This window comes from Acomys minous, assembly GCF_964271855.1.
Source record: "Acomys minous genome assembly, chromosome: 2".
NCBI lineage: Eukaryota > Metazoa > Chordata > Mammalia > Rodentia > Muridae > Acomys > Acomys minous.
Window position 1 is genome coordinate 148,184,046 of NC_140484.1, and position 284,783 is coordinate 148,468,828.

The 284,783-nt window shown below is 47.6% G+C and overlaps 6 protein-coding genes across 13 annotated transcripts in view; 3 read left to right on the plus strand and 3 right to left on the minus strand.

Moving 5' to 3' along the window:
- Positions 1–3,157: 3,157 nt before the first annotated feature.
- Positions 3,158–11,502, minus strand: COQ7 (coenzyme Q7, hydroxylase). Its single transcript, XM_084771688.1, has 6 exons — positions 11,347–11,502; positions 7,785–7,960; positions 6,461–6,575; positions 5,543–5,682; positions 3,955–4,023; positions 3,158–3,404 (listed from the first exon to the last, which is right to left on the minus strand). The coding sequence occupies exons 1-6, from the start codon at positions 11,417–11,419 to the stop codon at positions 3,327–3,329; spliced, it is 651 nt and encodes a 216-aa protein (XP_084627814.1). The 5' UTR covers positions 11,420–11,502; the 3' UTR covers positions 3,158–3,326.
- Positions 11,503–13,554: 2,052 nt separating this feature from the next.
- Positions 13,555–66,964, minus strand: TMC7 (transmembrane channel like 7). 2 transcript variants are annotated; one of them, XM_084771686.1, is made up of 16 exons: positions 66,821–66,964; positions 48,787–49,027; positions 46,800–46,948; positions 41,467–41,634; positions 39,132–39,214; positions 35,915–36,060; positions 33,570–33,717; positions 31,874–32,047; positions 28,368–28,525; positions 25,694–25,811; positions 25,467–25,564; positions 24,421–24,607; positions 21,456–21,586; positions 18,585–18,740; positions 17,822–17,900; positions 13,555–15,831 (listed from the first exon to the last, which is right to left on the minus strand). In XM_084771686.1, exons 1-16 carry the CDS (start codon positions 66,882–66,884, stop codon positions 15,757–15,759), a joined length of 2,175 nt encoding a protein of 724 aa, XP_084627812.1. In that variant the 5' UTR covers positions 66,885–66,964; the 3' UTR covers positions 13,555–15,756. The 2 variants fall into 2 exon arrangements, with proteins under 2 accessions (XP_084627812.1, XP_084627813.1); XM_084771687.1 differs by lacking the exon at positions 31,874–32,047.
- A 13,171-nt stretch (positions 66,965–80,135) lies between these two features.
- On the plus strand, positions 80,136–153,537 carry TMC5 (transmembrane channel like 5). 2 transcript variants are annotated; one of them, XM_084768569.1, is made up of 21 exons: positions 80,136–80,278; positions 101,873–102,693; positions 104,798–104,925; positions 106,339–106,428; positions 115,789–115,888; positions 117,571–117,658; positions 119,074–119,322; positions 122,663–122,814; positions 126,092–126,236; positions 127,685–127,840; positions 131,228–131,379; positions 133,644–133,722; positions 135,723–135,820; positions 137,305–137,400; positions 145,529–145,604; positions 145,849–145,982; positions 146,880–147,053; positions 149,027–149,105; positions 151,084–151,188; positions 152,381–152,426; positions 153,054–153,537. In XM_084768569.1, the coding sequence occupies exons 2-21, from the start codon at positions 101,948–101,950 to the stop codon at positions 153,098–153,100; spliced, it is 2,940 nt and encodes a 979-aa protein (XP_084624695.1). In that variant the 5' UTR covers positions 80,136–80,278; positions 101,873–101,947; the 3' UTR covers positions 153,101–153,537. The 2 variants fall into 2 exon arrangements, with proteins under 2 accessions (XP_084624695.1, XP_084624694.1); XM_084768568.1 differs by lacking the exons at positions 80,136–80,278; positions 101,873–102,693; positions 104,798–104,925; positions 106,339–106,428 and adding an exon at positions 111,449–111,969 and having other exon boundaries at positions 153,054–153,534.
- A 4,426-nt stretch (positions 153,538–157,963) lies between these two features.
- On the minus strand, positions 157,964–177,699 carry GDE1 (glycerophosphodiester phosphodiesterase 1). Of its 2 annotated transcripts, XM_084772168.1 has the most exons (7): positions 177,304–177,699; positions 171,005–171,180; positions 167,028–167,133; positions 166,715–166,849; positions 164,658–164,750; positions 161,882–162,093; positions 157,964–158,562 (listed from the first exon to the last, which is right to left on the minus strand). In XM_084772168.1, the coding sequence occupies exons 1-7, from the start codon at positions 177,562–177,564 to the stop codon at positions 158,415–158,417; spliced, it is 1,131 nt and encodes a 376-aa protein (XP_084628294.1). In that variant the 5' UTR covers positions 177,565–177,699; the 3' UTR covers positions 157,964–158,414. The 2 variants fall into 2 exon arrangements, with proteins under 2 accessions (XP_084628294.1, XP_084628295.1); XM_084772169.1 differs by lacking the exon at positions 166,715–166,849 and having other exon boundaries at positions 177,304–177,696.
- Positions 177,700–180,943: 3,244 nt separating this feature from the next.
- CCP110 (centriolar coiled-coil protein 110) lies at positions 180,944–207,546 on the plus strand. Of its 5 annotated transcripts, none has more exons than XM_084753928.1 (16): positions 180,944–181,171; positions 182,611–182,710; positions 184,178–184,333; positions 186,593–186,721; positions 189,856–191,485; positions 194,459–194,586; positions 195,269–195,434; positions 195,975–196,114; positions 196,503–196,619; positions 199,772–199,873; positions 200,103–200,219; positions 201,019–201,092; positions 202,113–202,175; positions 202,972–203,031; positions 203,514–203,599; positions 205,725–207,546. In XM_084753928.1, the coding sequence occupies exons 2-16, from the start codon at positions 182,690–182,692 to the stop codon at positions 205,775–205,777; spliced, it is 3,042 nt and encodes a 1,013-aa protein (XP_084610054.1). In that variant the 5' UTR covers positions 180,944–181,171; positions 182,611–182,689; the 3' UTR covers positions 205,778–207,546. The 5 variants fall into 5 exon arrangements, with proteins under 5 accessions (XP_084610054.1, XP_084610052.1, XP_084610055.1 ...); XM_084753926.1 differs by having other exon boundaries at positions 180,945–181,171; positions 194,456–194,586; XM_084753929.1 differs by having other exon boundaries at positions 180,945–181,171; positions 184,183–184,333; positions 194,456–194,586.
- Positions 207,547–212,739: 5,193 nt separating this feature from the next.
- The window catches only part of VPS35L (VPS35 endosomal protein sorting factor like), a 106,593-nt gene continuing 34,549 nt past the window's right edge, over positions 212,740–284,783 (plus strand). Inside the window, exons 1-26 of the mRNA XM_084773409.1 lie at positions 212,740–212,927; positions 216,229–216,328; positions 217,931–218,098; positions 221,092–221,214; positions 222,722–222,746; positions 227,212–227,288; positions 228,716–228,844; positions 235,906–235,990; positions 239,849–239,908; positions 246,523–246,619; positions 247,409–247,456; positions 248,644–248,737; positions 251,578–251,655; positions 252,053–252,175; positions 261,878–261,924; positions 263,449–263,560; positions 264,399–264,515; positions 265,091–265,144; positions 267,672–267,752; positions 270,567–270,629; positions 271,428–271,513; positions 275,197–275,277; positions 276,220–276,283; positions 279,483–279,581; positions 281,445–281,522; positions 283,004–283,118. Of these exons, the coding sequence (XP_084629535.1) occupies positions 212,827–212,927; positions 216,229–216,328; positions 217,931–218,098; positions 221,092–221,214; positions 222,722–222,746; positions 227,212–227,288; positions 228,716–228,844; positions 235,906–235,990; positions 239,849–239,908; positions 246,523–246,619; positions 247,409–247,456; positions 248,644–248,737; positions 251,578–251,655; positions 252,053–252,175; positions 261,878–261,924; positions 263,449–263,560; positions 264,399–264,515; positions 265,091–265,144; positions 267,672–267,752; positions 270,567–270,629; positions 271,428–271,513; positions 275,197–275,277; positions 276,220–276,283; positions 279,483–279,581; positions 281,445–281,522; positions 283,004–283,118 (2,305 nt within the window). The 5' untranslated portion in view covers positions 212,740–212,826. The remainder of the gene's footprint in view (positions 212,928–216,228; positions 216,329–217,930; positions 218,099–221,091; positions 221,215–222,721; positions 222,747–227,211; positions 227,289–228,715; positions 228,845–235,905; positions 235,991–239,848; positions 239,909–246,522; positions 246,620–247,408; positions 247,457–248,643; positions 248,738–251,577; positions 251,656–252,052; positions 252,176–261,877; positions 261,925–263,448; positions 263,561–264,398; positions 264,516–265,090; positions 265,145–267,671; positions 267,753–270,566; positions 270,630–271,427; positions 271,514–275,196; positions 275,278–276,219; positions 276,284–279,482; positions 279,582–281,444; positions 281,523–283,003; positions 283,119–284,783) is intronic.

Consider the following 284,783-nt stretch of genomic DNA (forward strand, 5'->3'; position numbering starts at 1 on the left):
ACAGTGGGCTTCTTCAAGGGTGATACTGAAGTCTGAACTCGTGTGGGGGGTGGTGGGGGATTTGATGGCCACTGTCTCAGGCGAAGGCATTCCAGGCCAAGGGCACATGGACTGCAGAGAACATCAGACAGGCCTGTGCCTGACATTTGTAAGGAGCGCAGAGAGGCCAGTGGCTGGAGCAGAGTGAGTCAGGGATGTGTCCAGAAGGCCAGATCACCTGGAATCCCATTGGCCGCCATGGGGACTTTGCAAGGAGCTGGAAAAGCTGGTTGGGGTGAGCTGAGCTGGCTGACTGGAAATGGATTGTGGGAGGACAAAAGTAAGGAGGCGACTTCTGGAATTGCCTAGGCAAGAGAAGGAAGTGAGTGCTTGGACCCCAGGTGCAACACGGAAGGTGGCGGGAGGGTTTTGTATATTGATGTCACATCTTCAACAGTGAGGTGGAGGTGACAGAGGTAGGAGTCAGGGCTAAGGGCAGTAACCTCGGCCTCAGCACCAGAACACAGGCATCGCTGTTAGCTATCAGGGAGGCCACTTCGGAAGCAGACCTGGAACTTCAGGCAGGGGTTCAGCTTGGGGCAGTTTGGCCTGCAAATTCTTTTCAACTTCCAAATGGAGGCCCTGGATGGGAAGCTGGGGTGGGAGGCCAGGACAAATGCTCACAGCGAGACAGGCAGGGGAGACAGGAGGGCGAGGGTGCACCTGGAGCTTGTGGCATTAAGAGTGAGCCAGGAGAGGCTTCGAGGTGGTTTGTGGGCCCACTGTTTCCTCCACCTGCTTGAAAGCATCACCCTTTCTGTCTTCTGCCTCTGCCCCTCCCATGTCCTTCCTTTACATGGGCACCTGCTCTGTACTAGGACAACTGACCTCACACGGGAGAAACAAGAAGACGGCCACTAGAGAGACAGGCACAGCAGCAACCTGAGCTCCACTGTCAGCTCCACCAAACTGTACTACAGACCACAGCCATCTTTACCCCTTCTTCTCCTGTTTAATTATTACTACTACTATGTGGTCACAAAGTTAAAATCACTTTTGCTTTTTTCTTTTTCCCCCTTCGTTTCATCTTTATTCGTGTGCATGTGTACTCTGGTCCTGGGTGTGAGAAGAGGGTGTTCGATCCCCTGGAGCTGGTGTCATGGAGGGCTATGAGCATCCCAGTGTGGGTGCAGGAACTGAACCTGGGTCCTCTGGAGGAGCGAGTGCCCCTAACTGCTGAGCCATCTCTCGGCCCCTTGATTTCTTTTCTTGATAAAGAGCCTCACTTGTGGACACTACCTTGGCCCTAAATTTGTAATCCTCCTGCCTCAGCCTCCTGAGTGTTAAATCCACTGAATGGCAGAAAAGAAGGTTACAGAGTGCTGATAAAAAAACTATCTGGTGTCCACCATCACAAAGCCTGAGCTACTGCAGCCAGCGCCATCTCACCACGGTGCTGATGAGGGACGCTGGGCTATGGGAATCGTTCATCCCAGGACCAGCCGAGCTTCGTCAGAATTCTTAGCCTACAAACTTGTTTTCCTTGCTGTGTTGCTCAGACTGACCTCCGACTCCTGCCTCAGCCTTGCAGAGAAGCTCCACAGGAAGTTCTGCTGTGAGAAGAAAGCTGCTCATCTTTTTGCTGTTGTTATTTTGGTTTTGGTTTTTACACTGACAGGGTCTCACTATGTAGCCTTGACTGGCCTGGAATGCAATATGTAGACCACAGTAGCCTACAGCTCATAGAGATGTGTACCCACTTCCTGCATGCTGGGATTGTAGGCATGAACCTCCACTCTCCTGGTTTGTTTGTTTTTTTTAATATATTTTGAGATTTTTTTTTAAACTATGAAACAGTTTATAAAAGTGCTAGATTTTAGTCAGTATGGCTTATTTGGTGGTAGCAGACCTTACAGAAATTGCTCTAATTTAAGTTACAAGTAATCCACAACTCTGTGTTATATTGTGGTTATTTGATGAGGCAAGGTGTCATGTATACTGTCCTCCAACTTGGTTTGTGCTGAAGATCAGCCTGAACTCCTGATGATCCTCCTGCCTCCACCTCCCAAGTGCTAGGGTTACAGGCCTGCACCACCACGCCCAACTTAAGCCTATTTTTTGATTGGGGTAATGCTGTCCTGTCTTACTCTATGAGGGCTGCTATTAACATACTGTGGGCTCAGGAGCTGGTGAACAGAAGAAACTTCTTGTTCGAAGCTCCAGGGGCTCTGAAGTCCACGGTCAGGGTGCCAGCTGGTTGGTGTCAGTGAGGTCTGCATCCCCACAGACAGCAGCTTTTGTGGTTCAACATGGAAGGGATGGGTCTCCCTCAAGCCTCCCTTCTTTCTTCCTTTTCTTCCTCTTCTTCTTCTCCTCCTCCTCGTCCTCCTCCTTCTCTTCTTCTTCTTTCTCCCGTCCCTCCCAGACAGGGTTTCTCGGTGTAGTCCCGCCTGTCCTGGACTAGCTTTGTAGACCAGCCTGACCTCGAACTCACAGCGATCCACCTACCTCTGCCTGCCGAGTGCTGGGATTAAAGGCGTGCAGCACCACGCCTGGCTTAGGCCTCACTTCTATAATGCACTGAGGGCTCTGCCCCTTAGCTGACCACCTCCCACCCTCCGCTCCCCTTACGTGTCTCCTCGGGTGAGGGACTCACCACTGCCTAATTCCATGGGCTCTGGGTGAGATTTTCAGGAGGCTCAGCTGCTCAGACGACAGTGCTATGCCATGTCATGCAGACATCAGAGAGCACAGCCACTCCCTGGATGGACTCCCCAGCCTTGCTTAGCCCATCTTAAACAGCCCTGTGTTTTAAATTACTTTTTTTCTTTCTACCTGCAAACTCAACTTATTTTCCTCTAAAAGATTCCTGCAGGGGCCGGAGAGATGGCTCAGGGGTTAAGAGCACCTGCTGCTCTTACAAAAGACCCAAGTCTGGTTCTCAGCTCACAACTGCAGGTAGCTCCAGAGTGCAGGCCTCCACAGACACCCACATACATGCATGCACACACATATAAATAAAAAAAAAATAAATCTTTAAAAAAAGCTTCCTGCTAACTAATGGATGACTTGTTGTTGATGGCTTGGGCCAAAATGACTATGAGACCAAAGGAAGACCAGCTGCGCGGACTGTAAGGTGAGCAGAGTTGGTCAAGCGCCGGCCTTACAGCACGAGGAAACCAGTGCCAAAGAGGTTTATTATTGAAAGACAACGACAAAAACCCAACCACCACTTCCTATAGCTTACTAACAAAATGCACACGGTGATAACTGTACAGTCCCGCCTCTGCAAACACCACTCCTGAAGTTACAACCGTCTTTTCTAAAAGCGGATCAACAGACATACTTTAAAACCTTTCGGATAAATATATCGCTGCGCTGCATCCGGCCTGGATAGCTCTCTTCAGCAGGGTGTACGCAGGAGCCTGTGAGAACAAAAGGCTGGGATGTAGCTCAGTGGTACAGTGCTTGGCTAACATGCACAGGATCCTGGGTTTGCTCTGTAGTACCCCAAGGAGGAAAATAAGCAAACGGGGTACAAGGTACATTCAGCGGCAGAGCGCTCCGCTTGCCTGGCACGGCCCTGGATTCAACCCCAGCACCTAAACAAACAGCAACCCAACCACACGCGCAGCATCTAGGTTTAGATCTCAGACGAGGACTCAGTGGTCGGGTGGGGCTTGGGCTCCTCTGGATAAGAAATGGGACCTGGGAAATGATTTAATTAGAAGCAAAAGCCATTTAGAACACCAGAAGCCTCGATGGCCACTGAGCCCCTGGGCTGTTTCTTGGGATGATAATAAAGCACACCATGGGAGCCTCACCCTGGACCAAGGCTAAGCTTGTGAGCTTCTGTCAACAGCTGGCTCCCTGCCTCTTGACCTTCATTTTCAACTGTCTCTTCCTGGGAGCTGAAACCTTCACCCCTCAGCCTTTAATGGTCCCCAAAGCACTGCAGTCACCGTTGGTCCCTACCAGCTCTGCATCATGGTCCAGTCCTGTGTCATGGTGCTCAAGTTCTTCATCTCGAAACTTCCTGATGACCTGGAAAGAAAAGGAACCACAAGTGGAGGTCAGCCAGCACTCCCCGGCTAGAGCTTCGTGTCCTCGATACGGCTGAGGTTGACATGCTTCTCCTGTGGAGGGACAGAGTTCCTCTGCCATTCCAGTGGGGAGAGCAGCCTCGAGAGACTAAACCATGGGTGTGGCTCTAATAAGACTTATTTTTATGAAACAGGCTTGGCCACAGGCTGGAGTTTGCCAACTGCTGATTTAGGTTTTAAAGATTAAGAGTTGTTACCTTCCTTAATTTTCTTTTGCTGTGAAGAGACACCATGACCAAGGCAACTCTTACAAAACTCTTACAAAAAATGCAAAAAATGCATTTAACAGGGGGCTGGCTCATAGTTTCAGAGGCTTGGTCCTTATCAGCATGGCAGGGAGCATGGCAGCACTGATGGTACTGGAAAAGTGGCTGAGAGCTACATCCTGATCTTCAGGCCGAGAGGGAGACTCTAGGCCTGGCATAGGCTTTTGAAACCTCAAAGCCCGCCATCTCCCCAGCAAGGCCATACCTACTAATCCTCCCAATCCTTCTCAAATACTTCCACTCCTTGATGACTAAGTATGCTCTGGGGGCCACTCCACAGCCAAACACAGAGATGCTCACTTAGAACCCCAGTGCTTGGAAGGAAGAGGCAGGAAAGCCAAAAGTCAAGACCAGCTTTTATCTTAAGAAATAAAAGAAACAAAATCCAAATAAACAAACTACTGGGGTGGGTAGGTGGAGGTATGGTGCTGAGGCAGGAAGATTCTCTGTATCCACTAGTTCAAAACCAGCAGGGACTAAATAGTCCCTTCTTTTCCTTTCAGAAGATTACCTGAGGCACCGCAGCACTTTAGTCATTCATCCTAAAGAGTTCATCATCATTTTTATATTTTATTTTTGAGATTATAATCTAATTACAACATTTCTCCCTTCCCTCTCTTCCCTTCAAATCTTCCCATTTACCCCTCCACATTCTCCTTCAAGTTCATGGTCTCTTTTTTCCACTAATTGTTATTGCATACAGCTATGCATTTGTATACACATATTTATTTAAATATAACTGGCTCAGTCTATATAATGCTACCTGTATGTATGTATGTATGTATGTATGTATGTATGTATGCATGTATGCATGGCACTGCACAACCAATCGGTGTGCTCTTCGCTGGAGAAGGTCACCCCTTCCATCTCAGCTTTCTTCCCTTGCCTCTGGTGCTGTGTGTACGGACGAGGCTGTGTGGACTTTTGTCTGTCCAATTTAGAATGCTAGCTGGTGTCATCCTTGTCGGGTCCTGTGCTACCGAGTCAGCGGATATGCAGAGGCCACACACACCTAGACTCAGGGGAGACGGGCTCTAGGCTTCGCTGGGCCTGAGCTCATGACCTGTCTGTGTCTCACCTGGAAGAGTGTCCCCTCCCTCGGCTGGCTGAGGCCCTGCCTCCTTCACACCCTGCTGCTTCCCTCTTACCACTGCCCCTGCCCTTTCTCCCCTCAAGCAGTGCACAGCCAGTCACCTGCAGCAGCTCCTCATACTTCTCAGGGTCCTCCTCCATCAGCGTGCGGATCTGGTTGTTATAGTGATGAGCAATAGACTCTTCTACGGCCACGGTGCAGGCCATCGCTCCTTCCTTCCCCAGCAAAGCAGTTCCCGCCCCTGCAAACGCCAGACAGGGTCAAGCACGAGCCACGGGCTGCTGGTCAAGGACATTTGTGAGGCATCCTGACATCTGGGCTGGTAACTCTTTATGGGGGGGCTGTGTCGTGCATCTCAGGGTGTTTAATGGCACCCAGTATCTACCCTCTAGGTGTCAGCCACACATGCTGGACATTTAGATACTCCACTGAATGCCGCAAACAGTCACCCCAAGTTGAGAAGCAGCTGGAATTCTGTCAGGTGCCAGCTCGTTTGAATGGATTTTTCTGCTTTATTTGGTTTGTTTTGTTGAGACAAGGTTAACCTGGAACTTACTGTGTAGCCTAGGCTGGCTTCTCCTCCCTCCTGCCTCTGCCACCTAAAAGGTGAGGTTGCAGGCAATGCACCACCACACAGGCTCAATGAGCCTTGACCCTCCTGCTGAGAGCTAAGAGCACTGTACTAGGTTCTTTGCTCGTGTGTGTGTGTGTGTGTGTGTGTGTGTGTGTGTGTGTGTGTGTGTGTGTGTGTCCTGGAACTCACTCTGTACACCAGGCTGGCCTCGGATCTACAGAGACCCGCCTGCCTCTGCCACTTGAGTGCTGGGACTAAAGGCGTGTGCCACCATGCCCGCACTCAAGCTGCTCTCAGGTAGAACTGCCAGGAGACAGTATCTGGCTGTGGCTGCACCATCCTAGCTTGGCTCTGTGTGGATCACACTTTCTGTTAATAAAAATGATGACTCTATCTTAAAGTAATAGAAGATAAGAGCCCAAGCAGCTCCTGGACAGACACATACCCAGTGCAAAGCCTGCCACATTCCACAAGGGCATCAAAATCGTAGGTCGGACCCTGAATGCAACCATCAGCTCGTTGAACTTTTTCAAATGAGTCTTCTCTTGATCCCACATTTTCTGCAGGGGGAAAACACAAAAGGAGGCAAGCATTACAGCGGCCTCTTGCTATGGGGGAAACACAAAAGGAGGCAAGCATTACAGCGGCCTCTTGCTATGACCTGAGGACATGACACACCAGAGGTGATAAGGAGTTGATGTAATGCTGTCTTCCAGCCCCTTAAATATCCATGAAATAAAAGCAAAACACAGAAAAATCTCTTAGAGAGGGAGAACGAAAGACAGAGAGAGAGAGAGAGAGAGAGAGAGAATGGCAAAGGAGGAACCAAGGCTACACCTCAGACACAGTTAAGAGTTCCACTGCCACAACTCAACCAGACCCACAAAAACTTCACTTGCACAGCGAGGGTTCTGGTTCTGAGCCACTGGCTCAGACAACCACAGGTGAAAACAGAAGAAAAGAACTGCGTCCTGAAAACACACAGACTGTTCCCAATAGAAAACAAACAGCAAAGGAAAGGCATTCCCCTGCACTGGGGGACTCTGAGTAGCCCTGACATGCTTTAACAAGAGTGTGCAGAGGCCACAAGCAGATATACACCATCTTACACGTGGGATGAGCTCTGGGGACTGGGATGTCTGTGGGGAATCCAAAGGGACACATGCTAAGTTACCATGTGTCACGCATGGTGCCAATAGCTCTACATGAACTTGTTTATTACCCAACCAAACCCAATAAGCTGGGGTTACCAGGCTAGTTTGCCCAAAGGGAAGTGAATACCTAGCGGTCATGTGACTTCTTCAAGGTCACAGAAGTAGGTGAGGGGAAACATGGATCTTTGGGACTGTTACCCCTCTCTCTGGCACTCTGTGCTGTGACAAGCCTACAATAACCTCCTGGCACATAGAACATTGCCCTAATAGACGGATTTTCAGCCTTTTCTGCCATGAAACATTCACACCACAGATGCAGTTCATTTCCATGTCAACTTCCTTTCCCATCTACTTTTCCTCTCTCTCCCCATTCTTTCTTTCTGACCTGCAACTTCTTATACAGACCAGGCTGGCCTCCAACTCATAAGTGCTGGGATTACAGGCATGCACCACCATACCCAGCTATCCTCAATTTCTATCTGTGCTTTTACTAAACAGAATATATGCTGTGTTCCTCAGCGCCTCCCTTTAAAACACACAGCAAAAGTGCTTACTGCAGGCTTCAGACACACCGCCAGTGCAACAGAACAAGCTGAGTCTTGGAGAAGAACCCACCTGAATGACAGGGCCCACACTGGTCCGGCCCAGCACAGCCATTTGCCCTGCATAGATGCGGTTTGCTGCATATTCACCAGCGTGATCCACCCGAATTATTCGATCCACAGCTGCCCGGTTAATACTATCTAAGGTCATTCCTGAACTGTGAAACCTGATGACGCCTCTCCCATAAGCTGCAAGGAAAATGCAAATGACAATCTTTCATTATCACACAGAACTTTGATATTGTTCTTTTTATTCTAAACAAACAAACAAACAAACAACAACAACAACAAAACCTTTACCCACTGAGACATCGCACTGGCCTGTTGTCCTCTTGCAGACAGAAGGAAAGACTTGTTAGAACCAAGGCCATAAGCAAAGCCCTGGGGGCTGGACACGTCTTTCAGTGCATTCTTTGTCTCCTGCAATGCTCAAGCCCCAAAGATTTCACAGAAAGACAGGGACATTTGGCTTTAGTTTAAACACACAGGGATCTGGAAAGGCTGAAGCCTGTCCTCGCCAGGCAGCTGGCATGACAGCTGCTTCAGGAAAGGCTCCCATCCCAAGCTGCACAGCCGAAGGCCCCAGAAGTTGGGACGCCATGTCGCTGTCCCCCAGGCTTCCTGGGAAGTGGCCTGTGGTGGTATTCTGTAGCAGCTAAGGGTACGAGGCCTGACAACCCGGGTTGGGAATGTCAAAGTTCTTTAAGACACCAGTTCCATGGACAGGAGACGGAGACCCAGCCAGACAAGGGTTGATCACACAGACTAAACTCCTCTTCAAAATCTAAATTCTTTTCAGGAAACCAAGCGGCAAATGCTTCCACTCTCTAGGCCCCAGATTAGGGGAATGTCAGCTGCTTATCTCCTCCCAGAAAGGTCTTATAGTCAAGTGTGCTCTCCCACGAGAAAAGGGAAACCACAGGTCTTCTGACTTGTCACTCTACCAGTGCCCTAGGTTCGTATTATTTAATGTGGTGCAGGCTCTCTGTTATGTCCGTCATGTCTTTGGAAAATACTTTTTACCCAAACTTCAATATCCAGAAAACGGGAGAAAAAGTTCACACACCTCTTCAGCGCTTTCATTAAGAAGACTCAAGGCCTTTGGACACAAGGCCACAGGGCAGTTTGGAGAATCTGGTGTGTATGTGTGCTGTAGCCCTGAACATGAGCTTTGCTACCAGGTAGAACTTTTGATGCTATACCTATTTATTATGGCAGTAGAGACCAAGCCCTGGGCTGGGTACAACTGTCTACCACTGAGCTACAGCCACGGTCCTGGGATAAACAGCACACTGTGTGCAAAGAAGCATGAACAATTCTGCAGGAGCGTGGCTCAGCGGCTAACAGTACTGGCCTGCTCTTCCAGAGGCCCTGAGTTCAATTCCCAGAAAGCACATGGTGGTGGCTCACAACCATCTATAATGAGATCTGGTGCCCTCTTCTGGCCTGCAGGTGTACATGCAGATAGAGCAATCGCATAAAATAAAGCAGACGCCGAACCTGGAACCTCGGGTCTTCTGCCCAAGTGTAAGGCATCAAACACCCCAGACTGTCTTCAGATAGTGGGTCCCTATGGCCTCTGGCCCACGTTTTATGGGAGAACAATGGGACATAATCAGTGACCTGCTGCTTATCTGTGTCCAATTCAAGGGCCCCGCAAAATTAGGTTAGAGGCAAACTCATCAGTACTCTTTTTTAAAAGCTCCTGAGGACTAGCACGGAGTTGAGTAGGTGGGCCAAGCTCACACAGCTGGCTTTTGAGGTGTGACAAACAGGATTGCTTGTACTGAGAACACACTGGACTGTTCCCTAAAATCCCACCTCTCTTCCAGATTCAGGCACTCAAGGACTGGGAGAGGGTCATGAAGGCTGTGTTTATCCTTTTATCTAACCAAATCAGTATAGCTATTTTGTTTTTGTTTTTTTGTTTTTCGAGACAGGGTCTCTCTGTGTAGCCTTGGCTGTCCTAGACTCACTTTGTAGACCAGGCTGGCCTCGAACTCACAGCGATCCGCCTGCCTCTGCCTCCCAAGTGCTGGGCAGTATAGCTATTTATCTATAAAAATCTCCCAACAAGTTCCTGCATCAGGAGGCAGAGGCAGGCAGAGCTCCGTGAGTTTGGGGACATCCTGGTGAACACAGCAAGTTCCAGGTCAGCCAAAGTGAGATGTGTCTCCAAAACAAAAACCTACCCAATAACAAGGCTATTTTTATTTTTTAAAGGGGAAACACACACTTAAGTTTTTTTGTTTGTTTTTGTTTTTTTTACTATAATGACTTTCACTATCCAAGTGACTTCATAAATGAAAACAAATGATTCTTGTTACCTGTTCACTGGGTTAGCAATAAGCCTTAAAACTCACATCCCCGAGTCCTGACAGCCTTGTTACACACTTTAAAATACAACCGAAGCCCAGTGCTAGAAGCTCTTAAGTGCGCTGATCCAGCGGGGGCGCCTGGGGGGTTTTAAGTGGCAAGTGAGAATATCTAAGCGGCTTATGCACACGCAAGTAACATACTGAGAGGCTCTTAAAAATTCTCTTCCGTTTGTCATCAAGGAAAACCTCTCCATTCAGCTGGCACGTCTTGAGTAATATCCAAACATTTGCTGAGCACGCTTCATTTTCAGAAAGAACAACAGTCTTGGATCAATCCTGGGTAGGCACACACAGCATTATCTAATGAAGCTTCATTTCTTGTTATCGTGGTGTGTGTGTGTGATTACCCACTGATTTGGGAGCAGGCAATACTGGCTTACTGTTTACCATAACGATGTGGTTTCAATGAAATTATTTAATAGGTCATACAAAAACAAAAACAAAAAACAAAAAACCACATCTCAAAACTGCCAACAGTATTGCCATCAGGCAAAACAGAGGTCTAATGCCTAAAGATTAAGTTTTGAGAAAATGACCTCACAATTTTCTGAGGCAGCTCGGATGAGACATGATTCAGACCTAAATCCAGACCCACCTCTCTCCGTTCCAAATTCAAAGCTTCTCATATTTTGCAATGCAAACAGTCCCGAGAGAAGCTTGATAAAGGTACATATACCAGGGCTGGAAAAAGGGCTCAGCAGTTAAGAGTGTATACTGCACTTGGCAGAGGACTACTTGAGCTGGGTTCCCAGAGCAAACATACAGGGGCTCACATACCGCCTGTTATTTCAGTTCCAGATTCAAAATATAAAAAAGAAACATCTATACACACACACTCATAATAAAAAAAATATAAAAAGAAACATATCAACACAGCAGATAATGAGCGGGACCCGAAAATCTGCATTTATAACAGGTTGACGGTGACGACGGAAGGCTATTTTGCTCGAGAAAGTCCCAGTGGAGACTACAGGGACACTGCAGGACACTCAGGTGCCACACCTGCATTGACGTCTGCTCACTGGTTGGTAAGCACTTGGTTCACCCGTTCCTGTCAATCACTTCGACGTGTACTACAAACCCCACCCCACGTCGCGCGCCTGTGACGTAACGAACGCCTTCCCCGTGACGTCCGTGACCTCCACCTAGTCCCCGGTGTGGAACCCGCGCCGGACCGCGACCGCGAGCGGCCGGTACCTGAGAAGGGCCTCCAGACGCCAGGGCGCGGGCGCCACACGGAAGCAGCGGCTAACGCTCCCGTGACGCTCATCGCTGGTGAAAATGTAACCACGGCCCAAGCGTCCCGGCCAATCGTGCTCTCGGCTCAGGATAATGACGCAGTAGATGCCGTGGGCTGGGAGCCAACGGAAACGCCCCTAGGCCCCAGATTTCATCCTATTGGTTGGAAATGACCGCTGCAAGTACTCTATTGGGTGTGTTCCCTGTCAATCATTGGCGCGTCAGGAAGGTGCCTGGGTTTAGGATGCGGAGTTGACCTGGTGAGGCCGCCTAGGTGGTCCGCCTACTGTTTTAGGAAGGCGACTCTAGGTCACTGTTGAGGCCTTTGTTTCCCACGCCTTACGGGGATTATTTTTCTTATTAAAAGCCCATCTACACCTAAAGATCAGTAGTAATTACCTGCTAAACGCCAGTTTTCAGTTGTGATAGTTGTGGGCCAGAAAGTTCATTTCACAGTATTTCCTGTCCCTTCTCAGTTTTCGGATAGAGAGTTATTTCATATATTGTTCTTTATACTTTCAGGATTGTCCGTGGCTGTGTATTGGTGCACATTAGTAAGACGGATGTGTGTTGAGGGAAGGAAAATTTTAGCAACATATTAAACAGTTTAAAGTGCATTTCCATTACTAATGACAGCTAGAGTCTAGCCAATAGACACGCATTTTCAAGTAAGGAAGTAATGTATATAAGGAACAAACAAAAAGCATGCCTGCAAGGATGTACAGTGTTTACTATAGGTACCACCTGAGCCTGGCTTTAGGAGAGCTTCAGTTTGCACCCTTGGTTTTTGTATATATTTGATTCATAGCTGCTGTAAAATAATTGAAGCTACTAAGCTGTTCTATGTAACTACAGTGTTCAAGTTAGTACACTACAGTAACTTAAGATGAGCCCAAGTACTCTACATTAGCGATAGTAAGGGTGCTGTAACATTCCTGTGTAATCTTCAGCTTAAGTCTGGCTCTTAAAGCCGTCACATGTTCAAAACCTTTCCCATGTATTGCACTTCTAGATCTGTCCTAAAGAGGAAAAAAATGGTTGAGCTGTATGATGTCCTAATTATTATTGGAAACTTTTGGAAGTGAAATGTTTTTTAAAATGGAGCTAGAGAGATAACTCAGAGATTAAGAGCAGTTCCTGCTCTTGAAGAGGACCTGGGCTTGGTTCCCAGCAGCTGCCACATTAGGAGACTGACAACTGCCTGTAACTCCAGCTCCCTCCTCTGATCATGTAGCTCAGGCTTGCCTCAAACTGGTAATACGACTGCCCTGGCCTCCGGAGCTTACAGGTGTGTGTCAGTTCAATGCGTTTTGAAAGAACTTTGGATAAAGTGATAAAACATTTAATTGGAAAAAGTATGCTTATCTGTGATTTTAATTTTTTCTCTGTTGTTTTCAATGGTCTCAGACTTTCTATGGTAAATACTTTTGTGTTTCCAAAAGAGAACAAAGAGTATGTGTTTCCCTAGTCAAGTTCTGAAATATAAAAGCACATTTGTCTTATTTTTGTATTTTAAATGTAAAGGCACTACCTCTGAAGGTGGGACAGCCATGTTTCAGGCATTTCTCATGTTCTGGACAGGCTTCTGGTAAAGCCATACTCTCCAGAGTAAAGATGTGAGAACTCCAGGAGTTCTCACAGGGTCAGACTGTGTGCCACCATGGAAAATGAATTCTTCAGTTCCCACATACTTAGCATAGTGGCCATCTACCATCAGATTTTTGGCTGCAAGATCTTATTTGCTAACTTAACAGTTAATGCAAACGAAAGACCTGTCTAACTGGATTCTCCTCTTTGCTAGAAATGAGAACATTTTGTGACTGCAAGAACCCACAGTCAGCTCTGTCTTAAAATTAAAAAAAAAGAAGAAGAAAGAAAGAAAGAAAGAAAGAAAGAAAGAAAGAAAGAAAGAAAAAGCCAACAGCAAAAGAGGGCAAAATGGGAATGTTTGCACAGGCTTTTAAAGTTCAATTTTCCAGTGTGTGTGTTGCGTGGGGAGTGACAAAACCCACTTCAAATACCCATTAGTGACTGCATGGTTTCTGGAAAAGTGTTTTACTGTTGTGGGACGCTATATCACCATTAAAAAGGAGGTAGCCACTTGACTAGAACTTGAAGATGTTATTAAAGAGAAATTGAGAAATAAGTATTCACAACACACACTCATATCTTCCACAACATTTATTATATCTTTATAAAATAATAAAATAAATATTAACACTGGCTTTTTATGGTGCCAAGATATAAAATGCTTAAAATATCTTTGTCTTTGAAGTTTAAAACACACAAACATGCTTATCTTTGGCTTCAGGATAGCCAAGAAGAGAGAAAACTCATCTAACACATCCATCAGGTGTCAAAATGCTCCTTCCTCTAACTTCAGCAAAAACTAAAGAGCAACTTTACGGAGTATTACAATTTTCCTCATCACTTGATTGTTGATGAGGAGCTTCTGTGGGATCAAGTACACACAGTCACACATTAAAACTTTCAAGACACTGTACATCAGTAGTTTAACACACCCCTGTGAGAGAACCACACTTTAAAACTGACAAGCATTGCCTTGTTATTGAAAGTTATCAAAACATTCAAGTAAAATATATGCATATTAGCATCAATAACTAAAACTAAGATACCAATTGGCATTATCTGGGTATGTTTTACAACAAAGAAAACTACATTTTGTTCATTTTATCCATCATCCCTATAAACAAAAAGAAAAGTCAATAATCCTCAGGGCACGGTGAAGGCAAGAATATTATTTGAAGGCACTAGGCAAAAATGCCAACAATTAGACTTTGTAAGACAAGGATGGAAAGAACTTTGGTTTACTCAAAACTCCAGTTGTTGGGCTTAAAATCTCATAGATCTTCAAATACCACACAAGGTTAGGAAGCATATTCCCACAGGAATAAAAATAAGCTCTGGTAATACAGCCTCATGGAAGAGAAATGTCTGTGCTGTGCTGAGGATGTGAGTTCCATCTCCAGACGTACAAATGCGTGTACACACTCATACCCTGACAAAGGACCCTTTATATGCATACACACATGTAAGCCATGGCAAGTTTGCTTTGCTTCCAGAACAAGAAGCCAAAAGTTCCTCGTTTTCAAGGCAGTGGCCGGAGGAGGTAAATCCTTTTAGGCAGCTTTCTAAAACATGAATCTAATTTGAAAGGCTAGGAGCCAGTGAAAAACAGTGGAAGACTCCACCCGTCCATCCAAGACTGCAGCATGCTTGTAAAGATCTTGAAGTAAGAGCAGATTGAGTCAGACATTACTAAAAGCGTTGACTCCGGGAGGTTTACGATGATGTATTTATTAAATACGGTTTTCACTATAGTGGAGATCTCAAGAGATACTGGTTTCGTAATGTTTTATAAAAACAAAGGTACACACATGCAAAGTTTTAAGTTCGAGCAAACAAAACCTAGCCCTTTGGAATGTGTATGTAAGCAATCAGAACCCAGCCCATGTTTGTATTATAGGCTGTTCTTATGACCATGCTAGGCTACGGATCTACGTCTGAAATCACACATACCCAGCTCCAATGCCAAACAGCACATGGCAGCCTGGCTCTGAAACGTTCGGCATGCTTCAGGAATGAAAAGCTCCGTGAAGGGAGGAGGAATGACACTTGGAGAACAGAGAAACTGTCCATCTACCTTGCAAGACTTTACTCGTCTTTAGTTCTGTCACAAAGTCTCAGAAGTAGGGGCCAGGTAGAACGAGCATGAAGGCTGGTGGCCAGCCAGTCGGCTAAGGGCACTTTCCCTTGAGGCATGAACAAGGCTGGGGAAAAGCCAAGCCTGCAACCTGCCCCTGCTCAAGGGCTGGTACTGGCATGGGGGGGGGGAATTCAAGTGTGACTCTAGCACACAGCCTCTCCACATTCTTATCACCTGGCCTAAGCCTTAGCATCTGAAGATTTCTATTCATTTGAAAAAAAAAATAGGTCAGGTTTAATTTTAAGTCACCAGTAGCATTTGGGAGGCCACTCGCTTGGCCTGGAAAAGGTTCCGGAGAAACTACCCAGCTTCAGTGATGGGGAATTCGGTTTTACTTTGAAAAACAACACATACAAACCCTTTTTTTAAAAAAAAGTACAAAAGTATAAACAATAACAAAATAAATAAAAGTTTCCTTTCTCTGACTTTGACTATAAAGATGAGCAGCTTGAGAAGTTAGTGGAGTCCTCAGTGAGCCAAGCGCCCTCCAGGTTGTCAGTCTGGGTGTCAGCCAGCTTGGCTAAGTGACCAAGAACCCTAAAGTCTAGAAAGATGACATTTAAAAAATTTCCACTCAAAACCCAGGTGGACTCTGTAAGGTCGCCAGTCACGTGTTGAGACTGCAGGGAGCGTCTTCACGCTCAAGTTGGCTGGCTCCGCACCTCTCTTTGCGCTTCTGTCAGTTTCTGGATGAGATAACGCTTGTCACGACTCTCCTGAAAAGAGAAACAGGGCCAAAGTCCATCTCATATGTTTAGAAATGGACAAAGCTGTTTCTATCTGTCTCTGCTCAGACTCTGGGTAAGGAATTCCAGTCACTGGGTTATCACAGCGACTTCCAGTCTGGCCCGTCTCCCTCACTGGAGTCCCCACCACAGCCTGTTGTTCATACGATAGCTGGAAATCTCCTAGACATGACATGGGCTGAGGATGTGGCTCAGCTGGCAGAGTGCCTGGCATGCATACGGCCCTGGGTTCTATCCTTGGCACTGCATACGTTGGGTGCGGCAGCCCATGCCAGTAGCCCTAACCCTCAGGAGGTGGATGCCGGAAGATCAGAAGTTCCTGGTCATCCTTACTATTGCCTTTAAGACCAACCTGGGATACAGAGACTCAGTCTCGGATAGACAGGCAATCAACCAACTTAACCCAGATCCTCAATAAAACCCAAACGTCCTATCAGATTCACCAGGCGATGCAGTAATGTCTGGCTAACGTCAAAGAATCGTCTTGCCTCCCACCTCAGCCTTCACAGCCCTCCAGCCACACACACACACACATCCTCTCGGTCTCCCCAGAGCGCCTCCTCTGTCCCCACACTGGGCCATCCCACCCCTCGTCAGGACTTGCAATCACTGGCTATTGCCACCTTCACATCTCGCCTCTAAAAGTCGCGGCCTTCAACAGGCCTTCCATAGCTGCTGGCTGCAGCAGCCTTGGCCCCTCTAGCACCCCACATACCTCGCTTGTAGGCTCTCCATGGGAATCAGTTTTCAGAATTTATTTTATTGTACGTACATGCCCTCGTATATGTGTACATATTTGTGTGTGTGTGCGCACACACGTGCACAAGGGCATGTGTGCATATATGTGGACATCATGTGACAGCCAGAGGCCAACTTTGGGTATCGTTTCTCAAGTAGGGCTAGGGAAGTGGGGATTGTGTTTGTTTAAAAAAAACTTTTTTTTTTTAGATTTATTTTATTTTATGTGCATCAAAGTTTTTGCCTGGATGCACTTATGTACACCACCCACATGCCTGGATGGGTGCCTGCAGAGGTCAAAAGAGGGTGTCAGACCCCTGGAACTAGAGTTACGGATGACTGAAAGCCACCAAATGGTGCTAAGAATCGAACCCAGATCCTCTGCGACAACAAAAGCTCTTAACTACTGAGCCATTTCTCCTGCCCCCTGTCCCCCTGTGTGTGTGTGTGTGTGTGTGTGTGTGTGTGTGTGTGTGTGTGTGTGATTAGACTTGCAACTTGCCTGCAGTTTAGGCTTGCAGGCCAGTCAGACCAGAGAGCCACCTGATTTTGGTTCCCCAGTGCTGGCTCTAGCAATGCAGGACACAATGCATGGCTTGGGTGTGTGTGTGGGGGGGTGGGGTTCCAGACAGGGTCTCTCTGTGTAGCCTTGGGGTGTGTGTGGGTGTGTGTGGGTGTTCCAGACAGGGTCTCTCTGTGTAGCCTTGGGTGTGTGTGTGGGGGGGGGGTGTTCCAGACAGGGTCTCTCTGTGTAGCCTTGGCTGTCCGGGCCTCACTTTGTAGGCCAGGGTGGCCTTGAACTCACAGAGATCTGCCTGCCTCTGCCTCCCTGAGTGCTGGCATGAGCCACCATGCCCAGCTGATGTATGGCTTTTTACATGGGTGCTGGGGTTGAACTTGGGTCTTCATGCTGGTGCAGTGCACTTTACACACTGAACTGTCTCCACACTGCGAAGGTAGCTTCTCTAACTCTTTAGTGCTGTAGCACCAGATGGAGCAAGCGAATGAATAGAGCCAGAGGGGCTGTTTTTCTTTTTTCCTTTTTTAAAAAATACTTGAAACAAGGTTTTGCTATGAAGCCAAGACTGGTGTAGAACTCACTATGTAAACCAGGCACACGTGGAACTTACAAGCTTCCTGCCTCCGACTCCCTAGTGCCACCATGCCCCCAGGCCTGGTTTAATGTCCCTGGCCATGATCCTCTGGGCCAGTGTTTTCTTACCAGGGACAGCTGCTCTCGGAGCTGAACAACCACCCGCTTGTGTGCTCCAGCCAGCGCGATGAAGTAGAACATGACAAGGCTGCAAGGCAAGACCGGCAGGTCATAAGGGAGCCTGGTTAGCCAGAAGGCCACTGAAAGCCACCCCAGGACTCACATGGGAGCCTGTGTTAGCCAGAAGGCCACTGAAAGCCACCCCAGGACTCACATGGGAGCCTGTATCATCTAAGGCCACGAAAAACCACCCAGTACTCATTGGGGAGTTGTAACACCCGAAGGCCACTAGAAACCAACACAGAACTTCTCACTTAGACTATGTCTTCTTAGACTACGTAACTTGTCAAGCCCAGCCTGTGACTCTCTGGGGCGTTCCTGAAGACCCACGTGTGTGGCTCCCAGTAAGTGGAGCTGTGAGGAGGTGGGTCCAGGAGGAGGGAGGTCAGCGGGGTGTGTCTTCGAAGGGGATACTGAAACCAGGGTCCCTTCCTCTCTCTCTGCTTCCCAGTGGACATGACGTGAACAGGCCCCCTGCACCACCATGTGCTGCCACTGTGCAGTACTAAGCCACGAGAGGCCCAAAGGTAACAGGGCCAGGTGACCTTGGAATAGAGCCTCTGAGACCCTGAGCCAGGATAAACCCTCTTCCTCCTTCTAACCCTGAGTATTCTGTCACAGTAACAGAAAGCATCCTAGCACACCCCCTCCAGCTGCCAAGTGAGAGGAGATGCTTGTCTCAATGAGAAATACTGGTCTGGCTGTCACTCACCAGATAATCATGAAGAAAGGCACCGCGAAGGCTTCCGAGGTGACGCCGTGGATCAGGGTCTGCAGCGAACTGGGGAAGGTGCTCACGGTCTTCGGGATGACCTCCCAGGTGGTGTTGAAGTTGGTGAATGGTCCACAGGCTTTTGAGGAAGGAATGCTGCCAGGACAGAGAAAGAGGGAGCATACAGCTCAGGCTCAAGGTCTGCCTCTGCATAGCCAGCATATTAACTTACAAAAGTCTGCAGGGAGCTTCCCCAGCCCAGAAATGCCTGAGATAATTATGTTTGAAAAGGCTGACCCTGAAATTCCATCAAGTCCCTAGGTCTAACGTTCAGGACATTCAAGGCAGAAAAGTGAGAAAAGATGTCATGGAATACAAACAATTAAGACTTATATGCATCCTCCAGTCTCTTAATTCAAAGGCAGAGAAAATGGCCCAGACTCCTCAAAGAATCAAAGACAACTAAAAAAGACAGCTGAGCACCATGGGGGAAGTGGGAAAGATTGTTGCTTTAAAATAAACCTGGGGTCCCAATAGCAAGTCCCAGCATTTGTCCCAATCCCCCGCTGAGTGAAGACTCTCAGAGAACATCCATGGTGGGCTACTGTCCAATCATAAGTGAGTGCACACTACTATGTGTATCTTTCTGAGTCTGGGTTAACTCACTCGGGATGATCTTTTCTAGTCCATCTGCCTGCAAATTTAAGGATTTCCTTGTTTTCAATAGCTGATTAGTATTCCATAGTGTAAATGTACCACAGTTTCTTTATCCATTCTTTGACTGAGGGACACCTAGGTTGTTTGCCGATTCTGGCTATTACAAATAAGGCTGCTATGAACATAGTTGAGCAAATGTCCTTGTGTGGTGGAGAATCTTCTGGGTATATTCCAAGGAGTGGAATAGCTGGGTCTTGAAGTAGCCCTATTCCAAATTTTCTGAGAAAGCACAGGATTGATTTCCAAAGCAGCTGTACAAGTTTGCATTCCCACCAGCAATGAAGGAGTGTTCCCCTTTCTCCACATCCCCGCCAGCATGTGCTGTCACTTGAATTTTTTATCTTAGCCATTCTGATGGGTGTAAGATGGAATCTCAGAGTTGTTTTGATTTGCATTTCCCTGATGACTAAGGAGGTTGAGCATTTCTTTAAGTGTTTCTCAGCCATTCAATATCCCTCTGTTGAGAATTCTGTTTAGCTCTGAACCCCATTTCTTAATTGGGTTACTTGGTTTGGTGGTGTTTAATTTCTTGAGTTCTTTATATATTTTGGATATTAGGGGTGGAGAAGATCTTTTCCTAGTCTGTAGGCTGTTGCTTTGTGTCCTCTGCCTTACAGAAACTTCTCAGCCTCATGAGGTCCCATTTATTATTTGTTGATCTTAGAGCCTGGGCTGTTGCTGTTCTGTTCAGGAAGTTGCTTCCTGTGCCAATGAGTTCAAGGCTCTTCCCTACTTTTTCTTCTAACAGATTTAGTGTATCTGTTTTTATGTTGAGGTCTTTAATCCACTTGGACTTGAGTTTTGTGCATGGTGATAAATATGGATCTACTTGCATTTTTCTACATGTAGACAACCAGTTAGACCAGCACCATTTGTTGAAGATGCTATCCTTTTCCATTGTATAGATTTGGCTTCTTTGTCAAAAATCGAGTGCCCCTAGGTGTGTGGATTTATTTCTGGGTCTCTGATTAGGTGAGAGAATGGTATGGGAGAATGCGGACCCTACAAGGAGACCATCAAGGCTGGCAGGTCTGGACAGGGAGCCTGCACAAACTGCTGCACCAACCAAGGACAATGCATGCAGTAAACCTAGCCCCCCTGTTCAGATCTAGCCAATGGACAGGACATTCTCCACAGCTGTGTGGAGAGCGGGGACTGACTCTGACATGAACTCCGGTGCTCCCTATTTGGTCACTTCCCCTTGGTGGGGAGGCCTGGTGGCACTCAGAGGAAGGATAAACAGGCTACCAGGATGAGACTTGATAGGCTGTGACCATATGGTGGGGAAGGAAGTCCCCTCTGTCACATGTCTAGGGGAAGGGAATAGGGTGAAAGAGGGAGGGAGGGAGGGAGGAATGGGAAGATACAAGTGAGGGGATATCAATTGGGATGTAATCTAAATAATAAATTTAATAAATATAAAAACAAACAAAAAATAAAAATAAAATAAAATTTCAAAAACCTGGGAAGGCTGTGTTGGGATAATTGAGAGATTTGAAACTGACAGGAATAAATGAGCAATATTTCCTATGTGTGTGTGAGCGCATGTACATGAGCATGAGTGCATGTGCACATGTGTACATGAGTGTGCTTGCTTGTCCCTGGAGGTCAGAGGTCAACATCAGCATCTTCCTCTTCTTTTAAAGTAGGGCTTCTCTGTGAACGCTGGACCTGGGCTTGCCCTTTTGACCAGTCTGGCTGGCCAGTGAGCCCTGGGGTCTACCTGACTCTATTCTGCCCCCCCCCCCCCAGCACTGGGGTTAAAAAGTAGCAGGATCAAGGAAAACCAAAATGGTAGGTCTGGAGAAGCCACCAGAGGCCTAATGACCTCTGTGGGCAGAACACTCTAGAAAAGCCGTGAAGAATGTTACAAGTTCTTACACATAAAGAGATACAAGGAAACAAAGGAAGCTTTTAACGTTATGTTTATTACCTGGGTTTTTGTTTGGTCTTTTTTTGTTTGTTTTGTTTGTTTGTTTGTTTTTTGAGACTGGGTTTCTCTGTGTAACCTTGTCTGTCCTGGACTCGCTTTGTAGACCAGGCTGGCCTCAAACTCACAGCGATCTGCCTGCCTCTGCCTCCCACGTGCTGGGATTAAAGGCGTGCGCCACCACTGCCCGGCTCAAAGGAAGCTTTTAGAATGGAACTACTCACCGAGACATGCTGATGGTCAGAGGTATTATTGCCAAGCACAGCCCGATCAGCAAGACCAACAGGAAGAAGAAGTTAGAATTGGATGCTCTGAACTGCCTTGGGGAGGGTCTGCAGGTGTAAAGAAGACTCAACTACGGAACAAAAGAGAAGGGGAGACAAATAAAAGTCCTGAGCAGGGTCTCTGAGAAGGAACTCGCTCACATGCTGCAGCACAATTGGGACTGTCTAGCCCTGCCAGAGTACAGCACTACACATCAAAAGGGGGAGTGCTCAACCCGGATTCCGTTCGGGGAAATCCATGTTGATGACGTAATAGGAAGAACGGAGATGCCACAACTGTTGAACAGAGAGAATAAGCCAGAAGGAAGGTTGAAAGCTGACAGTGGTGACTCCTCAAAGTGGATCTGTAAGATGTAATGCACGCAGCTCTTTAAAGTGACCGGTGAGACAGAATGTATGCAGCACTTTAAAAGGTCGAGAAACTGCTACATACCACACACTGGAAGGAAAACGTTAAATTTCAAGACCCTGTATAGCATAAACCTATTAAAGTCTTATTATTTCATTATTCATAGAGGTTTAAATATGCGTAAGTAGGCCTACAACAATCTATGCCAACTACGGAGATATTTAAAAATAAATATTTACACAGAGTGGAAAAGACTTAAAGGAAATATCAAGTAGAAAGGGAGGGAAAGAAAAAATGTAGGAAGCTGGGTGAGGTGGCACACGCCTGTAATCCCAGCACCAGGGAGGCAGAGGCAGGCAAAGAGTAGAAAGAAAAAGAAAGAGAGAAAGAAAGAAAAGGAAAGGAAAAGAAAAGAAAAAATACTTTTTTTTTTTTTTTGTTTTTCAAGACAGGGTTTCTCTGTGTAGCCCTGGCTGTCCTGGCCTAACTTTGTAGACCAGGCTTGCCTTGAACTCACAGAGATTCTCTTGCCTCTGCTTCCTGAGTGATAGGATTAAAAGCCTGCACCACCAGGCCTGTCTTTAAAATACTATTTTAATTTTTAAACCTGTATTTCTGGGTAGGACATGAAATTTGTTTGAGTTCCACAGGAACTTAGTTCTGGGGATACTCAACCAGGCAGCAGGGTGGGCCTGGAACCTGTGTGTACAGGAGGCCTGAGCCCGCTGTACCCACCTGCCCTTCACTACACCACGCTCAGGAACTCACTAGCCAACAGTGTTTTTCCTGTGATTATGTCCACACTCCTGTCTCCTCTGATAGCATCAGAAGAGATGTTTCCAAATAAGATGTGAGAATACCAGCCTAAGGCCAAGGGACCCAGGATACAGTCTGGCCAAGGCGAGGTCCCTCTTACCGGATGACGGGCAGCTAGTGCTCTGCTGGGAGCTGCACCTGGCAAGGTCCCTCTTACAGGAGGATGGGCAGCTAGTGCTCTGCTGGGAGCTGCACCTGGCAAGGTCCCTCTTACAGGAGGATGGGCAGCTAGTGCTCTGCTGGGAGCTGCACCTGACTCAGACACTCAGGGAACATGGCCACAGTGTGCGACCTGGGACTAGTTAACCTTCTGGGTCCCAGCACTCTCCTTCCTAAAACATCAGTGGCTGTTCCAGAGCTGGAGGTAAATGCCACAGGAATCAGAGGCACTGAAGGGCACAGGCTGATAGTAGTAATATCCACTATTGTCACCATAATCATTGTGAACTCTATTACTTCCATTTTTGAGTTGGTAGGACTAGGTAATTATATAAATGGGAGGCTTGAGGTGGGCATGTAGGTGAATGGCATGGAACTTGCCTAACATGAGCTCAAAGTTCTGGGTTCAAGCTCACACACACACACACACACACACACACACACACACACACACACACACGCATGCATACGAACAAACTAATTAAAAATAAATTTAAAAATAAATCTTAGGCTTATTAACAAAGTATATAGCAGAAGAAGGGTGGCAATTACCATTTACACATTTGTTTTATTGTTTAATGGCTATGGAAGATGGCTCGAGGGATAAGAGTATATATTGCTCTAGCAGAGGACCCCAGTTCAGTTCCCAGCACCCACACCAGGAAGCTCACAATTGCCTGTAACTCATCTGAGAACCTAACACCTCTGCCTTCCAGGCATGCACACACACACACACACACACACACACACACACACACACACACACGAGACAGAGACAGACAGAGACAGAGACAGAGAAACACACAGAGAAAGAATCAAAAATAAAAATAAATATTTAAAAAGATCCCCATCTCCATTTAAAACAATAACGAGCATAACTTGCTTTTACAATAATGAGCGAACTCACTTGAGGTGAGCCAGTCCCCCCGCAGGGCCACTTCACTCATGTAGCACCTGGTTCTGCCACGAAGCCTGGGGACCATGACCCATGCCTGGGTCTCCACAAGTCCCCAAGCCCTGGAGAGCTATGCACTAACTCCAAAATTACAAAACAGAAACCAACAAATGTCACTGAAATATACTCTTGTTTGACCGACAACCGAGCATCAGCTCAGTCAATCAATCAGATATAAAAGCTACATGTAAGTCGTAGGAACGAAGCAATTCTTAAGCATGCTTGAGAAATTTGTTCTAAAACAAAACAAAAACCTGCTCTTGAGAGGCTGAGGCAGGAAGACCAGGCATCTTCTGAGACCAGTCAGAGACATACAGCAAGACTGTGGCTCAAAAACAAAAAGAGGTGAATATTTTATTTGAAGTCTCCTCCTGGAATAAATACATGTTAAGGAAGTGCTATTGCATGAGGCCCTGGGGTGGGGAGACATGTAATTGTGATTGTCTTATGGGGCATAGAATGGCCTTCAAACATGTGAACGTCCTAGATGGGGCTGGGGACACAGGTCAGTGGTATACCGCTGGCCTGGTATGCTGGAGGCATTCTGGGTTCCTGTCCACAGCACTGCAAAAAAAACCAAAAGAACAAAGAGTGGTGCAGGCTGTGAGCCCCACCCCTTCCCTCACCTCTTTCACATAGAAGATGATAATGAATTTCAAGGTGGCGATTGCCGGGAGGAGTGGGGAGAAGAAGGCTCCGATCCAGCAGATGGTCTGCCCGTACACGATGCCCAGGACGTTGTCTGGGATGGCGAACTCCTGCTGCCCCCAGCACTGGATCAGCTTTGAGGAGGCACAGTAGGTCACCAGGAGCCTGGAAACAAACTAGATACATTCTTACCCGACCCTACAAGTAGCCCTCTGAGGCTGCAGAACCTTGCCCACCAGCCAGTCATTTCCATGGCAAGTTTGTGTGTGCATGCAGGTGTGTGAATATGCCTGGGAAGGCCAAAGGCTGACATCAGGTGTCTCCCTCAGCTGGGCTCCACTGAGCCCCAGGGATTCCCCCTCCCCCCTCCCCCTCCATCCCTCCCCCCCCCCCCCCTGTCCATCTCCGATGCTGGAGGCTGCCACTCCAGGCTTTCATGTAGATGCTGGCGATCTGACTTCAGGTCCTGTGTTTGTATGGCAAGTTCTTTACTGATGGAATCATTTCCTTGGCCCAGTGTTTCTTTTTTACTTTAAAAAAATTTTAATTTCATTTATGCATGTTTGTATGTATGCATGCATGTATGTATGTACTTGAGTGCAGATGTGCAATAGCACATGTACAGAGGTCAGAAGACAACCTGTGGAAGTCAGTTCTCTCCTTCCACCATGTGGGCCCCAGTAAACAACTTCAGGTGGTGAGACTGGGTGACCAGTGCCTTTACCCTCTGAGACATCATATGTACCTAGTGTGTCTGTCCTGGCAGGGCCTTGGCTGCATCAAGTACAAAAAGTCCGCCTGGGAGGCCTGTGGGAAGTGCCACCATCCCCACCCTGGGTACCAGGGCACCGTGTAAAGATGTGGTGGCTGATGCTGCTATGATGTCAACAGCCTAGAGCCATTTGAGAGTCATTAGATGTCTGGTTTCCTCAGTGATGGCTGAGTCACCCAGCACTTACAGAAAACAGCTGGGTGGAAGGCTTTCCAGTCATGGAGTGGGGGTGGCAGGGACCTCCACACTTACTTCCTAGGGAAATCCACGAAGAGTGTCACAGCCAGGATGATGATGAAGTCGAAAATCATCAGCTTGTACATTTCCTGTCCCACCTGTGTCTCCCAGCACTGAAATCAAGACACAGAGACCATAAAAGACCTGATCCCAGCATGGGAAGCCAGGCTTCTGTATCCTCAACCTGACCCTAAGCTTAGGGTCACACCTGCCCCGAGGCTGGGAGTCAAGGCCATGCTCACCGGGTAGAGTTTCTGGTTATAGCCACAGAGTTCACATGCGTTGTCACCACAGGATGTGATCTTGGAGCCTAATGTGAACACCAGCACACAGATGGTGGCCAGCCGCATAAAGACACACCTGCAGGGGAGAGGGGAGAGGAAGAGAAGGCATCAGAGCCAGCCTCCCTGTGGACCTGACTCTGAGGAACGCGGGCACCTTCCTCGCAAGCAAACCTGAACTTAGGCTGAGTTTCTGCTGGGGATGATAAAGGAAAGTTCTGGAAGTGGGTGGTGGAGAGCTGGCTTAACGCCAGGGAATTGTACACTTTAAATGGATTAAATGGTAACTTCATGTTATATATACATATCAACTAGTTAAATCAAGTATTAGTATTATTATATATTAATTAAAATATTAATGTTAATTTTATTTATGTGCATATGTATGTGTTTGTATGTGGGTATTGGAGGCCAAAGTCCCCTAGAACTGAGGTTACAGGCAGCTATAAGCCCCCTGATGTGGGGTGCTAGGACCTAAACTCAGGTCCTCTGCAAGAGCTCCTAACCACTGAGGCGTCTTTGCATCCCCTACAAGTTTTAAGGCGGGAAAAAGCAAGACATGATGGTACACAGAACTCAGCCAGAGCTGAAAAAGTGAGGTCCTATTTCAGAGAGAGAGGGGAAGGGATGAAGGGGACAAAGAGAGAGGGGAGGAGAAGGAGAGGAGAAAAGTACAGAGAGACAGAGACAGACAGACTGATTCAGTAACCCAACTCAGCGTGTGGGCCTATGTGGGTTCTAATTTGAACAAGCCACCAGCTAGCTCTTCCATCATGGAGACTGGATCTATTCCGGAATGTGTGATAAAGCTTTGTTAAAACCCCCCTGGTCACTTTGAGACACTGAAGTGCTCACAGGTGAAATGACATGCTACCCGAGAGCTCTTTCATATAACCCAGCAGGGGAAAGAGAGAGAGAGAGAGAGAGAGAGAGAGAGAGAATGCAGGGAAATAAGGTAGGTCAAAGGTTGAGGAGGAGAACACGGGGGTGGGGCAGGGGGAGGGGTAAGACACAAGAGTGTGGAGGAAGTCAATGTGACTGAAACATATTGTGTACATGTATGAAAATGTCCAAGTGCTAATAACAAAAAAAAAATCTCTCTCAGCCTAGTGTGGCGGTGCTCGCCTTTAATCCCAGCACTCTGGAGTCAGAGGCAGGCGGTGGCCACATGGTCTACAAAAAGAGTTCCAGGACACACAGAGAAACCCTGTCTTGAAAAACCAAAAAAACAAAACAAAACAAAACAAAACAAAACAAAAACATAAAAACAAAAAAAAAAAAACCCTCTCCTTCCTCTCTTCCCTCCCCCTCCCCCTTTCCCTCTCCTTGTATTTCCCAAATACAAAAGTTTGGTTGTTTGCTTGCCTGCTTTAAAACAAAATAGCAATACAGCCTGGAGTGGGGGGCAGGGCTGCAGGGCCAGCATTTAGGTGGCTGAGGCAGGAGGACCTGGAGCTCCGGCCATTACGGACGTAGTGAGGATTTCTAACAGCCATGCTCTTTCATAACCAAAGTTCACTCAGCCACACATAAAGGGTAAAGGATAAATCTCTTAGCCTTCTTAAACACGCAGCACTGTCTCTGTCCTGGCTTGTTTCAGGTCAACTTGACATACACTAAACCCTCAATTAAAAAATGCCTCCATAAGATCAGTGTAAGGCTGGGTGGTGGTGGCGGCACACACCTTTACTCCCAGCACTTGGGAGGCAGAGGCAGGCAGATTGCTGTGAGTTCGAGGCCAGCCTGGTCTACAAAGCGAGACCAGGACAGTCAAGGATACACAGAAAAACCCTGTCTCGAAAAATGAAAAAAAAAAAAAAATTCAGTGTAAGGTTTTTTATTTTGTTGTTGTTGGCTTGGTTTGGTTTTGGCTTTTTGAGTCAGGGTTTCTCTGTAGACCAGGCCTGCCTTGAAATCTGCCTGCCTCTGCCTCCTGAGTGCTGGGATTAAAGGCATGCACCACCACTACCCTGTGGCATTTTCTTAATTAGTGATTGATGAGGGAGAACACAGACCATTGTGGGTGGGGCCATCCCTGGGCTGTGGTCCTGGGTTCTATAAGAAAGCGTGCTGAGTAATCCACGGGAAGCAAGCCAGTAAGCAGCATCCCTCCATGGCCTCTGCATCAGCTCCTGCCTTCAGGCTCCAGCCTTACTTGAGGTCCTGTCTTGGCTTCCTTCAGTGACAAATAGTGATATGGAAGTGTAAGCCAAATAAACCCTCTCTTCCACAACTCGGTGTTTCATTGCAGCAATAGAAACCCTAACTAAGACAGTCTCAGAAGGCAGGGAAAAAAATTCAATCTCACATATTTGAGAAATTGGAAAAAAAATCCTATTCAAGCCATAGTACCCATTCAACCATCTTTACTTATTGGTGTACATTCTCTGGACTTTGCCCAGTATGGCAACTTTGACATCTTGTCCTTCTAAGGCCCAATCCCATGCGTTATACAGAATTTAAGGTATAACACTGACAGGAGACTCTGAAGCCTAAGGCCCTTCAATGCATATACAAATGACGATTTATTCACGGGGCTCATCAAAGCACAGCAGGAAAACATGCCACAGTCTATTAGCAATGTCTGCCATGAGCAAGCAATGGTCTACCCAGCGTGCATGCAGTTAGGCATTACCTAAGAATTGTCAGGCGGATCTCAAAGCCCGGCGAGTAATCCTCATAGTGGATGATCTTGGCAAAGATGATTGGGGTAATGAAATTGGCCAGTGTGATCACAATGGATGGGAGGTACAGTATTAGGAGGTTCTCTCCAAAAACCATCTTGTTAATTTCCTGGAAAGATAACAGAATGTGCTGGTCAGCGTAAGTGGGATGGTGACACTGATGACTTGAGCTGAAGAGAACTCAACTATGCATGTTGGGCAAACAGACAAAGCGTATTTCTCATCCGGTGTGGCTGTGAAACACTAGCTTTAGATGTCTTGGCTTAGACTCTCCCTTACAGGCACATGTGCAGAGAGAGACCCAGTGCCGTGCTGGAAGAATGAGCGCTACTGGACATCTTAGTGCAGTATACAAAATTCCACGCATGCTGTATAAATAGCCAATTCAATGCACTTTTAAGGATGCTGTAATGACTGACTTGTAATATAGCCACTCTATGCCTCACTTAGCCATAGAGATAGCTAGCCAAGATGAAAAGCAAGTTTCTTAGCCTTCTTTGAAGCCAGGTAAAGCTGTAACTAAATTCTAGCTGAGGCCGTAGGAACAGAAGTTTTAAATCAAACTGCACATCTTATCCTCGAAGAGACCAGCCTGCCCCAGCCCCAGCACTGTCCCTTTGGCCAGGATGGGAATACTGCAGTGAACCATCTTGTATCATACAGAAGACAGCTATGGCCTATGAATTGATGCCAAAGCCACAAGTTGAATGGTATTTATGGTATTTGGGTATCTAAGGCCTAGTGATTGGCAGCCACTAGACCAATTTAGACTTTTTGCTTGTTTTTTGTTTGTTTGTTTGTTTTTATTTTTCAAGACAAAATTTCTCTGTACAGTCCTGGCTGTCCTGGAACTCAATCTGTAGACCAGGCTGGCCTTGAACTCAGAGATCCAACTGCCTCTGCCTCCCGAGTGCTGGGATTAAAGGCATTTACCACCACTGCCCGGCTTAGACTTTGATTTTATATATCTAAAAAAGACTTACTATGAAATTCTGTCTGAGCCTCCTAAGTGCTGGAATTCCAGGTATGTACAGTAACTCTCAGCTTCCAACATAGTTTTTTTTTTCTTTTATAAAAATTAACTAATTTATTTAGTTTACATCCTGGTCATAGCCGCCCTCCCTCCTCCTCCTCCCTCGCCTATTCCTCAGAAAAGGGGAGCCCCCTCCCCCAGTCCCAGCTCATCAAGTCGCATCAGCAATTAGCCTGTCCTTTTCCCCTGTGGCCTGGCAAGGCAGTCCCATTAGGTGGAAGTGATCAAATATCAGGCAACACCTACATGAAGCCTGAGCTGCCCATTGGCTACATCTGTGTAAAGGGCTTAGGTCCAGTCCATGCATGGTCCTTGGTTGGTGCCTCAAACTCGACAGGCCCCTCTGTGCCCTGGTTAGTTAGCTCTGTTGGTCTTGTGGAGCTCTTGTCACCTCTAGGTCCTTTTATCCCTTTTATCCTCTCCCCCCCCCCCCCCCGGCACTTTCCCACTAGACTCCCTATGCTTCACCCAATGTTTGGCTGTGAGTCTGAGCATCTTGTGAGTCTGAGCATCTTGTGAGTCTGAGCATCTTGTGAGTCTGAGCATCTGTTACAAACCACTGCTGGGTAGAGCCTCTAAGAGGACAACTCTGATAGGCTCCTGTCTGCAAGCATAGCAGAGTATCATTAATAGAGTCAGGGGTTGGCTCTCCGCCACGGGGAGGGTCTTGGGTTGGACCAGACATTGATGGACATTCCCTAATCTCTGCTCTATCTTTATCCCTGCACATCTTGTAGGCAGGGTAAGTTTTGGATCAAAGTTTTTGTGGGTGGGTTGGTGTTTAAAAGGAGGCACGAAGATAGAGGAATCTTGAATGGTCAAAAAGCATTTAAAGAAATACTCAACGTCCTTAGCCATCAGGGAAATGCAAATCAATGACTCTGAGATTCTATCTTATACCTGTCACCTATTAGAATGGCTACAATAAAAACCTCAAGTGACTACATGCTGGTGAGGATGTAGAGAAAGGAGAACACTCCTTCATTGCTGGTGGGAGTACAAACTTGTACAAACACTTTGGAAATCAATCTGGTGCTTTCTCAGAAAATTGAGAATAGCTCTACCTCAAGACCCAGCTATACCACTCCTGGGAATACACCCAAAAGATGCTTCACCATACAATAAGGACATTTGTTCAACAATATTCATAGCAGCTTTATTCATAATAGCCAGAATCTGGAAACAACCTAGATGTCCCTCAACCAAAGAATGGATAAAGAAACTGTGGTACATTTACACAATGCAATACTACTCAGCCTTTCAAAACAAGGAAACCATGAAATTTTCAGGCAAATGGATGGAACTAGAAAAGATCATCCTGAGTGAGGTAATCCAGACCCAGAAAGACATACATGGTATATACTGACTTATAAGTAGATTTCAGCCATTTATTATAGGATAAGCATATTACAATGCACAGACCCAAAGAAGATAAGTAACAAGGAGGACCCAAGGGAGGATGCTTAAACCTCCCTCACGATGGGAAATAGAACAGACAGAGGTTGCAGTTGAAGAGAGGGAACAAGGTAGGAGAGGGAACATGGAGAGAAATAAGGGTAAAGATTAGACCTGGGAGAGTGGGGGAGGAGGCCAGAGAATCTGCAGAGAAAACAGAAACTGTGCATGGGGCCATCTCTGTGACAAGCTGGTGACCTGAGCCAGAATAGACCTCTGGGAGGACATGAGGGGGACTCTAGCTGAGACTCCTAGTAGCAGGGTCCAGGGAGGCTGAAGACGACACCCTCTAACTAGACAACACAGATTTTTAAAAACACTGCTTGGGGCTGGAGAGAGGGCTCAGGGTTTAAGAGTGTGCACTGCTCTTGCAGTGGACCTGGTTTCCATAACCCACAGCCACCTAAATCTCTAACTTCAGGGAATCTGATACCATCTTATCTCCAGAGATAGCTGCACTCATGTACACCAGCCCCTGCCCCCCACATACATACACGAGATGTAAGAAATTATATATATATATATATTTCCGAGACAGAGTTTCTCTGTGTAGCCCTGGCTGTCCTGGACTCACTTTGTAGACCAGGCTGGGTTTGGATTCACAGCATCGCCTGTCTCTGCCTCCCCAAGCTGGGATTAAAGGCATGTGCCACCACCATCCGGCAAAAAAAAAAACAAACCACTGATTCTCTGGACAAACTGAGGCCCTGGATATTAGCTAGAAGACTCAGAGAAAAACCACAGGCAGCCTGGCTCAGATCTGAACACCACAAACTCTTCAGGCGGGAAGCTGTATTCCCGGGCAGAGTTTTAGACGACTTCCAAGTGGAAACTGATGACCTGATTTTCAGGTCCCAGATCAACCAAACTTCCCTCCCCGCCTGAACAGAGAACTGATGGTAGCACCTTCCACCCAGCACGCTGCCACGCCAGAGGGAGAGATCACCCGACTCCCGTTGCTGCACTTACTTTTTTCATGTGTTCTTGTGAGAAGGTAGTTGCTAGGTAGATTGCATAAAAGCATGCTGCTAGCACAGCCAGCACAATGCAGTTCAAAAACAGCCGCAAAGAGTAAATGCGTAAGGTTTCCTCCGAGGTCCTTTCTGCAATTTTCTGTCGTATTCTCTCTTCCTCCAGATCTGCCTGAGGACCCACAAGAATGTGTCTGAGCAGTGGGAGGGGGATCTGGAACATATCCTACAGACTTCTCTTCAACACTGACATTGTCCAAGATGCCTTCCCCAGCTAAGCCTAGCCAGCTTTTATGTCTAAGACTTACGGCAGTGGTTCTCAACCTTCCTAATGCTGTGGCCCTTTCATATAGTTCCTCATGGGCTGGAGAGATGGCTCAGTGGTTAAAAGCATGGTCTGTTCTTCCAGAGGTCCTGAGATCAATTCCCAGCAACCACATGGTGGCTCACAACCATCTGTAATGAGATCTGGTGCCCTCTTCTGGCCTGCAGGTGTACCAGGCAGAGAACCGTATACATAATAAATACATCTTAAAACAAAAACCAAAACCAAAAACAGTTCCTCATGTTGTGATGACCCCCAACCATAAAATTTTTTTCATTGCTACTTCATGACTGTAATTTTGCTACTTTTATGAGTTTTAATGCAAATATCTATATTTTCTGATGGTCTTAGGTGACCCCTGTGAAAAGGTCAATAGACCCTCAAAGGGGTCACCCATAGGTTGAGAACCACCGGCTTATGGCAAGGTGGAACCTCTACTCAAGACTGCATTTGGCTTTATAATACATGTGTAAGCTGAATCAGCATTTATAAAGCAATGTGCGTGTGTTCACACACAGATAATGCAGCGTGTCTTTAAATGGGATATGAGTGGGTACCATTATTATTTTATTTTGGTTATTTATTTGTCATATTTATCTGAAGTTCTGAGGATTGAACCCAGGGCCTTGCGTATGCGAGGGCAGCACTCTACCATCAACTACATCTCCAGCTGTTAAAAAAAAAGTTTTTGTTTTTGATAGTCTTACTAAGTTGCTTAGCACAGCCTCAAATTTTAGCTCTTCTGCCCCCACCTTTCAAGTAGCTAAGATTATAGGTTTGTCCTACTATGTTTGTTTGTTTGTCTGTTTGTTTTTAATTCAGCCTGGGAGTTTCTGCTTTTAACAGGAGAATTTGATCCACTCATATTTAGTGTAATATTAACAGTAAATAGAAACAACCCCACCCACCCTTCCTTCATTAAGCCTTAGACTCCCACCTCAACCCTTTCCTGACAGTTCTGACTGGCATGCTATTCATTTCTCTTTCTCTACTAATGTAAAAGTTTTCCTGTTACTTTTCAACTTCTCTTTAACCCATTATTATCACAGTAGTCTCTTCCTGCTTCTAGTGCAAACAGTGTTTATGACAGTATAACCAGGTAGGATACTTAGTAAGAGAGTAGAGGTAAAGGTAAGTCACCATCTGTTTTAGCCCCCCATGTGTCCTACCTCCCTTCCCAGTCCCAGGTTACTAGCACCCATGTTTGGGTTAAAAGCGATCAACCCAATAAGCTGTTTGCTATAAAGAGCTCTTAAGAACTGCAAAGAAGACAGACTGGGCCCTATGATGGTACGTAAGCTACCAACAGCCTTCCCGGATCCAGCCTGGCCAGTGAGGTCCCTCCCCAGGGTGACCCAGAAGCACTCACTCGGAGCTCATACCGCAAGCTGCTGTGCTTCAGCTCAGCCATGTTGCGATTGGTAATGCAGAAGTCCCAGCCAGCAAAGATCTTGTTACAGTAACTCTGGAAGTGTTCCTCGCTCCGAATCAGGTTGACTTTGAATCCTTCCACAGACCTGACACCAAAACACAAGCACCACTCTGAGAATAGCAGCAAAATATAGGCCTGCGAATTGGTCTCATTTAAGTTCTACAGCATTGGACACGGCTCCATTGCTGGCCCATTGTGACACGGTCAAGTTTGCTCTAAATCCAGATGGTGACTGAGTAGGTATTTCACTGATGAAAATCACTGTCTTTTATCCATTCAGCAACCTCTTTTTAAAAAGATGTATTTATCTTATATCTACGGGTGTTTTGCCTGCATATATGTCTTGTGTGCCATGTGTACACCTGGTAGCTGAGGAGGCCTGTTCAGATCACCTAGATTTAAGAGTTGTAGATGGTTGTGAGCCACCACGTGGGTGACAGGACTCAGATCCACCCTGGTCCTCTGGAAGAGCAGCCAGTGCACATAATCACAGAACAGTCTCTTCAGCCTCCCCATGCAGTCATTTATTTTTTCAAAAGTAATTTTTTTGTATTTATTTATTTTACCTCACTATTTTATTATTTATTGCAAACACTGCAAATTGAACCCAAAACCTCTCCCAGGCCAGGCCAATCTCTGAGCCATGCTCCCAGCTCCCTTCCCCTTATAAAACTTTATTTTGAACCATTTATTAAGGTGCCCAGGTTGTTCTCAAACTTGTGATTCTCCTGCCTCAGCCTCTTGAGTAGTTAATAGGTGTGTACTGGTACACATTATGCATGGCCCAGAGCTTTTTCAGTAGCCTCTGTGGTGTTCACAAACACAGCTTCTATTGCGTTCTGGCTATTGTTTATTGAGACAGTTATGAACAGTATTCAGAATACCTTTTAGGGAGCCCCTTCTTGGGAGTTGCTCCCTTACTAAGCCACCAGAGAAAGGCCTTGGTACCCTGTGACTTGTAAGACAGACTTTTCACACTGCAGAAAATACCCGAGATAGACAGCTTAAAGCAGGAAAGGTTTGTTTGCCTCACTGTTCTGGGCATTTCTATCCACGGTTGGCTGGTCCCACTGCTGGGCCAGAGATGATGGGGAAGGCCTTAGAGCAGCTGGGCATGGTGGAAGAAGCAGAGAGTGGAAGAGGGAAGTACCTCAAGGTGTCCAGGAAGCAGAGAGGGGGAGAGGGATGGGATAGAGACAAGTCTGACACCTCTTCCTCCAACAGGGCCCAGTTCCTGAGAACCCTTTATCTGTGAGCTCATTGGTGCATTACTCCATTGATGAGATTAGCATCCTCAGGATGCATTCACCTCGGATCAGCACCACCATCTGGGGACCAAGCTTTCAACACTCGAGCCTTTAGAAGGAATTTCACATCAAAACTACCAGAGGCTGGAGAGACACCAACAGAGGCTCAACACAGTGTCCTGGCCCTGATCACAATGGAAGGCTCAAAATTAGGTGTCCAAGTGGAGAGAGCCAACAACACCTTCATAGGATTCCTGCGCCTGTGACCCCAGGGAACTACAGAGCCGCGGGGTGGGGGGGCGCCCTGCTTTTTTATATGTTCCTAAGCTATGGCTGTGTTCTTCTCAGAATAGTCTCTCCCTTTCCTTGGCTCTCTGTGCACTCGACTCCCCAACGTCCAATTAACCAGAGCTGACTTTGTGCCATTTGCAAGCCAACAGAGACCTAGTTACTACAACATTCCCCAGCCAGAATGAAGCCGGTCATGAAGAGAGATCTGGAAGAGACCTTTAGCACACTGAACTGCAGGCCGCTGCTGCTCCGGCCGCCACCTCCTGACTTCTGCTTCCTCCAAGTCTTGGCTGCAGCACATTCGATCCCTTCTCCCCCCAAAAGCCCAAAGCTCTGTCCATCTTTCAGGCCCTGGCTTCCAGAATCTGCAGGACAGTAAGAGACTCCAGTCATCGAGACCAGCATTGATCTGAGACGCCCCCATCGGCTCATGTGGGTGGGAAAATTTAGGAAGGGTATGGAACCTTTGGGAGGTGGGACTAGCTTGCAGAGGGCTCGTCACAGGGCCAGACTCTTGGTTACAGAGCGTTCTCTGCCTTCTGACCCACCACCACATGAACAAGCTCTGCCTCATGCTCGGACCACCATGCCGTGCCCTCTGTGAGGGACTGAAATTCCCAGTGACTGTGGGGCCAAATAAATCTTTCCTCCCTTGGACTGTTCCTGCCAGGCATTGGTCACAGCAGCAGGAACGTCACTGACACAAACGGCAATCAGAGAGAAGGGGAAGGAAGACACACTTGCCTTTTCACTATCCAGAGGAGGCTCAGGGCCAGGTAAGCGATCGTGCTCACCAAGTAGGCCAGGGGCAGATCATACGTGAAGTTCTGGAATTTTACACCGTCGATGGTGTAGTGTCCGTAAAAGAGGCTGGTCTCCTCCAAGAAACCCTGGACAAAGCAAGAACAATGAATCAGGTGGGTCAGGCTCAGGTGGGCAACCAAAGGGGGCACCTGCCTCGAGGAACCCACACTGAAGCGCCCTCATTCATCCTGAGGTCAGGCTCGGGTGGGCAACCAAAGGGGGCACCCCTGCCTTGAAGAACCCATACTGAAGCACCCTCATTCATCCCAGAATCTCTCCACACCAGAATGAGACTCAAGGTATGTAGGATGCTCAGTTAGTGCTTGGGGAGTGAGGTTCTGCTAAAACCAGAGCATTAGAAATAACTGGTAAGCGCTGGAGAGATGCACACTCTGTAGGAGGCTCTCGGCCTCCTGTAACTCCAGCTCTCGAGCCCTGATGCCCTCTCTGGTCTCCAAGGAAACTGCCTCCTACACAGACACAGCCATACACACATAACAAAAAGTTAAATACTTTTTTTTTAAGTAATTGGTGACTCGTACTTAATGAAATGAAAAAAGCCTGGGCCATAGACTCAAAAAGAATTATTAAGAGTAAGATTAACATAAGTATAAATAGTATATTCTAAAAACTATCAACCACATTGGAAATAAACATGGGCTGGGGATGTGCTCAGCGGGAAGAGTGTCAGCCAGGTACGCACAAGGTCATGGATGGGGATGCACACCTGTGGTAGAAGCAAGTGGATCAGAAGTTCAAAGTGATCCTTTGAGACACACAGCTAGTTTGACGCCAGCCTGGGACACATGAGACATTATCTCAAAATAACAAGAACAACAGAACCAATGGAAAGCACTTCCACCTCAGTACTCCCCAAATGGGTCTACAGAACCAGCACGGCCCCAGTCAGAACCCAAGCTAGCCTCATCGGAAACAACAGGCTAGTCTTAAAGTTTAGGTGTAGCTGCAAGGGAGTCAGTGGCCAAAGCAATCCTGAGGAAGAAGAATAAAGTTGGAAGACCACGTCTGGCTTCCAGGTCTTACTGCAAAGCAAAAGCAAGTTCATCCAGTGTAGGCATAAAACAGGCACAGAAGCTGCGTGTGGTGGCCACACCTTTAATCCCAGCTCTCAGGAAAACAGACAGAAGGACTTCTATGAGCTCAGGGCCAGCCTGGTCTACACAGTGAGACCATGTCTAAGCCAAAACAAATAACAACGACAACAACAAAACCAGACACACATACCAGAAAAACAGAACCAAGAACCATTACATCTCTAGCCAGTGGATTTTTAGTAGGGGAAAAACAAGTTCTGAACAATCACACAGAGAACCAAATTGCATATAACATCAGCCTAAACTGGATCAAGGCTCTAAGCATGAGAGACAAACATACAGAAATGCTGGCCAGCTTAATGTCAGTCTGAGCCACACAGCAAGATTCTATTTAAAAATAAACAGCTAATAAACAAAGTCCTAACTTATCATGACAACCATGCATTCCGATGCTACCTGAGTAAGAAATGTTTAAACAGGAGCAAATGTAGAAAGAGAAGACTCCCTCTCAAAGGCTGGGCACAAACACCATGAAAGTCCATCCAACTCTTCAGACCCTTTTCCATGTGGCCCGAGGTTGATTTCAGCTCTCACCAACCTTTCCCTGGCAAGGAAGGAACATCACAGGGCCAAAGCACCAAAGCCTAGAAAATAAGTTCCCTGACTTCAGAAGGAGCCTGTTTTCAGAAGTCAAGTTTGCCGCCTCATCTCTGGCCCTCTATCTTCTTGTTGGGCCTGTTTCAGTGTAAAGTGACAACAACAGAATAAAATAAAACAGATACATCTCGAGAGCTCTTGTGCTGTGCACAACAGACCAGGCTGCTCTCTAGAACGCTGTAGAAAGTTCTTTTGGACATGGCTGCTGAAGCATGCTTCCTGCATTACACAGCTATGATCAGGTACCACTAACTGTCCTGTAAAACACTCCAACACATGTCATTTGTGGGGTGCAACATAAAGGGGGGTTATTTCTTGAGCTCCTGTCTTGAAAAACCAAAGAGAAGAGGAAGGGGCCCTGGCTGTCCTAGACTCACTTTGTCGAACTCTCAGTGATCTGCCTGCCTCTGCCTCCTGAGTGCCACCACTGCCCAGCCCCAAGACTTTTTTTTTTTAAATGAGACAGTGTGCCACTATGTAGGCCTGACTGGGGACCAGGCTGGCCTAGAACTCACAGAAATCCACCTGCCTCTGCCTCCCTGCACTAGCATCAAAGGTGTGCACCCCATAATAAGTCAAGTTTTCCTTTCAGCAACAATGACTTTGGGCAAGCCACTGAGCTGCTCTCGTTTGCAGAACTTCCATTTTCTCATTTTACATGTCTGGTGTTTGACTGTGCATCTAACCATTTCTGAGTTGTTTTTTAGAAAATATTGACTTTGGAAATGTAAAAGCACCATCCCAACACACACACACACACACACACACACACACACACACACACACACACCCCGTATTAAACACAATGGACAAATTTCAGGCTTTTTATCTACTTATTCAGAAAAGCAGCAAGTTCTATGACATGGCATTTTAATGCTAACAACTTCCACAAAGATGGTTTAATCTGTAAGCTGGTGTGTTCTCTCCAAAATGCTTCGGACCAGAAGCGTCTGAGATTTCAGACCTTTCAGAATTTAGAATTCTCCCACAGACTTTACCAGTTGAGTGGACGCCAATCAATGTCAAACACTCTCTAGTCTGGCTTTGGGTTTTCAGGTCAGAGGGGCCAACTGCATGGCATTATAATTCAGGCCAGTACAAAGGTATCAGAGGCCAGGAAAGGCAGTAGGCAGTATTTCCTGAACTCTAGTGGGAGGTTGGTAGGCTAGCACAGGACTTGCTGATGAGCTCACTGCAAACCCTGTTTCCGCTGCTCACTGTCAACACTGGCATTTGGCTCTCACTGGTCTTTGAAACAGGACAATGTCTTCTGGGTTTTGTTATTGTTTTGAGACAAGGCCTCACCACGCTCGAGGCCTAGGCTGGCCTGGCAATCCTGTAAGATCACAGGCGCGCACCACAGAGCCCTGTCCAGGGCACTGAAGTCTAAATCACCCAGCTGTCGGGGTGAGGCGGGTCCACAGGGGATTGAGTCAAACACTCACCGTGCCAGACAGCAGGTCTATGATGTAGCTGTAGAAGTAAATGAGCCCAGAGCTACTGATTGGATACAGTGTGCACTGAATATCTGCAAGAACAAAGACAAGGACGTGTGTCACAAACAGCTTCTTACGTCAGTAACCAACCTATAAACACAAGCAGTGGCTACATGTCCAACACATCTGTTGGTACATGCTCTGTCATTTCCTGTGTCTGACACATCCCCTTCCCTCTGACTTCCATTTTTGGCATTTCCTTTACTGTCCCTTTACTTTCCTTTAGCATGTTCCCTTACTGAACAATTTAGGGATACCTCTTATTTTTGTGTGTTTAGTGAGTGTTTACTGTTTCACTCTGCATTTATTATTTATTTACTTATATGAACGTGTGTACGTGCATCATGATCATGCAGGTGCCCACAGAGAGCAAGAGAGGGCGTCGCATCCCTGGAAATAGAAGTTATAGGCAGTTGTGGGCTGCCTGATGTGGGTGCCGTGGCCCAAACCTGTATCCTCTGCAAAACCAGTACATGCTCCGAATTGCTGGGCCACCTCTCCAGCCCCTCATTTCACTTAAAAAAAAAAGATTTATTTATTTATTATGTATACAATGCTCTACCTGCATGTGTGCCTGCACACCAGAGAAGGACACCAGATCCCATTATAGATAGTTGTGAGCCACCATGTGGTTGCTGGGAATTGAACTCAGGACCTTTGGAAGAGCAGACAGTGCGCTCAACCTCTGAGCCACCTCTCCAGCCCCCTTGTCTCACTTTCTAAAGACAAGATCTCACTACCTAGTTGAGATTAGACCCCAACTTAGCATCCTTCTTCCTCAGCAACCTGAGCAGTGAGATTCTAAGATATGCGCCACCAAGTGCAGTTACTGTTTAATATTGTTATACTAATATTTATTTTATTTTTGATTCTGTATATGGGGGGATACATGTATGCATGTGCCCACAGAGGCCAGAACAGGGTATCGTAGCCCCTTCAGCTGGAATTACAGGCAGTTCTGAGCTGCCCACTGTAGGGCTGGGCCCAAAGCTGAGGCGTCCGGGCACCCCAATATTGATTGTTCTCTAAATGAGCTTAGTGTTCAATAAAGTACTGGGGTTTCTTTCTTTCTTTCTTTCTTTCATTCTTTCTTTCTTTCTTTCGAGACAGGGTCTCTCTGTGTAGCCTTGGCTGTCCTAGACTCACTTTGTAGACCAGGCTGGCCTCAAACTCACAGTGATCCACCTGCCTCTGCCTCCGGAGTGCTGGGATTAAAGGCATGCGCCACCAAGCCCAGCTGAATAAAGTACCGTTTTAAGGGTGGAATAATCATAAGGGTAAATGGTCACCCCAGCTCCACAGAGAAAGAAACTGAGGCCCAGGAAGGTTAACTGACCAGCACATCTGGCCCAGAAACCTAATGTCAATTTTCACACAGGAGCAGGAAATACACCTCTTAAAAAGGCAGATGAATACATGAGAAAACGGGAGAGAACGTGTGGAGCAGAAGACAGGTGTCACAGTAAGTCTAAAGTGCCAGGTCACCTGAATTTTGAGGGACGTCAGATGGGAAGAAAGGCGAGGAGGAATGCGTGGGGCCCCTGAGTGGCTCTCCGCGCTCTCCTGCGTAAGGAGTTATGTGACAGGAGACAATGGGGGGATCGAAGGACCTTCAGAAGACCTGGGCGGAGCTGGCTCCCACTGAGCCTGGGATCAGAGGTTTGCAGTGGATGTCTGTGAAACAAGAAAAAACCATCCCCATCTGGGCTAAGAGGATCGCCAGACGGCCTGAGTTTTTGTTGAGACTACAAAAGCCCAGTCCAGCGCTTCCCGTAGCGTCTGGCACAACAATCACCGTGGAACTGCTATTAGCGTGAAGCATGTTCTTTTCACAGATAACGATCTTAATTAAAATGAAGTCATGTTGGGTGAGGGGTAGACCCTATTAGGTTTGCCCACCCTGCACTGCTCCGCCCACAATTCCCTCATGAGCCCGAGAGGGGCTGGGCGTCCTCATCTGGCCGATGAAACGTGGAAGAGAAGTGTTCACCCAGAAGTGGCAGGAACCCCGCGCACATTCGCCACGGGCCCTGCCTGTTGTCACACTGACCACCATGGTGCCCCTGCAGTTTGGGCTCCTCAGTGAAGATATCCCAGCCCACGATGGATCCGGACTATTAGTGGAGAAGTTAAATGTTCACAGCTACTGGCACCGAGGATGATGGGATCATTTGTTTCTGCAGCATCAAGTCCACCCACCCCGGCTGGCACAGGGCCGCCCAAGACTAAGACCGAGGCGCGCAGGAAAGGAAGCGCGGCAGCTGGGCCAGCGCCTTCCACTCACCCATATCTTTGAATGGGATAAGCACGAAAGTGCTGTTGGTGATCTTGTACTTGGTGAGGAAGATCGGGAGCAAAACCAGCATGAAGATGATCAGGAAGATCACCAGGTTCAGCACCACCAGGAACCGTAGGAAGGAGAAGTAGGACTGGATCCCTGTGCCAAACTTCCCTGGAAAAGAAGCAACACGGCTGTCGGTGACCAGCCACACACACACTGTGGACTCCATCACCAAGAGGGGGCTGAGGTGGGAGGCTCCCTGCCGTGGGAAAGAGGGGAAGAGTCCTGTCCCTTTGCTGTATTTTTTATAGTTGTGTGTGTGGCACCTGTAAGGAGGGTCAGAGGACAACTTTGGGGGGGGGGGTCGGCTCTCTCCTTTCACCACGTGGGTCCCAGGGATCCCACTCAGGTCACCCGGCTTCAGGGGTTGGCTTCACCTACCCCTGCTCTCTACCTGAAGTCCGGCTCCCTATAGTTTCATACGTAGGTCCACAGCCGCCTCTGAGAGCAGAGCGAAGAAAGGAGGGTCTCACAGTTACCTTTTGTCACATGGACACCCGGCTGCCTCAGCACTGTTTGGGATGGCAATTATTATATCTGAATATGTGTTCTGCGTCCCATCCTATCCACGGTCGATGCATCTATCTTTACACCAATATGAGACTTAGTTGTTGTAGACCTGTGCAAAGAGATGGTGTCTGGCGCTACACGTCTTAAGCTCTGTTCTTCCTCCGGATTACCCTAGGTACCCTTGCACTTAGCATTTCTAACATATAACGTTTAGAGTCTCTGACTTAATTACATAAAATACACTGTATTTGAGAGGTGACATCTCATCTTCCTAACACTGAATCTCCCGATGCATGAACATGGATTCTTGGATCTTCTCTAGCATCTCACAGTAAGACTTTACATCCATCTTTCCTTCTCCTCCCATTCGCCCTCTTTTTATTTCTTTCTTTCTGTACTGGCCAGTTTTGTGTCAACTTGACACAAGCTAAAAAGGAAGGTGCCTCAGCTGAGAAAATGACTCCATGAGAACTCTCTATAAAGCATTTTTTTTTCAATTAGTGATCAATGGGGTCTGGTCCCCAGTGCTCCTGGGGTCCATAAGAAAGCAGGCTGAGCCAGGCGGGCATGGTGGCGCTCGCCTTTAATCCCAGCACTGGGAGGCAGAGGCAGGTGGATCTTTGTGAGTTCGAGGCCAGCCTGGTCTATAAAGGGAGTCCAGAACAGCCAAGGCTAACACAGAGAGACCCTGTGTTGAAAAACAAAAGAAAGAAAGAAAGAAAGAAAGAAAGAAAGAAAGAAAGAAAGAGAAAGAAAGCCAGAGGAAGCAAGCCAGTAAGTCGTGCCCAGCCATGGCCTCTGCATCAGCTCCTGCCTCCAGGATTGTGCCCAGTTGGAGTTCCTGTTCTGAGATGCAGCAGTGTGGAAGTGTGAGCCAAATAAACCCTTTTCTCTCCAACTTGCTTTTTGGTCATGGTGTTTCATCACAGCAATAGAGACCCTACGATACTTTCTCCTTTATCTCCTCCTCCCTCCTTTCTCACTCCCTCTTTTTCCTTCCTTCCTTCCTTCTTTCTTTTCCTTGAGACAGGGTTTCACTATGTAGACCTGGCTGGCCTTGAACTCTCTATATTGACCAAGCTGGCCTGGAACTCAGAGATCCATCTGCCTCTGCCTCCTGCACGCTGAGATCACCACACCTGGCAGTTTGGGGGGGGGGGCAGAGTCTTCCTATGTAATTTAGACTAGCTTTGAATTTACCAGGTATCCATGACTATTCAGAAATTTATGATCCTCCTGCCTCCATCTCCTAAGCTCAGCGATTACGGGCGTGTGCCATCACCCCTGGCCTCCATACAATTTTAATAGTCTTTTATGCTTGAGCACCTTCTATTTCTCCTTAGAAAAACTCCTAGGGATTTGGCTTTTTAAAATGTGATTATAAACCACATTAAACATCATTTTGAGAGGCTGGAGAGACAGCCCAGCAATTAAGAATGTGTGCTTCTCTGCAGTTCACTTCTCAGCACGCACATTATGCAGCTAACAACCTCCGGTCACATAGCTCCAGGGTAGCTGACTTCCTCCTTAGGCACCTGCACATATCCCCACACATATATAATTGAAATGTTTAAATCTTTTTAAAAACCCTTTACTTAAGCCAGGCTGTGGTGGCTCATGCCTTTAATCCCAGCACTTGGGAGGCAGAGGCAGGTGGATCACTGTGAGTTCGAGGCCAGCCTGGTCTACAAAGCGAGTCCAGGACAGCCAAGGCTACACAGAGAAGCCTTGTCTCAAGAAAAAAAAAAAAGAGAAAGAAAGGAAAAAAAGAAAAACAATAAATAAATATTAAAAAGTACACTTTTTAAAAAAACCTTATACTTTTCTAAATGTTATTATCATGAAGAAACACACTTACAGCTAGGGCTATAGATCAGAGGCGGAGCACTTACCCAGCATGTGCAAAGCCGTGGCTGGGCTCAATCTCCAGTAACCCCTAAAGGTGGAGGGATTCAACCAATTTTATACAGACCTTGTCAAGTCAACAACTAATCCCAGTTAAATTCACATATTGATTTTTAAATTTTTTTGATTGTTGATTGTCTTTTTATTTCCTATGTATATGTAACCTGGACAAAAGATACTTTATAATTCTCTCCCTTTCCCCACATCCCTGAAGAGTACAGTGAGCTAGGACTTCTAGGATGGTGCCAGAGAGCCAGTGATAACACAGTTCCCCATCCACCCGCTCAGGCTTCCCAGCGTCCCATTTAATAGGATATTTGCTGTAGATCTTTCATAGATTTTAGAAGGCAGAAGCTCTGTCTAGCTCACACTGGCTAAGAATGAGCACTTGCCAATTGGTGCCTTGCCTGCACCTCTCAGGACAATCAAAGTGTCTTGACTCATGTGGTGAATTTAGGGATTGAAACTCAAACAGAAAGAAAGCCTCTGGCAGAGAGGGACTGAATCCCTGAGGGACAGTCTGCAGAGTGAGGTGCTTGTTCCCTGGGAGTCAAGAACACATGTGCTGGCACCGATGACACCATGCTTTGTCAAACACTGGGTGATGATGTCACCAGAGGTGGCTTTGATTTGTACACCCCTTCTCTTTCAGCCCCAGGGACAACCAGTCAGCCAAGAAATCTCAGTAGAACAAAGGAAGAGAAAAGCAAAGCTCCAGTTCCCCAGGGAAAAGAACGCTTCTAATGCACGCAACAATCAGACAGTCTCAGGAGTGTCCCACCCGACCAGAGAGGAAGCTGGGCACAACATACTGACCACTTTTTCCTTGTTACTGTGGTCTGGCACCTGACAGGCAACTCAAGGACTAAGGTATTTGGGAGCTCACAGTTTGAGGGCACACAGTCCATGATGGAGCAGAAGGCATGGAGGCAGGAGTGTTGCAGGGGCTGGTCACCTTGGGTCCACAGTCAGAAAGCAGGAGAGAGAGACCAGAAGTGGGACTCAGCTAAGCAACCTAAACACATGCGTGCGCGCACACGCACGCGCACACACACACACACACACACACACACACACACACACACACACACACACACCACCGCCGCTCCATCCACTTCCTCTAGTCAGGCCCCACTTTGAGGCCAGCTCACAGATGGAGACACGTGTCCAAACAGGAGTCTATGTGGCACAGTTCACATCCAAAACACATTTGGCCTGCGAAGTTAACTGCCTGTGTTCAAAGCCTAGCTGAGTGCACTTGGGGAGGCATCTTAATCTCTCTGTGGCAGGCAAATGAAGTATCCACAAGAAAGGCTTTTGTGAGGCTGGGTGTGGTAGCACACACTTAATTCTAGCACTAGGAGGCAGAGGCAGACAGGTTCTAGGCCAACCTAGTCTATAAAGAGAGAAACAAAGGGGTGGGGATGGGTCTCTGTGAACTCAAGGGCACATGGTACACATGGAGAGAAACAAAAGTGTAGGAGAGCCTTGGGAGGACTAACAGAGGTAATATGAGTGAGACACCAAAGGCGACACTAGGTTTATTGCTGTAAAGATTTGCTTGTATTTTGCTCAAAACCATGCTATGCTTCCATTTCAGGAGAGAGAGAGAGAGAGAGAGAGAGAGAGAGAGAGAGAGAGAGAGAGAGACACTATGTGTGTGTGTGTTGAGGTTCTAGATGAGCCTAGAAGACCCCTTAGAAACATGTTTACAGTCTACTTATAAAACAACAATTTACAAAGGAGAATAAACTATTAATGGTAAATTTAAAAGATTTATTTTAATTATGTGCATGTGTGAGGTGGGCATGCAGATGCCTGTGGAGGACAGAAGAGGGCGCTGGACTCCCTGAGCTGGACTTGCAGGCCAACCTGAGTCACCCACTGTGGTGCTAAGGCAGAGCTCAGGTCCCCTGCAGGAGCAGCTCTGTGCTCTTACCTGCAGTGCTATGTACGCTCCTGCACCACCCTCCCCTACCTGAAGACCAGAACATCTCGGTGTGTAGCCCTGGCAGGCCTGAAGCTCACAGAGACCCTCCTGCCCCTGCCTGCATTAAGGTTATGGCCGCCATGCCAGGCTCTGTATTTTTGGAGTAGGTAAGAAAGAAGATGGTCGCTTCTTCCATACACCCTGCCATGTTCTTTACAGACCTCACTGAGGAAAACTTCTACTTTAGCAGCTGTAAAGCACTGATTAAAAACCACTTTGTTTTACGGTAGGAGACACAGAACGGGAGGAGCGTCGCCCTGCCCTCAGCTCTCTTGTGACCTTTCTAGCTGACAAAGGCACAGGCATGATTAAGGCATCAAGTGGGTCAAGCTCATACTTGAGATGGTCAGTCTTAACTGTCAGTGCCTCTCACCTAGGAGGCACCTCTGGGCATTGTCTGTCGGGGACTTTACAGGGAGGTCTGGCTGAGGTGGGGAGCACCATTCCATGGGCTGGGGTGCTAGAGTGAGTGAAAAGGAGAAAGTAAGCTAAACACCAGCGTTCATTGCCTCTGTGTCCCGACTACAGATGCCCTGTGACTGGCCGCCTCAAGCTCCCAACACCATGCCTTCCCTGCCATGGCAGTCTGGATTCTGAAAACTGTGAGCCAGAACAAACCCTTCCTTTGTTTGTTTCCATCTCAGTATCTTATTACAGCAACGAGAACAGTCACACAACGTTCATCCTGGAAGGGAACCGTCAACTGGTTCAAACCCAAGTCGCTTGCAGGGGAGGCCGCACCAGGTAGGCACGCACGCATGCACGCATGCGCACTTGTACCCCTCGGCTGCCCGAGGGAAGGCCACAAGTGGGTGGGCACAAACCCGGAGCTGCTTGGTCTGCAGGGAAGCCAGCGGCAAACAGGCTCTACCTTCAATGCTGCGGATGTCCTTGCGCCACAGCTCCAAATGAGTTGTCATCTCTCGAGTTTTCCCCAGAAACCTCTTCCAGGACTTGCTGCTATACCGTTTCCACTGGTCCCACTCTGATAAATACTTCATCTGGGTTTCCTGAATGTCCCTGCATAAAATAAGATATTTTAAAAGGCCATATGCATGACAATGGCAGGGCAGCATCAAGTCTGAGCTCTATGAGACCGTAGATGGGAGCTCCCAGTCCTAACTTTGGCCGTTGAGAGGAACGAAACTCTGACACACTCCAGTGTTAAGTGAACCTGGAACCTTTAAAGCATTACATAAAGTGACAAAAGCCAGGCACGGAGGTCACACTCCATGCACATACAGTGCTTAGAATTGGTAACTCTAGAGACAGCAGGGAAGTGGCTCCTGGGGCTGGAGGGAGGAGGAACAGAGACACTTTTCTAATGAGCACAGAGTTTCCAGCTGTGGGGATAAAGCATTTTTGGAAGATGCTGGTGGTGATGACTGCGCAGCATTGCCAATAGGCTCAGTGCCGCTGAATTATAAGGTTACTATGTGCTCAGTACAATGACCCTATGGTGCTATTCCTGGCCTCTCGCCTAACCCAGCCAACTGATCAATTTCTCCTATTTCACCTACAGGCCACCTTTGCTTTTGATAACATATCTTCTTTAATTAACATACGTCTCTCCCGATATGCTACAAATACTTCTTTTTTTGAGACAGGGTCTTACCATGTAGCTCTGACTAGCCTGGAACTTGCTGTTGTTGACAGGGTGGGCCTTGGACTCACAGAGATTCATTCACCTGCCTCTGGCTCCCGAGGGCTGAGATGAAAGGTGTGTGCCACCTCACCTAACCTGATGCCACAAGCTCTTTAAAGGTTGAGAATATATGATGTTTGTTGCTGTGGTCCTCTGTCCCAGGGACACAGACAGCTGATTTTATGACAATCCTGGGCTGGTTGTTTCTGCTTTGTGCTCCACTCTGTCGTAAGCACAGTCACTGGCACTTAGCCCATCCTTATACATATCCACCACTAATCGAAAAGCAATATTCACAGCAATATGTACACTAACTATGTACTGCTATAATCATGAAAGGTGAACTCATGCTCTCAGATCACGGAGCATGTTTAGACAGATGGATAGATAGATATTGATAAGTGAATGGATAGATAGGATAGGCAGCTGGATAGATGGATACAGATACCGATAATTGACGGATATATACAAATATAGATATAGAAGGATGACGGGTAGCTATAGATAAATGGATGGATGGATACAGATTAGTGGGTGAACAGATGACAGAGACAGATGGATGGACATGACGTGCATGCCTGTAACACTAATATTTGGGAGGCTGGGACAGGTGACCTTAAGACTGGCCTAGGTTATACAGAAATATCTTGACAAAGAGGGCAGGGGAGGCCCGGGGTGATGACTCAATGGGTAAAGTGTGTGATGTGCAAGCCTGAGGACCTGATTAGGATCCCTAGGACCTGCTGGAACCCCAGAAGTGTGGGAGATGGAGACAGGTGGATCTTTGGGACTTGCTGGCCAGCCAGATAGCCAACTGCTGAGCTCCAGAGTCAGTGAGAGAGCCTGTCCCCCCAACCCCCAAAATAAGGTGGCATGACAGAGGAAGACACTGAATGTCAGCTTCTAGCCCATACATGAACATATACACATGTATGTACACACACACACACAAAGGAAGGGGGGAGAGTGTGTGTGTCTCTCAGTGACTACATCATCTCCCACTGAACTGAACCTGGGACTGTTTATTCAAGCAGGAGGTCATGAAGGTCATGTGCCACAGCAGCTTAGGAATGCTCACTGCAGAACAGGACTCTCAGTTCCACACATGACAAACACACCATACACACACACACACACACACACACACACACACACACACACACACTCTTCTAGCCTCGTAACACGGCCACTTCCAGGCGGCTACTGCACAAACCTTAGTCTCCGCTTCTCGGAGATGTTCAGCGCATACTTGCGGATGGATTGGCTGTCGAGGTTTTCTGTGATTCCTCCATCCAGCTGGGAACTGTAGGAGTCTGTCGGCTTCAGCAGGGTGCCGCTCTGCTTGTCCCGGGAGAGGATATTTGTCCTCCTGCGTGCCACTGACCGATAGCTTGGCAGCTCTTGAAGGAAGTTCACAGGCGGAGAGAAGCAGCTAGAACCCAGAGACAGGTTCTCTGGGCAAGAGAAGAAAAGCAAACGTCACTCCAGACAGCTTGGAAGCCTTTGAATCTTGGAGACCATGAGCAACGCTTGCAGACAGTCACTCGTCTGGCCGGAGACAGAGTAGCTGGACTTTCTTTTCTCTTTTACTGTGCTTGGGAATTGAACTCAGGACCTTACACATGCTAGGCAAGTGCTCTACCACTGAGCTTCTTAGCCAGCTCTTTATTCATTTAGAATGGTTTCGATTAAGTTTCCCAGGCTGGCCTTGAATTTAGAGTCCTCCTACCTTGGTCTCCTGTGTAGCTGGAATTACAAACCCGTGCCAACGCAAATCTGTGTCACTCTGCTTTGTTTGCATGTGTATGGGTACTTTCCTATGTGTGTGTGTATGTGTGTGTGTGTGCGTGTGTGTGTGTGCAGGTGCACATGTATGCACATGTATGAACATGTGTAGGTGAGGACAATGCCAGCTGTTTCCTTCAATCACTCTCTACCTTATAAAGTGAGGCAGGGTCTCTCACTTGAACCAGGAGCTCACCCACCCAGATGTTCCAGCTAGACAACTTGCTCCAAGAGTTTGGATCATCTCTGCCTCTTGAGGAACACTGGGGTGGGCTGTACAGCAGCACTTAAGTGGGTTCTGCAGGAATCCAAAGCACTTTACCCACTAAGCCATCCCCCCAGCTCTGGCTGTGTCTAGTTGGCCATGATGATGCACAAGAGAGTGAAATCATCTCCACGTGGGCTCACTTTCTATAGACGTGGCTGCCGGAAACTTAGGTTGTAGGACAGCTGGAGCCAGGAGTTAGACGCATGGTCCAGTGGCCGAATGGAGCCAGCCATGTGTGTTCTAGCTCCTACAAGTGTGGGAGATGACAGTGTGTAAGAGCCATGGTTACCTAAGCAATGACCTCCTCGGACATCCTCACTCCTGTCCTTCCTGTTGGGTGCTAAATGGTTGAAGTCTGAATGGTGATCTGGTCTCTTTTTTGCTGTGTATTTGGTCGTGATGGGGGAGGGGAGTTAACTTCTCAGAGCTCCCATGTCCTTATCCCAAATAGTAACCAAGGAAAACCCCCTTCTCCTCTGCAGCTTATACGATGAGATCAGAGAGAGGAAGACCAGACAATAAGCTGGTGATAAACTTATGCCAAGAAGTGGTAAGTACCATGAAAACAAAACACAAAAGCACAGCAGGATGATGATACTGCGTAAGGGACAGAGGCGATGCTGGGGTCGATGCAGGATGCAGGGGCCAGGCACTACTTCTGGTTAAGGGGCAGTTTTGTTTTGTTTTGTTTTTCTTTCTCTTAGCTGAAGCTCAGTGAAAAGGCAGCACAGACTTGAGAAAGAGCAGAGGGAAAGAAAGAGTTAAGAGCCTGGGGCAGCTGTGCACACTGCCCATCTGTAAAAGAGTGTGCAGATTTCTGACTACAAAAGGATGGACGGACAGAAGCCCCGAAGTCCACCTGGTTGCGGGGGATGGTGGAGCAATCCAGCCCTTCTGTGCCCCTTCCCCCTATGCCTGAGCTGTCACCTGCTTTAACCAGAGGGCACAAAAGGAAAATACTCCGCCAGCCGCAAGTTATAAAAGCACCCAGAAGCCACTTCTGAGCTTGTGGGTGCCAGGCATGTAGGAACCAACCAGGGCCGGCCAGACAGCTCGGAGGGTAAAGGCACATGCCACTGAGGCTGAGGATCTGAGTTCAATTTCTGGAAATCACATGACGGGAGGAGAGACCAGCTCCTGCAAGCTGTCCTCTGGCCTCCAACATGCACCATACCACGTGTACATAACAAGTCCAGGCACACACATCAACAAACAAATGAAATTTGAAAGAAATCCAGTCATTAGAACTCATTGAGAAGAACCAAACCCCTGCCTTTGTCCCTAGCCAGAGAGAAAAGCCATGTGGGATCTGGAAGAGAGAAAAGAGGCCTGTGTGGCTGGGCTACAGCTGGTGGGATCTTACAGGCTTACATGACCCAGGGATGTGACCAAGAAAGAAGCCAGTGAGGAAGACTCTTGGCTAGAGCGACTGTGTTCTGACCACACTTTGGTAGCCCTGAGTTGGGTGCTGTAACTCGTGTTGTGATCCTAACTCAAGTGACTAAGACGGAGATCTCTGAATTTGAAACCATCCTGGGCTACACAGTGAGACCCTAAGGACAAGCCTGGGTACCCCCCCCCCCCGAAGGACAAGCGTGTATAGCCACAGTATCCTAGGTGCTCACAAGGGTGCAAGGTCTCAGTGAGACGACAGACACAAGGGCCCCTCCCCCAAGATGTTCCAGGAAGTGTGGGAGGGCCTGGGGAGGGCAAGGGACCATAATTCCAGGTCTCTCTGGAATACGTAGATTCCCTAACCTCTGCCCCTCCCCGACAGGCACGCTCAGATACAAGACACCAGTTGTCTCACTACGGATGACACAGACACACGCGCGCCTGGACTCTGCCACCCTCCATGAGCAAGCCGTGCCACATTCATACCGACACACCAGGATGTGAGCCATTCCAGAGAAGAGCTGCCTCCAGCAATTAGGAGGTTCAATCTGGCAGGCAGTAGGGCATGGGTGCAGCCTTGGGTCCACTCCGCCCTCTAGGCAGCAACAAAGAACTGTTATTAACTAGGAACAAAGGTCTTTGAATATGGAGCCTGTTGAATATTCAACAACTGTAGGGGTCAGGGATCCCTGCTGGATGGGGACTAAAGCCGAGGGGTGGCTTCAGATGCTGCCCTGGTGGTACCCACCAGCCAAGCCAGGCCAGGAAGACATCCATTCCACTCACCTCAGAGACAGGGCTTCTGACAACAAAACCCACAGACACCTGTCACACTGTGAGCGTTAGTGAGCACTCACTTTGGGCTTAGATGTTGGAAGTACGGGAAGCTGGGCCCCAACAGTGTATATATGTAAAGCCAGTAGTCAGGGGGCTGAGGCAGGAGGATTGCTGCCATCGGGAAGCCAGCCAGTCTGGGTTACACAGCTAGACCCTGACCCAACTTGACTGGATTTAGAATCAACTAGGAGACCATCATGGGCTGGCTCAGCAGGTAAAAGAGCTTGCAGTATAAGCCTAGGACTTGAGTTCAATCCCCATAACTCTTAGTAAGAGAAACTGACTCAAAGAATGTTCTTTGACCTCCACATGCATTGTCTCACTCACACACACACACACACACACACACACACACACACACACACACTAAATTTAGAAAAAGGTTTCACCACCGCAAGGAGGTAAAGGAGTTTGCCTTGAGCACTGGGACTGGGGGCCTAACATACTATCCGATCCCCCAAGTTCTGCCTTCCCTGTGAAATGGGCTGTAGATCTGCAATGACCTTACACACACTAAAAGGCCTCACATGTTGTACACATGCTTTTCTCTTGAGCCACTCGCATCTTTAAATAGAGCACACCTAACAGTGCCCCCATTCCCAGGCCCACCTCCTTGTGCTTTCTCGCTGTGCTGGTTTCAAAAACCACAACCTCTGACTGACTTCTCTCACTTTAACCTGCACAAGTACACACAGAAGGTTTCAGTGACCTGACATTTAAATGGGGAAACTGAGGCCCAGAGAGACTATGACTTGCTCAAGGGTCAACGTCAAGACAGTCTCGGTTCTGGCATCTTGCGAAGGCCGCTCGCTGCACCTCTCTGAGCCTTGGGCTACTCATCCTTGGGGAGTATGAGCGTCAGTTGTTCCTCAGACTTGGTCATGCCATCAGCGTGGCCAGTTGGGTCAGTGGTCAGTGTGGGGGCTGCTTAGTCACCATTTGAATGTTTCCAACGTCAGGGTGACTATCTAGAAATACCTAGACTTTCTCGGGCTGGAGAAATGGCTCAGAGGTTAAGAGCACCGCCTGCTCTACCAGAGGTCCTGAGTTCAATTCCCAGCAACCACATGGTGGCTCACAACCACCTATAGTGTGATCTGATGCCCTCTTCTGGCCTGCAGATGTATATGCAGGCAGAGCACTGTATACATAATAAAAAAAAAATCTTTAAAAAAAAAAGAGAGAGAGACTAGATTTTCTTAGGATGAGGCCTGCAGCACTTAGGCTGTACTAAGACAGGAGGGTGAGGCGACAACATGGGTGACGTGGGTCAGAGCGGGGCTGGGGGGCTGGGGGAGTGCTTCCTTTATCTCTTTCAGAACTAGGACCAAACCCAGGGCTTCATGCATGCCAGTCAAATGCTGTCCTGTCAACCACATCTTAAAACCACTTTACTTTGTACTGTGATACAGTCTCACTAAGTTCTCCAGAGTGGCCTTGAACCCACAATCCTCTTGCTTTAGCCCCCTTGATAGCTGGGATGACAGGCCTGCACCAAAGTTCAAGTTCAACTCAGCTCAAAGTTGAGTCTCTGAGTCTACAGCAGTATCTTTCCTCTACAAGGCCCTCCACTGGAAGAATGAGTCAATGGATGGATGGGGGGATGGGTGGATGATGGATGGATGGATGAACAAATGATAGGACAGACGCAAGGACATGTGGAGGACACCAGTGAATCCTGGAAGCTATTTCTGCAGGCCACCCATTCCTAGTGAAAAATATAAACTCTCCCAGGAGCCAGGCCAAGCATGATCTAAACTGCACCCAGGGCCCGGCTGCTCCCACAGCACGCCTGCAAAGAGCGGCTTCAGCCATACATGGTGCTGGGCTCCCTTAGGGCTTTGCCTCCCACTCTCAGGTTTGTGGAACTCTGGGTAAGCAGGGACCTTGTGGGTCATGGAGAGTCTGCCAGTTACTGTGGGGATTACAATAGTGTCTTCTTTTCCCACATGGAACAGGTTCCAGAATGCCAATGGATGCCTGAAACAAAGAACATTATAGAACTCTCTCTATACTACACACACACACACACACACACACACACACACACACACCACTTAAGTGTGTGTATATTGCTAAAAATGAAGTCAGAGCCTTGGGCATGTTAGGCAAGTATTCTATCACTAAGCAACAATGCCTGCTCTGTCTTTCCCATCAAAGCTAAACATTCATCGCACAGTGTGCGTGGCCTTAGCTTTTGCAGTTGCTGTGTGTGTGTGTGTGTGTGTGTGTGTGTGTGTGTGTGTAGAAGGGGTCATCTTGCACCTGCTTGCAGGTGTCTGAAGAGGCCAGAAGAGAGCATCAGATTCCCTGGGGCTGGAATTACAGGAAGTTGGGCGCTGTGCAAGATCGGGGCTTGCTCTTAACCACTGAGCCATCGCTCCAGCCCAGCTATCAATGCTTTGTGGTGTCAAAGCCATCATGGATTTCTTAGAGAGGGGACACATTCTGTCGCCTTAGCAAGCTCAGCACACAGTGTTCATCTCTTTTATTGTCTTTCTTTTTTTTTTTCCCCCTGTCAAACGCCCTCTTCCCCACCCCTACCCCCCACCCCCACCCCCTCCCCCACCTGCCCCGCAGGAGGCACTTGGGCTTCTCTTACATGGCTTCCTGGTGCCACTCTGGTGAAACAGGAGGGACTTAAATGTGGACGCTCCCATGGGGCCACAGATACCAGGTGTTGTATACAGCACAGACACACTGGCAATTCGTGTCAAACAAAGCAGGAGCCATGTGATTGATTCATCACTCTATTTGAAATGTATAAGCTTTTTCAGTAACTATTATTCCCAACAAAAACCTCAGATAATGGGGCAGGGGGCAACTCTGACTCACTTGGCTGTGAGCTGGGCCAGGACTCTGGACAGAATAAAGGTTTGCTCTCTGTGTGATGATATTCCTGCCACTTCCTTCAGCCTCCTGAGGGCCCACTCTACCACAGCCATCTCCGTCCTTAACCCAGGCTGTTTAATGGGTGTTGTCTCTGTCCTTTCTCAGGGACCCCACCTCTCTGCACCACCACTGACTCCTCAGGGTCTGCACAGGGCTCGGCACATGATACCTGATCATGAATGAATGAATGAATGAACGAACGAACAAACGAAGGAATGAACGAACACATTGGGAGTGGATGAACGCAGTGCTGAGAACACGGTGTTCCATTATCTATGGAGCTTTTGACCAAAGTATGTGGTTAGAACCCCCAGAAAGCAGAGTGCAAAAAATAAAGGGAAAGGTAAGCACGGCACATTATTCTTTTCTATACGGATAATAACTTTTTACAGCTGAAATAAAATTTGTCCTTGTTTTTCAGAGAGTTTCTCGACGTAGCCCAGGCTAACCTAGAGCTCACTCTGTAGCCCAGGCTGGTTTCAAACTCACGATCCTTTAGCCTCAGCCTCTCTAGGCTCAGATTATAGGTGTGAGCCACCATTCCTGCTCCACATTGGAACCTTTTAAAGGGGGGAGGGGAGGGAAGAAGCTGGCAGAAAACACTGATCCTACTTGATGTTCTTGTTTCAGATTCTTTCCACAGACTTGTTTATGGAAATGCACTTTGGTCTGTCAGGAAAACAATCCATTGTTCTCAAACAATCTGTGATAACAGAACCCGGGGACACTGGCTACAGGGTCTGTTTACACCCATTCCTGGACACTCCCTGTGGTTTGATGTCACAAGAGGTAGGAAGCCTGATAAACGCACATACAGATTCCAAAGGCTTTTAACTAGAATTTTTCTAGAATTCAGAGACTCTAAAAGTTGCCACAAGATACCCATCAATTTGTTATCGTGATGGGTCAGCAGGTAAAGAAAACAGGGAGAAACAGCTATGCTGGCCATCCTAGGAAAGGCTAAGAAAGAAAGCAGCAAACGCAAAGGCCCTGAGGCAGGCGGAGCTCGGCAGGCTTGAGAAACAGTATGGTGAAAGAGTCAACAGGGAAGGCAGCAGGTCATGGGGGTGGGGGCCTTGAGTATCATGGAAGACATTTGCTTTTGTCTGATAAAGTGGGAGCCATGCAGGGTTTGGGGTCAGGCTGGGGTCACTATGCCATGACTGTCTCTACATGGTAGCACGGATGTGGCTGAAGCAAGGAGGTAGAATCCTGGTTGCTTTTTGCCAACTTAACACACCCAGACATATATGAGAAAAGGGAACCTTTCTTACTTTTTATTTATTTATTTATGTGTATATGTGCTTTTGCTCTTGTGGGCACCACGTGGATGCCTGGCGCCCTCAGAGAAAGAGGGAATCTCCATCAGACTGGCCTGTGGGATGATTGGTGTGCGGGACATTTTCTTGATTAATGAATGATGTGGGAGAACCCAGCTCACTGTGGGTACGGCCGTCCCTGTCCAAGTGATCCTGGTCCTGGGGTGTATAAGAAAGCAGGCTGAGCAAACTCGGGGAGCAAGCCTATAGGCCGCTTGCTTTGTGGCCTCGGCTTCAGTTCCTGCCCTGCCCTCCCTTAGTGATGGACTGTGACCTGGAACTGTAAGCTGAAATAAACCCTTTCCTCCCCAAGCTGCTTTTGTTCACGGCCCTCAGCAACAGGAACCCAGGACAGGAGGGAGAGTTCTGTCTGTGGGGTGGTTAAGCAGCCGAAGTGTGACGGGGAAACGCAGCTTTCATTTGGTCACATGTCCAAAGCTGCCTGTGGCTGGTGCTATGGGGGATATTGTGGAAGAGCCTGTCCCCCTGGAGCCCAGAGCCTAGGGAGGAGCCTGGAGAAGCGTCCTCTGCCCTCCAGAGGCCTGGACAGCAGGCTAGGAAGACAACCTGAGTCACCTCAGCTGGTATCAGATACCGGGCCAGCAAACAGCCGGCGGGAGCAGGTGACTAACTCAGCAATCAGAGCTGCCACTGGGCCAAGTGCCTGGATTACCTAGCTGTCAGGCCAGATGAGAGTTGAGTGTGCTGGCTATGGGGCAGTTCCTGTGAGTCAGTGTGTCTGATGATGTGTCAAGGCATGCAGGGCAGAGCCTTGCCTCCCTAGCCACCTGCCTGTTGCTGAATCCCAGCTCCTCCTCTTACCTATGTGGGCGAGCAGCCACCGTCCTGCCCACCCTGTGCTTCTGCCTTCCCACCTATAGCGGGCACAGCTGTCCCGAGAGTAGTCGGCTCCCATATGTGAAGGTTTAGACAAGCGGCAGAGAGAAAGTCCCGTGCCTCAAGTCTCTTCTGCCCACATAGCAGGAAGGAGTGCCAAGTGCAAGTCACAGCTGTGCCTAACAAAAGCTTATTCACAAAAGCAGGTGGCAGCTGATGTGGCAAGACACGTGTGGAAGCCCGGACTTACTATTCATTGATAAGCTTAGTGCGTGAGCCGATTTGCCATGTGCACGGGAGGTGTCTTCTTGGTAGGGGCCAGGCTAGTCCTTAGTGGACTGTCTTCTCTCTACCAAGACTGCTCCAAAGCCAGACGCTGTGGCAGGAGGATTGAGAGCTTGAAGCCAAGTCTGGGTGAGGCCCTTTCTCAAAATAAACAAATGGAGCTGCAGATATGGCTCTGCTGGTAAAGTGCTTGCCTGGCAAGCGCAGGTACCTGAGTTCAATGCCAGGACCCACAAGAAATAGCTGGGCACAGTGACATGTGCTTGTAATCCTAGCATTGGGGAGGCCAAAGCAGGGGGTGCCTGGAGGCAGCCTTTGGCCTAGCTGCTTTGCTACTTGGTGAGTTCTAGGCAAGCGAGAGACCCTGGGTAAAAAAATTAAAAAGGATGGCACCTGAGAAACATTACCCAAGGTTATCTTCTGGCCTCTATGTGTATGTGCACCTGCAGGAACATGCGTGTGTGTGTGTGTGTGTATGTGTGTGTGTGTGTGTGTGTGTGTGTGTGTGTATGCACCTGCCTCAGGATGGTTTCCTGGGCCCTCTCACATCAATCCCCAGGCCAACTAATCTGTCACAGATGTGGCCAGGCAGTCCCCTCAGCTGGGGGGGTCCCTTCTTCCCAGGTGATTCGGGTTGTGTCAAGTTGATGATAAACACTAACCAGGACCAGGCCTTGCTTCACTCTGAGTTTCTGAAAGAACTTGAGAAAAGTTACATCACGGACTCCACAGGCACACACAGCCCCGGGCGCACCAACAAGCTCCGGCTTGCCTGGACTGGGCCATCCCTCCTCCTCTAAGATCTACTGGAGGCCTCTTCACACACACCAAAGGCTGTTCACTGTAACTGACACATTGCTCCACATTGCTCACTGGGCTACCAGAGGGAGGGTCCTTTAGAGTCTCGGGGACCTCAAACCCAGGTGCAGCAGGATTTTGACATCCAACACAGGGAAACTCAAAACCAGTCAGGAGCGAAGCAAAGTTGGCAAGCCTACTGATTGGAAAGACAGACTTGAAATTGGAAAGACAGACTGGAGAGAGTCCAGTGCAGGTAGGAGAGGGTTGTGGGGGGCAGGCTCGCCCCCACCCCCACACCTCAGCAGCCATTATGGATACAATTCAGGGGCTTCCAGAGCTGTGTCCCCAGAAGAGACACAGCTTGCAATTGGAAAAGCGAACACTAAAAGAAATAAAACACAACTAAGGGGATCCTTTGTTGCTGGACTTAAGGCCAAACTGGAGGCCAGAGTTTCTTTTTTACCGCCCCCCCCCATTTATTTTTATTTTATGTGCATTGCTGTTTCCCCCCACACACACACACCACATGTACATCTGTGTGATAATACCAGATCTCTTGTAACTAGAGTTACAGAGAGTAGAGAGTTACCATGTGGCCCCCAGCTAGCCAGAGATCTACCATCCCTGTGTGTTGCCACTCAGAAAGGGGAGGGCAGTGCTGTAAACCTGGGAGTGAGCCAGCGATGAGCAGAAATCAGGGCCAACCCTAACCCTGAGTCAGGGGTGGGGGAGGGCAGAAATCAGAACGAGTGGGGGGGATAGGGGGTAGGGGTTGGGATATTGGGGTGGGAGTTGGTCCTTTTTTTCATCATGTAACTTGGTCTTTCCTTCCTTCTTCCCTCCCACTCTCCTTGCGCCCCCTCTTTGCCTGAGACAGACCCAGAACCTGGCTATGCTGACAAAGATGGCCTCCAAGCCTTAGTACCCGCTCCCTGCCTCCTGCTGAGGACTAGCCACAGGTACCTTACTTGGCTCTTCCTCCGATTTGTTTAAGTTTGGTTTCTAACATTACATTTACCGATTGTGTGTAGGGCCATGTAGCAGGGAGCACATGCATGTAGCAAGACCACTGTCCAGCTCAGTAGACAACTTTCGGGAGTCCTCTCTTCCTACCATATGGACCCCAGAAAAATCAAACCCAAGTCACCAGGCTTGATTGACAAGCACCTCTGCTCACTGAGCCACCTCACCTGCCCTGGTTTGCCTTCTGAGACAAGGCCTTGTGTATCCCAGGTTAGCGTCAAACTCGCTATAGAGCTGAGAATGACCCTGAACTCCTGACCCTCCTGTGCCTACCTCTCTCTATTTCCTAACTAGCTCTCCTGCCCTCTGCCCTTCCAGGCCCCTCTCTGAAGCTTTCTCCTACTTGTGTTGCCAGCAAAGGGCCCCCAAACACATTTTATATCCTCCTGCCTTAGCTCAGAGTCACTTCAGAGGCCCTGCCTGCTCTGGGCTGGTACTGCCACTCCCCCCCCCCCCCCCCCCCCCCCCCCCCCGTGTTATTTCTTTCACGGCACTTACTTAGGCTCCCTTGGGTTGCTTTTTCCCATCCTTCCCTCTATTGCTCACCCCCTTGACCTGGAGCGCTGTGTCCTGTCTCTTCCAGGCTACCTCCCCAGGGGTCAGTCCAAGGGCCTGACTAGAGCTGGCCATCTCCCTCCACCTACTTCTGGGAGGGTACCCCAAGTACACAGCCCAGATTGGCTGGGTGGTCCTAGACCCAAACAATCCTCCTTAGAAGAGAGTAGCCAGCTTGCAATGAAGTCACACCCCTGCAAAGCCATTTCCCCCTTTTATCCCTCCAAAGTTTTCACTTCCTGAAAAAAAAAAAAAGAAAGAAAGAAAGCCACCTCTAATCTGGGCCCCAGTTGCTGGGCAGAGCTGGGCTCCTACAGACAGAGGGGCAAAAATAGCTCAAGAGAACCAGTCCCCAAGAGAGATTGTCCTGGCTGAAAAAGGCATACGTGATCTCCAGCCTGGTCTAGAACATTTCACCCTCCTCAGACACCTAGAAGGGTGGTGGGTCACTCACCACATGAAGGGCTCAGTGAATAAGGGAAAACATAAACACTGCCGGTCAATAGCTATGTGTCTTTGTATTTACTGCGGTGGAGTAGGCTTTTCTTGGACAGAAGCAAAGAACAGTCTTAAGTCCATGCAAATGCCTGATGGTGCATCTGCAGAGGTCCAGGCTCAATGGGCCCATCATGAAACCTCATCCCATTAAGGTTACAAAGACCAAACAAAAATACTCGGAGAGCTGTCAGAGCTCTGGGACGATATCCCAAAACATGCTTCAGAATCTCAAGTCCAAGCTCCAAGGCAAGACACACACACACACACACACACACACACACACACACAAAACTTCTCTTGCCCATGGGCCATCATGGAAACTAGAATCCTTTGTTCCCAAGACAGAAGTAACTTGACTTTAAATCTCCACAGCCTGTCAAGAAGACAAGAAGGAATTCTCCACCTTTGCTTGACAGGTGCTAATGGGGATCTTAGGGGGAACCTGCCTGGTGACCTGAGAAGCCAAGTGCCCTGCCTGGCCTAGTAGCACAGCTCCCACACGGCCTTGCTGCACGTGCCTCACGGTTCTCCAGGGCTATGTGGCTTCGCCACCTAAGCAGCAAAATGGAAGCCTAGATCTTTGGGTCTTCAAGTGTATTAAAAAAAAAATTTTTTTTTATGTAGTCAGGTGTAGCCTACTGTAAAATGCCAGCACTGAGAGAGACAGAGGGAGGAAGACGGCAGGTTCAAAACTAGACCAGGCTACACTCAGACCCTTTGAGAAAGAAAGGGAAAAAAGAAAAGAAAAGAGGGGCAAGGGTGAGGTTTTCCAACAACAAAGCTGTGCCCAGGAAGAGCCCAGGGGATGTGTGCATATACAAAATGTGACCCACAGACAGTGGAGCATTAGCCACCTGGTGAAAAGGGTTGGAGCACTGTTTCCTGTGCCCGTGAGTGAGCTTGGATGATATGCTGAGAGGAAGCCACTAAGCACTCAAACCAATGTCTAGACAGGAGGTCCATAGATAGAGGTAGAAGTGGGCTGGCTGCATGAGACTGAGGAGGGGGAGGGACGGCAGGATGGAGTCTCCTTGGGGTGATGGAGATGCTCTGGAACTAGTGAGACCTAGTCAGACCATCCATCCTCCTGAAGCAGAGGAAAAGGAAACTAGTAACATCGGTGCTATGAAAGACTTACTAATTAACTGGCTTAAGAAATATGAAGTTACACAAAGTAGCACTTAGCTGAAGGAGAGTCCAATATTGCTGGGGTTTTGCCTCAGTCTGCCTACCTGTGATGTCATTGCCTACCTCCCATGGGGGCGTGGCCCTGGCCAGGGCTATATAAAAGGACAGACCCTCCTCATTTTTCTCTCTCTCTCTCTCTCTCTCTCTCTCTCTCTCTCTCTCTCTCCCCCCCCCCCCCATCTTCCCCTCCACTCTCTACCCTCTTTCTGTCTCTGTCTCTCAGTCTCTTTCTCTCTGGGGTACCCCTCCCCCCTTTCTTTCTCCCTGCATGCTCATTTAATAACCTCATATAATCTAATATCTGCTGCCTGGTACCTCATCTTCTTATTTTCTTTTATAAACTTAAAGAAAATATGACTGGAGATTAGCAGTGCACTAAACCAGGCTTGCTAGAAACTATAGAAAGAAAAAATGTGGACATGATTAAAGTTTCGGGTTGTGGAGAAAGTTTCCGCTGAAGTTTATTCTCCACGATTGACCTCCAATCAGGCTGCATTCCCATAACAAAAGGAGACAGGCCTGACTCACTACCAGCCATTAGACTCCTCCCACATCAAAGAACAGGCCCCTAGGGGCAGCTCAAGGGGCAGAGCAGGTGTGCAGCCATCATTAAATCCTGGGCTGCAGTTAAGTCCCCTGAGCACTTACCAGGAAAAGCACAGTCCTGCCAGGTGGACAAGACGGACCTGGGTAACAAGCATTCGAAAAGAACACTGGTTGCTAAATAATATTAAGAAAAAATTCCGACAGCATCATCTCTCTGTAAATCTCCCATCCGCGGAAGTGTCCAGACTCGCAGTCTCCTGTCTCTGTTTAAATTGTTCAAACTGTGTGACTTAGGACTGCAATGAAAGAGATTTAAGGGTGACAGTGTATGTGAAAAAGTGTAAGCCTACTGTGTGTAAGTTAGTAACACCTTCTGCTCTGGCAAGCTCCTCTTTGGGCCCAGCCAGAATGGGATGCAAGGTATTCTTAACCTCCTGAGTGTGCAAAATGGGTTCTCACTGGGGAGTGGGTGTGTGCGTGCTGGGGTGGGGCTTACAGAGCGGGTTCTCACTGGGGAGTGGGTGTGTGCGTGCTGGGGTGGGGCTTACAGAGCGGGTTCTCACTGGGGAGTGGGTGTGTGCGTGCTGGGGTGGGGACTTACAGAGCGGGTTCTCACTGGGGAGTGGGTGTGTGCGTGCTGGGGTGGGGGCTTACAGAGCGGGTTCTCACTGGGGAGTGGGTGTGTGCGTGCTGGGGTGGGGGCTTACAGAGCGGGTTCTCACTGGGGAGTGGGTGTGTGCGTGCTGGGGTGGGGCTTACAGAGCGGGATTCTCACTGGGGAGTGGGTGTGTGCGTGCTGGGGTGGGGGCTTACAGAGCGGGTTCTCACTGGGGAGTGGGTGTGTGCGTGCTGGGGTGGGGGCTTACAGAGCGGGTTCTCACTGGGGAGTGGGTGTGTGCGTGCTGGGGTGGGGCTTACAGAGCGGGTTCTCACTGGGGAGTGGGTGTGTGCGTGCTGGGGTGGGGCTTACAGAGCGGGGTTCTCACTGGGGAGTGGGTGTGTGCGTGCTGGGGTGGGGGCTTACAGAGCGGGGTTCTCACTGGGGAGTGGGTGTGTGCGTGCTGGGGTGGGGGCTTACAGAGCGAGGTTCTCACTGGGGAGTGGGTGTGTGCGTGCTGGGGTGGGGGCTTACAGAGCGGGGTTCTCACTGGGGAGTGGGTGTGTGCGTGCTGGGGTGGGGGCTTACAGAGCGGGTTCTCACTGGGGAGTGGGTGTGTGCGTGCTGGGGTGGGGCTTACAGAGCGGGTTCTCACTGGGGAGTGGGTGTGTGCGTGCTGGGGTGGGGCTTACAGAGCGGATTCTCACTGGGGATGGGGGAGCATGCAAAGTGGGTTCTCATTGCGGGGGATGTGGGATAGGTTCTCACTGGCAGTACACAGAGGAGCACATAAACAAAGTAGCGTGACAAGATGAGCCTTTCATAAAAGGGTGCACTAAGGCTCACACTGGGCGAGCAAGCATAAGGGACAGAAACTTTGCTTTTATTCTAACAGAGATTCTGTGTCCCACCTGGTTCTCCCTGCCCCATCTCCCATGTCTGGGGTTGGACCTCCGAGTCTTTCGTGATTGCCTAGTTTTAAAGGAATCCATGCAAAGGAAATGAGGGAAAGTAAGAGGTCACTTGAAGTCTGATAACACACCAGGGTGTGGTGCTGCACGCCTTTAATTCTAGCACTCAGAGAGCAGAGGCAGGCAGGCAGGTCTCTGTGGGTTCAAGGCCAGCTTGGTTTACATAGTGAGCTCCAGGGCAGCCAAGGGCTACATACTGAGACCCTGTCTCAAACTGACAAACATACATATACATTTTGATAACACAATAGGACCTTTATATAAGCAAGTTTTAGCCAGTTGGAGGGGAATGAAAACTTTTGCATAAAGATGTCAGAGCGGGAGAGATAAAAAGATTTAAAAATTTCGTGCCAAACAAAAGTTTTACAGTGTTTAAGAGAAAAGAACAATAGTAAATGTTTCTTGCAGGAGGGAGGAAGGGAGTAAGATAAGGAAGGGAAGAAGGGAAGACAGTGGGAGGAAAGTTTGGAAATGAGGCAAGAAGGAGGGAAGCCAACTACTTGTCTGGTAGATACCTAGTGAATAGTTTCGCTGTGTGGTGCTGGGACCCTGGGGCAGGGGAGACACTGGAGGAGATGCTGTGGCCATGACTACAAGGGAAGGCTGGGGTCTTCTCCAGCAGGCTGGACGGGGCTGCACTCCTGTCAGAAACTCTACCTTATCAATGTGGAGGTGAAGAAATTTGCGTAAGTCCAGCTCTGAGAGGCAAAGGGGGGTTTTGAGCCAAGTATGTTTACCCCCGCCCCCACCCCAAGTCTCTGCTTTTAAAAAAAAATGGTTACCAAGAAGAGACTTGATACCCTATGAACATATACAGGGGGAGGAGGTCCCCCTCATTCACAGTCATAGGGGAGAGGAATAAGGGGAAATTGAGAGGGAGGGAAGAATGGGAGGATACAAGGGATGGGATAACCATTGAGATGTAACAAGAATAAATTAATAAAGGAGGAAAAAAAAAATGGTAACCCAGAGGCAAAGAGTAAGACTGAGGTCAAGTGTCTGCTTAGCATGTGTGAGTGTGAGCCTGAGTTTGATGCCAGCTCAAGTGTGGACACACACACACATACACACACACACACACACACACACACACGAAGAGGAGTCAGCCAGGTGTGCAAAAACACACCTGTCATCCCAGTACTCAGGGGAGTAAGGCAGGAAGACTTTGAGCTCAAGCTCAGCCTGGGCTACATAGTGAGTCCCAGGCAGGCCTGAGCTGCTTAACAATTTAAACAAAACAAAAAAACGACGAATTTAGCTAGAGGAAGGAAGAATCCCTCCTCCGCCCCTGGGGGGGGGGGGGGGAGCCTCAAGAGCGTATAGTGGGGACAGAGTCCAGCCTGGGGCAGGGGTGGGGGGTGGGGCTTCTGGGAAGCAGTGACACAGAAGGAAGAGAATCAGTGTTTGCACTTCATGAGGAAGGTCATGACCCCCAAGCTGAGGGACAGGGGCTGGAACAGAACAGTGAGGAGTGAGAGTGACAGGCAAATAGCATCACCAGAGTGTGCCAGGCAGGCACTGGTGAGCCCCCGAGGCCACCTTCTAAGAGCCCAGGGGCACAAGGAAGCACGGCCATAAATAACAGTTGCGGTGTCTTAGCATTGACGCCGGAATGGCCCTCAAGAGCCATGCTCCCAATGTCTGGGTACTCACACCCAAGCCCAGCATCCTGCACACTGGGCAATGCGACCCATGTGGCCAAGGAGCTGCTGCAGAAACATGGCGTGGACTTCGAGAACAGACCACAGGACACTACAGCTTCTGCTCTCTTGGAGTCATCTGCTTTGGGGAAGACCCAGGCCATCGTAGGGAAGCCCAAACAGCCCTGAGGAGGCCCATGCAGAGAGGAAGAGGCCCCTGCCAAGCAGAGCCAGGTCGCCCCATACGACCAAGCCATGATGGGAAGAACCCTCCAGAGTCCCCCCAAAGGTGCAGGGGACTGCAAAGCCAGGTGCTCCTTAACTACAACCTTCCTGTAAAGGCTCAGGGGGCAGAGACCGCCAGAGGGTTCCCTCCTGACTGCACACACTGTGGTCTAGCACAGGACGGTTGCCTGTCTACACCACATGCTGCTATGGTTGCCTGTCTACACCACATGCTGCTATGTTAGGAGATAAGAAGACAGCATCTGTCTGGAGCAGGTAGTATGGACCTGTATCCCGGGACACCAAGATAGGACGGATCATACGCCGAAGGCCAGCCTGGGCAACGTAACCAGATCATGTCTCAAGATTTAAAAAGTAGTGATGCGCACCTGTATACTTCCAGCATCAGGAGACAAAGGCAAAAGTCCAAGGCCAGCTTGGATTTCATGAGACTGTGTCTCAAAAAACAAAAACAAACCCCCTTTAACAAGAGGCTGGGGGATGCGGTTCAGAGGGAGACCCTGGGATTAATCCCCAGTATTTCAAAACAAACAAAAACTTGCAGATATCCAAAGGAGACAGTTCAGCTATAGGAGCCCAGGAACCGCTTAGAGTGGCCCTTCAACTCTCAACAAAGATCCAAGGTGAGACTGACGACAGTGTGACAGGGTGTGCTGGAATAAGAGGAAGACTAGTGGACGCCATGGGATCGAAGTCCCACGGCTGGAAAGCTCTACAGGAGACACGCCCCCTACCCCTCACCGGGGGATTCTAGGCCTCTGACTGTTGCTGAAATAAGCTGACATCAGCCATGCTAGGACCAAGGGAGGAAAAGCTATCAAAGAGCCTCGCCTGATTTATCTTTCTGAGCATTGTCCCAGGACTGGGTCTTTCTATGACCTTGGGGGGCCGCACTGAACTTTTGTCTTGGTAGATACAATCTCACACTGAAACTCGCCTGCAGATAACAGGTCTGGCTCTGGTCAGAAACAAAATAAATACAAACTACAAGGAAGCCTGCCTGAGGAGATTGGCAGCTCTACTATATATACTGGGCGGTGTCTTTACACATTTCTGTAAAGTCTCAGGAAGCTGTATACTTGACTGTATGTTTAACACAACTAGGAAGGAAATTTTCCTGTGCTCAGTAGGCTGTCGTTGACTGCTGTCTCGCTATGGTGGGGCTGTGCTGGGCATTTATTAATATCTCACTGTTTCTCAGCCAATCTGAGGCTCAGAGAGGGCAAGCCAGTTGGCAAAATTCACACAGCAATAAATGCTAGAGACAGACTGGCTTGTAAGTGGATCTAAAGGGACTATCTAGGGGCAGGGGGCTTGAGGCCAGCCTTTGGGGGCAGGCAGGTTGTCACAGTTTCTTCACAGAACATGCGATCTAGAGGCTGTCCTGGTCGGAAAGTCATCCTGTGGAAAGTGGAGACTGCCTCCCCAGCTCAGCAGGCAAGGCGAGAGGGAGCCTCCTCGCCCGGCAGGTCCCCTGCTCACCGCTCTCCCCGCAGTAGTGCCTCGAGGGGGACCAGGTCGACCACCCAGCCTCCCCGCACGCCTCCTCCTGCCGCGACCTACCTGGGTGTACCGCCCGCTGCCGGCTGGACCCGCGGCCCGGGTCGCCCGCGCTGCCCTCGCTCATCCCGGCTCGGCAAGGACCCTCCTGCCGCCCGGACCCGCGGCCCCGCCTCGTCGGGTTCCGGATGACGTCACAGAGGCGGGCGGGGCCGTTCCCACGGGCGCGGGGTGTGGAACCGCCACCTCCAGGCGCCTCTCCCTCTTCTTTCTCCTCCCCCCCCCCCTTCCTTACTCCTTCTCCTTCCCTTTCCTCTTGTCCCAGTGTCCCCTCCCCTCCTTTCCCCCCCTCCTCTCCCCTTCCTCTTCTTCCCTCCCTGCCTCTCTTCTGGTACTTTGAGACCCAGGCTGGCCAGCAACTCCTGACCGCCTGCCTCCACCTCCCAATTGCTTGGATTACAAGCTCCCCCACTCCCCCACCCCAGCTGTTGTAAATGTCATTTGGTAACAAGGATACTGAAAATGTGGAACGTTGCCATTTGGGTTCGTGTGTGTGTTTGTGTGTGTGTGTGTGTGTGTGTGTGTGTGTGTGTGTGTGTGTGTAGCATGCGCATAACTAAGTCAGTGTACCTTACACTAAATATCAATACGTGTGTAGAAAGCGCTCTAGAGGATACAGTTTAACTAGCCAGCATGGTTACTTGGGGGAAGGGCAGGTGGGGGAGGATTTGTAACATAAATTCCCCTTAGAAATGTTCTCTTTGCTGGGGCGTGGTGGCGCAGGCCTTTAATCCCAGTACTCCAGAGGCAGGTAGATCTCTGTGAGTTCGAGGCCAGCCTGGTCTACAAAGCAAGTCCAGGACAGCCAAGGCTAACACAGAGAGACCCTCTCTCGAAAAACCAAAAAAAAAAAAAGTTCTTTTCACCAACAGCCCATACCTATATTCAAGCACAACTAAAACATAAAATTAAAAGTAATGAGTGGGGCCAGTGAGATGACTCAGCAGGTAAAGGTGCTCGCGGCCAGTTCTAGCCTCGTGACGATAAAGTCCCACAGATGTCTCCCGCATGCATACAGACACAGGAGAAATACCAATAAATGAAATTTGGGGAATGTTCTTAATGTGCATCGGTGTTTTGTTGTATGTATGTCTGTTTGAGGGTGTTGGATCCCCTGCAATTGGTGTGGATGCTGGAAATTGAACCTGGGTTCTCCAGATGACCAGCCAGCAATCTTAACCGCACAGCTGGGAAGTATTCTTTTTTTAAAAAAAAAAAAGTGGGGCTTGAGCTGAGCGTGGTGGCGCACACCTTTAATCCCAACACTTGGGAGGCAGAGGCAGGTGGATTGCTTGCTATGAGTTCAAGGCCAGCCTGGTCTACAAAGTGAGTCCAGGGCAGCCAAGGCTACACAGAGAGATGCTGTCTCAAACAAACAAAGTGGGGCTTGAAAGATGGTCCATTGGTTAAGAGCACTTCCTGCTCCCAGCACACAGGAGGCAAAGGCAGGTGGATCACTGTGAGTTCAAGACCAGGCAGTCTACAAAGTGAATCCAGGATAACCAAGGCTACACAGAGAAACCCTGTCTTGAAAAACCAAACCAAACAAACAAAAAGAACATGTCCTGCTCTTCCACAGGATTGGAGCTCAATTCCTAGCACCCACAACCACCCTGAACTCCAGCTCCAGGGGATCTGACATCCTCTTCTGACCTAGACAGGCACCTGCATGTACATAGCGTATGGTCACACAAGCACACACGTACACATAAATAAAAATAATTCTTTAAAAAAGAGCTTGGAAGACAGACAGGCAGATGAGGGCAGGGAGAGGGGGGAATGGGGACTCCATGGGCAGAGTTGCTGTCCCACCTTCTCAGGAAGCTGAGGTGGGACAATTGCTTGAGCCCAAGACCTCAAGGCCACCGGGCGACATAGGAGCCTCACCAAAGAAAGAAAAAGAATGGGGTGGGGGAGGCGGGCAGCAGAGCAGGTGGCAACAAGGCAGAACGAAAAGTTCTATTTTGAGAATTGCTAAAAGGCTCAGACGCCAGCTGGCACCAGAGACCTTTAGCAGTGGCAGCAAAGGCAGCCAAGCAGGATCACCGAGTCTGTTTGAAGGTCACCCGTCCTCCCTCCCTGTGCCCTTGGCCCCCCTGGCACACCCTCCATATTTGCTGAGCCCTCTTCCTCGCTTGTCAGTTAGATAGTGTCTGTTGACCTCTGGCTGCTTACATGGTTTCTGTCCTGTAGTTTCTCTGTCCTACTGGATGATTAATGCAGGATATTGACGCTAGCTTGGAACTCCAGAGCTCTAGAGACAGAGGCAGGACTATTATGAGGTCAAGTCCAGTCTGGGTTATACACCAAGACATGTCTCAAAACAAACAAACAAGCAAGAGAAACGAACCAGGATAGAGTGCTCGGATATGCATAGCGCATTTGTGTATAAACCTCAGCCCCATCTCCATGGCTTGAGCCATTCTGCCTCAAGCAGAAATGTGTTTCCTACTGTTTTTCTTCATTGTCTGTCTTTCACTTTTACTTCTCATTACTTCCAGTTAATTTTGATTGTTAGTTTATGAATATGGATGTCTTGTCTGTGTGTATGTCTGTGCACCATGTGTGTGCCTGGTGCCCACACAGGCCAGAAGAGGGCATCAGAGACCCTGGAAATGGAGTTGCAGACAGTTGTGAGCTTCCATGTGAGCCTTGGGAACCAAAACCAGGTTCTCTGGAGAAGCAGACAGTGCTCTTAACTGCTCAGCCATCTCTCTAGGCCCTTGATGGTTTCGTGTCAATGTTGTTTCTGAGGTCTCATTAGCCTATGCTGGCCATGAACTCATTATACAGCCAAGGGTGACCTCGAACTCCTGCCCCCACCTGGCAAGTGCTGGGATTGCAAATGCTGCTACCATGCCCAGCTTCATCGTTAACTCTTCCAGAAAACTGCATTTGTAATAAAGAGATAGAAATTACTGAGCTGGGTGTAGTCGTTTGAGGCTAGCTTGCATAGTGAGACTCTGTGCCAAAAACAAAGAGGGGAGAGAGAAAGGAAGGAGAGAGGAATAGAAATGGAAGTTGTCACCATCACCGTTATCACCATTTGCGTGTGTGCAGTGTTTTGTGTACGTGTGCAGGTACATACCCACAGGTATGTGGAGGGCAGAGGTCACCTTTGGGTCTCACAACTCAGGAGCTTTCTACCTTGGATTAGTTACTTTTCTAACACTGTGATAAAACACCACACTCAAAGCAACTTAGAGAATAAAGAGTTTATTTTGGGTTTATGGTTTCAGAGGGTTAGGGTCCGTGATGGCGGAGTGGAGGTAGCAGGCAATGGGCAGCTGGAGCGGCAATTGAGTGCTCACAAGCAGGAGGCAGAGGGAGCTTAATCCCATGGCACAAGTCTGTTGAAAACTCTGCTCCCAGGAACACACTCCTCCAGCAGGGCCAGGCTTCCTCGTCCTTACCAAACAGCCCCACCACCCAGGGGCCAAGTATTCAGCCATGTGCACCTGGGGGAAGCATTCTCATTCAAGCCAGTGCTCTGTGATTAAGGTCAGGGTCACACTGACTGGCTCAGCCATTCCAAAGTTTTGGGATACATGGGGGTGCTTAATGCATATCATCAGGGGACGTGCTGGGTGTCCATCTCCTCAGACTTACTTTTTCTCCTCCAGTGCACCTCCAAGCTCTCAAAGCTACTCTTTGTAGGGAGGCAAGATCCTCCTGCCTGGATAGCCCCCAGAAGATTGGCTAGTGCTGAGTGACGCAAGGCTACCACCACCTGACTCTCTATGAACCTCTTTTTCACAACTGTCATTCAGTGGCATGGGATTCGGTTACACTGGCTGACCAGGAGCCCCAGGGATCCTCCTGTCTCTGCTCCCAAGACTGAACACACTACAGCCAAGGGCTTACTCTGAGCCCAGGCTGGCTTCAAACTTCCAATCCTCCTGCCTCGGTCTCCCAAGTGCTCAGATGACAGACAAATGCCACTATGTCCACCTAGAAGCTGCTATTTGAAACCTTTTGACAGAGACATGTACTTGGCTCTGTTTCCTTTGACTAGACTCTCAATAGACAAACAGAAGACACCAAACCCATGCATTTATTAAAACCTTTAATATTTCCACACTTCACAATAATAATAACCACCCCAATGTCTAAGCCGTTGTGTGTTTGAAGTTAAATCACCTCCCTGCCCTACCCCTGGGTGGGGGAGGGGGAGAATGGGGGGTGAGGTCCTTGGTTTTCACGTTTGCATAAAACCTAGGTTAGAGCCGTGATACTAGGCTGGGGTGGCATCTGCCCTGGGGGTAGTTTGAGAGCCCTGGTGATCTAGGAATGCTGTTGATCTGAAGGGAGGAAGCCAGGTGTTCTCCAGCACCAAGCTAAAGGTCGTCCTATCCCACACAACAGACATCCTGCTTCCTAGAAACTTGGTAACAAAAGCCTGAGCCAACGGCTAGAGAGATGGCTTGGCTGCTACCAATGCATGCCGCCTTTCCAGAGGACTCAAGTTTGGTTATCAAGTTTGGTTATCATCTCCCCCCCCCCCCCCATTCCCAGAAGGCACCTCACAGTTGCCTGGTAGCTCCAGTTCCATGGCATCCAACATCCCCTCCTGCTCTCCGAGGGCACACACGTGTATATGGCAACTACACAGAGACACAGAGAATGCACATAAATGAAAATTAGTAGGGGCTGGAAAGAGGGCTCAGCAATTCAGAGCACATAGCCGTCTTGCAGAGGACAGTCAATTGGATCTAGAGAGGGCTCGACAATTCAGAACACACACTGTTCTTGCTGAGTCCAGTTGTCTGGTTCTCGGCAGCTCACAGGAATACCCCAGCAGATGGGACGCCTCTGCCTGCTGTTGGCACCCACACTCACATGCACAAATATACATAATATATATTTTTTAAGTGAGACAAGAGCCTGCATTGCAGGAACAGCTGTCTGGTATTTTGGCTTTCTTTCAACAAGAACTGCATTTTTCCAGAAATACGATAGCCCATACATTATAAGAAGAGTACTTACAGTATGGTCTCCAAGGTGGTCTTGGTCTTCCCTGTCTCTATCGACCCAGATCTGTAGAGGCAGCATCGATGGTGCTTTTCCCCTGAAAGCCCTCTGTTGTGGACACCGTCCTCCAGGCATGGAGGTCATCACCATCTTCACCAGAACAGCTGGGGGTTGAGGGGGTGGGTGTGCATCTATACAGTTCAGCTATGCAGGGCTGGGGCTTTAACTCGATGTGGCTATTTTAGGGTAGCCGCTCACCACATTCCTTTAGGGTGTGGGGCCTGGCTGGTGATACTTGGTCACTAGGGACGAACTGTTAGAAGTTATAACATAGGACTGGTTCAGGGACCAGCGACTCTGCACCCTGTCCATCACCTCCTAACACCGCTACCATGCCTTCCCCCGCCGTGATGGCGTGATGGGCTGAGTGCCCTCTGCAGCCACGACCCCAAGTAATCCGCTCCCCCTGCGTCCTCAGGGGTTATGGCCACTGCATTAATAAAAGTAACACACGCGGCCTTCTCCTTGCCGTTCCCACTCTCCTTGAGCCTCAGCCTTCTTCTTTGTGTCTCCTTTTCTCACAGCATCTACCATCCTCTAGAAAAAGAAAGAACAGCTTACTTCCCTGGTTATTGTGACATTGTCACCGTTGTCTTCCTGCCAATATGACCAATTTTATGGCTGTCTGGGAACAATACTGGGGTTTCATTCATGCTGAGTAAAATTATTAACCGAGCTATATCCCCATCTCTTTTTTTGTTTTCAGATAGAATCTCACTATGCACACTCAAACTTGACATGCCTCAGCATCCCGAGTGATGGATTGCAAGTGTGCACCGCCATACCCTGCCGTTCTGTGAATTTGAAGGCTTTGCTGGCTTCTGTTAGTCTGTTGGCAGGAACTCACACAACCTTCTCCACACTGCTGCCAGTGGAGCCCTGTGCTTCATGCATGCTGGGCATTGCTGCCTGCAGAGACTTCTGTGCCCTTTCAGTCATTTCCACTGTACCTGAGCCTAAGGGAGCGCTCACACTCGGCTCGGTCTTTGCCTTTATTCTGGAGTCTTCCATATGGACAAAACTTGGGTTAAGTAAGTGAGTATACTTTTCCCTCACTAACTGGCCTTTTATGTGATTTCTCATTAAGGACAGAGGAGTGTCCCTTCTCTCTACACACTCTGGCCTCCTCACTTCCCAGAGCCCCTGCAGACATCCGGTCCATCTGGAAAGCATTTACCTCCTACTGAGGACACACCTCTGCCCATTACCCACAGCCCTGCTACACTGTCCTGGGTCCCTGCTGAGTGCTGACTGTTGTGTTTCCGGGGGAAGGCCTTGGTTGAAGTCTCCTGAAGGCAGGAGCTGAGAGCCAAGGCTCTGAGGCTGCTCACAGCCTATAAAGCAGCTGCCCAGAACACAGGACCGGAAGCTCAGATGTGGGTGGAGGAGGGACTTCTTGGCTATGCAGACAGCAGGACACTAACACACCCAGCAGCCCAATCACCCTCTTAGGTATTTATTACGATGCCTGTACATTTGTGCGTCTATATGAGGCCTCAAGCTCCAAGGGCTCCCATTGGGAGGACTAGTTTGTTCTGATGAGGCACCCTTCCAACCTTCTCATGTGCGAGGTCATGGTGGAGAATCAGACAGCCTTGGGTCTGCTCTTCACTCTCTAGCTATGTGACGCAAGGCGTGTGACCAAGCCTCCCGTGTTTCTGTTCCCTAATCTCTATTCCCCCCCTCCCCGTTCCTCTTAGATAAGAGTTTGCTAAGAATGCAGACAGGCTTTGAACTCCCAGTGCTCCTGCCTCGGCCCCCAGAGTTCGGGGTCACGGGTGTGCACGGCCGTATCTGACTCTCCTCCTCTATCAGTGAGTCTGGCCGTGGAATCTGTTTCTCTGTTAAAGACTAGCATTAGCCGGACCTGGGTTTTGCACACGGGGAGACGGGTGGGTTTGACTCCTTGTGTGACGTGGGTCCCTGAGATCTGCATCCATGAAGCAGGCCCGGGGCTGCTGATGGGAAATTACTAAGAGGAAATATTAGGGCTGTGCTGGTTCTTCGGTTGCTCTGACCAGATACTGGGCAGACACAAGGTGAGGGAGGAAGGCCTTAGGCCTTGGCGTGAGGTTTCAGAGGCATCAGTTCAACTTCTATCATGGAGGCCAGGAAGCAGAGATGGGTTTGGGGGGTGAGATTAAAGGAAGAGGTCGGGCACAGTGTAGCTTTCCCATGACCTGTCCTCCACAGGGCCAGCCTCTACCTTCCACCACCTCCCAGCAACGCAATAGAGTTAAGAATTCGTCAGGTCAGAAGCTGAACACAGCAGGGATGGCCTTCTCCATTTAACCCCGTAGGTGGCTCCCACTCCAATCAGGGCAGCAGCAGTGAAGACCACCGCCACCACAGGGAGGCAAGGGGGTTTCTGTCTAGGCTGAGCCCAAGGGCTGTCGCTGCAGATAGATCAAGTGACAGATATCATCTAGGAAGGAGGCCCACTCACTGAGGGGCACCAGGTATGAGGGCCCCTTCTTGCTAAATGACCAAGCAGAGCAAGGCTCTCTGCTAACACTGCCACTCACGGAGTGTACAGGCTGGCCTAGGCAGCAGTCAGGAGCCGCCATCCCTGTCAGGGGTCAGCCTGAGCTGAGCCTCCCAGGTCTGTGTGTCCCAGAACAAAGAACCAGACCAGGAACACATGAGAATGGAAGAAGCAAAAATGATTTAAGACAGAGAACGTTCCCAGGAGTGGAAATGGACCAGAAAGCAGAGAAAGAATAGAGGTGCTAACCGACCGCAGCTGGGAGTGCTGAGCCTGTGTGCTTCTCCTCTCAGGAGAGCTCCTTGAAGCCGGCAGCTAATCTGTCTCTTCTTTTCTCTTCTCTTCTCTTCTCTCTCTCTCTCTCTCTCTCTCTCTCTCTCTCTCTCTCTCTCTCTCCCCTTCTCCCACCCCCAGCAGTTGCAGTAACAGAAGATCCCACACTGAGGTAGTTTATAGAGGAAAAAAGCACGTTTCGCTCAGTTTTCAGCTAGGAAGACATCTGTTCAGAGAAGAGTGACAAATCTAGATTCTAGAGCATTCCTGTGAAGCAAATTGCCTAGGGTGCTTCAAAAATATCAATAGCTGGGACGAGGGTGGGGGTAGGGGGTTGAGGGGGTGGGGGGTTGAGGGGTGGGGGTGTGGGGTGGAGGGGGTGAGAGGTGGGGGCTGGGGTGTGGGGATGTGGGGTTATGGGGTGTGGGGGTGGGATGAGGTAGGAAGCTCTGTGGTAGAGCTCTTGCATAATGAACACCCCAACACTGGCTGGGGAGGGGGAGGAAGAAAGAAAAGGAAAAAAGAGATAGCAAAAAGGATAGTGGAAGAAAGGGAGGAGGGGGCATCTGGGCTAAAGGTGAGTAAAGATGGAGCTGGATGTGGCACTGAGCTGGCCTCCTCTGCTTTAGCCTGCTGATGCTTGCGATCAATGTGCAGCGGGAAGGCCTTTGCTGCGCACTGGCACATTGATCTCCTGTGAGAGCATTAAGAAGCTTGCTGTGGGGACTAGGGGATGATGGCTGTGGGGAGGGGAGAGGGTGAGCAGGAGGGGGAGGGGACAGGAGAGGGTAGAACACTTGCTGCACAAGCGCGGCCCACATACAATTGAGCTCAGTAGCACAGGTCTGCAATCGCAGCTCCCACGGTGAGAGGAAGGACAGGAGAAGCCGGAAGCCCCCCAGGCCAGCTAGTGAACGCAGCTGTGAACACCAGACTGCCTCTCACAGGTGGAAGGAAGACAACTGTGCCTCTCAGTGAACTCAGCTGGCTGCCAGCAAGCCCCAGTGTTTCCTCTCTCTACTCCATGCCCCTTACCCCTTACCCCAGAATTGGGTTGCAGGTGTGCCTGCACTCATGCCTGGCTCAGTGCTGGGGGATCCGAGTTCAAGTCCCCATGATGGCAGCAAGTGCTCTGTGCTCTGTGCACTGAGCTCCATTAATTTGGAGACCCGTTGTCCTGATTTACAGTCATGCTGCGCTGGCATTAAATAAGCGGGGCTGTCCGGGGATTTCGATGGCTTGCGATCATCTTGGAATGTGCATGTTGAGTCTCGGCCTTTGGTGGGCCTCCAGCCTTCTCCCTGCGCTGACTATTGGGAGATAGCTTTATGTGAGGGGGGTTAGGATTCTCAGGAGACACGACTTTCAGGTGGACCCAGTCATGTCAGCCAACCAGATGCATTCACATCCACAGCATGGCTCAGACGTGTCGTAGGTCATGTGACCCTGAGGCCACGCAGACCCAGACAGCACACAGCACCAGCTCTGCAGCTTATAGACGGGCAAGCAGTGTTAGGCAGGTTCCGTTTGTCCCTGTCTGAATCTGCCTCTCCTTGTCTAGATTTTTATGCCTTTACACTTAAGACAAGATATGACTATGTTTTCTGGGTTGATCCGGAAGCCCAGGGCTCAAGAAATCCATCCTCCTGCCTGAGCCTCACTTGTAGCTTGGACTGTACCATGTATGTCCCTGCACACGGTTCAGTTCCCCTATTCACGAAGCCATCTCAGGTAGTTGTCGCATTGTGGGAGTGCAGGATGCTAAGTGCCAGGCGGGCTTCTAGTTTGAGGTTTTTGTTTTGTTTTGACCACTGAGCCCCTTTCTGAGACTGGGATAGCCCCTTTCTTAGTTTAGGTTAACTCCCTTCTTTGATGAATCCTCCCTTTTCTGCCTTACACCAGAGCCGGATGACCACAAGAGGGCACCAGAGAGCTGCACGGGAACCCTTCAGGCCACCTGGGGAACTTGGCTAAGTTTGTTTTGATGGCAAGCAACTCTGAGCCATGTAAACACCATCCTCCCAGGAGAGGGCAGACCAAACCCGCATCTTAGTTATAATGAGTGCCCCTGAAGGTGGCCAGGGTTCTGTTGGGTCTCTGGGGAGTCTGATCTCTGGCTGCTATGGAACTGTCACAGCTCCCCCGGAAAAACACCCAGTCAAATCCCTTTTGTGACCCAGAGTCACCACCTTTCAAGTAGTGTTACACTTTATGGTCTTTTTCAGGCTAGCTGAGGATATCTGGGCAGAGCTGGGGGCGGGGGGTGGGGGGTGGGGGGGGGAGTCAGCATTTAATTAATTTTTAAATTTGTTTTGTTTTGTTTGAGACAGAGTCTCCTCAAACTCACAAAAACCTGCCCGATCCCGCTTCTGTGCTGGGAAATAAGGCATGTGCCACAATGCCTGACCATGGGGGCATTAAAAAAAAAATGATTTAACGAACACAAACGTGCTTATATTTTAAAACCCTTTATGACAGTCTGTGTCTGTCTCGCATGCAGAACTCAGAGGACAATTTATGGTAGGCAGGCATTTCTCCCTTCCTACCATGTGGGTTGAGCTCTGTTGGCAGGCTTGGCATCAAACATCTTTACCCACTGAGCCACTTTGCAGTCTCATGCTCGTATGCTAAAGAACTAGTCTAGAACCAGATCATCACTGTGACCTTGCAGTCAGAGCCAGGTGTCAGAATCCCCAGGTAACTGGAGCCAGCAGAGTCTGTTTGCTGACACACTGCCTCCTCAGGGAGATGGTCCAGGATCCTGGCGTCCCTGAAGCACCATGTACCTTGTAGTGACATCTGTGTGGTGCCGAGGCTGACCCCTGAGCCCCGTGTGTGCTGAGCAAAGTAATAACAGCATGTCACTATTATTTCAGTATTGGAGGACTCTCCACTCTGTTTTTTGCTGGACCACCTGGTGTGGTGCAGTGTCACTCTAGCAGTGGGCGGCCTGGCTCTTCCTCACTGTGGTCTGGTGGTCAAATCTCCTTCTGACTGTCTTTGCATTTTTTCAGGATCCCCCAGTGTGGTTAGCAGGCCCCTTGAAGCTTGTTGCTCCAGCCTTCTACATCCCCTGGGGACTCCGTGGCATATGGCATCTTCAGAGCGAGCGGAGGATAGGGTTTTCTTAGCGGGCAGTAGCGCATGCACAACAGGACGAGTAGTTGTCCGGCACCGCCATCCCCAGGGACCCACTGGATGCCAAGGATACTGTGGCCAGTCTCTGGATACCAGGAGGACAAGCCACCTGCACTCAGTCATAGGTCCTCGTCTCCAGCTGGAACACACCATGAGTGAGGAGTGTGAGAGAGGCGCTGCGCCCAGGTGAGGCTGGTCGGCCACAGTGGCCATGGGTGGCAGCTGTGACAAAGCCAGGGAGGTGGGGCAGATCTGGGAGCTCAGGGCAGTCTCTGCACCCCAATAGCTGTGCTGCCCTTCTGTGGTAACGAAAACGGGTAGTACCGTCCAAACTGCAGCTTACAAGCGTCTTTAAATCAATTTATTTCTTAAGAAAATCACACTGCCACAGGGACAAAAACCCCTGAAGGTGTCTAAGGCAACAGTGGAACAGGTCTCTCTCCCCACCTGTCACCACTTGCCCACAGCAATCACTACTGGCAGGTTAGGGCATCTGCAGAAAGAGCAAGAAACATCTCACACTGTCTAGGGCAGAGTTCGTGGCCATGGGATGGTTTCCAGAAAGGAGAAACTGGGTAGGGCTTTTGGGTGTGGTTAATTGGGCTATTTCTAGTATGGGTTGGGGAGAGGGCTGGGATTCTACTAAGCACCCCATAATACACAAAACACCCAAATGCTTAACATTCCAGAAGTCAAGAAACTGTGCCTGACAAACAAGAAAGCACCATTTGCCATGTGGTTCCACCCCACCCTCTCAACAGACAGAACCACCAATCCTTGTGTTCCTCAGATCCTCAGCAACTGGGGACCTATCCCTGCCCCAAGGGGACAGTTCTTGAAGCAAACCAAGCCATCTTCTTGGGGACCATCTTCTACTTCCTCTCATTTTAAAGCCTTCCCTTGATTTGTGAGGAAGAAAGGACCCATCTCTCCTTTAGAAAAATAACTATTTTGCGTTTAAAAAATTAAATTTTAATTACTTGTTCTTAAGATATTTATTTATTTATTTATGACAAAGCGTGTCACTTTGTAGCCTTGGCTATCCTTAACTTGGTATGTAGACCATACTGGCCCTGACCTCATAGGGGTCTGCCTGCCTCTGTCTCCTGAATGCTGGGATTAAAGGGGTGTACTCCCAGGATTTTATTTTTAGTTATGAGCACGTCTGTGGTGGTGGTGGTTGGAGTTGTACACATTGGTGCAGGGCCTCTACAGGGTGTTGGAGCCCCAGGAGTTACAGGCAGTTATCCGAAATGGGTGTGGGAACCCAACTACAAATCTCTTGACAAGTGCTCTTAACCACTGAGCCGTCTCTCCAGCCCCATAAACTTATTTTTAATTACATTAGTTAATTGTGTTTTTACTTTTTGTTTTGAGGCAGGGACTCTTGTGTCCTAGTCTGCCTTAAACTCACTATGTTACCCTGATGACCTCTAAATCTCTTGCCTCTTACCTCCTGAGTCCTGGAGTCACAGGGGTCACAGGGGTCACAGGGGTCACAGGGGTCACAGGGGTCACAGGGGCCACAGGGGTGTGCCCTGTTTTATCTGGCGCTGGGGATGGAACCCAGGGTTCATGCATGCTCACTAGCCCTCTGCCGACTATGCGACATCCATAGCCTACTTTGCATTTTAATGTGGGTGTCAATATTGCACGCCAGGAACAGGAAGTATAAGCTCCATTTCCTCCCTCCCCTCTTCTCTTTCCCTCCATCCCTCTCTCCTCCCTCCCTGTCTGTGAAACAGGGTCTTTCTCACAATGTTTTCTGAGCTGACGTCACACTTGACATCCTCCTGCCTGAGCTTCTCAAGAGCTAGGAGTTCGGACTTGTGCTGTTAACCCCATCTCTTTCCTGCCTTTCCTTCTTGTTCCCTTCCTTGAGGCAGCACTGAGTGAAGGCCAAATGTCCACATAACCACGGCTTCTCTCCAGAAGGTCGAATCTTAGGTGCTAGTAACGGCCCACGTCATAAAAGCCCTATTTGTTGCCGGTGTTGCCGCCCCTGAGAGTTTGCTCTCATTTCTCAGACGAGGAGGGAAACTGAGGCTGGGAGAAGATGAAGAATTAAGAGTCCAGATTTGAAATCTGAGCTGTCAGTCTTGAAATGTCAGCCGTGTCCAAACTGCCTGCAAGGCACAGGCCACCTGTGATCAAAGCTGTGGGCTAAGGCCACAATCAGATGTTGCCTCAGGGGAGCTGGCTGTGGAACACAGTGTCCCAGGGCTGGGAGCATCGTGGAGACCAGGATCTACCAGCATGTTCCAAGGGACCCATGGCTCAGTCTCTTCCCCCACCTCTGCGACAGGCACTAGAGAGGAAAACCTGCTCACTTCCTTATGGTGTCTAAGAAATAAAATACTGAGCTGAAAGGGACTTTGCTCTTTCTATGGTCTTGATGCCAAGAAGACACCGGGGGAGGAGCTCAGGCTCAGGAAGAAAATTGGAGTCAGAGCTGCCGCGAGGGCCTTGGCAAGCCACGGCACTTATCCCAGACAGACACTGGGCTACAAAGCGGATCAGTGCTGCGGAGACAGGTGAGACTTGCTTCTTCATTGGTAGGGAGGGGACAGGTGACAACCGGGGGGGGGGGGGGGGGGGTATTTGTTAAGCTTTCACAAGCTGGGTCAACAGTTCGCCTTGCCCCTGCCACCAGCTGGGTGGCAGCCTGCTCAACAAAATGAAGGAGACAGCTAGGCAGGCATGCTGTATGCACAGGACCCTGGTACAGAGGCTGAGAAGAACCTTAACGGGCTGTTCTTAAAAGGCCTGCTTCCTTTTTCTGTAAGCAGTCTCCTTCCCAGAGGCATTGCTGGCTGGGGTTTAGCATCCCTGCAGCTGAGCTCTCTTCCTGGAAACAAATCTCCCTGGCTTTAAATGCCGGAGCCACACAATGGTCCCAGCCCACCTCTCCTCACAGAGTACCGAGTGGACTTAGTGGAATGGTTTTTTTTGTTTGTTTGTTTGTTTGTTTGTTTTTTGCCAAGACAGAGGGAAGTGGCAGGTGGTCACAGAAGTAAAGGGAATGCTTGGGGAATGTGTCAGGGGAGAAGCAGCACATAGGGCTTCCCTGTGACTTATTTCTGGGTATGGATGCAGAAAGTGCACACAGTAGACATATGTTAGCCAAGAATGCTCGCCTGGAAGTCCAGAGCACTCTGGCTAGGACCACACGTGCTCTAGCTGCCTCCTCCTACCTAGTTAAAATCTAGGCTTTCCTGGTCCTGACTGTGTTTTGGTAAATTACTGCTGCCCTACTGCCGTGGTTTCCCCATCTATAGAATGGGTAAAATGCTACGAGCTCATACCTCTACAGGAAACTATCAGAGCTGATAAGAATACAGGACATATTGTCACCATGATTTCTGCCACCTCCTCACTCCTCCTCTCTTCCCCTTCTTACTCTGCTCGCATTGATGATGCTGTTGATGGTAGTGACCAAAGTTTAAGGTCTTCAGCCATAATGGCCCCTGGGGTCACATCCCCTGGGTGTGCTTCTGTTCTTGATCAAACTACACAACCTGTTTGGCCTCAACGGCACCAGTACAGTATGGGCCAGCCAGACCTCTCCGGAAGGTTTGAAGGTTCAGTTGCTGAGACGGAAGAGCTTGGTCCAGTGTAGACACACAGGCAAGCTCTCAGTACACGGTTGCATCTTTATTTGTTGGTGTTGGCATGACTCTCGTCGAACAAGATTCTCTCTGAACTGAAGGGAGGAGAAGTGCCCCGTGGGGATGGATGTTAAAGGCAAGATTTGAGCCTAGCATGGATGTGCACACCTGTGGTCCAGCATGAGGGAGACCACAGCAGGATAATTTCAATGTTGAGGCTCCAGAGCAAGAATCTGTTTCCAAAAATCAAATCGGTGAGGGGAAGAAAAAACAGAAGGAAGGAAGAGGGCGAAGAAGAGAGGGGCTAGAGGGATGGCTCAGTGGATCGGAGGGCTATGCACGCATAAGATCCCAGCAGTCCTGGAAAAGCTAGGCCTGGCTGTGGCCTCCTATATTTACTGCACCATCAGGCGCAAAGACAGAACTGCCGGCCACCAGCCTAGCACCAGGCTCAGTAAAATACCCTGTCTCGAAGGGACAAAATGGGAAGTGATGGCTCAGGACAGCCAACATCCTTCTGTGCCCTGTCCCCGTGTGCACACGTACTCGAGGTGGGAAATGGGCTATCAGGAAAAGTTCTCCAGCAGGATTAGGCTAAAGGTAGACACGTCATCTAAGTCCAGTGAGTCACCTGTTGGATATTTTTTTTTTCTGGCCATGATTTCCCAGAATGAGGTGAGGAGACTGTCATTGCTGAGGTCATTTGAGGTCCTCAGGATCAACGTCCTCAGAGATCAAGACAGCTGGTGAAACGCTAACTACCAGCAAGAGCTGTTTCTGCACAGGCAGATCTAAAGAAGCATAGGATTTTCATATTGTTATGAATGCAAGAAGGAACAAGTTCTATTTCCTGTGGTTTTTGAGTCTGAATAGCATTTAAAAGAAAAAGAAAAAAGAAAACAGTGTCATTTTTGTTAATTCGCAAGAAGGTTTGGAAGCCTGTTGTTATTATCATTTATGTTAAGTGGGGGAAAAAAAGAGTGATTTTTTTTCCATAAAGAAGATGAAGTTTCCTCTTTAGCAGAATCTTGAATGAGAAACAAGAGTAGACAGAGAAATGGCCTTTAAATGATGAGAGAAGGGGGCTACCTCCCAAAGGTAGATTTGTCTCAAGAGCTGTCGTTTCAGTGGGGGAGGGGAATGCAGACTACAGAGTCTCATGTGCAATCTGTGTGGAGCTGAGTGGTTCAAGGTCGGCCGTGCTTCCTTTGTTGAATAGTCAGTGTTTTGCTCCGGGAGTCTGGAAGGACTTGAATCTGGAAAATCCCCATGAGGTTTGTGTGCTCGGACATATAGCATCTAGCTGATGATGGAGACGGGTGTCTGGCCTAGGCTTGGAGGCTGACAGCCCCGTCAACTTTCTGGGCCTGTTTTCTCTGCTTCCTGAACCACCAAGGTGTGAATGGGCTGCCCTGCAAGCCTCTGATGCTCAGACGGTTCTGGAAGCCATGTTTCCCACCACGACAGACTGGCAGGCCTGAAACCATGAGCCCAGACATGGCCTTTCTTGACGGGGCTTGTTCCACCAAGTCTTCTCTCACAGAGACGAGACAACCAACTGAGAGATTCTGTGTTGTTTCAATGTGGATTTTGGACATCATATTCTTTAGTTTCAAAAGTTGTAAGAGGTACTTATTTGTCCAAAACTATTTCAGGGCTGGGAAGATGGTTCAGCTTATAAAGCACTTGAGTTCAGTGTCTAAACACCTGAAAAAAATAGGACACTGGGCTGGAAAGACAGTTTGATGGTTAAGGACTCTCACTGGGCCAGGCAGTGGTGGCAAATGCCTTTAATCCCAACACGCAGGACGCAGGGGCAGGAGGATTTCTGAGTTCAAGGACAGCCTGGTTTTCAGACTGAGTCCCAGGACAGCCAAGGCTACGCAGAAAAACTCTGTCTCAAAAAAACAAAACAAACCAAACAACAACAAAAACTTCTCACTGCTCTTTCAGAGGCCCAAGGTTTGGCTCCCAGAACTCAAGTGGCAGCTCACAACCGTCTGTAACTACAATTCCTGGAGACCAGGTGCCCCCTTTTAGCCTCTGAGGGGTCCTACACATATGTGGTACATATACACATACTCAGGTGCATGTGTGAGTGTGTGGACATACATTCTCCCCCCCTCTCACACACACATGGACACACACACACACACACACACACACACACACACACACACAATATTTCAAATAGCATAAAGGAAATGATAAAAATTAAACACTTTCTCCTTGTGTCTTCTACACCAAACCTTGCACATTGTTTGGTCACATGGGAGATGACCACCTTATCTGTTTTCTTGGTTACCATGGCAACCACTTTTAACCTTATGGGGTCTGTTGTCTCATTGGTTATTGTGGAAATATTACATGCTCTGGTGCTTAGTCCATGTAGCTATCCTGAATGGACTCTGTTTTGAGAACTCAGGAGCCCAGCTCACCTATGCTATCTTTTCTCTGTGGTCTCCTCCCATTTTTGCTTATTATTTTAGTCTTTTTCACTTGCAGCTACGAATCAGGATATCTCAGCTTTCACACTGTTGAGAAGTTTGATCAGGAAATTATTTGTTGGCTTGTTCTGTGTGTGTATTGTGAAATGTTGAGCTTTGAACCTCCTGGATGACAGAGATGCCAATAGCATACTGTACTAGTCCTCTCTCTCTCTCTCTCTCTCTCTCTCTCTCTCTCTCTCTCTGTGTGTGTGTGTGTGTGTGTGTCTGTCTGTCTGTCTGTCTGTCTGTGTCTCTCTATCTCTGTCTCTGTCTCTCTCTGTCTCTCCCTCCCTCCCTCCCCGCTCTCTCTCTCCCTCTCTCTCTCCACCCCCCACCCCGCCCTGGCTATCCTGGAACTCTCTTCGTAGACCAGGCTGGCCTCAAACTCATAGAGATTCCACCTGCCTCTGCCTCCTGAGTGCTGGGGTTAAAGGCAGGCACCATGTCCAGCTGTTACTTTTCTCATTGCTGTGACAAAATGCGTGACAAGAGCGAGCTAAGGAAGGGAGAGCTGATTTTGCTGACGGCGCAGTCTGTCACGGTGGGGAAATCTTGGTGGCCAAAGCCTGAGCCAGCTGATTACATCCACAGAGAGTAGAAGTGTTGAAGGCTGTTGCTCAGTTCCATCCCCTGTATTCAGTGTGGGACCCCAGCCCATGGGATAGGATCTCTCACAGTTAGGGCGGGTCTGTCCACTTCTGCTAACCCAATCTAGAAACTGCTTCTCCGACCTGTCTCCCAAGTTATTCTAGAACATGTCAGGTTGACTGTTGAGATTAACTATCACATGCATGCATGCATGCACGCACGCATGCACGCACGCATGCACGCACGCACGCACACTGACATTCAAGTCCCGCCCCCCAAGCTGAGTGCTGCTGACTATGGCCTGATAAGAACACCCCACCTCATAAACTGAGCACATGGGCGCCTCTACGCTTTCTCCCATTGAAGCTCTCTTCCTGTTTCACTCTTGGACATCACCTGCATGTACTGTGGCAGTTAAGAATTTTGTGTTTCTTCAAAATTGGGAAAACATTTTCCTCCTGCTGAAGTTGTGATGGTTGGTGTCACTCCAAGAGTCGCCACAGGGGAATTCCCTTAAAGGAAGGTTCCTTGCAGTCAGCCTGGGTCTCCAAAGCAGGAAGCGGCAAGTGCCAGCAGGTCTGTCTGGTTCAGGGCACCTGCAAGAGAGTGCCGCTTATCTTGTGACAGAGAGGAAAGAAGTGCTCCCTGGGGGGTCAGAGTTTGTGCAAGGGTTTAAGGATTTAGGCTCAGGGCCAGGGCCAGCTCCTTCCAATGTTTTACAACAGCTTAATACCTTTGTTGATACTTGGAGCTTCTGAAGTCCTGGCCTTGGGAGCAACACACAAAGAAACCTGAGCTCTGGGAAGTCCAAACTCCTACTGGGTCTCAACAGAGAGACTCCTAGGCTTGGCAGTAGAAGGCATTTTATTCCTGGCCAATTCTCCTATTCCAGCTGGCCCAGAGGTTGAATTTAATTCTAGTATTTTCTACCTGGAGTCAGGGCAACATCCCCAGGTCAAGGGCTCAGTCCCACAGGGTACCCCAATTCCAAATTCAGTGACTAATCCATCCCTCTGTTAAAAGACAAAATTACAGTGTGCTTATTTGAATACATATACATCTATATTACACACACACACACACACACACACACACACAAGCACACACATATTTTTTTTAATCTTTGAATGCTCTTCGTTGACTTGTGTTTGTGATTCTAGAAGTGGGGATCACCCCAGTTCTGATGAGCAGAGTGCAGGGTGGCTTGATAACCAGAAAACGGCTGGGAGAGAAAGAAAAGAAGCAAAAGCAATTGATTTGCCGGTTGTTCCAAAGTTAACTTCCCTGAAAAGGTTGGTGCAGAGGAGGCTTTCCTGTTCTGTTGGCTGAAGGTGGCTTCTTGGGAAACTGGCTATCCTGATTTCTTGGGAGATCAGATGAAATAACTTAGTTTTGACTTTAGTAATATGAAATGTTGGAGTGAGTGACTCTGTAATGTATGCTAAACCATAACAGAGTCGCTCCATCTCTGTCTGTCTTTAGTCTACTGCTGACCCACAACAGGGGGTCAGCTGGGTGAAAGGCAAGCTCCGGGAAAAACAGAAACTTAAAGGTGCAGACTCTGACAAGATGGTTGAACATTGGCCATATGGCCTATTGTCCCCAACAGCTCAGAGAGGTAGAGAAAGCATCCAGCTGACCTTCCTACTCAGCAGACTTCTCAGAAGGAAAAGGCCCAAACCCCAAAGCCCAGAGCCAAAAGCTTGCTAGCTCACCCAACAGCCCAGGAGGAAAATGTCATAAGCTAAAAACCAAAAGCCAAAGAGCTATTTCTACTTCTCCACACTGTCCTAAATATTCTGCTTTCTAAGTTCCTCTTTCCTGCTTAATCCTTGCCATTTGGTTTCTTGTTCTGCCTCTTGGCCTAGGGCTAACTTTATTAAATCCTGTGTACATGCATGCTGGGGCTGAACCACACCAAACAAGAAACAGGTTTTTACAGTAGACATTCCGCGTGTGTGTGTGTGTGTGTGTGTGTGTGTGTGTGTGTGTTCGCGCGCGCGCGCGCGCCCGTGCATGGCGTGCGTGCTTGCATGTGTGTGAGCACTCGCCATGGTGCATGTGCAATGGTCAGAGAATCCCTCTCCACCACATGAGCTCTGGAGATGGAACTCCACTTGTCAGGCTTGGTGGCGACCACCTTTACTCACGGAGCCATCTCTACAGCCACTCACAGTTTGCATCTCCCCTCCCAATCTCAGGTTGGACACCTCAGCCCTGAAACCGTAGTGTGGTTGTTTCCGGGGTGCCTGGGAGTGTCTGAACACTGGCAACATCTACATCTGAGTCAGAGGCGGAAACGTTCTCTGAAAAGGCCCACATATCTTGCATTTGCAAATATTTAATTACCAGGAAGTGTTTACATTCGAGTATAGTTCTTGTTTGCAGTTCTGTTTGCCTTACAGACATTTCCTGATCCTGAGCTGAAGGGCATCCAGAGCCTTTGTGATGGCGCTGACATCTAGCAAAGTTTGCCTATGCAGACAAAAGCCCAGTGAAGAGATGCACATGGAAACCTCTGTTGACAAACATAAGTCTGAGTGACAGATGGCCAGACACATGAGCCACTACCCTCAGAAATATGGCCATCACTACCCTTTGTGTTGGCATTTATTTTTCCTCTTTGGTAATAATGGGGAATGAAGCCAAGGAGACATACACACACACATACACATATACACACACACACACACACATACACACACACAAACTCTCACACATGCACTAGGCAAGCGCTTGCCCCACAAGTCCCAGAAAAGCACAGTGTGAGCCTGTCATAATGAGATGCCTGGCAATGAGTGATGGGGATAGTCACTGGATTGTCACCTAGACAGAATCTAGAATCTCTTAGGAAACAAACGTTAGTGAAGCAGTTTCTAGGTTCAGCTAACTGAGGTGGGAAGAGCCATGGTAAATGTTGTGGTACCTTTCCACGGAGTCCTGGAGTACAAAAAAAAAGAAATGGAGTTGAGCGCCAGCATCCCTCACCCTCTGCCTCTCGAGTGGGAATGTGACCCACTGCTTCCTGACAGCACGGCCTCCCCACCGCGGTGGAATGCATTCCTCGGAGCTGTGAGCCAAAATAAAACATAAACTTTCCCTTCCTGAAGTGGCTTTTGTCAGGCATTTTGCTGCAGCAACAAGAAAAAAGCTAACACAGTGATTTGCCTGTTTCCCATTCCTTTTCTCCTCCCTCCCCCTTCCTCTTCCCCTTCCTCTCCCCTCCCCCTTCCCCTCCCTCTCCCCTCTCCCTCCCCTCCCCCTTTCCCTCTCCCCTTCCCTCCCCATTCCTTTCCTCCTATTTCCTCATCCCCCCATCCCCCGTTTCATTTTTTCTTCCTTCCTTTAATCCTTCCTTTCCTTCGATGCCCTTCTTTTTTTCTGACAGGGTTTCACTATGTAGCCCAGGCTGGCCTTGAACTCACGTGTACTGATCCCCCTGCTCCAGCCTCCTGGGTGTTGGGATTTTAAGTGAATCCAGATTTCTTCTCTTTGAATTCCCTTACTTCTTCCTTTTCAACAGTACTTAACCTAACCAATTGGCATTCTGTATTAATGTAGTGCACATGTGTGTGTGTGTGTGTATGTGTGTGTGTGTCGTCTGTCTGTCTGTCTGTCTTTTTTGGGGGTGGGTGGGTACAATGACTGCCTGTGGTTCTTTGTCCAGGAGCAGCCTGGGTCCCCTGTCCAGCAGGCTGGTCCAGGCACTGTTTGCTTCCAGAGGGGAACAGAGGGACCTCAAGATCAAAGGTCCTGTTTCTCAGGAGCTGCTCAGAGCGCTCAAGGCGAGGCCCATGTGCTAGGTGAGGCCCATGCACTAGATGAGGCTCCCAGTCTCACCTGGGGAGGTAGAAATGAGTTTTCCACTGGGTGTTACAACAGTTAGCTCTTTAGAAATGAGATTGCAGCATCAGATGTCAGTGGAGACTTGGGAGTTCCAACAGCAGAGGTGGTGGGCCGATGATGCAGCCTTGGAGGGCCTGAAGGCAGGCTGGGTGAGACACGGCCTCCGTGGGTACTTCACTGGCGGTCAGCACTAAGTTTAGTGATGGGGTAGGCTGCCAAAGCAGTTCCTGGGTCACTGCCTGACCTGCAGTCAAGCCCACGGCAACCATCAGTGATTCTTCCCCAGAATAGATGATGAGGCTCAGACGGTCGTGGTGAAGGAAACAGAATGAGAGAGCAAGCAAGCAAAAACCTTTATTTCGTGAATCAGGGGACATCATAAACTTTGGGTAGTAGGAGGGGTTTTGAGGGTGGATGTGTTTGATTTGCTGGGCCTAGAGGTGCCAGGGATACTTGATCTACACGTAACAAAACAGCCCTATCACAAGAGGGGAAAGCAATACTTCATTATCCTATGGGTGGGGGAGAATCTTCTGGTACAGTTAAAAAGCCATTGGTTGAAAGACATCTTATTAACATAGGGTGGGCACCTCCAGGAATCCCCAAGTGCTTGCTGAACAGGTTTCTTATCAGGAAAGGGTTGAGCGTGTAATCTCTCTGAAGGCAGTGTGAAGCTCCTTAGAGGTTCTGGGGTTCCCGAGATCAGGTGGAGAGGGAACCCAGCTGAGAAAGGGAGTCCATCATTTTATACCAAGCTCAGAGACTATCCAGAAACACCAGACTTCAACCTTAATAACAGGCTTCACAGCTACCTTTTATGTATAGTGTATAAGCCATGGTTGCCAACTTAAGTCATTTAGTGTTCCTTCTCTTCATCATTTTTGGTCCTGTTATTACATTACACGCTATGCATTTATTCATGTCACTTAATACATTTATTTTAGTAGAGACCCCGTGTGTGGAGTGAAGATGGAACTCAGGGTTCTGCAGACACTGGGATCTACAGCTGAGGTCTGCTCTCAGCCTGTAACAGTAAACTAATGTCTATTGTCAATGGAGAACATGTGCAATTTGTTTACAAACAAGGCTGTCAGTGTTAGGTCTCAGGCTCAGGACAAACGGCTATCTGAGGAACCTGTCAACATACCTGCGTGACTCTGTCCACCACGTTCTCCCAGCATTCCTTAGTCCCTACCTGTTACAGGGTCCCCCTTGATGACATACCCTGCTCACTACCCTAAACAACTACGGCCCAGGGACTGGGCTGGGCTTTCCCTTCCCCAAGCTGCTCTTCCTTATATAATTCAACCATTTTGGTTACAGGGTCCCTTTTAGCCCTTTTTTGTCTCTTGACCTCCTGCTGTCTTGGTCTTGGGTGCCTTTCTTGGTCTTCTAGCCTCTTGGCCTTTCCACTCTCCTCTTCCTATTTCTTCACGTGGTCATGTTCACTGTGGGCCCTTCCAGGTGTCTCTGGCTATGTGCTTCCTCATATCTGTCATAAAGGTTCTTCTCCACCATACCTGGGAGCTGTCCTGTCCCTCTCCGAGCCCCGCCCTCCCTTATTAATCTGGTGCCAAAACCTCAGAAGTGGCATAAAGAGCTTCCTGCCACTCCGTACCACGCTGCTGCTCTGACTTTCCTAAGGTGTGTATGGGTCACTTGTTTCTTCTGGCTTCTGCTACCCACCACATTCGGGATCGTTCCAAATTCTAGAGTCTGCTTTGATATGTTGCTAGGCACCCCAGTTAGCCATTTGTCACAGGTTTGAGACCTAATAGACCATGCATGTGTATGCATGATGTTTAAAATAAAATCTTTGTTTTAGTTTTGTTCTTGGTGCTGTGACAGGGACATGCCTTATGAATGAGAGGCAAGTGCATCAAGGTACGGCTCTCAGAAGTAAATCGGTTTCTCGGTTTGAGAAAGGAAAAGATCCCTGAATTGTGAAGCGGTGTGAATGAGCAAAGGTTTAGGAAACTCCACCAACAAGCAGGCAGATACTCTTAACAAAAACAAAGAAGGAGACACTCAAAAGTAGTGAGGGAGGTTCAAGGTCACACTTTGCTGTATTTGCGTAGATCTGAGCAGTTTGTAGCTTGTGAACAGCTGAAAGCTCAGCCTCAGTGGCTGGCAGAGGTATGGCTACTCGTTACGAGAATAGGCCATCCTGTTAGGCTGTAGTTCCCTGTGTATGGAGACAGCTTGGGACCAGATTTAGTCGCAGTTTCCGTGTTTCTATGCATGTAGGCATTCAAGAAAATCAAAACCGCTTATTTTAAAAAATACTTATTTTATTATTTATGTATGCACATGTCTATATGTGTGGGTATGTGCCTGGTTGTGTGGGTACCCCAAGAGGCCAGGAGAGGGAGTCAGATCACTAGAGCTGGCGTTGTAAAGCAGCCTGATGTGGGTGGTAGGAACAGAACTTACGTTCTCTGGAAGAGTAGCACGTGGTCTTAATCACTGAGTCATCTACCAACCCATAGTTTAAATTCTATTTACATTATTGCTGAGTGAAAGGAGCCACTCTCCACAAATGGGCTTCCATTTATCCACAAAATATTTTGGAAAAGACAAAACTGTGTGAATGGAGAACAGATCTAAGGGTAGGAGGAGGTTGCTGTAGAGAGCAGCAACGAACAGTTTTTTGGTGGTGGAACTGCTCTTGCTAATGATAAAAATACTGTGCTAGTCAGCTTCCTGTTACTATAACAAATACCTGAGTGGATCAGCTTACAAAGAGGAAAGGTTTATTCGGCCCATGGTTTTGGAAATTCCAGTCTGGTCATTGAGTCTGTTGCTTTGAGCTTATGGCCACAGTCAAGGCAAGGAGGCCAAAGAGAGGAAGAAAGGGCTGGAGGCCTAATGTCATCTTTAAAGGCACCTACCCCACTGACCCCAGGCCTTCTATTGGCCCCCACCTCTTACAGGCCCCACCAATGGCCCACAGCAGCCCCAACTGGGAAGCAAGCCGTGAACGCACAGGCCTTTCGAGGGACATGACCCCAAGCAGCAAGTACACATTAAAAACAAAAGTCACTGTGTGCTAAAGTAAAAATAAAACTCGGTAGTGCCCATGATCCAAGTTACTGTTTGTGCAGAGAAAACTAACCAAACAAAAACACCCGCCACCCTCACTCCAACCCCAACAGCTGCTCTCACTTTAAAGGGGAAATAAGAGCTTATTCTAGAGCTAACTTTGAGTGACCATGTCCTGGGAACCCAGATTTAGGTTGCCCCAAATACCATGTTTCAATTCAGAAGCCGCTTCATGAAGTTTTATAATTCTACAGAAGTAAGAAAGTCATGAATCAAGGAGAATTTGGATACACTGGTGTAAGCTTTCCACAGTCCTCAGACGCTGTGATGGCAGTCTTGGCTTTTAAGTTGCTGGAAACTAATGGTCTAGTAAATAAATAGATTCTGAAAGGTTTTCATCTGTTAGCCACAGGATGTTGGTTCTGACACAGAGGTGGTAAAGAATGGCTGGGCTGCAGGGTTGGGGGAACCAGGGCTAGAACTAGCCCAGGATAAAGTAATTAGCCCCTGGGACTGAGGCATTCCGGTCACTTCAGCTCTAATCCGTCAGTCTTGGCAGACACAGCTTCCTTCCAGGAATTCCGCCTTACCTTGTTTTGACTGTGTGAGGGTGCAAGAGCTGCCTGCATTCAGGGGGAGCACTTCGGAGCTTGGATTCTGAGAGCTGACTGTTGACACTTTCCCAGCCTAGCGATGGCACCTTACTCTCCCTGTCGGCCCCACGGCCACGGGAGATGCAGCCGGCATGCACAGTGTTTGCTGTACTGATGAGTGCAGTTGCTTCGGGTGTTCATCCATTGGTTTCATAGTGTGGTGGTTTGCATAGCTGTGGCACCCATAGACTCACGTGTTTGAATGCTTGGCCCATCGGGAGTGGCACTATCAGGAGGTAGTGGCCTTGTTGGAAGAAGTGTGTCGCTGTTGGGGTGGGCTTTGAGGTCTCCTATACACAAGCTATGCCCAGTGTGGTACTCGGTCTCTTGCTGCCTAGCAACCAAGATGTAGCACTCTTGGCTCCTCTAACCATCGTGTCTGCCTGCCCGCTGCCATGCTTCCCACCATGATGATAATGGACTAAACCCCTGAAACTGTAAGCCAGCCCCAACTAAGAGTTGCCATGGTCGTGGTGTCTCTTCACAGCAATGAAACCTTAACTAAGGCACACAGTATCTTCAACTTACCATAGGGTTTCTTGGAACATAACTAGTTCGTAAGGCAGATGGGTCTGCAGTGTGATTCTGGCCACACACTGCGGCTTCAGGAAGTTTCTTCATTGGGCTTTGGTTGCAAAGGGCATCCTGACAAAGTTGAAAGGCTGCTGAAGACTCCTCAGTAGAGATGCTATGTGCCTGTTAATTAGAAAGATTTCAGGAGAAATGTTCTTCTTTTGTGTGTGTCTCTGAGTGTGGTATGCATGTGTGCTTGCTTATATGGTCACAGGTGTGTGGGCACATGCAAGCAAAAGCCAGAGGTTGATGTCAGGCACCCTCTGTGTGTATGCACACATATGTGTGCATATGTGTGTGTGTGGCTGTGGCTGTGTGTGTGTTACACAAGTGTGCACACACATTACTCAGACACCATCCACCTTACTGTTTGAGACAGCTTCTCAGGCCTGGAACTCGTTGAGCAGGAAAGACTGACTGACTAGTGAACCCCAGAATTCCTCCTATGTGACACTCCTACAACTAGACAACTGCATGTAGTTTTTAAAAGTTGGTCCTGGGCATGGAATTCAGATGCTTTGAGCCATCTTCCAGTCATCTTTGAGCCCTTTAAAGTGCTCTCCACTGCACCTAGGTAGAAGAGGCAGGCACAACCTCTCTCCGGTCAGCTGTTTGTCAGCTGTCTTTACCAGCTGCAAGGAGAGTGGGCAGTGGGGCTGATCATCCAGGCAGCAATGTGGGCTTTTAATTTTCCCTTTTATTGCCATGATGAACGGCATTCGACTTCAATGACAATATATCACACTTGATTCCAGGCTTTAAACTGCATTTTTTTGAAACCCAGTAGATGTGCCTGCTTGCTGATTTGATTTACCTGAAAGCCTCTGTCACCTGTCTGGGGTTTGATAGAGAGATACAAACAAGTTCTCACCACTCTTTCCCTAGAAGCCATGCTCTGAGAGTTAACTGTTGGCAAAACAGTTTTTATTTTATTTTTATTTCTTTTGGATTTTCTTTGTTATCTTGGCTGCCCTGGACTCCCTTTGCAAATCAGGCTGGCCTCAAACTCACAGAGATCCACCTGCCTCTGCCTTCCAAGTGCTGGGATTAAAGGTGGACACCACCACGCCTGGCTCAGTTTTTATTTTAAATGACTGTAAATCAAGAAAACTCTTGTGTATTTTCACTGAAGTTTATATTTTCTGTTAAGAAGGCTTTTTCTTTTAAACTAATTTTAAAAAAAAGAAAGAAAGAAAAAAAAAGCCACACGTAGTGGCGCACACTTTTAATCCCAGCACTTGGGAGGCAGAGGCAGGGGGAATCAATGTGAGTTCAAAGCCAGCCTGGTCTACAAAGGGAGTCCAGGACAGCCAGGGCCATTACACAGAGAAACCCTGTCTCAAAAAAAACTAAAAGAAAAAAAAGAAAAGAAAAAAACTAATTTTTATTTTATTTAGTTATTTTTAAATACATATGTAATTTTTTCTAAGTTCTTTGAGAATTTCATGCAATTCCTTTTGATCTTATTTATCCCTCCCCCAGCTCCTCTTAGATCCCCCCTTTACTACCTACCCAATTTTGTGACCTCTTTTTATTTATATATATTATGTTTATTATATAATATGTAATTTGCATATCTAATATGCAATATAGTATAATATATTATATACAAATTATATGTGGTATACATAATATATAAACATATACATATTTATACCTATCAAGTCCAACTTGTGCTGCCCATACGTTCTTGGATGTGTGGTCTTCCACTAGAGTGTGATTGCCTTACCAGGGCTCCATGCTTAAAGAAAACCACCTCTCCTCCCCGCCTCAGCAGCCCAGTTGCCAATGGCTCCTTGGGTAGGGATGGGACTTTGTGCTTGCCTCCCCACTCCATGTTGGGAGTTTGTCTAGAAATACATTTTTATATTTGAAATTTTCACAATATGTATACTATATTTTCATCTTATCTGTTTCCATGCTCCCTTCAAATTCCTCTTAGACACTATGTCCTCTTCTGGAATATATGTACGTATGCCACTGAGTCACTGTGGTGGTCAGCTGTAGTGTCCACTTGATGGTCAGCCATAAAGGCCACTATGGTGGTCAATCTGCAGTCAGTGAACTTGGAACATTCAGGTGAGGCCCGCATCAGCGATTAGAGCCTATTCCTGCCAGTTCCTGGCAAAAGCCATCCTAGCACAGCAGATGAAAGTAACTAACAAGAATGCATCACACAGCCAGGCGTGGTGGCACACGCTTTTAATCCCAGCACTCGGGAGGCAGAGGCAGGCAGATCACTGTGAGTTCGAGGCCAGCTTATTCTACAAAGCAAGTCCAGGACAGCCAAGGCTACAACAACAAAAAACTATTACACAGCCAGGTGTCGTGGTGCACTCCTTTAATCCCAGCACTCAGAGTCAGGCAGGTTCTGTGAGTTCAAGGCAGCTGGTCTACAAAGTGAGTCCAGGACATGCAGAGACCCTATCTTGAAAGAAAAAAAAAAAAAAGGCACCACACATTTCAAGAGAAAGACTCCTCATGTTTCCACCATAAGGAAACAGTTGTCGTTTAAGATGATGACATGCTGTTGCCCTCTTAATCATTATCCAAAGTACACACAACCATGCATCACACTGTACTCCATGACTGTGTAGTAAAATACGATACATCAATCAACAAACTAAATTAATTTACAGAAGCCTGCTTTATAGACACCGTGACATCAGCAGTTCCCAGTGACATCTGCAGACCACATTAGATCTCACAGTTCCCATAACTGGGGACACAGTGAGAAAAGTCAGGGCTCAGGGAGCTGAATGTGCTCCAATAATGGATTCTCCTTTCTTTGTAGGAAGGACACATAAAAATATTTTTGTTTTATATTTTTCTTTTGTGTTTGTGTGTGTGTGTTGTTTGTGTGTGGGGGGTGGGGGGTGTTTTAGGCGTGTGCCTGCATGTGTGTCTGTGTGCCTTGTGCATGCGGTGAACTGGGTGTTACATGTGGTTGAGCCGCTGTGTGGGCGCTGGCGATCGAACCCAGGTCCTCTGCAAGAGCGTCAGGTGCTCCTAACCCCCGAGCCACTCCTCTAGCCCCCTCTTTAGGAAGAATTTTTACTGGCACATATTTATTGCCCTCAGTGTTGGGTTTGCCAGGACATTTTTACAGAATATACCGTGTACTTTACCTATATTCACCACCATTTCCTCCTCTCATCTCCCTGCCTCCTTCCTCTAAAACCCCATTTCCCCCAGACAGTCTTGTTTCTACTTCCATGCTTGTGTGTGTGTGTGTGTGTGTGTGTGTGTGTGTGTGTGTGTGTGTGTGAGAGAGAGAGAGAGAGAGAGAGAGAGAGAGAGAGAGAGAGATTTTGTCTATATAAAACCCAAAATCCATAAATGAGAGAAAATGTGATTGTCTATCTACCTATCTACCTATCCATCCATCTATCTATGTATTGACCAGGGTCTCACTTTGTAGCCCTGACGGGCTTAGAACTTACTACGTAGACCGGACTGGCCTCAACCTCACAGAGGCCCCCTGCCTCTGCTCCCTAAGTGCTGAGATTAAACACCTGGGTTTAGTTTCTTTTTTATTAATTGACTAATTGGGTCTTTTGAGACAGAGTCTCTACATAGCCTTGTTCTAGAGCTCATGATGTTAGACCAGGCTAGCCTAGAACTCACAAAGATCCAGCTGCTTCTGTAGAGACCAAACCAACACCATTTTGTGTTCAGGGCCTGAGAACTTGACCCCCCTGCTCCTGACCCCTGGAGTTTCCAGGGAGAGCCACAAACATACAGCCTGTAACTATTCCTAGCAGTTTGTACCCGGGGCCAACCAATCAGAGCTGCAGGTCACAATGACCAGAATAAGTGAAAAATTCCCTCCTGCGGCCTTAGTCCTGGTCCCCCAGCCAATCAGCTCAAAGGGCAACTTTCCTGTGCTTGGAAACTCCCCCACTTACAGTGTTTCCTCTAAAAATCTTGTTCCACTAGCACTAGGGACCACCATCTTCCCTCCTCGTAAGGGGGCTGAAGGTCCAGGCTCTGAGCTTAAAATAAAGGAGACCCAGCCTGGTGTGGTGGCACATGCCTTTAATCCAGCACTCGGGAGGCAGAGGCAGAAGGATCTCTGCAAGTTCGAGACCGGCCTGGTCTACAAAGCGAGGCCAGGACATCCAAGATTGCACAAAGAGACCCTGTCTTGAAAAATAAAACAAAACAAAACAAAAATTAAATAAATGAGACCCTATGTGATTTGCATCTGGCTGATTCCTGGTGGTCTTTGGGGATTTCACAACTTGGGCATTACACTTCTTCCTCCCCAGTGCTAGCATTAAAGGAATGTAGCACCATACCTGAATATTTTATCTCTTAAAAAGTATAATGTACATAAGTGTTTTACCTGTATGCATGTTTATGTACCAAGTTCATCCTTGGTGCCGTGGAGGCCAGAAGAGGATATCAGATCACCTGGATTTGGAGTTACAAGTAATTGGAAGCTACCATGTCGGTCCTGGGAACAGAACCTGGGTCCTCTGGAAGAGCAGCAAGTGCTCTTAACCACTGAGCCATCTCTTCAGCCAGTGATGTTTCTTTGGGTCTGAACTCTTTTGCTTATTATGATGATCTCCACTTGCACACATTTCTCTGTATTTAGCATAATATCATTCTTCATCAAGGCTGCATAAAACCTTTTATACAGATTTTCATATCAGTTACCTGGAGGGGACCCTGGTGTCTCCTCAACTTTAGGCTCCTGGGGTTGTCTGTCCCTGAGTGCTTTTTATGTGACATTGCAGCTGGCTTCACCCTGTTATCGGATCCTTCTAGAAGGATCCTCATAAAACCTGTCCAGAAACTGGTCCTCAGCAGCATGGCTGACTTGCCAATCCTCCCTGCTCTCTGCTTACCTATGAGAGTCTAGTGACCTACACTGATTGATTTCCTTGTATTCTGCACTAATAAGAAGCTTAAGGCAAATTTTAGTTCTTGGCTGGGCAAGGTGGTACATGCCTCTAATCTCAGACTCAGGAGGGGTCAGGAGTTCAGGCGAGGCTTGGCTATATAGTCTCTAGAGGTCAGCCTGGATACTGTAAGACCCTGTCTTACAAAACACCAAAATAGGTTCTTATTGTCACTATGATAACCTAGAAATTGTGTGGGATCACTCCTTCTTTTCTCTTTCTTTTTAATTTTATTTTTTATTTTTTATTTTTTATTTATTTATTTATTTTTTGAGACAGGGTCTTTCTGTGTACCCTTGACTGTCCTGGACTTGCTTTTTGACCAGACTGGCCTCGAACTCATAGAGATCCGCCTGCCTCAGCCTCCCGAGTGCTGGGATCAAAGGTGTGCGCCAACCACTGCCCAGCCTGTTTCTTTAATTAATCATATCCATAGCTCCCATCTCTTCTAGAAGTTGCCCAAGGATCCATAACACATGTACGCAAACAGTGCTCACTAGGAACTTCTGAAGGTGCCTGGAGAAGGTGCTAGGATGTTACTGTTGGTGTGAGGTGGGTGTGCAAACAGACTCAGAGAGGCTAGGAGCCTTGCACTACCACACAGCCAGGAAACGGAAGCTGAAGTTCTTTCTACCTGACACCAAGTGCTGGGGCTCTTAACCACGTTCATTTATCCATATTGACATTAAGTCAAATAATATGTCTTGTCTTCACCTAGATTTTGATTTCATCTATTCAGACTTTCTGTGATGCAAGAAAATCAGGAGTGTCTGGGAGCCCAAATCCTCATTTTTTTATTTTTCCATCCCCAGCTAGTATTATGGGTATGGTTTCTGGTTTGGTTTTTCTGGTTTCTTTCTTCCTTCCTTTCTTCCTTTCTTCTCCTTCTTCTCTCTCTCTCTCTCTCTCTCTCTCTCTCTCTCTCTCTCTTCCTCTTTCTTTGTTTCTTTCTTTCCTTCTTTCTTTCTCCTTTTGAGGTAGAGTCCTGCTGGATAGCCGAGGCTGACCTCAAACTCACAATGTAGCCTAGGCTAGCCTGAAGCTTGAGATTTTTCTGCTCCTGCAACCATAACAAGCATCCTAGTCCCCACACCTCCAGCCTTCATTTCCTTTTTTTAGTTTAGGAGTAATGTGTTGACAAATATGTTTACCGGTCTTAAGTGTATAACCTGATGGACATTCGCACACATGTATCTAATGCTTCTAGGCATCTTCCACCCAGGAGTACAAGATCATAGCCAGCACTTAGGGACACCCTCGTAGAAAGCCCCAGCCATTGCCCATCTCCTTCCTTCTCTATGTCTACTAGTCTGACTAAAATCAGCACGTGTTCCTAGCCTGATCTTGAACTGGGATGCATTAATACAGCATATGCCCTCTTGTGTTCAACTTGTTTATCTGTAGGAGTCATCCATGCTACTTCATGGACCAAAAGTTTAATCTTTGTTATTGTTGTGTAATATTTCATGCTATTAGCATGCCATAGTTCATTTCCTTATCTGATCTTGAATGGCACCTGAGTGGTTTCCAACTTTGGACTCATCATCTTTTGGTGGATGTGCTTATTTCTCTTGGGCTGGTCTATATACGCCAATTTTATTTCCTGAATGTACTAGGCATTACTTGGCTTGCTAGATGTAGGACCCTGGATTTATGTAGACCCTGGGGATCCCTAGCATAGACATGGTAATCTATAGAAGGAAACAAGTGAGCTCCAAATCATGTTTAAAAAGTAATTTGTGATAAAACACAGCAATTGGCCAGGCAGTGGTGGCACACGCCTTTGATCCCAGCACTTGGGAGGCAGAGGCAGAGGGATCTCTGTGAGTTCAAGGCCAGCCTGGTCTACAAAGTGAGTCCAGGACAGCCAGGGCTACACAGAGGAACCCGGTCTCAAAAATACTACTACTACTACTACTACTACTACTACTACTAATAATAATAATAATAATAATAATAATAATAATAATAGTAACAGTAATAGTAATAGTAATAATAATACCACCACAGCAATGGGTTTCCTCAGAGAACTACAGTGTGTGTAAATGTCCCTACTTGCAAAAGTCATGTTATAGGCAATATTCTTTTGTTCATTGGCAAACAATTAGCAACCAAACCCAAAATTATGTCAAGAAAGGAATTCAATGGGGCAGGCATGTAGTAGTTATCTACCTTCAGGTGCGGCTGTATCCAGGGGCTGCATGCACATCGCTAGCACACCCCTTTCTATGTACCTCTTGGCCCTGCTCTCTCCCCATGGGCATCACTTTTTAGCAAACCTATTGGTGACCAGTGGAAGCTTCAGGCTTAAACTTCCTGGCCACAGTTTCAGCAAAAGAAACAAACCTCCTAGGCTTGACTCGTGCCAGCTCTGCCTGGGTGATACGTCCTCAGGCATCACTGTAGCCTGGAAGAAGAGAATCTCAGTGGGTTCCTATGTTCCCTTCCAGCCCACGGGGGCTCAGAGTAGCAAAGAGTGCTACCCAGGGCAGCATGTTTCTACAACAAAGAGAAATGGATGCCAGGAAAGAAGGCAAGGGAGGAAAGCTGACTCCCACAGTGCAGAGCCAAGTGGAATGGAGTCGGCCCACAAACGCTGAGGCATAGCCGAGGGCAGAGAGTTAATATTTTCTTAAGCTTTGGTTATTCAAAGCGTAACCCATGTCATTTACACAGAGATAAATTGGTCTAAGTTGGCCAAGCTTTGAAAATCTTCTACTTCCTTCTTCGAAGGCATCTCTATTTACCTAATCATTCAGGCCTGAAACTGCAAAGATGTGTTTGTGTTTTACTTTCCTGTATTTTCTGCCATGGGCTCAGCAACACACCCTGTTGGCTCTTCTTGATAAGTTTCTCCTCTGTGGACTATTTTCTTCTCTACTCCCACTGACATCACCCCAGTAGCTCCAGGCTGAGCTTTTAACCTCCAGAAAGAGAACCGTTCCTACAACAAGTCTGGGCTAAACCCCTTAGTATAGGAGCCCACTCCTCAGCCAAATTCTGTGGCCAAGGGAATGGGTGAATGCTGATTGGTCAGGCTGGGTCACGTGCTCATCGTGCTGTTCCTTGGCCAGTGCGGTCAGAGTTCCGGTATCACCTCCACTAAATGGGAGTGCGGGGGATTTGGGGGCGGGGGAGGCGGGAGTCAAGGTGTGATGCTGAAGAAGGAGAACTGGAAGCAGAGCTTGTCTCCAGGGCAACCAAAGGAAACCTTAGAGCCCCATCCGAAGAGCTCGTGGAAGTGGTAGAGTCACACTTTCAGACAGGAAGGGACCCTGACTGCTGTCCTTTCTGGAGTCTTCTGTCCCGTTTCCACAAACATTTCGTTGTGCACTCATACTGATCTGTACTTTTTTTTTTTTTAAGATTTATTTATTTATTTGTTTAGTATACAGTGTTCTGCTTGCATGCACATCTGCAGGCCAGAAGAGGGCACCAGATCTCATTCCAGATGGTTGTGGTTGCTGGGAATTGAACTCAGGACCTTTGGAAGGGCAGGCAATGCTCTGAACGGCTGAGCATCTCTCTCTGGCCGGCTGAACTATTCTTTTAACTCTAGAAATAAAGCAAACAAAATGGTATCGTTGGTTGGGCATGGTTGGGCATTGCCACACACGCATGTAACTCCTCCAGAGTTTGGGAGGCTAGGGCAGGCAGACTGTGAGCTCCAGACCAGCTTGAGCTACACAGTGAGACCTCGTATCAAACAAGCAAGCAAGCAAACAGCTCAAAGATGTTCTGGTCCTGTGGGCTAGGTGCAGCTCCCATTGGTAGAGCAGTTGTGTGGTATGCAGGAAGTCCAGCATGGTTTAAACCAGGTATGGTGGCACTAATCTGTAATCCTTAAAGTTGGAATCAAGTTCAAGGCATCGTCTCTGCTACATGGTGAGCTCAAGGCCAGCCTGGGCTTACATGAGACTCTGTCTCAAAAAGAGTACTTTGTTCTTTCTAATCTTTGGTTCCTGACCCTACCAATCATGCGGCTATATTATTTAAGATTTAACTGGGGCTGTGGATATCAGCACGTTGAGAAAAGGGCATGGGTTTATTCTCTCTGCCACAGTAGCCTGTGTTGCTATAGTGGCTTTGCTCAGGCGAGTCGCCCACAAGTCCACTCTCCGAAGAATGTGCTAACTTACTGTTCTTGCAGAGAGCACTGTCATTCTCATGACCTAAGACCACTCCATCCCAGCCCACAGAGGTAGAAAGTTGAGATATGGGGGAATGACTTCAATCCTTCACCAACATGACCTGCAAGTTGCAGCACTTTCCCAGCTTCATCATTGGGGGGGGGGGGGCTGTAAGAACGCTGTTCTAGGCACCTGAACACCTAGTTATCAGATATTGGAAGAAAACAAGCAATGTATGCACAGAAGGAAGAAAAATAGCTGACTTTCCCCCTCCTTTTCAATGTTTCAGGTTAATGAAAAGGTCCCTGAGTTGCTATGGATGCAGCAGTGCTTTAGCACAGCACGTTGAAGACTCTTGGGCATCATGTCTTCCTTCCACAGGAACAGCAGCTACATAGGGGATGCTGACTACCCTGGCTCCTCAGGGTCTCAGAACCACCCACAGAGCTATTGGAAAGCTCAGGATTACCCAGAATTCCCAGCATCTCAAGACAACCCCGGCTTCCACCACCCCAGGAGCAATCCATATTCTCCCGGCTCTAGGACAAACCCAGACTACCCCAGCTCCCTAGCAGAACCAGATTATCCCGGATCTCCAAGTAACATGGACTCTCGCGGCCCCGGGAGTCATCCGTTCCCTGCACATTCCAGAACGAGGCCAGACTATCTCGCCTCTTTCCCTGAACCAGACTACACTGACTCCCAGAGCGAATCCCGGCGCACAGGCCTCTCTGTGGAACCTGACTACCCCGGCTCTCAGCGCCACTCTGGCTTTGCCGGAGTCAGAAGCAGCGTGAGCTACACAGGCTCCAGAACCAATCTAGGCTATTTGGGATCCCTGGAAGAACCAGACTACCCTGGAGCCCAAGGCGACTCTGACCATCCGGACCCCAGATCCCATTCCAACCTGCCGGGCTACAGAAGAGATGCAGGCTACCCTGGGTCCAGAGTCAACAGAGTCAACTCCTACCCAGACTCCTTTGGGGAACCTGATTACCCAGGTGCTGAGAATCCACCAGACGCTCCCGATTTTTATGGAAATCCAGACTACCCCGGTGCTGATGAGGGGCATGATTATGGCTCTTCCGAGCCCCTGGGAGTCATAAGGAGGTAAGCCCAAGTGTATTCCTCCACTGGGGCGGAGCTGGTCCAGCGGTTTCCATTAGGGACCTGCATTGATTACCTTTGTGTCACTGTGTCTAAAATGCCCAAGCTTACAGGACGAGGCGTTTGTTTCAGCTCACGGAGTTCAAGCCTGAGGTGTCTTGGTCCCATGCTCTTGGGTAGAGCGTCACGGCCACAGGAATGTGTGGCAGAGGCAAGCTGTTCGTGTCCTGGGTGGCAAAGTGAGACCGGGTGGATGGTCAGAGATGCAGGGACAAGAGTCCCTCTCCAAGGACCCACCGTCAGCGACCCACTTCCTTCATCCAGATCTTATTTCCCAAAGTTGCCAGAAAACCCCCAAAATAGTGCCACCAGCTGGAGGCATTCAGCTCGCCAGTGTGGGTGGGATAAAGGATTTTAGCTTCTGCCGTTTTTTGATCGCTGCTTTCAGGTACATGAGACGTTGGACAGTATTGGCTGGGTGCCCAAGCTGGGCCAAATCCAATTTTTCTGGGTTGACTTTTCCAGAGGTCATGTCAACAGCAATACTTATTTTTTTGGTTAGTTTTTTGTTGTTGTTAAGGTATACATTTTACCACATGAAATTTTAACTGATATATAGATTTTATTTTACATGCACCATTTCAAATAAAATATTTATAAATTTGAGAGTTTTTTTTAAATTTTGGTTTGTTTTGAGTGGCTATCTTAGAAGTGGTGATCACATTCTCAGAGTCTGGGCACTTAGGAGACTGAGGCAGAAGGATTGTGACATTAAGGTCAAACTGGGTTACATAGTGAGACCTTTTCTCAAAAGAAAGAAGGAAGAAAAGGAGAGAGAGGGAGAGGGAGGGGGAGGGGGGACAGAATGGACAGAAAGGAGGGGGGAGGGGAGGGAAGAGGAAAGAAATAACAAGATCCCACTGGCTTGCATTTATCTCAGGGAACAAGGACACAGGACTTGGTATGCAGTTAACAGATAAGTGTCATTAGGATAGGTCACAGGTGGAACTACCTCTGACTGCCTGAGTCACCAGTCCAAGAGCCACCTTTGACCCTGTCAGTCCTCTTCTTTTCTTTTTTCTTTCTTTCTTTTTCTTTTCTCTTTTTTTTTTTTTTCGAGACAGGACTTCTCTGTGTAACCTTGACTGTCCTGGACTCTTTTTGTAAACCAGGCTGGCCTCAGACTCACAAAGATCCACCTGCCTCTGCCTCCTAAATGCTGGGATTAAAGGCGTGCGCCACCACCACCCAGCCAGTCCTCTTTTCTTCTCCCATGGGTCCCCCTAACCTGTGAGGCAGGCTGCATTCCCACGTACTGTATTTAAAAGTGGGCTGTGAAGGGGAAAATCCCTCAGGGTGAGCACCACATGTCTTTTCCTTTGTATCCTTAGTGGCTAGCTCACACCTAACACAGGCCTGGCCTTTAGTCAGCATCATAAGACAGGTGAACGGATGGATAGATTACGTATAAGTGAGCGGTGAATGAAAAGGGTGAGTGGGTGGTGGATGGATAAATAGATGGATGACTGGGTTGTCACCCTTGTATTTCCAGGTAGAGTAGAATTGTGCTAGTGAGACTTTCTGCCACTGTGACAAACAAACAAAACAAAGCAAAACCAAAACCAAAACAAAACAAAACCAAAAACCCAAACCTGACACAAATTAAATGAGAAAATGTGTGTGCTGGCTCATGGTTTCAAAAGTTTTGGCCCATCATGGAGCAGAGGATGTGATGTGTAGACCACCCCATATCACAGTGGCCAAGAAGCAGAGAGATGGGGAGAGGAGGGGAGGGGAGGGAGGGAGGGAGAGAGGGAGGGAGAGAATACGCATTCAGTTTTATTTTTCTTGGTTGCCCTTTCACTCCACCGTCTTCCCCCTCCTCCCACCATGGGCGCCGCTGCCCTCGTTCAGAAAGTCTCCCCCTTAGATAGCCCTCCCTGGCAACGACCTCATAGTCACCCCCAGAGGCGTGGTTTATGAATTCCCTAGGCCTTCTCAATCCAGTCAAGGTGATAATAAGGCAGACCACCACAGAGAGCCTTCCTCTCGGGATTTAAAGGTGCTCAGCTGGACATATCCAGTGCTGACCCTTATTTCTCTGCAGGAGCAATGGCCCCCTTGGCACTCTGGGGAGGGAGAGTGAAGACTATCCCGAAAGCATTGAAATGGCACCCGTGGAGATGGTGGGGCTGCGGGGCCACGCTCTGCCAGGTGATCCTAAAAATGGCTATGGTAAGTATGTGTTAAGATGGCATTAGTGTCCCAGGCAGAAAGCAAAAGGCAGTGAATAAAGGCCATGTGACAGCAGCTTCTCCTCCCCCACTGGCCCTGCTTATGTACACGGAGGATCAAAGAGGGAGAGGAGAGGGGACGGGACGAGAGGAGAGGACAAAGACAGAAGGGAAGTGGGGAGGAGGAAGAAGAGGAAGGAAGGGAAGTGGAGAAGCACCAGCCAAGGGCAGCACAGGATGCCAGTGCTGTGAGGCACAGGCAGAGAGAGGCTTGATGAGGCTAGTAGGTACAGGGTGGTGTGGGGGCGGGGGCTGGGAACGGTTTCCAAGGCATCAGAGAGGAAGGGGCAGGGCACATCTCCCCCCTTTAGTGTGCACTAGGACTCTGCTGCATTCTAGGCTTTATTCAACCATTTGACATGTCTTAACGGATTGTTCCGCCAACAATCCTGTGTAAAAACCAGATCGCCATCTCTATGGTGCATTTTATGACAGTTTATGACAGTAAAGATCAGAGATGCTAACATGCCTGGGGCAAACAGCTAGTAAATAACAGGCTGAGAATTGCGCCCAAGCAGGAAGTTCAAGAACCTTTGGCAATGGCCCTTTCAAAAGTGCCCTGCATCCTGTTCCATTCGCCTTTCCTCTTTAATGTGGGCTGTATAAGAGTACATTGGAATGTGACACTGCCCCACAGATGCAAGGAGTGGACTCTGTCCCAAAGAAATCAGGACACACTTAGTCCACTCATTGTCACAAAACATCACGGCTTCCAGGAACCTTTGTGCTCGCCTGTACAAGTGGTTTCAGTGTGACTTGTAATTTATTAACAAGCACAACAAATTATAAAGTGAGATAGACATTTAAAATGTAAGCATATAAACTTAAGTTTATGTAATTAAAGTACAGTTTTGTGAAATGCATTTTTTTCTAGTTACATAAGCATGATTTTAGCCAAATCACAAGTATTAGTCTTAATTTTTTAAAATTGAGATTTCATTTTTACCTAATGTATATATATATGGTGTTTTGCCTGGGTGTATAACTGTGCAGCACATAATGTACAGTGTCCTCAGAGGCCAAAGGGGCACCAAATCCCCTAAACATTTAGTTATAGGTGGTTGTGAGTTATCAAGTGAAATCTGCGAACCAAACCCCGGTTATCTGGAAGAACAGCCAGTGCTTTAACCACTGAGCCATCTCTCCAGGCTCTAACTAGTTTTAATTGTTTTATCTTTGTATTTTAATCATATTTTCTACTCAGGTTCTTAATCTTGGATCCTGTAGGGTCTCCAAGACTATGTCCTGGTATGGATGACCCCTCCTAGGCCCTGTGAGCACGTTCGGCTGTCATGTTTTCCTCCGTGTCTAGTCTGGAAGGCCTGATTGGCCATGTTTCCCCTTCTCATTGCAGTGAACTCTGCTTATGTGAGAGGAAGCAGCCCTGTCTGTGTGGATAGGAACCTGCTGCTGTGTGAGCGTGATTGGCAGACGTCACCCCAAGGTGAGTCTTAGTCGAATATCACCGAACCGTCAGCCCTGGGCAAGGGTTGGACTCAAGGCCACCCAGGTACAGAAACGGCGTTTCATCAAGGCCCCTGGACTTGTACAGACACAGTAATGCTTCGTTTATTGTAAGCGTTTTCTCCCTGCCTCCATCTGTCCCTCCCCACCATCTTTCCTCCTCTGCTGCGGGGATTGGACCTAGCTCTTGTGGGTGGTAAACACACGCTTTACCCTTGAACCACAACTTCAGCACTTAATGTTTTCTTTTAGACAATGCAGGTTTTCCCATCTAAGTATCAAGGTATCTTCATTAGGACTCTTCTGGTTGTGGGATGGGGACATGTCCCAGTGGGTAATGTGCCTGCTGGGCAGTGTGAGGACTTGAGTTTGAACCCCAAGGGGGAAAAAAACAAACAACGCTGGGTATAATGTCAGATGCCTGTAATTTAGTGCTGGGGCGCAGAGACAGAAGGATCCTGGGAGCTCACTGTTAGCCAGTCTAGCCAAAATGGCAACCTTCAGGTTCAGTTGGAAGACCATGCCTCAAAAACAAGATGGAGAACACTGTGGCATCAACCTCTGACCTCCACATGTGCCCACTCAACCAGGTGAGAGCTCCCATGCACACACATGTGCGTAACACACACACACACACACACACACACACACACACACACACATTTTTAAAAATCTTGATTATAATAGAAACCCAGTTCATTAGCAAGGAATTTATTGGCTTATGAGGGAAAAGGTGCAGGAAAATTTAAGAACCAAAGGTCATAATAGCTTTCATTTCCTCATATAGTACCTGGTACATAGTAGGTAGTTTAGAGATCTTTGTCAGTTAGTTTGTTGAGTATAGAAACTATGACCTTACAGTCCAAAGCCATGGCTGGGTGCCATTGGACTTATTACTCACCCATCTCTCAAGTCTGCTTGGCTTGGCTTCTCTTTAAACTTGTCCTTCATAGACATCAGGGTCAGGCCATCAGACCTGCAGATGCCTCTTAGCATAGCTATCCTTTAGGAGGCTTTTCTTCCTCCCTGGCTGTCCAGGAACTCATGCTCATGGTTCAACAAGGAACTCATGGCCATGTTTCAACCAATCACTTTATTATAGGTGACAGGATAGGATTATCTGTCTCAAGGCTGGTGTCTGTTTCTGAGGACAAAGTCCAGGAACCAACTGTGAAACAATAAAGCAGCTCTTTCATAATGCTGGAATGTGTATGCCACTGGGAATATGTAGACCAGTGAAAAACAAATGCTTTGTTTTCTTTCTATCTGTATATCTTTTTTATTTGGTTTGAGTGTTTGAGTGCATGTGTGTGCGTGTGCATGCATGTGTGTGTTTGTGTGTGTGTTTGAGTGTGTGTGTGTGTGTGTGTGTGTGCATATGTGTGTACACACTTATGGAAGTCAGGAGTTGACACCTTCCTATTGCTTCAACTGAGATATTGAGTCAAAGCCTTCCCACACCCTTAAAATTACATTTTGGCCAGATGTGGCTGCACATACCTCTAGTCCCCATATTTTGCAGGCAGAGGCAGGCATATATCTATGTGTTCAAAGACAGCCTAGTCTACATAGAAAGTTGCAGACTAACGAGGACAACATAGTGAGACCCTTTCACAAAAACAGATAAGTTGTGTGTGTGTGTGTGTGTGTGTGTGTGTGTGTGTGTGTGTCACGGTGCACATGTGGAAGTCATAGAACTAACCTAGGGGGCTTTGTTTTCTCCTTCTACTATGTTGGTACCCAGGACAGAACGCAGGGGGTCAGTCTTCTTCTTTTTTTTTTTTTTAATATTTTATTTTATTTATTGTATATGAGTGCTCCATTTGTATGTACCCCTGTATGCCAGAAGAGGGCATCAAATGATATTACAAATGGTTTGAGCCACCATGTGGTTGCTGGGAATTGAACTCAGGACCTCTGGAAGAACAGGCAGTACTCTTAATCGCTGAACCATCTCTCCAGCCCCAGGTGGTCAGTCTTAGTCAAAAGCCATTTTACCAGCTGAGGCATCTCCCTGGCCTCATACAAGAGAGCTCTTGGGGTTCCTAGATCCCATCTCCGAAGCCCTGGAGTTACAGGGGACAAGCGCACTTAGAATTTGTGTGGATACTGGGATTTTAACTCAAGTCCTCAAGCTGACCTGCAAGCATACATTGAGCCATCTCTCCTGAAAGACTGAAGGCTTTGAAGTATTAGGAAAAACAAAAACAAAAACAAAAACAAAACAAAACAAAACAAAAAAACCCCTCAAGTGTGGCAAGCAGGGTTTTGATTAGCGACAGAGACCAAGAAGCCCATGGAAGCTGTCAGAGAGACACCAGGGAACACCATCACAAAGGCAAGCCTGTAAATAAAAAGGACCAAACAGAAGGGTTCTTATATCCAATACAAATTGAGGGACCCCACAACTTAAAGCTATTTCTCTGCCAGCTCCATATCTTATGAGCAGCCTTCCAGAACCTTCCCAAGCTAGAGTGTAACTTTTTCAAGAGGTAGATACTGCAACCTGGTGGGATGTATCAGCAGGTCAGAGATTGCCTTCAACCATTGGGTCCAGCCAGCATGAGGCCGGAAGAAGACGCCCCCCAGAGGTAGAGGGAGGGGTGTGAAGAAATAGAAGACACACATTTTAATCTCCCTGTTTTCTGATTTTCAAATCACACATCAAGTAATCGATAATGCCCCAAGAACTCCCTGCACAGAGCAGGCACTAGTAAATGCTTGCTAATTTATGGATGAGTGATGAGTGAATACACATTAGCACCTTGGTCCAGGAGGGGACAGTGGTGAAATTTCAAGCTCTCCTTTTTTGGGTTCAGAGCACCTAGGCTGGACCTTTAGCTCCGAGGCTTTCTCTCGTCCTAGCCTTAGGCAAAATCCTCCCATTGAGCCTCAGGGTTTTTGTTTTGTTTTTCGCTATGAAATGGGGTAATTGTGTGAACCTGAATAGCATACTCTAAAGCAATGTGTCTTATGGTCCAAAAAATAATGTATTCCATAACTGTACTTGTGCTATTGTTATGAATCATTATGTAAATATCTGCTCTAAAGACTGGGTGCATCAGCTGAGCGTGGTGGCGCACACCTTTAATCCCAGCACTTGGGAAGCAGAGGCAGGCAGATCACTGTGAGTTCGAGACCAGCGTGGTATACAAAGTGAGTCCAGGACAACCAAGGCTACACAGAGCAACCCTGTCTCAAAAAAAAAAAAAAAACAAGCAAGCAAACAAACAAAAAACTGGGTGCATCTTATGGTCAGGTGCTTCTTACAGTCCAAAAAATATGGTAGCAACAAAAATAATTTCATGGTTAGAGGTCACCACAATATGAGGAATGGTATTAAATGTCACAGCATTAGGAAGGTTGAGAACCACTGCTCTAAAGTATCTGCCCTTGGTAAAGGAGGTGTGGGTGATGCTAATGACCGCTGTGGGGAGGAGATACGAAGTCCTTGTCCAATCCTAACATTTAGTAGGAGTCAGTGGACAGAGTGTGTCAGTTCATCTCTACCCTCAGTCTAGCCTACTGGAAAATTGTTGGCCTTCATGCTCAGACTGAATAGTGTCCTGAGAGGAGGCCTCCTCAGCAGAGATGTTGCAGCTCCCAGAGGAGGGTCTCCCCCGCTGATCTGAGGAGCTCAGGAGCCTCAGGAGCCTCAGCTCCACTCCACCTCTTCTCTTCATTGCTTCTTGGCTTCTTCCAATGAGAGAGTCACACCGGGCAGCAAATCTCATAAAAGAAATGTATTGGGAGGGTCCAGGTGTGTAGAGGGACGAATCCAGGGTTGGCTGCCCCTGCTCCCCCACCTCCCTGAGAGGGCAGCAGAGAACTGAGCAGACACAGCTTTTATGGAACTTTCTAGAGCAGAGATTCCCAGGATGACAATTGGTGGGATTTCAAGTCCTGCTCTTAGGAGAATTGAGGGATTGGTGGCCTTTTGTTCAGATGGTTCACCTAAAACTAGCATCATCTGGGTAGGTCCTACTGAAGGGCTGAAGATGACCCTTGTGACAGTTAGAGAGGCTAGAAACGCTGTTCTGACAGTTAGAGAGGCCTTGGGGAGGGACCTGGCTGCTGGAGCTCCTCAGGCAGGGGCCTGGCCATTTTCCTGCCTTGGGGGTTTTACAAAGTTTACAAAGGGAGTCTATGGCAGGGAAGGCTTTCCCTCCTGCTTGAGTGGGCATAAACAGCCAACAAAATGAGCAAGTTGGTCCATGTCACTTGTGAATTGGATCTGTACAACAATTCTGTTCACGTCTCTGGCACTGAGGCAGAGCAATCAATGGCTTAGTAATAAAAAATTTATTTTTCTCAGGGAACAGGAAGAGGAGAGAGAGGAATCCAATAGAGAAGCTATTCCTGTGGGATTCCCTCCCTCCGTCTGTCCATTATCATTAATGGGTGAATACTGACTTGTTTTCAAAACCAGAAGGCACAAAGGCAGAAGGGTAGTAAAGAAGAAAAACCAGGCAGACCACCTATTTTTAAAGCTTATAACCAAAAGCTGCATTCTCTTTGGCTAAAACTGGGCCATGTGGCTACCCTTACCTGCAAAGGAAGCTGGGAGACTCTTGACTGAGCGCTGTGTCTGTGCAGGAGTGTCTCCTGGCATGAGGAGGGTAGATATTAGAAGGCAGACCTGAGGTGGTCAGGAGATAACGATAATGCTATGATCTCATGTAGGTTTATATAGACATACATTTAGTAATTAGTGTGTGCAGGCTCGTGTGTGGAGATCAAGGAAAACTTGTAGGGATAAGTTCTGTCATTCTGCCATGTGAGGATTAAACACAGGTCACCAGGCTTGACACCAAGTGCCTTTACTCACTGAGCCATCTCATTGCCCCAAAATACACATATAAAATGATAAATGTAGAACTGAAAATAAAACCTTGTCCCATGATTACAGATCACTGAGAAGGCTCCCCACCTTCTGTTTCTAGAACCCCATTGTCTTTAATGAAGGGTTCTGTTTACAGTTTCTCACGTAGCTACCAAGGCAGAATTCTCTGCAGGGAAACACATCTCCTCCCGAGGAGCCCCTTCAGGGGACAAGGCAGGAGGCATGTTGTAATTTGCGTGGAGCTCTTTGTGAATGGGGCACCCTTTCTCTGATGTCATCGCTCTTCCCTGGCGGGCCCAGCCATGCCACTATGAATGCTCTTGAGGCCTTTGATGACCAACCCTGTGAAGAACATGAGTTTTCAGGGGCAAGAGATGCTGTCAGATAACCAAGTGAACGAAGTCATCATAGAAGTGGAGACTGTTCCGTCTGGGGTCCCAAATCACCCAGCCTCCAATCACATCTTCCTGAGGAAGCCATCAGCAAACTCCACCTTCAGCATGTTTTCAGCAGCAGCAGCAGACACCATAGACGGTCAGATTTTGAGCCATGGGAGTGACAGGAGGGACAACCGGTTGTTGAGGTTTTCATCTCTGACCGAATCGATTTCTCAGATCTATAATGGCCCAGACAGCCTGGGCGTGGATGAAGCCTGTACTTTCCATGAAAGTGTTCAAGGTATAGAATGCTCAGGGAAAGTTAGAAAAGTAGCTTTAATGTGTCTACAGGTTGTTGTTGTTTGTGTGTGTGCTTTATAAAGGGGTACTGGGGATCCAAAGGCAGATACCCACACCCACATGGCAAGCACTTTATCCACTAAGCCTTTAATTTTTTAAAAAATCAGGTAATTTTCAAGGGGTATAGTCAGTAATCTAAAGGACACTGGGGATGAGGAGAATTGTTGCTTTGAGACATACTTACTGAGAGGTTTTTTTTTTTTTTTGGTTTTTAGAGACAGGGTCTCTCTGTGTTAGCCTTGACTGTCCTGGACTCACTTTGTAGACCAGGCTGGCCTCGAACTCACAGTGATCCGCCTGCCTCTGCCTCCCAAGTGCTGGGATTAAAGGCGTGCGCCACCACACCCGGCTTGAGAGTTTATTTTTCAAACAACCTTAGTTCATATGTCTGGTAGTCATCACGTTTAGTTTTGTTAGGCATTTTTCTCATACCCTGAACCTTTGAGGCAGGCTTAATGAGGAAACCGAGGCTCAGGAAAAGTCATTGCCACCATGGTTTCATGGGACAAGGCAGGTGCCTCTCTCTGCTCTTACTGGGTCCAAGTCTAAGCCAAGACTCTCTGGCCTCTGAACTCCTGAGGTCAACAGAAATGCTGCTTCTGGGGCTGGGGAGATGGCTCAGCCATTAAAGGCTAGGCTCACAACCAAAAAGATAAGAAATGCTGCTTCTGTTTCACCCCATAATACTCCAGACGTAGGCATTGACGCTGAGGCTCAGTAGGGTGTTTGCCTATCATTTCAAAGACCCAGGGCTCCACCCCAGCACCACACACAGGCCATGGTGGTATATGTCTGCGGTCCTGGCACAGGCCATGGTGGTGTGTGTCTGTGGTACTGGCACAGGCCATGGTGGTATATGTCTGTGGTACTGGCACAGGCCATGGTGGTATATGTCTGTGGTACTGGCACAGGCCATGGTGGTATGTGTCTGTGGTCCTGGCACAGGCCATTGTGGTGTGTGTCTGTGGTCCTGGCACAGGCCATGGTGGTGTGTGTCTGTGGTACTGGCACAGGCCATGGTGGTGTGTGTCTGTGATCCTGGCACAGGCCATGGTGGTGTGTGTCTGTGATCCTGGCACAGGCCATGGTGGTGTGTGTCTGTGGTCCTGGCACAGGCCATGGTGGTGTGTGTCTGTGATCCTGGCACAGGCCATGGTGGTGTGTGTCTGTGGTCCTGGCACAGGCCATGGCGGTGTGTGTCTGTGGTCCTGGCACAGGCCATGGCGGTGTGTGTCTGCGGTACTGGCACAGGCCATGGCGGTGTGTGTCTGCGGTCCTGGCACAGGCCATGGCGGTGTGTGTCTGCGGTCCTGGCACAGGCCATGGCGGTGTGTGTCTGCGGTCCTGGCACAGGCCATGGCGGTGTGTGTCTGCGGTCCTGGCACAGGCCATGGCGGTGTGTGTCTGCGGTCCTGGCACAGGCCATGGCGGTGTGTGTCTGCGGTCCTGGCACAGGCCATGGCGGTGTGTGTCTGCGGTCCTGGCACAGGCCATGGCGGTGTGTGTCTGCGGTCCTGGCACAGGCCATGGCGGTGTGTGTCTGCGGTCCTGGCACAGGCCATGGCGGTGTGTGTCTGTGGTCCTGGCACAGGCCATGGTGGTGTGTTTCTGTGGTCCTGGCACTATGAGGGAGAGGAAGGAGGAGCAGAAGTTCAGGATCTTGCATAGTTATGTGGAGAGTTTGAGACCAGCCTGAGTTACATGAGATCTTACCTAAGAAATTCTTTTAATGTCTATGTTTCCATTCTAGGTATGAAGTGTACTATGTGTCAGTAATTCCTAGAAGGGAAAAGTGGACCCAACCCTGTACTAGTGACCCTTCCCTCCTCTTTGCCTAGCCTGTCCTGCACAGGGAGACAAAAGCTCCTCCTCTTCAGCAGAGTGAGTTGTTGCCCTTTGCAGGCTCCCCCGTCCACCTCAGTGAACCCAGAGCTTCCTCTGAGGAGTCTGAGCCTGAGGAGCAGCCCACACCTTCCCCTCAGCAGAGCATCCTGCGAGCCGCTCCCACTCACTGTTAGGAGATGGTCACGGCAGCTCAGGGCTTATACCTAGACCACACTCCCCAGAGGAAGAAGTGTGGACTTGTGCTTCTGCCCTTTGTGTGTAGAAAGAAGAAAGCCTTTTCCAAGAAACATTTTCTAAGTCTCCTGCAAAGAGGACAAAGCCACTGGATTGGCTTAGCCTCACTAGGACCTGTCCAGTATGCCTGGAGATGGTGTTAGCAGAGGAAGCTCAGGCCTTGTGAAGGAACTGGACCTAATCAGGACTCAATTGGAGTTCACAGCTAGTTAATAGGATGAGGTTGAGGCCAGTTGGCCATGTGACTGAAAATGTGATTATGAGTTACTGGAGAAGAGAGAATTAAGAGTGCTGTGGCAATTATCAGGGACCTAGGAAAAAGCTCTCAAATTGCCTGGAGTTCCAGAGTGAAAAGAAACCAGGTAAGGCATGCAAGTGAGAGACAAGAGGGATCTGTTGCTTTGCTCAGTAATTTTCTTTCTTTCTTTCTTTCTTTCTTTCTTTCTTTCTTTTCTTTTCTTTTCTTCTCTTTTTGGTCTTGGGAATGACAACAGTATTGGATTAGAATAGTCTAAATTTTAACTTTGGTTTTGAACACAAACACATATGTACTCACACACGCACACACTGGCCACTTCCATTTGTGTTTTTTGTTGTTGATGTTGTTGTTGTTTTTGAGACAGGATCCCACTGTGTAGCTCTGGTTAACCTGAAACTCACTGTATAGACCAGGCTGGCCTTGAACTTACAGAGATCCACCTGCCTCTGCCTCCCGAGTGCTGAGACTAAAGGTTTGTGCCACCTCGACAGACCCCACTTGTGATGATCTCCAGTCTATATGGTGCCGTGTGCTTGTTGTTTGGAACCGAGAAGCTGAGGACACAGAACCACCAGTTCCAGGCCAACCTGAGCTGTACAGCAAGAATCTGTCTCAGAATAAACCGTGCTGTAATTTCATTTTTTAAAAAGATTTATTTATTATATACACAGTGCTTTTGTCTGCATGTATGTCTGTGTGCCAGAAGAGGGCACCAGATCTTATTATAGATGGTTGTGAGCCACCATGTGGTTGCGAGGAATTGAACTCAGGAACTCTGGAAGAGCAGACAGTGCTCTTAACCTCTGAGCCATCTTTCCAGCCCTCCGTGCTCTAATTTCAACACCATGGTTGGTTGGTTGATCGATTAATTTATTTATAGGGGATGAGACAGGATCTCATGAGGTAATCTGGTATATTAGTGACTTTTCTATTGCTATGATAAACACTGTGACCAGGGCAGCTTACAGAAGAAGGTATTTATTTGGACATACAGCTCCAGGGAGTTAAGGGTCAGCCTTAGTTAGGAAGCATGGCAGTAACCAGCAGGCATGGTGGCTGGATACCCTCACATCTTGACCTGAAAGCAGGAAGTAGAAAGAGCTAACTGAGGATGGTTCAAGTCTTTAAGCCCTCAAAGTTTGCCCCATGGTGCACTCCTCCAAGGCCACACCTCCCAAGCCTCCCCAAAGAGCGCCACCAACTGGAGAAAAAATATTCAAATGCCTAAAACCACCAAGCTTAGCCTTGAACTCATTATGTAGCGCAGCCTAGCTTTGAACTTGCTATCCTCCCGCCTCTGCTTCCCAGTTCTGGAATTATAAGCATATCCTATCAAATCTCACTCTAGTGTCATCTTTTAAAATGTTAAGACTGTGTTCAAGGAAAAAAAAAAACCAGAACTCTGCTCATCTTCTTCTGCAGGGCAAAAACTAATCGTATCCCTGGTTCCCATGACATCTAGAGACAGAATCAAAACCATCAGGAACCAGCCAAGGACCATGCAAGAGAAGAGAGAGCTTAGGTAAGGCCTTTGTTCCTGTACGGGAGCCCAGTCTACTGCATACATCCCATCTCAAAAAGACAACTAACTGAATAATGCAGGAGACAGTTCTTCTGTAAGGAAAATCTTTACAGGGTGGCCATCCCCCCCCCACCCCCGTGTGTGTGTGTGTGTGTGTGTGTGTGTGTGTGTGTGCGCGCGCGCGCGCGCATGCATGTGTGCGTGTGTCTATAGAGAAAGCATTTATATTATAATTTTAGCTGGTCTCAAATTCAGGATCCCCTGCATCAGCCCTCAGAGCTCTCAAATAAAGGTGTGTATCACACTCAGGTTATTTTTGCTTTTTATTGTTATAGTTTCTTCTGTGGCCCAGGCTGGCCTTGAACTTGCCATATTACCAAAGATTGTCTTGCACCCCTGATCCTTCTGCCTCCACTTCCTGAGTGCTGGGATTACTAGACTCATGTCCAGCCATGCGCAGCTTGCTAAGGGCTGCGGCTTGACCTGTCCCCCTAGAAGGCATGTGCACCCTGGTTGGTGACTGCTTCCAAAAAGGATTCTCTGGAGAAAAGCAAGTCTCCAGGGAAGTCTAGTTACCATTGCAGAGGCAAGGGACTCACTTGAATTAGCTTCCTCAAAGACACAGCATGAGACAGGCAGTCTTTCTGTGCTCCTCTCTCCTAAAGGCCAGACCCCAGTCTAACCAGAGTATGCAGCAGGCAAATCCTCCAAAGTCTCCGATTTCAACATCTTTAGGTCACCAAGTGCAAGGGAAATCTGAGTACCTGACCAGAAGTAGAGGGTTCTAAAGAGTCAGGGACAACAAATGCACCGTGTGAGGCCTGGGTGGGCTGGGCATGGGGTGGGTGGGAACTGGGAGTCTCTGACGCGAGTGTCAGGAGTCCAGGTACCAGGACACATGCATGCTGGCTTTGTCTTGACAAACCTACTGCACTACTCTTCTACTGGAGTGCCCCACAGCAGAGGCTGCTCATGGGAGAGTGTGTTCGGCCCTGCAGGATTAGGGCCCATCTTGGCAGAGGTGGCTGTAGCAGTAGCTAACAGCTCACATCTTGAACCACAAGTAATCAGAGAGAGCCAGCTGGCAATGGCCTGAGTCTTGAAACTCGGAGACCACCCACAACGGTGTACTTCCTTCAGCAAGACCACACTTCTCAAGGCGTGCAGCTAACCGGGAGCCAAATGCTCAAATGTCCTCCAAACTCTGGGGAATATCTCATTCAAGCTACCACACCTATCCTGGAAAGTTTAAGAGTTAACAGGGGAGCTCGCGAGAGGCACGTGGTAACACTCTACAGAGCCTGAAAGCTAACTGCAAGTTCCAAACCATTCTAAATTTAAAATTTTTGCTAAAAGCAAACAAGCAAACAAACAGAAAAGAAAAACACGAAGCAAACCCAAAAAAATGAAAACGAAAGGTCAGGGGAGAAAGGTCAGTTGAAGAATGGTGCCATGCAAGCATGAGAGGTCAACATCCATCACCAGAGCCCCTGTAAAAGCTGACACAATGGCCTTTTGTAATTCCAGTGCTAGGGCCCTGGAGACCTGGGACTAAGTGATTCTGTTTTGGCCACTCGAGAGGGCGGGACTATAAGCTGGGGGTCTCCACATCTAGGAGTGGATAGTTTTCACAGAAATGAACTACATCAGTGTCCTTTATTTTCTCTTCCTGTTTGCCACAGAAAAATAGTTGACCAAGAAAAGAGTAAACAGTCCCATGGCACCCTTGAGGCCAACTGCTGTGCTCAGTGTCTGAGCTCACTTTCCATGGTAAGTCAACTTTTTTGTTTGTTTGTTTGTTTTTCAAGACAGGGTCTCTCAGTGTTAGCCTTGGCTGTCCTGGACTCGCTTTGTAGACCAGGCTGGCTTCGAACTTATAGCAATTCGCCTGCCTCTGCCTCCTGATTGCTGGGATTAAAGGCATGCGCTACCACACCCAGCCAGTAAATAAACTTTTGAAAACATGTTCCCATGCCTTTAATCCCAGTACTCAGGAGGCAGAGGCAGGTAGGTATCTGAGCTGGAGGCACTTATTTGGCTTTTACTTCTGAGATCACAGTCTATGGAGTGGGGACTCCAGGGCATGAACTCCAGGCAGAACCTGGAGGCAGGAACTCAAGACAGGATGGACCTGGAGGCAGAAACTCAAGGCAGGACCTGGAGGCAGGAACTCAAGGCAGGATGGACCTGGAGGCAGAAACTCAAGGCAGGATCTGGAGGCAGGAACTCAAGGCAGGATCTGGAGGCAGGAACTCAAGGCAGGATGGACCTGGAGGCAGAAACTCAAGGCAGGACCTGGAGGCAGGAACTCAAGGCAGGATGGACCTGGAGGCAGAAACTCAAGGCAGGACCTGGAGGCAGAAACTCAAGGCAGGACCTGGAGGCAGGAACTCAAGGCAGGACCTGGAGGCAGGCACTGAAGCAGAAACTGTGGAGGAACACCGCTTACTAGTTTGCTTCTCATGGATTGCTCAGCCTGCTTTCTTACACAGCCCAGGAGTGACACAGCCCACAGTAAGCTTCCCTTCTCACTTCAGTTATTCAGAAAAGTGCCCCCACAGAATTGGCTGCAGACAGTTGATGGAGTCAGTTCCTCAGTTGAGGTCTTCACTTCCTAGATAAAATCTCGGTTTGTGTCAGGTTGACAAAAACTGACCAACCGGCACACATACCTGGAAGGGAGTGGCTGCATGATTCCGCAGTTTTGTATTTATTCTTTTTCTGGAGCTCATCCAAGTGGGTAAATTGATTTGTATCTCACTGTAAATGGGATGAGCTCAGCAAGGTCAAAGGTCAAGGGTCAAAGGTCGGGGTGGAGGGGATGGAGGGAAGGGGAACTCAACAAGAGTGTGACTGAAGTGTGATCAAGGGTCAGGGGGAAGGAGGGAAGCAGAGCTAGCCCTCAGACTGTACAGGCTAACATAGGTGTGGGAGTAAAACGGTGGGAATTGGAAGGTAAGATGTTAGTGGCCAGTTTGGTCATTGGAAGCACAACCTGGGAAGGTGGTAGGAAGTGCACCTGAGAGGGTCGTTACGAACATGAAGGAAGCCACCTTTGTCAGTGCGCCTCGAAGCTCCTGGCTGGGAATAGGGCCCCTGGAGCAGGAGTGTTTGGCTATCACAACACCCACTCAGGAGCCGCTTGTTTAGTGAGAATCAAGATTCTTCTTTGCCTCCCACCCCAGGCCTGCCGCAGAGCCAAGGGCAGCCTCTCAGAGCTCCTCAGTTCCATCAGCTTGTGGCAGAAGAGATTCAAGGTCATCGGAGGCAAGTTTGGAACCAGCGTCCTGTCCTATTTCAGCTTCCTGAGGTGGCTTTTGAAGTTTAACATCTTCCTGTTCGTCATGAACTTCAGCTTCATCGTCATCCCACAGTTCACCGTGGGCGAGAGGAACACCCTCCAGTTCACTGGCGTGGAGCTCTTCACCGGGGCGGTAAGTTCTCTGCTCTCCACCCACGTTCACCAGGGCCTGCCTCACACTTCCTCAGACCTCTCACTCTGCCTGATGGAGAGGAAGTGGCTGGCTCTCCCTCAAGCACTGAGTGCACGGCCTTGCGGGGTGAGCTGCTCAAACATCCAGAGGTCAGGAACCGGTGTCGCAGGTGGTTTTTACCACACCTCGCTTCTTTGCACACTTGAACCAGCTATGAATGAACTAGGCATTCCACCTTTTTGTTTCTTATGGAAGATAAGTGTTCCTTACAGGCTACCTGGTGTGTGTTTCTTTCCCCTTCACATTACACAGTGGACACAGATGGTTTTCTTTTCTTCTTTTGTAATATTTTATTAATTTATTCATATTACATCTCAGTTGTTATCCCATCCCTTGTATCCTCCCATTCCTCCCTCCCTCCCATTTTCCCCTTACTCCCCTCCCCTATGACTGTGACTAAGGGGGACCTCCTCCCCCTGTATATGCTCATAGGGTATCAAGTCTCTTCTTGGTAGCCTGCTATCCTTCCTCTGAGTGCCACCAGGCCTCCCCATCCAGGTGTAATCTTCTCTTTTCTTTATCTCTACAAAATACAATCAATCCTTTTCTGGAAATTTTCCACTGCAGAGGAAAATGAAGGAAAACTCATGTTCCCTTTCTTCTTTTGTCTAATTCTGAAAGCTGGGGTGTATCCCTTAAAGTAATTTTAACATTTTTATTTGTGTCTATATGTGTATGGATCTGTGTGAGTGTATGTTCGCATGTGTGTGGGTACTTGTAGAAACCAAAAGAAAACCTCAGGTCTCCCGGAGCTGGAGTTACAGGTGGTTGTGATCTGCCCGACCTGGGTGCCAGGAACTGAACTCAGGCTCGCTGGAAAAACAGCAAATGTTCCTAACTGCTGCACCACCTCTCCGTCCCCGGATAGTTATCCTTAATTCTGCCAAATACAATAATGCAGGTGTGATCCTAGGGATGGATTCTTAGTTTTCTGACCTTAAATAACCCGATGTCTGAAAATGTTTTCGTTCTTTGATTCTTCTCCAGTCAAAACACACACACACACACACACACACACACACACACACACACACACACACACAAAGCACTCTTAGTTCATAGAGACACAAAGGCAGGTTCCTTGGGGTGTAGTTTTAGCAGCTCTGCTCTAAAGAATCTCAGGAGCAGAAACCTCTTCAGTGCCAGCTCACAGGGTAGAGGTTCCCTGCTTCCACAGGCAGTTGGGTTGGTACGCTCTCACTGATGCTAAGAAGAGCATGGATTTATAAAACTGTCCGAGATGCACGGTAAAGACAAAAAAATTGCAAAAGAAGTATTAAAATAGAACCCCTAGCCCTATTTATTTTTAAACGTTTTATGTATTTCGTTTTTCTTCACGCAGGAAAGCCAAACCTCAGACTTTGCGCATTCTAGGCAAGCTCTGTGCAGACCAGCGGCCCGTCCAGCTCCCTCTACTTCTAAAGAATCATTTCCCCTGTATTTATGGCTTGTTTATTGACCTAGTATCTATCATTTATCTACCTATTGATCAATTGCTGGGTGGATGTTTATATGGGAAGAAAAATTAGTCTACCAAGATACATCATTTCCCCCTTATTACAAAACCCACTGCCAGCGGCTGTGCCGGCGCCGATAACGTCCTGCCTTCAGGAGCTGTCTTCCTTGTGAGCGCTCTGTCAGGCTGCCACACTGAGTAGATAGCAGAGGGTGAAGATGGCTGACCACCTGGCTTCCAGGGCGCTTGCCTTGATCCCCAAGTTCAGGTGCTCACAGCGGGGGTTCCTCAATTGCAAAACCAGCTTGGGTTGAAATTCTCTCCGACTCTAGAAACTTATTTCTGAACTATCTAGGTCTCTTTCCCAGGAAACTAGAACCCACCCTCCACTGCCACAGGTGCAAAATGTATTTTAAAAATTGTATCTGGGCCTGGGGTGGGGTGGGGGTGGGTGTGACTCAGTAGGTAAGAACCCTTGCTGCACACACAGGATCTGAGTTAAGATCCCCAGCACCCCACATACAAAGGCAGACATGGCTATGAGCACTGTGGTGGGCAGAGGGAGGGGTGCTATCGGACACCCAGCTTAGGCTCCAAACCAGCAAGCTCCAGGTTCAGTGGGAGTCCCTGTCTCCAGGGAATAGCATGGAGATTCATAGAACAAAACACTTGTTTCTCCTCTTGTCTACAGCACACTCATGCACTCACACCAAACGTGAATACACACGTATGCACACGCACACACACAGGCATGCGCGCATCCACACATTCACAAACAATACATTGAAAGAATTGTGTGTATAAGCACGTGAGCAGTGTGTATAAGCATGTGAGCAGTGTGTGTATAAGCACGTGAGCAGTGTGTATAAGCACGTGAGCGGTGTGTGTATAAGCACATGAGCAGTGTGTGTATAAGCATGTGAGCAGTGTGTGTATAAGCACATGAGCAGTGTGTGTATAAGCACGTGAGCAGTGTGTATAAGCACATGAGCGGTGTGTGTATAAGCACGTGAGCAGTGTGTGTATAAGCATGTGAGCAGTGTGTGTATAAGCACATGAGCGGTGTGTGTATAAGCACGTGAGCAGTGTGTGTATAGCACGTGAGCAGTGTGTGTATAAGCACGTGAACGGTGTGTGTATAAGCACCTGAGCAGTGTGTGTATAAGCACGTGAGCAGTGTGTGTATAAGCACATGAGCGGTGTGTGTATAAGCACGTGAGCAGTGTGTATAAGCATGTGAGCAGTGTGTGTATAAGCACGTGAGCAGTGTGTGTATAAGCACATGAGCGGTGTGTGTATAAGCACGTGAGCAGTGTGTATAAGCACCTGAGCAGTGTGTGTATAAGCACGTGAGCAGTGTGTGTATAAGCATGTGAGCAGTGTGTGTATAAGCACGTGAGCAGTGTGTATAAGCACGTGAGCGGTGCGTGTATAAGCACGTGAGCAGTGTGTGTATAAGCACATGAGCAGTGTGTGTATAAGCATGTGAGCAGTGTGTGTATAAGCATGTAAGCAGTCCTGGTCCTTGTCATTATTCCCTAATCCACGTACCATAACACCCGTGTACAGAACATTGATGCTGTATTAACTGTGTCATCTAAAGATGGTTTAGGACCCAGGAGGGTGGGCACAGGTCCCGCGTGGACACTAGGCCCCTGCATGCCATGCAGTGGGTGGTATCTTCCCTGCCCCAGGGCTAATCTCCTTGGATGCCAAGAAGTATGTGTGAATGTCTGAATAACTGCATACGGGGGACCTGAAGAACAGCCATTTGCCTTTCTCAAGCAAGTCGCTTAACGTGGGTCCCTTTGCTGTGCCTGTCAGGGTTATTTTAGGGACACGGTGATGTACTATGGCTTTTACACCAACTCTACAATCCAGCACGGGACAGGTAGAGCATCCTACGACATGCAGCTAGCCTACATCTTCACAATCGGAGCCTGCCTGGTCACCTGCTTCTTCAGTCTGCTCTTCAGGTATAGAGTCTAAAGCTTATCTTATTTGCACATGTGCACATGTGTGCATTTGTATGTGTATTTGTGTACACATTTGTGGGGGTCAGAAGGCAACTTTGGGGTGTTGTTTCTCAAGTGCTTTCTACCTTCCTACGTTATTTTTGTTTTGTTTTAATAGGGTCTCTCTCTAGCTTGGAACTCGCCAGGCAGGCTTAGCTGGATAGCTAATGAACTCCCAGGCTCCATGTGCTCCTGCTTCCCAAGGCAATACCCTGGGTGCAGGGATTATAGGTGTCCGCCACCATATGCAGGTTACTTTTTATGAGTTCTGGGAATCAAACCTATCCTTACTCTTGATTGACAATACCTTACCAGCTGAGCTATCTTCCCAGCCCTAGGGCTCATCTTTCATTTAGGCAAACTCCAAGAAACTCCAGCAGTAACCCAGAAAGCTGGGTACAGTGGTGCACACCCATCATCCTAGCATTTGGGATGTCCAGGAAGGAGGATTTTGAGTTTAGGACTAGCCTGGGAAGTGGGCACTGGGTCGGCCTCTGTATCCCTTTGCAGAGAGAACCCTGCCATGGATGGCTAAGGCAACAGAAATCTGTCTTCTCACTGGTTTGGAAGCCAGTAGTCTAGGCGAGCTGCTAGCAAGGTTGGTCTCTCCTTGGCGTAGGGAAGGTCATTGCTGTAGGCTGGATCTAGATGTGAGAGGCGGGGTCTCATGGGAGATCTTCAGGTCACTGAGTGCTTACTCTCAAAGGAGGGCCTGACCAATTCTGCTCTGGCTTTCCCATTTCCTGGCCATGAGCTGAGCAGATTTGCTTAGGACCCTCCTGCCGGTCAGGATGCGTCATTACCATACCTGAGCCACAAGGAGAATTAGACTTTGACAGATGCCTCTAAATCTGAGAACCAAAGCAAACTCCTTTGCGGAAGTTGATGGTCTTAGGTGTACGTGTTACTGCGACGGAAAGCTGGCTAGGGCGCCACCTTCTCCCGGCCTTCCCTGGGACTTCCACTGTGTCTGTCTGGTTCTAAATATCTTTCTCCTCTCCATCCACCTTCTTCCTCCTGTCTCTTTCTCTCCCTCCTCCCTCTCCTCCTCCTTCTCTTCCTCTTTTTCCTCTTCCTCTTCCTTCTCCCATGTTCTGTTGCAGTTCAGGAGAGGAGCTGCCTCCCAAGCCTAATTTCCTCTAGTAAGAATGGCAACCTCTTTGATGAGGAGCCATCCAGAAATCTTCATTTTATTCTAAGTACCCATCTTTTTAAAAGGCCCTGTCCCCGAATGCAGCCATCTGCTGATGCTACCCAGGCTGACTGCTTTCACGTCTGGATTTGGGGGACTCATAATTCATCTCATGTAGGCACCTGCTAGCTTCATTGTTCAAAGAGGAAAAAAAGAATGGGATTTCACTGAAACTTAACCACACTAGAGCACGTTCTTTCAGCCGTCACTCAGTGGTGATGCATTGTGGGAGGAAAGCACTTGTTTCATTCCATATCGAGACATCCCATTATCTCACATGAGGCCCATTTCCTAACTCCTAGAAGCCATGGGCATGCCATTTGTATGTGGTGTTCCTTCCTCTCACTGTGACAAAACAGTTGCCATTCACAACTCAAGGGTCACTCGGATCCGTAGTGCCTGGGCCAAGGTGAGGCAGAGCCGTTGGTAGAGGAACAAAGCTGCTTACCTCTCTTTAGCCAGCAAGCTGGAGCATCTCTGCACTGCCCAGCTGCCTGCTCCCATTTTTGTCTCATCTGGGTCACTACCATGTTCCCACTTTCTTGGTGGCCCTGTCCCCTTCAGTTAATCATCTCTGGAAGCACCCTCATTGCCACCCAAAGTGTGATTTAGTGATACAGGCGCCCCTTGATCATGTTGTCAAAGATCAATAATCGCACAAGGCCAAGGGGCTCTCTGGCCGGGAAGGTAGACACGCCTGCAGTTCCGCAGGAAAGCCTTTGTGAGCCTGAGGCCAGCCTGGTCTACGTAGTGAGTTCCAAGCTAGCATGTGCTATATAAGGACTTGTCTCAAAAACATGGACTCTACAAATGTGATTAAAGGTCTTAAAAAGTGGGGAGGGATGCCTAGGATTATTCAAGTGGGTCCAGTAGAATCGCAGGGACCCTGAAAGAGGGAGGGGTGGGGTCAGAGGTCAGAGAGAGGGGAGAGGTCAGAGGGAGAAAAGGAACTTGTTATCTACTGGTATTGAAAGTGGGAGCAAAGGAAGGAGAGAAGCCTCTGGGAGCTAAAGAAGACAGGGGAACGGGGTCAGTTCTAGATCCTTCAGAAGGAGGCTAACCTGTGACATCCTGCCATCAGTCTACAACATCCATTTCCTGACTGTGTGTGCATGTGTGTGCATGTGTGTGTGTGTGCGCGCGCGCGCAGGCACGTGTGTGAGAGCATGCGTGCTAGTGTGCAAGCACACATGCGAGCATATGAAAACCAGAAGACAACCATGGGTCTCTTTTTAGATGTTATCCGTCTCCTTTGAGACAGGCTTCCCACGAGCCTGGGGCTCCCTGATTCGCTAGGCTGGCTGGCCGATGAGGTTCAGGAACAGTCCTGTCTCTGTCTCCTCGGAGCTGGGATTATGAGCACATATTAACACACTCGGAATTTTGACATTGGCTCTGGGGATCCAAACTCAGGTCCTCACATTTGCAAAGGAGACATTTTTACTGACTGAACCAAACATGTCTCCAGCCCCTTCTATAGCTCTGGCCCCAGAAATGTAAGACTGTGACCCTGTTGTGTGTTAAACAATAGCTTGGTGATGTTTTGTTGTAGCAACATGGACAGTACCCATTAGCATCTCTGTGAGGTACTGTTGCTTTCCCCATGGCACAGATGTGGAAACTGAGGCTCAGAACACTTAATGTGGCACAGATGCCTCTGTTGGCAGAATGTAGGCTTACAAGCTATGCCTGTCTGTTCCCAGCACCTTTACGACACAGTGCTGGTAATTCTTCTTTCTCTGAAAGAAGAGTTTGGAGTGCCCATGTTACCCCCCATTATCAGTGAGTGACGTGCCTGGTCCCAGCATGCCTCAGCACCTTCACAATAATGCTTGAGCCCACGCCTTTAATCCCAGCACTCAGGAGGCAGAGGCTGGCAGATCGCTGTGAGTTCAAGGCCAGCCTGGTCTACAAAGTGAGTCAAGGACAGCCATGGCTACACAGAAAGACCCTGTCTCAAAAAAACAAAAACCAAAACAAAACAGAACAAACAAACAAAAACCCACCATAATACCACTTGGACGTTTTGGTTTCTACTTCCCCCAGCATGGCCAAGTACTTCCGGAACAACTTCATCAACCCCCACATATACTCCAGAGGGATCGCTAAGCTCATCTTTTGCTGGGACTTCACTGTCACCCATGAAAAAGCTGTAAAGCTGAAACAGAAGAACCTGAGCACCGAGATCAGGGTAAGGCCCAGACTGCAGAGTCCTCCCTGCTGCAGGGCTTCTCCCTCCCCATGGGGCTTCTCCTTCCCCCCTCTTCCCCCCCTCACTGCAGCTGGGTTTCTCCCTCCCCACAGGGCTTCTCCCTCCCCCTCCCCCCGCAGCTGTGCTTCTCCCTCCCCACAGGGCTTCTCCCTCCCCTGTGTATCTATAGCTTTTCCCCTCCATGCCCCCCTCTTCTCCCTATTTTTCATCTCCCTTTGTCTTTCCTTTTGAGATCAGGTTTTAGCCAGGGCAGCAGCGTCTGAATCCCACATCCATTTCTTCTTCTTCTTTCTTTTAATTTATTATGTATACAGTGTACATTAGATCACATTATAGATGGTTGAGAGTCACCATGTGGTTGCTGGGAATTGAACTCAGGGCCTCTGGAAGAGCAGACAGTGCTCTTAACCGCTGAGCCATCTCTTCAGCCCCCGACCCCCACCCCCACATCTACTTCTTGAGCTCACACTTCCACATTAAAAATTCTACCTGAGAGCAGCTGTTTTCCATCCTCAGGGAGGGGCTAACTATGGAAGACCTTTCCCAGTTTCTGCAATTAGAGTAAAGATTCAGTGGTGTCTAGTGAGTGGAGGTTTGGGATGCCATGAGCACCCCACATACAAGGAAAGGACAGTCTTCACTCCAAATGCAGAGGCTGAGCTGCCCTGGTCTACAGAGGCAAGCTTATTTTTTTTAAAAAGAACAAAGCAGCCAGGTGTGGTGGCCCATGCCTTTACCCCCAGCATTTGAGAAGCAGAAGTTGGGATTCCAGGCCAGTCTGATCTACAAAATAGTGAGTTCCAGGTCAGCCAAGGCTACAAAGTGAAACCTTGTTTAAAAACAAAAATAAAACAATACAACAATGAAGCCCACCCCAAAGCAAAAATAAATAAAAAAGAGAGCAATAATTAGAAATGATCAATAAATGGGCTTCGACAACAGTCCTCACTTCTTCCCCCATGTGGTATTCTGCCTTGCTCATCAGGAAAAGGCTCCTGTTGAAGTGTTTTATTTGGTGTATGCCTGCCACCCTGGGGAGGCAGAGCCTGGAGGATGGGTGGTGTGTTTAAGGGCAGGCTAGGCTACATAGCATGTCCTTGTCTTCCCCAAGTACAAAGATGAAAGAGAAAGGAAGGCAGGAAGGGAGTGATGGAGGGAGCTGAGCAGAGGAAGAACAGAGGAAGGAAGCAGAGATGAAAGCACACCGTGATCTCAGCCCTATTGATCGCTCTCTGTGCTCCTCTAAGATGGAAATGGACTTTGAAGTCCTGGGCTTCTCTGCCATCTTGAGACTCTCCCTTGGTCTCCCATGACACCTTGATTGTCTCCAACTCCTGTGTGGTTTGGGCTGGCCCTACATTCCTGAGGATCTCCGCAGACAAGTAGGGAGAGGCCGGCGGGACCATTTGACTGTCTGGTGCTTGCAGGAGAACCTGTCTGAGATCCGCCAGGAGAACGACAGGCTCACACTCAACCAGAAGCTGACCCGCTTTTCTGCCCACATAGCCGCCTGGCTCGTCTCTACGGGAGTGGCTGCAGCCTGCTGTGCAGCTGTATACTACCTGGCTGAGTATAACTCTGAGGTAAGCCTAAGAGTCAGAGCAGAGAGAGCTGGGGAGGACTGGGCTGCTGCTGGGCAGATGCAGAGCAGAGGCCTCCAGCTGGACCCTGTGACCAGCAGCCACCACGCCCATAGAGGCTTGCTCCTCCCATGGCCACAGACCTGGATCTGCACCTTGGAGTCCCTGTGGGTGTAATGCCCAGCACAGGGCAGGGCGCACAAGTAATGATGGGACTTTGGCAGAGAGCAGGGGTCAAGTTCTCATTTTTCTGTTTGCTTATTATTTATTTTTTCTGTCTTTTTTTTTTTTTTTTTGAGACAAAGTCTTGCGATACAACAGAGGCTAGCCTTGAACTCCTGATCCTCTGGCTTCAGCCTCCCAAGCGCTGAGGTTACAGATACTCACTGTTCCTTATTATTCTGTCCCCATGCCCCTGTGACACCTGACAAAGTAGATGGATGAACTCCCTGGGCTGATTAATCTTTCTTGCCCTCAGTGTTTCTCCTCTATCCTAAAAACAATAGAGTATGGGATTACACAACCCTGAAGGGTCACCATTGACCATATTAAAATCTGACTAACTTGAAAGGGAGGAAACTGAGTCAGTCTTTAGAGGCCTGCCTTTGGCTGCTCAGGGAAAAAGCTGTGGCTGGGCAGCTGCAGGTAGAAAGTCTTGGCCCCCTGAATGTGCCCTGAAATTCAGGGTGGCTCCTGAGAGACACAGAAGTCTTGGGGTCATTCTTCCAGCCCAGGCACCTGCTCTGGGCTGAGCAGGATCAACTGCTGGCATAAACCCAGTGGCTGCCAGTCATTGGTGACTGCAGCCTCCCATGGCTGGGCTTGGCCTTATTTCATCTCACTGAACTCTAGTCTCTGTGACGTGAGGGATGCCCCTGTGGTTCAGAGATGCCAAGCTCACAGGCTCCCTCTCAGCTGATCAGAATGTGATGGAGAGGCAGCGTTAGAACCCAGGCATGTCAGCTAGTTTTCTCAATGTTCTGACAGAAGCAGTGCCAGAGAGGAAGAGTGTAACGTGGCTCACAGTTTTAGGGGATGTTGGTCCATCTTGGAGGTGAAGACATGGTGGCCGGGCCTGGTTAGAGCTGGTAGGAAGTGAGTGAGCCCTCTCTGTGGGTCAGGAAGCAGAGAATGTGGGAGGCACCAGAAGCTGGGTTTTGAACTTCAAAGGCTGGCCCCCTGCGATGAATTTTCTCCAGCCATATACTTCCTGCCCCAAGGTCCCACAACCTTCCAGAATGCTGCTACTAGCTGGGGACCAAGTGTTTAAACACACACACACACACACACACACACACACACACACACACACACACACACACACACCACACACACCACACACACACACCACACACACACCACACACCACACACACACACACACACACCACACACACACCACACACACCACACACACACCACACACACACACACACACCACACACACCACACACACACACCACACACACACCACACACCACACACACACACACACACACACCACACACACACACCACACACACCACACACACACCACACACACACACACACACACACACCACACACACACACACACACCACACACACCACACACACCACACACACACACCACACACACACCACACACACACACACACACACACACACACACACACACACCACACACACCACACACACCACACACACACCACACACACACACACACACACACCACACACACACCACACACCACACACACACACACACACACACACACACCACACACACACACACACCACACACACCACACACACACACCACACACACACCACACACACACACACACACACACACACACACACCCTCCTCTAGTTTCACATCCTACCCAAGATACGAGAGTTCCGAAGACTTTTAAGGCCTCTAGAAGTGGATGCAGGTGGGGTCGGCCTCAGGACAAGGAGAATGAAGCATGGGGCACCACACACACTCACAGGAATCACTCCAAGAGAGATGCTGGCAGAGGTGCTCTACCTATATAATGAGTCAACCATCAGTGGGCTGCATCCTCATGCAAAGGTACCGCATGGGCAAGCCCCTTCCCAGTTCAGTTCTTAGCAGAAAGGAAGTCTGGTGAGCCTGCCTCAGGCTATATAAGAGCATCAGGAGCAGTCAGCCATGGAATCATATATGTAAAAGTAACATTATAAGGCCCGAGCAGGTTGAATCTATATATATATTTGTGAGCATATATACATATAATCTATGTGTGTAACAGCAATTAAAGAAAAAACCCATACATTTTAAAGAGAGAAGGGGGAAGGGTAGACATAGAAGAGGAGTGAGGAAGAAGAGAGAGAAGGGAGAAAATAATGAAAGTATATTTTAGTTTATAAAATAAAATAAAATAAAATAAGGGGCCAGGCATGATGGCATACAACTTTAATCCCAGCACTTGGGAGGCAGAAGCAAGCAGATCTCTGTGGGTTTGAAGCCAGCCTGGGCTACAATAGTGAACTCCAAGAATAGCCAAGGCTACATAGTGAGATTCTGTCTCAATTCCCCCTCCACACACACAAGTAATAAAAACGATAACATAACAAAAGCAATAATAAGAGTAGCTGGAGAAATCTCGTGGTGTTTAGTTCCCTGGCACCATGGCTAAAGTAGATTTTGTTTCCACAGCAGGAGACGTCAGTTTCCTAGCTCAAGGCATGTTGGTAAGGAAAGCCAAGTCCCAGCAGCCACTGGAGTTTAGGTCACTGTTCTGGCTTCACTCTGCTGGTGTGGTAAAACACTCTAACCCAAGACAGCTTGGAGAGGAAAGGACTGACTGGGCTCACACTTCCAGGTCCCAATCTGCAACTCCCAGGAGGCGGGGAAGGAACTCAGTCGGGAACCTGGAGGCAGAACCATGCATAACCACTGCTTGCTGGATCCCTCACAGCCTCATGTTTAACCAGCCTTCTTATACAGCCCAGGAACACCTGTTTAGGGACTGTGCGGCCCTCCTTCATCAACAGTCAGGACGATCTCTCTCTCTCTCTCTCTCTCTCTCTCTCTCTCTCTCTCTCTCTCTCTCTCTCTCTCTCTCACACACACACACACACACACACACACACACACACACACACACACACACACACGCCAATCTGATCTAGGCAATTCCCGCATTGAGGTTCCCCACTGGCACTTGACTCTAGGTTGTATCAAGTTGGCAAGAAAAACTAAGCCATGCTCTGCTGTGGTCTAGTGCTTCTTTGCTGGGTGACCCTAGGAAGACATATTTACCTCTCTGAGACTCAGTGTGTCTCAGAGGAACTGTGTGACGGGCTCTCTACTGCAGAGCCCCTGAGCGTGTGCAGAGGGTCCACAGCTCCGTGGACCTCTCAGGCTCATCCCTCCAACCCTGCAGTTCTTAAAGACGCACAGGAACCCTGGGGCGGTGCTGTTGCTGCCTTTCGTTGTGTCCTGCATCAACCTGGCTGTGCCTCGATTCTACTCCATGTTCCGCCTGCTGGAGAGGTACGAGACACCAAGACAGGAAGTCTACGTCCTCCTGATCCGGTAAGTGTGTTGTTGCATCTGCTTTTAGCTCTTTCTCAGAGCTAGGGGGAGTTCCATTCAAACGGCAAAGTTCTGTTCCTGAAGAAAGGCATTCTAGGAATGAAGCATCTATCATATATGGGTTGACAGCTGTCTTTTTTGTTTTGTTTTGTTTGATTTGGTTTGGTTTTTCGAGACAGGGTTTCTCTTGTAGCCCTGGCTGTCCTGGACTCAATTTGTAAAACAGGCTGGCCTCGAACTCACAGAGATCCCCCTGCCTCTGCCTCCTGAGTGCTGGATTAAAGGTCCCACTATGCTTGGCAAAAACTTACTTTATTTTTAGTTATATGTCTATGTGTATACATGATATACGCACATGTGTACATGTACACACACACACACATACGCCTGTGTGTCTGTGAACATGAGTGAACTGAGGCCATGCGGGGTGACTGTGGAGCTGGAATTGCACTTGACTGTGAGTCACCCTACATGAGAGCTGAGAACTGACTCAGGTCCTCTACAAGAGCAGTCAGTGCCTGCTCTTAGCCACTAAGCCATCTCTCCAGCCTGACAGCTGCCTTAGTTAGAGCTCCTATGGCTGTGATGAAGCATCATGGTCAAAAGCAAGTTGGGAGAAAAGGGTTTATTTGGGTTGCACTTTCTCATCATTGTTCATCACTGAAGGAAGAAAGGACAGGAAACTCAAACAAAGTAGGAACCTAGAGGCAGGAGCTGATGCAGCGGCCATGGGAGAGTGCTGCTTACTGGCTTGCTCCCCATGACTTGCTCAGCTGACTTTCTTGTAGAACCCAGGACCACCAGCCCAGGGGTGGCCTCACCCACCATTAATGGACTGTATCTACCCCCATTAATTACTAATTACGAAAGTGACCTACAGGCTTGCCTGCAGCCCAATCTTAGGGAGGCATTTTATTAATTAAGGTCCCCTCCTCTCAGATGACTTTAGCTTGTGTCAAGTTGAGGTAAAACTAGGCAGCACAACAGCCTTCAAAGGACCCTGGGAAATGTGAGTCTTGAGTACAGATGCCTTTTTACAGGATGGTGGCTTACCTTCCTCAATGGCTGCTGGCCTGGACATTAACCTGAATCTCCAGTGCCACTGCACAGATATGCAGGCACTGAACAAGGGGTCCTGATCACAGAGCCCCGGTACCCACCTGGTACTCCCCATTGTGCAGGAGGAAAATGCATATTTTTTTAATTCACCCATCAAATTGGTGCGATGATTAATATCGGTTATCAACTCGACAGGATCCATAATCACTTAGCAGACAGACCTCTCTGTGAGCCTTCCAGGGAGTTCCCAGGTTGGGTTAATGGAAGCGGGAGTGCAACCTGTGGGCACCACTAATCCTGTGGGCTGGGATCCCAGACTGAATAGAAAGCGAAGAAGAAGCTGAGCAAAAGGTCCATCTCTCTCTCTCTCTCTGCTTCCTGGCTGTGTTTGCAATGTGACCAGCTGCTTATGTTACAGCTGCTGCTGTGTCTTCCTTTCCTGATGGACTTTACTCTCAAACTGTGAGCCAAAGAAAACAAAACAGAACAAAACCCTCTTTAACTCACTTCTTATCAGGTATTTGGTCACAGCAATGAGAAGAGTAGCTAATACATTTTACAGATCGCTGACACATTTGAAGTCTGAGTAAAATGGGTGTAGTATACCCACCTGTGATAGAGTTATAAATGTTAATGGAGATGATTTAGTAAGGGACTTTCAGTAGAGCATCTTGGGTAAGTACTCAATAAATAAACACTAAGCACATTTTTTATTCAAATGGGAAAGAAACTGGTTCATTTGCAGGGCCAACAGAAGAGAGTGTATTAGTCAGAATGGGTTAAGTTTTGCTGCAGTAACAATCCTCCCCAAGTCTCAGTGGCATAAGGCACAAAGCTTTACTTCTTACCAGTGTTCCATGTACACTGTAGACTGGACAGAGGGTTGTGTGCGTGTTAGTCACCAAGGGACCCAGGCCAAGGCATCAAGGTACATCTGAGATAGTGCTGACTGCCCTTGCAAAGAAGGACAGTGGATTCTGGAAGGTCTCAGGGTGACACGCAGTGCTCAAGGCTAGAACTGAAAAATAGCACATCTGCTCACAGTTCACCTGCTAAAACTCATCTTATGGCCATATCCAACCTTGGAGCTAGGTAGGCAGAAGCAACTGTCCTATTGAGTGACTACAGGGAACACTGACCAAGAGCACTGCCAATGAGGGTGCCCAGTGACAGTGACTAGAGCCGTCTTCTCTTCTGTTACTTAGAAACATCCTTCTGAAGATCTCCATTGTTGGAATTCTTTGCTACTATTGGCTCAGCATCGTGGCCCTGTCTGGCGAAGAGGTGAGATATACATACAGTCTGCTCTGCCTTGAGTTTTGTTTGTCGGCCTTTAATCACCAAAGAGAATTTGAGCTTCCTGACATCCACTACACTTTGTTTTGGGAAGAGAAGAGGAAAGAAGATGGTCTGGGAGGCAGCATAAAGCAGGAGGGCTTCATGGAAGAGCTGAGATGCTGATCAAATACACTCGGTCTCCTTAGCCTCAGTCTTAGTATCTGTGAGATGGGTACTATTCAGTAGCAGGGCCTCTGTGACTACTGCCACCAAGCTGTGGTGGGCATCCAGCAGACAGCAATTCTGACACTAATCTCCCAATAGCCTGAGGCTGGGCACAAGATCCTTCCTGAGCTTGGCTGTTCCATTTTGTCCATACCCCAAATACCGTGGGCTCGGCTGATAATAGACGTGTAGTTCACTTGCACACTCACATCCTAACCCCGACTGTCCCTGGCTCTCCCACACACAACACGGCATTCACTTTCTCCTGCATTGGGGCATGGGTTTTTGGTCCTTGCACTCTTACAGTAATGTCCCATATGGCCTCAAGAGAAAGCTAACTCTATTAGCTCCAGGGCCTTCCCTTTGGAATGCTTCTGCTTCTACCACTAGTTTCCTGTAACAACAACAACAACAACAAAATCAAAAACAACAACAAAACCCTCTGTATCATACAGAGTTGGTTTTTTGTTTGTTTGTTTTAGCTTTTGGTCAGTGACAGAGAATAAGAGATCTCTTATTTCTCTGACTCTACTTCTTCCCTGAGGGTCAATCTAAGCAAAATAACATTGCTTTGTCTGGACCCAAATTATTTGGTATGACACAGTATCTTCACCTAATCCTAAGTTAGGACGTTAGAGAACATATCATGCTGTGACCCTGTCTACCCATTTACTCTTCTATCCATCGATTCATTTACTTATGTGTCTCCATCAACCCATTCATGAACCCAGCAATCAACCTTTTCAGCTATCATCTTCGCCCAACATTCACCCATTCTTACATTCATTTATCCACCTCCCATGTATCTTTCTGTGCATCCGTTTACCCAGTCATTTACCCATTCCCCCTCCCATCATCTACCGTCTAACCGTTCTTACACTCTCCATCCATCTATCCATCCATCCATGAATCCCTAGGCCACACATGGAAACCTTCCTTCTACTTCAGCCAGCCATGAAAGATGCCCGTATGTCCTTTCCTAGCTCTGACTTCCTGCAGAGGTTGCTGTCCTCCAGCCTATGACAACTTGTGAAAACCTCCAGTCACTTTTAAAATAATGCTTTTGTTACTCGTAAGCTCCATAATGTATACAACGTAGAAGTCAGTAAGCAGAAAGAGGGGGGACATTCTTAGCCCTCCAGCCTTCTTACTCTCCTGAAGGAAATGCTTTGCCCTGGTGGGGGAACGGGGTCTAGAAAGGACAGGGCAAAGAGGAAATACCTTAGAAGCAGAGGTTATGAGACGGGAAGATTTTGGTGCGTGTGAGCAGTAAGCCTTGTGGAGTATGGAGAGAAGTGCAGAAAGAGAACACGCATGCATGTGTGCAAGCACAAGAACAAGCACCACACACACACACACCACACACACACACCACCACACACACACACAACACACACCATACACATACCACACACACCACACACACACACCACCACACACACCACACACACACAACACACACCATACACATACCACACACACCACACACACACAACACACCATACACATACCACACACACCACACACACACACACAACACCATACACATACCACACACAACACACACACACACACAACACACCATACACATACCACACACACCATACCACACCACACACACATACACACACACACACACACACACACACACACACACACACACACAGCTGTTTTTGCAGATTAAGTCGGCTTGTCTGGGTACACAGGGTGTGGTCAAACTGAGCCATGTGAGCTCTGAGCTGGGCCACCAGCCCTGACCCTGACTCATGCCTGCCTTCCAGTGCTGGGAGACACTCATTGGCCAGGACATCTACCGGCTCCTCCTCATGGACTTCGTGTTCTCCTTGGCTGATTCCCTACTGGGGGAGTTTCTGAGGAGGTAAGTATTAGCATCTGTGAGTGGTGCTGTAACCAGAGCCTGATTCCTGGCTAAGCTGAAAGGCGGGGGCCCCTGGGCGTCTGCTGTGAGCCCCTCTAATCTGCCTATTGTCCTTGGGGCATTCTCCTAATTTAACGACATTCCACCTCAACCTAAGAGCTCACTGGGTTTAGCTTGACTCCACCCAACCTTCTTTCTGGACAAAATTTACAGAAATAAAACAAGAAACAGAGCCACTTGGGATCAGTTTCTCCCTTTCCCCCATTCTCTTTTGTCTGTGATGTGGGAATGGAAACCAAGCCCGGACAATCACGGCACCACTGAGCTACAGCTACATGTGCATTATTTTTGAAGATTTGCCCATTTATTTATTTATATGTACATGTGTATGTCTGCGCATGCCTGTGTGAGTTTATACGTACCATGTGCATGCAGGCACACCCCCCCTCAAAAAAGACGTCAAATCCCCTGGAACTGGAGTTAACAGGCAGTTGTGAGCCACTTAGTGGGGGTCCTTGGAACTGAACTTGGGTCTTCTGCAGTAGAAGCCAGTACTCTTAACAGCTGAGCTACCTCTCCAGCCCACACTAGAATCCTTATCCACTGTAGATGATTTTAATATTCCAGTGTCTATACCTCCATATTTGTGGATGGTTTTGTTGTTGCTGCTGTTTCTTTTGAGACAGAGACTTCCTATATAGCACAAGCCAACCTTGGACTCCTAGAAAACCTCCTGCCTCAACCTCCAAGCACTGGGATTATAGGTGTGTACCACCACACCCAGCTGGACTGACCCCTGACTCCCATATTTCTCTACATATACATTACCACACGTGTGAATACTATATCATACCCTGTAATCTCCAAAAAGCGCAGTCTGTGTGATTTTGCTGTGCAGAGCACAAGGATCCTTGTTTAAGACTCTGTGTAAGATTTAGCAAAAAATATTATTTAAGAAAACAAGAAAGAAAAGGATCAAGTTTTCCCCGAAGTATGTAGTACACCTGTTTTCTTCTTTGCTCAACAGGGACCATCACTGGCTCTAGAGCAATAACCATGCCTGAGGCTTAGTTGGCTCAGTGGCAGAGTGATACTTAGCACACGCAAAGCCCCATGGCCCATGCTCAGCACCCCAAAAATAGGTTTTGTAATGCATTTGTGTCATGAGGTGCTCAGTTTATTTGCTCATTGGGGAAAAAAGTAGGAAGCAAAGAATGGGATGGACCAGAAAGTAGGTGGACTAACTGGAGTAAGGAGGGCAGCAGCGGCCTCTATGCTGTTGCCATTCACAGCAGTGGATCCCTACTCGACTGCACTGTGTTAACCCTGCATCCCTCAGGTGCCTCAACTACTGGAGAACTTCTTCAGCGTTTGCTCTGGGACCTGCAATTTCATTCTTAACTATTGAGGGTCTCTGCTGCTGTTCTTCCTGGTCGGTGGGGTCTCTAAATTGTGTGAATACTAAATCCAGTGCATTCTCACAGGCTCATTGGGATGAAATTCATAACCAGTCTCAGCATGCAGGAGTTTGACATTGCCAGGAATGTTCTGGAACTGATCTATGCACAAACTCTGGCCTGGTAAGTTTTGCAGTGCCGTGGTGTGCCCCATTCACTTCCCACCTGTGGGTGGACTTGGGAGTTTTGGCTGTAAGTCTGTGAGCTGTTCTTCAAAAATCTGCATTGGGAGCTGGTGATAGGGCTCGGAGGTTAAGAGCACTGGCTGCTCTTCCAGAGGTCCTGAGTTCAGTCCCCAGCAATCACATGGTGGCTCATAGCATCTATAATGAGATACGATGCCCTCTTCTAGTGTGCAGGCACACATGCAGACAGAATATTATATACATAGTAAATAAATCTTTTTTTTATTAGCTTTTTCTCTTTCTTTCTTTCTTTCTTTTTTTGTTTTGTTTTGTTTTTATTTTTCTGTTTTTCAACACAGGGATTCTCTGTGTAGCCTTGGCTGTCCTGGACTCACTTTGTAGACCAGGCTGGCCTTGAACTCACAACAATCCACCTGCCTCTGCCTCTCAAGTACTGGGATTAAAGGCGTGTGCCACCACACCCAGCCTTTTTTTCTTTTTTTTTTTTTTAAGTTCTAAAAATCTACATGGATGATAGCAAGCCCAGCTACTCTGAAAGCAGGGAACTTAGCATGTGTTCTAGGTTATTCCTTGCCTTGAGGAGACCTTGAAGATGTAAGAGTCAGCTTAGGACAGGTTAGCAGCCTGGATACCCACAAACCATAGGCAGCTACAGTCCTGGCATGTTTACCCCACTCCCACCTGGACCCCGTTACATCCCTAACCCTTCCATCCCAGCCACAGTGCTCTTTATAAAACTCTGGATTACTCCCGAGTGTTAAATGTTTGTCTCCTCCTAAAAGGCTTTCCCTGTGTCTCTGTGTGTTTGCATAGAGAATGAGTGCCTCAGAAACTGTCTACTCTTTTTTAAAAGATTGTTTCAGAAACGATCTTTCACTGGAACTCACCCAGTAGGCTTGGGAGCCCTTGTGTCCACCTACCCAGGTCTAGCATTATAGCACACACACCAAGCTTGTTTCTTTAAATGTAGCATTAATCCTACAATTAATACTACAGTTAATTCTAGTGATTGAATTAAACTGTGACCTCCAGCTCCATGCAATTATTTTTTTCTTTGTTTTGTTTTGTTTTTTGAGACAGGGTCTCTCTGTGTAGCCTTGGCTGTCCTGGACTCGCTTTGTAGACCAGGCTGGACTCAAACTCACAGCGATCCGCCTGCCTCTGCCTCCCGAGTGCTGAGATTAAAGGCGTGCACCACCACACCCAGTTTGCAATGCTTATATTAACACAGAATCATCAATTCGATAGTATTAAGGGAAGATCTGGTCTTAAAGTGGAGCCACCACTAATGAGATTAGTCCCCTTATAAAAGAGGCCAAGAGGCCTTCTACCACGTGAATATAGCGAGAAGGTGCTTTCTAGGAACCAGGAAGTGAGTTTCACCAGACACTGAATCTGCCAGCCCCTCAATCTTGGACTTCTAGCCTCTTAAGTTATGAGCAATAAACCTATGTTGTTCTAAAGTTTTCCACCTAAAGGTATTTGTCATAGTATCCCCAAAGAACAATACAATCACCAATGCATTTTATTTTATTTTATGTATGGATTTTTTCCTGTATGTGGATCATGTGTATGCATTGCCTGCAGAGGTAAGAAAAGGGCATCAGATGCCCTGGAACTGGAAATTCAGATGGTTATTGGCAACTGTGTAGGTGCTGGGAATTGAACTTGAGTCCTCTGAAAGAGCAGTCAGTATTCTTAACCACTGAGCTATCTCTCCAGCCCCATATATTTGTTCATTTATTTCTTTGTTTTAGGCAGCTTAGAGCAAAGTAGTATCATATATCTTTGGCTGACCTAGAACTCTCAATATGGACTAGGCTGGCCTTGAATTTACATAGATCCACCTGCCTCTGCCTCACAAGTGCTGGGATTAGAGGTGTGCACCACCATGCCCAATCCAATCACCAATGCCCAAGAAATAGGAGTTTTCAGGTAGAATTCTCCTCCAAGATCTGCCTTTGGCTATAGTGGCAAGATCTGATGTGGCCCAGACTCTACTCTCGAGTATGTGCCAGTATTGGTGTGTGTGTGTGTGTGTGTGTGTGTGTGTGTGTGTGTGTGTGTGTGTGTGTGTCTGTGTGTGTGTTGTTTTGTTTTCAGTGCCTTTCCTGTTCTTCTCTCATATAGTGGAAAACTTAACTTCTTGTTTCTTAAAAATGTTCTAGCCCCCACCCCCATACACACGCCTCTCTCATGCTTTCCTGCTCCCTCTTTCCTTCCTCCCTGGCCAACTAGTTGCATCATGGAATTTCATTTTGCTTTTGTGTCTGTGGTAGTTCTGGAAATCAAACCCAGTCCTCATGCACGATAGCTAGGTATTTTGCCCCTAAGAAATCCCATCCTAGCCCCTGGCATCCATCCTTAGATTAGCCAGTGAATCTTTCCTTATTTATTTAACGTGATGGAGTTCAGGCCAGAGGCTTGTGTAGCCTATCACGTGCCCAGAGGAAACAGCTAATTTAAAAGCAGTGCATTAGAAATTCAATTAACCTGAATTCTGGGGCTTGCCCTGCCACACACTGAGACCCCTGACTTCTCAGAGCCTTGGTTTCCTCATCTAGAACTTACTCATAATAGTAGATGCTTTCAAGAATGTTAAGGATAAAATCTGATAAACAGGGCTTTGCAAACCCAGCAGGCTGCACAAACGCAGTGTCTTCTTATTTTGTCTTGTTAAAATTCCTCCAGGTGGTCTGGCTGTTGTCTTTGTATAGGTTTTCCAGCAAGGGATGACTTCTTTGATATTTAGGTGGTGACGTGTCTGCACTGCCAGGCCATAGGCTAGCATGGGCAGCTTCCGGGGTCATCCACCCACATTATTTCAACCACCAGGATACCTTGGTGGAAAACAAAAGGTAGAGATAATAGTTCCTGCTTTAGGAGACTTGGGAGATGAAAGAAAAAATGATGTATGCGCTCCCTGAGTCTGACTTAGAAATAGTTTGTCAGTGGGGACACCACAGCCGCTATCCTTATGAGCACTCTTACTAGTGCATAACTGGTCTGGGGACATGGCTCAGTCAACAGAGGACCTGAGTTTGATCCCCAGTATCCATGTAAAAGCTGAGTGTGGTAATCCCCACATTGGAGAGGTAGATGAGAAAAGAGAATCAAGCCCAGGTCAGTGAGAGAGCCTGTCATAACAAAGTAAGGTAGGGAGTAAACGAGAGAGACTCCTAAAACTGAGCCCTGGGCTCCGCGTGAATGTGCCCGTGCACCCACAAACACATGCATGCCCCAGAAAATACACAACAAAGTTGGACACTGTGCTGCATGCCTGTAAACCCCACTGAGAGAATGAGTCTGGAGGACTACATGTTGAGGCCCGCCTGGGCTACGCAATGAGACCTTGCCTCAAACGGACAGGAATACATAACAAGAATCATCACGTGACTGTGTAACCTGTATCCTTTTCCATTTGCAAAACTGAAATACTAAATGCATTAAAGTCACTTCCCACTCTCCCCGGCCCCTGAGGTACTCCCTAGTTCTGTGCTCTGACCACCCTGGATGCATCCTGAAGGTGTCAATGTCTGTACTATTTCACTTATTTTTGCAGCATTTCTTTCTAAGCACATTCAGCATCTCATTATGAGTGTCAGACCACACTTTGCTTATCCATTTGTCTGTGAGCATTCTGGCGGCTCCACCCAGTGTTGTGACCAGTGTTCTGTGAGCAGGGGCGTGCAGGTACCTCTGTGAGATTCTGCTTTCAGTTGCCAGCTACCTGCCCAGAAACAGAGTGGCTGGATCACAAGGCATTTGTTGAGCACTCCTAAATTATGTTGTGATTTAAAAACAATGATAGCTAGGCGGTGAGGGCGCACGCCTTTAATCCCAGCACTCGGGAGGCAGAGGCAGGTGGATCTTTGTGAGTTCAAGACCAACCTGGTCTACAAAGTGAGTCCAGGACAGTCAAGGCTACACAGAGAAACCCTGTCTCAAAAAAACAAAACAAAACAAAATAATGGGACTAGCCAGCACATGCCTTTAATCCTAGTACTTGAGAGGCAGAGGCAGATGGATCTCTCTGAGTTCAAAGCAAACCTGGTTGACACAGTGAGTTCCAGGATGGCTGGGGCTACATAGTAAGATACTGTCTTGAAAGAGAGAGAGAGAGAGAGAGAGAGAGAGAGAGAGAGAGAGAGAGAATGAGAGAAAGAGAGAAAGAGAAAAAGAAGAGAGGCGGGCAGAAAGAAGAAAGAAAGGAAGAAAATAAGAAAAAGAAGAAAGAAACAAGCAAATAAAAGACTGAAAACTAAACCAAACAATAAAAAAACAAACAAACAAAAAAACCTACAATGTGGTAATTCAGTTCTTCCTTTGGGATGGAGCTGCCATCTGCTGGTACTTTGCCTAAATGACAAACACAAAGAGAGAGGCACCCAACACACACTTGCTGAGGCTTTTAGGAAGCATGGCTGCTTTTCTAACCGTGTGTATGCCAATCTACAAGAAGGGTGACGCCATAGACGTCAAAAAGGGTGACGCTGTAGACGTCAAGCCAGCATGCGCTTGCTTGTTCTAGTTTGATCTCATTCGCTATGGCAAACACCATGACTGAAAGCGAGTTGGGAGGAAGAAGGCCTTTTGGCTTACACTCCTAGGTTCCAATCCATCGCTGAGGGAAGACACTCAAGACAGAAAGCTGGAGGAAGAAGTGACACAGAATGTTTTTGGCCCTGGCTCATTCACTGACTGATATATATAGCTAGCTTTTTTATTTTTATTTTTTATTTTTATTTTTGAGATTGTAATTTAATTACATTTCTTCCTTCCCTTTCCTCTCTCCACACCCTCCTATATGCTCTCCCTGGGCTCCTTCAAATACATAGTTTCTTTTTTTTTTCACTGATTGTTTTTGCATGCATGCATGTACACAATACCCGTATATGCTTTCAGGTTTGACCGTTGGCACTGGACCACCAGTTGGTGTGATCTTCCCTGGGAAAGGCCACCTCTGCTGCTCCCAGATTCTCTCAGTTGCCTGCAGTACTTTGGTAGAGTTGAGACCTCGTGGACTTTTCTCTACCTGGTTTGGCATGTCCATTTGGTGTCATCCTTGTTTATCTCACAGTTGGGCAGTCATGTGGGTGAGACTTTATGAGTGTAGCTTCTGATATTACCAGGAGACAGAATATCGGGGCAAACTCCCTGATCTTTGGCTGTTACAGTCTTTACCCTGCTCTTTGCAACACATCCTGACCCTTCAGTGTGGGAGTATTTTGTAGATATATCCATTGGCACTGGGCTCCACAACTCTCCATTTTGATTGGTTGTGGTTTTCTGTAGTGTTCTCCATCTTTGAAGACTACATTTATCTGTGAGCATAAGGATAGATTGTTGTTAAGGATTATCACCTGCCTAGGGATGGTACCACCACAGTGGGCTGGGCGCTCCTGCATCAATTACTAATCAAGACCATCCCACACAGACACACCCACAGGCCAAACTTCAGCTGAGGCCTCTCCTCTCACAGATGGCTCCAGGATATGTCAAGTTTACAGTTAGCTACTCATGATGTACTCTTCAAAAGAGAGCACCCCCAAAATGCTACCATGGTAAAGCCAAAAGCACCTAAAGGTCACCCAGCATGGAGTTGGCATTGTTGTCAAAACAAAAACAAAAACAAAGCAAAAGGGTAAGGTTCTGGCCAAGAGAATGAATGTGTATGTTGAACGTATTAAGCACTCTAAGAGCAGCAAGAATTTCCTGAATTGGATTAAGAAAATTGTAAGAAAGGGAAAGAAGGAACTCAAAGAAAAAGATACCTCAGTTCATGTGAGGTGCCAGCCTGCTCTGTCAGAAGAGGGAAGGGAAGGGAAGGTGCCTGTGTTGCCTGAGCCTACAATCGCTGGGATAACAGATTTAAAAAAACAAAACAAAACTCTACTGAAGAAAATAGTAATGGTGGTAAATTACCCAACCTGGGTAAAAATAGCAAAGGGCCACTTAAGAAATGTTTACCTTGGCCCAGATTTGAAACTCTAGGTCTGGACCCTTCAACTGCCAACCATTCGAAGACATCCCAAAAGGAGGTGTAAGTGGCAAGCAAGGAGTATTGCATTTAAAAATGGCCAGACGAGAGATCTTGTCTTGAACAAAAGATAGAAGATGTCTGAGGACAGTACCTGGATCTCTACATGTGTACCCTGTGTCCACACACACCTGCAGCCCAACAAATGCACAAACACAGTTTTCACACACACACACACACACACACACACACACACACACACACACACACACACACACACCATTCTGATTTGTTTGGTTGGTTGGTTTTTGAGACTCTGTCTCATTTAGTAGCCCTGGCTGACCTGGAACTCAAAGACACCCACCTGCTTCTGCCTTCCAAGCGCTGATTAAATGTGTGCTATGGGTAAACACAGTTGAAAAGACGGTTCCTCTTCTTCTTCTTCTTCTTCTTCTTCTTCTTCTTCTTCTTCTTCTTCTTCTTCTTCTTCTTCTTCTTCTTCTTCCTCTCCTTCTCCTTCTTCTCCTTTGGTTTTTTAAGACATAGTCTCTCTGTGTTAGCCTTTGGCTGTCCTGGACTTGCTTTGTAGACCAGGCTGGTCTCACAGCGATCCACCTGCCTCTGCCTCCTGAGTGCTGGGATTAAAGGCATGCACCAACACATCCGGCTCTAATTATTACTCTCTTTAATCCTTCCTCTACCCTCCCCTATCACACCTCCCCACATTTAACCTTTCTTGTTTCATTAATTTCCTTTCCCCCTTTACGTTGCTGCTGCTGTTTATCTCCTTGAGTGCTACCCGGCCGTGCTAGCCTTGAATATTTAGATATGTGTTTCACTTTTAATACCCGTACAAGTCGGGAAATTACTGAAACATATATTTAAAGCATCTTTATTTTACCATCATAAATGGAAAACTAGTGACAAATTATATAAATCGTAAGTCATTATAAAAATTGAAGCAATCCTGTCCCAAATAGTCTTTAGACTCCATCTATATGTTCCTGTCTTCTGAGACTGTCAGTTTAAAGCTTTCTCCCTAAAGGGGGTGGGGGTGGGGAGATTAAAGGGGTAAGAATGCTTTCACTGTGCAGGCATGAGGACCTGAGTTCAGATCCTGGCACCCACAGATAAGCATTGTGGCCACATGTGCCCCTGTAACTTCAGTGCTGTGTTTCAGGGAGACAGGGACATTGCTGGCTACCAGTCTAGCGTCATGTTTGATGAGAGACACCCCCTCCCCCAACCTCAAAAGACCAAGGTAAAGAATGATAGCACCCAATGTCCTTCTTTGACTCTGCACACATATGTGTGCAGGCAGTGCACACGAATACACTGTACACACATAGATAAAAAGTAAAATGTTTTAAAGTGTAGAGGTGGGCAGGGGTTGGGTGTTAAAGCCGTCCTGGCACCAGCCTTCCTTGGGAACACCGCAAGAAAGCTGGGAAACGAAGGCCTTATTGTCTAGTCCCTGCAGGCCTCCTCATGACCCTCGGGAAGGATGGGCGCCAGGTGTGCCTCCCATTTGGGACATGCTAGATTAGTGCACGCTGAAGGGGCTCTGGTGGTTTGGTGGCCCTGTGGTGGAGTTGAGGGGTGTTCTCTCTGCAAAGCCTTCCCAGATCTGGGGAGGGAGCCTCCATGGTGGGAATTCTCTGTTCTGCTGTGTGTCTACAGGAGCACTTCACCACAGGCACAGTGTTGGCAGGCTGGTTGCTTCCAAAGCCCACAAGGTCAGGATGGGCCCCGTGCCGCCCTTGCTGTTTTACAGCTGGCCTCACCGTTCCTGTGTCTTCACACAGTTTTCCTGCTGTTGGTGTCCAACTCGCTTCTGCTAAGGATGACTCATACTGAATTGGAGCCTGACATAGAGACCCTGAGCCTACCACATTCTAACTTAATTCCTGTTTTAGCAACTCTGCCTCTAAATCCTGTCATGTTTTGAGATATTGTGGTGTTCGTGGGTGTGTACATGCATATATGGGTGTGTGTGAGTGTGCATGGGTGTGTGCGTGTGTTAGGTCTTCTCATATGAACTTTAGGGAGACACAATTTTTTCTCTTGCCTCTGCACCCTGTACCTAGTGTTTCCCAGGCCTCTGACACTCCTGTTTTCCTCACAGGCTCGGAATTTTCTTCTGCCCTCTGCTGCCTTTTATCCAAATGATCACTCTCTTCATTATGTTTTATGTCAAAAATGTGAGTTGGGCACAAGTTGCAAACAAATACTTTCCTTTGGTAACTTACGACCTGGAAGGGATCCGAGGTGGGGAAAGGGTGTGGGGAGGAGGGGTCAGGAAGCCAAAAAAAACAAAAAACAAAAAACAAAACAAAACAAAAACCTGGGAAGCTGTAAGTAGAGGGTTGAAGTAGGGGGTTGGAGAGTCAGCGGTTGGCCGGGTCCCCAGGACCCCAGGTGGAAAGGTTCCATTTCGCTCCTCAGATCAGCCTGATGATGAACTTCCAGCCTCCGAGCAAGGCCTGGCGGGCCTCACAGATGATAACATTCTTCATCTTCTTGCTCTTCTTCCCGTCCTTCACGGGTGTGCTGTGCACCCTGGCCATCACCATCTGGAGGTAGGGGACCGTGCTGAGGTTTCAGTAATGGGTGGATAGGTGTCTATTTTTAGATGTGGGGGTTTTATTACCCAGACATGGAGGCAATTGCCACCTAAGTCATAGTTGCTCACAGTTCCCGAGAAGGGAAGACTCTCCACGTCGTGCAGGGCCACATGAGGAAAATGCAACGGTGGCCAGGCGGAAATGTGGGACAAAACCCTGCACTGCAGTTTCCAGGGTAAAGGACAAATGAGACAGGGTAACCAGGCTAGGGATGGCCACTCGAGTGTTTTTAGAAGGCTCTGCAGCCTTAGGGGCTGTTATAGGCCCTTGAGGTCCTGACTGGGATGACTGGAGCCTGTGAACATGCCCCAACTGTGAGAGCCTATAAAAAGAGGTGGCTGTGCTACCAGCTCTGTATTGGGTGGTTGTGAAGCATATGACGTCATGCTTCTGAGGCTAGTCCTGATCTTCTGCAAGAGTAACAAGTGTTCTCTTGAGTCATTTTTCCCTGCCCCAGTCATTGCTGCTTTAGCCATATCTTCTATGCCTGCCCCTATGTACTGGCTGACAGCACATGATCACGATGTCACACCCGGCTTCCATACCTAACATGCCTCCCTCTTGGTATGTCTTGCGTCTTATGTCACATTCCCAAGAAAGACTCTTGGGAATCCTGTAGTCTCCCTAGATTGGTTGCCTGGATTCTGGCCTGGCCACTGGGGTAGGTCAAACCACTGTTCTAAGAGCTGGTCCTCAGACAGCTGCTAACAGCAGGCAAGGCCTGAGAGTGTGGGAACAGCAGGCAAGGTTTTCTGATTCTGGAGCCCGAGCCTAGAAGGGAGGACCCTTCGATTGCAGAATGCCTGCCTCCGAGTCTCAGGCCACAGATAGCTTTCTGTTTCCTGTCTGCAGTTTGAAACCTTCAGCTGACTGCGGCCCTTTCCGAGGCCTGCCTTCCTTCATTCAATCCATCTACAGCTGGATAGACACCCTGAGCCAAAGGCCTGGCTACCTGTGGGTCGTCTGGATCTACCAGAACCTCATTGGAAGCGTGCACTTCTTCTTCATCCTCACCCTCATTGTGTTGTAAGTCGGGTTTCTTGGGAAACTGGAGGGGGGAGAAACTGGAGGGGGAGAAGCTGAGAGTTCTTGGAGAAGCTTTCATTGGCGTGAGATGAAAAACGGTCGTAAGGGAAGCAGAGCAAGGCGTGCCAAGCAGCGAATACAGTATGGTCTTGACTTGACTCTACCTTTGAATAGATAGTTTTCTGTAAAATGTTGTTTAGTGTTTTTTCTTTTTTTTTTTTAACTTCTACTTATTTATTACATATACAATATTCTGCCTGCATGTATGTCTGCCCACCAGAAGAGGGCACCAGATCTCATCATAGATGGCTGTGAGCCACCATGTGGTTGCTGGGAACTGAACTCAGGACCTTTGGAAAAGCAGACAGTGCTTTTAACCTCCAGCCCTGTTTAGTGTTTTCTTATCTAAGGTTTTAATTGGGGGGGGGAGGGTAGTTTTCAAGACAGGGTTTCTTTGTGTAGCCTTGGCTGTCCTGGATTCACTTTGTAGACCAGGCTGGCCTCAAACTCACAGCAATCCTCCAGCCTCTGCTCCCAAGTGCTGGGATTATTAGTATGTTCTACAAAGAAAACGTACTTACTTTCTTGTTGGGGATATAACTGAGTGGTAGAGCACTAGCCTACCATGTGTAAGACCCCGAGTTTAATTCTCAGTGCTGAGAAAAAGAACACTAAAATAAAATTTTTTTTAAAAGAATGAAAATGTCTGAGAATTCTCAGAAAATTTCCTTTGGAGACTGCAAGCCGGGTGGTGGTGGCGCACGCCTTTAATCCCAGCACTCAGGAGGCAGAGGCAGGTGGATCCCTGTGAGTTCCAAGACAGCCTGGCCTACAAAGCAAATTCAGGACAACCAGGGCTACACAAAGATACCCTGCCTTGAAAAAGAAAAAGAAAAAGAAAAACAAAAACAAAAACAAAAACAAAAACAAAACAAAACTGGCCCAGGCTTCATTGACATTTAGAATATTGCATTTTAATTTTTAAAAACATCTACTTCTAACAGGGGTGGGGGGTGGGGGGGTAGGCTCTGGTATACACCTGTAATTCCAGCACTGGGGAGGCAGAGGCAGGCAGATCTCTGTGAATTCGAGGCCAGCCTGGTCTACAAAGTGAGTCCAGGACAGCCAAGGCTACACAGAGAAACCCTGTCTTGAAAAACAAAAACAAAATAAAGCAAAAAAAAAAAAAATCCACTCCTGACTTCTTGTGAAGATTTGTCAACACCTGGGTTCATTTTCCTGCATGGGAGAATTGGCTGGCCAACTTACAGTGGTCAACTGACTGCAGCTCAGCCCCCATGGCACCATACATGTGCTCGTGAGACACAGGGCTCAAGGGTTCAAAGCCCACCTTGGATCACAGAATAAAGTCTGTGCTTTGCAGATGAGAGCGGTAAGTCAGAGATAGGATGGTTGCTGACACAGATTCGGTGCTGCACAGCCTGACAATGGAGGAAGAGGCTAGAAGCCGGCTCTTCTGGCTCTCGGTGATGCTCACATCCCTGACTCCCCAGCAGCAGCTCTATTGGCACTTCAGAATGGCAAACTGGCCTCCGGACCTGCTCTCTGCCACACTTCTTATTCACTGACTCTGCTTCTGTCACCACTTGTACCTCTGACACCAAATATGTGTGTAAAAGGCAGAAGTTTTTCTTGCACGAAGTCAGGCACCAGCTGGGTAGCCTACCGTCTCAGTCAGCTCTGATCCTGGACCTGGACGGCATCAACCTCACAAGTTAAGGGCTTGGTCCTGCAAAGCCCAGTTTAGATACCAGGCTCACGTCCCTAGCATCTGTTCCCCTGTACTTCTGACTGACTTTGAATTTGAAGGTTCCCACAACCTTCTCCTCATAGCCAGTGATTTGCTAAAATGACTGGCAGAGCTCGGGAATGATCTACTTATGATGTTCCGTTTATGAAAAAAAGGAGCTCCAAACCCTGTCAAGAGATCCTGTCATTTTCTTCTCTTCCAGAATCATCACCTATCTTTACTGGCAGATCACAGAGGGGAGGAAGGTCATGATCCGGCTGCTCCACGAACAGATCATTAACGTAAGGCTCTCCTGTGTCCCTCCCCTCAGCAATACCCCTGTCTGTCCCTCTTTCTCCTTTCTTGACAGAGTGTAACAGAAATTTCCAAACATATTCCAAAACAGAAATACTAGCTAGGACAGTGGATCTCTGTGTCCCCGTCATCCAGCATGTGCTTTCATGTGTGTACTAATGTGTGCAGGTACACATGTATCTGTATCCACATATGTGTGGAAGGCCAGAGGCAGTCTTGGCTGTCATTCCTCAGATTCTATCCACATTAAAAAAAAATAATAATAAGATGAGGTCTCTCATTGGCCTGGAGCTTGCTGAAAAGGGCAGGTAGGCTGGCTAGTGAGCCTCAGGGACCTGCCAGTCTTCACCTCCTCCCTGCCGGATGACGAGCACCTGCCACCGTGCTTATGTGCTTTACATAGGTTCTAGTGATCCAGCTCACTCGTGAACCCTTCACTGATGGAGCTATGGCCTCAGCCGACACTGACATTTATATACTCTCATTTCATCCCTGCAAATCTTCGCATTATCTCAAATGACTCCTGAGGTGTATGCACTAACTGCCTCTCTCCTCACAGTGACACAGTACTTGACAAGAAGCAACTGAGAGGAGGAAGTATTTACCTTGGCTCACAGTTCCGTCCATTGTGGTAGGGAAGGCTGGGTAGGGCTCATGGTGGCAGGAGCATGTGGCAGAGACCCCTCAGGTGGCCAGATCAGGAGGCAGAGGAGTTGGGCTAGAATTTAGAAGCAGGTATCACCTCTAAGGCCCAACCTCAGAAGCCCATTTCTGCTGGTTATGCCACAGTCCTGACGGTTCTGTGACCACCTGAGAGAGTAGCATTCCTGGGGGCAGTGATCCCTCTGGGGGGAGTCCAGTGGGTGGATATAGGAGCAGCAAGGGAAGTATAAAGAGATCTTGGGGCTGGAGAGATGGCTCAGAGGTTAAGTGCACTGGTTGGTTGCTCTTCCAGAGGTCCTGAGTTCAATTCCCAGCAACCACATGGTGGCTCACAACCATCTATAATGTGATCTGAAGCCCTCTTCTGTCATGCAGCTATACACACAGACAGAGCACTGTATATATAATAATAAATAAATCTTTTTTTTTAAAGGAAGAGATTGAAGCGGAGGCCACAGGAATATCAGTGTGAGCAGCAGTCACATGGTGACTGTTGTTGGGATAGTTACTACAAGCAGGGTGTTAAAATCAGTAGTTCAAAGTTTAAGGGGAAGCAGGAATGAATTGTGGTGAGTGTGCCTTGTGAAGTTGGGTGTCCGTGCCAGCATAGGAGACAGTGATGCTCACCTGGCTCCTCACATCGGGGGAGTAGTTCAGACCTTCCTGCTGCAAGGCTCTTGGGGAAGTAATCCCAGCCTCCTGGGAGACGGAATAGTCCCTCTGTTTCTCTGTGAACTGTTAAATCGCAGATCTCAGCCAACATAGACAATTTTAAACCTTTTGTTTTTAATTTTAAATTATTATTAAATTATTTGTGCATGTGTGTAAGAGAGAGAGAAGAGTGGGGATAAACAGACATGTGTGTCCCATGGCATGTATAGGGCATTACAGGATAACTTACAGGAATCACTTAGGACAATGTTTCTCAACTTGTTGGCAGTGACCCCCTTGGGAGTTGGGCAGTTCTTTCACGAGGGTCACCTAAGACCATCAAAGGCACACCTTTTTACATGATGATTCATAACAGTTGCACATTTCCTGGTTGGTGATCACCACAGCACAAGGAACTGTGTTGAAGAATCAGAGCAGAGAGCCACTGCCTGAGAGGGACCTGTGATAACAGAGGAGAGCTCCAGTGCTCATTGGCTTTCCTCTGAAATGTTCCTTTTCTTTTATCAGAGGAAAACATGGTAGCCACCTCCTTCCATCCAACTGGTGGGATCCCCCTTTTTCTCCAGGCCTTCTATACCCCACACCAGCATACATCTTCCATGCTTTACTTTTATTTTTCATTCTTGGCAGGAAGGCAAAGATAAGATGTTTCTGATAGAAAAGTTGACCAAGCTACAGGATATGGAGAAGAGAGCCAACCCCAGTGCACTTATCCTGGAAAGGAGAGAGGTGGAGGTAAGGCCACAGCTGCCCGGGGCTACAGGGCATACCCTGTGTTTTGGAGAGCAGACATCAAACCCTAGGGATTTTTGTTTGTTTCTATGCAAGTTTCTCTTGCTATGTAGCCCAGGCTGGCTCCTGTTCTAGCATCTTGAGTTCTGGGATTACAGGTGTGCTTCACTCCACCTGTGTAGGGCCCTTCACTTTCTATATTAAGCATTTATGTGCTTTTAATTAATTTTTAAAAAATCATTGTTCACTCAGCACTACATGGCTGCCCATGGTCCAGTCTCTGGGTCACTGTGAACTAAGGAATGCCCTGCTTTCATAGTTTGTGCTTGCTTTAAATCACCCAGGAGCTCACAAGAGTACCCCACCGAATAGTTAGCACTTTAGTGTACCTTCTTCCAGACCTGTCCTAGCGGCATCAGCAATCACACCTCTGTCTACCCAGACTTTGATGAATGGGATATGAGAGTAAAGCTTTCATAATTTTATAATCATAGCATGATATCCACATGGTGTCATAGCTTTCTCCTCACTGAATGCTAAATCCTCAGCATGGTTGTATTCTGGATATGTTTTGACATTTGAGTTGTTTATGGGCTTTTCAAATACTAAAACTGATAATGAGTGAAACGTTCTATTTTAAAACCATAGAAAGTTGTCAATATATTAGTAGTCACTGCTTTGTGGTGTTGTGGATGGAAACCAGGGCCTTGTGTGTGCCAAGCCAGCGATCCACTCCTGAGACACACCCTAGTCCTATAAGTATTTTACCTATTTCTGCACCCATGCCATGCAGTTAATGGATATTCTTCTGTCAAGCTCATAAAAAGAATTTTTTTTTTTGCCAATTTCCCTTTGTGTCCTGGAATACACCAGTGAAAGGTAGACCCCCCATAACTCAAAATATTGATACCATAATTTACTACCAGTGTAAATCAATTTTGTCCACATTGCCCAACTCAAAGCTGATGTGTTAGCTGGCATGTCGTAAATGCTCAGCAAATACCTGCGGAATGTGTGCAGAGCCTGCTGTTGAGAACCTAGACACGTTGGGTACTTCTGTACCTGACTCTTGGTCTCAACCTTTATTCCTCTATTTAAAAATAGTAGCGGCCTCACAGATTGTACTGACTGTGCAACAAGCCCAGCATCTGCGTCCCCCTCCAGTGACAGGGCTGTCTGTTTTCTTCCTCTTCAGCAACTAAGCCCTTTGGACTTGGAGGAACTCAGTACAGCTGCTCCTGGTGAGTACCAGAACTGCCACAGCTAGACCCAGTGCCGTCGCCCGACATGGAGGCCGTGCTCTTCAGCCGCAAGCCAGACCTGAATTTGTTTCTAGTCTGGCCTGATGCAGAAGCTTACAGAGTCACTAGAACCTGGTTTCTGTCTGTTCAGGTCACATGTTAGCTCTTTGCACAAACGGCAGCTTTGTAATGATGGCAAAGCGGCAGTGCCAACATCTCACATCTTTTCAGGTTCAGTCTAGCAGGAGGGGGTTGGAAAATCTGGAGTTTTCCACACCAGTTTGTGTGTTCATCCACAACTCCACTGCTATGACTATGAAAGTGTCACAGTACCCTTAGCCGTATCCAAGACATGGCGTTTCAGCTACGGTACTGATGGTACAACCGTAGTGACCACAGGCACTGAGAACGGGCAGGTCTCCATCCCACATCAGGGGCTGATGCCAGAGAGGGAATGGATGCTGGGGAGGAAACAAATAAGCCTACTCGGGTTTTGTTTTTGTTTTTTTGACTAGCTATTTATTTTTGTGTGTGCATGTTAGTGTGTATGCCTGTGTGTGTGTGTGTGTGTGTGTGTGTGTGTGTGTGTGTGTCTGCAGTAACTTCTCTTTCCTGTGTCGAACCCAGACCTTCGATTGAGGCGGTCAGAGCAAGAAGAGAATCCAAAAGCCTGAATGACTGTGGCGCATGGAAACCAGACGCAGATCAAAAAGGGGAAGAAGATGAACACAAATGTGGCAGTGTCCTTGAGAGCCGAGCCTGATGAGCTTCCCAGCAGTGGAATCCAAGCCTGAGGCAGACAGGAATCTGGCCCACAGGGCAGACGGCTCTGTGAAAACAGGCATGCTTTACTTCCAACCTGGATTGCTGGGGTTTCCCCATCCCTAAAACAAAGTCCTTAGAATTTTCCAATTAAAACTGTTAAAAAAAAATACTGAAATTACCCCACAACCACCTGGGAAGAGGTGACCTGGGGATGTTGCATTTTTATCCTTAAGAAATATATGTCTGCACGGTGGGGCCTTTAGGACTCTCTCTTCCCAGACCTGGCAAAGGTTAAGAAACTGGTGCTAAGAATAATGGTCCACAATGAATTAAAACTGTGATTCTCAATCTGGGAGGCAAAGCCTCTGGATGGTATGACTTGCATTCGTCCCTGACTTTGAACCAGAAACAGCCCCGTGTCGTCTAAGGCTGAAATATGATGAAAGGTCTCCCGGCTGAGCTTTATGTCGTTACTCAGTACAGGAGTCTTGGGGATGAACTAGAAATAGGGACTGTCCTACTTAGGGTTTCTATGGCTGCAACAAAACACAATGACCAAAAAACAGATTGGGGAAGAAAGGGTTTATTTGGCTTACACTTATGCATTGCTCTTCAGCACTGAAGGAAGTCAGGACAGGAACTCAGGCAGGGCAGGAACCTGGGGGCAGGAGCTGATGCAGAGGCCATGGAGGATGCTGCTTACCATGGTTTGCTGAGCCTACTTTCTTATAGAACCCAGGACTACCAGCCCAGAGACAGTACCCACAATGGGCTGTGCCCTGCCTATCAATCACTAATTAAGAAAATGTCCTACGGCTGGATCTCAACTAAGGCCTCTTCCTCTCTGATGATGCTTGTGTCAAGTTGACACAAAACCAGCCAGTAACAGGGAGGCGGAGGAAAAGAATGAGGCCTTGTCCCTAGCAGGTGATATGCACGGTCATCCTTAAGGTTTGTCTCTGAAGTGTCCTGTGCAGGCTCATGTTCTGAATGCCTGATCCCTGGCTGGTGACATTATTTGGGGTGGCTGTGGACCTTTTTAGGAGGCAGACCCTTAGTGGAGGAAGCAGGTTACTAGAGGCTGGCCTTTGAAGGTTGTATCTGGCTCCTAGTTCCTGCTTTACTCTTCCTGGTAGCCGTGATGTGAGCATCTGCTGCAGGCTCCTGCTGCCACAGACTGCGCTCTCACCTGATGGCATCCACAGTGGACCGAAACTGTGAACAGATAATTGCTTCCGTCAGACCTTCTGTTACAGCAAAGGCAGCACGTTTCGGCTGTCTAGAGGCAAGCCCACAAGAAGTCAGGGGTGACATGTAGAATCCATGCCTGCAGAGCTGGGCGTGGCGGCACCCGCCTTTAATCCCAGACTCGGGAGGCAGAGGCAGGGAGATTTCTGTGACTTTGAGGCCATCCTGGTCTACAGAGTTCCAGGACAGCCATGGCTACACACAGAAACCTTGTCTTGAAAACACAAAAACAAAAACAAACAAACAAAAAAAAACCCCAAAACTAACAACAAAAAAAGTAATCCATGATGGTCAGATGAGCTGCAGGGTCTTATTTCAATTTTATTTTTTTATTTTTTTTTTGGTGTGTGTGTGTGTGTGTGTCTGTTGAGATGTGCTCTGTGACTGAGCATGTGGTCAATTTTGGAGAATGTTTCATGAGGTACTGTGAAGGTACATTCTTTTGTGTTTAGGCGAGATGTTCTGTAAATATGTTAGCTCCATTCAGTTGATGGCATTGGCTAGCTCCAGCATTTCTGTTTAGTTTTTGTCTGGATGACCTGCCCATTGATGAGAGCGGGGTATTGAAATCAACCACTATCACTGTGTGGGAGTCAATCTGTGATTTAAGCTATAGTGCTGCCCCTTGGTGTGTCCCATATGTTTGGTGCACAGATGTCAAGAGTTGCACTGTCCTCTTGGAGTTTTCCTTTGGTGAGTATGTATGTCCCTCCCTAGCTCTTTAGTTTTGGTTTGAAGTCTATTTTATCAGGTAATAAAATGGATACATCATAGCTGGCCGTGGCAGCATATGTCTTTAATCCCAGCACTTGGGAGGCCGAGGCAGGTGGATCTCTATGAGTTCAAGACCAGCCTGGTCTACAAAGCAAGTCTAGGACAGTCAGGGCTGTTACTCAGAGAAGCCGTCTCAAAAACCGTAAATAAATGGATACATCAGCTTGCCTCTTAGGTCCATTTGCTTGGAGTATCTTTTTCCATCCATTTACCTTGAGGTGATGCCTACCCTGAATTGTGTTTCTTAGATGCAGCGAAAGGATGAATCCTGTTTTTGCACGTTTTCTTAGTCTGTGTCTTTTTATTGCAGAAATTGAGGCCCTTGGTGTTAAGACATTAATAAGCAGTGTTTGTTGATTCCTGTTGTGTTGTTGTTGTGTGTGTGTTCCCTCTTTTGATTGCTAGTCTGGGATTATTTATTCCTGATATGGTTAACCTCTTTAGATTGGAATTTTCCTTCTAGCACCTTCTTGTAGATAGATATTGCTTACATTTGGTTTTATTATGGAATGACTTTCTTTAGGTTAGGGAAAATTTTTCCTCTGACTTTGTTGAGAATGTTTTCTATGCCTTTGACCTGGGTTTCTTCTCCTTCTATTCTTAAATTCCTTAGATTTTCATAATGTCCTAAATTTCCTGGATGTTTGTGCTTGGATTTTTTTTTTTAGATTTAACATTTTCTGTAACTGAGGTAAACATTTATTATATCTTCAATGCCTGAGAATCTCTTTTCCATCTTTTGTACTCTGTTGATGAGGCTTGTCTCTGTGGTTCCTGAATTTTCCATTTTTATATTTCTCTGTTTGGGAGTTCTTTCTTGATTCTATTTCCACTTTCATGTCTTAAACTATTTTATTCATTGCTTTCCATTGCTCGTGTGTGTGTTTTTTTATATATCTCTTTAAGTTGAGATGTTGACATCTGGTCTTTGTTGGGTGGGTATTTTGTTTCTTGGTTTGTTGTCCTCTTTGGTTCTTTGGAGGGTGTGGTGGCTGTGTGTTGCCTGATAGTCATTCTTCTGAGGTCCTGCTAGGTTGGGGCCACTGGAGGTTCTGGACAAAATGTGTTTTCTGGTATTGGAAACTGACATTTAGGAATGGGGATTATCTGGGACTGGGGAGTAAAGGGGGTCCATAGGTGGGAAGACAGCAGGGTATTCCATCAGGATCTGCTTAGTCTGGGGATGGAACAGAGAGTGAGAGGAGGCCATAAGGAATGATTCGGGGATTGGATTTGGAGGAGAGGAGGGAGAAGTGAAGGTCTTCAGTTACCTGCTTCCTTGGCCCCCTGCGTGTTCCTAGGGAACTGAACTCAATGTTTACATAAACATTTTGTTATATTTGTGAATCTCTCATTGAGGGGAGATAGAAAATAAACTAGGGGCTTAAGAGGTGGCTCAGAGATTAAGAGCCCTGGCTGCTCTCCCAGAGGTCCTGAGTTCAATTCCCAGCAACCACATGGTGGCTCACAACCATCTATAATGTGATTTAATGACCTCTTCTGGTGTGTAGTTGTACCTGCAGGCAGAACACTGTATACATAATAAAAATAAATAAATCTTAGCCGGGCATGGTGATGCATGCCTTTAATCCCAGCACTCAGAAGGCAGAGGCAGGTGGACCGCTGTGAGTTCAAAGGCCAACCTGGTCTACAAAGAGAGTCCAGGACAGCCAATGCTACACAGAGAAACCCTGTCTCAAAAACAAAAACAAGAACAAAAACAAAAACAAAACAAAACAAAAACCCTAAATAAATAAAATCTTAAAAACAAAAAACCAAAAAAAGCTAAAGCCAGATATAAATGGTTTGGAATTAGATCATCAGAGCAACTGCAACCAGTAAAGACATTATATGGTGAATATAGACAGACACCCTTCTTTATAAGCACAAGGGAGGACCTGGGATCCCCAGGGTCCATATGAAAAGCCAGGCACAGTGGGTGGTACATTTCTAACCCGCCAGATGGGGGAGGGGTGGAAACCAGATCCCTGATGGTCACTGGATAGCCAGCCTGGTGGGATCCATGACGTTCGGGTTCAGTGAGAGTCCCTGTCTCAAAACAAACCTACAAGGATGGAGAGCGGAGAGTCTCTGTATGACAACGATGCATCTCCACAGCTCTCCCAAGACACCGCAGCGGTAATATGTGCTGGGAGTGATGAAAATGTTTCCTTTTTTTCATTCTATGTTATATGATAATGAAGGCTGAGTGGTCTCTGCAGTGAAACACATGGATCAAAACACTCAATTATCTCTACTGTCTTTGGCCAGAATCTTCACACATCCCTAATGTCTTTGGCAAGTTTCTTTTACTGTGATTTAACACTGTACCACTTCACCAATTTTGTTGTAAAGGACTCAAGGGAAGCATCTTAAACAGGTGGTAAACAATCAGAGTTAAAAATATACGCACACTGTCACTTAACCCCAACCACCTCCTACATGATACAAATACTCTATTGTGCAAGTAAAGATGGCAAGGCCATTCTGACAGGAAAGGTCTTAAGAAACTCAGACCTGCCTTTCTCAGACCCCAGATTCTAAGTTAAAGCTCCCTCCCTATCAGTATATATTCACTCACACCCAGGCCTGCCCCCTAGTGGTCGGAAGTGCTTACCACAAGATGTCACAGGGTGTTCAAGACTTCCTTTGCCTGGAGGCTAACGCAAGAGAGGCCTCCAGTATGCACAGAGCAGGCCCCAGTCCCTGACACCTTAGGACCAGAGGCTTGGTACACAATTTGCCCTATGTTCACCTTTCAATGATTTTATTAGTATGGTCACATGTTTGACACCTACAGGTTGCCGTTAACAGAGTTGACAACAAATATTGGACATAAGTGAATTACTGCAGTATGGCATGAATTTTAAAAAATGTCAACTTGGAGTGATTGTGCAAGCCCCATGCATTGGTGCCTGCGCCCTAATTGCAGGACCCACTCTGCGCATCCTTATGGCTCCGTTCCCTCAGCGGGGTTGTGGTTGGGGCCACCCTGTCTTTTTGCAGACCCAGATTTTTAGAGCAAGTATCAAGCCTTCCCTGGTGCATGGTCACCATGCCTGGTTTCTGCTTCTTGGGGTGAAAATATGACTATTGCTAGTGTGAGCCACAGGACCCCCAAGGCTTCTGCAAACAAAATGTTCTGATGTCCCTGCAAGAGGCTTCCAGGCAGTTTTGCAACTGTATTTCCTCCCAGGGAGTCTAGAAGTGAGGTGCACAGTCTTCCAACATGCTGTCAGTAATATAGCTGGACCCAAGGTGGGACTCGTAGTAATTCTTCTCATCAAAGGTGTTGACGGTCCAACTAACAACATGGATTCCTTTAGCTGACCACTTCTTCAAATAGTCCCTAGAGAAAAGGGGAAAACTGATTACATTAGAATGAGCAGCTGTCCCTGGAATTGAGCGAGGTCAAAGCATGTGTTTGTGTCAACAGTTCCCAGAGAGCCTCCAGCTGGCTACCTACTGCAGTCAGAAGGCTGAGAACACAGCGCGCCCTAGGCTCCTAGTAGTCAGGAGGATGCTGGGAAGCCAGCACACTGTGTGGCTCCTTTACACCGCCCCAGCTTCAAACACTGCAGTCACCAAGTCCTTAAAACTAGGCTGGCCCGTGGCTGTCCTCTTGCAGCGCACTGCCTGTTTCTTTCTGTACTGAAGAAGCAGCTCTTCCACAGCACACTGCACGAGCTCTCCCCTCCTCCCACTCTTCCCTTCAATTCACAAACAGAACTCGGTTTGCTCCTGGCACCCTGCCTGGTAAACTGTAGAACTCCTGAAAGTGCACTGACCTTTTCCTGAGTGTCCCCATGCCCAGATTACAGGAGAGGCTGCAATAAAAGGGCAGTGGCTGTGATACACAGCAGACACGCACCTTCTAACAGGAAGCCCAGAACAATCACATCTTCTCAGATTCACAGTCCGCGATGACTCAGTGATTTCAGACAGACAAAGGCCACAGCCCACATTCCAGACCTGGTTCTTTCTCAAGGCGAATGAGCTACCCTGGTGTGTAGCTGAGACATACTCAGCAGAGACACCACATAACCATTTTGATGAGGCCAGATAAAAGAGACCCAAGTGTGAGCCTCTCACTCTCTACCGTGACCATGTTCTCATGTGGTCCCCGCAGGGCTGGCCCTCCCTGACTGCAGCAGGGCTGGGTACCCTTCACCAACTGGCTGGCAGAGAAGGTAGAATTTGAACCTGGGCCTTGGGCCTGCAGGGAGGCACCTGCCATTCAACTCAATCACAGCCTTCTTTTTGCTCTGTTTTCAAACAAGTTTTTACTGTAGCCCAGGCTGGCCTTGAACTTGCAAGCCTTCTGCTTTAGCCTCCAGAGTTGCTTGGATTTCAGGCCTGTGACACTAGGGTAACAATCACCATGCCACTCTTCCTTCCCTGGGATCCCCTCCCTGTCCAGAGTACAAGGTCTATGCACTGCTGTCCTCAGCACTGTTCATGTGGGTTGTGGGTTGCCTTTCACTATTGCTCTCCATCTTATTTGAGACAGGGTCACTTGATGACCCTGGAGCTTGAAGCTTCAGTTATTCTGGTCCCCAGAATCTTCTGGTCTAGCCCCTGAGCACAGGGGTTACAGACACACCCCTGCTCCAGTCTTTACATGCATGCTAAGGATCCCTTGATGCTTGAACTAGAACCACTTTGCCCATGCGCCATCTTCTCAGCCCTCAGCTGCGGTTTTATATTTACTGGACTCACCATTGGATTGGCATCCCTGACCTACATTAACCTCCAGGAGGCAGAGAGCATGGCTTTGTTTCTTCACCGCTGTACCCTCAGCTTCCTCACAGAGCATCGGGCAGCACTGTTGGCCATAACCAAACGGCGCCAAACTGAATACATGAGCAAACTAGAAGTCATATGGAGACACACAGGGTGGATCTACAGCTGTAAAACTGCTGAAAGGAAGGCTCAAGAGACGGCAGCAGGGGAGAGAACAGACATGCTGTAGAAGACGAGCAGAAGGGAGGACGCGAGCTGTGGGCTGCCCTGCTCCTGTCTAGTATCCTACTCTCACTATCACTTCCACTTTTTCCCTTAAAATGCACTATAAAATTGGGCTGGGGCTGTGAGTTCCAGGCCAGTCTGCAGAGTGAAACCTGTCTTGAATAACAAAAATAGACAAACAAACAACTAGAGCTGGGGAGATGACTCACTGTAAAGTATTTTCCATGCAAAACCATCAAAACAAAAATAAGAAGGTAGTTGATGAGGTGAGCTGTGGTGAGGTGAGCTGGGATGGGGTGAGCTGTGGTGAGGTGAGCTGTGGTGAGGTGAGCTGTGGTGAGGTGAGCTGTGGTGAGGTGAGCTGTGGTGAGGTGAGCTGTGGTGAGGTGAGGTGTGGTGAGGTGAGCTGGGATGGGGTGAGCTGTGGTGAGGTGAGCTGTGGTGAGGGGAGCTGTGGTGAGGGGAGCTGTGGTGAGGGGAGCTGTGGTGAGGTGAGCTGGGATGAGGTGAGCTGGGATGGGGTGAGCTGTGGTGAGGTGAGCTGTGGTGAGGGGAGCTGTGGTGAGGGGAGCTGTGGTGAGGTGAGCTGTGGTGAGGTGAGCTGTGGTGAGGGGAGCTGTGGTGAGGGGAGCTGTGGTGAGGGGAGCTGTGGTGAGGTGAGCTGGGATGAGGTGAGCTGGGATGGGGTGAGCTGTGGTGAGGTGAGCTGTGGTGAGGTGAGCTGGGATGGGGTGAGCTGTGGTGAGGTGAGCTGTGGTGAGGTGAGCTGTGGTGAGGTGAGCTGGGATGGGGTGAGCTGTGGTGAGGTGAGCTGTGGTGAGGGGAGCTGTGGTGAGGGGAGCTGTGGTGAGGGGAGCTGTGGTGAGGTGAGCTGGGATGAGGTGAGCTGGGATGGGGTGAGCTGTGGTGAGGTGAGCTGTGGTGAGGGGAGCTGTGGTGAGGGGAGCTGTGGTGAGGTGAGCTGTGGTGAGGTGAGCTGTGGTGAGGGGAGCTGTGGTGAGGGGAGCTGTGGTGAGGGGAGCTGTGGTGAGGTGAGCTGGGATGAGGTGAGCTGGGATGGGGTGAGCTGTGGTGAGGTGAGCTGTGGTGAGGTGAGCTGGGATGGGGTGAGCTGTGGTGAGGTGAGCTGGGATGGGGTGAGCTGTGGTGAGGTGAGCTGGGATGGGGTGAGCTGTGGTGAGGTGAGTTATGTGAGCTATGATGTGTCAGTTGTTACACACATTTACAGCAAGAACTTATGGATAGGTTGCATGATTAATATGCTATAATAAATTGTAATTTAATGTTTTAAAACTAATAATAATGAAAAAGTGCTTGTCATTCAAGCATGAGTTCAGTCTCCAGCACCCACATGAAAGCTGGGAGACATGGCTGCCCACCTGTAATCCCAGTGCTCAGCGGGTGGAGATGGATCCTGAAGACTACTAGGCCAGCTGCACTAGATGCATTAGTGAGCTCCAGGCACAGGCACAGACACATAGATCTATAATCTATAAAATCTAGGTTATCTAGTCAGCCTGTTGGGAACACTGAACTGCGCCTGCCATCTCCCCACACACTTGCAGCAGCTGGCATTCTAACTTACCAGACACTGGGATTTGTGAGTCAGAAACAACCCAGTCTGCCCACTTCTTTTCTACCCCCTTTCCAGGAAGAGCCTTCAGGACATGTGAGGCCATGACAAACAACTTCCAACTTACGGGGAGACAAAATCCTTTTGCATAAGGAAGGCTGAAATCCCACACAGGTACCACAAGACATTGTGCATGCTCCAGTCAAGGAAGATGTCCAACACCACAAACATGGATTGCTTCCAAAAGACAGTGTAGCGCGGCTTCCCGTCTCCAGTGTGGCTCAGGCTCCAGGGTCTGTGCGTTAGGGCTGTTATTACCTTCTGATCCACTTGTCTCATCTGAAAAGGAATTTGGGAAAATAAAATGGTCATCAATATTTTAGATTTACCAAATATTCATTTGATGAGAAAGCCATGGTACCTAGTCCCATAGCTACTAAGTGTGCCATCTCTCACAAACCCTTTGCGAAAACAAACAACAGACGCGGGTGTTCAATGCGCAGCACAGTTGAGGATATCTTTCTCATGGTCCTACAGGAGCTATCAAATGGAGAGAGCTGGGCTGGGGAGGGAGCACAGCAGCAGAGTGGAAGCACGCATGAGGCCCTGGGTTTAGTCAGAAACACAGAGTAAGTGAGAAAGAAAATGTCAACCATGGGGCTGGAGAGAGGGCTCAGAGGTTAAGAGCACTGGCTGCTCTTCCAAAGGTCCTGAGTTCAATTCCCAGCAACCACATGGTAGCTCACAACCATCTATACTGAGATCTGGTGTCCTCTTCTGGCCTGCAGACCTACATGCAGGTAGAATACTGTATACATAATAAATAAATAAATTTTTTAAAAAAGAAGAAAAAGAAAGAAAAGAAAATGTCAAGCACAGGGTCAGGTTTTATTTGTCTGTCTAGGTTTTTGGAGACAAGGTCTTTGATAGCTTGGGCTGGCCAATCACACCGATCCTACTGCCTCTGGCTCCCAAAAGCCGGAGTTACAAATGTGCCCAACTTTCAGCGTCACATTTTAATAATCCTATGAAGACAAAGTTTTACTCAAATTAATCAAATAGCAATTTAAATTCAGAACTTAATGAGGATATAGCCATGATCATTTTAAGATGGGCTGATTAATTTCAACCCTGCTTATGGCAGGACTGAAGAGCTGTGAGGAGGGGAGGGGAGAGAGCAGGGAAGAAAGGGGGTGGTGAGGAGACTGGAGAGAGGCAGAAAGGAATGGGGCAGCCTGGGAGAGGTACCTCAGGCTATGCTCTCTGTGGCCAAGTGAGCCTGAGAGGCTGGTTCCAGGCATCTGTAAGCCTATGACCTTCACCCTGTGAAGATCTGCACTGCCACACACTGCCCCACTGCAAACATTTCCAATGCATGCTCTGTTGACCACAGTGGAAGGATACCACAGAAGAACTCCTTATTTTGGAAACTAGTAAATAAAGAGAAAGATTAAGTAATTATTCTGTTTATAGGGGAACTAAATGATAGATCAGGAGGGGGTCTCATTTATAGATGAATTCTAGATTCTGAATAAAACATTAACACTTCCTAACTTCTTACTGATAGACCTGGCCAGTGACCACCAGGAGCCCACAACGACAGCTGCAGCAGCCTAAGAGATGCAGTGTGCTTCTGACTGAGTACACACCTCCCACCAGGACATGACCTTGCTAAGAACAAGCAACCCAAACTGTATGAGTTCCTAGTGTACTTCATCAGTTTACAGGAAGCCAAGTGCAGGAGTCTATAAAATCACATGGGCGTGCAATCAGCAGACACAGATAAGTGCAGCAGCATAAGTAATTGCAGGACTAGAACAGAGCTCAGTGGCAGAACCCTTACCCAGCAAGCATGAGGATCTAGCAACACACGTGAGCACATGCACACACATGCACTTTCACACATGTACATCTGGTTTCTCCACTGAACACTGAGAGAGAGAGGAAGGGAAGAAAGGGGGTCAGAGAGAGGGAAAGGGAGAGAAGGAAGCAAAACTGTAGATTTTAAGATTAAAAATGAAGGGGACTGGAGAGATGGCTCAGCAGTTAAGAGTATTGTCTGCTCTTCCAGAGGTCCTGAGTTCAATTCCCAGCAACCACATGGTGGTTCACAATCATCTGTAATGGAATCTGGTTACCTCCTCTGGTGTGCATGAAAACAGAGCACTCATATACATAAATGAAAAAAAAAAACCAATAAAATATATGTATTTATTTTTTAAAAAGATGGAAAACAAATACTTATTTGGGTATTGATAAAAATGAGCATTTATAAAATATAACTATCAAATTTTTATTTGAAAAGTTAAAAGCATTCATGGAACTTCTGAGACATGAAAACTTCTATTTCTAATCTTTGATGATCTGATGCTAACAAGGGCTTCCTGGGGAAGATCAGTGGGGCAGAGAGGAGACGGGGACGTCCATGGCTAAAGGGGATTCATGTACTAAGCATTTTTATGTGCCTCTGAAACACTATATAGGAGGGGTTTTGTTGTTTTGTTTGAGAGTTTCATTATACAGCCTAGGCAGATTGCAAACTCAAATCCTCCTGCCTCAGTCTTTAAGCGTTGTGATGATGAGCATGTCCCACCACACTGGCAAGTCATTTTTAAGGCATGTTCTACTGTTACTCTTTGGGATGTAGGGCTGTGGATTCAAGCGCTGTTCTGTTAATATTTATGAAGGTAACATGAAGGAGCCTCTAAAGTGCCTGGCTAAGAGACGGTGCTCAGAAGAGGGGCTGTGCACATTACAGAGCAGCCAGAGCGAGTGTCCCCTGGAGACTTCCCTGCTCCTAAAGCAAGAGCCTCTTGACTGTGGTTGCATCTATCTTACGCGTACAGAGGCCACCACTGTTATCTCTAGCAACTAACCCGACATGATGGACAAAGTCTGAGTACCTTATAGATGACTTCCGGCAAGAATGAGCAGACCATACTGTTGTTGTACAGCTGTGGAAATTCCATGTATATATTCTTTAGAGCAGCAGAAGCCTGTACAATAGAGTCACATAGTTAAAAATCTAACAAAATACCGTCATGCCAGCAAGTAACCGTTACATGTTAAGCTCAGACACTAGCGACTGAATCAGAAGCTTGCTAACACTGCGTGTATATGGCGATGCTGAAAGTAGCAACCACCTTCCCTGGCACTGAAGTACATTTTAACCTCGCCGCAGAAGGAAGCGGCCAGGCTCTCCCGTACCACCACACTGAGAGGCTCATCAGGAGCCACACTTTGGGGCACCATGGCAAGCTATAGGTTAGAGGAAGCTGGACACAAAACTGTAAGTGCCCTTCCCAGACTCTGGTTTAGCCACTAGGAAGAGCTTTGTCGTGTCTGCAATCTGCCTTGCCTAGAAGCAGCCCGAGGCTCCCAGCTGGGGATTCCAGAGGGTGACCTGCTCAGGACAGGGGACTGGAAGGACCCACCAGTCATCATGGAGAACACAGGGGACACGGCTGGAGTGTGTGTGTTGGGGGAAGATATGGGAAAGAGCTTGAAGTCTCTCAGCTCTTCTCAAGTAGAACACAAGGAAGAGATAATAATTTCAAAACTAACATTTATATCCGTTTCTGAAACACAGTAAGAGTCACCAGACCTCACAGATGTCACCACCATTGCTGACTCTGGAACATGACACACTCCCTCGAAGTAGAAAGGAGCACAGACGTTCCACAGTCCTGCCTGCCCTTCACTGATGAACTGGGTGAGGACTCAAGGACTCACAGCCCTGTGTGGTAGCCATCTTATCCACAATGAGAGTGGAGCATGCCGAGCTTACCCTGATGCAAGACCCATCAAGGTCCGGCAGACTACAGTGCTATACCCTTGGCTTCCGGGCTGTGTTAACTTGGGTTTCTTGTCAGCATCTACCCTGTACTGCCACAATGGTCCATGAGGTCTCTGTGTTCCACCCAACCTTGGCTGAAAACTGTAAGCACCCATCTGGAAACACGGGCTGAACGGCTTTGAGCAGCTTTTTTCTTACTCCATCCAGGCTACCCCCCCATGCCCCATTAAAACAGCAAAAAACAAAACAAAACAAAACAAAACCAGAACTGGACATGAAGGACAGGGCTTCCTTGGCTTCAGGGCTGATGGTCAACATCAGCAACAAAGCCTGAGGAGCTCATTAAAAATACACGTGGTGTGGGCACATTTGGGTGGCAGGCACACATACATGTTTAGCATGTGTGAGGCCCTAGGTTCAATCCTGGACACCAAATGTACAATTAAATACTTAGAAACGTACTTGATCCTTATATGAGACATCTTCAGCATTGCTCCCTTGATGTGGCCTGTAAAATCCTCAAGCCGACCTACTTTAAGTAGAATAGGTGCTTCTGGGGATTCTGGTTGGCAGGAAAACCTAAGTACCTGTAACCATCAGTCCACTGGGATAATAATTAGTTACAAGCATTCCCCTCTTTCCTTCCAAATGGAAGTTTACTATAGTAAAATTCAAGTGCACACTTGTGCTCATACTTCGGGTCCTAATAATTGGTTTAAATTATTTCCTGGGATTAATAAGAATTCTCCTCCAGTGATGAGCACTAACAACCGTGACTATGGGAAAAATACTCATGTTGTCCAAACGAGGGACAAGTATTTGTTTTAGAAAAGTTGGTTATTAAACAAGTGTCATTAGAACTGTGTTTTACCAGTGATTTCCAATGCAACAGGCTTTTGTGGACATAAGCACATGTTTTAAACTTTTGATTTTAGGAATTTCATACATATTTCAAGAAAATAGAACAATCTTCTGAGAAAAGCACAGATGCTCAGCTCAACAACAGAAGTGAATGTGGTGACGGTACTCACACAGAGGGACACACACTGTCCCATGCACGGCGACAAGCTCTGAGTACAGCAGCTCCTTTTAAACTCCGGTCCCTAGCCAATGCCCTCACCCCATGAGTCAGACATGAGGAACTGGCCTGTGTGCAATCTTTACCTCCTTTCTGTGTGGTGAGGGCTTTATTGCAGGTGTGCTCTGTCCTGTCTGCATCCCATCTTTTGGAAATGTGTTTTGTAAAACCTGATCCTGCCGCTCTGTGCTGGTTGAAGACTTGTAGGAGCTGCTAAAAGGCTCCATAAAAGGAAACATTTCCAAAACAAAAGTAAATGGCATTAAATACTTCCATTAAGTATTGTATAACTTATAAAAATAGGGAAAGAGAATATGTAAAAGATATGGCTAGTTTTGAATATGGTCAGCCTTACATAGACATCTTTTTTAAAAAGCAAGTCCGTGGGGTGAACTGTACCATATCTGCATGGCCTTTGACATCAAAGAAGATTGTGAGGTTATGGCTCAGGCACTCTGTAACGGCTTCCTTCAGGGTAGGGATCTTTTCATCAGGGAACTCATTTCTGCAAGAGAGGAGAAAGGAATGGCTCACAGCGGGGAGCACAGAAGACCAAAGTTTATCAGAGCAGATGGTTTTACAAATGTCTCCCAAGCCGAAGCCAGGAGTGCTTTCCTCCTCTTCAGCCACACCAGCCACTGACTTACTATAGGTGCTGAGCCAAAGAGCCACAGCATGTAAGTGACAGCACTTCCACAGACCTGGAAACATACCAGTGACCTGCTCATCAAAGGGCAGCGCACACCCACCTCTGAAGAACCCAGGGACTTGATTTTAAGTTAATCCTTTCTTACGTAGGGAAAACAATCCTAGCATGTAGGTATATTAGCTGTACTGTTACGCAGCTACTGGCATAAAACAGCAGTTCTCAACCTGTGGGTCTTGACTCCTTTCCACAGGGGTTGCCTAAGACCATCAGAAAACACAGATATTTACATTACGATTCATAATAAAATTATAGCAATGAAATAGCAACAAAATAATTTTATGGTTGGGGTCACCAGAACATGAGGAACTGTAGCAAAGGGTTGCAGTTTAGTAAAGTTGAGAACTACTGGTCTAAAAGAATATATATCCTGCTAAAGAAGATGAAGCGTACGTGCCTTCCTCTCACAATGACATTTCACTCTACGTGATTCCACCCCATCACTATTATCTTGGCTTGCTTGGATAACTGCATGTTACAGGCAATTCCCCCAGCCGTGTGTGCTGGTGTCCGCGTGCAGAGAGGGGGAGTCTAAGCTGCCGTTCTACTGACCAGCCTCTCCCATCCCTTGTTTTCTTTTGCTGAGGCACAGTCCCACAGGCACAGGGCCCCACACCAAACTAGCTAGTGTGAAAATACCTCTTTTTTCCGGAATCACGGTTCTAAAACAAGCAAAGCACTTCATCTGGAGTCAATACTGGGAAGGCTATCCGCAATAATTTCAGAATCAAGAGTACTTATGTGGGGCTGGAGAGATGGCTCAGTGGTTAAGAACACTGGCTGCCCTTCCAGCAGACCCAGGCTTGATTCCTTGACCCCAACAACCACATGGCCCCGCACAACTGTCTGTAACTCCAGCTCTAGATGATCCGCTGCCCTCTTCTGGACTCCTTAAACACTGCATGCATGCAGTGCACAGGCATACATTGCATGCAAAACACATACATACACACACACACACACACACACAAGCTCAAAAAATGTTTAGTTATGAAATTGCTTGAGAGTTGGCTCAGTGGTTAAAAGCACTCAGTGTGCTTCCAAAGGACCCAGGTTCAATTCCCAGCACCCTCATGGAGGCTCACCACTTACTCAGGAATCAGGCACATACGTGGCACACAGACATACTCGCAGGCAAAGTCATAGGAATATAATTAATTTTTAAAAAGTAGTTATATAAAAGACATTAAGACAGTACTCTAATTCTATGCCTTCTTTACAGATTCCAAATGGTGATACTGAACCTAAACATTATTTTTTGCTGTGTTAACTTTAATGACATCTTAATTTTTTTTATTACATTCATTCATTCATTCATTTTTTTTTTTTCTCAAGACAGGGTGTTTTTGTGTAACAGCCCTGGCTGTTCTGAAACTTGCTTTGTAGACCAGGCTGGCCTCAAACTCACAGAGATCTGCCTGCCTCTGCCTCTTAAAGGAGGTATCGCACCTGGCTATTATGTATATTTAAGGGGAGTAGTGCCATGTCACTTATGTGGAGGTGATAGAAAAGCTTTTGGATGTTGGTTCTCTCTTCCCACTATGCCGTGGGACATGTCCTGAGGACAGCTTCAGTTGTTAGGCTTGGTGGCCAGCTGTCTCTGACTCCGACCCCGACATCCTCCTAATGGCTATCTGTTATCTGCTGTAATACTAAAGCCAGCCGACTCTCCAACACGGAGGGCAGCGAGGTGTCTGCTAACAGGAAGAGAGGGTCAGAGCGTGGGCCCTGGAGTTTCAGGTTATCCACATTCTTCCCAGCATGGAGTCAGTTGGCTTTGATGACTTTAATTTCTTTTAAGTCTGAACCATTTTACAGAGGATTAGACCTTCATCGCTGGGTCAGACAATCAACAGTCAAGGTGTATTGGCCACTGACCAGGGAATTGACACTACATTAAAAACAATGAGCATGGGCTGGAGAGACGGCTCAGAGGTTAAGGTCACTGACTGCTCTTCCAGAGGTCCTAAGTTCAATTCCCAGTAACCACATGGTAGCTCCCAACCATCTATAATGAGATCTGGTGCCCTCTTCTGCTGTGCAGGCACACGTGCAGACAGAACATCGTATACATAATAAATAAATCTTAAAAAACAAAAAACAAACAAAACAAAAAAACAAACCAAAAATCAAAAACCAATGAGCATGCATTTTTATTATTAAAGAAGACAGGGGCTAGAGAGATGACTCAGAAGTTAGGAGCACTGACTGTTCTTCCAGAGGACCCAAGTTTGAGCCCCTATATGACAGCTCACAATTGTCTGTGACTCCAGTCTTAAGGGATCCGACATTCCCTTCTGACCTCTGTTGGTACCAGGCCTGCATGTGATGAGACATACATGCAAGCAAAACACCCATACACAATAAAATAAATAAAAAAACATTTTTAAAAGAAGGAGAGAAACTAAGCAGCCCCATTTCAAAGCACAGTGCCTCGTGTTTCACGTCACAGGGTGTGGACAACTGTCGGTGGAAGGTAGGCAGTTCGGTGGCCCTGGGACTCAGACATGCTAAGTCAAAGGTAAGGACTGGTGTGACCTCCTATGTTCCTGAGTACTCAGAACAGAGTGTTGGATTTATAACAGAATTCTTCTGGAACATCTTATAAAACTAGGTCTGAACATCTCTCCTCTCTCTCTCTCTCTCTCTCTCTCTCTCTCTCTCTCTCTCTCTCTCTCTCTCTCCCTCCCTCCCTCCATGTGCGTACATGTGCATCCACACACACATACACAGACGACGTAAGTTTGATACCATTAGAGGACATCATCCAGTTAGACATCTAAACATATCTTTTAGTTTTATAGGGTTAAAAAGACATGAACAGCAATCAGAACCAGTGTGGTGGGTTCATGGCTTTTTATTGTTGTAACTGAAACTGGAATATCAAGACTCTAACCTTGGCTTTTTTTGCTTGTTGGTTTTTTGGGACAGGGTTTCTCTGTGTAGTCCTGGCTATCGTGGTCACTTTGTAGACCAGGCTGGCCTTGAACTCAGAGACCCTCCCGCCTCTGCCTCCCGAGTGCTGGGATTACAGGTGTGCGCCACTGCGTCCAACCTAATCTTGGTTCTTATAGGAACTTATCACTTTCTCGTGTAGATCGCTTAACTTCTCCAGCGTTGTCTGTAAGCAAGATTAATTTCCTACCTACGGTTTCCAAGTCTAAGTGTTTATCTCCACGTATAGCTCAGTTCTTGTACAAACCATGCCAAGATCTCAACCCTTTGTGCTGGACGGACCACACTGGAGCAGGGGCTGAGTCTGGGGACAGTGCCATCTCAGAGCTTTACTAGGACTCTACTCCTTACATTCTCGGTCCCTCACAAGCTGCAAGGATGGAGGTGGTGAGCTGCTCAGTGGTGGAGTCATTACTTAAAGAACGAGTTGGTGCATCTGAAGGCAAGAGATTGACAAGCTGCTGCTTTCAGCCTCTGATTCTAATTTAAAGGAGGCAGAGAGTAAGCTTGAGTTAGTGCCTAGAACTCAGACAGTGCCGCCCTGGGAGAACTGCTGCAGAGGCCGGATCCCTGCAGCGCCAATGGGTAAGATGTGCACACTTTCCTGTTGTTGCTGTGGTGTCCTGCTACTCAGGAAGTGAACATCCTTAAAAGGTGCCAGCGCCGGCCTGTGACCACCAGTGGTGGCTGGAGGAGCTGTGTGGCGGTGACTCACCTGAGTCTGTGATTTGCTGCAGGGTTAAGTTTCCTAATTTGTTCGAATGTCAGGTCACATAGTCGGCCAGACCCGTCTGTTGTCCTATCTACTGTGTTATCGTGCATCAAGACGGGAACTCCATCGGAAGTAAACTCGATGTCCAGCTCCACGCCTGTTGCTCCATTCTTAGCTGCCTTAACAAAAACATCAACAACATTAATGTCAACAGCTACAGCTATCCTCTTACATCTAAACATGACAGAAAAGCGACATGGCTGGTGACACAGACAGCTGGCTTACAGCTTTCTGCCCCTTCCCTCTTCTAGGTTCCCATGGGTGCTAATGCTGCCTCAACCCTCACTCCCGCTCTTCACACAGCCACAGTGGCAGAACAAGGAGACTTCTGACACCAAGTTTTTTTCTGGGCGATGGTGGCTTTGAACACTTAGACTCGGCAGTTTGCCTGCTGAGGTGGGAAAGCTGGTGACTGCTCTGCTTCCCATGACTCGGCCACGTCACAACTCTAGTATAAACTAAATGAATCTGGATTGTGCTGCTTTAACGTCATCCTCTCTCAGAAACACCAAGACTGCGTATGGGGGACAACTGTTGGGGCATGTCTGTAACACCGGCTATAGGACCCGCGGTACTCGGTGGTGGCATGCCTCCCTGCCGCCTAGCACGCAAGTAAATAAACAACAAACTCCTAGCACTACCTTAGCAGCAGCCTTGCCCCCCCCCCCCCCCCCCCGGCCCCACAGTGAACATAGGAAATGCTCCTTATACGCAGTTTTTCATTCTGGCTCACTGCAAACATACATAGAGCATAGTAAAAAGCCTTAGCATGTAAACCAAAGGAGATGATAAAAATGAGAGTGATAACTTTTGCTTTGCTTTTAGTTACTCTGTGTTATCTTGGCATCGCTTTGTAGACCAGGCTGGCCTCGAACTCATAGTGATCTGCCTGCCTCTGCCTCCCGAGTGCTGGGATTAAAAGCGTGTGCGACCATGCCTGGCTATGATAACATTTTTCTTTTTTGGATAACATTATTATAGCTACTATTTACTAGCCTTTCTAGTTTCCAAATTTTACTGTGTTTCTTGTTTTTTAGGGTTTCTTTTTGAGACAGGGTTTCTCTGTGTAGCGCTAGCTGTCCTGGAACTCATTATATAGACCAGGCTGGCCTTGAACTTACAAAGATCCACTTCTGCCTGCCGAGACCTCTGTGTCTTTACTATTAATGGCTTGAATCGAAGGTCTAGCCATCGCAAGGTTGGCATGAGTGATGCTCCCTGTTGCTCCCTTACAGGCTTTATGTACTCAGCACACAGTGAAGTACCCAGGAAGGACATGCAGCACTGTGCGTGTGCAGTAAGCACTCCAGACTCACCACGGTATATACTGTGCTCCTTTAAATATTAATAAAAGGCAGATTCTCCATTTTAGAGGTAAAGAGTCAGATTTGCTAGCCATGTTTAAGGGGGGAGAGTCTTCTATTTTATTTCAATAGTTTTTTTTTTTTTAACCCGGATCATATGGTTATACACCTACATATTTTTTTGTTTCACTCATGTGACCATGAAACCTCCTCAATCTTAATTCTCTCTCTGGCTACAGCATCTAGGGTGAATTACTATCTGTCCTAGCTTTAGCTTCTTCATTAAGATGACAGTCCTGAAATGCGCCACAGGGTGGTGAGGATGTGGAAGTAATGCCTGCTATGAGCTTGGAACCCAGCTCAGCGCTGGCATTTTCCACGAGCTATTATGACAAGAAAGGTAAGCTCAGTGGCAGTCACTCTAATGAAGAAAGCTTCCATCTATATTAAAGGTTACAACCTTTTTATGTTAAAGTTAAAATAGACCTTAAATCAACATGGGTTATGTTTTATAACCCAAAAATCAAAACTCAGTGTACAGCACACATTTCCCTCACTATAATATAAATAACATCATTATCTCTTGATGCTGCACTAGACATTTAGTTGTACTTTTCTTTCTTTCTTTTTAACAGAGCTAATTCACTTTGTTTTTTTGTATAAAAACCCTTATGTGGTAGCCATAGCTGGAGCCTAGGTCCTCTGAACAGAGACTCTAATGTGGATTTTCACAAGATGATCAGTGAATTCCTGATAAGGGGACTTGGTGAACAGTTTCTTTCCAGAGGTCGGGTGTCAAGTAGCTGTAGGTCTTGGAGACTGGCATCAAAAATGGCCTTGGCAAAGTTGCCCAGGGTGGCAGTACAGCCCCTGCATGTGACGGCTAAACAGTCAGACCTGCCGTTCTAGCAGCGGGAACTGCTACACTTCATCTGCTCTTCAGACCAGGGATCCACCTGACGCAATGTTAGGGTCCCTGTGTGTGCTCTCAGACAGAGGTAGGAGCCCTACCGTGTGCTCTCAGACAGAGGTAGGAGCCCTACCGTGTGCTCTCAGACAGAGGTAGGAGCCCTACCGTGTGCTCTCAGACAGAGGTAGGAGCCCTACCGTGTGCTCTCAGACAGAAGTAGGAGCCCTACCGTGTGCTCATCACACAGAGGTAGGAGCCCTACCGTGTGCTCTCAGACAGAGGTAGGAGCCCTACCGTGTGCTCATCACACAGAGGTAGGAGCCCTACCGTGTGCTCTCAGACAGAGGTAGGAGCCCTACCGTGTGCTCTCAGACAGAGGTAGGAGCCCTACCGTGTGCTCTCAGACAGAGGTAGGAGCCCTACCGTGTGCTCTCAGACAGAGGTAGGAGCCCTACCGTGTGCTCTCAGACAGAGGTAGGAGCCCTACCGTGTGCTCTCAGACAGAGGTAGGAGCCCTACCGTGTGCTCTCAGACAGAGGTAGGAGCCCTACCGTGTGCTCTCAGACAGAGGTAGGAGCCCTACCGTGTGCTCTCAGACAGAGGTAGGAGCCCTACCGTGTGCTCTCAGACAGAGGTAGGAGCCCTACCGTGTGCTCTCAGACAGAGGTAGGAGCCCTACCGTGTGCTCTCAGACAGAGGTAGGAGCCCTACCGTGTGCTCTCAGACAGAGGTAGGAGCCCTACCGTGTGCTCTCAGACAGAGGTAGGAGCCCTACCGTGTGCTCTCAGACAGAGGTAGGAGCCCTACCGTGTGCTCTCAGAGGTAGGAGCCCTACCGTGTGCTCTCAGACAGAGGTAGGAGCCCTACCGTGTGCTCTCAGACAGAGGTAGGAGCCCTACCGTGTGCTCTCAGACAGAGGTAGGAGCCCTACCGTGTGCTCATCACACAGAGGTAGAAGCCCTACCGTGTGCTCTCAGACAGAGGTAGAAGCCCTACCGTGTGCTCTCAGACAGAGGTAGAAGCTCTACCGTGTGCTCATCACACAGAGGTAGAAGCCCTACCGTGTGCTCATCACACAGAGGTAGAAGCCCTACTGTGTGCTCATCACACAGAGGTAGAAGCCCTACCGTGTGCTCTCAGACAGAGGTAGAAGCCCTACCGTGTGCTCTCAGACAGAGGTAGAAGCCCTACCGTGTGCTCTCAGACAGAGAACATCTCCCTCCTTCTTTATTACATCCCAGGATGTAAAGCAATGTATTTTCATCTTGTATCTATGCTTCCTCATCCATTTACTGTAACTGATATCCAGGCAAGCATAGTCTTGGCCAAATCACGCTGCTAAAAAGACAGAGGAATGGTCTCTGTGCCTGGTTGAGTATTCTTTAAGGCAATTTACATAATTGTGAGCATAAGTGGAGCCAATGACCACCAGGCGCTTTTCTTCTTCTGATAGTGAGCTTACATACGCCCTCCACTAACCCAATGGCTGTCCTCCTACTCTCTTTGCCTCAGCCTTAATTCTCTCACCTTTGTTCTGGATCACGCCATCCTTATGTTCCTGGGAAATAGCTCACACGTGGGATTTCATTAGGCTTTAGTTTGTATAGATTAGTTCGCTGACTCCCCATCGCCTACTCATAGACGCCACTGTTCTTTTCATTTTACAGAGGGGGAAACTGAGGTCAGGGCTGAGACTACGGAGTCCTAGTTCCTTTTACAGCTCTGTATTTTCTTTGTATAGCTACAAGGAAGAGAGTATTGGATAATGAACAAGGTCCTTAAGCTAGACAAAGAAACTAGAGAGCCCACATTCAAATATCCTAGAAAATATTTTAACTTATGCCAGAGAGCATCAAGCTGTCCAATCAGAAGGCTTTGTTCCCTAAGGAGCTGTGCCACAGCTTTCCCATCTAGTCTACGTCGCAAAGAAATGAGAAGACCAGTGGTGGTGCACGCCTTTAATCCCAGCGCTCAGGAGGCAGAGGATCGATGTGAGTTTGAGGCCAGCCTGGTCTACAAAGTGTGTCCAGGACAGGCAAGGCTACACAGAGAAACCCTGCCTTGAAAAACAAAAAACAAACAAACAAACAAAACAAAAAGAAAGAATGAGAAGACCTTATGTACAGCTGTGGAAAAGGTCAGGTGTGATGGCGCACATCTTTAATCCTAGTACTAGGGAGGCAGAGGCAGGAGATCTTGTGAGTTTAAGGCCAGCCTGGTCTACATAGCCAGTTTCAGGACAGCCAAGGCCCTGAATAGAATAAAAGCTGTAATATTTGCAAATATCCCAGGGATTCCCTCCGACCTTGGGGGATGGTCTGATGTATTTTGATGCTAATTACAGCTTGCTGTCTCAGTGACCCAACGTTTGCTTAATAAAAAACCATCCCACCTGGGCAGGGCAGGAGATAGGTGGGACAAGGAGAGAGAGGAATTCTGGGGAGAAGAGAGGAGGAGGAGGAAGAGGAGAGAGACCTGAAGTGAAGAGAGGAAGGCCGCCATGGGCTGGCTGGAGGAGAAGCACATGGCCCACAGCGTGGATGGAGAATCCAGCCCAGATGAAGAACATTAGCAAGTATTTGGGATTATGGATGAGAGATATCTTGATACAAGTTATTAGAAACAGATGGCATGGGATCCCTGCCTCAATCCCATGCCAGCCCCACCATGGGAGGTAGCTTAGAGGATTGATATCTGCCCTGCCCCAAGTTACCTAAGGCTATTTTAAAATATAACAAGTGTCTGTGTCTTGATTGATTGCTAGCCGGGGCTACAGGTAACACAGATAATTTTATAAAACAATACTCCTATACACCTCAAGTCAGCTCTCGGAGTTCTTTCTTTTTTTAATTTATTTACTTTTATTGTATGTGCATTAGTGTTTTGCCTGGAGTTACAGACAGTTGTGAGCTGCCATGTGGGTGCTGGGTATTGAACCCGGGTCCCCTGGAAGAACAGTCAGAGTTCTTAACCGCTGAGCCATCACAGTGCCTGCTCTCGGAGTTCTTATGCCTACAGCAAACTAACTATGAAAGCAGTTTAGCTGTGATGTCACTCCACTCCTTCCTTTCATTTTTGGTCTACAATTAAATCCAAAGATGCAAAGCCAACATGTATGAATGATGACCATGGTACACAGAATTGCATAATGCACTGAAATGCTCTTGCTATGCAAGCTGACATTAATAAAACATGACTCACAAGGGCAGGGGTTATCAAAATTCTCCGGGTGCCTTGTAAAAAAAGACAAATATTGACAGAAGTCTGGCTGCCAGTGTTAACTATGAAGGTGGGTTTGGAGAGAGGCCATAAGGATAGCACCCAAGTAATGTAGAGGACAAAAACTAAACAAACAGAAACGCTGTGATAAGGGCAATTTAGAACCATCTTGCTGGGCCAGTGGTAGTGCATGCCTTTAGTCCCAGCACTTTAATTCCACTAGAGGTGGGTGGATCTGAGTTCGAGGCCAGCCTGGTGAGATCCAGGACAGCCAGGGCTACCCAGAGAAACCCTGTCTCAAAACAGAAAAGAATAATCCCATTTACTGATAAGAACCTATTTGACCTGGTTCATGTTGTAGTTCATCCACACTAGATTTTGTTCTGCTCCTGGAAACCGGGACCACATGCAAGCTTGTGTGTTGTCACATTACCACTCCAACATGAGCCTCACTCGGGACCTTTGCACATGTCATCAGCGTTTCCTGGGAACACTTCCCACGGATCCCAAAGCCCGCTGTAATTGTAGCTCCAGTTCAGTCTCTAGTTCATAGGAAACTACTCTGTCGCAACTCCTCCCTAGCACTCCTTTACTTCTGCTCCATAACTGCACGCCCCCGCCCTTAAAGTATCCTCCTATGTTATCTCTCCCAACCAGGAGCCTTGCCTGGTTCTCGGCTGTTACCCCAGCGTCTGGCACAGACCAAATCTTACAAGTACCAGCGGAATTCTAGGAATAACTGAAGTAGGGAGGGATGCGGAGGGGAAAGGACGGCGGCGGAGCAGGCCCGAGGGTGGCGGGGGGCTCACCTGCCGGATGGCCGCCAGCGTGTTCTCGGGCGCGTCGTGACTGCCGCCGCGGTGGGCGATGGCAGACACGCGGTCACGGGGCTTGAGCACCTGCAGGGCCCGGCGGGACGGCACCGGCTCGAAGCTGAAGAGCCGCAGCAGGACGTAGAGGCTGCCGGTGAGCACGCAGGCGTTGAAGGGGCTGCGCGTCACCACCAGCAGCAGCACCAGCACGAAGGAGAAGGGGCCCAGGAGGCCGCCCTGGTCCTCCCACAGCCACATGCCGGCGCCTGCACCGGCACGGACCGGAGCCCGGGACCTGCCGGGTGACACTCAGACGCTGAGGTACTGGCCACTGCCGGAACCCTCCGCTGGGAGCAGCGCTGCACAATGGCGGCGTCGGACCCATCTCGAGAAAGAGCCCGCCCCCCTGGCCAATCAGAGTCCCGGAGCTGCGGCACTGGGAGGGCCGGAGCCGCTGTCATGGCAACAGAGGCAGGCCCAGGCCCCAGGCCTGGGTTCCAAGGGTGCTTTGGGGTAAGTGAGGTGAGGATGGGACCTCAGCCCTGACCTTCAGACTCAGTGGAAGGAGGGAGAGGCTGCCAAGGCTTCTTAGTGACCTTGAATCCGACCTCGAGGAAACAAAAGGCTGGGTAACTTTGAAGGAATAAGCTGCTGAACCTGTTTATTCAAGATGTTTCTAGAGTTTCTATATTCTATTTATTTCTATAATCAATAGCGTTCCTAGAGTTCTTCTGGGTCAAAACCAGGGCCAGTAACAAGATAAGCTTACCCTGGAGAAGGAGTGTGATAAGCTTTGCTTAGTGAACCAATCAAATAGTAAAAAGCAGAGAAATGACCACATCTGGAAGAGGTCCAGTGACACACACCCACACCCAACTTCATTTTCAGGGTTCTGACCTGAGGTTTAGGTTTAATAGAGGGCAAGAGGCGTGCCTAGCTAAGAAGCCCCTCCCACCATTGTCCCACTTCTTCCAGTCTGCCCTGAAAGGTCTCAGAGAGCCAGAACTCTTGTGAACTTAAAGAAAAGACAAGTTCTGTTTCAAGTTGGACACAGGCTCTAAGACTTTTTCTTCCATCAAAATGAGACCCCCGAGGAAATTCTAATTTCCTGGGGTCCATGCCTCAAAATGATATGAAGAAGAGAGACTTAAAAGCGTCTCTTTGGAATACCTTCATTCCTGCAAGGGCTGTTCCACAAGGACACACAAGATGTCGCCTCTTAGTGGGAGCATCTTCCCCGGGGGTGGGGGGGGGGAGGGGATGAGAGTTACTGAGCACAGTAATAATACAAGGAAAATTAAGGGGTCGTGGGAAGGAAAAAAAAAGCCTCTACCAGAAGCGTGGCTAAAGTCACTTGACTTTGACTGGGAATCAAGAATCTCTGCACATTTAGGCCACATTCCTTTCATACAGAGATGCTTCAAGTTGGAATGTTCAAATAGCAACGACTTGTGCTTAAGGTCTGATAATTTATGGCGTTTCTCCTTTTCCAGATGCAAACCTGCAATTTACTAGGAATCTCATTGACAGTAAAAATACATTAACCTTTTTGTGTGACCTTTGTGACCCATAGTCAAGGATTGTGGTTCTTCCCAGGGTGTCCTCAGAGCCACCTTAAACCTCACTTATTGGGCTGGAGAGCTGGCTCAATGGTTGGGAGTACTGGCTGCTCTTCCAGAGGAATGGAGTTCAAGTCCCAGCAACCACATGGTAACTCATTAACTGTAACTAGGGGCTCTGACATCCTCTTCTGGCCACTGTGGGCCCTGTCCATATGTGGTGCATAGACATACATGCCAGTAAATCACACTTAAAATAAATTTTAAAAATCTCATTTATTGAAAAAAAAAAGTAGGAAATTTTTCTTAAGAACTACCTAAGTTGTAAGGAGCCTCACTAAAACTTATATACAATAAACTCCAACTCTGTTTCGTATTGGCTCATCCTTAACATTTTTCCTTTGGTGAAGTTAGGAAACCTGTCTTCATCTGAGCGGAGGTCTCTGAAAAGAATCAAGTGGCAGCATGGCACGGTGTCTCTGGCCCACACCCTGCTGCCACTCCCAATAGTGGCAGTTCTGCTGATACCCAACCCTTGGCTAGGTGCCAGGCAAGTCTCGCAGTGCCAAGCACCAGATACACATCTTGTTCTTACAGTGGCCTTTCTTGAGATAGGCATTATATCAGAAGACTAGTTTCTATTAACTGTAGAAGGCTTTTCCAGGCACAATCAGACTATAAATGTGAAGGAATTTGGATGATCCCTCATTTTACTGATGACAAAACTAAGGAGTAAAGGAACAATTGTGATATAAAGCTACCTCAGACACTTGCAACTGTGGTGAAAAAACAAACAGTAAAACAAGAAACAAAAAACCTACTGGGTTCAGGATGACCATGAAATCTCCAAAGATGATTCATTCATATTCTTTCATTTTCTGTGTTTGTCTCTCTGTGTCTCTGTCTCTGTCTCTCTCTGTCTCTCTCTCTCTCTGTCTCTCTCTCCCCCCCCCCCCCCCCCCCCGTGTGTGTGTGTGTGTGTGTGTGTGTGTGTGTGTATGTGTGTGTGTGTGTGTGTGTGTGTGTGTACTAGCATGCAGATGTTTGCATATGCATATGGAAGTCACAGTTCAGCACTAGGTGTTGAGCCTCAGGCACCATCCGTTCACCTTTGTTGCCAACAGACTGGAGCTTCTTCAAGTAGGCTAGCCTGGCTCACCAGTAAATCCGAGAAACTTGCCTGTCTCCACCTCCTTAGCACGAGATTACAAGGGCGAGCCAACACTTTACCCACTGAGTATCTCCCAGCGTACCCTTTCCTCCCCTTAGAGATTTTTGTACCAGGTGCTGTAGACGAATTTTCTCAGTTCTGCCTCACAACCACATGTGGTATGTGCTTTGAAACTCCTACTATACATATACAAAAATAAGCACTGGGGAAAGATAAAGCTCAGTTACAGAATAGTGTCATTAAATCAAAAAAGCTGGTAGCAAGTCATTTAGATAAGAACTAACAAAAAAAGCCTGGTGTGGTGGTGCACGCCTTTAATCCCAGCACTGGGGAGGCAGAGGCAGAGTTCAAAGACTAGCCTGGTCTACAAAGTGAGTCCAGGACAGTCAGGGCTCTGTGTAATAGAAAAACCCTGTCTCAGGGGAAAAAAGAAAAGAAAAAAGAAAATTGTGGATCCCCCTTTCCCTCTCCTCAACCCCGCCAACTTGAACCTGTAACCTTTTCCTCTGGACATTTTCCCTCACTGATCTGCAAATGAGCACAAATATATTAAGGTTTTGAGTTGGCATCTGGTATTTAGCAACATTTTTCCTAGTAGAGAAAACATTTTTGGTGAATACTGTACACTTTCCATCGACCAAACAGAAAGAGGAGAAAGAGGCTATCTCTATACAGATAAGCAAAACAAACAAACAAAACCAAGACAAAACCAAAAGTGCCCGCCAACTTCAGCAACACTTCTGGAGATTCAGGCCCTAAGGAGAATCCTATTGACATTTATAGCCAGAGGTGAAGACTACTTTTCCCAGTGTGCATCTGCTTTCCGTAAAGATCATGTCATCAATTTCTTAATCGCAATGCACCTTGGGGATTGTAGTCTATGAAGGCCCAACCGCTTCAACTGCCCGCCAAACTGCCACCGGAAGTACCGGCCCTGAGGGGTGGAGTTGAGTCGGTGGTGGCGGCAGCGGTTGCCAGGATCCCGCGTTGCCGCCTGAGAGACCCGTAATATGGCGGGGAGGAGGAGGAGGCGGCGGCGGCGGACCCAGATGCACTCCGTCTGAACAGACGAAGCCATTACTTCTTGAGGAGGCCGGTTCACCGGCAGAGTGGCTGACCAGGCAGTGGGTACCAGGTGTGTGCGAGAGGGCCGGGGTCGTCTTTCTTACGGGTCCAGGCTCGTGGGGGGCTGGGGGTCGGCATTGGTGTCCCGAGAAGGCAGGCGTTCTCGGCCCTGCTTAGCTTCCCTGGCTCACGAGCCCACGCAGGTACCGGGAGGCGGGAGGCGGGAGACGAAGATTGGGCCGGGGGGAGGGGGGGATGCTTGGATGCTGGCTCCGCCCAGAGGAGCATCCTGCGCTGAAGAGTAGGCACAGGACGTGGAGCTTCTGCTTGGTGCAGGAGAGGCTTGGGCTCCTCCCTTGGCGCAGGAGGTGCAGGCGTCCCCCAGGGTGTGCACTGGCCATTTCTGAACGCTGGTTACCACAACCAAAGGCCCTAGGAGCTCTGTTTGCTCCACCTTTGGCACTCTCGGGCATCAGCAGGAGGATAATGAAGCTAGTTTTCTCGAGCACCCTTGATGCCCTTGTTAGGTGGTTCCCACCCTTTTGTTCCTTCCAGCCTAGAGATGGATTTGGAAGGAAGCCCTCGTCCCCTTTTTCATGTTTTCAGGTGACATTTGAGTCTTAGCAAGAAACAAACATTGTCTCTTTTCTCCAGGATGGTGATAAAAACCATCACCATTATCCCTTCCATTAGGAAAGCAGCTCCCACTTATTGATGCTCTCAACGTGTCCTACATACAGTACTCCTGATTGCTGAATGCGCTTTTAGCTCACTAGCTTCTCGTAAAATTGCCTTGAGACAGATGTCCGCTTTATAGATAGCGAGCTGGTGCGAAGGGATGATGCTAGCCTACCACGAATCTACGGCTAGTATGCGCCTAGATAAAAGATCTTTAACTCTCTACTGACTTTATTGGAAGTTTGTGGAAACTTAGTGGTAAGCAGCCGGCAGGAAGCTGTGCTGCCTTTGTGTTTCCCTTCAGTGACATTTCTGGCCGAGTACTGGTTATGAATGAACAGATAGGAGCCATGAGTCTATAGGGCTTGCCAAGAGGCTCACTGGACAAAGGTCAGTCATACTTAGATGTGAATGGAGTAGAAAAGGCATGCCTGGACCTGCTGAGGCTGGTATGCATGGAAGTGGACCATGGACCAGTAATGCCTGATGGTAAAGTATGGGGCAGTAGATTTGTGGTTGGGATCACCTTGTCATCAAGACTCCTTTAAAATAAAACATTGCTCGCAAGTGGTAACCGTGGTGTGAGAAAGGTAGTGCCCTCTTGCACAATCATGGAATTGGGACTCCCTCTCTCTAATGACCACTTTTGCAGTTGAGAGGCACCTACTTCTCTGGGAATACAGTTGTTCCCAAAGCTGCCAACCTCGGAAGTCTCTTAGTCCTGCCTGGCTTGCTTTATGTTGTTTGATCTATTTGCCCTAATTAATTTATTCAGTAATTGTATAAAGTGCCTACCATGTGCTGACACTGTTCTGTGCCTTGGGGATTCAGTGAGCAAGACTGAGGAGATACCTGTTCTTATGGAGCTTCCATTTTGGTGGAAGAAGACACCGAAAACTCACGGAAGTAAATGAGGTCATTTCGGATAGTGGTAAGTGCTACGGAAACTGGGAAACAGCAGGGTACCATGATAGTGATGGAGGCAGGGGAGTTAGGATGGGATGACTGGAGAAGGCGTCTTTGAGGAGGGGACATCTAACCTGAAACTGGTGGGTTAGAGAGGTCCAGTCACGCTCCAAGTCATTTGGTGCTCTCTCCAGTCTCTGTCTTAGCACTGGAATGTGGCTGTCTCATTTGTTGCCCTCTGTAAGTTACTGTCACTGTACCTTTGGAGTGTCTAGGGGTGTGTGTGGACCATTAAGGGAAGCGACTAACTTCCTGCAGCAGTGAGATATCTCTATGATGCTGGTACAAGAAAAGTAAAACTAATGAAGGCCTTTATGCCCTTAATTTTCTCAGACTTTTGAGTTTCTTGCTGTCTGTGCAAATGCAAAGAAATTATATAACATCATTTTTACTCCCTTTAATGGTTCATATAAAGGGTGTGTTTTTTTTAAAAGTAATTTAGCAGAAATGGATTTATTGAGACTTTTTTTTTTACATCTCATGTACTGCAAATTTTGGTTAAGGTATTGTGTTGTGAGTTGTTAAAATGATTGTGTCATAAAGCATTTTGTTGCTTCTTAGTCTTGCTTTTTAAAAAAAAGAAGTGAACATAAGCATCCAAAACAGTCTCAAAACTCAGAACCAGTTGTTTCTTTGAAATTAATCTTGCTTTGCATAAATGGAACAAATAGAAGCACCAGAGTGCAGAGAGGCTTTGTTCGGTGGTTGCAGTAGCTCTGGTTTTCATGATCTAATCAGAACTCTGAGTAAGTTTTCTTCAGTTCTAACTGTACTCTGGGGTTTCCTGGCTCTTCAATATGTGTTTATGGGGGTGGGAAAAATATGAGTTCATATGTTGTATAACTTAAGTCTTCAGAGGCCCAACAGGGCACTGTGTTGCTTATTTCATGGCTGCATGGCCCATATTATGGACTGAATTTCCTAATGGCCTGAAAATGAACATTTATGGGTATTACTGCATTGGGAGTTCTCTTTCCACAGTTGACTAGGTCCCTAGCTTGTTCATGATTATGATAATGTTTCTTTTGTTATTTTCCTTTGCTTACAGGAGCACAATGCTATGTAGCACAGGCAGTCAGCAAATACTTAGCATGTGCTAAAAAGACGGCACTTGCTGGCTCATCCATCTGGTTATCTAGGATTTCCATAGCCTCATAGTTTTCTAGAAATTGTGAAATTACTGGGCCGATTGTTTTCAGTTGCTTAGTGACCTTTCAGGCTTTCAAGCTATAAAATAAGTTAGTACAGAGCCAGTAGATTTTCTGTTTTCCACCTCTGGCTGAGTTGGTTTGTATCCAAGGCATCAAAATGAAGCCTTAAAACGCACAGGCAGAGAATTCCAGGAAGCATTTGAGTAGTCCAGTACTCTTGGGTAATAAATAAGTAAGGTGTTTTGGTCAGCACACTACTAATAGCAGTTTCTTTCTCCTAGTGCAGAGGTGAGAAGATGGAGGAGTATGAGGCCTTCTGTGAGAAAGCACTTGCCCGCGTCCAGGAGGCATCGCTGTCCACAGACAGCTTCCTGCCCGCCCAGGGAGACAGTATCTCACTCATCCGCTTCCATGGGGTGGCTGTGCTTTCTCCACTGGTAAACTTAGTAATTATCTATTATTTGTTAAAGGTTTCTTCATTCTTAAGCATGTACACACATGAGTACAGGTGCCCAAGGAGGCCAGCGAGCCTGGGAGCTGGAGTGAGAGACCACATAGGAGCTTTTTGCTTTGTTTTGTTTTTGTTTTTGGAGACAGAGTTTCTCTGTGTAACAAGAGCCCTGACTGTCCTGTACTCACTTTGTAGGCCTGGCTGGCCCCAAACTCAAAGAGATCCTCCTGCCTCTGCCTTCCGAGTGCTACGATTAAAGGCATGCACCACTATGCCCAGCCATGTAGGAACTTTAAACTGAACTCTGGTCTTCTGGAACACAAGAAGTGTGCCCTTAACTATCTCTCCAGCTCCCTTACTTGTTTTAAAATAACTTAAAATCTAGTAAATGACTAATGCAGCTCACTGAAAAGCAAATGGAAGGTTTATAAACCACTGACAATATGCCTAATGCTTTTTCATAATCAGAGAAATACAATAGAAAATGAGTTAGCAGTTTCTGTCTATTGAATTTGCAATGATCTCATAGAATTTTGTGCTTTTTGTTTTTTGTTTTTGTTTTCCTTGAGACAGGGTTTCTCTGTGTAATAAGAGCTCTGACTGTCCAGGACTTGTTTTGTAGACCAGGCTGGCCTCGAACCCACAGAGATCTGCCTGCCTCTGCCTCTCTGGGATTAAATGTGTGCTCCACCAGGCTTGGCTGGACTTTGTGTCTTTATGTTATGGGGAAAATGAATGTTTAATACACTTTATCAAAAAAGTACGTTTAATTTTTTTGGCAAGCAATTTGGTAGTATTTATTAAAATTTGAGTGTTCATAACTTTTGACACAGCAATTCTATTCAGGAAGAATACCTTACTGATGTGTTCAAATAAACATGTACAAGTTATAATAACATCACTTAAAATAACCAAAGATTTCTGGATATGGTGGCACGCGCCTTTAATCCCAGCACTCAGAGGCAGATATATGAGAGTTTGAGGCCAGCCTCATCTACAAAGTGAGTTCCAGGACATCCAAGGCTATTATATAAAAAAACTATGTCGAAAACAAAAACAAAAAAGGGGCTGGGTGTGGTGGCGCACACCTCTAATCCCAGCACTTAGGAGACAGAGGCAGGCGGATTGCTGTGAGTTTGAGACCAGCCTGGTCTATAAAGTGAGTCCAGGACAGCCAAGGCTATCCAGAAAAACCCTGTCTTGAAAAACCAAAAAAAAGAAAAAAATAGTAAAAATATTGTCAACCTAAATGTCCATTAATAATGGACTAGTTTAGCCATGTCCATTGTATACATTTCATGTACCCATTGAAGTGAATAAGGCAGATCTGAAAGTGCTGTTGTAGACCACATGCTTTCAGAAGCAGCTGGGAACCTTCTGGCCTGCATTGACATCAGTTTGCCACTTTTGCTGGGCAGAACTTGTAGTCCACTCCATTATCTTAAATGGGAATATAGACAGTGAGTACTGACCTCATAGTGCTTTTTGGGAATTAAATGAATACGTGTAAAATGTTTAGGCTAGTCCCTGGATCATAGGTGGCACTCACTATATGTTAACCATTTGCAATTTTAAAAAAGGATGGTATGTTCTCTTTGACTAGAGGTAAGAGACTAGAGGAGAGTGGAGAAGATAGACTAGTTATCATTGACAATTTGATGTTATTTTTTAACTATGTGACCATATTTAAAACCAGAAAGTTAAATAAGTTTTAAATTTATTTTTGTTGTATAAGCATTAAAAGATCAATCTTTTCTGCCAGCGTTTTGTAGTGTGCATTGTAAGCACAGAAAGGTTGGGTAACACAGTGACAACCCATACCCTACTACTCAGGTTCACTCTGAGGTGAACTCTTTGGACATATTCTAAAGGAAGTAGAGAGGTGACATGTGTAGTGACAGGACTCTGAAGTGAGACATCCGAAGTCAGAAACTGTCAGGTGAAGCATTCAGCAGCAGCTCCCAGGGTAATCTTGTCTGTCATTTAAAGAATTTGAGAAGTGAGTACGATAGGTTTCCTTTGAGCCTGATTTTCAGTGGAAAGTAAGCTACATTCAGTGATATGCACAGGTCCAACATGACAGAGCTGGAGTGAAATACATGGGTTACCTCTGTGTAACAGTCACTTGAGGTCCTCAAACCCCAGACACTGCTCAGATGCTTTGTACAGTGTCTCTGGTGTTCTGATCCAAACTTGCCGATTTGATTCTTTTACCACTGAATTGCATGTTTATGATGTCTTACAGCTTACCATTGAGAAGAGAAAGGAAATTCAACAGGAAAAGCAGAAAGCACTTGATGTACAAACAAGAAAGCAGGCCAGTAGGAAAAAAGCCTTACTGACTCGTGTCCAGGAGATTCTTGACAACGTTCAGGTGTGTCATCAAACTCTTTTAGGTTGAAATAAGTAAGCACTGATGACAGCTTTTCAGCACAGCTGACGGACTGCTAAGTGTGCCTTAGTGTCATGTTTGAGTATAATTTGTTGGAGAGAATCCATTTGTTTGTTAGTACTGCCCAGTACTTGAATCAGAGGGGGTCCTTAGACAGTGGCACTATACACTGGGTATAATTGCTTATTGTCTGTCTTGTGACTACAAACTGAATTCTCAGTGTCAGATGATAGAATTGCCCATTGTGGGTAACCCCTGAACTAATGAAACTCTTTAGTAAAGAACCTTCTTCTCTGCTAAAGTAAATAATTGCCTTCAAGTGTGTGTGTGTGAAAGTTTTGCTCTTCAGTATGAAAAATATTCCATCTAGATTAAACAAATAGGCTTTGTTTAATACATATATCTCCAGACTCAAACTGAAATAATTTAAACAACAATATCTACACTTTTGGGAATTATTGTTATTTATATTAACTGAGGTTTATGTAAACAGTTTGTTTAAGGTTTGGATTATTTCATGCTAAAAAGAAAAACCAATGATTTAAGTGGGACAAGTAATTTCTGCCATTCCTAAGACTTTTGATTTTTCATAATTTCCAGGGTTTGTAGTTTGCCTCTGTGACTCCTGCTGGATGGCCAAGGGTAGTGAGCCTTAGGATATTTCCACTAACTACTGCCTTTGTTTCCTTGTGTGGTCGTATGTAGTGTGGATAGTATATTTTTAATTTGCAGATTATAACTACTCTCCATATTGGTTAGTGTACAGTAGTTTATTGACTTACTGGATGTGTCCTATTATTACAAGAATGGCAGTGTTCTGCATCTAATCCATGGGGAGGATCAAATTACTATTAGCTGAGTATACTAATGAAATTACTCTTGAGTCCCAGAACTTTCTGTTTAGAAAAGCATATACAACGTCAACTGTAATGAATTCTGTGTATGGACAGATAGATTGGGGGGGGGTGCTCTTTTATCTTTGAAACCTATGATTCAGTTATATATTTAATTTTTAAAATTTAGTTTGTCTAACCTAAGGCCTATTCTACTGGCATACTAAGAACATAGCTCTTGAGCATCAAAGATGTGAACTATGTAAGGTTTTCTATGGCAGAATGATCTGTCTTGCTTATGCCTGGGCCATGTCCATGGATCCCGAGCATGTGCACTTCTTTGTCACCAAGTGTACGTGCATTGTTTATTGCATAGTACCTGGAGACCATTATGTGTCTTGGGACTTATGAGTGAAACTCAAGTGCCGTATAGTCTAGCAAAACAAAACAAAACAAAACAAAAGCCCGTACAAAACAACCACGGCAGATTTTTAGCACCCAGGATCTAATGAGCTCTCACTTCCCCTGCGTGGTCTCTGAGGTACAGTTATTCTCACCGTGATGTCTCAGTTGTTGACCCACTTGTCTGAAAACATACTCACCCCACAGCTTGCTGTCTTCACCGACTGTCAGTTGATCTAATTAAAGCTTCGTAAGCTGAGTTCTAAGCTGAGACTTTTTAATTTCTAGTAAAATAAACTACATAGATGAACTATTATTTATTCCAGAAATGCCTCATCTTATGGGGAGGGTTGCTTTAAAGCCAAAGCATTTTTTCTCAGCTGGTATACACAAAAAACTGACAGAGAGAAGGACCCTTTGCCAAGTAGAGGCAGGATGGTGGTCTCAGGAACCAAAGCTCCTAAAATACCTTGTTTTGTTTTGCTTTTGAGGCAGGGTCTGACTAGGTAGTTTTGCCTGGCCTTGGACATATAGCAGCTATTTGCCTCTGCCTCTGGAGTTCTGGGATTAAAGGTCCATTTCACCAGACTAACACCTTTAAAGAGTCTATTTTTATGTTCTGCTTCCATGTATGTCTGTACAACATGTGTGTGCCTGCACAGGCCAGAAAAAGGCATTAGATCTAGAACTAAAGTTACAAATGGTGAGCTGTGTTGTGTGTGCTGGGAGCCGAATTTGGTGCCCCTGCTAGAGCAGCAACTATCTCAACTGATGAGTCATCTCTCTAGCCCCTTGTAGGGAGTTTTTTAGGAGATTCTTGAATAAGCATATGGGAGGCGGGAGGGTTATTTTTGCTTAATCAATGTCTTTTTTGTTTGTTTTTTGGTTTTGGTTTTGGTTTTTCGAGACAGGGTTTCTCTGTGTAGCCTTGGCTGTCCTGGACTTGCTTTGTAGACCAGGCTGGCCTCAAACTCACAGCGATCCACCTGCCTCTGCCTCCTAAGTGCTGGGATTAAAGGTGTGTGCCACAACGCCTAGTGCTTTATCAATGTCTTATACAGGTTGTTTTTGTTTTATAAGTACCTATGTAAAGCATTTGCTTACTTAGTGTTTACTGCACATGCCATTATTGTTGGGAGATGACCTGTCTCAGGAGTAGTTGCCGTTATTAAAAATGTATAAACCAAAGGAACTTACACAGACATTGCTTCTGTCCCAGGGTAAACTGTGTGTATTCATATTTATCTCAGAATTGATCTTTTTTTTTTCTTTAAATAAATAGGCTAGGATAATCAATGAATTTCTTTGGTAGTGATTTGATCTTTATACAATCAAGGATATAGAAACTGATGGTTGTGGGTTGTTTGTTTGTTTGTTTTGTCTTTTTGAGACATAGTTTCACTCTGTAGTCCAGGGTAGTCTTGAACTTAAAGCAATTCTCCTGTCTCAGTCTACTGAGTGCTGAGATAACAGGCATGAAACATGCTTTGTGTTCTCAAATATTAGAACTCTAAATCTTCTTTCTGTTTTTATGTAGAAAACAGTGAAATCTAAGGATCTTTTGAGGAGGCGCATGCCTTTAATCCCAGTGCTTGGGTGGCAGAGGCAGGAGGATCTCTTGAGTTCAAGGCTAATCTGGTCTACGTAGAGAGTCTGTTTCAGCCTTGGCAGTCCTGGACTCAATTTGTGGACTAGACTGGCCTCGAACTCAACAGCAATCTGCCTCCCTCTGCCTCCCTGAGTGCTGGGCATGCACCACCACTCTCGGCTCAAGAGCCTGTCTTAAAAACAACACAAACAACTACCACATCAAAGCCCCAAACAAAGGTTTTTTTTTTTTTAATGATGGAAAAATAGTAATTTTTAATTGTCCCTTTCCAGGTTAGAAAAGCACCAAATGCCAGTGCTTTTGACCAATGGGCGACAGAAAACATTTACTCTAATCCAGAAGTCAGAGACTTGAGTGTTCCTGCTACAGGTCCAAACCCTACTGAGCACTGTGCTTCAGTAAAGCTTGAAGAGATGACTGGACTTTTGCCTGTGGATGATGAGGACCCACATGACCCTAACAGGAGGGGCCTGCCTAGAGACTCAGAAGGCTCTGGTTCCCTGAAGTGGTGTGAGAGTCCAGACAGCAGGCAGGCAGAAAATGGAACTGCTCCAAGGCTCTCTGCAGCAAGCTCACAGGAGACGCTCGTTTCTGATGGTCCCCTCTTAGCAAAGGAAAGACAGGGCCCGTCAGGCTTGGCTGATGTCACTCCAGATCCCTACATAATGAGCCTTCAGAATCTAATGAAGAAGTCAAAGGAATATGTGGAAAGAGAGCAATCCAGCAGGAGTCTGAGAAGTAGTGCTAAGAGAAATGTTAATGAAAGTCATTCAGACAAAGAAAGTGATGCTGCTAAAGCTCGTGACTGTGTAAAGGAGAAAGCCCCGCCCATGCCCATAAGCAGGCATTGTGACTCCATCATCCCTGACAAACCAAGCCTTAATAAGTCAAACGTTCTCCTCCAAGGTGCTTCTCAAGCAAGCAGCATGGGCACACCAGTTTCAGCTAGCTTTTCTAAAGTAGACCCACCTGTAGGAACTGGACCGCCCACTGTTCCAGATGCTGAGTCCAATTTTAAAGTTGTTACTGAAAACAAAGTTTTGAAAAGTCTTACAGGTCCGTATGCCAAATTACCTAGTCCAGAGCCAAGTACGAGTCCTACAGTGCATCGAAGGCGGTCCAGGCCATCATCAGCATGTCAGATCCTTATAAACAACCCAGTAAATGCCTGTGAGCTAAGCCCAAAGGGAAAGGAAGAGGCAGTGGATAGAATTGCACCAGCTGCTGCTGAAACAACAAATGAATCTGAAATTGTGCCAAAGTCATCGACTGATTTAACAGGAGTTTCATCAAGCAAGATTTCTGCTACCAAAATTGTATCTGACACCACAAGGGATATGGTTGTAGGTAAGCCAAGTGAGGTCTATCAGGCTTTAGAGACCCAATTAGACAATAAAGTCACTGGTGAGCAATCTGCTATGGAAGGTCCCTTAACGCTTGATGAGATGGGAGTCCAGAAAGTGGACAGTACCTGTATGGCTGTGCCCAGTCTGCATGAACTACATGCCACCAGTCAGTGTGTAACAAGTCAAACCTTGGAAGATATGTGTGGACTCAAGTCAGCCAGTTTGTTAGCAAAAAACTCCTGCAATTTACAAATGGAACTGAATAAATCTTATGATGTGAAGAACCCATCTCCCTTACTTATGCAGACCCAGAATTCCATACAGCAGATGGACACCCCTCCAGTCCCCTGTGGAAATGAACAGTTTTTGGATAACAGTTTTGAAAAAGTTAAGCGGAGACTTGATTTAGATATTGACAGTTTGCAAAAAGAGAATTGTCCTTACATTGTAACAGCTGGAGTGGCTGAGCAGGAGAGGGAACATCTGCCAGAAAGAAGATACCCTAAGGGATCCATCTACATTAACAAGAATAAGATGCTAGGCACTAGCCCCAAAGGTAAGAGAACTTAGAAGTGATTGTGAAATAAATTGTCCTATGTGTGTAAGGGTATTCAGTTTCATTGATCTTACTAGAAAACATAGCACCTGCTCACCGCCCTTTGTTAGAATTTTTTCAAGAAAGGGTTTCTCTGTGTAGCCCTGACTGTCCTGGAACTTGCTTTGGAGACCAGGCTGGCCTCAAACTCAGAGATACGCCTGCCTTTGCCTTCTGAATGCTAGGATTAAAGGCGTGCACCACCACCTCCAGGCTTGTTAGGATTTCTTAACAACTGAATGATGAGGCTTTCATAGACCACTCTTTAGAAAACAGTATTGGTTTCACAAACACTTCACAGGAAACATAATCTTATTCTCGTGAGTTAACCCCTGGCCCTCTGACCTGTGAGGGACTTCTCATATACTTGTCTCTGGTGCAGCTTTACCATCAGACCCATTGGAATGGCATAATGAGGCTCTGGTGGTGACTGCAGCAGCTTATTGGTGAACATGGCTTCATGTTCCTATTGCATCTGGTTTTTTACCATCTTGTTAATACATGTTTTTTGTCTTTATTGTTGCTTTTGTTTATCATGGTTTGTAACTTAAGTAAGTTAAGTTCTTTAAACTTAGGGCAAAAATAAGTTTAGGACAGAATACTTAAAACTACCTTTATATAAAAACAAACATAGAAACAAAGCTGGGCTGTGGTGACACATGTCTTTAATCCCAGTATTTGGGAGGCAGAGGCAGGTGGACTTTGAGTTCAAGGCCAACCTGGTCTACAGAGCAGCCAGAGTTACATAGAGAAACACTGTCTCAAAACAAACAAACAAACAAACAAACAAACCCCACCTTTATAAGAGTCTTAAAACCACTCTGTAGGTGAGTGAGGTAACATAGACATTTAATCCCAGCACTTGGGAGGCAGAGGCAGATGGAGGGAGCTCTGGAAGTTTGAAGTTAGCCTGGTCTGCTTAGCCTGCTATGGCTACCCTGTTTGCAGAAAACCAACAATAAAAATACTCCCCCTCCATCAAAACACAAAAACTGTTTGGTATCTAGGGAACCAACTTGAATTCTCCAAGTAGAGAACCTTGCATGGGTGAAGATTGCCTCAGTGAATGTCAAAAGAAGCCATTTGCCAGGCCAGAATGGTGTGGTTTAGTAAGCATAGGGGATGAGGCTAGTCGTGCAGGTGGCTGGGGGGCTGTGAGAATAAGTAAGGCAGATAGCACAGCGTGGCTGCTCTGCCCACAGCTGTGCCGTTTCATGTTGAGGGTTCCTTGTTAGCCAAATGGACTCTTAACAGCACTGTTGAGCTGAGGGGCTATAGTTTAAAAAAAAAAAATGCACATACAGCCAAGGCTACACAGAGAGACCCTGTCTCAGAAAACCAAAAAAACAAACAACAACAAAAATGCACATGAACAAATGCAACTTGTAGGTGAATAAAATATTTTTAGGGAGCTGGGCATGGTGGTGCATGCCTTTAATCCCAGCACTCAGGAGGCAGAGGCAGAGGCAGGAGGATCTCTGTGAGTTTGAGGCTAGCCTGATCTATAGAGTGAGTCCAGGACAGCCAAGGCTACCCAGAGAAATCCCTTCTCACAAAACAAAATGAAACAACAACAAAATACATGTGTAACAAATGCAAGGAAGACTATAGTAGTAAGATGCTAGCATATCATGCTCGCTAAAATCAGTGGTGACAGACAGGCATGCTGGTGCACATATTTAATCCCAGCACTCTACAGTTCAAGGCCACCCTGGTCTACATAGCAAGTTCCAGGTCACTTAGGAACTTACGTGGTAAGACCTTGTATCAAAAAAATGACTAGGAAAGAGTGCTTTTTCAGTAGATCCATAAATATGTACTTACTATATTGTGTAATGCTAACTCAATATTTCAGAATGTTTCTCGAAGTTAGCCTGCATAATCACAATGATTCCCCCCCCCCCTTTGGTGTTTTGAGATAGGGTTTCACTGTGTAGCTTTGACTGTCCTGGACTTGCTTTGTAGACCAGACTGGCCGTGAACTCACAGACATCCTCCTGTCTCTGCCTCTTTGAGTGCTGGGATTACAGGTATGTGCCACCATACCTGGCTTCTTCTTCTTCCTCTTCCTCTTCCTCCTTTTCTTCCTCCTCCTCCTTTTCCTCCTCTTCCTCTTCCTCCTCCTCCTCTTCCTCTTCTTCATCATCATTATTATTATTTTGTAACTAAAATCTAGAGTTTTAAGGTCTCTAAACTAATAAAAGTTGTTTTTTTAAAAAAAGATTTATTATGTATACAGTGCTCTGGCTGCATGTATACCTGAAGGCCAGAAGAGGGCATCAGATCACATTATAGATGGTTGTGAGCCACCATGTGGTTGCTGGGAATTGAACTCAGGACCTCTGGAGGAGCAGTCAGTGCTCTTAACCTCTGAGCCATCTCTCTAGCCCTGATAAAAGTTTATAACCATCCAAATGACTTTTTCTTAAAAATAAAACAAGAGGGGCTAGAGAGATGTCTCAACAGTTACGAGCACTGAGAAAGACAGAAGAGTGCCTAAGGAGATCAGAGGACATCCTGTTAGAGCTACAGGCAGATGTGGGCTATCTGACGAGGGTGCTGAGAGCTTAATCCAGGGCCTCTGGATGAGCAGTGAGTGTTCTTAACCTCTGATGTCCTCAGCCCTGAGGACCACATCTTAAAGCTAGTCAGGCTTGGGAGAGTCTTGATGAGACATGCTGGCTTGGCTCCAGCGGTCCATCAGGAGAGCCGTTGACTGGGAAGGTGAGCAGGTGCAATCATGTTCTTGTTCAGTAGTGTGAAAGAAGGGCAGAGGCCAGTGAGGTGGCTCACAGTGCTGAGGTGCGGATGCCTGGCTTATATGTGAGGACTACCCTCTGGTCCGAAGCAAGCGCAAGCTGATGGCAGAAAATAGGAGCTGGTAGCCTGTCCATGAGTTTGCTCCATTTAAGAGCACATGTTTCTTTTCAGAAGGCCAGGAAATACTAAAAAGCAAGATGTTAGCTTTTGAAGAAATTCGGAAGAGACTAGAGGAGCAGCATGCCCAGCAGTTATCCCTCCTCATAGCTGAGCAGGAGAGGGAGCAGGAGCGACTGCAGAAGGTGAGGCACTGAGACTGGATGGGCTCAGGAGTAAAAGTGGGGGGGGGGGGTGCGCGTGCACACACACATGCTGGCAGTTTCCCTCTGCGTATCTTACTCTAAGGTGGTCATTGATCTTGATGTGTGGACAGTATTTTGTGGTCAGAATGTGAAGTCTAACATTTAGGTCCTTACCTAAAACCACTGAGTCATTTGTGAAAGAGTACCTTATTGAGTCCTTTTTTTCCCCCCCAAGACAGTTTCTCTGTGTAGCCTTGGCCGTCCTGGACTCGCTTTGTAGATCAGGCTGGCCTCGAACTCACAGTGATCCACCTGCCTCTATCTCCCAAGGCTGGGATTGCAGGTGTGCGTCACCACGCCCAGCCCTTATTTGAATCCTTAATCTAGAATTCCTAATATTTTAGTAATAGATGCTGAATTTACATTTTTCAAGAACAATATCATAAAGATACTTGTTTTGTGATTATTATAGTCATATCCCATTTTAAATTCAACTTTAAAAAAACCTACCATTTTAAAAAGTGAAATCAGCGAAACAAGTTGTCATAATTTGAGGGAGGAAAACCTGGGATAAACAACTATGTTCTCTTCATTACACATACTTTTGGGATGAGCCTTCAGTGACAGTATTTGAGGTATTATTAAAGGACCTAGCATGCTGGGATACATGGTCATTTTGCAGGAGATAGAAGAGCAGGAGAAGATGCTGAAAGAGAAGGCGGGGACGGCGCTGGGTGTCCATGACTTGAACAGTGCGCTGGAGCTGGAGTGGAGAAAAAGAAGCGATTCTGCTTTGCTAGAAACGATGCTGTCCCAAGTGGACTCACTCCAGACTTCAAACAACTCTGGTAGATTTTTAAGACTTGTTTTCCGCTTGAAAGTTACTGTGTAGTAAGCTGTTTTAACCATACCTTCCTTCTAGTAATTTAACGCCCATTCCCCCCTGTTTGCCAGCTGCTTAGCAGCCATGGAAAGTGACATGATACCGGATCTAAGACCGCAGAGCAGGTGCTCATGAGAAGAGTCACCTTAACAGAGAGAACAGGCAGCTGGGCCCAGAGCCTGCCTGCTCATTCATGCAGCAGGTGACATGCTCAAGTGACAACAGCTGGTTATCTCCCGAGTGATCTGGAATTACCTCTAATTCCCCAGTAGTAGTTAAGAGCTTTCAATAGCATCAATTATACTGAGAGTCTGTTTGTCTTGAAAAGCTCTATCTGGCACAGACGCTGAATGTCCATGGATATTTTATTTCTGCATTTGGGTCAGTTTCTGAGGTAGTTGTTCTTCACCGAGTGTCGTGTTTGTTACAGCATTTTAGGTATTCTGATGATGTGATATCCAGTATAATGCCGTAGATCACTATAGAGTCTATACTGTTCCTCTAGGTTTCACAAATTCTGCCCTGCAATACAGCTTTGGCTCTGCAAGTGAAGCACCGTTCTACCTCTGGGGATCACTGACCGGTGGCGTGACCAAACTCTCAGTAACAAGGCCTTTTGGAAGGGCCCAAACTAAGTGGTCTCAGGTGGGCAACCTTGATATGTGTCCATCAATTATCTTACATGTTTGTTTATTGGGGGACGCACACGTCACAGTATAAGGAACAGGACACCTGTCAGAGTTAGTTCTCCCCGTCCATCTTGTGTGTCTTAGGGCCTGGTGGCTGGTGACTTTACTTGCCAGGCATCTCACCAAACCAGTTTATCTTTTTAAAGAGCTATGCCATTTTAGGTTGTATTCTGAATATCAATTTATTATTTTTTTGCCATGCACTAAGAAGCTTAGCTTTTGGCACAGATGAAATTACAGGAGCAAATGTCTAGGAAAGAATTTTAGCTGGTGGAGATAGATTAAGAGTCATAATTGGCTATGGTACTAGGATTCTTAAAGCATTGTGTATAATTTCTTTCTAGGTTTTTAGTCCAGAAATACAAGCAAAATTTAACAAAATAACTGCTGTGGCAAAGGGATTTCTTACTCGTAAGCTTATGCAAACAGACAAACTGAAGCAGCTCCGACAGACTGTAAAGGTAAGATCACTGAAACTCCGTGTTCATCACTTCGCTTCAGCCTTCTGACAGCTGAGCTCAGAACTCAGATCAAACTTTGTTACTGTAATTCAGTTGATTTCTTAAATCTGATTACTTAGATTTTTTTTCTAGATTATTGCTCCCCCCATAAAGATAGTTGTGTGGAATGCCCATTTCCAGGCATGGCATGGTTGTTGCACTTCTTTTTATTTACGTGTGTGTGTGTGCGCGCGCTCGCGCGCGTGTGCATGTGTATGTCCACAGGCACCCTGATCATAACTTTCCACTTACTATACCTTAAGACAGGGTCTTTCACTGAGCCTACAGCTGACCTGGGAGCCAGCAAGTTGAGACAGTGTCCTGTCTCTGCCTATCCTAGCACTAGTTACAGACCACACGATCACACCTAAGGGTGCTGGAGCTTTGAACTGAGGCTCATATCCTTGCACAGGGGGTGTTCTTACCTTCTGAGCCATCCCCTAGCCCCTACTGCACTCTTGGGCTTGCAGTTGTGGTTATGGACACAAAATGTGTGTAAGATTAGCCCCACCAGTACCCTGTCATGAAGATGGGAGGTGCTTGTGAAGCCACACCTCTCTTTGCCGATTTATACAGTTAAGGGTTGATGGGTGATGGAGGGGCATTTTCTTCCTGGTGCAGCCACTAGTAAAGTGCCCATGCTCTTGTAGCAACCCTAGTAAAACTCACTGGGCCATAAAAAAAATAAAATAAAATAAAAAATAAAAATAAAAGTAGGAGAGGAGCTAATGAAGAAAGGGAGGGGTTGGTAGGAGGGGGAGAGACCATGAGGGTGACAAGGATGTGAATATAGTAAAAAGAAATTTTGAGCATGTATGAAAGTGTCATAATAAAACCCAAAATATTTATAATTAATATATTGAAGATGGCTCAGTGGGCAAAGGTGTATGCTACCAAGACTTAACAACCTGAGTTTGATCCCCAGCACCTACATGGAAAAAGAGAACCAGCTTCCCCCAAGTTGTCCCCTGACTTTTGCATATGAACTGTGGCAGACCCTCTGTATGAACGAACACACACACACACTAAAATGTAATTAAAAAGCAAAACAAAAACACCCAAAAGCACTTTTTTTTTGGGGGGGGGCGGATTTTGAGACAGAGTTTCTCTCTGTAGCCCTGACTGTCCTGGAACTTATCTGCCTCCCAAGTGGCCCCACATTTTTTTTTAAAAAGAGACTTAGAGATGGTTATCAGTTAAGAGCTGTTGTTGTTTATTTTAACTGGTAGGGCCTAATAATGTTTATTAGCAGGCATATATATTATTATTATTATGTCAGTATAACCTGCTAGCAGCCCATCAAGACACAGACACCTGTTGTATTTTAAAATAGCCTTAGTTAACCTGGGGCAGGGCAGACATTAATCCTCTAAACTACTTCCCATAGTGGGGCAGGTATAATATACCTGCCCCAATCCCATGCGATCTGCTTCTAATAATTTCTATTAAGATACCTCCCATTCATAATCCTATATACTTGTTAATGCTCTTCATCTGGGCCAAATCCTCTATCCACGCTGGCCATGTGTTTCTCTTTAATCTAACCCATGGCGGCCTTCTTCCCCAGTCTCTTTTTTTTCTCACAATTCTCTGTCTCCCCAAGCCTGAGAACCTTAGCCACACCTATCCCATTTGCCCTGCCCAGGGGATGGCCTTTTATTGGTTAAAAGGTGGGTCACAGAGACAGCAAGCAGGAATTAGCATCAAAATACATCAGATCAACCTCCAACAAAGAGCACTGGCCCTTTTTTTCCAGAGAACTGGGGTTCACTTCCCAGCATCCACATGGTGGGTCATAACTGCCTGTAACTCCCATTCCAAGAGCTCTAATGCTCTCTTTTGGGCATCATGGGCACACATGTGGTGCACTTGACATATAAAGTAAATCTATTTTGAAGAAGGAACAAGAGCAATCTAATATAGAAGCACTAGGTTTATGTGTTAAGTTAGCACAAAGATAAATGCATTTTTACCATTTCAAATGCTTGAGAACTTTCTCCCAGTTTCACTTGTTCTGTTACAGAAAACTAATCTGAGAGGTGGGAAAACAAACCTCCACCCCTACAGCAGGCTGAACCCAGACAAGGGACCACAAAGTTAGTCCTAGCACTGCGCCAGTGGCAGGGCGTGTGGCTGCCATCTGCCAAGAGGCTCATGGAGATGCCTGAGTTAGTAAATTTAGGTCTTGGATTAATAGGAGACTTCTATGTTGTCCCTATGGGAACTAATAGGGATGGGGATCCCCATGACGTCTTGGGCATTTTAGGGCTGAGGGTGTCCTTGGGCCCTCAGCAGACATTTCTTAGCTCTTCTCTGTCTCATTTCCATCTAGTCCCTCCTGTGTCCTCCTGTGTAGTTCAGCACACCAGCCTCTGCCTCATGGAACACAGTGAAGGCAAAGTTGGCAGGCCTGCCTGGGGGCCTGGGGACAGAAAGCTTTTTTGTGTGTGATAAACTACAGATACCTTGTGATCTTGTCACCTTTTGAATCAAGGATATTGTCTCTTCTGCTGGTGACAACTTGAAGGAGCTGGTATGAGCGAGTTTTAGAAAAGGACTTTAGTCACCCACTCTTGAGTGGGCGAAGCCAGTCTCTTACACAAAGTATTTATTTTTGGAACAAGGTCTCATTCTAGCCCAAGCTGGCCCCAAACTCACGGCAGTCCGCCTGCTTCTGCATCTCAAGTGTTGAGTCACAGACAGGGCCAGCATTCCCAGCCTGAGCGGTGCTCAGCAGCACAGGCCACCTCTCTCATCCCGGCATGCTCATACTGCCCAGCAACTGCCACTTATCTGCCCCATCCCACCCCAGAATCATAGTGAGCCCTCTGCCGAGCCCTGGGCTGTGCTGTGCTGTGCTGGCTGCATCCCTCTGCTCTACAGTGTGGTTCGGCTTTTTGATAAAATGTGAAACCTTCTTGAACAGCAAAGCTTCAATGTTGGCAGTCCCTCTGCCATTCTGGGCAGGAGGAGGCAGGGAAACATGGTCAGGGGCTGTGGCTGCTTGATGATGTTTATCAGTAATAGTTTTGTGTTGGTAGTAATTTTTGATAAAGAACATAAAAGGAAACTTCCTTCAGAACTGCTTACGAAGGAGCATCTCTTTCTTTCAGGACACGATGGAATTCATGCGAAGCTTTCAGTCAGAAGCCCCACTGAAGAGAGGTGTTGTCTCAGCCCAAGACGCTTCCCTTCAGGAACGAGTCTTAGCTCAGGTAAACGCTGCTGCCCTGGAGGGCTCCAGGGAACTGGTCAGCTCCTGACTGGAGGCCCAGGGCTGGAAATGCATTTCTCTCTTCTTTAAACAGGGAAAAAAGGTTTCAGTGAAAACTCCTGTACCCTCTCATTCCAAATGAAAGAAGTGCATGCTGTATATATTACCGCGTTACTAAAGTCTAGCCTCATTGTTTGTGTGTTGACATTATTTTCTTCTTTCACACCTAGTTGCGAGCTGCCCTGTATGGTATTCATGACATCTTCTTCGTCATGGATGCAGCTGAGAGAATGTCAATCCTCCATCATGATCGAGAAGCCCGAAAGGAGAAACTGCTGCGGCAAATGGTATGTGTTGCCCTGGGCCTTTCTGACGGAGAGGCTTTTCTGAGCTTGGGTGATGGAGGCTCCATGTCATTGCCGACAGCTCTGAAGTGAGATGACCTCAGGATTCCCGGCCACTGAGCTGTGCAGTGAGCTCTGTGGGAACCCCTCAGTGAAAGAACCCTAGACTGCATTGGGTTTGGAGGCTGAAACCTGGCATGTTTTGTTCTGGTTGCTCATAGGAAACCGTCAGCCGCTCCTGAGTGAGTGTTATCATCACTTTCATGTAGATTTTGTCATTTTTGAAATCTGAAAACTGGTTCCAAATTTACTCAAAACATTTCATATCGGGAGTGCTGGCTGGCAATCACACACAAAAGTGTAAATAAAGGTAGTGATTTTAACAGTGTTTAAAGTCAGATTACTTAAAGACATTAGCTAAGTGTCTGGCTGTGTTAGCACGCACCTTTAATCCCAGCAATCAGGAAGCAGAGGCCAGACTGTTGACATAGTGAGCCTCAGGACAGCCATGGCTCCATAGAGAGATTTTGTCTCAAAAAACAAAACAAAACAAAGTTACTGACTTTTTTGTTTATTTATTTGTTTTTGTTCTTTAAGACGGAGTTTCTCTGTGTAGCTCTAGCTAGCCTAGGACTCACTTTGTAGACCAGGCTGGCCTTGAACTCACAGAAATCTGCCTGCCTCTGCCTCCTGAATGCTGGGATTATAGGCATGTGCCACCACCGCCCACCTCTGGATCATCTTCTATTTTAACGCAGTGCTGTTGGTACTAGTCAGCCTCATGTTCCTTTTGTACTTGAAGGATAAAATGAAAAGTCCACGAGTGACACTTTCAGTGGCAACACAGAAGTCTCTTGACAGGAAGAAGTTCATGAAGTAAGTTCTGTTTGTCACTTTATTATCACCAGTTAATTTTAGTTATTAGCTGGTCCATTTATGTCCCAGTAAGAAATAAGCAGGGGCTGGAGAGGTGGCTCAGTGGTAAGAGCCCTGGCTGCTTTTGCTGAGGTCCAGGGTTTTGTTCCCAGCACCCACTTGGTTGTTCACAACCTGCAAACTCCAGTCCCCAGGGATATATGTCCTTTTCTGGTCTCCATAGATTCTGCATGTACATTTTACACTTAATGGAGTTTAGGCAAAATTCTCATATGCGTAAAGTAAAAAACCAGTTAAACTTAGAAAGAAGTAACAATTTGCTTTTCTGTAGTTGAGCTGATAGAAATCCCTTTCTCCCTCTTTTTTCAAAAACAGGCTCTCGTCATGTAGCCTTGGCTGGCCTGGAACATATGATGTAGCCTAAATTGTCATTAATGGTGTCTACCACCGTGCTGGGGAGAAATCCCCCTTTTGATACAGAGGTCCGTTAAAATCAGTGGTAAAAAGCTGTTTTGTCACTTGATTATACATTATTAACAATTAGCTTGTTTGACTGTTAGCCAGTCCTTATATTTAAAATTATTTCACCATTTAAATATATTCCCCACTGATATCTGAAACATATCCTGGGGCAAAAGCTCAAGTCTCAAGTTATATAGTCTAGTAACTTATCATTTAGAAACAATTTTATTTTATTTTTTAACATGTATGAGTGTTTTGCTAGCATGTAGGTTTGTTCACTTATGTGTCCACAGAAGCCAGAGAGGGTGCTGCATCCCCTGGAACTGGAGTTACAGACAGTTGTTATTATCATGTGCGCTCTGGGAACCTGGGAAAAGCAGCCAGGGCTCTTAATATCTCATCCATCTCTAGCTCCTAAAACCTTTTTCTTGATGTTAATTTTTACTATGCTCAGCACAAGCCTTTAGCAGGCTCCTCACTTCTCAATGCCCGTCTGTCATTTATAAGCCTGCTCCCTCTCTTCTCAAATACCTTGTCGTTAACTTTCTATCACGGCAGAGTTGCTGAAATGGGAATGCCAAACAAGAAGTTTCTGCTTAAGCAAAACCCTTCAGAAACAAGGTGAGACATCACTTATCTCAGTGAGAGAGTTTTTTTGTTTTAAAGAAAATTTTATACTGGAAGCTTGCTTTTTTAAAAATACTTTGCTTGGGCTGGAGTAATGGCATAGAGTTAAGAAGAGCACTGGCTGCTCTTTTAGAGGTCCTGAGTTCAGTTCCCAGTATCCACGTGGTAGCTCACAACCATCTATAATGTAATCTAATGGCCTCTTCTGGCATGCAGGCAGAGTCCTGAATACACAATAAATAAATCTTAAAAACAAAAACAAAAACTTTGCTCTGCGTCAGTAGGACACTCCTGCTGACTGGAGGAGCTGAGTGAGGCTCAGGGCTCATATTAATGTCTGGTCCTGTGCTGGCCACATGTGGGTCAGGTCGGAGGTTCCTGGCACTGTTTGTAGGACAGGCCATTTCTAGCAGAAATTTCAGACAATGGGGAATCTTTGGTACTTGTTTAAAAATTTTAGGATGCTGAGTTAGCACATACAACTTGTTTCCCCCACTTGTAAGATGAATGTTTTGTCTCATGTTTGAGAAGCTGGCATTCGTAAAGCATGTCAGTAAATTCTGTAAAGCACAGGGATTGTGTGTGTTGGACATTGCTTTCCTGATGAACCCCTGAGGTCTGGTGAGCACAGTGCAAGTCCCATACTAATATGCTTTGGTCAGTTAGCTTTGCCTTGTGATAGCACAAATGGCCTCTAACCTTGCCGTTGTCACCTTTCGCCAACCAAAAGAAAGTTGGGAAAAATGGAATTTGTCTTTTGGAATTAATTTTGCATTTAATTTGTCAACAGAGTCCTTCAGCCAAACCAAGGACAGAATGCACCTGTTCATAGGCTGCTTAGTAGACAAGGGTAAGAATTCCACACACATGGGGATTGAAAACGTTCAAGCCAAGACCAGTTTTGAGACAGAAAAACAATTGTATTGTTCTCTTCAGTGCCACATGTGCTGTGTGTGCTCTACTGTGTAACGACAGCAGGCTCTGGTTTTGTGTGCAGAAAGCCTCTGCTGCACTGCTTTGTAGTGTGTCTTAGTGGTCATCTGATGTTGGCATGCTATTACTTTTCATTTCATACCATTTTCGCATTATATGTTTTAATATATGCTTATTCGTCAAGTACTTTAGCCTCACCCAATGATTCTCCAGCCAAGTGTGAAGGAGCTGGTCTCTTGCTGAGAAACAGTGCAGCTCTCCTGATCGCAGCGTGTGCGTGTGGGACTTGAGTTCTTCTCAGGCTTACTTACGCTTTGAGTAGTCGATGCTGTTCGGATGTTTTCTCTGAAGTGCAGACCTTCATGCAAGTGACTTATCAACTTTTTTATATTCAATTAGAACCCCTAAGACCTCAGTGAAGGGGGTGGTGCAAAGTAGACAGAAGCCTTCACAGAGCAGAGTGCCTAGCCGAGCGCCTGTGTCAGGTGTGTAGCAATGACTCCTGGAGCCCATTCAGCAAGGGGCGCGCAGTCTGCCCGTGCCCAGGCTTCATGGTGGGACATGCAGTCTTCCTCGCCACCATAACGTTGTCATATCCACAGACATTGTTATTGGGGACCTTTGTCTTAATGTATTTAGTGGCAGCCAGGAAATCTATGAGTTAGGCTGTCTTAATGACTAGTTATTTTTATGGAAACACGGTTTTTAATTTGGAAAGTTTTGTAGAATTATCTAGGCTTGCACAGCAGCACCTTTTGTAGCCGAGTGGACATGATGATCTCATGTCTCTGGGGTCTGTTCAGCCCCATGGCATTGTCTGCATAAGCAAGGGCCACAGTGAATATGCCAGGTGTGAGGGGGTCCCAAGCTTCCCTCTGTCAGAAGCCAGTCTCGTAAATTTAGCATTATTCATGGAGGAAACTGAAACCTGTTTTAAAATTCAGTTTATGGTGGCAAGAAAGACCGATTCAGTCTTGAGCTAATCCAAAACTCTTACCAAATGCTTTAATATTTGTTGGTGTTTCGGTTAAGACATTTTGATTATGCTCACTGGATTGTGCAGCCCACTAGACACTTTACAGTGCTGTGCTCTGACTGCTGCCTTTTGACATGCACAGACAGCTTGACTCAGTTCTAATCTCCCCACTAATAAACACTTAGGCAATGCTTATAGCTACATCAGTGAGTGGTTTCCTCCACATCACATGAGAAGAAGCAGTATTACACAAAGTGATTTTGTTACTGTTACTGTCGCTTTTCATGTTATCACCAGTTGTTCACATAGACTCCAAGAGGGAACGAGTGTCACAGGAACCTAGCACACTTACGAGATAAGCTTTTGAATCACCGAGTGACGTCCCTGGAGCTGGTCGGAGAGCCCGCTTGCTTTAGAGTCAGTCAGTTTTGTAAGAACTCAGACCAAACAGCAGCGCTGTTGCTGTGACATTATGTGAAGTGTTAGGATGTTTTCCGTTCCTCTCAGGTTAGTGTTACACACTGCGCTCTTAGGCGGCTGGAAAATCGTTCAGAGTAAGTATTGCTTTGCCCAGTAGCATCAGTCACCACTGTGACTACTCTCCATGTTTTTTTCTCATGCATTTCATCTCCATGATTTGTCACTCTGAGTCTCTAAGCAAGGAAGTATGCGCTCGTTCCACCAAGGGGCTGGCACTATAAGGGATGAGCTGTGTAACAAAGCTCAGCTTTTAAAGCTATTGAAGTTTAACTGTACTGCAATGTAGCTAGTAATATAAATATAATCAACATTTACATTCTTTATGTTTTTAAACAAGTAAAATGTCTTGTTTCTGTAAAATTGTATTAATATATGAGAAATGAAAGTTCAGAATTCTCAGTTCTGAACTTTTACATAAGTGGAGAACTTGGCATACTGGCTAAAATGCTAATTATGAACCCATCACTGCTCTTTAAAAGAATTACTTTATCCTGGCTGATTTCTAATATTGGGTTATGTTTTAAATAAAATTTTTGGTCTACATAGGCATTAAGTTCTTTATTACTAATTGGTTCATAAAAAACATTTGTTTCTATATGAGGGAATCTCACTTTATATATAGCTTTGATATATGATCTTCCTGGCACAGCCTCCCTACCGATGAGTGCAGCTACTGCACCCAGCTCCAGACCTTTGCTTTTGTTAAGGTTGGATATCATTTTCTTAGGCTGACGTTGGATTTTCAAGTGCCTAAGGATGCTGCACAACATTTGAAATCGTAGTTTCTACAAATTAGATTTCAGTCTCTGAGCCTATGCTTAAAGTGTATTTCCTCATGGGCATTGTGTGTGAGAGTGGCTGTACAGTGGATCTGGAAACCACTGACCAAAGTGGAGTAGGAACTGGCAAACAAACCGAGAGAGCAAGATGAGGTCATCTGGGTTCTCCGAGTTTGCAGTTGTAGCTGTGTTAGCCAAGGCAGCTGATGGCCAGTGTGCTGGGTTTACTGTCCTTAAAATGAGAGTGACAAGTATCTGCCTCAGAATTAAGCTTAACAACATATATTGCTTAGCCCTATGCCTGGCAACTTACTAAATTATATCACAGAAAATGTCTAACCTTGAGGAATAATAATATTTTTGCTCTATTTTTAGGAGCATATGCAGGAAAAATCCAAAGAAAGCGGCCAAATGTTGCGACAATTTAAGAAGACAGCATTCCCTGGGATGAATCAGGAAAGAGGGTGTACTGTTACCCACGGTCCATTCCCTGGCCAGGGCTTTTGACGTAGCCCTGGACTCAGTGTATGCAGGCGAAGGGACAGCAAGGCCTGAGCCCTTGGATGTTTAGTCTGGTCAGTTTGGAGATGTCCTGCCTCATTTTCCTACTGATGCTAGCTTAGGTGAAAATGATTAGCATTTAGTAATTGCCTTGCTTCTGCACTTATTATATAACAAACTGTGTGCCCAGAGGCCTACAGTTACCCTTTTTATAAACATAAGAAGACATTTGAACGTATTTTTACGAAGTATTGAACTGATACCCCCAATTGTAAATTAGCCCTAACACCTAAATTTCATTCATGACTATATAATGATTGCTGAATTTGATAGACAACTAGAAACTGTTCTATTCAAAGGGAAATTATTGCAGAAATACATGTTTTGTGATTTTAGACACCCAGAATCTGGTATCTGCTGACTTGCGGTATAACTTCATAGGATGAAACATTTGCTTTGCTAAATCCCAAATAAAAAGTGACTGGGGATTATGGTTTTGGGTAGAAGAACACATTCCCGTGGACCGGCAGTTTTACAGAAGTGGAAGGCTTCATGGATGTTACTATTAGGTATAGGTAAACTAGATTATAAGCACTTTCTTGGAAGGTGGGAAGTTCTGAGAAGACAGCACAATTTTCATGAATATAGCACCTGAGAATGCACTGTGAAAATAGGGGGCAGCAGAGTGCATGCAGTTAATTGTGTTTAGTCTGTGTTGTTTATTTCCCCATAGTTGTCCTTTTTAGCATGCTCTAATTAGGAGAGAATAAAGGGCTATTTAATAAGAAATGTGGATTTCAGGTAGCATAGAAGTACTGTCTAGTTTAAAATCTGCAGTAAAGGTACTGAGACTTACGGCTTTTGTGGCTAACTTACTCATTAACTGTATCAACCAACAATGTACCAAGAAAGCATGATTTTATGAAAGAGAATGTCACTTATCCTAAATTCCAAAAAGGGCTTTGTAGTTCTCACATAACATTGAAAATGTGTATATTTGATCCTTATAACTTGAATTTTAAAGATAGTAGTATTTTGAAGATGCAGCCTATATATTCTTAGTAAACTTTTTAAGAATATGGAGATAAAGATTGTTTTTCTGATCTTCCATCTGAGATTTGACTTTTATACCCAGCCACAGTTACAAAATAAAAACCCACTCTGGGTATTAACTAGATTTTCTTTTGAGACTTAACCATTTATTGAATGAAAAAGGCCCAGGTTACAGATTTTTTACTTATAGGAAAGGTTTACCACAGTGTTACCTTTCAAATACCCTCATTCTCAGGACACCACTTGCTTGTATCATTGTGGACTCTTCGTAAGGAAGAGGAGCTTAAAGTTCGTGCATATCAATATGAATTAGCTAAAGTAAAATGTGTTTTGGGAAGTTGCAACTACTTTTAGATTAAGGATGAAAAACTGGAGTGTGTTTTTAATTTCAAGGTAAACGTTTGTGTGTCAAAAAAAAAAAAAGTTTGTGTGTCTTACATTTGAATGTTCAGTTTTCTCTTAGAAAAGTGCCAGAGACTGTTTTGTGCTTTTGAAGAAGTTTTATTTATATGCATTATTTTTATTGTTATTTTTACTTTGACTGGAATGTCTGTTAATGTGACTTGTATTTATTTTTATACTTTGATTTTCACACTTTTGCTTCTAGGTAAAAGGCAAAATAAACTTTTCATCCTAAAGGAAATCTTGTTGCATATTTTTATTTTTAACCAAGGGGACTGATTTTTAACCACTGGGGAATGAAGAACATGCGGCCAAAACAGCATTAAAGATGATCGCGTCTTCCACCCGAAGTCCCAGGATAGGCTCACCCCATTATTTAACAGGTAGCCTGTCCTGCTGCTGCATTTGAATAATGTCTTTGCGTCTTAGAAGCTAGAGACCTGCCAAGAGCTATGGAGAGCCAGTGCAGGGAGGGAATGTGCAAGTAGACTCAGTGACGCCTTTGCGGTTCACATTGGGAGCTCTGCTATTCCCCCTCAGAGTGGTGTCACCTCTTGCTGAGATGTTGCATTTGGTCATCTGCAGTGCTCACACACCTCTGATCACTAGCTCATGTTCTCTTCCTGTGCTGGGAATCGCTGATGCAATGCATTTAATTTCAAGAACGAAGGGCTGTTCATCAGAGGTCACTGTCCCATGAGCAACTCCAGTCTGTGCTCAACTCCCCATGAAAAGCAACAGTTATAAAAATGGGCAGGGCTGCTGCTGTAGGAAGACGTTTGTCTAGTGTCTTAGGGTGTGCACTGCTGTGATGAAACACCATGACCAAAAATCACGGTGGGGAGGAAGGGTGGACTCTGCTCATACTTCCATACCCCTTGTTCCACATCCAGGAAGTCAGGACAGGAACCCAGAGGCAGGAGCTAATGCAGAGCCCATGAACCCTGAGTGCCTTGTCCCCATGGCTTGCTCAGCCTGCTTTCTTTTTTTTTTTTTTTTTTTTTTTTTGGTTTTTTGAGGCAGGGTTTCTCTGTGTAGCCTTGGCTGTCCTGGACTCGCTTTGTAGACCAGGCTGGCCTCGAACTCACAGCGATCCGCCCGCCTCTGCCTCCCGAGTGCTGGGATTAAAGGCGTGCGCCACCATGCCCGGCTTCAGCCTGCTTTCTTAAAGAACCCAGGACCACCAGCCCAGGGATGTAGAGCCACCCACAATGGGATGGACCCTATCCCATCAATCACTAAAAATATGCCCACAGGCTGGGTGTGGTGGCACATACCCGTGTTTAATCCCAGCACTCAGGAGGTAGAGGCAGGTGGATCACTTAATTCGAGGCTAGCCTGGCCTACAAAGTGAGTCCAGGACAGCCAGGGCTCTTGTTACACAGAGAGACCCTGTCTCGGAAAAAACCAAGAACAACAACAAACAAACAAACAAAAAAGAAATAAGGGGAAAAAAGATATCCTACAACTGATCTTACGGAGGCATTTCTCAATCGAGGCTTCCTCCTTTCAGATGACTCTAGCTTGTGTCAACTGCTATAAGGCTAGCCAGCACAACATGCATGCACTAAGCCCTAAGTTCCATCTTAGCACCACGTAAATCAGATAACATCAAGTTCTAAAAAACGTGAAAATCAAAGACATTGAGATAGAATGTAGTGCAGTCTCGTCTTTGATGACTGTAACAACATCCCTAAGAGAAAGAATTGTGTCAGACTGTCATATCAGTTAAAAATAAGCTTAGGACTAGATAAATGAGGTGGCACAATTAAGAGCATTGGTTGTTGCAGGGTATTGTGATTCCATTGTGAACTGTAAAAACCCTTTCTTGTTTGCTGTGGTTGAGCCCTAATACACACCTGTAAGCCAAGGACTTCATGTTTATTATAAGCAGGTGATTAAGTTGTGGTTCAGCCAGCCCTGGAACACACCTTTAATCCAAGAGCTTTCTCTCTTTTTAAAAAATATTTATTTTATGTATATGAGTGGTCTACTTGCATGTATAACTGCAGGCCAGAAGAGGGCACCAGATCACATTATAGATGGTTGTGAGCTACCATGTGGTTGCTGGGAATTGAACTCAGGACCTCTGGGAGAGCAGACAATGCTCTTAAACTTTGAGCCATCTCTCCAGCCCAACCCAAGAGCTTTCTGTACACAGGAGTTAATCAAGTTAACTCTAGGTCAAGAGGCAGAACAAGAAACCAGCTGGCAGGGATTAAAGAGTAGAGGGACTTTGAGAGAAGGGCATTTAACACAGCCTGCATAATAAAAGGGCTTTCTGAACTGTCGAGCTTTGTTTTTTGTTTTTGGCTTTTTCTTCTGAGATGTGAGCTGAGTAAGGTCAGCTGGTGCTTTCTCTGCCTCTCTGAGCTAGTAAGTTTTCACCCCACATCCGGCACCTCAGTCTTCACTGATAAAATCAAATGATACGGGATTTACTTTCTTTAAAGCAACAATTGGTTTTCCAGAGAATCCTGTTTGATTTCCAGCACCGACATAGTGGCCTCACAGTTGTCTAACTCCAGTGCCAGGGGACCTGATATCCTCTTCTGGCCTCCACAGGACCAGGTACACATGGTACAGAGACATACGTGCAGGAAAATAAATAAATATAAAGTTTGTAATCTGGGAGCCGTGTAGGTAGGCAAAGTGCTTCCTGTGCAAGCATGAAGACTTCCCAGATCCTTAGCACCTAAGTAAAAATGGCAAACAGGGTGTGTACCTGCAACTCTAGCACCTGTGGGTGGAGGGGGCGGGGGTGTGGTGACGTAGTTGACAGGTTTGCTGGCCAGCCAGTCAGGCACACAGCTTCAGATTCAAGGTGTGTGTGTGTGTGTGTGTGAAGAGCACGGGACCAGATATTGACCTCTGGCCTCCACGTACCCAAATATGGGCAATCACAGGTGTACATATGTGCATACATTCATACATATTACACACACACACACACGTAGGGGAGATAAACATGTTTTTATTTCAATCCCAAGTGTGGGATGGGGAAGAGAGCAGGATGTTTATCCACTTAGTTGAACCACTTTGTTGGGAAGCTTGGTTGTCGCCAGCTGAAAAACATCCTTGAACAGGAGGCTGGGCATTTTCTTGGGACGTGGTATTATTTGACTGTTCATCACTCCACTTCTAGAAGCTCCTAGAGAGAACTGCTTCAGGGAAGGCTTCAAGGCTTTGGGCTCTGGCTGAGGCTCCAGTTTCCAGCAGCAACTTTGCTGGTCTGCTGAAATCCTGCCTACTATGACAGGAGAATTGTTCTTAGGAACTGACACCCAGGTTTCATTCTCATTTTTCTTAATCTCCTTTCTCTCTTATTTAGGCTAGTTGGGTTGTAAGGGAGGTACGCTCCTTTAATAAGTTCATAATACAGTGTAATTGTTAAGGAAATTGAGCCTACACACACAGACACCCACACACACAATTGGAAGCCGAGTGCAGTGGCTCATGCCAACAATACTAGCACCTAGGAAGTTAACACAGGATCATTAAATTCAAGGCCAGCCAGGGTTGTAGAATGAGACCAGTTTCAACAACAATGCAAACCAATAAAATGCTATCATTTAAAACCTCTGCTCTCAGGCCAGGCGGTGGTGGCACATGCTTTTAATCCCAGCACTCAGGAGGCAGAGGCAGGTGGATTATTTTGAGTTCAAGGCCAGCCTGATCTACAAGAGTCCAGGACAGCCAAGGCTACACAGAGAAACCCTGTCTCAAAAAACAAACTAACTCGCCTCTCTTCACTCAGTGTTTCTCCATGGTCCCTAATTTCCAGTTTATTTTTTAAAAATTAGACTCTTTTATTTGATGTATAATGAATGAGTTTTTGTTTTTTGGGTTTTTGGGTTTTTTGCCTGTGTGCATATCTCTATACTACATGTTCCCAGTGCCTGTGGAGGCCAGAAGAGGGCATCAGATCCCCTGGGCCTGGAGTTACAGATGGTTGTGAGGCACCATATGAGTGTTGGGAATCAATCTGGGTCTTCTAAAAGAACAGCAAGTGGCCTTAACAAATGAGGCATTTCTCCAGCCCTGATTTTCCAGTTCCTTGAGGACACTGACAAAGATGCCACAAGCCCATGGCTTTGTTTGGTACACTGCGGGAAGAAGAGCCCCTTAGTTTTCTATCCTTCCCAGAAGCTCCATGTGTTTGATGAATGTTCCTTATCATCTGTCTCATACAGGAGATGGAGTGGGTTTGCCCAAATGTACTCAGGACAGCTGGTATCACTGCCCTGCTTTTTGTGTCTCACGGTTGCCTCTTAGCATCCCAAACGGCTACCATTCTTGCAAAGGAGCCAGCAGTAGCAGTGCCCCCTAGAAATGTCCACACTACCATCCCCATAACTGTAGAGCACCTGTTCTACAGTCCCCAGGCAAGAGGTGAGTGGTGTGCCCATCTGAAGTGGATGCCCTGCTCTGTTACAGACCAGGGTCAGCACTGCAGGAAGACAGGCTTTGAGAGCAAAGGACAGCCCGGCTTGGAAGTAGGACGGGGAAGGTGTGAGGAGTCGCTGCTGTCCGGTATTCCCAGTCTAAACCCATTCTTACTTGAGTTGTTTGAATCTCAAGCTCGGGTACTCACTAGCTTTGAGCTCCAGAGGTTTCTATTGAAAAGGGAGTGTGCAAAGTGTGTTGAATAAAGTTACCTGTTACTACAATCAGAGAGAGAGAGAGAGAGAGAGAGAGAGAGAGAGAGAGAGAGAGAGAGAGAGAGAGAGAGAGAGAACAGAGACAGGAGGATCTCTGAGTTTGAGGCCAGCCTGGTCTACAAAGTAAATCCAGGACTGCCAAGGGTGCACACTACACACAGAGAAACTATCTTGAAAAACCAAACCAACCAACCAAACAATCAATCCAAGAAAAAGAAGAAAAGGAAAGGAAACACAACACAGGAGCAGCCAAAGTTCTGTGGTCAAGATTGCTTGTCCATATTCCGACTTATGTTGTTAGTCGTGGGGGGAAAATGCCGGAAGTCCTCACTCCTAGAAAGTGTGGAGAGAACCCATGCTGAACAGCGAATTCGCTTCAGAATTCAGGCTCTCAGCAGGGATGGGTGTGCACACCCCTTCCTGTCACTAGAGGGCGCAGGCGGGCAAGCAGCCAGCGGAGTACTGCCCCTGACCGTCCTGGCCAGTCAGTGGAGGAGCTCAGAGAGTAATGGCATCTACTGTAGAGCTGAGGACCTGAGTTCAAGCGAAAGAAGGACCAATACCTGTCGGTTGTTCTCCTCAACCCCCACCCCCTAACGTGCACCGTGGCCCATCTACACAAACATAAATTTGATTTAAGTCAGGTGTGGTGATGCAGGTTTTTAATCCCCCTCATTCGGAAGGCAGAGATAAATGAATTCCTATTATCAAAATTAAAAAACAAAGCAAATCAAGGCGGATGACGGAACTTGGGTTTTGCGAGGCCATTGGAGGACCGGAACCCGGAGGAATTTGCCCCTCACAATCATGGTGGATGACGGAGCTCAGGATCTTCAGAACGGAAGCTGCCCTTCACAATCATGGCGGCCAGGGCGGGGCCGAGCTTCTCGAGTTGCGAGAAAAGGGGCTGGCCGCCGAGAACAAGCGATCATGTGACTGGGAAGATGGCTGTCTTTCCCTGGTAAGGAAGAACCCGGGAGTGGGCTCGGGGAGGGGCCGCCCTTAGCGTCTCTCTGCGTGGGTGGGCAAATCGATGGCCTCTGTTCCAGCCCGGGTTGTCAGGACTACGGAAGAGCAGAACCACTGTCAGTCCTCTGCTCCTCCCCACGATCCCGCGGCCCCTTCCCTCATGCCTACTCCATCCTAGGCTTCCGCCTCCCTAGGAGAAGTTGGCAGGTCCTGGGGGTTCTGGGGAAGGGGCTGAAGCGGCGCCGAGTCTGCACCCGGGAGAGTTGGTAGTTTGATTCCTGCATTAGCTTTCCCCATCTGTGAAGTGGGGGCACGCATCTTCCTCTGTGTAGTGCCCTCAGACGTGTTTCTTGGCCTCAAGGGACAGTCAGTGTAATTGAACACAGAAGAGAGGGTGGGCCCGAAGGAGGGAGCAGTCAGTCAACCCCACTGGGAAGACTGACTGCAGAGAAGAGCTTTCAACTGGGTGTTGCAGGAAGAATAGGAACCCACCAAGCAGGAAGGAATAGCGTGTGCACAAGTGACAGGCATACACTTTTTGTGCTCGGAAGTGAGGCGGGTGGCAGCAGGTGATTTGTGTCAACAAGGAACCTACACAAGATAAGCAGACGATAAGGTGGTTGAGGATTGAAGATTTTGCATTCTCAGCGGCTAATTTTCTGGCTTTTCTCTTCAAATAACGAGAGGTGGCCCACGATGCCTGAGTACGAGCAGGAGAGAAAGTTGCAGCCTTAGGTCTTGAACTGGACCAGCATCAACCCCCTGGCTTTACCTCATTCAATCCTGCAGACTTAAGAGACCACTCCAGGGCACAGCACACAAGCGTGGGTGCCGTGGGCCTCTTAGATCATACCCTGGGCTTCCTTCACCTCATGCTGGCTTAGCCAAAAGGCCCCTTTGAAAAGTAGAACGACTTGGGGCTGGAGAGATGGCTCAGAGGTTAAGAGCACTGCCTGCTCTTCCAGAGGTCCTGAGTTCAATTCCCAGCAACCACATGGTGGCTCACAATCATCTATAATGTGATCTGATGCCTTCTGGCCTCCAGGTGTACATGCAGGCAGAGCTCTCTATACATAATAACAAATAAACCTTTAAAAAAATTAGACCAAAGAGGCCAGTGAGAGGATCATTTGGTTTCAGTGAACTCCTTTGGACCGCTTAATAAAAGACTACAGGAAGATGCTCTTAGTAGGCCTCCTCACTACAGTTTTCCCTTTGGTATTTTCATTATACATACTGATGGGGCCACAGCTCTGCTAGCCCTAGGATCTTTGTAGTCTTCCCCTGTGGGGCAGGCGCTAAACATTGCTCTGTGTGGTACTGCATGCTCATCTTTCAGTTTTGCCCACTTACTTCGTGTTCCTTAATGAAAAAGACAGAATCATGTCTGTCTTCCTAGTGAATGTAGGCACGCCGTACGTAGTTCCTGTTGATGAATGAGGGAACTGAGGAGGCCTAAGAGACGTGTTCGTCTGCTCACGTTTCTCAAGGGATGTGCTAAGTGCTCAGCATGCAGCATATTTTCCCCACAGCATCTTACTTAATACTCCAACTCCGTTTTTCACTTGAGAACATGGAGTGAGAGTCGACCTAAAGTCATGCAACCCGCCAGGTGAATTCAAGGCACTTGGAAGCCAAGGAAGGTTACTGGCCTCTTGGAGTTCTCTGCTTCCCCAGAGGAGGGAAAATAGAGATGGGCATTGGCCTATGTAACCAGAAAAAAACTGTTTCCAGCTGTCCAGTGGTGGTGCTCACCTTTAATCCCAAGCACTAGGGAGGCAGAGGCAGGTGGATTGCTGTGAGTTTGAGGCCAGCCTGGTCTACAGGGTGAGTTCCAGGACAGCCAACGCTACACAGAGAAACCCTGTCTCCAAAACAAACAAACAAACAACCTAAAAACAACAACAACAACAAAAAACACCCAAAAGGGAAAGCAAAACAAACAAACAAAACCCAAAACTGTTTCTGGGCTGTACGAATGAGAGGTGTCTGTATCTTTGTTAGAGAAAAACTGATTTTTGGAAACTGCTGAAACTGTAAGATGGAGTACATTTGGCAGTGGGTTGCTGTAGGAGAGAGCACGGGCTTGGCTGCACATACAGTGAATGGGACAGAAAAGCAAAGGGAAGCAGGAAGTTACGAAGGACATTGTGGGTAAGGCCACCTGATGGTTCTCCCTGAAGGTAGGCCTAGTGATCAGATGTGTGTGTGGGGAGACCCTAAAGCGGTGACATCTCTCTTCTCCTCCTCCCCATTGGGACAGGTTCAGTTTAAGTGTGTGTGGCCTTTTCTCCAAGCCCCTCTAGGACTGTCCTCTGTCCTGCGTTCTGGCTCCTCCCTCTCACTGGCCCTTTGTCTTAACCCTAAGCTGATGAAGATACTTTTTTCTTTTCCTTTTTGAGACAGGCTTTCTCTGTGTAGCCTTGGCTGTCCTGGACTCACTTTGTAGACCAGGCTGGCCTCAAACTCACAGAGATCCACCTGTCTCTGCCTCCTAAATCCTGGGATTACAAGTGTGTGCCATTGCGCCTGGCCTATGAAGATATATTTGCCATTTCCTCCTCCTCCTCCTCTTCCTCTTCCTCTTCTTCTTCCTCTTCCTCCTCTTCCTCCTTCTCCTTCTTCTTCTTTTTTTCCTTCTCTGTCTCTTCAAAATGCCCAGCCTGGGCTTCTTCTCACTTCTCTGAACTTAGTCTCCTCGGGCACCTCCTCCAAGCTGTGGCTGTGGACCCTGAGCCCTGCTGTGTCTGTCCAGCTCTGGGAGGGTTTGTCCAAGCTATGGCTGCCTGGCCTCACAGCAGCCCCTGCCCTTTGCTTGCTTCACGCCATGAGTCAGTACACACTGGAAACAGGGCTGGGGAAACTGGGCCCTCTTGGTAAGCTCCCCTGTGCACTGCATCTGGCCTCTCCGATTTATTAGCAGAGTTTGTACCTTCAAATAGCTTTTTATAGCTTACTTGGAGCCCTCACCTAGTGTACAGAGTTTTGGGTTTCATCCCTAGCATGGTTTAAACAGGGTGTGATGGAGCATGCCTGTAATTCCAAGGCTTGGAAGGTGGAGGAGGTGTGAGGACCTAGTGAGATTCGGGCTAGCCTTGGCTATAGTGATTTCAAATAAATAAAATAATCATTTTTATGTTCCTTATTTGGTGTTTTGTATTGTTCTTGCTGGCAACATTATGTGCTTCAGATTGCTCCCCTGTCAATGGGTAGTAGTCCAGATAACAATTTTAGGTCTCAGTCACCCATCTGATGTCACCTCTCTGATTTGCCAAGTGTCTTGCTGTTCACAGGCACTCCCGGAACAGGAACTACAAGGCGGAGCTGGCATCTTGCAGGTTGGAGACAGTGCCTCTGGAGTGTGGGGACTACCACCCGCTGAAGCCCATCACTGTGAGTCCTGGCAGGCTGCCTTGGTGCTAGTGGCAACTGCTTTTCATCTCCTCTCGTTAGGTTAACTTCCTGTCACCTTTGCACTCCACCTTCTCATGTCTTTAAAGTTGCCTTGGGTGAAGGCTCCTGATTTGGAGGCTTCCTGATATGGTGGGGTCAGGGTGGGTGGTGGGTGTGGGTGTTGGTGTGGGTGGAGCTGTCCTGAAGAGCAGCTGAGAGGGGCCTGTTGGTTCCGATGTAAAGTTTGTATGTAGCCTTTGTGCACCCTCCCTCGTGTGGGCAGTGTGGTGGTGCACACCTGCCGCCCTCCCGCTCAGGAGGCGAGGGTAGGAGGAGCAAGAGTTCAAGGTCATCTTGATTATACAGCAAGTTCAAGGTCAGCCCCGCTATGAGAAACTGTCTCAAAGTAAATAAATAAATACACTGTTTGTATTACTCATAATACCCAGCACTGTGTCACCACAGTGTCAAGGGCTGTTACCCTGTGTAGTTTAGTAAATGACAGTCTGTACTGGTCAGCTCGGATGCAGCGGCAGTGTTTTGCTAGTGGGGCGATTCTGCCACTGAGCCACACTCCAAGACCCATGCAGAGATTTTTATTGAACATGCAGTCATAGAACCTTGGACATTGAGTGCCAGTCATGTCGTGGTCCATGATCCTACCTAGAACCCTGCTGCCAGGCAGATGCCTTGGTGGCCTTTCTGGAATGCAGATAGCCAGAGCTGGAGAGAGAGCTTCACAGATAAGCACTCCTGTAGGAAAGATCCCAGGTTCCAAGGAAGGACGGCAAGACAGGGCCTGTGGTGGCCGCATAGTCTGGTCTAGTGAGCTCCTGTCTTAAATAAGACGGGCAAACAACCAAACCTGAGACCATAGCTACGCCTACTCCTACAGTGGGAAGGAATCTTTTCTACATTCTCAGTCTGCCACAAGCTGGTTGGTCCGCATGTCCAGCAGTTTCTGGGTGACCTTCCAGCTGATCCTGAGGGTGTTCCAACAGCAAAAGCCTGCATCCTGCTCTCTACCCGCAGTCCATACGTAACACTTCTGTGACCCCACGTGTCACATAGCAGCAAGCCGTTCTTCAGCACACACCAGCCATGGGGGACACTTTGGGGCTGACCCTACTTAGGACTAGCTACCACCAGACCCCGCTTCAGTTACCTGGGCCATGTCTGGAGTGTCCCCTGTGCCTCTGACCCCCATAGAGTGGGGTCTTGCTATCCTTCCTTGGAGTCTTGTTAATTTGCTGAGACTCTGTGCACAGCTCAGGGAAGCCCTCCTGGTGGGACACTGCCACTTGCCAGCTGGAGGCAGAGTGTCCAGGAGATATGTGTGGGATGACCCGGAGATTCTCTGCCCCTCAGGGAGCCCTCCTGCCACCTTCATCACAGGTGCTCCTCAGGTGCCTTCCATAAGGGATTAAATGTGGGAGAAATCTCTCAATGGTCAAGCTGATGGCTTTTAACTCCATTGCTGGCTTTGTGCTCCCTGGAGGCTGGGACAAATCCAACTTCTACAGCAAGATGCAGCCAGTCACCTGGTTGACTGTCACTTGGTGCAGGTCCCAGGTGACCTCTGCTGCACAACTTTTTCCACAGGTCACCGAGTCAAAGACAAAGAAGGTGAGCCGGAAAGGAAGTACGTCATCCACGTCCTCCTCCTCTTCCAGCTCCGTGATTGACCCTCTGAGCAGTGTCCTTGATGGCACCGACCCCCTTTCCATGTTTGCAGCCACCTCGGACCCTGCTACCACAGTGACAGCCACGGTAAGGCACCTGGCCAGCAGCAGGCCTCTCGGGTGTCGGGTCCTTACCTGCTGGGATGGTGGTTTGAAGGGTCACAGATAATGTGTTGGGGCATTCTGATTGTGACAATTCAGGGCATCCACACACCTCCAGGATTTTGATTGGGACTGTTGATTGAAAGGGACTAGGGAAATCTGTAAGGCCTCTATATTATTATTATTATTATTATTATTATTATTATTATTATTATTATTATTAAAGACATGGTTTCTTTCTTTCTTTCTTTCTTTCTTTCTTTCTTTCTTTTTTTCTTTCTTTCTTTTGAGACAGGGTTTCTCTGTGTAGCCTTGGTTGTCCTGGACTTGCTTTGTAGACGAGGCTAGCCTCTAACTTACAGCGATCCACCTGCCTGTGCTTCCTAGGTGACGGGATTAAAGGCGTGCGCCAGCACCTCTCTGCAAGACAGGGTTTCATGCAGTGCACACTGGCCTGTGTGAGATGACCTTGAACTTCTGATTCTCTGGCTCCACCTCTCAAGGGTTGGGTTTACTAATATGAGCCGCCGCTCCCAGTTTGTTCAGTGCTGGAGACTGAACCCGGGCTTTTGCATGCTAGGCAAGCACTCTACCAACTGAACCACATCCCTAGATTCCCCAGTCCCTCTGCATAAAAAAAAAAATTTTTTTTTTTGACCTGACAATATGTCTTAGAGAACTTTCCGGGCTGTGACCTTCTTATTTTGCATGGCTGCACTGTACTCTGACTCCTTTGCTGCCACCCTTGGAGTCTAGGGGTTCATGTCTCTTAAATATGTAACTCTTGATGCCTGTGTGCAGGGGCACTGTAGGACTCCCCTTTTTCTCAGGACTGTCTGCTATGGGTTCCTGAGGACAAAGAATAGAGGTGTCGGGGAGGGGAGGCCTTGGAGGGGGCAGAGAGGCAGGATTTAGATGGCTGTGAGCAGGAAGGAATGACCTCTGGGGCTGTGAGCAGGAAGGGATGACCTCTGGGGCTGTGAGCAGGAAGGGATGACCTCTGGGGCTGTGAGCAGGAAGGGATGACCTCTGGGGCTGTGAGCAGGAAGGGATGACCTCTGGGGCTGTGAGCAGGAAGGGATGACCTCTGGGACCAGCTTCGGCTGGGTTGGGGTGAACATGGTTCTTGGGGAGTGGGTGTGGGGTCCCCGGGGTAGGTGTACGCTATTGGCTGGGGCCAGGAGTGCCAGGGATGCTTTATTTGCATTTGGCAGCATGGTCCAGTCATATGAGCAGAACACAGTACCTGATTATCCTCAGGACAGCAGTGGGGAGTGTGTTAGCAGGGAGCTGTGTCAGACATAGTCCAATACGGTTAGAGACATCTGTGCTTAGGGAGTCCCCATCTAGCACTGGGCTCGGGTGACCTGTCTGGACATGGTGCTGCCACTGAGCCATCGGCTCAAGTGCTTAGTGCTCTGTATTCCTGCCAGCCGTGCTATGTCTCACCTTTTTCCCTGACTGACTATTAGCAGTTATATGCATGTGGAGGACAGAGGAGGGCATTGTTGACTGGTGCTGAAATTACAGATGGTTGTGAGCTGCCGTGTGGGTTTTCTGCGAGAACAGTATGTGCTCTTAACCACTGAGTCGTCTCTCTAGCCCCTCAGGTGCTTTTAATTCTGTGTTTTAATTTAAAATTTAGAATTTTATATGTATATGTGTGTTTGTGGGGGGAGATGGGGGTAAGTGCGCACTTGCTTGTGTTTGGGGGTCAGAGGTCGACGTCAGGGGTATTTCTGGATTGTTCTCCACCTTATATTGCTATATTGAGGAAGAATCTTACTTCAAACCAGATTTGGCTAGCCTACCTAGCTAAGTTTCTCCAGGGATCCCATCTTTCCCCCACATCTTGCAAACACGAGGACCTGAGTTTGACCCTAAGAATGCGTGTAAAAAGGTTTTTTTTTGTTTTGTTTTGTTTTTTTTTGGTGCACGCCTTTAATCCCAGCACTTGGGAGGCAGAGGGAGGTGGATCTTTATGAGTTTGAGGCCAGCGTGGTCTACAAAGCGAGTTCCAGGACAGCCAGATCTGTTACACAGAGAGACCCTGTCTCAAAAAAACCAAAAAAACAAAACAAAACAAAAAAGTTGGACAGAGTGGTGCATTCTTACAATCTCAGTGGGGGGAGGGAGAGGTGGATCCGTGGGGCTTGCTTGGCCAGTTAAATTGGCCCAACAGGTAAAGTACCAGGCCTCAAAGACTGCCTGAGGAATGACATCTGAGGTTGACTTTTGGTGCACACATCCCTGTGAGTCTCTCCTTTCTCGGGGGACATTGGCCACTGGCCCTTGAGGAAAAAGGGAGCAGAAGTGGTGAGCAGGCTTCCGATGGCCGTGTGTATGATGGAATGACTTCCGGGAACAGCCTCAGTGAGACAGCTCAACTCCGTTCCAGGGAAATGCAGACAGGAAATAGGACAGGGTGGTAATCCAGGCTTCGCCTGATAGGTGCCTACAGTGTGCTTTATGTGCATTCTGGCAGCATGATCCTGTCATAGGAACAGGAGCATAAAACCTAATTATCCTATGGGTGGCAGGAGGAGAGCATTTTCAGGGAAGCATATCAGTGGTGATACTCCAGACACGGTTAGGCATCTGTGCATAGAGATGCTCTCCAGACAAGGTCTGGCATAGAATAGAGACCCTGTTGGGGGAGGGAGCCCTCTGTTTCATGCTGAGCATGGAGAGCAGTCTGGGCATGGTGGACAGCAGGGTCCTCCAGCTCACCCAAGCCAAACCATTAGGGCACATGCCTTTAACCCCCGCACCTGGGAGGCAGACGCAGGCTGATTCCTGGATAGCCAGGCCTACACAGAAAACTCCTGTCTTAAAAAACAAAAAAACAAGAAGAAAGAAAACAGTATTGTTGTGGTTGGGTGGTAAAGGGCTTGCCTGGCATGCTCAGAGTCTTGAGAAACAGAACCAACAATGCCAACAAGAGCTTCTGTCCTAAGGAGCTTGCCTTTCCCTCTGTAGGACAGCTCCAGAAAGAAACGTGATAAGGATGACAGCTCCTTCGTGGGACCTGATTTTGAGCCCTGGGCCAACAAACGGGGTGAAATCCTTGCCCGGTACACGACTACGGAGAAGCTGTCTATCGTGAGTGACCAGCTGCGTGCCAGCCTTAGAGGCCCAGCTCCCGCACCCTAGAGTTTCCTCTACTATGTCAGTGTTACTTGGGAGAGAGTGTGCTGTTGGCTTCTAAAACTTTCTTTGTTAAGATTTAGAGGTGCAGCTCAGTTCAGAGAAGGACTTGGCAACATGGCCCCCTTGGGGGAGGGTGAGTGAAGAAGGGAAGAGAACACCCAGGAGAGGAGGGCAGGCTGCACCTCCCTCCCCATGTGCCCCTTGGGGATGGAAGCTTGCTCTTGGTTGGCTTAGTGCATGAGGTAGTTGGCTGTGTCCAGGGAATGTGTGGAGTAGGTCTTCCCTTTGCCCCAGGCAAGTTACTCCCATCAGGATGGGCTCAGGTAAGCAGTGCCCTCCCTGGGCAAGCAGTTAGTACTGTGGTAATAAAGGTCAGGCTCAGTGCTTATAGCCCAAGTTTTCCCTTTGGACGGCATTAAGAACATTATGTCTCTCCTTACTCTAAGGCAGGTCCAGAGGTGGGGAGTCCAGGGCTGGGGTGACAGCTTCCAGGATCAGGTTTCAGGTCCATCCGTCTCACTCCTCTGCTGCTTCTAGTGTTGCCTCATTGTAAGTTGATAGAAGGAAAGTAAAAGAAAGGTGGGCCCCTCCCATCTCAGGGGGACTCCTGGCAGTCCCTTCAGCACCCCAGTTTCTGTGCTTTTGGAGGTGGCTGTGGATGGTATGTATATAGCTACAAGGGAGGCTGGCTGGACAGTGTGGGCTCGTGGCCAGGAAGAACTGATTGGCTGCTTTTCTTCTTTTTTTCTTTTCTTCGAGACAGGGTTTCTCTATGTTATCTTGGCTGCCCTGAACTCTCTTTGTGGACCAGGCTGGCCTCAAATTCACAGCAATCCACCTGCCTCTGCCTCCCGAGTGCTGGCTGATTGGCTATGGAACACTTTTTCTTCTATTTCCTTGAACACGTAGGTTAATTCAGAGAAGCATTTCTCAAGCATCAGCCCTTTCAACACCTGAGGGTCGTTTGGAAATGTCTATAGCTATTTTGGCTGTTAGAACTTTAGGAGTTGCTTGGCATCTTGTGGGTGGAGCCCAGTGAGGCTGCAAAAGTCCACAGAGCATAGGCTAGACCTCCCAGAGTGAATCTGTACAAGCCACAGAGGCAGGAGCATGATGGCGGAGAAGCTTTGACTTAAGGATGTCTGAAATGGTTCTATCACTCAGTGCTGCTGGCATATATAACTCTTGCAATTTGTTGTCTTGCTTGGAGAGCCCTCACACAAGTTGAAATTCAACTTTTAGATGGTTTTAGTAGCCTTCCACAGGACTTGAATTCAATTCCAAGCATCTTTACCAGGCAATTCACAACTGATTATAACTCCAGCTTCAGAGGACCCCACACCTCTGGCTCTGAGGGCGCCAACACTCAACATGTACATAATTCCCGCCCACAAATTAAAGACATTAAAAAAAAGAAAAGCATTAATTACTGTTTTTGTTTGTTTGTTTGTCTCTGCAGAATCTGTTTATGGGATCAGAAAAAGGTAAGATGAATGTTTCGATTGGGAAATTCTGCCTGAGCCCTCAGTCCTTCAGCATCATTCACAGGGAGGGGACGCTCAGCTGCCACGGTGTTTGTACAGTTGAAGGCTGGGCTGATGGATGCTCAACAGAAATGCGTGCATAGGGCATTAGTAAAAAGAGGGCAAGGAGGGCTGGAGAGATGGCTCAGAGGTTAAGAGCACTGTTGCTCTTCCAGAGGTCATGAGTTCAATTCCCAGCAACCACATGGTTGCTCACGACCATCTGTAATGAGATCTGATGTGCACTGTATACATAATAAATAAATAAATCTTTAAAAAAAAAAAGAAAAGAAAAGAATTTTAAGGTTGGGGGTCACCACAACATGAGGAGCTATGGTAAAGGGTCGCAGCATTAGGAAGGTTGAGAACCGTTGCTCTAAGCCAAAGGAAAGGGTCTAGGGTTGGAGACCATGCCGCTCAGTCAGTAACACATTGACACTTGGGCATGAGGACCTGAGTCTGGGTCCCTGGAGCTTGCCTGCCTGCCAGCCAGCCAGTCAAGCTAAGTCAGTGAGCTAAAAGTTCAGTGAGACTCTGTCTCAAAAAATAAGGTGAAAGAGCCGGGCGAGGTGGCGCAAACCTGTAATCCCAGCACTCGGGAGGCAGAAGCAGACATACCTCTGTGAGTTCAAGGGTAGCCTGGTCTACAGGATGTAGAGTTCCAGGGCAGCCAGGGCTACATAGTAAGACCTTGTATCAATAAATAAGGTGAAGAGCGATTGAGAAAGACAGATAATGTTGACCTCTAACCTCCACATGGACACGAGTGCATGCACACCTACACATGCAGGAAGAGGAACACCTGTACACAGAAACAGAGGTTAGGGTAGGGTCTAAACCTATCCATGGCTGGTGGGGATGACAATGACTTCTGTGTTCCTAAATGTTAACCAGGAAGCTTGCCTTTTACTCCTGGGGAGCTCCTTTGGTCTCTTATTTATTTTTATTATTATTTATACAGTATTCTGCCTGCATGTGTATCTTCCCGCCACAGGAAGGCAATGGATCTCATTACAGATGGTCGTGAGCAAACATGTGGTTGCTGGGAATTGAACTCAGGACCATCGGGCTATTTTGGGAGGCTGGGATCTTTTGAGGGTGGAACTCGTAGACGTAGCTCGCTGGTGGTTTGATTGTTATAACTAACCTCTGATCCTGACCCTGCTTCCTGCTCCTATTCTGTCCTCGGATGAGTAGCCTGCACTGCCATGACCTTCACAGCTTTGGGATTGGCCTGACTGGGGAGGTGGGAAGTGAGGAAACAGACAGGGGCACAGAAAGGCTGGGACGGTGGCCCGTGTGCCCTGATCACAGAAAGGCTGGGACGGTGGCCCGTGTGCCTGATCACAGAAAGGCTGGGATGGTGGCCCGTGTGCCCTGATCACAGAAAGGCTGGGACGGTGGCCGGTGTGCCCTGATCACAGAAAGGCTGGGATGGTGGCCCGTGTGCCTGATCACAGAAAGGCTGGGACGGTGGCCGGTGTGCCCTGATCACAGAAAGGCTGGGATGGTGGCCCGTGTGCCTGATCACAGAAAGGCTGGGACGGTGGCCGGTGTGCCCTGATCACAGAAAGGCTGGGATGGTGGCCCGTGTGCCCTGATCACAGAAAGGCTGGGACGGTGGCCCGTGTACCCTGATCACAGAAAGGCTGGGATGGTGGCCGGTGTGCCCTGATCACAGAAAGGCTGGGACGGTGGCCTGTGTGCCCTGATCACAGAAAGGCTGGGACGGTGGCCGGTGTGCCCTGATCACAGAAAGGCTGGGATGGTGGCCCGTGTGCCCTGATCACAGAAAGGCTGGGTCGGTGGCCCGTGTGCCTGATCACAGAAAGGCTGGGATGGTGGCCCGTGTGCCCTGATCACAGAAAGGCTGGGATGGTGGCCCGTGTGCCCTGATCACAGAAAGGCTGGGATGGTGGCCCGTGTGCCCTGATCACAGAAAGGCTGGGACAGTGGCCCGTGTGCCTGATCACAGAAAGGCTGGGACGGTGGCCCGTGTGCCCTGATCACAGAAAGGCTGGGACGGTGGCCCGTGTGCCTGATCACAGAAAGGCTGGGACGGTGGCCCGTGTGCCCTGATCACAGAAAGGCTGGGACGGTGGCCCGTGTGCCCTGATCACAGAAAGGCTGGGATGGTGGCCCGTGTGCCCTGATCACAGAAAGGCTGGGATGGTGGCCCGTGTGCCTGATCACAGAAAGGCTGGGACGGTGGCCCGTGTGCCCTGATCACAGAAAGGCTGGGACGGTGGCCTGTGTGCCTGATCACAGAAAGGCTGGGACGGTGGCCCGTGTGCCTGATCACAGAAAGGCTGGGACGGTGGCCTGTGTGCCCTGATCACAGAAAGGCTGGGACGGTGGCCGGTGTGCCCTGATCACAGAAAGGCTGGGATGGTGGCCCGTGTGCCCTGATCACAGAAAGGCTGGGTCGGTGGCCCGTGTGCCTGATCACAGAAAGGCTGGGATGGTGGCCCGTGTGCCCTGATCACAGAAAGGCTGGGATGGTGGCCCGTGTGCCCTGATCACAGAAAGGCTGGGATGGTGGCCCGTGTGCCCTGATCACAGAAAGGCTGGGACAGTGGCCCGTGTGCCTGATCACAGAAAGGCTGGGACGGTGGCCCGTGTGCCCTGATCACAGAAAGGCTGGGACGGTGGCCCGTGTGCCTGATCACAGAAAGGCTGGGACGGTGGCCCGTGTGCCCTGATCACAGAAAGGCTGGGACGGTGGCCCGTGTGCCCTGATCACAGAAAGGCTGGGATGGTGGCCCGTGTGCCCTGATCACAGAAAGGCTGGGATGGTGGCCCGTGTGCCTGATCACAGAAAGGCTGGGACGGTGGCCCGTGTGCCCTGATCACAGAAAGGCTGGGACGGTGGCCTGTGTGCCTGATCACAGAAAGGCTGGGACGGTGGCCCGTGTGCCTGATCACAGAAAGGCTGGGACGGTGGCCCGTGTGCCCTGATCACAGAAAGGCTGGGATGGTGGCCCGTGTGCCTGATTGAGACAGACCACCAGCCGGAAACCTGCTGTGGAATGAGGAGGAGGCTACATTAGGGCAGAATCAAAAGGAGGTTCAGGCTACAGGAGGGGAGACCTGGGGTTGGTACTCTGTACACAGCTGTCACCATCCATACTCAGACCAAGGGAAAGCCCAGCTCTTTCCATGGGTCTAAGGCATCGGGGTCCTGGACATGGCCACGCTCATGCATGAATGAACATCTTACAGGGGTACGCTTGCTCCCCACACTCCACCTTGTCCCCAGCAGCTGTGAGCTGAGCTGCTTCCCCATGACTTCTCACATCTGTGGACTCAAACCCTTTAAAGCCCTGAGCTGGGACAATCACTAAACAGTTCTCCCTTAAACTGTTACTGTCGCGCAAGGTGGTCACAGTGTAGTTCTTGGTAATTAAATTGAGTTGCCATGCTGTTAACCAATAACAGACTCCCCACAGCCCACAAGAGACTATGAACAGCTTTGTGTGTGAGCCGGCATTCTGCCACTGTAACAGGGTACCTCAGACAACCACTGAAAAGGGGGAAAGGCACTTTCAGAGGTTCCAGTCCGTGGCTCTTGGTTCTGTGGCTTTGGGGCTGTGCTGGCACAGTCCAGTGTGGTGGGAGCCCTTGCCAGAGGAGGCCTGGTCACCTATGGGCACGTTCTCAATGGCCTAACTTTCTGACACTAGCTCCACTTCCCACTGGCACCATGAGCTGCGACCAATCCTTCAATACATGGGCCTTTGAGGGTCATTCCAATTTCACCCTGTATTCATTTGGTGGAAAGAGCAAGGGCTAAGTGAGTCACATGACCCCCAGTACCCTTTGAAATGAGGACATGATTCTGAAATTGGTGGGCTTGGGCGGCAGCAGTGGTCTGGACAGGTCCCTTTGGCCTTTGTCTGCCTGTGACTTTGAGTCCATCATCTGCATCCATTGTCTCCTGCCAGTATTGGGGGTGGTGTTGACAGCTGCTGCTTGAGACAGCCATCCCTGTTTGCCTCAGAAGAGGCATTTGACATGGTCTTCTCACTTTGGACAGATGGAGAGGTGTGTGTGTGTGCGCGCGCGCGCGCGCGCACGCGCGCTCGTCTGGTAACGCTCTGCCTGCCTGAGAGGCACTTCAGTTCAAGGCTAACAATGGCATGGCAGAGTTTTTCATTGTTCCTTCAGGAGTAAGCAAACAGTGGGGCATGGTTATAAATACCACAGGCGGGCTTCACCTTTCCTGGACCACCTGGGGCTAGCTGCTGGTGGGAAAAGCTCCTGCCAGAACTTGAGCCCATGAGGAAGCTGAAACTGCTTTCAGCACCTCAGCCTTCTGAGGTGAATTTATTTCCTGGCATGTTCATGTTCATGCGAAAGATGCCATTCATGCTGGGTATGGGTGCAAGAGAAAACTGCTTGTGTGACTGATATGTCTCCCATGTAGGCAGAGCTGGGGCGGCGGCTTCTGCCATGTCAGAGAAGGTTCGGACACGTCTGGAAGAGCTGGATGACTTTGAGGAGGTGAGCAGGCCTCTTATGAGGCCCAGTGAGCTGGGTACTCTCCAGCCCTTCTGCCAAGTGATGCCAGGTTGGGTGCCTGTTCCCTGCACTAGGCCTCCCGTGACCCTGACTTAGTGCAGGGAAAGATGCTGGGGCGAAAGGCCAGTCACCGGCGAACCTGATGTGAACTGGCTCTTCTGGAGGCCTCTTTTCACTTTGTGATGTGGGAGCAGTTCCTCTGTCATCTGGGCATTGTCAGCAGTAAAATCCATGTGGATTCACCCCCAATGCAACAGCTTTATGTGATGCAAAGATTCCACCTCAAAGCATAGTTTACCAGGGCTTCTCTGCCTGTTGGATGTGGCCCATGAGACACCTGTAATTGCTTGAGTGTGCTTTGAAAAACTGTCCTGTTTGCCAACTCTTTTTTTTTTTAATATTTATTTATTTGTTATGTATACAGTATTATGCCTGCATGTACTGCATGCCAGAAGAGGGCACCAGATCTCATTGTGGATGGTTGTGAGCCACCGTGTGGTTGCTGGGAATTGAACTCATGACCTCTGGAAGAGCAGTCAGTGCTCTTAACCACTGAGCCATCTCTCCAGCCCCCTCTTTTTTTTTTTAATATTTATTTATTTATTACATATACAGTGCTCTGCCTACATGTACATCTGCAGGCCAGAGGAGGGCATCAGATCACATTATAGATGGTTGTGAGCCACCATGTGATTGCTGGGAGTTGAACTCATGACCTCTGGAAGAGCAGTCAGTGCTCTTAACTGCTGAGCCATCTCTCCAGCCCCCTGTTTGCCAACTCTTAAGATCTGGCACCCACATGGCAGCTCACAACTGTCTGTAACTCCAAGATCTGACACCCCCACACCAATGTATACAACTTAAAAAATTAAATAAATATTAAAAAAAAAAAAAGATCTGGCAAGTTTGGAGCTGGGAAGATGACTCAGTTAAGTGCTTGTTGTACAAGCATGAAGACCTAAGTTTGATTCCCAGCACCCACATAAAAAAGCCCGGTGTGTTTGTCTGCATGTATGTATACACACCTCTTACACCTCTGAAGGAGCAGAAGAGGGCGTTGTATCCTCTGGAACCAGGGTGACAGCTGATTGTGAGCTGCCATGTGGGTTCTGGGAGCTGAATCCTGGTTCTCTGCCAGGTCGGTGAGTGCTGTTAACTGCTGAGCCATCTCTCTAACCCCAAGTCTTTATGCCAGAGCTTCTGGTACCAAGCTGGGCACACAGTAGGTCCTCAAGATATAAGTCCTGGTATCCTGTGCAGCACCATTGCCTGGTCAGGAGCGTGGCTTTGTCAGCAGCAGCCTGGGGTGCAGATGGGGGACACTGAGGTGGCCAGCTGTCTGTGTGGAGGTGGTGGTCAAAGGCTTTTCCTTTTCCTCCTGCGCTCACCGCCCTGCCTTCTGCCGACAGGGATCCCAGAAGGAGCTGCTGAACCTGACCCAGCAGGACTACGTGAACCGCATCGAGGAGCTCAACCAGTCCCTGAAGGACGCCTGGGCCTCAGACCAGAAAGTGAAGGCTCTGAAAATTGTCATCCAGGTCAGGCCGTGGGAGGTTTTGTGGTTTTTCATTTCTTAAGTTTTCTGTGTAAAACTTAATTTTGTTTTTCAGAGTCCTCCCTCAGGGTCTTTCCCTCATTCATCAATTCCATACTCACAGATGTCCTTTGAGAAGCCGTGATTATGAATGTGTCCTTGGGCCACTGGAACCACTGTTGCCCTAGGTGACAGAATTTATGATTCGCCTAGCGCCATGCAGTGCACAGGCCTTGGGTCAAGTCCTGCCGTGTTTGTGATTTGTGTACACTAAGGCTTGAGTACTGTCTTCCAGGTTGCCTCGAGAGACTGATTAGCTTGGAATCTGAGATGAATGTCCCTTTATATAGTTTAAATACAGTCATATAAGGAAAATACAGTCATACTGTAAAAAGTGTGTTCAGCAAATCATCTTGGTGAATTTATTGATTTGCTGATTGCTTGTGGAGTCAGTCCTACAAGGAAAAGATTTTTGGTTTCTTTGTAAAGATTTCTTTTTTTTAAATTTTATTTATTTATTTATTTATTTATTTGTTGGTTTGTTTTTCGAGACAGGGTTTCTCTGTGTAGCCTTGGCCATCCTGGACTCACTTTGTAGACCAGGCTGGCCTCGAACTCACAGTGATCCGCCTGCCTCTGCCTCCTGAGTGCTGGGATTAAAGGCGTGCGCCACCACGCCTGGCTATAGGGTTTTTCTGTGTAGCCTTGGCTGTCTTGGAACTCTCTCTGTAGTCCAGCCTGGCCTTGAATTCAGATATTTGCCTGCCTCTGCTTCATGAGTGCTGGGGTTAAAGGTGTGTACCACAACTGCCCAACTGTTTTTATTTGTATTTATACATATGTGCAGAAGTCTTTTTGAGTATATACCATGTGTGTGTGGGTTCCCATGCAGGCCAGAAGAGGGAGTCAGGCCCTCAGGAGCGGGAATCACAGGCAGTGTGGGCTGGCTGTTGTGAGGGAGTCAGGCCCTCAGGAGCGGGAATCACAGGCAGTGTGGGCTGGCTGTTGTGAGGGAGTCAGGCCTCAGGAGCAGGAATCACAGGCAGTGTGGGCTGGCTGTTGTGAGGGAGTCAGGCCCTCAGGAGCGGGAATCACAGGCAGTGTGGGCTGGCTGTTGGTGATGCTAGGAAATGACCTCAGGTGCTCTGGAAGAGCAACCAGTGCTCTTACCTAGAGTGTCACCTCTCCAGCCCCAGGAAAAGGTTGTATTCTCCCCTTTGGCCCTGAAGACTCTCCTCTCCTGGCAAAATGTACTTTGGTCAGGGGCTGGGTATATGGGTGAATTAGTGGAGTGTTTGCCTTGTATGCAGGAAGGCCCGGGTTTGGTCCCCTGCTCTGCATAACCTTGACGTGTTGTCAGATGGGAGCAGACTCAGCACTTAAGAGGCGGAAGCAGGAAGAGCAAGGTCATCCTTGCCCACGTAACCCTGCTGGAGGACACCTGCCACAAAATAACAACAACAACAAAAATAGTAATAGTGATAATATAGTAATGCAAACTTAAAACCAAAACAAAACAGTAGAGATGGTGAGGCCCTTGGAGGAGTTAACCTGATGACCTGAATTGGATCCTCAGAACCCTCAGTGGAAGAAGAGAACTAACCCCGCAAGTTGTTGTCTGACTTCTACATGTGCCCCGTGGCGCACAGTGGCATATGGCGCACAGTGACGCACAGTGGCACACACTGGTTCACACTGGTTCACAGTGGCACGTTCCCTCTCATACACAGAAAAGAAGTAAATACATATTTTAAAAAATTAAGAAAAATGAGAGGAGTGCTCAAGTCATCGTCAAAGAGAGAATTTGCATGCACCATGTTACTGTATTTAGAGTGTGCCTGAAAGCCATTTCAGTTCAGAGGGACTTTCATCCTCACTTCTTGTCTTGGTAATGGGACATTTTTCTTCTCACTGGGGGTGTGTGCACGTGGTCTTGAAGTGTTTGAAGTTGAATCTGTGTGCAGCAGGGTGGTCTTTCCTGGGGTTTCATGACTCAAGGAAAGCTGCGCTGTTTCTCTCTTGTCCCGTTGTTTATAGAGTAAATACTCCTGGAGAAAGGGCCTCTCATCCTGCTTGCAAACCAAGGCAACTTCAAGTTCAGATAGCTGCAGGTGTTTGCACTGTGGAGTGACCGCAGCCTGGAACTTAGGACTCCATCCGAGGTCCCTGGCTCAGAGAAGGAACCAAACAGTGTCTGATTAACCAGTCCGTACCTGCTGGGCCCTGAGGGTCTCCATACTTTTGGAGGTTATGATAAGGAGATGGTAAAGGCATGGCATATCGGGAAATAAGCAAGGTTTCCCTTGTTTGCCCTGTGACTGGCCCTTTTTTTCTTTCTTTTTTCTTTTTCGGTAGAGCACTTATTTGTCTACCTGGAGAACCTGGATTCTGTCCCAAGAATAAAGTGAAATCCTCAACCAAAGTAATTTTCAGCACATAATTATTACATGCTTAAGCCTAGAATTTAGTGGCTTTGAGCCTGGCTTGGTGGTGCACACTTCTAATCCCAGCACTGGAGTGGCTGGTCTGGAGGGTAGCTAGTTCATTGTTAGTCTGGGCTATATACTAAGACCCTGCCAGTCAGGCAGTGGTGGTGCACTCCCTTAATCCCAGCACTTGCGAGGCAGAGGCAGTTGGATCTCTCTCTGTGAGTTCCAGGACAGCCAGGACTACACAGAGAAACCCTGTCTCAAACGGCCAAATCAAACCAAACCCTACCTCCCCAAAGAAAATACCGTGACTTTCAGTACATTTATAGCTGTGTAAGCCGCCCACACAGTCTAGTTTTAGAACATCTTCATCACCCAAACTCCCTCCAACCTAACTGCAATCAGACCCCACCATGCTCCTCCCAGAATCCCGCAGCCTGCCTTCTGCCGCACGCATACCGTCCCTGGGCGCCACGGGAACGGCTCATTCTGAACATGATCTCTTGTGTCTGGCTTCTTTCACTTAGCTGAATATTTAGAGGTTCATGTGTGTTGTGTTGTGTGTTGGTGCCGTGTCTCTCTGAATAGTATTTCATGGCATGTGTAACCACAGTTTGTGGACCCGTGAACAGCTGATGATGTCCAGTTGCCTCTGCCCTCTGAATGCTGCTTGTGGATTTAACATCTTCCTGTCTTCTGGGTAGATTCCTGGGAGCAACCCTGGTGGGTTTCTGTTTCGATTATTTAGAAACTACTAAACTGCTTTTGAAAATGGCTGCCCCTTTACATTCCCAGCAGCAGAGCTAAAGGTACTAGTCCGTCCCCGGTGCCCTAGTCGGGTGTGCCATGGCCCGTGTGTGGAGGTCAGAGGACAGACAGCCTTGGTGTCAGTGCTTACCTTCAGCTTTGTCTCTGACAAGGTCTCTTATTGCGCTGGGTTCTGATGCTTGGCTAGCTGACCCAAGCCCTGGGGATTCTTGTGCTGCCTACAGTCTTGCTGTAGGAGCCCTCAGATTTAGCTTTGCCCTCAGGCGTTACCCACTGGGCCACCTTCCCGGCACCCAGCTACTATTATACTGTCATTGCAAACACAGCAAAGTACCCACCGTCATTTCAGTGTTTTTCCAGTAATGATGAGTTAGACAGCAGGTACCCCAGCCTCAGTAACATGTCAGTAATCAACCAGGGAACAGCAGTGTGTCTCAAGCTCTGATGCCGGTGTGCGACCCTGTCCAAACTGCACCCAGCCTGCTTTCCTTAGCATCTCAGTGCACTGCACACTTGTGTTTTGATGTAAGAGCCTCACAGAGCCTGGGTTAAAAATACTGCTTCTTTGGTGTGTCGGCTGGAGATTCTTTATCCGTGTGTGTGTGTGTGTGTGTGTGTGTGTGTGTGTGTGTGTGTGTGTGTGTGTATGTGTGTGTGTGTGTGTGTGTGTGTGTGTGTGTGTGTGTGTTGTATACATACATGTGTCGGGGTACATTTATGTGCATGTGGAGGCCAGAGGTTAATGTTGCTTGGATATCTTCCTCTGTTGCTCTCCCCTTATTTTAAGAGGCAGGTCTCTCATCGAACCTTCTTTATCTTTCACATGTAGCTAGGGGCTGGCTAGCAGGCTACACCAACCAGTGCTGGGTTGCTGGTGCACACCCCCAAGCCTGGCTTTTTGCAGGAGTGCTGGGCATCCAAACTCAGGGCCTCGTGTTTGCATGCCAAGTGCTACTTACTGAGCCATCGCTACAGCAGCTCTCGGGAGAGTCTGTATTTCTTAAAAAATATTTCTTTTCTTTTTCTTTCTTTTTTTATTTTATTTATTTATTTTGTTTGTTTTTTGGGACAGGGTTTCTCTGTGTGGCCTTGGCTGTCCTAGATTCACTCTGTAGACCAGACTGGCTTTGAACTCAGAGCAAATAGTCTGCTCTGCCTTCCAAGTGCTGGGAAAAAAATATTTTGTTTTTGTTTGAAATTACAATATAATTACATTATTTCTCCCTCGTTTTCCCCTAGACCTTCCCACATACCCCTCCTTGCTTCCTTTCAAATTCATGGCCTCTTCTTCCATTAATTGTTGTTACTTGCATGTGTGTATACATGTACAGATACCTAAATATAAGCTTCTTGGTCTGTATAATGTTACTTCTGTGCATGGTTTTGGGGCTGACTACTTGGTATTGGAGAACCAGATGCTGGGTCTTCCTTGGGGAAGACTGTTTCTCCCTCTCTCTCTGCATGCCTTAGTTGCCTGTGGCTCTTTGTGTAGGTGGGAGCCCGGGGAGCGTTCCCCGGTGAGTGTTCTCTGTCCACATCTATTGCTGTTCTTGTGCAGCTCATGTTTAGGCAGCCTTGAGACTATGGTGTCCTTTGAGATTGTCTGTTTTTCTTTTCTGAGGCAGGGTTTCTCTGTGTCACCCTGGCTGACCTGGACTTGCTTTGTACACCAGGCTGGCCTTGAACTCACAGAGATCTGCCTGTCTCCGCCTTCCAAGTGCTTCAATTAAAGGCATGCTCCACCATTCCCGGTCCCAGATTGTCTCTTTTTAACACCCTTTCCAGAGTACCCAGGACTTACCAGAAAAGTTTTAGGAAATAGTACCATGACCCTTAAAACCATAGTATCTTCAAAATGGTATTTTCTAAAGTAATTTTATCTCCAGAGGTTATTATGACTGGCGCAGTAGCGCACACCTAGAATCCTGCACTTGGGGAGGCCAGGGAAAGCAGAGCTCTGTGAGTTCAAGGCCAGTGCAGTCCACAAAGTGAGTCCAGGATAGCCAAGGCTACACAGAGAAACCCTGTCTTGAAAAACAAAAACAAACAATCAGAAAAGGTTATTATGACTTTAACTTTGGACTAAAATAGTGTTTTTTCCCATCTTTTCTTTTTTTGGTTTTTCGAGACAGGGTCTCTCTGTGTTAGCCTTTCTCATCCTTTCTAAAACACATGTCCGTGAGAACAGCTCAGAGGGAGAATCAGCACAGCTGTGCAGGGCGGCCCATCTGGCCTGAATTTTAGTCTTTTGCTGGACTGCTATCTTGCCTGAGCTGTGGACGAGGGGCTCTGCATTGCAGTGGTGGAGGAGATCAGCAGATGTTCTGTTCCTAGGAACCGTGGGGTGTGGACTGTAAACAGTCTCTAGGATTTGGGGTCGTTGGTGTTTGGGTTTCTTTTCTTTTTTTTTTTTTCCTTCTGAGCCCTAAAATCTCCATGAGCGATTGTTTAAGTTGGGAACTCTCACAAAGGCCTGTGGACATCACAGGGCAAGACAGCAGGGGCTAGAATTCCATATGTGCCCAGATGCCACACGTGTCAGGATCCTTGTTTTAACAGCTCACATCTTCCTGCCCCTGTGAGAGGGTTTCCACTGGTCAGACACAGTGTTTATGCATAGGCATGTCATGCAGAGGAGAAACTCGGTCATGCTCGCGGGTTAGATGCTGGAGACCCAGAATGAAAATAGGAGCCCAGGGTATTCAGCTTGCAGGATGTCCTGACTAGCGCGTGCATGCCCTGCTCACCGGAAATGCATGTTCATGGGTCATTTCTTTAATGTCCAATTTACTTATTATTTGTGAATATGTAACAAATGTGCACATTTGTGAGGCATGGACATGCATATGCAGAACCCTCAGGCGGTGTCCACTGTCTTCCTCTGCCACTTTCTATTTTTTATCATCATCATCATCATCATCATCATCATCATCATCATCATCATGATTTCAATACCTAGTTTCTCTGTGTAGCCCTGGCTATCCTGGAACTCACTATGTAGGCCAGGCTGGCCTTGAACTCAGAGATTCCCCCATTCTGTTTCAGTAGATAAGGAGGATCATTCTAGAACAGTCTTCCTCAATCTTGAACCTGTGGCCTTCTCAGAGCCGTGCTTTCCAGAACATTCTGTAGGAGGCTCTGGAAACATTCTGGTTCCTTTTGTCAAAAGTGAGTGATGGTCTGGGAGAGGGCTGACTGGGGAAAAGCACTCGCCGTGCAGATGAGAGGACTTGAGTTTGCATCTCCAGCGCTCCTGAGAAAAACTGGACATGGTGGAGCTTTCTTGTAATCCTGGCACTGCGGGGTAGAGACAGGCAGATTCTAGGAGATTGCTTCCCAGTAAGCCAGCCAGCCTAGCTAAAAGTGATAGCTTCAGGCCCAGTAGGAGACCCTGTCCCAAGGGAACAAGGTGGAGATCAATGGAGAAGGACACTTGACTGCTTCCTTAGACTTCCATGTGTGCACACATGCATACTGCACAAAGAAAAAGTACAGGTGTAGCTACAGAGATGGCTCAGTATTCAAAGGCACTGGCTGCTCTTCCAGAGGACTAGGGTTTGATTCCCAGCATCTCCATGATAGTTCATGACCGTCTATAGCCCAGATTCCAGGAGATTCCCCACTTTTTTCTGACCTCTGGTGGCAGCAGGCACATACATGGTGCATGTACACAGATGTAGACAAAACACCCACACATATAAAGTCTAAAAACTAAATAAAATAAGAGCAGGTTTTTCTTATCATTGTCCTCCATGGGAGCGGCTGACGCAGGTTTGGCACTCATCAGTGTGTTAAGTTGCTTATGGAGTCATTAGAGGTTCTCTCAGGCACACGAGAGTGAATTCCCTCTACCATTCTCTCCTTCCAGTGTTCAAAGCTGCTGTCAGACACGAGCGTTATTCAGTTCTACCCCAGCAAATTTGTCCTTATCACCGACATCCTTGATACGTTTGGTAAGTACCATAGCCCTCTGGTATCCAGGAAATACATGTTTTGTCAGAAAGTGGCTACAGGGTGCTCAGGGTGGGTTCTACTGTGGCTTCGGTCCTCTTTGGTAAGTCAGAGGGACAGCAGTCTGCTCTGAGATTTTTTTTCTCCTGTTTAAAATCAAGTCAAAGGTTTTTATATATAGGATTGTATGTTACATGTATTTTATCTTAACAAAGTGACAGATGATATTTCTATTTTGATTGCCACGTGGAACTTATCCGTATTTAGAGGACAGAGTGTGGCATTCCAGTGTGTGGTAGTCAGCATCACTGGCACGTAAGGAAAGGTTTACCTGGCCTCACAGTCCTGGAGTTTCCATTCGTGATTCCGGCCAGTGGCAAGGCAGCACAGCTCGGCAGGAATGCGTGACATGCAGTTCCACTCTATGGACAAGAAGCAGAAGAGGCAGAGGTGTCCAGGGCTGGAGGCTCACAGTTGCCTTCAGGGGTAGCTCTAGGTGGCTTAAATACTTGCCGCTAGGCTCCACCTCTTAAAGGGGCCACACCTCCCAAGACTACTCCTGGAGCAGGCACCTTTCGTACATGGGCCTTGGGAAGCCGGTGAAGATCTGGCCTGGGAGCTCAGACTCTCTTCCCTGTACTCTCCCTGCCCTGGAGTGTATCTGTCTTGGGAGTTGGCACTGCCATAAGCCACTTTTCTCAGCTGGGCACCTAGATGCTTCTGCATGCACCCCTGACGCTTTCCCCAGCTTGTCCATTTTCCTGTGTCTTCAGTAACTACTGTTCTGTCTTGGCTGCATGGCAGTCATAGTGCCTCTGAGGTCTATCTGCATCGCTCCTTGGGATTACCCTGGTTCCATACTTCATGTAGGAGACAGCAGCATCTTTTACAGCTCACTGGAAAGTTCCAGATGAAGAGACTAGTCTGAAGGTGCAGGAGCCCCAAGGCCTGGAGCGTAGCAGTGGGTGGTTGAGCCTGAACCGGGCAACACTCAAGGGTGTATACACAGAGTGGAGGCACCCCAAAGGGACTTGCAGACACTTCCTTCTGAGAGCTGGAGGTCAGACGGAGGCATTCACTCTCTTACCAAAGAGGGGTCCATTGGCTTACAGCACGGCAGGTCCTGTCTGTAACCCTTCCAACAACAGATATTCCAGCTGAAGATCCAAGAGTGGGTTCTGCCCTCAGGTAAAACTAGGCTTGGAGTGGTTAAGATTTTGTGTTTTTCTGGTACTTTCTCTTGGGATGACTTCATTCTCAAGATTCACACTGTGTTTCTCCACTTCCATCAGCTTTGTTGCTGGTGGTCACCAAGCTAGGGTAGGGCTATTAATCCCCCTCCCCCAACAGCCCAACAAAAGCCTTTGAATGTTACTCTCTCGCCTGGCTTGGGTCATGTCAGTGGGCATGATGTCTGGCAACAAGAGGCTGAATTCCAGGGCCTGGGTTGATTACCCACAAACATGTTCTGCTGTTGTTGAAAGAAAGGAATGGGCTCTGGGTATGTTTGGTGTTTGTAAGTCTCTAGTTTTTAATGGGAGTACAGCCCTGCCTTGCCTGGGTATGAATCCTGAGGTCTGTGGTCAGTCTTGTCATGTGCTGTCCTAACAAACCTACCTCTTGCCTTTAGCATGATGACTGAGGGTTAGAGGGTCTTGCAGGGCAGGACCATAGACATGGCCCAGGCATCTGGAGATGCATGCACAGGGCAGACGTGTGCACGGCTTTGGTTAGCATCTTGGTAGAGACCACAGGTGTCGATGGGCAGCTGACTTCCCTGGCTGCTGTCGCTCCTTCAGAGCCACGTGTTTGAGATTCGGTTTTTCCACCTGTGAAATGGTACGTAGGGGAAGATGACGTCTGCCAGACGTTCTGGAGAGAACACCTGAGTGGGTGTGTAAGGAGCACAGCACACTTTTCCTCTCCCAAGAGCTGCTGGCCTGGCTGTGGTAAATAATTATGGACAGGGTTGGGCATAGAACACGTGCTCAGAACATGTTTATCGTCACTGCTGTGGTTTTCAGTTGTCGTGTCTTTGATATGTCAGAAAGTGAGTGAGGAAAAGAACTAAGTAAGGCTTGGAGAGGCAGCTCAGCGAGGGAGAGGTTCCTGTGTAAGCATGAGGACCTGTGTTCAGATCCTCAGAATCCACACTGAAGATGGGCGGAGCTAGCTATGTGTGTGCCTGCACACCACCGCTGTGGGAGGCAGAGCTGGGAAGATCATTGGAGCTTGGTGGCTTCCAGCCTAGCTCCAGGCATGATGATAGTCCTGATTCAAAAGCACAATGGCGGAGTCAGAGAGGAGAACACCGAAATCCTCCTCTGGCCTTCATATCTGCATGTGGCTAAGTAATGCACTCATGTACTGCCCCTCCCACACGCATAAAAATGATTATTATTTCCCAAAACAATGCACATAGCCAGGCACGGTGCCACACGCCTTTAATCCCAGCACTTGGGAGGCAGAGGCAGGTGGATTGCTGTGAGTTCAAGGCCAGCCTGGTCTACAAAGTGAGACCAGGACAGCCAAGGCTACACAGAGAAACCATGTCTCAGAAAACCAAAACAAAACAGTACCCACTGCCTGAACAAAAGAAACACAGCTTATTTGGCCAGAAATGTTACACTGTGAGGCTGGAATATAAAAAACAGTTGTATTTTCTAAAGGCAGGTTCTAGAGAGGTGGCAGGTTTGCATAGGAAGTAAAGGGGTTTGTATCAGTTCCTCGGTAAGCTGTTCCTCAGTGCGCACAGGGGCAAGCAGTTCTCTTCAGGATGACCTAACGGCCCCATCCCTGTGGCAGGGAGGGAGTGCCTCTCTCATCACCAGAATGACCCTGGGGTATGAAAGCACAAGAAGGAAGAGGGGCACATGGAGTGGAGGCACTGGCACTGCCGCTGGAGCCCATTCTCTGAAGTGTGTGTGTGTGTGTGTGTGTGTGTGTGTGTGCGTGCGTGCCTGTGTTGGGGGTTGGGGTTCCAAGCTGGGCTTCTCACCGTGGCTGTCACTGGGCTCTTACACTTACTACCAGACCGTTGCTGTGGGAGGCTCTGGGGATGGACACAGACTTCACGTTGGGTGGGGAGCTTCAGGAGCTCTGGGTGCTCTGCCTGGGTGCTCTGCCTGGGTGCTGGGTCAGAGAAGTACCAGTGTAGGGCACATAGGGCACTGGGACCATTTCCAGATATTCTGTCCACTAGTGCATTAGTGCCTCTTACACCTGAGTGTGAGGGTGCATAAGGGGTTCCCAGCAGTGGATTCAAGGCCCACATTCTAGTCACATCCCCATGTCTCTGTCTTTCAAAGCTCCGAGACCGGCCCAGGCCCGTGCGTTCCCAGCTACCACACTGCTAGAGGCAATCAGCAGCTGAGCCAGATGAGGAAAAGAAGCTGGACTCAGGGCCACAGCGGCCTGAGGGTCCTCATGCACTCAGCAGAGAGCGTTCTACAGTGGACTCTAGCTCCAGCCATCCCAGCTTAGGCCAGGAGATGCAATAAGCAGCCAGTGGTCTGAGCTCTGTCGATGGGATCAGGGGATGGTATCTGACCCATACCCCGCGGGCCACAACATCCTGTAACATTTTTTAACTTAATTACTCTAGGTAAACTCAGTGAATACATGTGAAAGAACCAGCTTCTCCCAGGATGTGTCTGCAAGTGTGCGTCAGCTCTTTTCCTCCTCACTAAAAAACAAACAAAACAATCCCAAAGCTAAAATATGTGCCACTAGGTGGCAGTATGCCCTCATGAGTTAATGCCTGCTGCCAGGTGACATTTTCCTGTCTCTAATTAGCAACATTTATTTAGTGTTTGCTCCTGTGGTGTGTGATGTCAATACCATATGTCTTTTTCTCCTAGGAAAGCTGGTCTATGAACGCATCTACTCAATGTGTGTGGACAGCCGCGGTGCCTTGCCAGGTAATGTCATGCACCAGTCTGCCTTAAACCACAGTTAGGAGGTTTTTAATCAGGTCAGGATTTATTGAAAATAGATAAGGTTTTTAATTTAACGTGCTGAAAGAATCATGTTTGAGCTCTGATTGTCTCAGTCGTCCAAAGCCATCAGAAAGCTGGCAAACAGGCAAGTCATTAGAATGCACAAACTGGAAGGGGGTGGAATTAGACCCGGCTGCACACCAGCTTTCCTCCTCCGCTCCCCAAAGCCATGCTCCTGTTTCACATGTGTCTTTCTTCCCAAGCAGCAAATTACTTAAATAAAAACTGTGTATGTATGGAAGGATGTCAAATAAATCAATAGTAGCAGATGCCCTGCCTCCTCAGTCTATACATAAGTGATGTTGACGTTAAATTCATTGCCAATCAATTTTACGCTCCCAGGAGGTTCTAATGGGACAGGTGGATGATGGACTCTGTTGTCACATGAATGACAATGTCTTTAGATGCAGCATCCTCGGGTGCAGCTCCCTTTCCTTTTCCCTCTTTAACAACCAAGCTTTGCTGCCAAAACCTGCCTGTTCACACAAGTTGCAGGGGCAGCCTGGGCCATTGGTTCACCCTCCTCCCTTCTCTTGGCAGTGGCTCTTGCCTGGGGACCATAAGACTGTGATAGTGTCGGTAACCCATAATTTGATCTATTGCCTTTTTTCTTCCCTGCCCCACTCCCTTTTCTTTCATAACTCTTTTCTTTTTTCCCCTCTCTGGTCCTCCTTGTCCATCCATCCATCCTCCCTCCCACCTATCCTCTACCCATCCACCCACCTACCTCTCACCTATGCCTTTCTCTGCCCTTTGACCCTCTTGCTCCACCTCCATCTGTCTTCCCACTGCTCACCCATTTATCCATCCGTCTTTCTAAAACTCTTTGATGTGAACATGTCTCAGAAAGAAGCACAGCTGTACATAGCTTTAGGTCTTTATGAGCCCTCAGGAGTACCTGGTCTCGTCGTAGAAAGGCAAGCCCCGTGGAGCAGCATCAGAGCTGTGACCGCACCGTCTGGTCCAGTGGCCACCAGCCCTGTGTTGCTCCTGGTACTTGCGATGTGTTTTGAGTGTAAAAAGAAAAGATACTCAATAGCCTGGGCTGGAGGTCCCTGCCTGGAATTCGGCATGTGCCATCACTCTGGAGACTGAGCAGGACTGTGAGCTCAAAGTTAGCCTGGGCTCCATGGTGGACTCCTGTCTCTCAAACCCAAGGGCTGAGGCTGTAGCTCAATGGTGGAGTGCTTACCTAACATGTGCAAGACGTCATCCCAGCACTGCAGAAAGGGCAAGGAAAGACAAAAAGAAATGACAAAAGACACTGGATTATAAGACAATGTGAATCAAAAGTGATAAAAGCCACTGATAACTTTGAGACTGGCCCAGGTTACGATGGTATACCAGATGAACTGGGCCTCAGCACATTAGTGTAGTTCGCTGTACTTGCTTTCTGTGGCTGGTGTTGCTCTTGTGGCTCCCACTCACCCCTCACACTGTAGTCAAGTTTTTAGTGGTGCCTCCTGGTAAGTTTAGGAGCCTGGAAGGGTGTGCAGAGGCCAGCTCCATGGGAAGATTATCTCAGCTGGCCAGGGATGTGGGAAATCCAAATTTATTTATTGAAATGTATGTTCAACATGTGGCTCATGGGCACGTCCCTGTGGTAGGCATCGGCATCAAACCTCAGCCGACTGCCAGAAGTAAACTTGTGTGTTTTCTTGGGCAACAGTGGATTTTCTGGTGTGTATTTCTGTGCACTGCTTGTGTGCCTGTAGCCTTTGGAGGCCTGAAGTGGGCATGGGGTCCCCTGGATCTGGAGTCATGGGTGGTTGTGAGCTGCTTCATGTGGGTGCTGGGAAACAATTCGGGTCCTTCGTAGGAAGAGCAGGTGCTTCTGACAGTTGAGCCGTCTGTCCAGCCCGACTAGCAATGTCTTATAGTCCTGTTAGGGGTGGGGCTGGGGAGTTTGGAGAGATAAGTCAACTGCCAAGAGCACTTGCAGAGGACCCAGATTTGTTTCCCAGCACCCACATAGGGTGCCTCACAGCCAGCTGTAACTAGTTTGAGGGCATCTAACACCTTTTTCTGGCCTTCTCAGATGCTCACATACATGTGTGCTTGTGTGCACACAAAAATACATTGAATGCCATTTGTTTGTTTGTTTGTTGTTGTTTGAGACAGTGTCTCACGTAGCCCAGGCTTGCTCAGACTCCCCTTAGCTGAGGGTGACCTTGAACTTCTGGCTCTTCTGCCTCACCTGCCACTCACTGGGACCACAGGTGTGGCCACCACGCCTTTCTGCTTCTTACATTGGTTCCTACGCAGCTGTTGAAGAATAAGCCTGGCTAGCAATGGCACCTGTAGGCCCAGCACTCTAGAACAAGGCAGAATATGTTAGCCTGGGCTAACTTATCAGGACCTTGTCTGAAAATAACAAGTTTGTTTGTATGGTCTGCCTGATCCCCACGGACATATGACTTTGCGTCTCCTGCAGACATTTTCCCAAGCAACATGTTAGGGCCAAGTAAGGAAGCGTCACTAATTAGCCCTACTCAGCCACATCAAGTACAGCGTCAGAGGCTGTTCCCCTCATCAAAGACGGCGTCAGAGCCTGTTCCCCTTATCTGAGTACGAGAGCTGCCAGTTATCTGAGGATGCGAGCTGGCAGTTTAAACTTGAATATCTTACTTCAGCTGAGAGCAATACTGATCAGGGTTTGATTAGTTTTTGTTTTGATGCAGGGCTTGATATGTTGCCCAGGCTGGCCCAGGCTTTTGTTTTCTTGCAATTGATTTGCTCATTTTCTTTTCCTTTCCGTTAAATCTTCACTTGGGTGCTTTTCTCTGCTTCTAAGAGACTGGATTTGGCCACAGTTGTGAGGGGTCTAGGAAATGACTCTCAACTGAAATTAGGACAACAGCTTTGAAGTTTCCCGGTACAATTCTGCCTGAAGGATTCTGTTGAGCAAGGAAGCTGGTGACGCTTGCACTCATTCTTTCCATTTGCATCAGGTTCTCAGACTCGAAACTCTAACTCTTGAGAGCTTTGCCCTCAGGAGCTCGAACTGTGGTTTGGCTCTTGTGAGTTTGGACAAGTACACACCAAGCCAGCATGGTGGCTCACACCGCTAATCCCAGCACTTAGGAAGATCATGGATTCTGGGCTAGCGTGGACTACTTGGTGAGAGGTTGTATTCATTTTAAAAAAGGAGGAGGAGAAAGGAGGAAAAGAAGGTGGAGAAGGACAGAAAGAAAAAAAAGAGAAAAATTGAAGAAGAAAAGTGCATGTTATTATGTGTAGTCACCCCTCCCCCTATATTTCTTTAAAAAGTATTTTTTAAGCATTTATTTATTTATTATGTGAAGGAAGAGAGGGACACACACGTGCTACTGTTACTCCCAGTTAAAAACTTAAGGGCCTGGGCCTGAGAGATGGCTTAGCGCTTAAGAGCACTGACTACTACTCTTCCAAAGGACCCAGGTTCAACACCCACATGGCAGCTCACAACTTTCTGTAACTCCAAGATCTGACACCTTCACACAGATATACATGTAGGTAAAACACCTAAAACACCAGTGCACATAAAATAAAATAAAATAAAAAAATATATATATATTTTTCGAGACAGAGTTTCTCTGTGTAGCCTTGTCTGTCCTGGACTTGCTTTGTAGACCAGGCTGGCCTTGAACTCACTGCGATCTGCCTGCCTCTGCTTCCCAAGTGCTGGGATTAAAGGTGTGTGCTACCACACCCAGCCTAAATAAATAAATTTTTTAAAAACTTAAAGGCAGAAAAAAATCTCAAGTGTGGCAGGTAGCAGCAGAGAACTCTTGAACAAAGAGGAGCAAATAGAGTCGGCAGCTGCAGAAAGGCTTTTGGGGGTGAGGAAACACACAAACAACAGGCACACACAGAAAAAGACCCAAAGCAGACTGCACCACAGGAACCTAAAGCCCAGCCTATCCTTGAAGCGTGGGTTTTTTAAGTCCTTGAAGGGTCATCTTCCACTACTTTGGGCTGGTCAGTTTGAAGAAAGCTATGCAACTATTGTGTAAACATGTCCCCTGAACTTACTGAGCTAGTTCACCAGCAGGGATTCTGCTGGCCGAAGAAGAAGAAGCCCCCAAGGCCTTTGTTGTATACGTCAGACTTTTGATAGGAGGATGAGGCAGAAGCCAGCCATCTCGGAAGTTCACCATCTTCATTTCCTAGTCGTTGCCCCCCTCCCTGTCTGTCTGCCTAACTCCTAGTCCCACACTGCAGCCAACATGAAGGTTATAGGACAGTTTCTGGGAGGCAGTCCTCTCCTTCCACTGTGTGAGTCCCAGGAATTGAACTCAGGTCATGAGGCTTGGCTGCAAGCACCTTTACCCACTGAGCCATCTCCCTCTCCCTCTCTCCCTTCTTAATCCAGTGCATGTATAAGGAAGCCATGCACTCTGGTTCCTATTGGGAGACATCCTAGCACTTGGTTGTATTGTGGTTCTTGTCTCATCACCTCAGCAACCCCATCTTTGGATTGTCCTGAAGGCTGCTGCATTAATGTCCAAATCCTGGGTCCTTCCGTATGTCTCAGCTCCCATGCTAACTGTGAAGTGTGTAGCCCGCGCCTCTCCTCGCCAGAGCCTTGAGGACAATGCCTCCGCCCGGCCTGCTGAGGAGACCACTTCCCTGCCAGCTCATCACAGGGCTTGGCTTTCTGGGCTTTGACTCAGGGCCTTTGCCCTTATTCTCTTTCTAGGATGCATTGCCTTCCTATCTAAGCATGATGGCTTCCTCTTGTGGCTCAGGGTGTGGTTCAGGAACCTCCTGTGCAAGAATCTTTCTTGATTCCTTTATCTAGTCCTGCAGCCTCTGCACAGCTTGTCCGTCTGGTTTTCTGTCTTTCCAGGTTCTGATTACCTGATACCTTAGTGCTTTACCTGTTTTCTGTTAGCTGTTTGTCTCTGCCGCTGGGACACTTCCTGAGGGCACGGTCTGCGCTGTGCACCATCTGAAAGTGTAACCACTATCTGTCTGTAGCTGGCTTTTAAAAGCCTTTTTGATGAGCAAATGAAGTTGAGGACTCTTTTGGTTAGTATCATTTAGTTTTCTGTGCTGTGTTGAAGTCTTGTGTAACATAGTCTGTTTCTTAATTCTCTCTTGACCTGGAAGTAGTATCTGTCATTGTGTGAGATTGCCATATGTGTGTCTATGTGCACATATGTGTACATGTATGTTTTATGTGTGTATATGTCTTTGTATTTGTATGTATTTGTATATGTGTATGTTTATGTGTATCTTGTGTATATGTGTCTGTGTATATTTGTATGTATGTATGTATGTATGTATGTGTTTCTGTATGTTTATGTGTGCATGTACGTTTCTGTGTGTATGTCTCTGTATGTTTATGTTTGCATATGTGTCTGTGTGTGTACATATGTGTCTGTGTTTCTTGTATGAGTTCTAAGATTCCAGCCTTTTTTGTGTGTGTCAGGATTTTGCTCTATGGCCCTGAACTTGCAACCCTCCTGTCTTAGCCTTCCACGACTTATGAACGTGTATGTCATGTCCAGAGCTGTAAGAAGTGACTTTGTGTTAATGATACAAAGACTATTTATTTATCAAGATTAGGATTGGCTGCAGAGGCTGACGGTTACAGCTAAGGAAGGTAAAGGCTGACAGGCAGATGGTGACAATGCCAGGCATCTCCATTTGGCTCTGGGTCAGAGTACAGAGATTCCAGCCTGTCGTATTGTCTGCCAGTCAGGCTGGTGGGAACAAGGGACAGGTCCCTCTTCTTAAAGATGTTTCACAGAAATTGCACTTTCATTTGTATTCGGGGGCCCAAACTCAGTCACATGATCATACCTAGCCCAAGGATGGCCGATTAGCCAGCTGGGAAATCAGAGTTCTATTATTGAAGAGGGAAAAAACAGATGCTGGAATAAGTTGGCCGTATGACCACAGGAGACCGAAGTGTTGGAGCCATACTGAGCCGGCTGTTTGGCTCCGGCTGAGGCCTTGACTTACCTTCAGTGTTGGCTCTTTAAGGTAAAAGCGCTGTTTACATTTCCTGTTGTATCGTCCATCTGTGACTCTTCAGCTTTTGCTACAGTGACTGTTCCACACTTCAAGGAACTTTGGTTCAGCAACGTGTGGTGGCAAAGAATGCAGGCTGTGGGGCTAGGCCGCCCTGGCTTGTAGCCATGCTCTAATGGCTTGCTGTGTGTCCTGGGCAAGTCACTGAACTTCTCTGTGCTTCCAACTCTGGAAGTAAGTGGAGAGCTACTGTGTGGATCTAGCTAGTGTTGCTGAAACATGCTGCACAGTGCCTTCCAAAACACATGTGTGCAGCGGTGTCATTTCTGTCACTGTTTCCTAGTAAGACTTGGAGGGACTCCACTTCCTCATTTTCTGCCCATGGACTTGGAGGAGCTAGAAAGATCCAGGAACAGGCCAGCTGTGGTGGCGCGTGCCTTTAATCCCAGTGCTTGGAGGCAGACAAATTTCTAAGAGTTCCAGGCCAGCTAGGCCCACATAGTGAGCCCCTATTTCACAAAAGAAAAAAAAAATCTAGCGTGTTTGGGAACCAACACAGATGGTTTGCATTGCAGATCACTTTTCTCCAGAGAATGTGAATGACACCGCCAAGGAAACATGCCTGAATTGGTTTTTCAAGATTGCTTCCATCCGGGAACTCATTCCAAGATTGTATCCTTTTCTTGTCCTGTTTTAATGGTGGGTGGAAAGAGTGGTTCTGGTAGCAGCAGCCATGGCTGGGCCGCCCTAGAGTTCCCATGACACCTGGCTGCACTGGAGAGGGCGTTGCGGGAATCCCGCTCTTCCCTGGTTTCCTTGTTTGTTACTTTGAATACAATGCATGAATCAGGCTTCTGTTTCTTTGAGGAATCTTCCCTTGCTATCTCTATTGAAATGCCTCATTTAAGAAAAGATTTATTTTGTTTTTAACTGTGTGTGCATGCGCATGTGTACATGCGGGGACACACACACAAACACCCTTGGAGGCCAGAGGCATTGGATAGCTTGGAGCTGAGTTTACAGGTGGTTGTGAGCCACCCTGAGGATGCTGGGAACCAAACTCTTTTGGTCCTCCTTCTTGGTGGCATCCTGATGAGCCATTTTGAGGGCCTAGGGTCCTCATCTTCTGCACCAGGACCCCAGTATTGAAGCATGGAGACTCTCACCCCCACACACTGTATCTTAGTTATCTCAGGTCCACACTCCCCTTGGGGCTTTGATTGGAAGGCTTAAAGCCATGAACCAACAGGCAAACATTTTCCAAAAATTAAATAGGTGCAGGGCTTGGAGAGCCCCACAGAGAACACGGCAGCTGCTGACTCGGTTCTCTCCACCGTCGCAGTCCATCACAGCCGCCTTGTGCCTAAGACTTACTTGCTTTTGTTTTCCTTCTGGAATCATCTTTGTCTGGCAAGAAACAGGCCGTCTGGACCATGCCTTCCTTAACAGATGTTTCTGTAGTTATGTGGAAGCATCCATCCTGAAGTGTAACAAATTCCTCTCCAAAACGTAAGGCCTTTCTTCATCTGCAGCTGCAGAATTTCTGCAAAGCCCTTACACATCTTCACAGACGCAGTGGTGTGACAGCAGCTATTCATGAGTTGTAGCGTCAGTGCTGATCACCTGCGTATTTTTTCCACCTATCGTGTAGAAGCTTAATGAAGTGGAGATGGCATTTTAATCCCTATATAATGAACAGAGAGGAGAAGTCAAGCATGGGGGTAGAACCGTGCATAGCTTGCAGGAGGTCCCGAGGTCCGTCCTTCCCTGGATTTGACCTTGTGGATCTCCAGTGAGTTATTTAGATCCTGAGCCTTAGTGCCCTCTGCTGAACATGAACCTGCATCTGTGCAGGCCCTGAACTGCGCACAGCACTAGGAAGCATGAGAGCAGACCTGGTTTGCACCACACTAGGGGGGCTGCACAGTGGTGGTGACAGTAAAGCTGATGTTCCAACCCGCCCACCCACCCCTGCAGCATGCTGCTGCAATTTCTCACAAGTGTAATTCTGAGAGCCATTTGCAAAGCCTGAGGAAGCCAGTGGCATGCAGAGTCAAACCTGGCAGCTGTGTCAGCTGGGGACCTCCTACAGAGAATTATTTAATTTAGAGCTAAGGGTGACAGGATGGTTTATGGGTGCTGAAGAAATAGGTATTTTTGCCTCACCAGTCTGGCAGGGAGCACAGCCAAGAGGGAAGACCTGTCACAGAAGTGAGTCCTAGGTCACACTGGTGGGGACTGGGGTGGTAGAAAGAGATGAGGCCCAGGACACTGAACCAGGGCCAAGCAATGATCTGTGTAGATCCATATAAAAGATCAGGAGGCTGGCAGTTGATGGAAAGCCAGGCCAGGGATAAAATGGTTAAAATTAGTAAAGTAGGGCCAGGTAGTAGCACACACATGCAGCCCCATCACTACTAGCACAGGAGAAGTCTGGGCTGTATAGTGAGACCCTGTCTCAAATACACCAAAGAAATCAACTCATAAAGCAAGTCTGACCTCAGTCAGGCGTTGTATGAGGAAGCCTTAGAAACCGTATCACAGAGAAAACTGCTTACGCTGCCTTGGCAAGCTGCAACTGTGACCTCCACTGGTTATTACAAGTTGTGTTTTTCTCCCCTTCATTTAGGGAAATGTAGCCTTATCATGGATGTGAAGAGCAGGGAAAGTGTAACTCTGCCCTCCTTTCTCTGCAGGGGGATTTCAGAGTGCCTGCCCCGACTGACCTGCATGATCAGAGGGATTGGGGATCCTCTGGTATCCGTGTACGCACGGGCCTACCTGTGTCGGGTATGCTGAGCCCACAGCCATGGCTCCTTCTGTTAGCTGCTGGCTGTAGCACACAGCTCTTCCACAGAGAGGAGCGCTGCATGCCTGCTCCTAAAAGTTAATTTTGAAGTAGACCGACTTCCCACAGTTCTAATTAGGGGACGTTTAAGGTCATCTTCACCCAAGTGAACTGCTTTTCTGGATTAATTTTCTCAGTTCCAGCTGGGAAGGAGGCTCCAGGCTCCTTTTCAGTCACTTGAGACAGATGTTTCCTACTGTTGAGTTCTCTGGGTTTATTTGGTGGGAGGTGTGTGTGCGTGCATGCGTGCGTACATGCGTGTGTGTGTGTGTGTGTGTGTGTGTGTGTGTGTATGTGTCTGTCTGTCTGTCTGTCTGTCTGTGTCTTCATCTTCCTGTTAAAGTTGGGTTGGGTGTGAGCAGCAGAAGGCCTGGGAGGGAGCACTGTCCTTGTGACCTGACACAGGCTTAGGCTGCAGTGGTGGACGGACGGGAGATGACTGGGGCCCTCTTAGCCTCAGTCTGAAGCAATGCAGCTTAGTGTTTCTTTTCCGTTTTCTTCTTTTTTGGTTTTTCGAGACAGGGTTTCTCTTGTAGTCTGGCTGCCCTGGACCCCTTTGTAGACCAGGCTAGCCACGAACTCACAGAGATATGCCTGACTCTGCCTCCCGAATGCTGGGATTAAAGGCGTGCGCCATCACACCCTGGTTCCTTCCTGTTCCTCATTTTTCTTTCTCTTGCATTTCATTATGTGAGAGCCTCCCTCCAGCACACCCCCACTACATGATATTTTGTCCTTCCTCATGGGATCAAATGACCCTGGGCTGAACATTCAGAAACAGAGGGAAGATCATTCTTTCCTCTTTGAAGTTGTCTTCTTAGGCTTTGAGAGAAGTAACTGATAGAAACTGTACGGAAAATGGAGAGTGAATTAAAAAGAAAGAAAAGAAAAAAAAGAAAGGAAAGGAAAGGACATGATTGTTTCTAGGTATGATGGAGGAAACGGTTTATTGTAGAGCCAGAAGCAGAACCATCTGAGAGAATCCAGAATGGACATGACCCTGACCATGTGGGGAAAGGAAGAGGGAAGGAGAGGGAACCGGGTACAGCATCAGGAGCACAAAAACACAAAGAGTGTGTAACCAAATGGTTGGGTTATATAGGGAAGAGCAGCCCAGCCCCTTGGCTGGAGAGTTCAGGGTAGAGGGAGGCGTATGCCAGCCAGGAGGTCATGTAGCCAGTAGGGCCTAAGGAATGCTCGGAGAACCTGGCGCCAGGCTGACTTCCAAGCTGCTGCTTTGGCTTGATGAGAAGAGATTAAAAAAAAAAAGAAAGAAAGAAAGAAAGAAACAAAAGCAGCAAGTGGGCGAGCCTGAAGTCGTTTATGAAGGCAGAGGCTGGTTGCGTAGCCTCCTCCAGCTGTGGCCCCTTCAGCTCCTCCTCTCCGCTGCCTGCCTGCTGGGCCAGCCTTCCCCGTCACCTAATACACTTACTAAGAGGAAGGGAAGACAGAATCCGGACTAGCAGAACTGGTAGCCTTGGCTGTCCTGGACTCTTTGTAGACCAGGCTGGCCTCGAACTCACACCAGTTCGCCTGCCTCTGCCTCCCGAGTGCTGGGATTAAAGGTGGGTACCACCACGCCTGGCTTTCGGGCTCTTTTTAAAATGCTGAATTCTGGAGCCAATAAATGATGGCTTTTTTTCTTTCTCTTTTTGAGACAAGGCCTCACTATGTAGCCTTGGCTGGCCTAGAACTCCCTATATAGACTAGGCTGGGCTGGTACTCATAGACGTCTGCCTATCACTGCCTCCTGAGTGCTAGGATTAAAGATATATGTCACCATATCTGACTTGGATGATGGCTTTAAAGAAAATAATTACTGTTATATTCACTTAGTGTGTGTAGGCGTGTCATGGAGTCAGTCTTCTCTCTGCTGTCGGGTTCCAGGATCGTGCTCAGATCGCTAGTTTTGGCAGCAGGTGCTTTTACCTGCTGATCCATCCCACCGACAGTGGCGTTTGTTTGCTTCATGGTTGTTGCATTAAAATGGTGTAAAACACATTTAAAAGTGTGTCTTTTTCCACGACCATCTAGTTAAGAATGAGTCTGCATGGCTGTTAGCAGTGATGTAGAAGCCACTGTCTTGTCACCCTAAGCTTTGGGGGGCTGAGGCGGAAGCTGGGAGGAACCCAGTGCCTTGTGTGTGTGCTAAGTGCATGGACCACCACCATGCCACTCCCGACCTTCCCGAGATCCTGCTTCCTCTAACAAACATATCCAGGAGTGTTGATTACCTTGTGTGTTTGAAAAGAAGAGGAAATTGTTCTCACCATCTTGAGAGCACAGCCTTCCTTTGTACTCTATTGATTTGTTCTCTGGGTGGTTTGTTTAGAAATCATTGCCCTTGGGAAATTCAAAGATGATCACAAATGTCCTTTTCTCCTTATAAATAGCTTCTGTGGTTTTTCTTGTAAATTTGATACTTTTTTTTAAGTGGGAAAACAGGTAAGCAGAATGATGTAGGCTTTTCCTCTAAGTGCCTCTGCCTGTCTGTGCGCATGTGCATGTGTGTGTGCGTGTGCACTGTGGTGCTGGCAGTCGGAGACTAGGCCACTGTATGTGCTAGGCAAACACTCTACCACTGAGCTATATCTTAGCCTTTTGTTTTGTTTTCAGAATGGTGCTATAGCTAGGTATGCAGCGTACACTTGTAATTCCAGCGCTTGAGAGACCGAGGCAGAAGGATCGCCCCTGGGTCAGAGAGAAGAAAAACCCCAGGAGGTGCATCTTATCTGCAGCTGGCTCTTTGCTGTCAAAGTTGTCTTCCTTTGTTTGCTTGCAGGTGGGCATGGAAGTGGCCCCGCACCTCAAGGAGAGCCTCAATAAGAACTTCTTTGACTTCCTGCTTACTTTTAAACAGGTAGGAGAGCACCATGCCTCACTGAACTGTTTGTTACGTGAGCAAATTCACAAGACCCAGTGGGCTCGCCAAGCGCAGAGTCCTTGTAGCTGGCCAGTGTGCTGAGTGACACTGGTGTCTGCAGCTGGCCATACCTTGTGTCGGGTGGAGGGAGAGTTGACACATGTGAACAGGAAATGCCTCCAGCCACTCAGCCATACTTCCTGGCATCTGCTGACCCATGTTCATCCACACACCCAGCTGGGTGACTGGGGAAACTAGCTGTGCGTGTTGCTTTGTTTGTAAATACTGCTGAGAAGTAGGCTGCCACCACTGCACCCATCCATGCACTTCCAAACCAGCCTGGCTTGTGTGATGTGACTGCCCTCCTTTCTGATGTCCCTTTGGTCTCCTGTAGATTCATGGAGACACTGTCCAGAACCAGCTGGTGGCCCAGGGTGTGGAGCTGGTGTCCTATCTCCCCCTGTACTCGCCCGCCATGGGCTGGATCTTCCAGTGTGTCTCCTACCATGCTCCCGAGGTAAGGCCAGTGGGGGTCACCCCTGGGGAGCAGCTCAGCTCTGTGCTGCTTGCCTTTCTAGAGTGTGTCATTTCTGACACTGGGAGGAGAGGAGCCACTCAAAGAGGCCGAATTCCTGTGGCTGGAAAGGTGGCCAGAGAGAAACCTTTGAAATACTCCTCCAGGGTTGAGAGTGTTTCTCCCTTCTGCCCCATTTGTGTTTTTCTCCGTTCAGTAAGGGCTGTGTAGCAGGTGGCAGCGTCCTATTTCGTGCAAGGGCAAGTAGACCTTTCCTCATTGTTTGCATAATGCTCCGTCCCCTCCCTCCCTCCCTCCCTTCCTCCCTCCCTCCCTCCTTCCCTCCCTCCCCTTCTTCCTCTTCTGAGTGCTGCACTCTCAGGAATTAAGCTGATAACAGAAATATGATTGTTTCTTCCCGGCGATTCCCAGCGCACGCTGACATGACTGTGATAGATGATGCTTTCCTGGCCTTCCTTTCAGTGGCTGAAATTAAAAGGCAGCTTGCTGTAAAATGCAGTGTGAGCCATGCAGCTCAGAGGCAGGGGTCTGTTTCCCAGCAGGAGCCAATCAGAACAAAAAGAATGGGCTCCGACTGAGCGTTCCCAGGGGTTGATCCTGGAGAGTAAGCATCTAACCATGAGCACTGTGTCCCTGTGGTTGTAATGGTACAGCGCTGGAGGTAGCCAGCAGGGTTCTGGTTGAATTCTTGTGTGCGTTTAGTGGAAAGCGGTGGGGTCATTTGGGACCCATGAGTGCCTGTCTGCGCTGGCACAAGGCTGTTCAGAGCTGAGCAGAAACAGCAGCAGCTGTACTCACTTGCCGAATGGGTTGTAAGCCATAGCGTAGCCTAGTGTCAGAGGGAAGGCCTTGGTGTTGGGGTGATTGGGTCTGTCCTCAGCTCTTTGGGGCACTGGGTGCCAGCTGACTTGCCCCTAGTCACTGACAGCACTGTGTCTTTATCTGTGACAATAACTGTTCTCTAGTCTGTAGCTGAACTAAACCAGGACAGTGCTTTTCCTGTGCTGAGAAGGCGTCCTACATACAGTTCTGTCCTGTGTTCAGATGGGGGGGGGGTCTTGCTTTGTAGCCCAGGCTAGCTCAGAGCCCATCCTTCTCCTGCCTCAGCCTCCTGAGTGCTGGGGTCACAGCCTGTGCCACCTGGGTAGCTTTGGGACAGTCTGACCTGAGTGTCCTTTGCCCTGCTCATGTTCTCACTGCTCAGAGTGTAGAGTATGGGGAGCGGGGAGACAGTGTTTTTGGTGGAAATTGTTTTAATCATTTGGTAATCTGATGTCAGATTAGTCTAAGGGGAAGGTACTTTGAAGAGCTGCTGGTGCCATGTGTGGTCTTCAGCAGCCACATGCGGTTCCCTCCTGGGGAAAAGGTGCCACAAACTTGTGGAAACAGAGCCCCTTACCTTCCTCTGAATGATTCAAATACCCCTACAGGCAGGATTAATATGTTGAAAATGAGAACACTTTTTTTTTCTTATTTTAATGAAAGGCAAAATTAGATTTCAAAAAAAAATGCAAGGTGGGTGTTAAAAGGCACCCTGGCTTTTATTTGAAACTTCAGGAATCTCAGAGGAGACAGAGGCTGGGAATAGAACCTTTGGGGGAGTGCTGCTCTAGGAAGTCATCCTGCAGTAGAAGTGACTGAAAAATTAGGTCACCTAAATAGTGATAAACTGTGTTCCTGAGGCACTTAGATGAGGGACTTGGAGTATCTTGTTAAAAAAGAAAGTTAATTATTTCCAAATAGTAGATGAACTGCTGTCAGTATAGCAGGTGAGGCTGAAGGGACTTGTGACAGGTTGGTGCTAAGAGCTCTTGGATAGCTGGGAGTGAGGCAAGGGGAGGCCAGAGCTGTCTGTTTTTAGTCAAGCCTCCAAATAGGATGTTGTAAAGTCTGACCACAGCAGTTGGTAAACACAGCTTAGGCAGTTGTGAGGGAGGGGAGAGATGTTAACTGTGAGTATCTAAGTTTTTTTTTCCCCAGACAGGGTTTCTCTGTGTAGCCTTAGCAGTCCTGGACTTGCTTTGTAGACCAGGCTGGACTCGAACTCACAGCGATCCACCGGCCTCTGCCTCCCGAGTGCTGGGATTAAAGGTGTGCGCCACCACGCCCGGCCTGGCACAGGCCTTTAATCCCAGCACTGGGGAGGCAGAGGCAGGTGGATCGCTGTGAGTTCGAGGCCAGCCTGGTCTACAAAGCGAGTCTAGGACAGCCAAGACTACACAGAGAAAACCTGTCTTGAAAAACAAAACAAACAAAACAAATAAAGGCCTGTGCCACTGTGCCCGGCTGAGTATTTTAAGTTTTAAAGTTGCAAATAGGAATAAAAATTCCCATCCAGATGTGCTGTGGCAGGCCTGTAATCCCAGCATTTGAGAAATGAGGCAAGAGAATCATAAGTTTGAGGCTAACCTGGGCTATATTGGAGGAACCTGCCTTGATGATGAAGATGGTAGTGGTGATAGAAATTAAAAATCTAAGAAAGGGTGATTATCTAGAAGGACTTTTCCTGTTAGGGTTTGAAGGCAAGATCTCTCTCTCTCTCTCTCTCTCTCTCTCTCTCTCTCTCTCTCTCTCTCTCCAGCTAAAATGAGACTGTAGTAAGTAAAAGACTGTCACTTCATTTCAGGCACACCACGCTCAGAAAAGGGTAGCCATCATACACAGCTTGTGGGTGATGGGAATAAATCCTCCCCCAGAAACCGTGTGCCGCTGTTTGCCTGGAGGAGGGAGTTAAAGGGCGAAGGGCTGAATCCAGCTTCAGTGGTGATTCTTAAAGAGTGGCAGGATTCCTGGCTCAGTCGCACAGTGCAGCTTACAGATGGTGAAGGAGGCAAGGGTGTCATTCAGTGTCCGGAGGTGGGTGGGTGGCCTGGGTCCCATGTCCTTTGGGCAGGTCCAGTTGCTGCTTGCCTCCCGGCAAGAATGATGGACCTCAAGGTCAAAGGTCCCAAGGTCCCAATTCTTGCTCAGTGGCAGTTAGAGCACTTTAGGGTGAGGCTTGAGGCCTGGGCACTAAGCCAGGTTCCCAGCCTCTCTGGGGAGGTGGAAAATGAGTTTTCCATGGGGGTGTTACAGTTTAGCTCCTTTCAGAATGAGACTGCAGGTCTCAAAAGGCAGTTGAGACTCGAGAGTGCCTCAACTCATGATGATACCAAGTGTTACAGCTCCTTGTTTGAGCTGCTGTGCCAAGCGCAGCAGGAGGCAGATGGCTGAAACCCACTGGCAGGCAGGTCCAGTGAGACAGGCATGGTGGATCAGGTCCCAGCATCTGTAAAGGCAGTTCCACCATTGCTGCCTGACCACTGAGTGACCAGTGGCAGTCCCCCCACCTTGAATAAATGGAGTCTCTTGATGGTCATGGTGGAGGAATGGTGAGCAAAAGCGAGTGAGCACCCCAGGAGCCCGCCCTTATTTATAAACCTTGGCCAGTGGGGAGGAGTTTTGAGGGTGAGTGTGTCTGATTCGCTAGGGCTAAGGGTGCCAGGATACTTCATCTACATACAGTGGTCCAGTACCTCATTTACAGACTCTAACTCAAGAAGCCCTATCACAAGAAGGAGAAAACAATAATTAATTATTCTATGTGTGAGAGTATGACTTCTAGGTATGATTACAGGTCATTTGTAGGAGGGTAGGATCTCCTCAGCATAGGGTTGTACTTTCCAGGAGTTCCCTGTGTTTGAACAAGTTCCTTATCAGGAAAGGGTCAGTCCTGTAATCTTCCTTTAGGGCTATGTGACACTCTTTACAAAATCCACCGGGGTTACGAGATCCGGTGGAGTGAGAACCCTGCTGAGAAAAGGGAGTGCACCAACACAGATGGAGCACAAAATGGCTGTCTGCAGAAGTCAGACTTCAGCCTTATCCAGCAGAGCCTCACACAAGGGCTGGCCCTGCAAGGTGCATAGTAGGTCTGCTGTGCCTTCCAGACCTACTGACTTCTGTGCATCTCAGTCTTGGCATCTGTAAAACAGACCTAGTGAACCTTCTTCTAAGGGCTGTGGTTTGGGGACTATGATGTAAGTGGCATCTGTTGTTGTGGGTGATCCTGGCAGGCCTTGTGGAAGTAAATGGGAGCCTGAGCTCAATTGAAGACCAGGGGGCTAGCAGGGTGGGGACCCAGGCTAATAGGTAGGCTACATGCATGGTAAGGGCCCAGCATTGTTTGAAGAGAGATGTGACCTGAAGTGGCAGGGTTAGACCGGGTCCAGCTGCAAAGGTGGCTGAGGGCAGGGAGCCCTGAAGGAGTTTGGAAAGGAAAATGATCTGTGGAGAACAGTGTTCTGAGGAATGGCAGATGGCAGAGCGCACCAGGTCGGTTCAGGGAGGGGAGAACTGTTGGTCGCTGTGCAAAGACAGGAGGACGGATGGATAAGTATTTTAATCAACGTGCAGAATTGTTAGAGAAAATTTAGAAAAGTTGAAAGGAAAGTAGTAACCCAAAATCCTGCCATCTATAAATTGTCAATGTTCTAGCTCGGGTCTATTCCCATCCTATCTAGTGTATATGTGTATATACACACACGCGTGCGCACACACACACACACATACACACATACACACACATTTCTCTTTCTTGTGTGTGTGTGTGTGTGTGTGTGATCTTTTTTCTTAGATGAGTCACTTTCATGCTTTATTTCTGAAGCCTTTCCCTTTCTTAGCCTTGTAGTACAAGCTTCCCCGCCCCCACCCCTGTTACCCAGGGAACTCCCAGGGAACTCTGTGGCCATCAGTCATTCCTGGAGGTGTGTGGAAGGCTATGCGACCTTGTGAAGTAGGGAACTGAGTCACAGGCCAAGTGAAGTCTTTGAGCCCGTGATACAGCTACTTCTTTGTTGAGGCACACCCTGTGCCACGTCTGTGGGGGTCACTGTGCTTGAATGACCCAAATTTTTTTGTGTGTTGGTACCACCTTGGTTTTAGAGTTGAGGCAGCATGGCCTTAGGTATCACACCACTAAAAGGAGTCCATCAAAGTGGCACTAACTCTGAAAACAACATGTGTCTTTCTACTTCTTCCTTCTGGGTGTCTCCTGTTAACCACTGCCCTTGAGGTGGGACTTAAGGGCCTGATAGACTGAGTCAGGGTCTGTTTATCCCAGTGTGCTTACTGGAAATTACTCCTTAAACATTTTGAAACTGAGGGCAGGCAGGATGACCCACGCCTGTAATCCCAATCTTTGGGAGGTTGAGGCAGGAGGGCCACCTCAAGTTTGAGGCCAGCCAGGGCTACATAGTGAATATGAGGTTGAGGCCATCCTAGTCTACATAACAAGACCCTATTTTAAAAATGGAAAGGTACAGGACCAGTGAGATGGGCTCAGTGGGTAAAGATACTGGCCACACAAGCCTGGGTTCCATCCCCAGAACCCATGTGAAAGTAAAAGGAAGATAGGTAAAAGGAATCTTTGGAGCTGTTCTCCAGCCTCCACATTGCCCCACAGCGTGCATGTGTCCACTCTCATACTCACAGGGGTAACAATAGTAAATAATAATAATAACACGTAGGCTGAGCAGGCAAGAGCACGTGCTATATAAGCATAAGGACTAGAGATAGAAATCTCTAGTATCCATGTAAAAAAATTGGCTGCACATTCTCCTGTAGCTCTAGAGCTATTAGGGGTCCAGGGACAGAAGGAATGCTGGGGTTTGCTGGCCACTAAATAGCTCCAGGTTCAGTGAGAGACCCTTTTCGGAAGTAACAAAGCAGAGAGTGATGGAGCAAGACAACCAGTGTCCTCTTCTGCCCTCCACGTGTGCGTGAACCTGTATGCACAAGTGCACATACACCACTCACATGTACCCCCTATAGACTCACAAAAGTGCATGACGAGGCTAGTATCACAAACTTCTAATATCTGAGCTTTGTTACACACTTATGTCCCATTTGTTTATTAGGAAGAGAGATAACAGGAACAGTGGAAGAAGAAGACATTTTAAACATCCTTCACTTAGGGTCAGTCTGAACACTGACGGCTTGTGGTATGATTGCCCAGCCATTCAAATGATGGTGGCCGACTCATGTGTGCCAACATGGAAGCAAGGAGGGCCATCCTTGATTCTTGAGTAGACGAGGTAATTTGCAGCCCAGTGTGTACAGGCTTATCCTGTTTCTGTAACAAACAAACAACAAAGCAGGCTTCTCTGATAATAACTGATATCCATAGGGCAAAGGTGAAGTTCTACAAAGACCAACACCAAAATTTTATCAGAGTTTTGGTTAGAAGGGGGACTCACATCTTCCTAGGTGCATATTGATAGTCTTGGAGCTCTTGTGTATAGCCATTTCTTTTATAGTTTTTATAAAAACAGCAAAGTACTATATAAATAATGAAATGTATGAGCAAGAGTGACAGTAAGGGGATAAACAAAGGCTGACACACATAGTGCTCTGTGGAATGTGAAAGCCACGTATGTCCAGCTGGGAGTCCTTCAGTGGTGTCGCTTGGCCAGAGGCTTGTTACCACCTCAGCCAGCTTTGGACTGTTGGTCCTCTTGTCCTTGTCAAGGGTCAGAAAAAAAGATGAAATAAATAAAATTAACCTCTACTTGGACTTGCCTGCTTGTGTAGTGCTTGGCCACCTGAACACTTAGGAATGTGCCTTTATTCTGTATGACAGCCCCCCCCCCCTCGCCGCAATATGTTCTTGAAGACACTTTGGTGCATCTTATGTGTGTGTGGTTTTGTTTCTGAATTGCATTTTGTGTGGTGTATGTACTTGTCAGTGTTGAGACCTGAGGTAGATGTCAGATGTTGTCCTCAATTATATTCCACCTTTTTATTGTTTTTTGTTTTTTGAGACACGGTTTCTTCATGTAGCCTTGGCTATGCTAGAACGCACTCTGTAGACCAGGCTAGCCTTGAACTCACGGTGATCCGCCTGCCTCTGCCTCCCGAATGCTGGGAGGCAACACTGCCGAGTTCACTTTTTTTTTAATTAAAGTTTTGAAATTATTATTATTTTGTGGGCTGGGGATGAGTGTTGCATGTGCCACAGTGAACTCGTGGAGGTCAGAGGACACTGTGGTGTTGATGCACTCCCTCCTCCTTTATGCCTGTTTTGGGGATCAAACCCAGGTCATCAGGCTTGTGTGGTTTGAGCCTTTACTTGATGAGCCGTGTTGCCAGCAATCTATCCATATTTCTGGAGACAGGGTCTTTCATTGGTTAGGCTGGGCTGGCTGGCCAGTGAGCTTCAGCGCTCCTGTCTCTGTTCCCTCAGCCTCCAGCTTTGAGGTACAAACCATCTTGCCTGGCTTTGTCTTGGGTTTCGAGGATCCTGTCTCAGGTCTTTGTCATGCTTGTGAAGCAGGCCCTTCACTGGCTGAGCCATCTCTCCAGCCTGAAAAAGATATTTTAGAAAAACTGATTCTTTTTCCCAGGCTCATCTTTTTAGAAACGTTAAGTGAGTCAGGCGTGGTGGCCCAACACTTGAGAGGCTGAATCAGGAAGGGTAAGGGTTGTAGGGCACCCTGGGGTACAAAGCAAGTTTCAGTTCAGTTCAGCTGTGCTATACAGCAAGACTGTCCGAAAACCGAAAAATGGCCAGTGAGAGAGAGAGAGAGAGAGAGAGAGAGAGTGTGTGTGTGTGTGTGTGTGTGTGTGTGTGTGTACGTGTACACCTGTGCATGTGTGCATATGGGAGAATGGCACTCAGAAAAGCATGAGCTCCTGCCTGTCATCCTCCCTGCCTCTCCCCTGTGCCCCAGACACTGGTCATTATGTTGAGATTGCTCCTTCAGTAGCATAACAGTATTTTTATGCTGTGCAGTATCACAGTTGTATAGAATTTCCTTTTTCCAGCTTTTTGAGATGTTTTGGTGTTTGTCATCAAGAGTGACTTTTCAAGTAGCACTGTATCTTGAGTAGTCCAGAAGCCATGTGGCAGCATCTTAGCAGCAGTGGGGATGCTTCTGGCTGTGAGAAACAGACAGTTGACAAGCCTGGCTGACAAATACAGTTCAGTATGTCCTTAAGCAGCAAGGCATTCTGGGCCAGGCAACCTCCATCTGTCCTTCTGTTCTGCAGCCCCCTGCTAGGAGTGAGGTGTCTGCAGCCACTGCAACCCTTACATCATAGTTTGATTTTTTTTTTCTTCCTCAAAATCCTCAGAAGACTTCCCAACTTGTCTCAGCAGCTAGAAGTGGATCTCATGTCCAAGGAAAGGCAAAGAGAGGCTGCAGTGTTGTGCTTAGACATTTGTTAGATAACTCAGGCCCAGCAAGGGAGCACAACTGGGAGACCTGAGCAACAGACCTCTACTGCCTCAGTTTTGGAGGCATGGACGCCAAGGTCAGGGTGCCAGTGGAGCTGGTCTCTGGTGAGGCCTCCCTCCTCCATATGCAGATGGCTGCATCCTCGCTGTGTCCTGCCCTTCCTGCTCTCTCTGCCTTCCTTCGTAAGGATGGGCCCCACCCTAAGGACCTCATTAACCTTAGTACTTCCTCAAAGGCCCACTGTCTGCATAGTGTCTCACTGGACTGTAGGGTTTCTACAGGTACATTTTAGGGGTGGGAGCACATGATTTAGTCCATAACAGGATCCAATTTGATGTGGGAAAGGGTCCAGAATCTGAAAAGGGGAGCCCAAAAATGCATTGACAATTACTTTGTCTTCAGGGTCAGATTTAGACACAAACCTCATTTCTATTCCTTCTGAGGAAGCGCCCACCTTGTCTTGTGTAGCCCATGTGTGTAGCGGGTCTGATGTGTTCCCGGCCTCCAGTCCCATAACAGTGTCAGAAGGGAGGAGAGTTGTTCTAATACCTGAGGCTCAGTGAGTGTCCGTGTCAAGTGCTCAGCGTCTAGACGGCTGGCATTAGCCCTTCTGTCGTCGGCTTGACCTTGTCTGTAGCTATACATAACTGTTCCCAAACCACTGTCCTGAAGGGTGCCTCATGCATTGATTTTTCAAAACAAAACAAAAAACCTGTGAGCCCCCTTTTTTTTTTTAAAGATACGTCATTGTCTTAAGATAGCTCCAAAGCCATTAGTAGTGCACAGGAGTAAACGGTTCTCCTTCACGGGGAAGGACACATGACAAGGGACACTGTCTCTAATGCAAGCCCACTTAGGGTCATGCTGGCCCTGGTTGCTGGCTGTGTGACCTTGGCTAAAGTCTGTTGCTGAGCCATCTGTGAAATGGGGGGGACAGTAAAGCCCCTGAGTGGGAGAGATAACACAGCAAGCTCTTCTTCTGTGACTGGTGGGCACTGAGCTGCGGCCTGGCATTTGTTGATTGCTGTTTGACTGCATTACTGAGCAAGTCACGGGCCGTTTGACAAATGGGTAAGAGTGTCATAGAAACTTCTTGATCATGCCTAGGAGCCAGAGGTGCATCTTTCTTTAGTGACCCTGTGGGGTGGGATGCTGCCCCATGTCCTTTATGAGTGTGGGGAGGCACATCTCAGCAGAGTCAGTTTCTCACCAAGGTTTTGCCATCGGTACCTGGTAAGGCTGGAGCTGACCCTGGCCTGGCCCGATGCCCGCCCCAGCTCTTCATCCATCCCTTTGGATGCCTTTAAAATGACTTGTTTTACTTTCTTATTCTTCCCATTCCTGCCGTACACAGAGGAGTATGGGAATTTGTATTATTGGCTATTGTTTAGAGTTTGACACTTTGAAAATCTCTTAGAGATGTTGCTTTGTAGCCTCCAAGCTGATGCTGTTCCTCTTAAACTTCTAGGCTTTGCTGACGGAGATGATGGAAAGATGTAAGAAACTAGGCAACAAGTAAGTACTTTGAAGACTCATAAGGCATGTGCTTGAAATTGGAGTCAGTGGCTCTGTGTGCGTGCGTGTGCGTGCGTGTGCGTGTGTATGTGTGTGTGTGTGTCTATGTGTGTGCATGCGTGTGTGTCTCTCTGTGTGTGTATATCTGTGTGTCTGAGTGCATGTACAGAGTGTTAGGTATCTTTCTCTATAGCTCTTCCACCTTAATTTTTGAGATGGGGGTGTGGGGGGCCTCATGAACTGGAGTTGATTCAGTTAGACTGGGGCAGCAAGCCCCAGGTACCTCCTGCCTCTTTCTTCCCTGCAAGAGGTTACAGATGAGTACCACCACACCCAGGTCTTTATATGGGTGCTGGAGATTTTGTTTTGTTTTGTTTTGTTTTAGTTTTAGTTTTAGTTTTTTGAGACAGGATTTCTCTGTATGTAGCCGTGGCTGTCCTGGAATCACTCTGTAGATCAGGTTGGCCTCAAACTCACAAGTGCCTCTGCCTCCCAAGTGCTGGGATTCAAGGGATGCACTACCATTGCCTGTCTTGGTGCTGAAGATTCGAACCTGGGTCCTCATCGGTGCAGAAAGCGCTTTGCCAATGGAATTATGTCCTCAGCCATCACCTGCTTCTATTTTTTTTCCTTTTTTTTTTTTTTTTTTTAGCCTCCACCCCTAATATGGTTTAGGGCCAGCAGAGAGCCTGGTTAGACTGTGTGGAGATTCAGAACAGTGGGTTTGAGTTGCCTGGTCTTAGGCCTCAGCTCCATGCTAACTTAGCTTTGTGATCTTAGGCCACTTACCCGACTGCTCTGTGCCTCAGTCTTCCCTATCTGCAAAATGGAGGTGATTATAATAGGCTTTTCTTTGTGGGGCTGTGGTAAGTGGTAGGGCCAGGATGCACTTGCCTTTCCTGTCTCCTGGGTGTGTGAGATTCCCTTTTGCTACTCTCTTGGTGACAGATACGTATACGTCCTCGAGAGGGTTTTGTTCTGTCTCAAGTACCTAAAGTTTAAGGTCTCTTTCATTGGAAATTCCTTGTATAAAAGACACATATGTGTAGCAAGGACCCATGCTATTACTGAGTACTCAGGTTTGTCAGTGCGCCAGCCTGTTGAAGGCTCACTGCTACTTAAGTGGGTTGGACAGTAGCTGACTCTCCTGTCCACCCATCTAGTTAATTCAAACATTGTCAAGTTCCAAATACGCAGCAAGTCCTGTGGCAGCCTCAGGGGACACCCTTCACTATGTCTACCTCGTTGATTGTTTTTTCTTTCTAATTGTCTCATAAAAAGCTGCCAGTCATCCTTCTTGGCAGTGTTCATCCTAGCATTAAATGTGGCTCGCAAGCCAGGTACAGTGACACTTGCCTGTAATCCCAGAATTTGAGGTGTGGAGGTGGGAGGAGTGTATGTTTACTGCCAGCTTAGGCTACACAGAAAGACTTGCTCTCAACGTACAAACACAAACAAATACATACATAATAAAAGACTTGTACCTGAGGAAGCTGTGAGTGACGTGGCATCTGTGTCTTGCAGTGCTTTGCTTTTGAACTCCGTGATGTCAGCTTTCAGGGCTGAGTTCATTGCCACCAGGTCCATGGACTTCATTGGCATGATTAAGGAATGCAACGAGTCTGGCTTCCCCAAGGTAAGCTCTGACTTACTGTGTGATGGGAGAAGAGGCAGAGGCTGGAGTCAGGAGCGGGGCCAGTGCATGCCTAGAGGAGACAAGTGAAGGCTCTGTTTCCAAAGGATGTGATGGAAGGTGGCTGAGATTGACATCGTTAATACTGTGTGACTACTGTGCATCAAGCCTTGAATGCAGATCTGCGAGTAGACTTGCCATGTTTAGGGAAGACTTTGGTCTTTCCTGAGGTCGTCCAGTCAGTAAAGTACTTGTTGGACAAGCATGAGGACCTGAATTTGATGCCCATGTAAAAAGCCCTGAATGGTGTCATGTGCTTGTAATCCTGGGGCTGGGGAGATGGAAACAGACAGATCCCTGAGGATCCCTGGCCAGCTAGTCAACCTAATTGATTCCCAGGTCCCAGTAAGAGACCTTGTCTTAAAAACCAGAGTGGGCAGCTCCTGAGGAACAACACTCGTTTGGTCTCTGGCCTCCTCACACACACACAACCATATATACAAATGCACACATTTCCCCCTCCCCTCCACATTAGTGACAACGTCGTCCAGAAGTGTATATGACTTGCCAATCAGACCACTACTGTAAGCCAGCTCACTTTGGGTCATGCCGGAAGCCGAGCTCAGGCTCTCACACACGCCGAGTGCTGAGCACATGCTCAACCCTGAGATGCTTCAGTCGCCATAACCAGCTCTGAGTTTCTCAGAGTTGTTTGGATGGATCTGTAAAACTTGAGAACGGAGTCATAGGAAGATTTCCCTGCAGCCTCTTCTTTCTCTGTTTAAGCCTCATTGTTTTGACTTAAAATCTCCAGTGATGTAATCGTTTCCTACTTTGTTAGCATCTCCTTTTTCGTTCACTGGGGTTAAACTTGGCCTTGGCTGACCCTCCTGAGACCGACGGCCTTCAGATTCTCAATGAAGCTTGGAAAGTCATCACCAAGTTGAGGAACCCTCAGGTGAGTGGTCATTTAGACCTAAGATCCACGGTTTTTATAGAAGTTGCTCAATATACACTTAATTGTTTAAATGTGCATGGGTGTTTTGCCTGCATATATGTCTGTGCACCATCTGTGCATTGACCATGGAGGACGTTAGAGGACGTTGGGCCCCTGGAACTGAAGTTATGCATGGTGGTAAGCCATCTAATGGGTGCTGGGTGCTGGGAACCAAACCTAAGCTCTCTGCAAGAGCAACAAGTGTTCTTAACTGCTGAGCCACCTCTCTAACTCGATGTATTTTGTTTTTAAAAGAAGTGAACTTTAAGTGCTGGGCTTGGTGGCACACGCCTTTAATCCCAGCACTCAGGAGGCAGAGGCAGGCGGATTGCTGTGAATTCGAGGCCAGTGTGGTCAAAAAGCGAGTCCAGGACAGCCAAGGCTACACAGAGAAACCCTGTCTGGGGAAAAAAAAAAGAAGTGAGCTTTAGTCATGTGTAGTTCTTTCTTGTCCTTGAGGGTTTGTCTGTGAGATTGTGGGGACTGTTAAGCAGTGTTCCACTCACCTTAAAGCTATTTTTACTCTTTCTTCGTAGGACTACATTAATTGTGCAGAGGTTTGGGTAGAGTACACCTGCAGGCATTTCACGGTGCGTATGACTTTAGGGTTGTTTTCCAAAGGGTTTTGGGCTTTAATAGTTACCATAGCAACACAGTTTGGACACTTAGGAATGTTGCCGTGGTCCTCATGTGTTGTTCAGATGGGTCTCAATGTCCTGGGCTCAAGGAGTAGCTGGAGCTGTAGGCACATGCCGCTAAGCCCAGGTCTTAAGAGTCAGGGTGTGAGAAGCATTAGCATGTGTTGTCAGCAGTGCGTCCCATACTGGCCCATCAGTCTGGCCAGTGCTGCCTCGGGTGAAGCTAAACTGTGGTCCCTCAGGTCCTGAGATGCTAAAATGCTTTGTAAATTTTCATGAGAGTCTAGTAGGCAGTGTTTTCCTTATTTGATATTATTTATTAATGTTTATTATTATTTTATTTGTTTTATTTAATGTTGTTTAGCATTTTCAAACATTCAGAGCCTGCACTCACAAGAAAATACAGATATGTCTTCTTTTGAGTGCAGGCAAAACCATAGTTTGGGGAATATTGGGCACATCAAAGAATAAGGACTTTAGAAGCAGGTAGAGGTGGGTTCTTCTTACCAGAGTTAACTTGTTTTAAAACATTTGTAAAATATTTTGGTGTGTGTATGTGCGTACTCTCATGCACATGTGGAGGTCAGAGGCCAACACACCAGGTGTCTATCACTTACTACGACTTCATCACCTAGAGCCAGTTCTCTTTTGTAAAGGTTTATTTCCCGTGTGTGTGTGTGTGTGTGTGTGTGTGTGTGTGTGTGTGTGTGTGTGTGTGTTAGAGAGAGACAGACACAGAGAGACAGAACATGCATGCATGTATGTGTCTGCCTGGGGAAGCCAGAGGTTTCAGAGTCAGGTCCCTTCAGCTGTAGGCCTTTGTGACCTATCTGATGTGGATATTTGACTTCAGACTCTGGTTCTCCTGATAGAATAACAGGTGCTCCTAACTGCTGAGCCATTTCTCTACCCACCTGTCTTTATTATTATTACTATTATTATTATTTTATTACTACTACTACTACTACTGCTACTGGTAAGTGGGAGGATTGAGACAATAAATTTTGTGGAGTAGGCTGGTGGCTGGCAGTTCTCCTGCCTCTGCTTACTCTGTCCCTAGCTCTCTCTCCCGGGTCCTGGAGTTACCATAGGTGCACAGAGCTACTCCTGGCTTTTTATGTGGGTGCTAGGGATCCAGAGTCAGGTCCTCATGCTTAAGCACCAAGTTTTTTGCAAGTTAGTGCAGGGTTATGGTTTGGACATTTGCACCCGCCCTGCCTTGTGTGAGTGCTGGAACCTGTTTCCTGCTGTATGACTGTTAAGAAGTGGAGCCATAAGCATCTGCCTGTATAAGTCACACCCTTTCTTGTTAACCATCCCAAGGATGCCAGTGTAATTTTCAAAAGGTGGACCATGCCATGAGAGTGGAGCTCCTCTGCATGGGATTAGTGTTCGGTCTAGATAAATGTTTTAAGTTGATAATGATGAGATATGATAGATATTGATTTACATTCAGAATTTTAGACTCACCAAGATAGGAAAGATGTTTTCTTCAAGGCTGCCAAATACAAATAGCCAAAACACTATGAATGTAACCTTTATATAATTTCTGATTGTTTCATGGTTCTTCTTGCTGTAGGTAGTTATTATATATGTGTGCAATAATACAAATATATATGTAAAACAAAATTTTGGGAAAAAGGAAGTTAAAAGAAAAAAAAACCAAACAAAATCCTAAAAGAGTCCGTTGGCCCCTTCCATCCTCAGAGGGCCCTGTGAGAAGGAGCTGTCTGTGAAGGGCAGGCTGTCTCCAGACCCTGAGTCTGCTGCTGCCCTGATCTGAGACTCACCAGCCTCTAGGACCGCAAATAGGAACCCTCTGCCATCTTTAAACTGCCTGGCCTATGGTGTTCTATTCGAGCATGAGGAGCCATGCCAGGTTCCTATAAATGCACACTGAAAATTGAATCTCATAAGTTTTGCTGTCATGAAATACCATCTCTTTCTGAGTTGAATGTGGAACTAGTGTCCACTTGCTGACTGTGTAACAGTAGGCTGGATGTGGGCTGTGCATGGCTGACCCCTGCCATAGATGGCTAAAGTGAGCAGTTAGGGGAGATGGCTTGTAAGGGGTGAGTCTGTGCCCTTCCCACAATGCCTCACTGCTTGCTTTCAAGGTGCTGGGGTTGGAACCTCGGCCACGTAGGCAGAAAGCTGTGTGTTCAATACTAACTTAGAGTAACGTAGCCATCTTAGGGTGATAGTAGACCAAAGCCACATGCACTATTTCTTTCCTTATATTTATTCTTTCGGAATGTTTGAAACCTTTTCCTGGAAGGAGTGTTTTTGTTTGTTTGGCTGGTTTTGGTCCTTTGTGAACCCAGGGCCTCACACATGCTGAGCAGGTGCGCCCTAAGTTATCCACCCAGCTCTGCATCATGGATGTGTTAGTGCTCCCCGCAGGAACACAGCCTGCCTATTATAACACTGACCAGTGGTCCCAGCCTGACAATTGACATGGTTTGTGTTCCCCGTATAGAAACGGGAAGTTAACACTGTTCTGGCTGACGTCATCAAGCACATGACTCCGGATCGAGCATTTGAGGACTCCTACCCCCAGGTAACAGGGTTGCACTTGCCACTGAGGGGATCTGGTTCTTTTGGGTGAAGTACTCATGCTGTACTGGCCAAAGGACACCTGTGTTTAATCTTGGCTCTGTCACAAACCAGCCTCAGGCCTCATTTTTGTCCCCTGAAGAATGGGCATAATGTTAGCCCTATCCTCAGGGACATATACATATGTCTGTCTGTCTGTGGGGGAGTATACATGTGTGCAGCCATAGCACACATGTGCAGGTCATGTCTGTGGGGGAGTGTACATGTGTGCAGCCACAGCACACATGTGCAGGTCATGTCTGTGGGGGAGTGTACATGTGTGCAGCCACAGCACACATGTGCAGGTCATGTCTGTGGGGGAGTGTACATGTGTGCAGCCACAGCTCACATGTGCAGGTCATGTCTGTGGGGGAGTGTACATGTGTGCAGCCACAGCACACATGTGCAGGTCAGAGGACACTTTGTGGAAGTCAGTCTCTGCCCTACCCTGTGGGTCCTGGGGAATCAGACCTGGGTTGTCAGGTATGTCAAGCTTGTTTACTTACTGAGCCCTCTCCATGGCTAGCATTTTTTACTTTTATTTTAATGTGTGCCAGAAAATAAGGACACGATCAAACACTCACGGGTGTGAATGAGCTACACAGCTGAGCTTTCTTGGGCTTCTGGTCTGAAGATCCAGACAAGCTGGGGGAGAGCTGAGGAGCTGCCTGAGTCGGGCCTGATAATGACCTGAGTTCGAATCCCCAGCACCCATGGACAAAGCTCTCCCAGCTGTGCTGTCCAGGAGACCAAGAATTTAATACCAGGACCTTTGAGAGACACCATAGCAGGAACACTGGTCAGACTAGTAAAACTTGTTGAATTTGGGTAAAGAATGTGCAGGAGAGCTCTGAGTGTAATATTTTCAATTTTTCCGTAAATTTGAATCCTTACAAAACAATTTTAAAAACATGTGTGCTGTGTTTATAAATTCCGTTATTATGAGTGGTTGGGGAAGGAAGACAGATGTTAGTTTTCATAGCATCACCTGAGGAATGAGTGTGTGGGGCAGTGTCTTCTGCTGGCTGCATTGTCGTAATGAAAGGTTACTGAAAAAAAACCCCATCTATAAAACCATAACATACATGCAGCTACACATAAGAGTTTTTAAATGTTTTGTTTTGTTTTGTTTCCAGGGAGGGGAAGAGAGAGGGAGGGTGGGACTGGGAAGAGAGAGGGAGGGGCTATGATTGGGATGTAAAGTGGATAAACTCCCCCCCCCCCAGACAGGGTTTCTTTGTGTAATAACCCTGAATCTCCTGGAACTCTCTTTGTAGATCAGGCTGGCCTGGAATTCACAGAGATCCACCTGCCTCTGCCTCCCTAGTGCTACGCCTGCCTAAGTGAATAATTAAAAAAAAAATTTTTTTTTTTGTTTTTTTGTTTCCAAGACAGAGTCTCTCTGTGCAGCCTTGGCTGTCCTGGACTCGCTTTGTAGACCAGGCTGACCTCGAACTCACAGCGATTCACCTGCCTCCTGAATGCTAGGATTAAAGGTGTGCGTCACCACGCCCAGCCATAAATTTAAATTTAAAAATGTTTTTATCCCAAAGGGATTAGTTGCTTTGTGTTAGAATATTCTAACATGTTATAATGCCCTGGAACATTGCTCGGCATAAAATTTTTGTTTGGTTATTGTTTTGAGATGAGGTCTCCCATACTTGGCTGGGCTGGCCTTGAACTCACTATCTTCCCTCCAGTGCCCTGATGATCGGGGCCTACCGGTGCCTACCACCTTACTGTGACTCCTGAGCCCATTTTAGTCTTTCCCTCAACTGACCTGGCCAGCTGCTTCCTTAAGAAGTGAGCTCGTTCGCTTCCACTTCTGTGCTTGTACACCTTGAGAGATGATACGGCAACAGTTTTTAGTATGAGTAAGGTGTTTGTCCGCAGGTGTTCTGGAGAGCACACAGAGCCCAGGAATTACCTTTTATTTAGAAGCAGCTCTCTGGCTCTCTCAGACCAAGCCCTTTTGATCAAGACTCTGTATACTTCAGGGTGAAGGCAGTCATGATACTCTGGGCATTTCTGAGGTTTGGCACATTCTTTGGATCAGTAGCCCTTGAGCCCCCTGGTAAACTCCATCGTCTTCCTCTCACTGAAATAATAAAGAGGAGCAGGACCTTGATGGGCAGTAGTAGGTGATGGCAGTCTGTGGCTCATACTCACTGTAGTCTATCACCTGTTTTATTGTCCCACAGACACTCACCTGTTCCCATGCTGGATCTGTTGTTTTCATGCCTCAGTAGTAGCTTGAGTAGTCACGCGAGACTGTGGACCTAGGTTGGTTGTGATCAGCTGGAGTAGCAACAGAGGCTGAGATCCAGGGTTGTTGCTCAGCTGGTAGAGTGCTTGCCTCGTGTACACAAAGCCCTGGACTAGGTCCTCCAGACCCTCATCAAACAGGCACAGAGGCACGCACCCAGAATCTCAGCATTGGGATTAGAAGTTCCAAGTTATCCCTGGCAACATTCTGTGCTCAAGCCATGCTGGGCTGCCTTTTATTTTGAAAGTAAGTAGAGAGCATTGCAGAACAGGCTCTTCCTGAGCACATGGGCAGTCCTACTTACCATCGTGGGCCCTGCCCTGCAGCAGGGCTGAGGCTAGGCCAGTCCCCAGGACTCCCGGCGGAAGCAGGGCCCAACCTGGCCTGTTTCCTTCCTTGCACAGTCCAGGCTAACTTCGTCGTGATTGTGGGGGAGTGATGAAGGAGGGCTGCCGTTTTTAAAGACACACAGGCTTTCTTAAACAAGTTGTGTTCTTTTGTTCTGTTTCATAGCTTCAGTCAATAATTAAGAAAGTCATCGCCCACTTCCACGATTTCTCAGTTCTTTTCTCAGTGGTAAGTGGCATCTCGTAATGACCTTTGGAGACGGGTGTCCTCCGTTGCAGTGATGTTTTTATGGTACCCAGGCCAGGAGCACTCGGTTCCTTTTGTAAAGCAGGCCCCATCAGCTGAACAAGCAAGTATGCTCCAGTGACCTAAGCACCATAAGGAATACAGACTGGAAGACAAATGCTGATTCTGTCTAGCTCCTCGGGTGCACACCTCACACACTGCAGGCTGAGCAGCCTGTGTCCAAATGCTCAGGGCAAGAAGTGTTTCCTACTTGATGTTTTGTTCTTAGATTGGGGGCTGTGCATACGTGTATAATGAATACCGTGAGCTAGGACTCAAATCTAAACATAGAATTCACTTGTGTTCCATATGCATCGTTACACCACGCTCGAGTTTCATACTGTATAACAGTTCTGTACAAGGGACTAAGGATACAGCTCGCCAACAGCACTTGCCCAACACGCTCTGTGCCCACACTGCCAAACAGTGCAACCACAGTCTCAAGAAGAATGTCATGATATAAAAATTGGGGCATCATGTTGGCACCAAAAATTACAGAATTGGAAATATTTTATAGTTTAGATTTTGGATGAAGGGTGTTTAATCTGTAATCATTAACATACACACACAGACATGAAAAAGAAAGAAAGAAAAAGGACTCGAAGCCAGGTCCCTCAGGGGAATCCTGAACGTTCCATCTGCTTATTTGATAGCCCCCCCACCAAAAAAAAAGTGACCCACAAATTCTTCCTTTTTAGTTATTTGTGTCAGTTATACCTCAAGTGCTTTCTTTCTTCTCAGGAGAAGTTTCTCCCATTCCTGGACATGTTTCAGAAAGAGAGTGTTCGGGTAGAGGTCTGCAAGTGCATCATGGGAGCCTTTATCAAGTGAGTACAAGACCCCACAACTGGCAGCCATGATTGCTAGCATCTTGTGAAGTGTTGGTGGTTCGTGCACTCTGAAGCCTAGTGATGCCACATGCATACCTCATCCCTAAAACACCACAAGCAGGTGGAATGCCAGGCATGATGGCTAATTCCTATAATCCCATTGCCAGAAGGCTGAGGCAGGAGGATGGTTTTGTGTGTGTGTGTGTGTCCACAGGGAGTAAGGCAGAAGACTTTGAAGTCTCTGTTTCAGTTCCTGCCTTGAGTTCCGTTCATGGCAGACTGTAAATTGTAAGCTGAACTGAACCCCTCCCCCACAAGAATTGCTTTTCACTTACTAGAGGATAAAAAAAGGTTGGTAGTTAGAGTACTTCTTGCTCTTGCACTGGACCAGGGCTCGGTTTCCAGCACCGCATATGGTTCACAACCACTCCTCTCCCCAGTCGCAGGGGATCCAATGCTCTCTTGTGAATTCTGTAGGCATCAGGCATGTACATGGTGCACATAGACGCACGCAGGCAAAACACCCATACACATAGAATAAATCTTAACAGTTGTATTTTTTATGAGTGTGTGTGTCCCTGAGTGTATGTTATATGTGCCACATGTATGCATGGGGAATGGGGTCAGAAGAGGGCGTCCAATCCCCTGGCACTAGAGTCACAGGTATTCTGTGAGGCGCCATGTGGTGCTGGGAATCAAGCCCTGTGGTGATTTTTTTAATATCAGGCATCATGATGAAAGTTAGTAATTAATGCTTAAGGAAACAAAAGGAGGTCTGGAGAGATGGGCCAGCAGGTGAAGGGGCTTGCCACCCGGTCTGATGACCTGAGTTCAGTCCCCGGAACCCACATGATGGAAGGAGAGAACCAGCTCCACTGTATGCCATGGAACAACTGCCCCTCCCCCAATAAATAAACGTTAAGAAAACAGAAGGCTAAGTACGTGACACAGTGCTGGCCACCAGTTCCACGCTGTCAGCATGGTTTGGGGAGGAGTCTTTGCATTAGGGTTGCTGCTTGCTTGCTTGTTTTGCATCAGTCAGGGTCCTAAATAACCATGGCTACCCTGACACTTGCTGTGTGGCCCAGGGTAGCCTTGAATTTTGCAGTAACGTTCTGTCTCAGCTACCCGGAGTACTGGGGTTGCAGCGGTGTGCCACCACATGCATTTTGAAAGATGCATGGGCTGTTTGCAGAGCAGCTCTTACAGAATGGAAACAGGCATGTGCAGAAGGGACGGGTGCCAAGAAAGCTTCTGTCTTCAGTGCTGCCTATATAGGGGACTGCTTCATGCTCATTTTCTAATGTAATTCCTGCCATTTTCTTAAGCCCATGTTTCTTAAAACTGCCTACTAGCAGTGTTCCACGTAGGTATGTAGAGGCAATGCGCAGCCACGTCTGACTTTTTAGGTGGGTACTAGGGATTTGAACTCTGGTCTTCATGCTTACACAGCAAGCACTCTTACCTAACAAGCCATCTTTCCAGCACTTGATATTTAATTTAGTTAAAAAAAATTTTTTTAATCTAAGTAGTGTTCAAGATAGATCATTATCCAAACAAAGATGCATAAAATGCCTGTCAAATAGTGGAGAATGTTACAGACAAGTATCTCTCTCTCTCTCTCTCTCACACACACACACACACACACACACACAGACTATGTTAAAACTGGGAAATCTTAACTGGGATTGGTGCACACCTTTAATCCTAGCACTCAGGGAGGCAGAGGCAGGTAAATCGCTGTGAGTGTGGGACCAGCCTGGGCTACAAAGTGAGTCCAGGAGAGCCAAGGCTACACAGAGAAACCCTGCCTCGAAAAACAGAAGGAAAAAAAAAAAAAAAAGAACTGGGAAATCTATAGCCCTGTAGGATTGTTTAGGCCCTAGAATTTGAAATCAGCCTGGTCAATGTAACCAGATTCTATCTCAAAATGTTCAAGAATAAAGCCCCCTCTACCTCCTAAGAGAGGATGCCAAAAGAAAAGAGTTAATAAATTCAGGTAGTCATGTGGGTGAGATAAAGAAAATGAAATGAGAGTGTGTGTGGTGTACAAAGGTGGAGAGGTGAGACGGTCGTGACAGTCTATGGGCAAAAATGAAACCTGTTCTTAAAGTTAGATGCTGGTTTTTGAATGTAGCAGACGACATTTAGCTCACTCGGTTTATCTCTGATTTCACATTGGCTCTCTTAGGCTAAGGTTACATTGTAAAATGAACATTGCTCTAAATACTAAGCACATAAATATAGTTGAGTTTAGAAAATTGAATTTGATATTACTCCAAAATATTCTAAGAGTTTATTATCTTTTTTTCATTTTAAAAAGGTTTCTAATCACATTTATCTCTCTGTCTGTATATGTGCATGTGTTTGTGAGTGCAAGAATGCAGGTGTGTGTGTTACCTGTAGCCCGGCCAGCAACCAATCAAGACACGGACACTTGTTATATTTTAAAATAGCCTTAGTTAACCTGGGGCAGGGCAGATATCAATCCTCTATACTACTTTGCATAGTGGGGCCTCAGGCATGGGATCCCTGCCTCAATCCCATGCCATCTGCTTCTAATAACTTCTGTATCAGGCTACCTCCCATCTATAATCCCAAATACTTGCTCATGTTCTTCATGTGGGCCGGATTCTCCATCCACGTGCTTCTCCTCCATCTAACCCATGGCGGCCTTCCTCTCTTCAGGTGTCTCTCCTTTCTCCTCTTGGCGGGCCTTCTTTTCTTCTTGGCAGAATTCCTCTCTCTAAGCCCCACCTATCTCCTGCCCTGCCCAGGTGGGATGGTTCTTTATTAAGCAAAAGGTGGGTCACACAGACAGCAAGCTGTAATTAGCATCAAAATACTTCAGACCATCCCCCAACATGTGTGTGCATGCCTATGTGTATGCATATGCATGTGTGTGTGTGCGCGCGCGCGCGCGCACGCATAGCCGCAGTGCAAGTGTGGAAGCTAGAGTAATTTTTCTTGTCCCACCACATGGGCTGTCAGGTGCAGTGGCGAGAGCCTTTGCCCACTGAGCCACCCTGGCCCTCTTTCTTACCTTTCTAGATTAATCCCTGGGCTGGTGAGGTAGCTCATGGGGTAGGGCACTCATCGTGCAAGCCTGGCAACCTGAGTTCAGTCCCCAGAACCCACGCAAAAGTGGAAGGAAAACTGACTCCAGAGCTGTCCTCTGGCCTCACATGCCTGCTGTGGCATGCCTTCACCCACCCACACAAATACACACAATAATGATAAATAACATAATTTAAATGAAATTTTTCCTAAGGATTAAGATTGACTGCTTTGTTTTTAGTATACTTGGAGTAAATACACCTACCTTACGTGAAGATTAATTTTAAGAGTTTGTTTTGCTGTGCCATGTTTTGCTTGGCACTTGACTTTTGCACAGGCCATGGGCAGCTGCAGAAGGCGTTAACTGCAGTAAAAGGACAGGCTTTGCCTTTGCCAGGCACAGGCAATGGCTCATTGTGATTTTGGAAGCAGGAGCAGTCAAATCACCGTCTGATTTACAGAGGAGCTGAGAGCAAATCCAGATGAGCGTGCCTCACGGATGCACTGCCTGTGTGCAGTGCCAGAAGAGTGTGTGGGGTTCTCAGATACGTGCAGCTGAGAACCCAGCCCACCCTGCAGGGCCATGGACAGAGCTTTTACAGTTGTCTCTTACTGTCTCCTAGGCACCAGCAGGAGCCAACCAAGGACCCTGTCATCCTGAATGCCCTTTTGCACATCTGCAAGACCATGCACGACTCTGTGAAGTAAGGTGCTCCTAACCCTGACCTGCAGTGTGACTGGAGGATACTGGGGGTGACATGTGCAGGCAGCTGCTGCAAATAGCTCGATCTCGTCTAGAGTCCTGGAAACTGCGGCTGGAAAGGAGTACGCAGAATCAGAGCGCTGAGGCTCTCGCAGTGGACCTGGGTTTGATTCTCAGGACCCGAACGTTGGCTCACAATTGCCATTTGCCTGTAATTCCCGTGCCAGGGGACAGCCTCTTCTGACCTCTGCAGGCTCCTCCATGCACATGGCGCACATGAACTTATACATATCCACACACGTATACATTAGAAAAAAATGAAAGAAGATACCTTCCTACGAGGAGTTGCGGGGATGGTTCGGTTGATAATGTACCAGTTGTGCAAGGCCCGAGTTCAGATCCCGGGCACCCATGTAACAGTCAGATCTGTAACCTCAGCAGCAGGGAGACAGAGGCAGGCTGATCCCCCAAGCCAGCCTACCTATCAGAATTAAGAAGCTCCAGGTTCAGTGAGACCCTGCCCCAAAATAGGTGGGGCACAATTGACAGAAACAATAGGTGTGTGTGTGTGTGTGTGTGTGTGTGTGTGTGTGTGTGTCCAGAGATTGATGTCCAGTGTGTCTGTCAGTTGTGGCGAGGGTCAGAGCTTGATGGCCAGTTGTGGGTGTTCAGTAGAAAGGCCTGAATTCCAAAGAGGCGGAAGTTGCCTTCTCTTGTGCTCTTGATAAACACACCTCAGGAATGGCATCTTTAGGGAGAGGAGACATATGTTCCCTTGGCTAACACTTCTTCTATCCAAAGATAGACAGGCAGCCTGCTGGGAGTCTCTGCATGCAGAAATGGCACAGGAGCCTCCCTGGTCACACTGCCGGCCTCTGGTGCTTTTCTCGTCCGGCAGCCACGTTTGGTCCTTGCGTTAATTATGCACCATTATTGATTCTAGTGCTCTCACTCTTGAGGATGAGAAAAGGATGCTGGCCCATTTGATCAATGGATTTATAAAAATGGTAAGTTTGTGGGAAAGAAATTTCAGTTCTCTTGGAAACATGACGTAATGCTTATCCCTCTGCTGAGGGCGGCTCACGTCGTATTCCCCAGTGCTTTTCATTTTTACTGAGATAAGATGGAATTAGAAATTTCTTCCGTTTGCCAAGACTCCCTTGGGGGCAGAGAGAGCCAGGATAAGCTGACTGTGGGAACAGGCCAGGGGGAGGGCTGGGACAGGGATTCACTGGCTCATTGGACAAAATGTAGGTGAAAGTTCCCGAGGAAGTGGCTGGACGTGGGGTCTCCTCTGCCACCAGGACCTCCCAGCTGTGTCATCTTTGGTCCCACCCTTCTTCCCATTACCCTGTCCTGAACTGGCTTACCTCTGACCCCATGGCCTAGCAAGATAGGCTCCCACAGCTTCTGGCTGGAGCTTTTTGGATTAACTTGGGAATTAGTTACACGTCTCATTTCTGTTATCGAATACCTAAGGAAAGTGACACAGGCAAGGAAGGGCTTGCGTTGGCTTACAGTTTGAGAGGACAGTCCATCAGGGTGGCAACAGTGGTGGAGATGTCACCAAAGTAGGAACTTGAGGCCACACCTTTCTTTGTGTCCATAGTCACAGAGGGGTGAGGGGGTGTGTGCTCAGCACCATTTTTCCTTGTTATGTAGTCTGAGCCCCCAGCCCAAAGAATGTAGGTGCCACCTACATTTAGGGTGGAGGATCTTTTTATCTTTTATCTTTATTTTCCCAGTCTAGGTAATCCTTGGTAAACGTCCCAGAGGTCGGTTTCCTTGGTGATTCTAAGCTCAGTAAAGCAGGAGGCCCAGGTTCGGTCCCAGCATCTGTGGCAGCTCTAACTGTCTCTGATGCCTGTTCCAAGAGAGCCTGTCCTCTGTAGACACCTGGACTCAGCAAAGCTGACCCTAATTAACCATCACAGCTTGCAAGGCCTGAGAGACTCCTGCTGACCCAAATCATGAACACTAAGAGTGGAGAGGAAGCATCTGTCACATGCATTGTCGGGGGGCAAACCCTGTCCCTGGGCAGAGAGCCACACATGCATTGTCGGGGGGCAAACCCTGTCCCTGGGCAGAGAGCCACACGTGCATTGTCGGGGGGCAAACCCTGTCCCTGGGCAGAGAGCCACACATGCATTGTCGGGGGGCAAACCCTGTCCCTGGGCAGAGAGCCACACGTGCATTGTCGGGGGGCAAACCCTGTCCCTGGGCAGAGAGCCACACGTGCATTGTCGGGGGGCAAACCCTGTCCCTGGGCAGAGAGCCACACCCAGTCCATTATATTCCTTTACTGCAGTGTGTGAATGCTTAGCTGAAGTATGGTGGTGTAGCATAGCTGCCTTTTAGGGGTTTTAATTTACTTTTATTATTTATTTACTTATTTTTGGTTTTTTGAGACAGGATTTCTCTATTGAGCCCTGGCTGTCCTGGACTTACTCTGTAGACCAGGCTGGCCTTGAACTCACAGCGATCCACCTGTCTCTCCCTCCCTGAGTGCTGGGATTGCAGATGTGTACCACCATACCCAGTTTATTTTCAGTTTCTTATTTGATGACTTTATATATACAAATACTGTATTTTGATCACTCCATTGCCTTCTCTTATCCCTCAGCTCCCGGGACCCTTTCCCTACAAGTCTGTCTCTTACTTTCATGGCTTTTTAATTTTAATTTTCTGTGACCCATCAAGTTTCATTAGTGTTACTTTTGTATGCATGGGCGTGAGATTATTTACTGGAACATGGGCACGCATCCATGGAAGCTGACTCTCCATCCCTCAGCAGCCATCATCTGCCTTCTCTACTTTGTACGTGTACGGGTTGCCTGCATATCCAGGCTTCTCCAGGAGTGTCTGAGATGGCCTTGCTTGCCTTCCCGGGCTGTTGCTGGGTGACTCCAGCTCTCCACGTAGCCTCTTCCTGTCCACTCATGTCTTGTCATCTAGTAATTTTGGTTCTTTTGTCTCAAACGATGCTCTTTCACGAGAGTACTCGAAGCTCAAGGCTTTGGATACACAGTGACCCTCAGCTGTACGCTGCTCAGTTCTGTTGGTCAAAGTGAAGGGTCACACAGGGTTGTCTGTGAGCGGGAGGCGGTGAAGAGACCCCAGCTCCCGATGGGGAGCCAAAGGAGACCTCACAGTGGGAAGAGTTGCTTCAGTCATTCATGGAAACATCCTGCCATTTGCTGTCCTGACCCATTCTGGGTGTTACTAAAGTCTTACTGTGTGGTCCAGCTTGTCCTTGAACTTCTGGACCGAAGCGGTCTTCCTGCCTCTGCAGCTAGTATTATAGCTTCACATCACACACCTGGCGTGGGATCCTCTATTTTAATAAAACAGCAGAATCCAAACTGACTGAGGTAAAAACATTGAGGAAACGGTGACCCTTCAACAGCAGGGTGAGGCCGCCCACTGATTCTGTGGGTGCCATCCATTTTGATGAAAATTCACAGTCAGCTTTGTGTTCCTAGGTAGAAAATGGGTCTGGGGACTTTACTGAGTGGCCCTCTTGGTCTTTGGCTTGCACAGCATGCTGACCAGGGCCAATTTATCTTTTTCTGCCTTTGTCTGAAGGTCAGTGAGTCACAGGGAGTAAGGCGTGAGCCTCCCACCTACTGTGGGAACAGTAGAGTGCTGTGCACGCTGATCTGAGGAGCAGCAGATCCTGCCCCACTGTCCAGCTTCTCATAAAGCCAAGGAAAGGGGTGCCAAGGGGTTCTGGGGGAGAAACTTCCTTTGTGGCCCTGGCAGCCACTAGACGCTGCTGAGGTCAGGTCCCCATCAGGAAACAGGAAGGCGTGGCCTGTGTTAGGGAAGCCCCTGTGACAAATGGCTCCCAAGGACCTAATTTATGTTCTGTGAAAAGGCAACGGCTGACAAACAAAATTCCATGACTTCCTTTCCTTCCAAGTCTGGAAAGTTCTATTTTTGCCCTACTTCTGTCTCATGCCTTTGGACTTCTTGTCTCAGAGCTGGGCTGTTGAAGCAGTATTTCAGTTCTGCTTGGGCTGAAGTGACAAATGACCTTTGTAATCAGGGAGCGTAAGTGAGTGAGTGTGTGTGTGTGTGTGTGTGTGTGTGTGTGTGTGTGTGTGGGTGTGTGTGTATGCACACACTCATGTACACATGTTTGTGTTCCCACTAAGAACAGCACTGCGTCTCTTAGTGTCTCTCTCTCCCTCTCTCTAATTCTAGGTCTCCTTCGGCCGTGATTTTGAACAGCAGCTCAGCTTTTACGTGGAGTCGAGATCCATGTTTTGCAACCTGGAGCCTGTTCTTGTGCAGTTGATCCATGTAAGCGTCTCGTCATGTCTTCGCTCAGTGACTGTTGGTCAGTTATCAGTGTGCCACACCTGGGTCACTCTGGGATTAGGTCTCATGTAGTCCAGGCTGGCCTCAAGTTCATTATGTAGTTGAGGCTGGCTTTGAACTCCTGACCGTCCTGCCTCTACAGCACTCCTTTCACCCCTGCCCCTGAGTGCTGGGCCTGACTAGCTCGCAGTCTGTGGTTCTTCAAGACCCTCCTGCTCTTGGGCTGGGAACGTGGTTTCTTGGAGACAGTCAGATCCACAGCTTTGCTGAAACCTTTGAGTGTTCTTAGTCATTTTTTCCTTCTTTTTATGCATGATTGATTTTTTTCTTCTTGTTAACCACCCCCTTTCTCAGAATTTGCATGCTTCATTTCTGCACCATGGTGACCAGAGTAAAGTGGTCTGCACTCAGGCCCTTGTCTAGCCCGAGGTTTCTGCTCTCTTGGGTTATTATTCTACCGATCTGGTGACCTCTGAGTTGAAGGAAATAGTGACAGCTCTGCTTAATATTAAACAACCAACAGCTTTTAAAAACTCAGAAAAAGTAAAATAATAATAATATGTACAAACATTGACAGAAAAACAGCATTTCTATTTTGTTCTTTTAAAAATGATTCCTAGATAATATAATTACAGACTGGATGTGGAACACAGGGCAGGGCCTAGTATTTGTGAGGCTCTAGATTCTATCCCCATGTCCAGCAAAAAACATGGAAGTTTGCCACTTGCATAGCCATAGTCACTCCCTGAAGAAATGTGTGTACTTGTCAGCACTGCACAGTCTCAACCTTGAAGTCAGATCACTCACCACTGCTGTTATTTTCTGTTCATCATCCATCACCCTGCACGCGCGCACGCACACACACACACACACACACACACACACCACACACACACACACACCACACACACCACACACATACACCACACACACACTACACTCACACACATGACACACACATACCACACATACACACCACACACACACACCCTACACAACACATACACACACACCCTACACAACACATACACACACACCCCACACACCACATACATACCACACACAACACATACACACACACACACACATACTCTCTCTCTCTCTCTCTGTCTCTCATTTAACTTTGCACAGTACTTGCTTTCATCACCATAGCTGCCGAAAAATCCAGTTACGCAGAGTGGCTGCAAGGGACATAGGTTAGCGCAGTATTGAGTCACATGCTACATCACACCATCACTTTGCACAGAGCCCAACAGTTGCTGCTCCTTAAAATCTGCCCTTATTGCAGCATGCTGAGGATACCATGGTACGCAGTTTGGGAAACAAAACATCAGCATTCTTTTTAATCAATTTATATCTGTGAAAGAAGAACATACTTTATGTGTAATTATTTCTTCATTAGTATGTTATTTTGCATAAATCACTCTAAGACCTAAACCTAGAGACTTTATCTATAAAATAGGGGTTGGCCATAGCACCCACCCCATAGGGTCCTAAGATGAGCTGGTGTTGTGTCTCAGCTGAGTAACGTAGCTGCGGTTACTGCTCTTGGTGTTACAAACCCTGGCTATTCATTAAAGTGAAAATACTAATCTGTTATGCTCATTAGTAAGTATGGCTAACACAGTGAGTGCCTTTCAGGAACTGTCTTGGAGGCGTTTGCTCAAGCCACAGCGCAACCTGCCTGTTGATCTTAGTATTTCAGCATCCTGGGGCCAGGCCAGCTGGGTTAGTCTTGGTCCATGTTTGCTTGTCTATATTGATGTTTGTGGCGCCCGCATCCTAACCTCTGGGTTGTGATCATTTCATTACCATTTCTGTTTTATTATTTCTTTACACATCTAGAGTGTGAACCGGTTGGCAATGGAAACAAGAAAAGTCATGAAGGGAAACCATTCCAGAAAGACGGCTGCGTTTGTCCGGGTATGTTCTGAGGACAAGGGCCCTAGCCTTGGAACTGCTTGCTGTGGGTTGCTGAGCTTGACATTGCTGTGTTGCTGCTACCAGGGAAAGCTAAGTGTGTCATGATCAGAGCGGCTTAGTGCTGATCTCCCAGATTTGTTTTTCCCTGGGAACAGGTGGGCTAATCAACTTCTGTGTTGTTTTCAAAAGTAAATGTCCAAGAAACTGAAATTTCAGTACAAACCACACATCTCCAATCTCCAGATCCAAAACATTCCAAAATCTGAAACTTATTGTGATGCCAAAAATGGGCAGCACCACACTATGACTGTGCTTCATGTATAAAGTTATTGAAAATGACCTTCAAGCTACATGTATAAAGTACACAGGGAACTTAATTAAATTCTGTGTTTAGACTTGGGGTCCCCTATAGGATACCTCACTGTGTGTTATATACACAAATACTGCAAAATCCAAAACACTTTGAAACCGGGAACACCTTGGATAAGGGATGCTCTCCCTCCTGTGTTCTGACGTGGTTGAGATGCATTTGTATCTCTGTGTGCCAGCTGCATTCCCTTGAATCTTCTCCAATATATGAATACAAACATTTTTCTCTAGCAGTGTTTTCATATAGTGCCCTCTTGCCTGTAACCATTATAGCTTTGGCTCTTGGTCAGGGTTATATCCGTGTCAAGGTTATATCCGATGTCAGCTTCTTGAGTTGCCCTTCCAAGACACAGGAGAGCAACAGTGTCCTTATCTTTAAGTGAAACCACAGCCACATGATTATAGTGAGAGTGAGGTGGCCACCATGCCCCTTACCTCCTGCCTCTGTCCTTAGTGCCAGCCACGATCAGACACTGTGGTTCCCAGCCAGCTTCTCATTAGCGCCGCATCTCTGAGCACTTGGCTTCTCCTTTGCCCACATAAAGGTGTTGGCTCTGCGTAAGTGCGGTGAGGTTGAAGAGTTATTTTTCAAACTGTTTCCCTCCCTTTCCCTTCCCCAACTTTCTAGGGCTCATCAGAACTGGGATTAATGGAGAGAGAGAGAGAGAGAGAGAGAGAGAGAGAGAGAGAGAGAGAGAAGAGAAAGAAAGAGAGAGGGAGAGAGAGACTGTGTCTGTGTCTGTGTGTGTGTGTGTGTGTGTATGTCTGGGTGTGTGTCTCTATGTGTGTGTCTGTGTATGTATTTGTATGTGTGTTTGTATATGTATTTGTGTGTGTGTGTGTCTGGGTGTGTATCTGTGTGTGTTTCTGTGTATGTATTTGTGTGTGTGTGTGTATGTATGTATGTGTTTGTGTCTATGTATGTATTTGTGTCTGTGTATGTATTTGTGTGTATGTGTTTGTGTGTGTATGTGTGTGTATGTATGTATTTGTGTATGTGTGTGTGTATGTGTGTGTGTGTGTGTGTATGTCTCTGTGTATGTCTCCTTGGGAACACGTGCTGGATGGACAGGAGCACACTGGTTAACCATCTACATCTCCCTTTTCTCTAGGCCTGTGTTGCCTACTGCTTCATCACCATTCCCTCCCTGGTGGGGATCTTCACCCGCCTCAACCTCTACCTGCATTCTGGTCAGGTTGCCTTGGCCAACCAGTGCCTTTCCCAAGGTAAGCCCGTCTTCCTATCCTTGATGCTCTCTCCCAACATTGGATGTCTGACCCAGCCACATACATCCCTGTGTGCATGTACTGAGCGGTGCCTTGAAGGAGGAAAGAACACAGCAGCCAGTGAATGTTTCTAAGCACTTCTCTAGTAGGAAGCATGGGAGTCAGACAACACAGAGACAGGTGGAGGGATGCAGATGTTTTTCTATCCTGATGTTCTCCAGCCCATCTCAGGCGAGGCCAGCAGCTAGACACCATGGACTAGGAAGCCCAGAGAGCCTGAGAAGTGGGGGCTGCTTGGCCATGGCAGGTTAAGGATTGGTTTTCTTCCTGCTTGTTCATGTGTTTGAACAGCAGACACATGGAAGTGGAATCTAATCTTTGGAGAGCACATACCCTGCTACTGGGGTGACAGCTCCACTCTCTCCTGAGCTCACCTGAGAGCTTCTTCTAAGCGCCAGAAGGGTGGTGGGGAGGTGAGACAGGGAAGGAAGGGGTGCAGGCTCAGCCCTGAGTACTGCGCATGGATGAAAACATCACCACAGTGTTGGACCTCCGGGCTGCTGGGCCTTCACCCTGAGCTTAAGCTACTGCTGGGCACAGCAATGTGGTGTCTGCTTCACGTTTAAAAATTCATCTGATGATTTTGCTTGAGTCTAAATGCAGTTGAACTAAACCTTAAAAGCCCATCACTGATGCTCTGAAAGCCACACAGAGCAGCTACTGGCCAAATAAATAATGCAGCCAATTACTGAGAGGGGAAAGCTAAATATGAAGCTTTTGGGAGTTGGCTGGTTTTGTTATATCCTCAAACATCCCTGGCTTGCCTTCATGCTACCTTGATTACGTCTCCATTTTTAGTCTGTGCCTCTGCCAGGGCTGAGTCCAGGATCTTGACACCCCCCCCCACCCCCTTGCAGGCCTTCTCAGGACACTAGAAAAGGCTTAGCTCCACCTGTCTGTGCACAAGAGTCTCCACACGTGGAGAGGCTCACGCTGGCATTCACGCAGCTAGTCTGCAGCCACAACAGGCGCACACAGCAGTGCTTCTCACCTAGAGATGGCCCACTTGTGCCTAGCTGCCTTTTCTTTAAACACTGACTTCAGATAACTTCTTGTCCTTGTTTGTCAATGGCTCAAAAGAACCTGTGTTGCTAAGAGAGCATGGACAGGGAAGAGGAACGGAGGGAGTGAGGGTCTGAGCAGAGGCCTGGAGAAGTCTGCTCGATTACCTAGTGTGTTCGGCCACCAGCCGGGTGCACTGAGGCGCTGACTGATGGAGTCTCCAGGATACAGTGGGTGTGGTTCTGCCACTTAGGGAAATAGATGACCTTGGACGAGTTGGCCTTCTTGTGCTTCCATTTGTCCATGTACAAAGCATCACAGTTGAGAAGAAATTAAGTCATATCCTGAGAGCGCTGGACTACTGGCTCCAGGTAGCTGCAGAGTTGGAGTCTTTCACAGCTATCTGGACAGCCTAGCCTCGAGGAGCTAATGGCAGTGCTGTGCTTTTGGAGCTTTGAGGGCCCAACTCACTCTCTCTGGCTGGCTGTCTCTTTCTCTCTTCTTTTCCCTTTTATCTCACCTCCTTCTCTTTTGTCTGCCTCCTTCTCTGTGTTAGATCCTCTCTCAACAATCCGGCTATGTAGTCCTGTCCTGGCTGGCCTT

Excerpts from the sequence above, each read along its gene's own strand:
- TMC7 (XM_084771686.1), bottom strand. The coding sequence starts at position 66,884 with ATGAGCGAGGGCAGCGCGGGCGACCCGGGCCGCGGGTCCAGCCGGCAG. Across the intron at positions 36,061-39,131 it reads TAGACCTGCTGTCTGGCACG|GGTTTCTTGGAGGAGACCAG; the intron begins GTGAGTGTTTGA and ends TGCTTTGTCCAG. Across the intron at positions 28,526-31,873 it reads CACAAGAACACATGAAAAAA|GAAATTAACAAGATGGTTTT; the intron begins GTAAGTGCAGCA and ends TTATCTTTCCAG.
- TMC5 (XM_084768569.1), top strand. The coding sequence starts at position 101,948 with ATGTCTTCCTTCCACAGGAACAGCAGCTACATAGGGGATGCTGACTAC. Across the intron at positions 147,054-149,026 it reads ATCCTCACCCTCATTGTGTT|AATCATCACCTATCTTTACT; the intron begins GTAAGTCGGGTT and ends CTTCTCTTCCAG. Across the intron at positions 152,427-153,053 it reads ACTCAGTACAGCTGCTCCTG|ACCTTCGATTGAGGCGGTCA; the intron begins GTGAGTACCAGA and ends TGTCGAACCCAG.
- COQ7 (XM_084771688.1), bottom strand. The coding sequence starts at position 11,419 with ATGAGCGTCACGGGAGCGTTAGCCGCTGCTTCCGTGTGGCGCCCGCGC. Across the intron at positions 4,024-5,542 it reads AGTATGAGGAGCTGCTGCAG|GTCATCAGGAAGTTTCGAGA; the intron begins GTGACTGGCTGT and ends TTTTCTTTCCAG. Across the intron at positions 3,405-3,954 it reads TGGACCATGATGCAGAGCTG|GCTCCTGCGTACACCCTGCT; the intron begins GTAGGGACCAAC and ends TTGTTCTCACAG.
- GDE1 (XM_084772168.1), bottom strand. The coding sequence starts at position 177,564 with ATGTGGCTGTGGGAGGACCAGGGCGGCCTCCTGGGCCCCTTCTCCTTC. Across the intron at positions 167,134-171,004 it reads GCAGCAAATCACAGACTCAG|AAATGAGTTCCCTGATGAAA; the intron begins GTGAGTCACCGC and ends CCTCTCTTGCAG. Across the intron at positions 162,094-164,657 it reads TGCCGGAAGTCATCTATAAG|ATGAGACAAGTGGATCAGAA; the intron begins GTACTCAGACTT and ends ATTCCTTTTCAG.
- CCP110 (XM_084753926.1), top strand. The coding sequence starts at position 182,690 with ATGAGGTCATTTCGGATAGTG. Across the intron at positions 196,620-199,771 it reads AGCTCCGACAGACTGTAAAG|GACACGATGGAATTCATGCG; the intron begins GTAAGATCACTG and ends TCTTTCTTTCAG. Across the intron at positions 201,093-202,112 it reads GACAGGAAGAAGTTCATGAA|AGTTGCTGAAATGGGAATGC; the intron begins GTAAGTTCTGTT and ends CTATCACGGCAG.